General features: G+C 41.5%; 1 protein-coding gene and 1 long non-coding RNA gene across 4 annotated transcripts; one reads left to right on the forward strand and one right to left on the reverse strand.

The window, feature by feature from the left end:
• The first annotated feature begins 78,628 nt into the window (after positions 1-78,628).
• Positions 78,629-81,826, forward strand: LOC148148835 (uncharacterized). Its single transcript, XR_015758591.1, has 3 exons — positions 78,629-78,762; positions 79,984-80,105; positions 81,679-81,826. It is a non-coding gene; the product is annotated as an uncharacterized LOC148148835 (long non-coding RNA).
• A 6,248-nt stretch (positions 81,827-88,074) lies between these two features.
• Positions 88,075-219,387, reverse strand: LOC122557103 (ribosomal protein S6 kinase alpha-6). Of its 3 annotated transcripts, XM_043704418.2 has the most exons (21): positions 219,164-219,385; positions 155,754-155,870; positions 146,806-146,887; positions 144,173-144,253; positions 139,037-139,116; positions 138,371-138,477; positions 137,981-138,018; positions 133,178-133,320; positions 131,980-132,050; positions 129,696-129,784; positions 124,027-124,091; positions 123,489-123,591; positions 117,707-117,831; positions 117,407-117,529; positions 102,963-103,052; positions 101,244-101,402; positions 99,633-99,794; positions 95,317-95,393; positions 90,969-91,086; positions 88,990-89,130; positions 88,075-88,711 (listed from the first exon to the last, which is right to left on the reverse strand). In XM_043704418.2, the coding sequence occupies exons 1-21, from the start codon at positions 219,221-219,223 to the stop codon at positions 88,586-88,588; spliced, it is 2,157 nt and encodes a 718-aa protein (XP_043560353.1). In that variant the 5' UTR covers positions 219,224-219,385; the 3' UTR covers positions 88,075-88,585. The 3 variants fall into 3 exon arrangements, with proteins under 3 accessions (XP_043560353.1, XP_087848320.1, XP_043560357.1); XM_087992194.1 differs by lacking the exon at positions 101,244-101,402 and having other exon boundaries at positions 219,164-219,387; XM_043704422.2 differs by lacking the exons at positions 139,037-139,116; positions 146,806-146,887; positions 155,754-155,870; positions 219,164-219,385 and having other exon boundaries at positions 144,173-144,239.
• Between the last annotated feature and the right edge of the window lie 32,366 nt (positions 219,388-251,753).

Here is a 251,753-nt window from a genome sequence, read left to right on the forward strand (position 1 = left end):
TTCTGTTACTGCACTATTCCCCCCAGTAATGCAACAGAATATCCACACCACAATTCTTTGGTTTTCATTCGGTGTGTGGGTCGGGCCTGTTCAGCACCTAGCATGACAAAGCTTAATGGATAACATGCTAAGCAGTGGCCGGCAGTTACATTCTAGTCTTCAGGATCCACCAGCAAGAAGGAAAGTAGTTTTCATTTTATTCTTGTGGGATGGGGATCACAGGGAAAGGGACTCTGGGTTGGAGGCAAGGACAATGGAGATGGCTTTCAGAGGCCACACTCTTTCCCCCAATCCATGCCTCTGATTGCCCCCAGTTTGGGGCAAATGGAAATTCCCCTCCCTATACAGCGGGCAGATGGCTTTGGTTTCCTAGACAGGAAACTAGCCATTTTGCTTGCCTGTAGGGAAGGCAGGTATTTGGGAATGTGACCATTAGTTGGCCGCCTAAGAGCCTGAATTAGTTGTGAGTTGGGAAAGTCCCCTGTGGACCTTCTTGCCCAGCAATGAGTTGGTGAGATGGCAGGAAGGGATTAGGGGAGAGTGTGAGCATAACTCCAGGGTCAACTCACCCAAGTACTGAAGCTTTGCACCATCTCTCTTGCAATTTGCAGAGTGCAGAATCTCCCACTCATGGCCCTGATTTGTGGGCTCAAGGTCTGAGGTGCAACTTAAATGTTCAACATTGAAACCATGAGGCTCGAGTTTTACAATATGAGCCAGAATATGCTCTCAGTCTGTTTAGGAGAATGCCTCCTTTTCCCTATTTTTTTGCCCCCAGGTTCGGCTCCTATCCTCCCTCCATCTCACTTTTAGGAGAAAGTGAGACCGTAGATGCTGGAGATCAGAGTTGAAGAGTGTGGCGCTGGAAAAGCACAGCAGGTCAGACAGCATTCGAGGAGCAAGAGAGTTGACATTTCGAGCCTAAGTTCTTTATCATACCTGAAACATCAACTCTCCTGCTCCTCAGATGCTGCATGACCAGTTGTGCTTTTCCAGCACTTTTTGACTCCATCTCACTTCTGCCAAGCTCTCCTTGTGGAACGGGGTAGTCTGTCTCCCAGCCCTTGGCAAGATTGCAGCATTGCTTCAGGCTGAAAATGAGCAGTTCAGTTTTGAAAAGAGCTGTCCTCCCTCCGCTCTGCCTCCTCACAGCCTCGAATGGTCCCTGCAGTGATGGAAAATGTGCAGAGGTAATTATTTAAATGAGTTGACCTCACTGAATCCAGAAAAAAGGTCAGCTCCCCACTCTCCTGATGCAATTATCGCAGAGCACACAAACAGCGACAGAACACAGAATCAGTTCGACAGAGCCTTTTGTGCCATAAAACAGTGCAGAAATCTGATACAATGTCCTTCCTGCTTAAAATTGTGTGCATTGAGGTAAGTGTAAGCCAAAGGAATGGCTACATTTGTGCCGTCAATTATACACCTTGGCTGTTTGGAAGGAAGTGCTGTTCCCCCCTGTAGCTTTCTTCTATAATGGGATGAATGGTGACAAGAGAATTTTGGCGTGGCACGGTGGTTAGCACTGCTGCCTCACAGTGCCAGAGACCTGGGTTCAATTCCTGCCTTGGGCAACTGTCTGTGTGGAGTTTGCACATTCTCCCTGTGTCTGTGTGGGTTTCCTCCCACAGTCCAAAGATGTGCAGGTTCTATGACCTAGTGCTTTTTCCCCACATCCTGCACACCATTTCTACTCAAGGCACCATCCAACACCTTCTTGAATGCTTCAGTTGAACCTGCCTCCGCCATATTTCCAAGCAATTCCCTACCCTCACTACTCAATGTGTGAAAAGTGTTTTTCTCACATCACCCTTACTTCATTGGCACATCATTCTACGCCTATGTCCTCTCATTCATGTTCCTTTTACATGTGGGAACAGCTTTTCCCTATCCACTCTGTCTAGCCCACTCATGATTTTGAAAACCACTATCAAATCTCCTCTCAGCCTTCTTCTGTCCAACAAGAATGGTCCCAACGTCTTCACTCTGTCCTCATCACTGAAGTTTCTCATTCCTGGAATCAGTCTTGCTAATCGTTTTTGCACACTCTCCAAGGTATTTACATCTTTCCTATAATGTGGTGCTGAGAACTGTGCACAATACTCCGGCTGAGGTCTAACAAACAAGCCTTTGTCAGATACCAATGGTATCCATTAGCAGGTATTGATTCTTCCTGGCTGACTTTGTCTGCCCAACTGTTGTTTTCTCTCTCTCTCTCTCTCTCTCTATTTCCCTCTGGGCTCCATTTCCACCTATCATTTACTCTGTTTCGCTGTCCCCCACCCCATGTTCAGCATGTATACCAACTTTTTCCTATCTACCGTCAGCTCTGAAGAAGGGTCATTGGACCTGAAACATTAACTCTGCTTTCTCTCCACAGATGCAGCCAGCCCTGCTGAGCTTCTCCAGCAAACTCAGTTTTTTGTTTCTGATTTCCAGCAATTTTTTCATTTGTTGAGGTCCAACAACGGTCTTGTACACGATGAAGTAGCATGCTTCATAATGACTGACTGATGAGGTGGCCTGAATGAAGACGCAGACGATTAATGCACTGAAACAGTTAAAGGCAGCAGGTTACCTTTGTGGCTCTTGCCAGTGGATTAACTATTTCTGGTGAATTTGAATAGCTCAGGAGCAACACCTCTGCTGTCATCCCCAGTGCCTGACCCCAGGTCAGACTCTATTAGGGCAGCCTTCTTATCTGGCTACTGTCAGATCCATTGAAACCCTAGGCTTTCTTAGACCTCCCTCTCCCTCTATGGCATTTCACTAGTGTTCTCCTGTTGTTTGTATTGAGTCTCATCATTTAATCCTCACCTTCATAGTGCTCACAAAGTCCAAGTATTAGTCCATCCCTTGAGTTTGTGTAACTTCCCAATGGCAGAAATTTGCGCAAGTTCTTTTGTGCCAGCCTCCACTTCGGTCCAAACGCACAAATTAAAGCTTCACTCTGAGTTTTTGAGTCTTGTTTTTCAGGGCCAGGAATCAGAGATGCACATCAATAATTCCTCTCCACCAGACTTCACCCCCACCGTTCACACAATTCACAAATCACCTCACTCAGAGAGAAGTGACGCAATAACAGCTTGGCACAAACATCGTTTCACACAAAACTACTGGCGGAACAGTTAACACTTTGGTTTGAAATTACGCGAGCAGAGGCATCAAGTGATTAACTTTAAATGAGCTGACACCATGTAATTTCCAAGCTCTGGTGTTTAGTTCAGCTGTTAGCTGTGTTAATTGTTGCTGCTTGTACTCAAACTTATTTCAATCCCAAACTCTGCAGGGAGGAGTAATGCTTGCTTCGCAGGGGCCCCATGCAATGATTCCATTAGTGGATGCAGATGGGGGAGGGGGGTGGTTGGGCGGGGCTGGGGGGGGGGGGGGGGGCAATTTGGGCCATGGATAGAACGGTTCTCCTACCTCTTTTTCCGAAAGTTTGCAACTGCCAAAGTTGATCACCTCCTTCCCCAACCTTCACTGCACAGCTGGGGAGGATGTATGCTGAGGTTGGAGCCTTTTGCAAACCCTGCAAAGCCCTCTTGTTGATGGCCCTTCAGAAATGCACTTTGTAAGGTAGGGGTTGAGAACATGGGGGGGTCATGAACTTAAATGTTGGGGTCGCAACCTTCAGGGCTTCAATGACCGATGACCTCCACCCCTGCCCCCTCTTCTCCTGCTTATACAAGTCTTCTCCTAGCCCTTTCCCTGCTCACAACAATGCCTCTACTTTCCCAGGACGCTAAGGAAATTTAGCATGTCCACAAAGACTCTTACCAATTTTTATAAGTGCATCATAGAAAGCATCCTATCTATATGCATCACGGCAACTACTTTTCCCAAGACTGCAAGGAACTACAGAGAGTCATGAACACAGCACTTTCCATCCCACAAACCAGCCTTAACATCCATTGCCTTGGGAAAACAACCAACATAATCAAAGATCCTTCCCAACCCAGTTATATTCTCTTCCACCCTCTTTCGTCAGGCAGAAGATATAAAGGTTTGAGTACACGTACAAATACATTCTTCCGCGTTGTTATCAGACTTTTGAATGGACTTCTCAAATGTTAACGTTGATCTCTCTCTCTGCACCTTCTCTGCAGCTGTAACATTATATTCTGCACTCTGTTCTGCTACCCTTTGTAGCAGATACACTTTGTATGGGTATGATCTGCCTGTATATCACTCAAAACAAGAAGTTTCACTAAATCTCATTACGTGTGACAAGAATAATTCAATCAATCAATCAGTCCCTCCTCCTCACCCCCAGCACACCACTGCTCACTGTGGGGTCATGCCAGTTTTTGAGCACTTTGAAATGGGGTCACAATGGTGTGGAAGGACTACATTTCAGGAAAGCTGCAAATCCTCCCATCAGGTTCCCCCTCAGGCACTCAGAAAAGGCATTGACAACTACAAACAAAATCTCAGGGATTGTACAGAAATCACCAGGAGCTGAAGATTAATCTCCAATCCACAACCATAAGTGAGAAAAATGACAAAATAAAAATATTTTCAACATCTTTATTTCTTAACTATGATAAAGTTGGAGTTGTGAAAAGGAAGCTTGTTTCTGTAACAGGCATGCTTAATCCAATCAGGTTTAGAAAACTCATCCTGATTGGTCATTGAGAGAGCAGTGTGGCTGGAGGATGGCAAAAATGCAGTGGCTGGCAGAGGAGAGATGTTTAGAGGCAGGAGGTCATGTGATGAAATCACAAGGAATCCACCCAATGTGAACTGGCAATCCAAACCTTGTGTTTTAAATTGATTCAGGTTCCGAGATGCCTTCCAGACCATCTACATGATAGAAGCATTGACTCCAACCTTCCAGTAGGGAAGGGCACACTGTGCTGGGACAAAGCCAACATTGTTTCACCAGTGAACAGCAACTTTGAGACGGTGGAATAGTGATTATTCATATTCCGTTCCCTGTCCCACTCACTGCCAGGACTGAGGCAGTGAGGAATGAAACCTAAACATTTATCTCAAGAAATCTCATCAACCCAAAATATTACCTCCGTTTCTCTCCGCACTGAGAGCTTTCCTCCAGCACTTTCCTGCTCTTTTTTTTTCAGATCCCGCCTACAGGAGTGCCTCACCTTGCTGCAAGTTTGAATTGACTTTTAAACAGCAAAAAGAAATGTACGTTCTCCAGCCTGACATCCACTTGTCTAGTCAATCAGTGAACCTGTAGAGAATGTTGTTCAAAAATTGAATAGCCATTTGGGGTTTTCGTTTCAAAACCTGGTGCCTTCCACACCCTCAGGATGTTTAAAACACTTTACAGCCAAAGAATTGTAGTCATTGTTTTTGTGAGAATATACAACAGCCAACTTTCACACAGAAAGGCCCCAGTGTGATGGGCTCAGAATTATTTCATTTTAGCAGTTGGTTAAGGGATAAATATCAGTCAGGATACTACAGGAAACATTCCATTTCTCCATTGAATAATAGGATTTTGTTCTTCCAGCTATCTGAAAGCCTCAGTTTCATCCAAAAGTCAGCAACTGACATTGCAACCTTCACTAATTGCTGCACTGGGGATATCGTTGTAGTATCCTTTTCCAGATTAATACAAATGAAGCTAAACAGATGCACAGAGATTGAGTATAGCATTTAACACAGTATTGGCTAAGCAAGTCATACAAGCTTTTGTCAGTTTTCCACCCATGGTAAAAACAATGACCGCAGATGCTGGAAACCAGATTCTGGATTAGTGGTGCTGGAAAAGCACAGCAGTTCAGGCAGCATCCAAGGAGCAGGAAAATCGACGTTTCAGGCAAAAGACCTTCATCAATTTTCTACCCATACCACATGGGTTCAAGGCAGTTTCCTCTGAAATTGGCTTCAGTTCTGGACAGATGTTCTAAAGTTGTCCATTGCTTTGAGAGATCCTCCTTGTCAGTACTACCTTAACTCAAGTTCCTTATTGGCACAGACCTTTATTTCCTAATAATTAAAGCTTGCTTCTCTGCATCTACAACCTCTAGGTCTAGAAGCATTTTTTAATCACCTGTCTGAACAGTCTGGGCGGCACAGTGGTTAGCACTGCTGCCTCACAGCGCCAGAGACCCGGGTTCAATTCCCGCCTCAGGCGACTGTCTGTGTGGAGTTTGCACATTCTCCCCGTGTCTGCGTGGATTTCCTCCGGGTGCTTTGGTTTCCTCCCACAATCCAAAAAAAGATGTGCAGGGTCAGGTGAATTGGCCATGCTAAATTGCCCGTAGTGTTAGGTAAGGGGTAAATGTAGGGGTATGGATGTGTTGCGCTTCGGTGGGGCGGTGTGGACTTGTTGGGCCGAAGGGCCTGTTTCCACACTGTAAATAATCTAATCTAAATAATCTAATCTAATCTGAATTCATGTGAGACAGCCGGTGCTTTCCAGTCCATCACTGAAAACCTGGCTGCTACTGCCTAAGCAAACTGCAGTGTTCATAGAGCTGAGCAGGAGCTGATTTCTACAACATGGGCTTCTGGTCACATGCAAGTTCAGCAACAGTAAATGTAACCCAAATCACAAAACCAGCCTCTATAGATGGAACTTCCATTAATGTTGCATCTTGCCAGCTTGGGGGAAAGCTAGGATCCAGGAATCAAGCTGCATTCAACCCCTACTCATACTGTTGGCTCTCCTGATCTCAAAACAGTTCAGGTCAGGTGTCTGACTTGAATTGTCAATATCAGCTGCTGACAAATGCTGTCAGCTCACTACCACTGCCACTATGCCTTATTATCTCTTTCCTGATTAATACAAATGAAATTGAAATGCAGGCAGAGAGAGGTTGAGGATGGAGCTTCAACAGAGGCTCGCCGCTGCTTCAAGTTACACTGACTGAGCAAGAGAACGGAGTCACCTCATACTGCATCACTTCCTGTAATATAAACATAACTTTAAACAATTATATTTAACGCACTACTAAATGCCAGATGACAACAAGTGCAAGTATTCAAATCTCTGGTGTGTAACTTGCACTCCAATCTTGCCCCTTGACTACTATCCTATCTGACAGGCAGCTAGTAATCTATCATGCAGGCTGGCTGTTGTGCAAGAAACCTACTGAAGAAAAAACAAAGATGTTTTAGAGTTAAATACAGCAAGTTATCCAGGAAAATCTGCACTTCCAGTTTTACCATCCAAAAATCCTCCTCACCATCACCACCATTCTCGTCACAGTTACAAGTGAATATTTGGACCATACACATTGAGAGATGTGAGTCACAAACCATCCACCTGGATATTAAAGGCAGGAATAAGCCCGATTTTGTCTTAATCCCAAATAATTTACTGTGGGTCATTTTTAACTGGACATTATAGACAAGGTTTGGGGAAACACATCACTGCCTATTTTTAAAAGGCAGGAGAAAACAGAGAGGAAAAGGTGAAAACCGCCCCTGTTGTGGCTGGAAGAAGAGGACAATAGTGAGGATGAGACAATCCATCTTTCCTCTTGCCCATGACTCATCAATGCAGCAAGGCAGATTTTTTTGTTTTGCCGACTAGTATTTTTGCCAAAGCTGTTTTTCTGCTGAACTTTTCTCACCAGCCAAACTGTGGTCTTATGCAGTTCAGCAGTTTAATCATTTTGAATTTATGTGGCTACGTTCTCTGCTGTTCCTTTGAGATTCCTCCGATACTAATTACAGTTACCTCATTAAAATCTAAAAACGCTGCTTCAGTCTACTCCCACTCCTTAAAATTCAGAAGGGATATCATCTGTGTAGACAAGGTGACAGCATCAGTTTTAGTCTCCTGCCAGACACCAAGGTCTGAATTTCAAAATATTTGCAAGAAAACAGCTCAGCATTGTCACATCTCCTGTTGTGCTGCAACGGGGCTGGGATTACAATTCTTTCTGTAAATCCATTATTTCCATTAAACGTGATAATAATAGGCCTTGGAGACTAATTAATGGCGAGATTATATGTTAATTACACAAATTACATTAATCCAATGTGGGCACAACTTCCAGATAATCAAAAACAAATGCAAGGAGAGGGTGGAAAGAAATCAGTGAGTTACACAATGTACAAGTTATCAATTGTGATGTTTATCGACGTACACATTCCCCGTCCTCCCAAAATGCCAATGCACTGTCAGATAGGTAATCCTTAGTGAGAACTCACTGACTGTTAATTTTCACGTCGCAATTTCTTACAAAGGTCAAAAACTATTAAATTAATTAGGTTAAAATTGACTACAATCAAGCTGAGAGTTCTGAAAATAGAATGTTGCATGTCAATGCTTATTGGCATGTCCACAAAACACTGCAAAGTACCCCCTCCCTCCCCACTGATCTTTCCAGTGTAATGTTTTCCTGAAGGAATTTCAGTGCAATTGCTAAGCCAGAATATTTGAGGAATGCCACGAGCATACCTATCTTGCAGTGGAAGTGTTCTGATTTTTTAATTATTCATTCAGGTGCGTACTGTTAAAGACTTCAATCGGAAATCACAACACCACGAGTTTATTTTTGCACCAAATCACATGCACAACTGGAACTTATTACTAAACAGAAATATTATTCAGTTGTAATTCGCAGCCTTTTTGAAGCTTAACTTCACAATCTGCTTCGAATGAATCCATTGTGAACTACTGCTACTTTGGTTGTTCTGTTCTAGACCACATTGCCATCATTTTCCACATCTTCAGAATGTATTGAATGACGAGCAGATGTAAGTTCTTCAATGCACATTAACTGGTAATGTCATTGGGTTAGAAACATGTCTATGGATGTGGTACAAAACACAAGATGACAAGCTGGCAATCCACCTTCGAGTCTGCCTGTTTGAAGTCACTGAAAATTTAAACTATTCTGATTACACAATAGATGACTGACATCTGATCCACCACAACCTGTTCTGTATTAGACCTCGGCAGGAATTCATACCCCAATGTGCGAACAATGAAGTGGACCAGATCAATACTTCCGGTCTGTCATGATTGTAGCAAGGTCAGCAAGGTGAACTTTATAGAATATGAGTTCCCTGATTGGGGCTGTTAACTTAGTCCAATAAGGGAGCCCTGGCTGACAGATAGAAACAGAGACTCAGACACTCTGTTCATTCTGAGAACTGGCTCTAAGGAAGTTGGATCAGTGTCAAGTACTATGCATATGCAACTAAAGGGTGACTTGATACTAGGATACCAGCCTCTGTGGGGTTATTTCAGTTACGACGTGGGGTAAACCCTTCTGCTAATTTAAACCCGACACACAGAGAAGCTCACCTCGTTCTATAATCTGTTAAATTTTGAGAGGCAAAGAACTATTCCAGAGGTCACTATTTAAAGTAAAAACCAACAATTTTATTTCTTCATAACTATTTACAATTCCTTTCTCTAAAACCTACCTTTTACCTCTCTACTCTACAATAATGGTCCGATTAAAAACCCCAATCAAGAATCACAAACAAAAATTTAAATTTCAAAACCAGCAAGCTGTCGAATCTTCTCTTTGTATCTTCCTCTGTCGTCTTTTCTTCAGTATTCTGCTTCACTGGTCTTTCATGTGAACAGGTACCCTTCAGAGAGCTCTTTGGCTCGCAGTCTATACTTGTTGATTTTCTTGGCAGTTCTCCCCCTAACTGTTCAAAACTCCCCCTAACTGTTTTATACCCCAAAACATCGAATCATTTCATTGGTTTTATGTTGTCAAAATACTAAATTCAAATTTGATTGGGTTTTGGTATCTTTTTTTAGATTTGATTCCCTGAAGTGTGGAAACAGGTCATTTGGCCCAACAAGTCCACACCAACCCTCTGAAGATTAAACCACCCTGACCTATTTCCCTTTGAGTAATGCAACTAATACTATGGTGGTATAGTGGTGAGCATAGCTGCCTTCTAAGCAGTTGGCTCGTGTTCGATTCCCGGCCAACGCACCACCAGGACAGAACCCCACTGGTCCTCACCTACCACCCCACCAATCTCCATGTACAGCGCATCATCCGCCGTCATTTCAGCCACCTCCAAACGGACCCCACCACCAAGGATATATTTCCCTCCCCTCCCCTATCAGCATTCTGTAAAGACCACTCCCTCCGTGACTCCCTCGTCAGATCCACACCCCCCACCAACCCAACCTCCACTCCCGGCACCTTCCCCTGCAACCGCAGGAGGTGCAAGACTTGCGCCCACACCTCCCCCCTCACCTCCCTCCAAGGCCCCAAAGGAAACTTCCATATCCGCCACAGATTCACCTGCACCTCCACACATATCATCTATTGCATCCTCTGCACCCGATGTGGCCTCCTCTATATTGGGGAGATAGGCCGGCTACTTGCGGAGCGTTTCAGAGAACACCTCTGGGACAACCGGACCAACCAACCCAACCACCCTGTGGCTCAACATTTCAACTCCCCCTCCCACTCCACCAAGGATATGCAGGTCTTTGGACTCCTCCATCGCCAGACCACAACAAAACGACGGTTGGAGGAAGAGCGCCTCATCTTCCGCCTAGGAACCCTCCAACCACAAGGGATGAACTCGGATTTCACCAGTTTCCTCATTTCCCCTCCCCCCACCTTGTCTCAGTCAAATCCATCAAATTCAGCACCACCTTCCTAACCTGCAATCTTCTTCCTGACCTCTCCGCCCCCACCCCAGTCTGACCTATCACCCTCACCTTGACCTATTTCCACCTATCACATTTCCGACGCCCCTCCCCCAAGTCCCTCCTCCCTACCTTTTATCTTAGCCTGCTGGACCAACTTTCCTCATTCCTGAAGAAGGGCTTATGCCCGAAACATCGATTCTCCTGTTCCCTGGATGCTGCCTGACCTGCTGCGCTTTTCCAGCAACACATTTTCGGCCCTGATCTCCAGCATCTGCAGACCTCACTTTCTCCTCAACTAATACTATGGGCAATTTAGCATGGCAAATCCACCTGACTTGCACATATTTGGATTGTAGGAGGAAACCGGAGCACCTGGAGGAAACCCATGTAGACATGGGGGGAATGTGCAAACTCCACACAGTCACCCGAGGCTGGAATTGAGCTTGGGTCCCTGGCACTGTGAGGCTGCAGTGCTAACCATTGCCACCGTGTTACCATAAGGGAGGCATAATTTAAACTGATTGGCCAAATTCTAATTTGTTGCTGTATCATGGCAACACAGTTGCACTATTGGTTTCACAGTCAAATGTTACAGTTTAAATCCTTTCAGCACACTTTGTGCCAGACAGAAATTTCAGCTCTCTTAAAGGTACAGTACATGTCTATGACTTCATAACATTTCACATGCCAATTACACATTACGTATAGTTGGCTTGGAAATCATGACAGGAATATGGGAGGGAACATGCTCTCCCTGATTGCACAACTATACCCAATCAGAAGGGCTATTTCTCACAACATTCAGCTCAAATAGTTGCTGAGTTTAACACTCCAAAAGATAAAGATATACTATTGTTAGCATTGTGGGGAGATTAACCAGCAAGTTGCCTTGGATGGAACATTTTCACTTTGAAGAGAGGCTGGATAAGCTTGGATTGTTTTCTTTACAGCGGAGAATGTTGAGGGGGGACCTGTTAGAAGTGTTTAAGATTATGAGGGGCATGGATAGGGTGAAGACAAAGAACTATTCCCCTTAGTCAAAGGGACAAAACAAACCAGCACACATTTAAATTTAAAGGCAAGAAGATTAGATAGACTTTGGGGAATTTTGTTTTCACACAGAGGGTAGTGGGGGCACAGAATTCACTGCCTGGAGGGTAGTGGATGTAGCTAACCTCATAATCTCTAAAAAGTACATAGATGAGCACTTGAAGCAACATAATGAAGCAGGGTTGCATTAGAGTTGAAACATTGACTTTGTTTCTCTCCCCACAGATGCTGCAGGACCATAAAACATAGGAGCAGAACTTAGGCCATTCGGCCCATACCTGTCTTCACCCATCCCCACTTCACCATCCTGCCCCTGCCTCCCCCTTTATCTGCAGCTCCTCCTACACCCACCCTTAGTCCTGAAGAAGGGTTACACATGAAACATCAACTTCTGCACCTTCTGATGCTGCCTGGTTTGCTTGGCTTTTCCAGGCTCCTGCCTGTCTACTTTGGATCCCAGCATCTGCAGTTTTTATGTCTCCTGCCATTCAATCATGGCTAATAGGTTTTTCAACCCCATTTTTCCATTTTCTCCCCGTAACTTTTGATCCCCTTGGCAATCAAGAATTGATTTGTCTCTGTTTTAAATATACTCAGTGGCCTGGCCTCCACAGCCTTCTGTGGCAATGAGTTCCACAGACTCACCGCTCTCTGGCTGATGAAGTATCTCCTAATCTCTGTTCTAAAGGGTCTTCCCTTTACTTTATGGCTGTGCCCTCAGGTTTTCCCAAAATTCACTCTGTCCAGGCCCATTCAGTAGTCTGTAAGTTTCAATCAGATCTCCCCTCATCCTTCTAATCTCCATGGAGCTTAGACCCGGAGCCCTCAAACATTCCTCTTAAGTTAAGCCTTTCATTCCTGGAATCATTCTTGTGAACCTCCTCTGGACCCTCTTTTGAGGACCAATAAGTCTTTCCTGAGATATAGGACCCAAAATTACTCTCAATATTCTAAATGTGGTCTGACCAGAGCCTTATAAACCTCAGAAGTACATTCCTGCTTTTATATTCTCGTCCTCTCGAGATGAATGACAGCATTATATTTGCCTTCCTAATTACGGACTCAACCTGCAAGTTTACCTGAAGAGAATCCTGGATTCGGACTCCCAAGTCACCTTGCACTTCAGATTTCTGAATTTTCTCCCCGTTTAAAAAAATAGTCTGTGCCTCTATTCTTCCTGACAAGGTGCATGACCTCACACTTTCCCACGTTGTACTCCACCTGCCACTTCTTTGCCCACTCTCCTAACCTGTCTAAATTCTTCTGCAGACATGTTGTCATTCTCCAGCATTTTGTCTTTTAATGTCTGATATGACTCATGTTTGGTGCAACAAATATTATAACTTGGTGGTTTTATTTCAGATCTCAAACATCCACAGTATTTGCTTTTTTTGTTGAGATCAGGGAGCAGCCTCTGAGCTGGACTGAGGTCATAAATAATTCCAGTGGTGTCATAAAAATCAGGAAACTCTGATGGACTACCTTCAGACCATATCAGTTCAGCTCTGATACAGAGAACATTATCAGTATGTCTCCTGCCTGTTAGCTTTTTTTAAATTATTAATTTACATGGACATCCACATATTCAGCTCTGCACTTACATGCAGGGCTGACCTGGTGACATAAACCAAAAATTTTGGGAATGGTTTCACTTCAAAGCTCAGGGCTGAAGGTAAAGGATTTACTTTTCAATCCAAACATGAATCATTATTGTACCTGTCCTATTACAAATGTATTTGTGGAATATAGCAGTGTTGAAATTTGTTTTGCACTGGTTGCTGCATTAAACTCCACAGACAGGGAAATGTGTTTTGTTTAAGAAACAGAACTGACCTGTTTCATATTAGTTTGCAGAAATACTCTGAAGGATCATTGGTTACGCTGCTTGTAAACTTGGCTTTCTTAAACATGGCATTCCAACCGGAACTCTGTCAACAAACACATTGACCTGGACCCTATTTACCACCCTCTGAGAGAGAAAAAAACAGGATAAGACATCACTATAGGAAATTACATCACCACAGGAAATGATGTCACCAACCCAAGGAAACCTAAAGCTCATGAAACTTGGATGTGTATGTGTACACCAATATGGTAGCTGATCCATTTCCTGCCTAGATTGTGCCAGTGCCTGTTTGTATTCTGTACAATGCTCTCACACATCTGGGTTACCAAAATATGACTTAATAATGTTTGTAATGTAAAATTGATTTCCAAGTGTTTTTATTAAATTACCTTCAGAGGTCATGTTTAGACAATGATTGCAAAGACTGTTTCTGAACTCAATAATTTAGTCTCAGGATAATGGAGACAAAGCTCAGTCTTCCAGAGGAAAAAAAAATTCAGATGTTGTGAACCTATTTGATATTAGGACCAGATGGGTCAGATTCCAGTCAGAAACCCGACTTGACAGATTGCATTTTCTTTTTGGTTTTAACAAAATTGTCTCTTAACGTGACAGGAGTATGCAGATTTTACTTTTACAAAACAGTAGTTTATTGCAAAAGAAACTAAAATGAAATGAAATACTCCAAACTATCGACATACAATATAAATTCATCACACTTGCTCCCAGACTGGCCGAGCTATCTTATGAAAAGAGATTGAGCAAAGTGCGTGTGGTTTCTCTAGAGTTTCAAAGAATAAAAGGTGATCTGATTCAAACCTACAAATGACTTAAATTAATAGACAGGGTAGATGTCAGTATGATGATTCCCCTGGTTGGAGAATTGAACAGTGTTTAACAATAAAGGGATGCAATTTAGTTCTGAGATGAGTGTCTTTTTTACTTAGAGGGTTGTGAACTTGAGAATTCTTTACCAGAGAGGATTGCAGAAGCTCAGTCTTTAAGTATGTTTGAGGTGGAGATTGATAAATTTCTGATTAACAGTGAAGTGGAGGGTTATGGGGATAGGATGGATAAAAGGCATTGAAATGTCTCATCAAGCTATGACTGTATTGAATGGCAAGATAGGTTCAACAAGCAGTGAAGATATAATCCTATAAATCCCAAAACATGCATGAATTGAAAAGAAGCAAAACAGCTTTTGTAAAGTACACAAAACTCACACCTGGTGGAGTTCCCAAAACACCATTGATGGAATATTCACACCAGAGTGCCTATATTTAATACCGTGATAGGTTTCAGTAACTTATGACTTCAAATGTTCGACTTCCTAGAGCAATTACACACCTGAGTTTTGACATCCTCAGCTTTAAGTAACCTTTTCAGAGGTTTTTTTTAATCCTGACACTTCTAGTCTGGGTCTAACACATATTCTTCACTCCAAGGTAATCTAATTCACTATGTTTATCATTCCTTTTTCAGGTGCACTGCTCTATGCAATCACTCTGTCCCACAGATTTAATAGGAATAACACACCCAACGATAGAAGTGAAACCAAAATTCTCTCTCTGTTTCAAATTCTAAAGCCCTCCAAAACATCTTTGAGGTATCATTATTTGCCATAGCACATCGTAAAGTAATGCAAATAAACAACATTCTGTAAGGGCACAACACCCATTCACTTTACAATCAGCCCTCAAAACTTGTTGTTAGAAGCAATTGTTATAGTTACAGAAATAGTTACAAGTTACCCCTCAATTTCAGATACATGGAAAAACCGACCAATTGCTGACTCAGATCCAGAAACCCATATTTACACCAAATGAAATTAAACATGCAAATCCTTCAGATTACATCACAGCAGAAATGTTAAAAGGTTGCATACTGCCCATGAGTCTAGCCCACAGATGCGCTGAAAAAATAAACAATTCTAGTGAGGTATTAAGAATCCAGGAACACTTGAGGAACAACTTGTAGGTACACGTTTTCCTCGAACACAACAAGAAATCACCACACCTTCTGTCTTTAGTTTATCTCTAATCAAACTTTTTCATGATTCGGAGATGCCGGTGTTGGACTGGGGTGTATAAAGTTAAAAATCACACAACACCAGGTTATAGTCCAACAGAGTACTCCACAACCACCTGATGAGGGAGCAATGCTCCGAAAGCTAGTGTGCTTCCAATTAAACCTGATGGACTATAGCCTGGTGTTGTGTGTTTTTTAACTTTGTCCAACCTTTTTCAAGCTGTTATTACGCCCCTCTGAAACAGGGGGAGACCTGCATGTAGAAACCCACTAATTCAGTTCTACACTTGAACTTTTGCCACATTAATTTGAAACGGCATCTGCAACTCTCGCCCCCAAAGTATTGGTGTTTGTTGGGTCAGTTAACATTTCATGATGGAAATCAATATATTTATGTGAGGTAAATGTATCAAGAGAGATGGGAACAAGGCAAATAAGTAATGGCAACATATGAATCAGCCAACAGTTAACAGAATGGCAAATCAAACTCAGAGAGCTGGATGGCTTCCCCATATTCACGTCATTCAGTGTGTCAACTTCACTGCAGCCTCACCTTACTTAATTGATCATGCTTTTCCTTTCTAACACTGGATAGATACATATGTTAAAAATATTAACTGATATCCGAATATCTGTATATGTATTTCTAACTCACAACCTCTGTCCAGAGAGCAGTTTTGAAAGATCTCTACCTGCTCTTTCATCACGTATCTCATTTGTGCCCCTCTGTCCTTCAAGAAGAATGTAGGGAATGCCATTCACACTCATCTTCCTGGCATGTTGTGCTTGGGATGATAGTCCCTTTTCTATTGATGTTGCATGAAAAGGTAACAATGTAATGCATTGCCATCCAACATTTAAGATCTTGAGTGTGCCATGTCTTCTGATAGAGAATATTAGGATGATGATGTGAATGGATCATAACCCTCTTATCAGATCCATTGTAAATTGGTTTGCTTATGAACTGCAGTTCATTGTCAGACACTACCCATATGCCAAATAAAATTGCTCATCACGCCAGTGGTGATTGAACTCATTGTACAGCTAAGTCACTGAGCAAGAGAAAATGCTGCAAAATAATTTGCCACAAGGATTCATCTTCCCTGGATACAGGTCCAGCATTCCGATAACCTCAGGATGTTGGCAATATTGTTCCAGAGGAAAGTGAGGCAACCTGTTCCCCTTATCTAATTCAGGACCAAATTGCAAAAGCTCTTGGATTCACCACTAAAGCCAATTTCTAAAATTTCCAATGTATGTTATTGTATCTATAATCATGTATTTAATCAGTTAAACTTATCTATTAAATAATTTGCATACTTTCATGCAAAAAGCCTAAGGCAGCATTATTGTAAGAAATGAAGTGGTGATTTCATTCATTCTGTAGTAATATGCACTCCACATTACAAATAATGTTGAACCTGTCTGGCCTGATAGAACACAGGTCACAAGCCACTGTAATATTCAACTCTTTCCTAGAAGTAAATTGGCCTTGATGAGAAATTAAGAGAAATCAAACTAATGTTCAGTTTGGCAATTTTGGAGTTTAACTTATTTTTTGCTATGGGGACACTTGTTGCCTTGAATGGAATGGTTCGCTCGTTAAAAGTCAATCCCATTGTTGTGGTTCTGGAGGCACATGTGGGTTCAACCAAGGAAGGATGGCAGATTTCCTTCCCTGAAGAGCTTTAGTGAGTTGTTTTTTCTTATAAAATTGAAACAACTATCTATCACAAGTGGAGCTTTTTTCTCCCCCACCTCCGCTTCCAGTATCCTACATTTGTTCAACTGCCTTCAGCTGGTGTGATGCAATCTGAACCTATGTCCCCATTAATCTGGGCCTTAAAGTACAGCACAGTGGAATTACCTTCACAATACTGCCTCTGCCTATAATTTAATGAAAGAGTTTACCTGTTCATAAAAGCTCACAACTTAAGAACAAACATCAGAAAAAATAACAGTCTCAATCCAAGGCCAATGCCAATGCCACTAGTTGACTGGAAATTCCTTTTAATACAGCTTTCTAATTATTGTTTTCAAATCACCTTCTGTGTCTCGGTTTGTGTTTCTGGGAAGCATTTCTTTTCCTTCACCTGTACTTCCCAGCAGTCTTGCATTACCTCCATCATCGCCACCAGTTAATTGCTTCGTATTGATTAGGGTAGGTCATCACTTCAAGCTCATATTTGCCAACGGTTAAATTTTTTTGTTGCACAAACGTCATCTTTTACAGTGGGGCAGGTCTCCAGAGAAATTTAAACCATTGCGAGGATTTATACAATTCCGTTCAACAAAGTAAATGGTACTTTGCAGTTAAAAGTGAATCTTACTCCAAGAACAGGGCGCAGATATAATGTGAACACCAGAAAGTAATTGCTACAATTATAGAACGCTTGGACAGCAGCCAACTAACATAAAATATGCCAGCTGGCATCTTCTCATTAAAATTCTAATTTCTAATGCATATTTTCTGACAGTAAGTCCTTCCCCAACCCCCACTGTTCAATTGCAACCCTACATTCCATGGCATTCTAAGTAGATTTAAACCTTACATATGGTGACAATGGATTTCCTTCTGAGGAGAATTTGACTTTATGTCAACCATGGGATGCTATCACAGATCATCATAGAATCCCTACAGTGTGAAAAAAGGCCATTAGGCCCAACACATCCACACCGACCTTCCGTAGTATATCCCACCCAGACTATTCCCCAACATTTACTCTTGACTAATGCACCTAATGTACACATCCCTGCACACACTGGGCAATTCACCTATCGTGCACATCATTTTTGGGTTGTGGGAGAAAGCTGGAGCATCCGGAGGAAATCCACGCAGACCGGGGAAGAATGTGCAAACTCCGCACAGACAGTCGCCTGAGGCCAGAATCGAACCTGGTGCGGTGAGACAGCAGTGCTAACCCACTGAACCACCATACCGCCCCTACTGAGCCACCGAGCTGCCATCAGTCAACACAATATACAGACTTTAGGACGTTCAGCAATACCTTGACTGCCAGGCCTTCAAATCTGCTCCAACATTAAAAGGTAAACTCATGGCTCAATCACATTTTGTAGCTGACCCACGGGTGTAACAAGACAGAAGTGACATGTGATATACACTTAATGAACTTTATCTGAATGTGACCATTTGCAATGAGACTGTCTGGGAATTCCAACAGTCTTCTTTACACATTGGGTGGGCGACAGGAATACTCCCAACCCACCCTGTCCCAGTGATGCAAAGGAGAATGTCAAATCCCCCCATTCCCCTAGGGAATTAGCTGATTTCCCAAACAAGAGTTGAAAATGAAAGCTCCAAAGGTTAGGGTGCAAATTAGATTTGGTACTGGCGACAGGTTCAAGTCTCACCTCAGGATGTGATGGCCATTGGAGATGTATCATAAGGCATATCATTATCAATCCAAAACTTTTTGATGCCTCCATGGCAGGCCATGAATGCAGGGGAGTTACCTGTGCAGCCAGAACTATTTGATAACTGCAGCACACCTGCCTTCTCACATCCCCGCACGTGGACTCTTGCTCATCCTACAAATGAATTTAAAAAAGGATAATCTTAGCAAACCATGTGGACAAGGACCATTGAACTGCCTTCCCAGTCTTTCCCTCCATGATAACACCAATTTCTTTTTGTCTGTATGTGTCTGTAGTGGGGTTGGGTGGGAGTGTTGTGGAGGGTGCAACTGTTAAAGAGTTAGAACTTTAACCAGTAGAGTTATATGTAAATGATTCATAGCTGTTCACCAGTAACTAGAATTAATTTGTTTCTAATAAATAGTAATCCTTGTTAAGTACCCAGTACTTGTTGTCTGTTAACCTGGGTCTGAGCTGACAGGAGTATTAGAGAATTTTGGATATGTTGATCAAAACGTTAACTTTTGCAACAACTAGGGAATACCAGGATTTAATTTCCAATAGGCAGTTAGACAAGAGGCCACAGACAGAAAGAATTGGCTTTCATCGGGGCAGCCCCCAAAAGAAAGATGGCAACCCTGTGCTAAGAGCTGCCAATCAATTGGTGGGTCAGCAGCTCAGCAGTGTCAGTGACACCACTGGGATTGGTAGCCACACTGGGCCTGCATCTCGAGGAAGGGAACACACCAATGGATGTGTCCCTCAAAAACAGGTAAGTGAGGTCCATGAGTGCCAATCAGACAGATCCTCGTGAGAAGGGATTTGACAAGGCGATACAAGATTATTGCCACAGGATGTCCTTCCATGGACCAAAATGTCCCTGCCAGAAACCATCAGGGTTCACCTGACAGTCGCCTCTTATGTTATGGCCCCACTTACCACTGGTAAAATGCACATATGTAATTGGCTACTTAAGTGGCTTCATTGGGAAAAAGGGACAGATGTTACCTCCCCCACTGATAATAAGGCATTAGGCAGATGCCAGCCAAGCTATCCTCCAGCTTTCTACATCCTTCCTGTGTCCTATGCTGCCCCAGAAGGCTGGTAAAAATCCAGTTCACTGTTTCTGCACAATCATTTGTTATATTCATCCTTGAGATGTGGGTCACTCATAGGTTGGCATTTATTGTTTTTTCCTAATCACCCTTTGGAAAGTGGTGGTGATGCTGCCCCCACTGTTTCCATAATAGTTACCATGTTTTACATGATTTGCCATTGCTAGGAAATATACTTCTACTTGAAAAATATTGTAAACGAAAAGAATATGTTCAAGCCTTGTACCATTTTTGAATTTCAATGGAGCCTGGGGAGCCTATAGATTCCTATTGTTTTCTCCAAGCTACACACAAGCCAATCAGAGCTGACATGCCAACCAATCAGATCAATTTTTCTGTTGTATAAAATGTTGTGAATGTTTGAAATTTGGCATTCTTGCATTTGTCCTGATGAGTATAAGATGAAATGCTTTGGCACCTGTTTCAGCAACCATGCATTTGTTAGTCTTGAACTACAAAGCAGAAATGTTTCAAATTCAACTCAGGGTTCTCTTTGAAGTCATGACACTAATTCTTTACAGCATCATTATAGAATAGATTCAAGCCATTCTGCCATGTTAGATTTGTTTGTGTACTTTATCTTACATTTGCCTATTTAGAATATCAATATATTATTTTCATTGCCCTTCCTTTTCTAGAAAATGTCCTTTTTTAAAATTCTTTGATGGGATGAGGCAATGACAACATTTTTTTGTCCATCCTTAATTACCATGGAGCTGAGTGGCTTACTCGGCCATTTCAGAGCTTGGTTAAAAGTCAACGACATCACTGTGGAGTAAAACCAAGTAAAAATGGCAGATTTCCATCATACAGAAAACTAGTGTTTCAGATAAGAATTGTTCTTTTTTTAACAATAGTTGCATGGTTTTAGACGAGCCTTCAATTCTGGATACTACTGATTGAACAAATTCCAGAAGCTGCCATTGGTGGGATTTGAATTAATCACCCCAAAGGTCTGTATTACCAAGCTAGTAGCATTAACATTATGCCACCATTTCCTCCCACCCCCTCAAGCTCTATGGTAGCCATTGAGAAGCAGTGAAAGCCTCAATGGGTCAGTTACGTACTACATCTTTTATCACCTCCAGCAAGGAGTACATTTAATACTTGGGTTGGACCAAAAGCAAGTGGAGTCTGATGTTGAGTACCCAGATTTTTCCTACTCAAGACTTCTGCATCAATATAACTGGGGCAGTTAAATGTTCAGTCAGCTTCCCAAGATGTTGATGGTAAGAGATGATGTGGAAATTCAGTGGGAGGGTGTTAAGCTTTGTCTTGAGGTTTGAGGTGGTCATTACCAGCCAGTCATGTAGCATAAATGGCACTTAACATTTGTAAGACACAGGTTGGATGCTGTCCAAGTCCCGCCCTCAGCCGATACAAGTTTGTTTCATTATCTGAGGATTGAACATGGTGGAAGACTCAGCCTTGGCATGGCGGAAGGCTCATTGATGTAGCAGCTAATACTGATTGCATTAACGGCCGGCTTAACAATAACAGTCACTAGCTGTGTCTCGTAGATATACATGGTTTTGTTTTAAGGAGCGCTACAACTGGTCAGAGAAAAAAAATCTTACATTGGATTTCAGAACATCCTTCAAATTCTAGCAATGAATGTCTGGAAGGAATGCAACAATACAGAGGCTCAAATAACAAACATCTTAAAGGGATGTGTCCAGCAGGAACTTACTGAAAGGCTTCTCTACTCCCAACTATTTTCTTCCAGTATATGTCCTAAATAGGCCACATTATAAAGAGCAAATGGCAATAAATTCAGTGTCAAATAATTGAGAAAGTGCATTTGAGGCTAGTGTGCTGTTTTGGTCTCCTTATCTGAGGAGGGATGCTCTGACCATGGAGGGAATATAATGAATGTTTACCAGACTGATCCATGGGATGGCAGGAAAAGAGACTGGATCAGTTAGGACTATATTCAAGAATGTGGGGTGATCTCACAGAAATCCAAAATTCCAACAGGATTACACAGGGCAAATGGGGGAATGATGTTCCTGATGTCCAGGTGTCCCGAACCAGGGATCATTGTCTAAGGATACAGATCCATTTAGGACTTAGATGAAGAGAAATTTCTTTACCCAGAGAGCGTTTTGAGCCCGCAGAATTCTCTGCCACAGAACGGCGTGAAGGCCAAAACACTGAATATTTAAAGAAAAAGTTAGATATCAGTCTTAGGACTAAAGGGATCAAAGGGTATGGAGCAAAAGCAGGAATAGGGTTGGATATGATCAGCCACAATGATGTTGAATAGCATGGCAGGCCGCTATTTTTTATGTCCCCATGCATTAAGACTAACTTCAAAAGCTACAAATCCTGAGGCAAATCAAAAATGAGAATTTCTTTCAATGTGCAGAATTTGCCTTCAGAAAAATTAAATATTCTGCAGACACCAATCATTATGGATTAGATGGTCCTGAGAAAGACTTTGGGCGTTGAGATGAGTAACTCATGCTCATTCAGTTTAATGCAGGCAGAACACCTTGCATGAGACCTGTTTATGATCATGATTATAGAGCCTGCTTAGCATGACTTGTTGGTAGCAATGGAACCACTTAAAGCTAGCCTGTACTTTTTAAAGCTAGAGATGCAATGAAGCAGGAGCAATGCTGGCAATTATGCCAGAAGTTAATCTAAGCTGGAAAAGAGTGAAAATTGTCACAACTTTGGAGAACGCAGTCTCCAGTGCTTTGTGTACTGAATTGGATCCCTTAGTGAAGGAGATGGAAAGGAGCAGGTGTATCGATGAGGGAACAGAAGGCTTGACAAATGCTCACGAAACAGGGGAACTCGATAGCCATAAAGGTCAATCCACAAATCAAGTCCCAAGTCCTGGATACAATGCCACAGGAAGCTCAATGACCTCATACAAGCGGTCAAAGTCAGTGAATGAGTCTTCAACAATGAGGCAGCATATGATTACTGATATATCAGCTTCTATTGCAGCACAAGCAGATCCTACTGGGCAAGTTGAGGCCACGACCAGAGAAGCTGTGGATCCCAATGGGTTTCCAGCTCTGTCCTCTAACTCATCACTCAGACTGCTAAGGTGTGTGCCATCCAGGAGTGGCAATGTCTCCACAGCACAAGAACATGTTGGGCTCTACACAACGTTGAACATCTCACTCCTATCTGACTATTGCAAATGGCTATCATCTGTGCTGAGATGGTGCAGGGTGCAGACAGGCTAGCTAGTAACAAAGCAGTTCAAAGTCATCTAAAGCATCCTCCAATGAAGGGTTTCAACATCCCAAAGTCAGCTTGCAATGCTGGAGAATGGGGAGGTGTGTGTGAGTGGTATGGTAAGGACAGGGAAAGCCACATTTAATACAGGAGAAAGGAAATGTGTAAGAACAATAGTCTGACATATATAGAATTTGGAATGCTCTCATTTATAAATTTGATGTTTATTTTGTGTTGGCTTGTATATAGCATTCTGGTCAAGCAGATACTATGATGGATTAGTGAGTGAGGAAAGGTAGCTATGGGACTATTGGTGAGTTGGAAATTGGAGTTGTGCTTAATGGTTTTGAATCAATCCCTCTCAGATACCCTGGTCTTAATAGCAATTAGATCACCTTTTCTCATCCATGTCCCCATGTTCCTGTTGCTCAGTTGTGCAATGATGACAGGGGCTGTCCCTGAAGCTGCTGAGCTTGGGTTGCACGATCTGTCACATTTTGTCGGACTCCTCCAGAATGATCCAAGCAGCAGAGGCGTTGAGCTAGCCTGCCAGTGCTCTGCTCTAACATAGTTCATTAAGCAAAATGGCTTACATTGTTGGCACATTGCTCACATGTGCATTGGCTGCAGGACACAGTCATGAAACATATGGTTATAGGAAGCTTTCTTCATGACAGCTCTGGCATGAAGGAATTAAGCAGTTACCAAGAAATCTGGCATTGACGTGCAGAGTTCTCAGTGTATGGTTACACACTGTTAGACTCTTTTATGGATGTGATTAAGTGGTCAAGTCACATGTGACAATACAATGTGATGTGTGAATGTATCCTGCACGAAGAGGATGCTTAACCTCTGCTGCATGCTCACTCTGCTTGGGATTCGAGGATGAAATGTACTTAGTTCTTAAATAATAAACAGCAACAGTGACTCTCCTCATTCAAGACTGCAAGTACAGTGTGTTGCAAATATCTCCAGTTCCAGCCGGGAAGGAGCTGTATTGATATCAGTTTATCACCACCAACCACTGTCACATACACCAACAATGACATCCTTGCCCCAATATTGAAGTTATGGTTGTGGTTACAGCAAGAGGCAGGTTTCATTGAGGACACTTTCTTTTGAAGCACAGTTGCTGTCCCTTGGTCAGGTTCGGGTCAGAGAGCTGTTCTTTGGTCACCCTGGGTAGATGTAGCTTCCTACTGAACACCCTTCTCCCTCTCCTCCTCTTTATTCTTTCAGCAGCTTGTCCTGTACTCAGGTCACAGATTGACCAGTCCATGCCCCATGCTGAGGTGAACTAATATTCCTTTTCCACAACAATTCCTCTTTAGACTTTATTCATTGGAAATTACTGAACAGCTGTGGAATCGAAGCAACCGCCAGAAAACAACAACTAATCTTAAAGTAGATGATGATTCCTTTAAATCACACCTGATATTCCAGCTGCTGGAAGGAAGGTAGGAAGAGACAATAGCTGGGATGCTGAGCTTCAAAACAAAACCACTGATATTAAATCAGCACTGCAAATTTAATTGATCTTATTCTTTGCTTGTTGTGCATAGCTCCTGCAGAAATCCTCTGTGGCCACGCTATTGCCCTTCAAGTGGCAGCCAGTACAACTCAATTGAGTCAATGGGCTGAAGAGTGGCAAACAGAATTTAATTTGGATAAATGCAAGGTATTCAATTTTGGTCATACAAACAAGGGCAGGACTTATATAATTAAAAGTAGAGCCTTGGGTAATGTTGTAGAACAGGGAGACCTAGGAGTTCTGGTAGGTAATTCTTTGAAGTTTGCGTCACATATAGACAGGATGATTAAGAAGGTATTTCGCACGCTTGCCTTCAATGCTCAGAGCTTTGAGGAGAGGAGTTGGGACATGATGTTCAGGTTGTACATGACATTGGTGAGGCCTCTTCTAGAGCACTGTATCCAGTTCTGATATAGGAAGGATATTATTAAGCTGGAGAAGCTTCAGAAGAGATTTACTACGATGTTTCCAGGAATGGAAAGTTTGAGTTATGGAGAGAGTATGGATAGGGTGAGTGATTTCAAGATGAGGGGACATATTTTTAAGATGAAAGGAGAAAGATTTTAAAAAAGACATGAGGGGCAATTTTTTTTTACATAGACAGTGGCTTGTGTGGAATGAACTACCAGAAGAAGTGATAGATGTGGGTACAGTTACAACCTTTAAAAGATAAGTACATGGATAAGAAATTTTGAGGGGAATGGGCCAAGTGCAGGCATGTGCGACTAGTTTAGTTTGGGATAATGGTTGGCATGGACCGAAGGGCCTGATTCAGTACTGTGTGATTCTATAACCCACCCCAGACATTTGCGCAAGCACTGCAGATGCCATCTTGGACACCAAAGAATGTTCATAGTGCCCAGATTGTGGGCGCTCCCATTCCAATATTGCATCATTGCCTCCATTTCTCTGAGTGAACAGCACTTCCTCAATACTTGACTGATGCATCTGCCTGTAATAATGTGCTGTGGTCCAGATTTGGACGTGAATCCCACAGCTTTCTTCCTGAGCAGCAAAAAAGCCAACTCAAACATAAACTATCACTCACATGTACACAACCAAGGCTACCGCGTTCTTTGGTTAATTTATTTACGAGTAAAACATGTCCACAAAGAATAAAAAAACTGCAGGAAAAAAAAACATTCGCCCCAACAACAAAAGTTGGCTGAATGATTTGAATAGTGTTGACAAATATTGGGGATTCACTCAAGGGGAGGCTGATGGAGGCGCAACATAACTGTAATGCAATGACATCTTTATTTTCGGATGTTATCGTCTTAGTCTTCTCTCTATATGTTCCACGTTAATTCATTATCTATGCTGCTCACTCCATTAATTCTGCTAGTGTTATTACCAGCGTGTTGATGCACATTTCTGGAGCTGTGACAAGCATTTCAAAAGCTAATCTGACAGCTAATGACTTCATTAAGTGCTGGATACTAATTGGTTTACATCAGGGGCCTTCAAGTAATCGGTGTAAATAAATTAGCACCTGAGCATTAATAACCCTAGCCACCCATTTAAATCAATAACGCAGGTTGCTTCTGTTTGAGCTGAAAGCAGCAATACATAGGCCTCTACCAACAGAATGAACAATTAAAATACAACGTAAATACAAAGATGCCCAGAAGGGAGCCTTCACTAACTTAGAATGGAATGTCAATTTTGCTTATAAGTTCTGTATTATTTTAATTTGACAGATATGAAATTTAAAACAATTTGAATGGGTTAAGGGTATCACATGAACAATCTGTCAAAGAGGAGTCAATTGGCTTCTAAAGCGTCACAAAAGAAAATATGAGATTGGACACTTTTCGCTGTGAGAATGACTTAACTTTGAGCTGCTGTTTCTAATTTGATGAGGAAGCTCATTTTTAAATTTGTTTTGCCCTGTCATTGTAAAATTGTAGTGGTGTGTATGTACACAAAAAGACAGCCTAACTAGGTACGTTGTTGCTGGGATATGTCACTATTTGAGGTATCAGTCACCAGCTTGCAGACAAAGAGTATAAAAACTGACTAGAGCAAGCAAAACAAAGTTAAATATTTTTGTAAATTCTGTAAGCAGAGTTTTTTTTAAACTGCTGATCTTGAATGAAGTATCCAATTTCTGATAGTCTTGGCAGCATCCATTTTCCTACTTGCACAATTTTTAAAAATTCATTCAAGGTTTATAGATGTCACTGTCTGGGACAGCATTTAGGTGCCCCGTTGAGAAGGTTAGGTAGTGAGCTGTCCTCTTGAACATTGCTATCTGTAATTAGACCCATAATGATTTAGGGAGGGAGTTCCAGGATTTTGACCCAGTGACACGGAAAGAACAGTGAAATTTTTCCAAGCCAGGACGGTGCAACGGCTAAGGAGCATAGAAACATCGGAGCAACAATAAGTTATTCAACTCCTCAAGCCTGCACCATCATTGTAGATCATGGCTGATCATCTTTCTCAATGCTATCTTCTCACAGAAAGCCATGTTCCTTAAAGTTATTAGTGACTGGAAATCTATCAAACTCTGTCTTGAACTTGTTCAATTAAAAAATTTCACAGGTCTCTTGAGTGCGGAATTCCAAATATCCACCACTCTCTTAGTGAAGAATTTCCACAGTCCTAAATAGCTTACCTTTTACACTAAGACTGTTTTCCATAGTTCTAGACCCCATAGCCAAGGGAAACATCCTTTCTACATCTACATGTCTATCCCTTTAAAAATTTTATAAGTTTCTATGAGATTGACTGTTGAAACTTTATTGCTGGAACAGCACAGCAGGTCAGGCAGCATCCAGGGAACAGGAGATTCGACGTTTCGGGCACAGGCCCTTCTTCAGGAATTCCTGAAGAAGGGCCTGTGCCCGAAACGTCGAATCTCCTGTTCCCTGGATGCTGCCTGACCTGCTGTGCTGTTCCAGCAATAAAGTTTCAACTTTGATCTCCAGCATCTGCAGTCCTCACTTTCTCCTCTATGAGATTGACTCCCATTCTTTCAAAAGGAAATACAGGGGCCCAATCTTTCCTCGTAGGACAGTCTTATCATCCCAGGAATCAGTCTGGTGAACAACCACTGCAGTTCCTCTATGGCAAGTATATTTTTCCTAAGTTAAGGGGACCAGAACTGCATACAATACTCCAGGTGCTGTTTCACCAGTATTCTGTACAAATGAAGGAAGACCTCTTTGCTCCTGTACAGAAATCCTATTGTGATAAAGTCTAACATGCTGTTTTCCTTTTGACTTTCTTGCTGTATCTGCATGCTACCTTTGAGAGGTCTGCAAACAAGGACACCAAACTCCCTTTAGGCATCAACATTTTCCAATTTCTCACCATTTAAGATTTACTCTGCACATTAATTCCATCTGTCAAAGTGTTCAACGCCACATTCATTTACACTATGTTTATCTGCCCATTTCCCGAGTCTAAATCTCTTTGCATCCTTCTCACAATTCATATTCCCACCAAACTTTGCGTCATCCGCAAACTTGAAAATATTATTGAATAGTGGAGTTTTGCAAGGGTCCGTGTTAGGACCACAACTATTCACGTTTTACATTAACAATCTTGACAAAGGAACTGAGAGTATTGTTGTTAAGTTTGCAGATGACACAAAAATAGATGGAGGGACAGGTAGTGTTGAGGAAACAGGAAGGCTGCAGAAGGACTTGGATGGGTTAGGAGAGTGGGCCAAAAAGTGGCAGATGGAATACAATGTGAGAAAAAGAGTGAGGTTATGCACTTTGGTGGGAAGATTAGAGGTGTAGGCCATTTGCTAAATGAGGAAAGGCTTTGGAAATCTGAAGCATAAAGGGACTTCAGAGTCCTAGTTTAGGGTTCTTTTAAGGTTAACATACAGGTTCAGTTGGCAGTTAGGAAGGCAAATACTATGTACACATTCATTTCAAGAGGGTGAGAATACAAGAGCATATAGGTACTACAGATGCTGGTCAGACTGCATTTGGAATATTGTGAGCAGTTTTAGTGCCCATTTCTAAAGAAAGATGTGCTGGCCTTGGACAGGGTCCAGAGAAGGTTCACAAGGATAATCCTGGAGATGAAGAGTTTGTCATATGAGGAGCAGTTGAGGATTCTGTACCTGTATTCAGAGTTTAAAGAATGAGGATGGAATCTCATTAAAACTTACAGAATACTGAGAGGCCTGGATAGGTGGATATGGAGAAGATACATCCACGAGTCTCCTGTATATATTTTTATGATGTTATTTTTAAAAAGTACAAGTTTCTTTTAATTCCACACTCTCGCTACACCCTTGGATCTTAATTATTTCAGGATGTCGTCCTGGGTATATGTTTTAGCTTCTCTGACATTTCTCCATTTCTGGCTTTAAATTCTCCTGTTTAATGGTTCCACATTTGTCTTTACTAATCTTTTCATTTTCACATACGTTGGTGAATAAGCCTTTACAACAATTTTTAAGTTTCTTGCTATTTTACATTAACATTATATTCTCTTCTTCTTTACCAATTCCTTGGCTGACTTCTCACATTCTGCCAGTCTTCAGGCTTAACAATATTTTTGGCAACTTTACAAGCCTTCTCCTTTGATCTAATAACTAACTTCCCTTATAACCTCAGCTCTTTTGCTTTTCCAGTTTTTTTTTTGTCTTCAAGGAAAGATGATTTTTTTGAAAAACAAGCACTAACTCTTTAAAAGCGAATCCCAAAATGTTATTTTACATCAAGATTATTAACTACCCTTTTCTCATTATTTATTAATTGATCTAAAATAGCCAGTGCCTGAGCTTGGCTCCTCAATAGATTATTCAAGAAAACTATTGCAAACACCTCCAGGAATTCCTCCACCACAGCACTGGTGCTCATTAAATTTTCTCAATCTCCAAGGCACCCTTGAATACTGCAGTAGTGATTGGAGTGAGGATCAGGTGGCTCTCATTGACAAGAGTGGCAATGGTAGCTCAGTGGTTAGCACTGCTGCCTCACAGCACCAGGGTCCCAGGTTCAATTCCAGCTTCAGATGGACTATCTGCATGGAGTTTGCATGTTCTCCTCCAGGTGCTCCGGTTTCTACCCAATGTGCAGGTTAGGTGGATTGGCCATGGTAAATTGCCTGTGGTGTCCTGGGATGTGTAGGTTAGGTGGTTTGACCATGGGAAATGCAGGGGTAGAGGGGTAGGATGCTCTTTGGAGAGTTAGTGTGGTCTTGCTGGGCTGAATGGCCTGTTCACACGCTGTAGGGATTCTATGATGAGTTAACCTAGGCCAATCAGGGAACCCTGACTCACAGATGTAAACATGAGATTCAGAGAGCCTCTTCGTTCTAGGGACTGGCTCTAAGCTGGCTGGTCAGAGTCCATATACTGTGCACATGCAAATAAAGGCTGACGTGGTGATGGGATACTGGCCTCTGTGCATTCCCCTTCTCTCTGCATCTCTCATGTTGTGCTTTAAACAATTCCCTACATTACTATTATAGGCCTATAACCACGTCTAAGAACGTTTGCTACCCATTGCTATTTCTTAGCTTCACTCAAACAGATTCCATATCCTATTCTTCTAATCATAAATCCTCTCTCATTCCTATTTTGTTATCTGAATGATTGCAAATCCTTTCCCTTTTTGCCTATTCCTCATAAATGTTGAACACTCAAGTGTTCTGTTCCCAGTCTTCATCATCCAATATTGGTCAGACATGTCCCTATATTTCTACTCATGCCTTCAATTCACCTATCTCACCATGTGTGAATTCAGATAGACTGTGTTTAATGCTGCCTTTTTAACACTATTCTGTAATTTTTACTTCCTTCAATTTTCTAAACCAACTTTATATTTCTTCTATCAATTTCCCATTGGGTTGACAATCTGGTTTAAAACCTGTCCACAGCAACACAGGTAAATCTCCCCAAGTCGATAATAATCCCAGGCCTGCTAAAAGATAACCAGCTTGCAATGGGTCATTGTTCCTATGTATCTGCTGCCATTCCAGTTGGAATGGAATTCACAGTTTGGAAGATGTTGTCAAAGGAGCCTTGCTCTTATTCATCTTGTAGTTGAGGAAGACTAGCGTCACTGTTCATTGGTGGTGAACGTCAAAGCAAAACCTGACCAGGTTTGATTGTCAGGCTTTGCACATACTGAGCCACCAACCCATAACAAGGATAATGTGAGCAGCCATGCAATGACTACTTGAAGAAATGCATTCGTGAGGACACTGTACACTTACGAGTTGTTGTGTGACTGCTGTTGGAGTGTTTTCAGTATTAGTGAAGGAACTCATTAAAGTCTACTCATATAGTATGGTGTCTGAAGTAAACAGCTGAATTTATGTGGATATTAAGAGCCATAAGACAGTCAGCTACAGTAAGAGACTGTAAGGAATAAATTGAACTGTAGTTTTCAACTCTGCACTACCGGGTGAGTCAGACTGGCTCTGAATTTTCCATTCTCTGGTCCTGAGGGGATGAAAAGTGATGTGAGATACAATTGGAATTTCTTCAAGACTCAATGACAAAACACGAACAACTAAGAGTAGCAACCCTGTTAACAATGTTAGAGAAATAGTGCTACGAATTGTTTTATATCCTTGACAAAAACTTGAAGAACAGAAAATCCAAAATGGAGAAATATTATTGGCCATTTTGAACTTTCTACTAATTTTATTTATATATGGAATGTATCTCTTTAAAAACTGAATTTTCCTCATACATACTGTAAAGCGTAAGATTTCCTTTAGTAGCTATTAGTGCAATACTTAACTTTCCAAAATTCTAGCATATGAAAACAAGGGAAGAATTGCGAAAATCATGGAAGTCACGATGCCCATTGAACTGGTGTCAACAATTCACTTATTTGATTATCAGTGCATTGCTTTTGAAAATAAGCATTTGCTCTTGGAAAGAATGGTGAATTAACCCTCTGATGAGGGAGGGCAAGGGGGCAATGATCATAAAACATGAGTGGCTGTCTCATGACTATTGGCCAAAAATGCTCAGGCAATGGATTGACACCATCAATTGTCTGTCCCTAGAAATATAACAAGTGCCAGGCTTGGGAGCACTCAGAGCAGAAGGTACTGGGGTAAGCCCATAAGGACTGGGCCAATTCCATGCTGGAGTAACCACACTGAAGCCAAGGAAGTTAGAGAATCCAAATCCATGCTGGAAAAGTCAGGCATGAGCCAAAAAGAGTTCAAAAGCCAGATTCTATGCTAAGGTTCCATGCTGGGGCTGTGTTAGATCAGCACTGGAGGATCTGCGCAGAGACCAAGATTAGGCCATGCCCACTTTGGAGTAACCACAAAGGGGCAAAGGGAAACTCTCTCATCAAGCAGACCCAAGAGAGCAGCCTTTATTGAGCAGAGTTAAAAATAACACAACACCAGATTATAGTCCAACAGGTTTATTTGGAGACACTAGCTTTTGGAGCACTGATCCTTCATCAGGTAGCTGTGGTACCGAATCACAAGACGCAGAATCTACAGCCTATAAATTATAGCCTATTATAGGCTATAAAATCTGTGTCTTATGATCCCATTTCACACTACCTGATGAAGGAGCAGCACTACAAAAGCTACTGTCTCCAAATAAACCTGTTGGACTATAACCTGGTGTGTTAATTTTAACTTTTTCCACCCCAGTCCAACATCGGCTCCTCAGCTTTATTGAGTAGTCCTTACCAGACAGATGGAAGAAGGAGAGGAGGAAGACCTAGAGAAGAATTCAGTTAGAGCGCAGGCCAATACTATGTCAGTGAGACTGAAACATTTTGTGTCAACAGTCTGTTTATTTAATGGTGTCAGGGAAATATCCCCAGTTGTCTCGTTAGTTGTATATTTTCTTGATCTAATGAAATAATGTACCACATCTAAACTGCTGCTTCTTAACACACTCATGAGCTCTCACTGCCTACGTTAGCTAACCATGATCGAGAACCCTAACTGTGTTCAACATCAGGGCTCAGGAGGGAGATGGAAAGTATCAACCAGAATATGACTGGACTGAGACACCTCATTAAATCTTGCAAGTTTGGACAATTGAAAGATGATCACATGAAGAAGGGCTTATGCTCGAAACATCGATTCTCCTGCTCCTCGGATGCTGCCTGGCCTGCTGTGTTTTTCCAGCATCACATTTTTCAACTCTGGTCTCCAGCATCTGCGGTCCTCACTTTCTCCCACATGAGAGATAGGAATGTCTTAGGAATCAGAGATCCTATCATGAAAGAAATGTTGCCACAACTTGTTGATGCAAAGGTCTTTACTACTCTTGATACAATGACAAATGGACCTGGATGAAAGCAGTAGCTTTATGACTACACATGGTGGCTCAGTGGTTAGCATTGCTGCCTCACAGCGCCAGGAACCTGGGCTCGATCCCAACCTGGGGTAAATGTCTGTGTGGAGTTTTTACCTTCTCCCCGTGTCTGCGTGGGTTTCCTTTGGGTGCTCTGGTTTCCTCCCACAATCCAAAGTTGCGCAGGTTAGGTGAATTGGCCATGCTAAATGTGCAGGTTAGATGAATTGGCCATGCTAAATGTGCAGGTTAGATGAATTGGCCATGCTAAATGTGCAGGTTAGATGAATTGGCCATGCTAAATTGTCCACAGTGCTCTGGGATGTGTAGGTCGGGTGCATTATTCGGGGGTTAAATGTAGGGGACCAAGTGGGTACTCTTTGGAGGGTCAGTGTGGATTTGTTGGGCCAAAGGGCCTGTTTCCACACTGTAGGGATTCTATGATCTATGATTCTGGATGCTATTTGGGAGATACAGATGGGTGTGTGGGCCATTTGGCATTTCCACTGCTCTGGAAAAATATCAACACAGACAACTTGAGAGAAAGCTATTGTTGATTTTCAGTTCGTCAATGATTGGGGAGATTCAATGAAAGATGCCATTGCAGACGTGATCAGAATTTAGTGCAACTGCAGGACAGATCTCACCAGATGAACTTGAACTGAAGCTGAACAAGAAAAAGATGTAATTGAAGATGCCTAAACTCAAATACAGAGGTTTTGTATTGACAGTAAAAGATTTTACCTGTATCCTGATGACAGCTGTAGTAGAGATGCAACAATTTGTGAAATTATATTAAAGTTCTTGTCTAATTTGTCATTGGTGTGTGAACTTCAGGCAAGTTTACTGCTGAGGATGCATATTGGTATTTAAGACTTAGAACAACAAACAGCTTTTTCTTGCATAAAAGAAACAGTGAATATGATGCCAGTGCTGAAGTACTACAACGCAAAATGGTGAAGTGATCCTATATCGTGATGTCAGTTTGACAGGACTTTGAGCAACCCTCAAGCAGCAAAGACAACCAAGGCAAGGACCGCCATGGCAGTACAGTGGCTCAGTCATTAGCACTGCTGCCTCACAGCATCAGGGACTGGGTTCAATCCAATCCTAGGTTACCGTCTGTGTGGAGTTCGCACATTCTCCCAGTCTGTGTGGGTTTTCCTCCCACAGTCTGAAGATGTACAGGCTGGATGGATTGGCCATGCTAAATTGCCCATAGTGTCCAGGGATGTGCAGCTGAGGTGGGTTCGCTGAAAGTGCAGAGTTAGGGTGGGATGCTCTTTAGTGGACTTGACGGGCTGAATGGCCTGTTTCCACACTGTAAGGATTCTATGAATTGCATTTACATCTAGGGAATGAACAGAAACTGAGGAAGAGTGCCTCGCTATTGTCTTTGCTTGTGAGCATTTTAATCAAAACCTCTTTGGCAGAGTCAAAGTGATTGCAGACTGTGACCATAAGTCACTTCAAGCTATTTCTATCTGTTCCAAAGGGTCGGCAAAGAGTGTTACTTCATTTACAGAGATAGCATTTGGAAGTGATGGCCAAGCAAGGGAAGCAGAATTATATTGCCACCATGCTGGCAAGAGTAGCAATGCCTATGAAGAAAGCTATGGATCTGAATTTGTAGGCTCAAAGAGAACCAATAACACTACATGCCCAGGGAACCATCAACCCAGCTGTGTCTGATCACATTAAAAATCACACAACACCAGGTTATAGTCCAACAGATTTATTTGGAATCACTAGCGTTTGGAGCACTGCCCCTTCACCAGGTGGTTGTGAAGCATAAGATCATAGGACACAGAATTTATAGCAAATAAATAAATAAATACATTTATAGTCATAGGAGCTCTGCTCTAAGTGCTTGCAGTTTGAGTAAAAGAAGCCACTGAAGCCTGCACAAGGACCTCAATTGCTGGGAACGTCTTCCTTAATCAGGGCACAGACAGGAGGGCAGTAGGACCTCTGCTGTCACTCGACCCAATTAAATGCTCCGCATGCCACCAAACCCAGTGTGAAAGATGGTATTGATTGCTCCCATTAAATGTCACACTTGAAGAAGGATGTGAATGCGTGAATGCATTGGAAAGCATGTAAAAAAAGGTTGATGAGAATGGTTCCAGGGATGAGAAACTTCAGTTTTGTGAACAGAATGGAGAAGTTGGGGTTGCTTTCCTTAGAGAAGGGAGGCTGAGGGGAGATTTTGTCAAGGTCTTCCAAACCATTAGGGGCCTGGACGGTGTGGGTAAAGGAGGAATTGTTCCCACTCGTTAAAGGATCAACAACTGAAGGCCACAGATTTCAAGTGTCTTCCAGAAGAAGCTAAGGAAAAAATTTCACACAGCAAGTAGTGAGGGCCTAGAATGCACTGTGTGGAAGTGTATGGCCCACAGGGGCTGACCACACTTTCCAGTCACTACCCATTTTAATTCCCCTTCCCACTCTCTTCCCGACATGACCATCCTTGGCCTCCTCCATTGCCATGACGAACCAAACCGCAAATTGGAGGAACACTACCTCATCTTCCACCTGGGCAGCCTACAGCCCGAAGGACTTAATATTGAGTTCTCCAATTTCAAATAACCCCCCTTCCCACCTCCCCCCCCAACCCCCTTCCACTCTTCCCTGCCACCAACAGGACTCATTCCGCCCCACTGACCAACCAGGTTGTACTCTCTGCCTGTCTTCACCTATCCTCACTTCACCACCGTGCCCCCACCACCCCCTTTATCTGCAGCTCCCCCTACATCCACCTCCAATCCTGAAGAGGGGTTACACCCAAAACGTTGACTTCTCCACCTCGTGATGCTGCCTAGCTTGCTGTGTTTTCCCAGCCTCCTGTGTGTCTACTTTGGAAGTGTATTGGAGCATGTTTAACTTGCTCAGTAAGACTTTTGATAATTATTTATATAGAAACAACTGGCACTAAGTTAAGATGCTTAGATAGCCAGTCTAGCCATGATGATCTCCATCCCTAACTCAGCCACACTTTGATTCTGTAAGTGCTGATAACCCACTGTGAAGTCTAACCTCGTATTAGAAATCTGTTTTAATCAGTGGTGTGTTGGGAGATGAGTCTACATTCCTAATTGTCTGTTATTCACCTTGTGAGGATAAAATTGAATCTGTCCTCACAACTACTTGGGCTTTAAGATCTTGAAAGCTGAGTTTTAAAATATCTAGTGTGGCAAATTATTCAGAAACTTCAAAAGACAACAGGGCAATTTGGATTTATAAGGCAGAAGTGAGGAAAGGTCTGTCTACTGCCCATTGGGTAAATACCCAGAAAGTTAGAAGGCAAAGAATTCCCTGCAGCCTGCCATCAGCCTTTTGGTTTACTCAGTCACAGAGGGGAAACTCCCCACACCTTTTTTGTCTTTCCTTTTTCATATCCGAGTGTCTGACACACATTGAAACCCTTCATCACATCAATTAAAAGTCTCCAATTAACACAACTGACAAAATCCACCAGAGTGGAATCTGCATTTGACTGATACAGTGCAACTTCTCTTTACCCGTTGCTACAGATTCTCAGAGATCATGAGACAAGGCTTAGGTACTCCCAAGTGTGCATAGAGACCCTTCTGCAGTTCAACTACCAGAAACTGACCAGGTTATCAGCACAAAGCAGTTAAGGTTCCCACTGTTTAATTGGTAACATTTGAGGAGGCTAGCCTGCAGGATGTTTGGATTATCTTATTCTTGACTTGCTGCCAGGCCCATATCTATTTATTTTCAAATCATATCAACATGATCACTTATATTTTTAATGTTCCAACTGAGTTCAAACTCACTGATCAGACAAATCCTCAAGGTAACAACTTGAAATATGAAGTAATTACTCTTTACTTTCTACTTAGCCTAAGGCTTCCTCAAAACATAATCATCCCTGCTGGGTCTCTCATGATTCTACATAATGAACTTACTTCTCTCTGATCACGAAGAAATTACACAGATACACGCGCACTGATGGACACAGGCACACACTCCATACACTCAGATACAGACATGAGACACACACACGCACTCACACACAAACTCAACAAAGTGATCCAGAGCTCAGGCTTGTCTTCCAAATGCACCTCAACCACCGGCATCTTAGAGGAACCATGCCGTCAAAGTCACACAGTCAATGTTCCCATTAAGCTGTGCAGCAGGCTAGAAGGTATGATGCAGGCTCTGCAGGTATTATGCACTTTCACAACAGTACAGCAGCCACACAAAATAAACGTAAAGAGACTTCACACTGAAAAACATCAGTAGTGCACAGTGACAACATTTTAAAGGGAACATTATCCGCGACCTGTACATAAAGTGGTGCTCAGGCTCATTCACACATTCTTCAAAAGTCATTGGAAATTAGTAACTTGTGTACTTTTTCTACCTCGTGTTTGAAGGGGGGAATTATTTAGTAAGTTCGTTAGTGTGTGGAGCAAATTAACACTAGCAGCATGAAGCCCATTCCTGTTCGAGTTGAGACAGACTTGGGAATTACTTCTGCACCTCACCTGCATTTTAAAAAAATTGTGCCTTGCTGTGGTTAGGCAAATAAACACCAAAGGCTGTATTGTGAAGCAGGGAATTGAAGGTAGTGGTGTTTGGGAACATGGGCCCCTGCTGAACGTGTGGATTTCTCTTTGCTGCATATCTGTAAATCTCTTCTGGCTCCTACAGAAATCTTGCAGTAAATTTGTTGGTTGGCAATTGGACATCATCTTACTCTTCATGTTTATCTTCACCTCATTGAATCCGAGGCCTCATAATCAAACCTTGCTCTTTGTAGAGATTGTGTTCATCAACCATGTGATCTTTTCTCTTTCAATCGATACATGGGTCTCGAGTGTGGATGAAGGAATGGAGACAATTCCAAAACTTACTACTGTGTCCTCCAACTCAATAAGATCTAGCTTCTCGATTTCACTTGTATTCCTTTCCAGTCAACTGTTGTAATTCAAATTAATGTCTAACCAATTCCCCAAGCTTTCACTTTTTCAGCTTGATTTGCTGTTTTATTGTGCTTCCTAACTATCCTTAGTTCCCTAAGTACCACTACAACACAAAGTGTTTTCTTTATAATTCTTAATTTACAGCACAGCAGATACACATGTTTTCTTAGACTCTGGGAGAGTTTCTGTCTCCTCTCAGATCTCTCTACATATGTATGTGACACTGGCATCATCATTGCACCATTAAACTCCATCACCATTACACGTTCTGTGTATGTTCATTACCGTACCACTATTGTGAACCTAGGCGATTGCAACAATTGTATGTTGAAAGGTGCAGTCTTGCAGAATGAATGTTAAATGCAGCAAATCAGTTTAAAGTACTCAATTGCCTACAATTCTTGATAGTGCCCTTTAAATCCACTCATAAACCCCATAATTCTATTTGCTTTCACAATTTCTACAATGTACCATAATGTTCAGTCAACTGGGGCATCCAAACCAATTTTTTTAAGTATGCTTTATTTAATGACACTGTTTTTGATATGCAAATTACATTTGCTATATTAGCAATGGTGAGAGTCATCACACACTGATCATTAATAAATCCAATTTGTAATTCATCTGCCCAGCTCCCCAGTGCCTAGATATCTCAAATATAGTAAGAGCTAACTCCTGCAGATCCAATTTATTTAGCCACTGGAGTCAAACATTGACATTCCAGAGTATTTCCATTCATAAAGAATGGGCATAAAAACACAAACTTGTCTAACCAAACATTACTCAGCAATGCAACACCCCAACACCTCACACAACAAAACTAACTTTCCCTGAATTATAACTTCACTCTGTTCATACTAGGTTCAAAATGTTAACTCTGTTTCTCCACAGATGCAGCCAGACCTGCTGAGTTTCTCCAGAATTCTCTGTTTGTCTCAGATTTCCAGCATCTGCAGTATTTTGCCTAACTTCCCTCAGGTCATGCTTCATACTGAGCTCTCTGATCTATCATTGAGACCAGGTGACCAGCAATCTTTTGAAATCATTAAAAATAAAGTGCTCTGTTTCCTACGACTTGGCCAATTAACAGGGCAAGTTCTACAACATAACAGTTTGGTCATGTGAAATTTCTCATTAGCTTTTCTATCTACATGAAACCCAATCATGTTTCTCAGGAGTTAGAAATATCTAGCTTTCATTATTGATAATAGATACAACCTCAAAGAGCACATCTTAGCCATTAGTTAAATTTCATAAAGCAATCTGTTTCAACTTCCTACATTTAGTATTATTGGATGGACTTGAATGGTTTCTGTTATTTTGATACCCTTTTGTTGCACATTTCGAGCTGACAAGTCTCTACTTCCTAATATTCCAGCTTTATATTTTAATTTGTAACCCCAGGATTAATTCATATTCTCCTGTTCAAAAATCCTGAGTCAATTCCTATTTCTAGGCCCAATTCCCCAGGGTAAATTCTCATTCCTCAGTCCAATTTGCCAGAGTCTATTCCCAATCCCCTGTTTAATTCTCCAGGATAAGATTGCATTCATAAGTCCAATTCTACAGTATCAACTCAAATCCCTGGTTCCAAAATTCTAGAATCTATGCCTGGTTCCAAAACAGCAGGTTAAATTCCCATTCCTTGGTTCAATAGGATCAAGAGGGTCAAATTCTCATTTCTGGGTCCAATTGTCCAGTATCTATTCCCACTCTCTAGTCTTATTCACCAATGTCAATTCCCATTCCCTTGCCCAGTTCTCCATGAGCAATTCCTGTTCATTGGGTCCAATTCTCTGAGGCTTATTTCTCATGAATTTAGCAAAGCCTTAACCAACTAAAAAGTTCGAGAAATGAACAGCAGGCAATAACAATAACTTGTACAGACCGAAAATGTGATTACAGCTTTTTCCCTCTTCATTTGCTGCCTGACCTGCTGTTGTGATATTAGTGTATAATTTATATATGTTAATATTATATTTTGGAAGCTGTATTTTAAGATAGAGGCAGATAGGTGTTGATTACTTCATTAAAGCTTTTACCAAACAAAAAAAAGGAAGAAATCTTCAAGAACAGTGACTTAAATTCAGTATTAATCAGAAAACAGTTGACAGGATATCTTTTTTAGCGTTACAAGAAAGATGTTTATACTATCGGTTTATATGACAGGTAGGTTTAACATTCAAGTCTATTAGCTTTGCTTTCCGGTCAGAAGGATGATTCAGGGTTGAGTGCAGAAGCAAGCCTGTTCCCTTTGCAATGTTTCACAAACACCTTGGCAAAATATTCAATTTCATTTACAATTTCTTCTTCAGCTTTTCATACTGTTTTCCCACATTACTTCCTTCAAACCTATTCCAGGTATTCCACTGACCTACTCCCAGCCCTGTGTTCAAGGTTGAGTTGAGTTGATATTACCTTCATTGTCTCTCAGAAGCCTGACAGCATGCTAATTTTGCAACACAATGAACATCAGATCAACTTTCCATCAGATGTTCTGCCAAAAAGCAAGCCTGGAAGGTTTCTGTGAATCTGCCTCGTCGCTCTTACAGACCCTCAGTAATTTCTGGGTAATTAAGATCAGCCGTAATTACTAACCTTCCAACCTCATGTGCTCTGCGTGTTTGCTTGTATAATTCCCAGCATAATTTCATCTTCTTTCCCTTATTATCTCGAACAATTCCCAATTAACTTCCTTCCTTTGGTGTCACAAGTTACCACCATGATAGGTTCTATCATCTCCACATCCAAACCTAGATCACCTCACGTGAGATCATTTATACAAAATTAATTCCCCAATCTGTTTTTTTTTCCAATTTCCTCTAAGCACTTTACACCTCTGGAGAAAAACGTTTTCATTCCAAATCTTTAATCATGTGAAATCCTATTGTGCAGTGTCTGTTGGGACAGACAAAGGCATTGGGCTGAATTTTACATGGGGATGAATTGCCTGTCCCTTTGTGTGAACGTTGGGGGGATGCTCACCCCAGCTCAGTAGGCCTGCAGCCATTTATGGCCAATCATTGGCTGTTATGCCCACATCAGGGAGAATTTCCTGCTTCTGACAGCTAACTCCCAAGCAACAGACCAGCAGTTCTTTGGTACTCAGTGGCGCCACCAGAAACAGTGGCTATCACTGGGATAGCGGCGAGTCCTGGAGGGAAGGTAAGATCAGGAGTTAGACTGCCAGGCCCCAGTCAAGGGTAGTGAAAGGAGTGGGATGGCCTAGGTGCGCAGGGTAAAGGGGTTGGTCATTGAGGGGAAATGCCACGATATGGAGACTTTGTGCTGGGAGCCACTGATAGGCATGTGGGGTGTGCAAAGGTCCCCCTCTCTTGAATGACAATCGCCCTGTCCAACAGGAAGCATCCAGAATCCTTTTTGCATGTAGTTGCATCTCATGCACTGCTCATTAAAAAGCCAGCTCACCAGAAGAAAAGGTATTCTTCCCAATTAAGTTCTGAGTGAGCAAGCTACACCAATTCCAAACTGCACATTCCCAGTGGCATGCGGCAGCCAAGGTACTGGACCTCCTGAACTTTAGAAAGAGCTGCCGCTATTCTGGGGAGAGTTCACCTACATCAGACAGTGTTTGAGATTGTAATTTAAGTTGCCAAGGCATGGAAGGTGGTTAAGGGGAGGAGGAAGCATGGGTTATAATGGGCACTAGATAAGGAAGCTAGCCAAGGGTGGAAGTCTGCCTGCGGAGTATACGATCATACAGAATTTGACTATTTGGTCCCTCAGCCCTGTTCCATTATTCAATTCAACATTTTCAAATCCTGCATTCCCATTGTGTGCCCCCCCTCCCCAAAACCCTTCATCGTCTGATGAGAATCTAACTAAGGTCACCTTAAGAATATTCAATGATCATACCTCCATCAATTTCTGAGTCCCAAAGTTGCACAATCTTCTGAGGGAACAAATTGATTCTCATCTTTGCCTTAAAAGGGCGACCCCAAATTTTAAAACAGTGCTCCCTCATCCTGGACTGTCACACGAGAGGAAATCAACTAGACGAAAGTGAGCACTGCAGATGCTGGAGATCAGAGTCTAGACTAGAGTACTGCTGGAAAAGCACAGCAGGTCAGTCAGCATCTGAGGAGCAGTAAAATCCTGCACCTCGGATGCTGCCTGACCTGCTGTGCTTTTCCAGCACCCCTCTAATCTAGACACGAGAGGAAATACTCGTTCCACATTCACCTTATCAAGACTGTTCAGAACCTTATAAACTTCAATCGGGTCACGCCTCACTCTTCTAAACTGCAGTGGAATCAAGCCCAGCCTGTCCATCTTATCCTCATCGGTCAGCCCATTCATTCCAGACATCAATCTGTAAACCTCCTCTGACTGACTCTCATGCATTTACATTCTTCCTTGAATAAGGATGGCAGGGTAATCGGGGGTTGAGGCAGGCTGACTGGGGAAGTATGTTCAGCTGGAAGTATCCATTCTGAGATTTTGAGAGACACTCCTGGCTAGCGATGAATGCTTGTGTGGGTGCCCTGACTATGGCACCAGTACCTTCGCCCCACCTCCCTGTCATTGAAGATAATGAAAGGGGTGTCACCTGCCTGCCCACAACACTTGCCCTTCTCCCGCTGCCTGCACACATAATGAGCGGAGAAGTGCGTAATTGCACAAGAAAACTCCTGAGCAAATTGACCCTCACCTCAACACCCATCGTCAAACCTCGACCGCAGAATGGAAGATTCCACTGAGGATGTGGATAAATGTGAGTTGACCCATTTTGACACTAAAACAGGAAGGCATATAAAATGTTCTGAATAATGATAGATTAAGGAAGGGGAAGGTACAAGGCCTGAAGTAACCCCACAGAGGTCAGTACTCCATCACCAACTCACCCTTTATTTCCACGTGAAGAGTTGTTGACATTGATCCAGTTCCCTCAGAGTGAGCAGAACCTCTGACACTCCTGTTTATATCTGTCAGTCAGGGCTCCCTGATTGGACCAGGTTAACATCCCCAATAGGAGAACTCCTATTCTATGAGGTCCACCTGGCTGACTCCATTCCAATCATGATACAGTGACTGAAAGTAAGAGTGCAGGTGCAACAGGCAATGAGGAAGACAAATGGTAAGTTGACCTTCATAGCAAGAGGATTCAAGTACAAAAGTGGGAATGTCTTGCTACTACTGTATAGGCCTCGATGAAACCACATTTGAAAGGATGCTCTGGCAATGGAGGGATCCTTGAGATGGCAGGAATGACATATGACAAGAGATTAGATTGGTTAGGGTTATATTCATTGGATTTTAGAAGAATCAGATGGGATTGCATTAAACTGTACAAAGTTCTCGCAGGACTAGACAACACAAATGCAGGAAAAATATACCTGATGACAGGGGGAGTCCAGAAATGAGGGTCAAAGTATTAGGATATGGGGTAGGCCATTTACGATGGAGATAAGGAAACATTTCTTCAAACAGAGAGTTATGAGCCCAAGGAATCCTCTGCTGAAGAAAGTATTGAGGCCAGAACATTGAATGTTTCAAGGAATTAGACTTAGTTCTTGGGGCTAAAGAGATTAAAGGGCAGTGGACAAAAAAAAGGAGCATGATACTGAGTTAAATGATTAGCCATGATCCAGTTGAATGGCCTACTCCTGCTCCTATTTTCTACGAGTAACTAACGGAAACAGAAGATGGTCAAACTTTCATTTTCTATGAAGAAGCAGCTAGGGAAGTGATTGCTGAACCCCTTACTGAGATATTTGTTTCATTAATAGCCACAGGTGAGGTGCCAGAAGACTGGAGGTTGGCTAATGTGGTGTCATTATTTAAGAAAGTTGGTAAGGAAAAGCCAGGGAACTATAGATCAGTGAGCCTGACATCAGTGGTGGGCAAGTTATAGAGTCCTACAGCACGGAGACTGTGCCCTTTGGCCTAAACTGGTCTATGCCAACCAAAATATCCATACATGCTAACCCTGGCACTTGGCCTACATCCTTTTAAGGAGAAAGTGAGGGCTGCAGATGCTGGAGATCAGAGCTGAAAATGTGTTGCTGGAAAAGCGCAGCAGGTCAGGCAGAATCCAGGGAACAGGAGAATCGACGTTTCGGGCATAAGCCCTTCCTGAAGAAGGGCTTATGCCCGAAACGTCGATTCTCCTGTTCCCTGGATGCTGCCTGACCAACATCCTTTTAATCCTTTTCTATCCATGTATTTATCCAAATGCCTTTTAAATGTTGTTAATGTTATTGAGTTGGTAGAGGAAATCCTGAGGGATAGGATTTACACCTATTTGGAAAGGCAAGGACTGATTAAGAATAATCAACATGGCTTTGTGCATGGGAAAGTGGATCTCACTAACTTGATTGAGTTTTCTGAAGTAATAACAAAGATGATTGATGAGGCTAGAGCATTGGACATGTTCTATATGAACTTTAGCAAAGCGTTCAACAAGGTTCATTATGGGAGACTGGTTAACAACGTTAGATCACATGGAATATGGGAGAACTAGCTAATTGGATACAGAACTGGTTCAAAGATAGAAGACAGAGGGTGGTGGTGGAGGGTTGCTTTTCAAACTGGAGGCCTGTGACTAATGGTGTGCCACAAAGAACGGTGCTGGGTCCATTTCTTTTCTTCATTCATACAAGTGATTTGGATGTGAATATAAGTGGTGTAGTTAGTAAGTTTGCAGATGACAACAAAATTGGAGGTGTAGTAGAGAGTGAAGAAGGTTACCTTAGATTACAACAGGATCTAGATCGGATGGGCCAATAGGCTGAGGAGTGGCAGGTGGAATTTAGATAAATGCAAAGTACTGTATTTTGGAAAAGCAAATCAGAGTAGGGCTTCCACACTTAATGGTAAGTTCCTCGGGAGGGTTGCTGATAAATAAATCCTTGGAATGCAGGTTCATAGCTCCTTGAAAGTGGAGTCGCACGTAGAAAGGATAGTGAAGAAGGCATTCGGTATGCTTTCCTGTAATGGTCAGGGTATTGAGTATAGGAGTTGGGAGGTCATGTTGCAGCTGTACAGGACATTGGTTAGGCCACTTTTGTAATATCTGGTGCAATTTTAATCTCCCTGCTGTAGGAAGGATGTTGTGAAACTTGAAAGAATTCAGAAAGGATTTACAAGGATGTTGCCAGGGTTGAAGAGTTTGAACTCTAGGGAGACGCTGAATAGACTGGGGCTATTTTCCCTCGAGCATCGGAGGCTGAGGGGTGACCTTATAGAGGTTTGTAAAATCATGAGGGGCATGGAAAGGAAAAATAGACAAGGTATTTTCCCTGGTTTGGGGGAGTCCAGAACTCGAGGGTATAGGTTTAGGGTGAGAGGGGAAAGATTTAAAAGGGCCCCAAGGGGCAACCTTTTCACGCAGAGGGCGGTACGTGTATGGAATGAGCTGCTAGTGGAAGTGGTGGAGGCTGGTAAAATTACAATTTTTAAAAGGCATCTGCATGGGTATATGAACAGGAAGGGTTTGGAGTGATATCAGCCAAATTCTGGCAAATGGGCCTCAACTAATTTACAATATTGGCATGGATGAGTTGGACTGAAGGGTCTGTTTCTGTGCTGTACATCTCAATGTAATTCTTGTACAATGGAGGTGGATAAATATTAAATGTGATGCAGCACATGTGAAAACATCTTGTGTTTTCATTCATAGGATATGGACATTGCTGGCTGGGCTGACATTAATTACCCATTCCTAATTGACTTTGAAATGAGTGGCCTGCTTAGTCCATTTCAGCGGCGAGTTAAGATCGGCACATTTACAAGAATGGTTCCAGGGATGAGAAACTTCAGTTTTGAGGATAGACTGAGGAGCTTGCTTGCCCTGGAGAGAAAAGAAGACTGGAAGGAGATCTGATAGACGTTTACAAAATCATGAGTGGATGCTCTATACTTTAGATTGGAAGAACCTATTCCTGCTCTTAAAAGGAGCAAGACTGAGAGGGCCTGGACTTAAAGTGATTTGCAAAAGAAGCAAATGTGAAGTGAGAAAAGGCCTTTTTCTCGAACTAGTGGTTCGGGTCGGGAATGCACTGCCTGGAAATGTGCTGAAGCCAAGTTCAATAGAGGCATTTAAGAAGGCAATGGATAATAATTTAAATAGAAACAATTGTGCAAGAGTATGGGGAAAAGGCAAGGGAATGGCACAAAAGCATCAAGCTCAGTTGGAAGAGTTGCTGCAGACATAATGGGGCTGAGGGGTTTCTGTCTGCCCTGCAACAGAACCGTAATTCATTGCTGAGTCTGGAGTCACATGGAGGCCAAACCGGGTCACGGTAGTCACACCTCAGGTACAAGAAAAAGGCAGATGGGTTACTGTCAAGGGATGGAAAAGGAACCAGCAAGAAGTGCAGGGAACCCCAGTAGTCACTCCCCTCAATAACAAGTATTCCATTTTGGATACTGTTTTGGAGGGGGGGGGGGGTGTGGCTTGCCAGGGGTAAGCCATAGGGTACAGGTCTCTGGCACAGAGTCTGTCCCTGTTGCTCAGAAGGGAAGGGGGAAGAGGAGCAGAGCATTTGACATTTAGAGACTGCATAGTTAGGGGGACAGATAGAAGGTTCTGTGGGAATGGGAGACTCACGGTTGGTGTGTTGCCTCCCAGATGCCAGGGTTTGTGGTGGGGATTTAAGACAGAAATTCAGGGAGCTAGGGTGGATGCTTAGAGCTAGAACAAACAGAGTTGTTATCTCTGATTTGTTACACTTGCCATATGCTAGCGGGGTGAGGAATAGGGAGAGAGAGGAGTTGAACATGTGGCTACAGGGATGGTTCAGGAGGGAGGGTTTCAGATAATTGGGGCTCATTCTGGGGTAGGTGAGATCTCTACAAACAGGATGGTCTATACCTGAACCAGAAGGGTACCAATATCCTGGGGGGAGAAATTTGCTAATACTATTCAGGAGGATTTAAAATAATTCAGCAGAGGGGATGGGAACCTGAATTGTAGTTCCAGGAGGTCAGAAATATGGTTTCAAGGTCACAAGAATTCAGCGGCAAGAAGGAAGGTGGTTTGAAGTATGTTTACTTCAATGCCAGGAGCCTCTGGAATAAGGTGGGTGAACTGGCAGCATGGGTTGGTACCTGGGGAACTTCAATGTTGTGACCATTTGGGAGACATGGGTAGAACAGGAATGGTTGTTGCACATTCCGGATTTAGATGCTTCAGTAAGAACAGAGAAGATGGTAAAAGAGGGCAAAGTGTGGCATTGTTAGTCAAGGACAGTATTACAGTAGCAGAAAGGACGTTTGAGGACTCGTCTGCAGAGGTAGTATGGGCTGAGATTAGAAACAGGAAAGGAGAGGTCACCCCGTTGGGGGCTTTCCATCGGCCTCAGAATAGTTCCAGAGATGGAGAGGAAAGGATAGCAAAAATAATTCTAGATAGGAGCGAGAGTAACAGGGTAGTTGTTATGGGGTCTTTAACTTTCCAAATATTGACTGGAAATATTATTGTTCGAGTACTTTAGATGGGTCGGTTTCCTGGCACAGTATGTAGACAGGCCAACAAGGGGCAAGGCCACATTGGATTTAGTTCTGAGGAATGAACCTGGCCAAATGTTAGATTTGGAGGTAGGTGGGCACTTTGGTGATAGTGACCACAATTCGGTTACGATTTGGAATTGCCAGTTTTGGACTGGGGTGTACAAAGTTAAAAATCACACAACATCAGGTTATAGTCCAACAGGTTTATTTGGAAGCACCAGCTTTCAGAGTGCTGCTCTTTCATCAGGTTCATTAGACAACTACCTGATGAAGGAGCAGCACTCTGAAAGCTAGTGCTTCCAAATAAACCTGTTGGATCATAACCTGGCCTTGTGTGATTTTTAACAATTTGGTTATGTTTACTTTAGCGATGGAAAGGGATAGGTATATAAGGCAGGGCAAGAGTTATTGCTGGGGGAAAGGCAACTGATACGATTAGGCAAGATTTAGGATGAATAGACTGGGTAAGGAAACACAGGGATGGGCACAATTGAAATGTGGAGCTTATTCAAGGAACAGCTCCTGTGTATTCTTGATGAATATGTCCCTGTCAGGCAGATCGGAAGTGGTTGAGTGATGGAACCGTGGTTTACTAAAGAAGTTGAATCTCTTATCAAGAGGAAGAAGGCGGCTTATGTTAGGATGAGACATGAAGGCTCAGTTAGGGTCTTGAGAGTTACAAGTTAGCCAGGAAAGACCTAAAGAGAGAGTTAAGAGGAGTCAGGAGGGGATATGAGAAGTTGTTAGCTGGTATGATCAAGGAAAATCCTAAAGCTTTCTATAGGTATATCAGAATGACTAGAGAAAGATTAGAGCCAATCAAGGATAGTAGTAGGAAATTGTGCATGGAGTCCGAGGAGTTAGGGGAAGTGCTAAATGAATATTTTTCATCAGTATTCACACAGAAAAAAGATAATGTTGTTGAGGACAATACTGAGACACAGGCTATTAGACTAGGTGGGACTGAGATTCACAAGGAGGAGGTGTTAGCAATTCTGGAAATTGTGGAAATAGATAAGTCCCCTGGGCCGGATGGGATTTATCCTAGGATTCTCTGGGACGCCAGGGAGGAGATTGCAGAGCCTTTGATTTTGATCTTTATGTCAGCATTGTCTACAGGAATAGCACCAGAAAACTGGAGGATAGCAAATGTTGTCCCCTTGTTCAAAAAGAGGGATAGAGAAAACCCTGATAATTATAGACCAGAGAGCCTTACTTCAGGTTGTGGGTAAACTGTTGGAAAAGGTTATAAGAGGTAGAATGTATAAGGAAAGGAATAAGTTGATTAGGGATAGTCAACACGGTTTTGTGAAGGGTAGGTCATGCCTCACAAACCTTATTGAGTTCTTTGAGAAGGTGACTAAACAGGTGGATGAGGGTAAAGTGGTTGATGTCACGTATATGGATTTCAGTAAAGCATTTGATAAGGTTTCCCATGGTAGGCTATTGCACAAAATACGGAGGCATGGGATTGAGGGTGATTTAGTGGTTTGGATCAGAAGTTGGTTAGCTGAAAGAAGACAGAGGGTGGTGGTCGATGGGAAATGTTCATCCTGGAATTCAGTTACTACTGGTGTACCGAAAGGATCTGTTTTGGGGCCACTGCTGTTTGTCATTTTTATAAATGACCTAGATGAGGGCGTAGAAGGGTGGGTTAGTAAATTTGCGATGACACTAAGGTCAGTACAGTTGTGGTTAGTGCTGAAGGATGTTTTAGGTTACAGAGGGACATAGATAAGCTGCAGAGCTGGGCTGAGAGGTGGCAAAATGAGTTTAATGCAGAAAAGTATGAGGTGATTCACTTCGGAAGTTGCAACAGGAATACAGATTCCTGGGCTAATGATAAGATTCTTGGTAATGTAGATGAGCAGAGAGATCGTGGTGTCCATGTATATAGATCCCTCAAAGTTGCCACCCAAGTTGATAGGATTGTTAAGGAGGCATACGGTGTGTTAGCTTTTATTGGTAGAGGCATTGAGTTTTGGAAACATGAGGTCATATTGTAGCTATACAAAACTCTGGTGCAGCCTCACTTGGAGTATTGCGTACAGTTCTGATCACCACAATATAGGAAGGATGTGGAAGCTTTGGAAAGGTTCAGAGGAGATTTACTAGGATTTTGCCTGGTGTGGAGGGAAGGTGTTATGAGGAATGACTGAGGGACTTGAGGCTGTTTTCATTAGGGAGAAGGTTGAGAGGTGACTTAATTGAAACATACAAGATAATCAGAGGGTTAGATAGGGTGGACAGTGAGAGCTTTTTTCCTCGGATGGTGATGGCTAGCACATGAGGACATAGCTTTAAATTGAGGGGTGATAAATAAAGGACAGATGTCAGATGCAGTTTCTTTACTCAGAGAGTAATAGAGGCATGGAATGCACTGCCTGCAATTGTAGTAGACTCGCCAATGTTAAGCGCATTTAAATGGTCATTGGATAGACATACGGATGATAATGGGCTTCACAGGAGGCTCCCGGCCACTGAGGATGTCACCTAGACAGGGGGCGAAACGTTTGCAACAAAAACTTCCAGCTCGGCGAACAGAATGATAATGGAATAGTGTAGGAGAGATGGGCTTCAGATTGGTTCCACAGGTCGACGCAACATCGAGGGCTGAATGGCCTCCACTGTGCTGTAATGTTCTATGTCCTACAATATCAAATTTCTTTCCACCAAAGGATATTAATGAGCCAACTCACTATTTACAACAATGACTATGGTTACATTAAACAAGCTTTTAATGCCTGATTTTAAGTAAATTTGACTACCCACTATGGGATTCAAACCCTTATTCCCAAACATTAGCCTGGGACTCTTCAATATGAGGGCAGCATGGTGGCTCAGTGGTTAGTACTGCTGTCTCACAGTGCCAGAGACCTGGGTTCAATTCCAGTCTCAGGTGACTGTGTGAAGTTTGCATGTTCCCCCTGTGTCTGCGTGGGTTTCCCCTAGGCGCTCTGGTTTCCTCCCACATTCCAAAGATGTGCAAGTTAGGTGAATTGGCCACACTAAATTGCCAATAGTGTGTGTAGGTTAGGAGCACTAGTCAAGGGTAAATGCAGGATAATAGCGCAAGTGAATGGGTCTGGGTGGCTTACTGTTTGGAGGGTTGGTGTGGACTTGTTGGGTCAAAGGGCCTGTTTCCACACTGTAGGGACTCTATGAATTGGCCAGAGGCATTAATCTTTCAATACCTTAGGGTGATCCAAAGCACTTTTCAGCCAATCAAATTCTTTTGTCAGTGTCATGATGTAGTAAACACAGCAGCCAATTGACACACAGCAAGCTCCCACAAATAGCAGTGAGATCATGACCAGATTATTGCTTTTTTATTTAGTAAATATGGATTGAAATATCATAGAAGCTCCCCAACAGGCATTAGACATAGCCCTATGTCATTGGACAAGCATTGTGCTGCTAAAGTTCGTTTAGCTTGGCAAAAGGGAGCCAGGTCAATGTGTATAAATACATACACACCTTTGACATCTATCACAGCAGCACTACAGAAATAATGATCTGTAAATTCCACATCCCAGAAAAACCATTCAAACTGCATTTTCCTGTGCCTCGTTTTCACACAGGCATTAATCCATTTATTTGAAACTAAGGCATGTCGGAACATATTATGAATGAGTTAACATTTATGGTGAATTATGCTGGTGGGAATATCTATCTTCAGCCTTGCTTCATGCTCAATTCCAATGATTCTTCTAAACCTTTAATAATTACCACAGCTATACAGCGAGAGCTTTTTTTTTGCTACACTTATCCTCTACACTCCGTCCCTTTCCCATGAAGAAAATGGCAAAAAGTAATGAAGACACAATTTTCTTAATGTATGATGAGTACCATGTGAAATGGACTTACTGAGATTCATTGCTACAACATATGTAAATCTTGCTTTGCCAGCTAAGGTGCCAACTGCCTTGCTACTGCAGCTGTGAAGTGGCATAATGTATGAAGCTTGATTTGCCTGTAGAAAATCAAAGCAGACAAGAGGTGTTTGCAACCTGTCAGCAGAGTACTGACAAGTGCAGCCCCATTGTTCTCTGCAGCCTATTTCTGCTACCTCTTAAGCAATGCAAATGTGTCAACCATTTAATTTTCAAATTGGCCAAAGACTGTTTCATTGTGCATCACTTCTAGGTCTTCGTAATGCTGCAAATGATGGTGTGCCTTTAGAGAGGTGCTATAGTATTTTGAATCCTTTATTCTGGGTGGGGGATGGCAAAGGAAGAGACAATAGCTAGTGTGTCAGTGACTAGTTTACACAAAACATGAGAGAGTTAAGGGGTAGTTCGTAATGGAATGAGCACCAAAGATGTATAGTAACAAAAATTAAGATGGATTCTCATAAGTACAATATCAATAATGCCCTATCTGTTGACATCCACTTGTTTGGCATAAAACTTTCTTTGTATTTTTGCTGGCATTTTGGGTGAAATCACTTGAGAAGAAAAGTTGACATTACATTTCAAAGCTTTTTCTGAAATTATTTTATATTTAAGAGACAGACTGGAGGCAAATTTTGGTTAAAAAGGTTCATTTGTTTTAAACAAAATTTGGCGAGGAACTAACTTCAGTTGGTGCGCAGTTCAACACAAGTGACTGCTGAATATCATTAGATCACTTCATGAGTCTATGGATTATATAACAAAGTTAATCCCTTTATAAACAGGTTCTAGCAGCACAATTTCCTCAGAATCCAGTTACCACAACACTATTTCCTAATACTTGCTGTGTCTGCTCAATATCTCCACCAAGCCCCAACCCATATGGTTTTACTCCTTTAAAATTCTAGGGTAAAGGTTATCATTGACAATCAAAACTGGAAAATAGTGATCAACTTTTCAAGACATTTCTCTTTTCACCGTTTGAAATAATAGGTTAAAATAGGAGGGTGAGGAAGATTCGAGGAATATGTGGAGTATTTATCCATTAAATGCCAACAGTAAATTGTAGCTGATGACAAAGTCTGACATGTAGTCTTAATTAAACGAGGGCAATTCATGATTCCTTTACTAGCGATATTTTTTTAAAAAAAAACAAAGTTTCAGTTCTGGTTTATTTAATTCAAGCTCATTCCTCAGTAAAGAGACATTTTCAGATTTGCTGAACTTTTTTACTATACGTGATACCTCCCAGACCTAGTCCAGAAATAACTAAAAGTGTCTGATGCACACAATTTTAAGACATTATTTTGAAAGTTTTTAAAAAATGTTTTAAACAAGTTTATTCCTCTATTATTATAATACAGTTCTTCAAAGAAAAGCTGAGGGTCTCTCAAGATACTAAAGATATATGACACATAGATATTATTAAATACCAAAGGTAACTTTGTTCAGTAAGAGCATCAAGGGAAATGGAGCTAAGATTGGTAAATGGGATTGAGTTGCATATCAGCAATGATGTAATTGAATAGCAGAGCAAAATCAAGGGTTTAGTTCCTATCGTGTACCTCTACAGTCTTCTGGAATTTGTTTAATTGCTTTCAGGGGAAGCAGTTCTCAGGGTTTGAGTTTTTTTTTGCCACCCAAGGAGGTTGCCTTACCTGATGAGGGGAGGTAAAACGAAGGACTTTTATCCAAGGGAACATTACATTGCAGCACATCAGTTAGGATGGGTTGGACAGGACATTTCCATCAAAGCTGTGTGACTGACAGGATTTGCCGTACAAACATTTGTACTAATTACATAAAAAGTCATATCAAGCTGCAAAATCTTTAGAGGTTACTTTCTCCAGGCTTTGTGGCCCTGTACAGATAATCAGCATGTGACTGCTGACAGACTGTCCCTATTGTAAACTGTTGCCCAGTAGCATGTCGTAGCTACATTGTCAGCGAGAGAAATCACTGCCACAACGCTCCCAATGTTGCCCACAACTCCAATTACTGCAGATCCTTTTTCCATCTGAAGCCTGAAGGTAGAAAGCTGATTTTTAAAATATTTTCCCAACAGAGTAATGATATTTTTACATCTGAAGCTTAGTTACTGTGAACTCTGAGCTATGTGAGGTTTAGAGATTTTCAGCAGTTGATTGGAAACCCCAATTGCTGGCAGTTTGTTACAGTTTCAGTTCTCTGGTGACAAGTTGTTTTCAATAATAATACATGTGATATGGGCTTTTGGATCTTGGTTAACGGCTATAAACAGCAATTTCTTGAAAATGCGAAAAGCCCAGCTGAGTCTAAAAGGCAATGCATTGCTAACAATGATTATTCATTTGGTCAGTATCTTGCACATTCTGTAACAGTCATCTGCTGTATTTTCTTAGCATCATATCTGTGATTTGGCAGTTTTATCTTTTATATCCTCAACTGTGTTTTTCTTGAAACTTTTCATTCTCTAAGGTTTTTCACAAAAATGTTATACTTTTTCTCAATGAAAGGGCAGATATATGTAGTTTTATAAGTAAACTATTATGTAGACTTGTCATTTTGCATGTACTGCAACTCTGATCCTCATGCGATACTGTCAACTGGATCACAAACAGATCATAAATGGATCACACCCCAAATTATGTATAGATATGTTGAACTTTTAAGTACAATGCGCATTTTTAAAAGAGAGGCAAAAGTGAGGACTGCAGATGCTGGAGATCAGAGTCCAGATTAGAATGGTGCTGGAAAAGCACTGCAGGTCAGGCAGCATCCTAGGAGCAGGAAAATTGACATTTCGGGCAAAAGCCCTTCATCATTCCTGATGAAGGGCTTTTGCCCGAAACATCGATTTTCCTGCCCCTCGGATGCTGCCTGACCTGCTGTGCTTTTCCAGCACCATTCTAATCTAGATTTTTAAAAGAGAGCCATACAAGTCAAGAAAAGGCTAAGGTTTAGATTCAATGGCTGCCTAAAATCCCTGTGCGGATTATACTGAGGCCTGGGAGAAATCATCGAATGTCACACTGGAAGTGTGTCAAGGGAACTTCAAACAAAAGCATTTCAAAAGGGAGAGATGCCATTCAATAAACTGAATTGTGGCATCCTGTGAGTTTTGGCCCAGACTGCAGGCATGAAGAAGAAAGACAATTCTTGTGAAAGACATGTTTGTGGTTTACCCTACCAAGAAAACCAAACATCAGCACAACCACTGTTCGAGAAAATAATTAGCTAACTGCAGAACGAAGAATTTCTGAAAATAAGACACAACAATGAGATTTCATGTTATCAGAATCATGCCCTTAACAGCCACAATATTTCACAATCATTCCATCCTGAAAAAACTGAAGACTGATCATTACCTTGCTTGTAACTTTTACTTTTTGGACTGACTCTCACATATTTGTGCCACATTTCAATATCTCCTTTCAATCTTAGTAATAATCTGACTTTCTTTAACTCAAGAAAGCCTGGTTAAATTGTCTTCTTGGTACAGTGGTTAGCACTGCTGCTTCACAGCACCAGAGACCCGGGTTCAATTCCCACCTCAGGCAACTATCTGTGTGGAGTTTGCACATTCTCCCCGTGTCTGCGTGGGTTTCCTCCGGGTGCTCCGATTTCCTCCCACAGTCCAAAAATGTGCAGGTTAAGTGAATTGGCGATGCTAAATTGCCCGTAGTGTTAGGTGAAAGGGTAAATGTAGAAGAATGGGTCTGGGTGGGTTGCTCTTCCAACGGTTGGTGTGGACTTGTTGGGCCAAAGAGCCTGTTTCCACACTAAGTAATCTAATCTAATCTTTGGGCTGGGAAAAGGTATCCATGAGGGAAGAGATTATTTTTTTCATTTAATTTGGTTATTGAAACTAACTGAGTAGAGAAGCTAGTTCATCCCTCCTGAATCACAGAATCCCTACAGTGTGGAACCAGGCCATTCAGCCCATCAAGTCCATACCATTCCTCCAAGCAACATCCCACCTAGACCCACCCCATACTTATAGTCCTGCATTTCCCATGGCTAACGTACCTAGCCTACATATCCCTGAACACTATGGGCAATGTAGCATGGCTAACTCACCTAACCTGCACATTTTGGACTATGGGAGGAAACTGGAGCACCCAGAGGAAACCCACCTTTAGACGGGGAGAATGTGCAAATTCCACACAGTCGCCCAAGGCTGGAATCGAACCTGGATTCTTGGCCTGTGAGGCAGCAGCACTAACCACCATGCCTTCTCTCCCAGGAACAAAACCATTTGGGGATATCCCATCTGGAGTTGTAACACTTTGGGGCATTTCCCCCTGGATCTGGTTATCACAATACCGAAGATTGTGTGTATCCGATTGACCACAATAATCCTCTATGAAACTCGAAGCTATTCATCACTTGTGTATTCAGTCTTACTGGATCACTTTAAATTGTAACAAAGAGATTAAAGATTTTTTCATGAATTTGAAAATGTGGTAAGTCCGAGGTAGAAGATTACCACACAATCTGAGCAAGTCTTGTTTCAAAAACTGGTCAAACAAAACAATTCTGAAGATCATTTGAAGAACAAAGTACAGTCTGCCTGCCCTCAACGGAAAGATAGAAATGGTCTACATGGGACATGCTCCAATCCCTCCCATTCCACCCCACCCCATCGCCAATTTATTCATTGAACAAGAACAAATCCCCCACCGCTTACCAAGATTGAATAATAGGGTTGTTTGGGACCTCAGGGTATTGCCAGTTTGTGAAATGTCCCAGGCCAAGGTAAGATTCCCATGCTCAGATTATTAAGTCATGGTCAATGGTGGAACCAGTGAATTTTCAGTGGTGCTGGTGGAAGAGCCAAAATCTCAAAGACAGCTTTTTACCGACAGAGGATCCTTGAACAAGAGGGCTTGTGTTTCCCTGAAGTACACAGGAGAAAGACAACAAGAAATCACCTCATGTATTCCTTTCCCTGGGCAAATTCCTCATTGCTGATGGAAGTTGAAAATAGAAATCTGAAGAGTAATGTGTCTAATTGCAAAGGATAAAGAAATGAGCAGAAACCTTCACTTAGTAAACTGGGAATGTAAAGGAACAATGATGTTATCTTTAGATTTTTAATCCTTTCTTTGCTAGGATTAAGCTCAAACTAACATTTTGGGTAAGCATTTTGACCTCTTGCAAGAAAGCTCCTTCTGGTCAAAATCATATTGTACCAACAATTTTGAGCAGTATGAACCTTGAGCCATATGCTTAATGGCAGACATGAGCAATGAGAGAAAAAGGGTCCTAGCCTTTACAATATGTAAACCCATTCAACGAAATGGCCACGAGTTCAGCATTTGGGGGCGGCATGGTGGCACAGTGGTTAGCACTGCTGCCTCACAGCGCCAGAGACCCGGGTTCAATTCCCGCCTCAGGCGACTGACTGTGTGGAGTTTGCATGTTTTCCCCGTGTCTGCGTGGGTTTCCTCCGGGTGCTCCGGTTTCCACCCACAGTCCAAAGATGTGCAGGTCAGGTGAATTGGCCATACTAAATTGCCCGTAGTGTTAGGTAAGGGGTAAATGTAGGGGTATGGGTGGGTTGCGCTTCGGCAGGTCGGTGTGGACTTGTTGGGCCGAAGGGCCTGTTTCCACACTGTAATGTAATCTGTAATCTGTAAAAAAATCTGTAATCTGACACTAATGTTTCAAATAAACTTCAGATTCTTACTGAAAATAACAGTAAATTTTGAATTGTGTTTCGGGCCAACACTTGTGATTTGAACAATGACCTTATCAGGCTTATTCTCAGTGAGAATCAACCCCCATCAACAATTCACATCATAAATCATAATCAATGAGAAACCAGTTCTGAGATCTTAGAGTAGACAGATGAATGCAAACTGGAATAGGAGCAAGAGCAGGTGTGATAAGTTTGTTTAAAGTTATTATTTCTTTTGAAATTACAAATATAATTTAGTACATGGAAATCACAACAGTGAAACAGTGGTACCTCTCCACATGCTCAAGTGGTTCCAATGACATTCACCTACCACATTCACATAGACAAGCAATACCTTTTTCCTTCATCCATCTCTCCAAACTAACCTTCAATTTCTTTCCTGTTTGAGATGGGTACAGTTATGAGCTGCTAAAATGATAAGTTAATAAATCAGTCACTCCTTCAAGGTCATTTTAATCAGACGTCAATCTTAAGTTGCTAGATCTGTTTGAAGTCTGTCCCATTTACCACGGTGATCATGCTACACAACTCAATGGAAGGTATTCTCAAAATGAAGGTGGGACATTATCTCCAAAAGGACTGTGTGGTGGTCACTCTTACCGATACTGCCATGGACGGATGCATCTGCAGCCAACAGATTGGTGAGGATGAGGTCAAGTATGTTTTTCCTTCTTGTTGGTTCCCTCACCACCTACTGCCGACCCAATTTAACAGTTATGTCCTTTAGAACCCGACCAGCTCAATCAGTAGTGCTGCTGCCAAGCCACTCTTGGTGGTGGGCATTGACATCCCCCACCCAGAATACATCTTGTGTCCTTGCCACCTTCAGAATTGTTCAACATGGAAGAGTACTGATTAATCAATTGAAGGAGGCAGTGTGTGGTAATCAGCAGGAGGCTTCCTTCGCCATGTTTAACTTGAAGCCACGAGACCTCATGGGGTTCAGAATCAATGTTGAGTACTCCCCGGGCAACTCTCTCCTAACTGTATAGCATTGTTCTGCCATGTCTGCTGAGTCTGTCCTACCAGTGATACAGGACATATCCAGGGTTAGTGATGATTACATGAGTTTGACTACATCAGCCTATTGCTTGACTAGTCTGAGATAGCCCTCCCAATTTTGGCACTATCCCCGGGTGTTAGTCAGGAGGACTTTGCAGAGTAGATGGGGCTGTTTCTGCCGTTGTCTTTTCTGGTGCTGTGGTCAATGCCAGATTGTCTGTCCAGTTTCATTTCATTGTTGAGACTTTGTAATGATTGAAACAACTGTGTGGCTAGCTCAGCCATTTCAGAGGGCACTTTCGAGTCAAACACATTGTTGTTGACCAGAAATCAGAATAACAGATGAAGTGCTGAGTTACAGTTGCCAAATGACTGGGGTATAATTCTGAAGTAATCACACAGAAACTGTACAGAACTCTCACTGAGCAAAACCATAGAAACTCTGTTCAGTTCAACACACAGCTTAGCCCTGGATGTGATGCAGAGGAGGAAATGGATGGCTGATTTCTCAAAGCGAAAAGCTAAGTTACAATAAACTTCTGAAAAATCTCAATTCTTCAGATTGGAAAGAAGCGAGGAATTGATGGAAGCAGCATCTCTCATGTGCTCTACCCAAAGGCAGGTCGTTGGCTCACTGCTTGCTTATACTCCTGAGTTATTCCCTTGACATTTATCTTTCTATTGCCTTCCTCTCTCAGGAGTAGAGGAAAGAGGAAAGTCTCAAGTCTTCTCCAACTCGAACAGGAATTGAATCCATGCGGATGCTGTTTTTCACAGGCACACATTTGAGACCGAACCAACTGAGCTAATCGATCCCAATAAGCTGAAGACTATATTGCTTCAAGCTAAACCAAATGCACAGGTCAACGGATCTTTTGTAGGGATTAGGTTCAGGAGTGATGCCAGGAAGCACTACTACACGCAAACAATGATCTTCTGGATAAGGGAACAGGAAAATAACTCTGCAGTAATTCGAGAGGCTCTATGTACTGAGCTAATTCACAGGTTTTGATGGAAATGTGGACTGAACAGAACAGTGAAACCTTCAGCTGGATTTTTACTCTTCAGGCAGATAGCTCAAGTTAGGAAACTTCCCAATTCGCAACCCACCCCTGGAGAAAAATGCCAGATTTCCACTGCAGGAAGGGGGCTGAAGAGGGGCAGTCATAGGAGGGGTCAGGCTCCCACCACTCTCAGATATGAATAAGACTTAGCCACAGGAGCTGTTAGGTGTTGAGACAGACTATTTAAAAGGCCCATCTTGCTTTTTCAGGAACTCCTACCAGTTGTTTTGCTAAATATTGCACCCTCTGATTCTCACTACCACACTTCATCAGCCCTCTCATCAGCCACAATCCAGCCATTCCAAGTCATGCCTTCATCCACACCCCCACTCTCTGGACCCACAAATGCTTCATGCCAGCTTAATGCCTGTTCAATCCTCCACCCATCTGCACTGACCTCAAACTCCACAAGCCTCCATGCTAGCCCATGTCCCCATTCATGGTACCATGTTGCCACTATGCCAAGTTAACACCAATACACACACATACTATCATTCTTATGGTTAATGCAAACTCTTAGCCAACTTCATGCCAACTCAAGGCCCCACTAACTATTCTTTGCTCTTATACAATCTTATACCAAGTCATGTTGTATCCATTGGCACAACTCAGAAATCAGAAATTATAAGTTCTAAATATCTATCACAGAGTTCACTATTTGTATTTTAAAAATTCATTCAATACATTTATATCCCTTCAAGTATCTAATCACTTATACGAACAAGCATTTCTACTCATAACCTCACGTTTATGAGTTATGACAGCTATTACTTAATAGTCTCGTTGAAATGTAACTCAAACTGTGCACTTAAAACACCGACTTATCCTCACACCACAATATGATGCCCTAAGCAAGTATGTTTACAGCTGCTGACTGTGTGGAAAAGACTGGAAGATATTGGACAATGTGTGGAAAAGAACAAGAGGGTATTTGTAACCCTGGCTGGACTTTGTTTTCTCTGTTGAACAACTGGGGAATACAGAAAGGAAGAAAGACAACTTTGGACAGTTCGAAAAGGGAAGAGAAGCAGTAAACAAGCGAAAAGTTGCAGATCTCACTCTTCTGATTGAATCGGGGAATTTGTCTTTTTAACAGACCCACATCTCAATATTTGGACAACGTTTGCCTGCCCTACAAGAAGCTAAGATATGACTTCTATTCAAAGAATTAGCTGGATTTCCATCTGAAATAAGGACTAGTATGAACACCGTCCATCAGTCTGTGGGTGTTAAGAAGTTGAGTTAAGTACACAAGAATCTCAGATTCTAAGATAGACCACCTCTTGAACCACGAGGGTGCGGAGACATTAACAGTGCTGTTAGGAAGGGGGTTCCAAGATTCTGAACCAACAGTTATGAATAGGTAACACAGTGATCTATTTCCAATTTGGGATGGGCTTGGAGGGCGACTTGGAAGTGGTGGTGTTCCCATGTATACTGCGAGGTGGTTTGTGAAAGGACTCTTTCTGTACCTGTTCTTGACTTTTGTTAAATTTTACTTTATGCTTTGGTTATTTTGCTGCAAGATGTTTCAATATATTCAGCACATGCTGCTACAGTTTAAAAAGGGGCAGTCCTTTCAGCAGTGCGATAATTATCACAGACATTTTAACAGGAAATAGGCTATTTGGCTTTTAGCCTCTAACTGAGCAAATATTTCTGATCACGTTTGCTCAGTCTGTTCCCATATCCCTTCAAACTTTTTTTTCTTTATCCAGCTGTCCAGTTTAGAGTCAAAAAAATGCCTTTGGTCACGAGCTCTTTGGAACTAGGCCCTACACACAAACTGACACTTCACTTTTCTGCCAATGCCTTTAAAGCACAGCTCAGTCTTCAAGTCTTGTGAATTCAACCAACGTTTTCCTCCATCAGAGATGAGGGCATAAGTAGCTGAAGGTCATTGGTGGATCAATAAAGCCTAGGGGTTCTGCATTAGTAACTTGTTTTCCAGCCCCTCTTCTAGCTTCCAGTTGCTTGTATTCTCTTTCTGCTTAAATACTTAAAACCAGGGGGTGATCAGACCAGAGGGCATGGGCCTCCTGAAGTCCAATCCAGGAAATCCAAGTAAACCAGCTCTACTTCTGCTTATGGGTCTGACTCACTCATCTGTTTTGTTTGAATTTAGTGCCTGAAGACGATCCTAAGTGTTGTTGTCGCATTAGTGAAAATTAGAACGTTAAGATCTGTTAGCATCTGCAACCTAAGATACAGAAATTAAGAAAGACATTGATTTAAGCTGATCATGTGTACACCCAAGTTTCCTACAAAGACAAAAGATCTGGACACTTACTGCTTGATGCAATAAAATATTACATTGTCGCTGCACGGATGTAATCCGCATTGAAGTGGTGGGATGCTGATTTGTGCCCTCAAAAAACCGGGGCTGTGAAAATTCCAAGCTCAGTGAGGTTATTGGAAGGGTGCGCTATAAGAGTGGGAGGAGGCATTTCCCAGAGGGTAAGTTTTAACAAGAATCAGAGGATGAAAGTCAGAGCTTCAAACAGACTGTTTCCAGAAAAGAATTGGCAGAATTTCTCTCTCAACCAGGGAGACTGAGATGTGGGGGATAAATATCTAAAAACCGGAGAATGTGAGCTAGTTGTTTTCTCATGGTCTAGCTTACAGGAAGCTGAGAGTTAAAAGTACGAAGGATTACTGGAACAGGATTTAATCAGGGCCCCATCTGAAAGTCATATATTCTTTCCTCATTGTGTCAAAAGCATCGGATTAAAGAAATAACTTGCATCAGTGTAGCACCTTTCACATCCTCAGGACACCTGAAAGCACTTCACAGTCAATTAACTACGTGTGAAGTGTAATCACTGTTGCTCTGTTGGAACATGTGAACATAAGTTTATCTAAGGCTGGTTCCTGCTTTTTTAGACATGCTGATCAATGGGGAAGCATTGGTCCTTGAGGCACCTTCCAGGCAACACGGTCTGAATTTTTTGGAACTTCTGACATTCGGGCCATTTTGAGGCTGTGAATCCAGTTGCTGGAAGGAATGGGTCTCTCAATTGCTCCTTACCAGAATGAACCAATGAAGAGCCTGGCTCCAGGATCCTTGACCAATCCAAACAGAATGACTTGCCCCATTTTTGCCAAAATTCCAGATTACTCAGACACAAAGGAATCTGGGTGGTCGTGTGGATGAATTGCAAAAGGTTAGTAGGAAGGTATAACAAGTAATTGGGAAAGCATGGAGAATGTTATCATTGGTCACAAAGGGAATTGAATTCAAAAGTAGGAAGGCTATGCTTCTGTAACACAGGACATTGGTGAGAATACATCTGGGGTACAATACTCAATATCGATCACCTTATTTATGGAAGGATAAAATGTGTCGGAAGCAGTTTGGAAAGGTTTTATTGCCCATTACCTAGCTTGAGAGGTTTGTCTTATGAAAATAAGTGAAAGTGCATGTCACTAGAGTTTAGAACAGTAATAGTTGACTTTGACTGAAGCATATGTACAACCACGAGAGGTCTCAATAAGGTAGTTATGAAGACAATGCTTCCTCTTATGGAAGAATCTAGAACTGGAGGTCAAAACTCAGGGATAACCCATTTAAAAGATATGAGGCAATTTTTTTCTCTCAGAGGGCAATGAGTCTTTGGAACTTTTTACCTAAAAAGCTGGTGGAAAGAGTGTTGAATATTTTTTAGGCAAAGGTGGATTTGTGTCAAGCAAGGGATGAAAGGTTATCAGGGAGAGGTGAAAATATGGATTAGAGGTGACAATCAAATCAACCATGACCTAATGGACTGATGGAGCAGGGTTGAGAGGCTGAAGGGCCAACGCTTGCTCCTAATATGTTCACAAGTTTATATGGTTATTTAATTAAAGGAACAACAGATTGTGTCAGAAACATTTCCCAGGGCTTGGAGTTTTGGGGGTGGAGAGATAAACGGGAGAGGTGTGGAGCTGGGTGGGACTAGACCCTCTCTCGACAAAGATCTCAGTGAGTCTCTCTCTCACTGCAACCCACCCGGTCTTCAGCTACTTTCTCCTCAGCCCTACCTATCTCACTTATCTCTCCACCCCCGAGGCTCCCAACCTCATTTCTGATGAAGGGCTTGTGCCCGAAACATTGATTTTCCTGCTCCTCAGATGGTGCCTGACCTGTTGTGCTTTTCCAGCACCACTCTAATCTCCACAGGGGCACAGTGACAAGCATGCAGTGTGTGACAGGCAGAGGAGCTGGCAAGTGCTGAACATTCACTCTGGACTTCATGGAGTCTTATGGCACTGGTCAACGATGAGCAAGGAAATCTCTTGATGATTATAACCGTCCTCGCTGAGTTCTTCTCCACAAAATGGAAAAGGCACTGGAGATTAACCGAGGCACTCAAGTACTCTGGGCAGTCGACTTCAATGCCCATCTCCAAGATTGGCTCAGCAGCAGAACTGCTGACCGTGTTGTTGAAGACAGATCTGATAGACTGGGTCTATAGAGAGTGGTGTGAGAGCTAGCAAGAGAGAATCCTATTTGACTTCATCCTCACAATCTACCTATTGCAGATGTATCTGATCAACGGTAAAAGGGCAGTCCTTTGTGGTGATCACATTCCACCTTCACACTGAACACTTTGTGTTTTGTGGCATAACTGGAAATGAGGTGGATTAAGAGCTGAACTAACAGCTCATAGCTTGGAATCCATGGTCTGCTATGTGAGATCAGCAGCTGCGGAATTGTACACCACCAGAATCTGTTAGTGATCACTTGGCAGATCCCTCACTCTACCTTCACCATCAAATGAAGGGAATCAACTTGTGATCAAGGAGGAATCTAGGAGAGAATGTCAGGAACAGTACTAAATGCATCTGAAAATTGAGGTGACAGCGTGGTGAAGAAAGAATAAAATCATTCTGAACAGAGGAAGGTGCCTGCTCCAGACAGAGCTAAGTGATTCCACACCCAACAGATTTGCAGTCACATGACATCAAGTCATGAATGGCAGTGGACAATTATACAAAAGGAGGAAAATGCTTCAGAAACAACTGAATCTCAATAATGGTGGAGACTAGCATGTGTACATGGGTAAGGCTGAAACATTTGGAAGCGATCTTCAGCAAGAAAGGATGGCTTACCTTCCTCTTGAGGTCCCCAACATCAAAGATGGTAGTCCCCAAACAATTCAAAGTCATAAAGAAATGGTTGAGCACATAAGATATGGCAAATGTTATGGGCCCCACCTCATGGTGACCAGAACACTGAAGTCTTGTTGCGCAGACTAACTACACCTCTAACCAGGCTGTGCTAGTTTAACCACAACGCTGGCATTTACCTGTCAATGTCCAAATAGGACCTGGCATAAAAGTTCCAGTGCAACCAATGCAAAAGATCTCCATACATCTGATCGTGGGCGGCACGGTGGTTAGCACTGCTGCCTCACAGCGCAAGAGACCCGGGTTCAATTTCCGCCTCAGGTGACTGACTGTGTGGTGTTTGCACATTCTCCCTGTGTCTGCGTGGGTTTCCTTCGGATGCTCCGGTTTCCTCCCACAGTCCAAAAATGTGCATGTCAGGTGAATTGGCCATGCTAAATTGCCTGTAGTGTTAGGTGAAGAGGTAAATGTAGGGGAATGGGTTTGGGTGGGTGCACTTCGGTGGGTCGGTGTGGACTTGTTGGGCCGAAGGGCCTGTTTCCACACTGTAAGTAATCTAATCATCAGCAAAATGATGGAAGGTGTTGGTGACAACACTATCAAGTTGCACTTACCCAACAATGACTTGTACACCATTAAATAGTTTGGATTCCACATGGACCACTTGACTCCAGATTCCACCACAGCCTTGGTTCAAACAATGCTAAAGACGGGAGGTGAAAGAGACATTAAAACACCATCCAACTAAGTGAGGTATTAAGGAGTCGCTGTTGCCAAAGGACATTGGGAGAATTGGGGCAATATACAGTGAGTGCAGTCATAACTTGAAGATGGTTGTGTTTTTGGAGTCCAATGATAATCCAGGACCTCTCTGCTGGATATTGTCTGGAAAGTGTCCTTAGCACAACTATCTTTGTTGCTTCTGTAATGACCTAAGGTCAGGAGTGAGGCTGTTCACAGTGGAGTGTAAGTATTCAACACCATTTGTAATCTTCAGATAATGAAGCCATCTAAATGGCAAGAGCAGGATAGCATCTTGACTTGGACTTATTTGTGGTAATTAATATTCATCCATTACAGGTGTTAGGCAATAACCATCACCCAGCAAGACAGCCCGCTCACCTCACCATTATGTTCAATAGCATTACCATCACCAAGTTGCTCACCATAGTATTCTGCAGGTAACCTTCAGGAGAAACTCAATTTGATGTGGCCACAAAAGAAGGTTAGATATTCTCTAGCTCATCTCTTAACTTGTTAAGGTCTGTCCACCAGCCAGAAGGCACAAGTGCGAAGCGTGATGGAATGGTCTCCACTGCTCTGGATGGGTGAAGCTGCAACAATACACAGGATGTTCAACAACATCCAGCCAAAACAGTCCACTTATTAACACATCACCCAATAATCGCAGCAACTACTGCCTTCCCCATCATCCTACCGGGGCTGTGGTGTGTGGAATCCACAAAATGCCCTGCACAAACTCATCAAGGATTCCATGACAAAGCTTTAACACTGCAGCCTGAATGGACAAGGCCAACAATAGCATGGGAAGATCTTCATTTTTAAAGTCACACCCAAGTCATAGAGCATTCTGGTCTGGGGGGATATTTATCACCATCTTTTCACAGGCCCTGAGACAAAATCCTGGAATTGTCTGACTAAAAGCATTGTAGCTGCATTTACACCACCTGTACTGAAGCAGTTCAAGAAGGCAGCTCTCCACCACCTTCTCAAAGATGAATAGAGACAGGCAATAAATACTGACCTCTCCAGAGATGCCTGTATCCCACTACCTAAAGATTGGGAACCATAAAACCTCTAAGCTCTTCAAAAGAATCTTTGACAGAGTCCCAATTTAAAATGTTAGCTGAAAGATGACACTACAATCATTGTAGGACTCCTCATTTCTAACCTTAAACATTCTTGATTTGATAATTTCATATTTAAATGTGTGATCTGAAAGACATAGAAGTGAAGTTGTTGGAATTCAAAAGTTTCTCTGCAGCATATATAGGCGATTGTGAGGGGCAGAACAGAACTACCACAGTGCCAACCACTGATCAGAGGATGTAATTACAATGTGATACATGTACACATTTATACTTCTAGGAAAACACAGCAATTTACATGGGAAGAAAATTGACACAGAAGTGTACTCAGGCAAAAGATTTCCAGTGTACTATTTTAAATACAACTATAAACTATTGCTAGCCCTAAAATCAATGACAACAATGTGTCTCTGAGACAAAACAAAAAAAACCTGTTGTTATATTAGTGGGTACACTTTTGCTGCATTTCTTTCTAGTTTAACTCACTTTAAATAAAAATTGATATTTTTCTCTTTTAATATTACACGTATGTTCTTCAGAATTAATTATGTCAGCTCAGGAGATCAAAGACTGAATATAAAAGGCAAGAGGGTGGAGTTTGTATTTTACCTTTGAACAGCATAATTGTCACAAGTGCTCTCTGATGTTTCGAGGTACTGTACTGCCTGGCTGCAGAAGAACGACTCTTGACTGCCACCTAGGGCTCAGTGTGTGCCCTTGTTCCAAACGTTGGCAGAGCATTGAGAGTTGAGGCCAGCAGGACTCTGCACTCATTGAGTACAGGTTGGCCACAATGTTTGACCTAAATGCAAGGTCAAAGAAAAGCAAAAATCAGTGCAACAGGGAGACACTAATGCTGCTTTATATAGATTCATTTCCATTGCCAGGGACGATGATGGGCCCTGAATGGGCAAGTCAAATTAAATATTTTAATCATTTTTACATCATTTTTATTTGAGTAATTGTCTCATGCCCTCTTAAGTGCCTCAGTTGAACCTGCCTCCTACACAGTTCCAGGCAGCAGAAAGCAACCCTGAACTACTTGTGTGAGAAAAGTCCTTTTCTCTCCTCACATCTGCTTTGAAAATTCCTTTAAAACTGTGCCTTGTGGGCCTCATCCATTTTACAAGTAAGAATAGTTTTTCCTTCTCTATTTTTGAAACTTCTGTCAAATCTCTTCGTAGCCTTCACCCTTCCAAGGAAGCTATCCCAACTTCTCCAATCCAACTTCATAACAAGTTTTCTCCCCGAAACCATCTTGTAAAACTAACCTTAACCCTAACTCTCTCCAATTCAATCACATGCTTTCTGAAATGAAGTGCCCAGAACTGGACATAACATTCCAGCTGAAGTCCAACACTGTTTTATATAAGTTCAATAAAACTTGCTCGCTCCTGTTCTCTAAGGTCCTATACTTTCTCCCCCTGTTCTTCTGCCATTACTGATTTATGCTCATATTCACTCAGGTGTCTCTGCTCCTACATAACCTCAAGAATAGCACCGTTCATTTTAATAGCATCCTTTATTTTATACTGCCTGTGTTCTCTCTACCTATCTCACACTTCTCTGCATTGAACTTTATCTGCTAACTGAATCCTATCAACTTGTCAATGTATTTTGAAATTTCACACAGTCGTCTTTGTGGTTTGCAATGCTTCCAGGTTTTGCATCATCCATTAACTTTGAATCTAGAACATTTATATATATATGCACAGGTCCCAATGTTGACCCCTGAGGAATCCCACTACAAGCCTCCTTCCCGACAGAAAAATATTCATTATTCTCTGTTACTTATCACTCAGCTAATTTTATATCTGTATTGCCTACAATCCCTTTTATCCCAGGGACTCCAAATTCACTCTCAGGCCTGTGGGGCAGTGTACCAAATACCATATGGTGTAGGAACTAAAGGTTATTCAACTCATTGGGACCGCTCCACCATTCAGTGAGATTGCAGCTGATTTGATGATATCCGACACCATTTTCCTATATTTTCCTCATAACCTTACTGATTAAAAATCTATCTCAGCCCTGAATATTCTTAACAAGCCAGCCAACCTGTAGTAGAGAATTCCACAGATTCCAACCTCTGACAGAAGAAATTCCTCCTCATCTGACTTAAATGGTGACCCCTTGCCTATGAGATAATGCGCCTTGGTCATAGATTAGGGCAAATTACATCTCAACATCTTCCCTGTCAAAACCACCATCAAGAATTTTCTACGTTACAGCAGGACATCTCGTATTCTCCTAAACTCTGATGAAAACAAGTCCAATCTACTCCATCTTACATCACAAGAAAATCCCTCCATACATGGGATCAACCTAGTGAACTGTTTAGTTGGACTGTCAGAGGAAGTGGTAGATGCAGGTACAGTTAAAACATTTAAAAGACAATGGAAAGGTATAGAGGGATATGGGTCAAACGCAAGTAAATGGGGCTGATTTAGTTTGGGATGCTTGGTCAGCATGGACAAATTGAGCCAAAGGGTCTGTTTCCGTGCTGTATGACTCTATGATTCTACGAGGTGTGGTCTAACTACTCCTTTGTGTACAGTCAATTCTGATATAATGCAATAGTTCCTTTCTCTTGTGATCTCACATGATATAAAAAAAAACGAACAACTGCTGCCCCATTTAAACCAATGGGGCCGGAATCGCGTCATAGTCAATACAGGTCATGAAAGTTTGCATTCCACAAATAACGGTCTAAATTCTCCAATCGCGGTAAAGCCAATTCGCATTGAAGAAACGCATGTTATAGCAGAACTGACTGTAGTTTTAGGAAGACCTCCCTTCATTTTACTCTGTTCCCTTTGTAATAAATCCAACACTCAAGTTGCCTTCCTTATTACTTATTGAACTTGTATACTAGCTTTGTTGTGATTTATTCACAAGAGTTTCCAAATCCCTCTATACTGCAGATTTCTGCAGTCTTTATCCAATTAAATAACATTCAGCTCCACAATTCTTCCTGCCAAAGTACACAGCCATAAATATTCCCACATTATATTCCATCTGCCAATTTTTTTTAATGGATCCATTTACACCACATCAATAGCAGTGACCAGATCAGCGCGCTCTATCAGCTTTCCAAAATCTTTAGCATGTTAGTTTACCAAAATCTCCCCCCATAAAACTGATACTGACACTCCTCATTTAATCCACACTTGTCCATATGACTCAATTCTATCCCAAAAATTTTCTTCCTCAAAGTTTCCCCATCGCATGTTAAACTATTCTCTGATTCCACATGCACGAACGTTAAGCTGGTCTGTAATTACTATCTGCATCCTCGGGCCCTTTTTTGGATCAAGGTTTTAACATTTGCAATTCTCCAGCCCTCTGACCTCAACTCTGAGTGTGAGGAAGATTGGAAAGCTGTGGCCCATACCTTTACAGTTACCACAGTCACCCCTTTCCCCCCCCCCCCACCCCCCTCCTTTCCCCCTCACTGGATGCATCACATCCAATACTGGGGACTTGTCACCTTTATGTATGAACAGCTTAACAAATACGTCTTCCCTATCAATTCTGAACCCTTCCAGTGACCGAATTCCCTCCTCTATTGCCATTTCTTGGGTAGCACCCGCTTCCTCAGTAAAGAGAGGTTTAGAATACAACTTTAATAGCTCTGCCATGACCCTTGCTTTTATTTTTATGTGTAAGTCCCACTTTGTTTAGCACCCAATCAGCCCTATTCTTCCTTTTACCATCCTTTTTGTGTGCCTTTGGGATTCCCGTTTATGTTAGCTGCAAACCTCTTCTCGTAACCTCTGTTAGCTTCTTTTTGTTTGCTTTTTCACCTCTCCTCTTTATACAGCTTTCTTCTCAATCATATTTTCAAACTGCCATATGTTAGAAGCTTTTATCCTAATTTCTGCCTTTTTTTTTTAATCCAGGAGCTCTGGAGTTATCTTCGCTACCTTTTCCATTTGAGAGAATGGATCCTCATTGTGTCTGAACTTTGAAGGTAGCAAAGAATATTGTTCAGTTACAATATTCTTTGCCAACCTTTAGTGCTAATCTACTAGGAGAAGGCGAGGACTGCAGATGCTGGATTGAGACTGTAGTGCTGGAAACACACAGCAGGTCAGGCAGCATCCGAGGAGAGAGAGAGAGAGTGAGTGAGTGTGTGTGTGGGGTGGGGGGGTGGGGGGGGGGTGTGAAGAGTACTGATAGATAAATGGGGGTTGGGGCAGGGGGAAAGATAGCTGGGAAGGTGATAGGTAGATGCAGGTGTGGATGATGGTGAAAGGTCAGAGCAGAGGGTCAAGTAGATAGGTGGGAAGGAAGGTGGACAGGTAGGACAGTTCAAGAGGTCAGTGCCGAGTTAGAGGGTTGGATCTGGGATGAGGTGGGGGAAGGGAAGATGAGGAAACTGTTGAAATCCACATTGATGCTATGTGGTTGGAGGGTCCCAAGGCGGAAGATGAGGCATTCTTCCTCCAGGTGTCTAGTGGCTAAGATTTGGTGGTGGAGGAGGCTCAGGACTTGCATGTCCTTGGTGGAGTGGGAGGGGGAGTTGAAGTGGTCAGCCACAGGGCTGTGTGTTTGTTTGGAGTGTGTGTGTGTGTACCAGAGATGTACCCTGAAATGTTCCATGAGTTGACATCCTGTCTGCACAATGTAGATGAAACCATGCCAAGGGCAATGGACACAGTAGATGACGTATTTAGATGTGCCAGAAAATCTCTGCCGGATGTGGAAGGATTCTTTGGGGCCTTGGGTGGAGGTGAGGGCGGAGGTATGGGCACAGGTTTTACACCTCTTGCGGCAGCATGGGAAGGTGGAGTTAGATTTCAGGCCATGAAAAGAGGGTTAGACAATTACTTGAATGGAAATATTTGCAGAATTACATGCAAAAAAGGGCGGAGAGTGGGACTAGTTAAATAACTTGAGACGGCTGACCAAGGCACAATGGTCCAAATCGTCTCTTTCTGTGTTGCAACCATTCTATAATCCCACATGCAAGGCTTGGTGGTTTTTAAATCTTGTGATTCCTTCATTTGCGAATTGTGGATTTAGAGTACCTCTCTATAATCAAGTCACAATCAAACAAAAATTTCATTGCTCGAGATTAACATTTAACATGCTTTTTTCTGTTAATCCATTTTCAGAAAAATATAACTTAGTTCTGTGATGAACTGACATTTAACAATTGCTCTTAAGAAATGCTTTTAAGTTTCTCTCCCTCCTTGTGCTAGTATAGGCGATTCTCTCTGTTAAAATATCCACTGCAACACAAGCTGGTGATCATAAAGACCTTACTGCATTTCAAATGATCAGGATTTCTTTTAACTCATGTATCACAATGATCATATAAGGTCTTTGTAAAACATTGTTTTGTTATGTGGCATTTTCAATGAAATTCACCTCAACCATCAGTAGGCAGGATGTTCTTGAACACAATTTAGACATTGGTGTGTGCAAAAAAAAGGATAAAACTCCATCACACACTTTGAATCATAGAATCCTAGTGTGGAAACAGGCCATTTGGCCCAACAAGTCTGCACCAAAGAGTACCCCACCCAGACCCATTTGTGGTGTAAAATTATGTCCCAATACATGTGTGAATCATAATGTAACACATGTATTGGACCAAGCAGTGGAATGTGGTGAAACGGTTAAAAATTATGTCCCAATACATGTGTGAATCTAACCGGAATGGAGGTGTTGCTTAGTCCCGTGTGAATCTTATTACACACCTCCCCGTGTGAATCTTCTTATCTGTATGTAACCAGAATGGAATGTGTTTTTTAGCCTTGCTCTGCTGTTCACATGAATGTTTATATCTGGAAAAGAGTATATCAGCTGAAAAAGTCTCCAGTTCGGTGAGTCTGCTCCGGGGTTACGTTTAACCGCCGAGCGTGGGTTGTTGGCAACCGCTCTACGAGAACTGACGGCTCCCAGTTCCGGTAACATGTAGAGTGAGTATAAGCCAGACCCGTTGTGGCGACGCTGCGGGGAATAAAATGCCCATATTCTAGCAGACTCGCCTCTTGGTCGTTTGTTCTGTGTCAGACTACTCTCCTACGAACCTGACCTTGAGAGTTTTTTAAAACACCATTCCTCTATGGTATTATTCTATATTTCCCCTGACTAATGCACCTAGCCTACACATTCCTGAACACTATGGGCAGTTTAGCAGGGATTCACCGAACCTGCATATCTTTGGATTGTGGGAGGAAACCGGAGCACCCGGAGGAAACCCACACAGCCACAGGGAGAATGTGCAAACCCCACACAGTTGACCGAGATTGGAATTAAACCCGGATCCTTGGCGTCGTGAGGCAGCAGTGCTAACCACTGAGCCACCGTGCCACTTTATTATATATATATTCCTGTTACTTGCGCAGTTTAATGTATCCAGTTTTCCCTCTCTCTTGGGGTTCAGCACTCTGAAGCTGCGCATGAAGAGATTGCAAATGAATGAGTGACTTAGCTGCTCCATCTTGTGGCCAAGTTCATCAACAACAAGTAGAGCGCTGAATCCCATGGGTGACTTGGCTGCTCCACCTAGTGGCCAGGCTAAGTTCATTTTCCTGAGTTGACTTCTGAAATTCAGAAGTTCATTGTAAGTATAGCAATATTAAAAGTATAGAGGGTCTCCAATTTACAGGAATGTCTGCCTCATCTATATCTATATACAGTCATACAGCACAGAAACAGACCTTTTGGTCCAACAAGTCCATGCCGACCATAATCCCAAACTAAACTTGTCTAACCTGCTTGTGCTTGGCCCACATCCTTCACACCATTTCTTATTCATGTACTTATGAATGCTCATGCTTTCAAAATGATCTGTACAGGTAGTAATTTTAAAGATCCAACATTCCATTACATCCTGGACTTATGGGTGGCGAATCTCCTCTACGTTGGGGAGACTGGACATCAATTTGTGGAACGTTTCAGAGAACATCTCTGGGCCACATGCACTAAAGAACCCACTGCCCTGTGGCTGAACACTTCAACTCCCTCTCCCACTCCGCCAAGGACATGCAAGTGCTGGGCCTCCTCCACTGCTAGATTCTAGCCACCTGACGACTGGAGGAAGAACACCTCATCTTCCACCTTGGGATCCTTCGACTACACGGGATCAATGTTGATTTCACTAGTTTCCTCATCTCCCCTCCCCCCACCTTATCCGAGATCCAACCTTCCAACTCGGCATCACCCACTTGAACAATCCTACCTGTCCATCTTCCTTCCCACGTATCCACTCCACCCTCCACTCCAACTGATCACCATCAGCCCCGACCTCTATCTACCTATTGCTTTCCCAGCTACCTTCCCCTCAGCCCCATTGCCCCTCCCATTTATCCCTCAGCCCCCTTGGGCACCCTCACATTCCTGATGAAGAACATATGCTCAAAACATCAACTCTCCTGCTCCTCGGATGCTGCCTGGTCAGCTGTGTTTTTCCAGACCACACTTTTTGACTCTGATCTCCAGCATCTGCTGTCTTCACTTTCTCCCTTGTGGATGGCTGCCTTGCAGTGTTCTGATCTTGTGTACAAATCAGCTTGCAAACAGGCTCTACAATCGAACCCATTTGCAATCAGAGGACTGCCTGTAAACTGAAAAATACCATTTTGCAGCACCTTGGCAAATCTTTTGGCTTTCCTCAATGGCATCAAAACATTAGCAGATGTGTGAGGTACCATCAGCAATAGGAGCAAAATCATGTGGATGCTGGAGAAACCAGTTCTGGCAGCATTGGTGGAGACAGAAACAGGGCCAACAGGGAATCAAGTCCCATGTTTCTTCTTTGGAACTCAGAACACATTGTTTTTATTACTATCGTGCAGTAGTTTAGAACAAGCAATTCTTTTTTACTTTAGTCAAGATGACAGGGCCTACATTTCCTTGCTGACACTTCAGTGTAAATACTCAACAAGTCCATCATTGAGGCAGAAAAGCAGATAAGGCTTCAGGTCTTGACCTCAAAGTTCAGAGACCGTTCAGATTTCCAGCATCCAAAGTTTTTTTTTGTTTGAGTAATGTTGAAAAAAATATACACACTTTTGAAGCTTTCCATCTCACACTCATCACGGTAAAATGGCAAGAATCCCAGGCAACAACTAACCAAGTGCTTGACTGTAAATTAGCAGGAGGTCTGCTCTTCCTGCCCCTGAGGAGTTTAAAGGTAGGGCAAGTTTTAAAATTTACCAAGGCTTCTACTGCTCCCATCAGACAACCCAGGACTTGTCCAGAATCAGGGTTATAATGTAGCTGCAGATCTGTATCGCTGTGGGTAATTCTACAGTAGATAAAATTCTGGAAGGTTGAAAGAAGAATCTCAATTTTTCAAATGATCCTCATCTGATCATGTCTTGCCCCCATGTGTCAGGAAGGAGTTCGAAAATGAAATCAATGAGTTTTGAGTTTAAAGAATTAAATGAAAAGAAATGGAATCCTTTGTGGTACAATGTTGAGATTAGACAGACGATAAACTATGGGGATGTTTTATTGGGGTCAGAACGGACTGCAATGAGTGAGATGGGTACCAGAACTGGGATAGGAGCCCAGCCAGGCATATTAGGAGTAATTCACTCCAGCATTTGCTTTTCACAAATGGCACAGCAAGACTCTCCAGAGTCGAGATGCCAATTGACGGTCGTTGTGGATTGTTAAGTGGCTGGTTAGTACCACAACTCACCACTTTAGTATTCCTACTCCCTTCTTACCAAACGTGGCAAAGAAACGCCACAGTGGGAAAACTCAGCAAGGAAATCAGAACAACCTTCCTACTTGCTCTGACTGTGTTGGATACCTACTGTAAACATCTCACTGCAAGCTCTGAGGATACCAACCACATTGCAGTCCATGTCCACAAACACTGGCATCCAATATGTGCCAGCCTCTAAGAACACGGATCCACCTGCAGGATATTTCTACGCTTCATTGCTGTGTCACAGACTGTACTGACACCTATCAACAAGCTCCTGAATGGGACCAGGTTACATCTTCACTCATTTACTCTGAACCTACCTGGATGTTTATCCATTGCCTTGTTGAGCTTTGCCCTCTCAGCCAGAGATGCCAGGCTCATCCTACTGCTGCCGTGCCTCACTTGTGAAAAGCCGGGAAGCTTGTTGTAGTTGTCAGCAGTCCTTCTCGAGGCATTCCAGCTCTAAGTGAGTCCACCGCAGCCCCCGATACTGGCCCAGGTCCCTGTGCAGGACAGTCAGAGTCAGTATCACCTCCACGCAAGGGGAGAGGACCCGATCAATAGGCAGCACACCACCCGTCCTCACTCTTTCTGCCCTACTGTGAGCTGTTAATCTCCTGGAAAGAAAGAAAGGTGGATATTACATGAAATGAAAGTAGTTGGCATAGGTGGTACTTTTGCAGTTGGTGAAGGGCTCTGAGTGAGTGGGCAGCTCAGAGGACACGCAGGGTTGGCGATGTGGAGAGTTGGGGTGGGAGACAGCGAAGGAGGGATGATTTTGCAGGAGACAGAGAGAGTGGGAGAGCACGAGCTTTGGTGGGAGGTGAGTACAGTCACTGAGATAGAGGGTGAAGTAACAGAGACCAGATGGTGGCGCTTTCTCTGGAAAGGTGAAGACGACCATTGACCTGCCTCCTACAGCACTGGGCATTCCCCTAGGTGGCTAAATTTGTACTGACCTGTGTAGCAAAGGCTGGCATGGTCTAGTGTCATAGCCTTCACTGCTGGTCCTGCCCACATTGGCACAATCCCATCCAGCAGGATCACCAGATGCTTGCCCACAAAATAGGGCGTCAATTTGGCCGTCTGTCATGTCCGGGCAAAATGCAGGGCAACTCCAGACTAAGAGGGCAGGTCAGAGTGCACAGTGGGATTTTAAAGATGGCGCCAGAGCCAGGGATCCCGGTGAATTCTTGGACATCCACTGCGTGCAGGTGGCTCTGAGAAAAATACATGGTTGGATGGAGCAGAAATTGGACTGGAGGCATACCACAGTGGGTGGTAGGTAGTTAATGAGGTGAGATTGGTAAGTGAGGGCAAGAAAACCCACTAAGCAATGAGTTACCCTCCAAAAATATGACCCCATTCAGAATTAGCGAAAATAAATGGAATAATCACCTCTAGATCTTTCTAACGAAACACTGCTATAGGACAAGACACAAGGACAATTACACTAACGGTTCCTGAGAATGAATTGTTCGCACATATATAATTGTTGAAGTGAATGAAAGAGAAGGCTTTGCAATAGGATAACTGTTATAAACTCAAAGGATTCAGCAAAAGGAATGGATTTCTTTAAATAAGACCCACTTTTGTCTCATGATGAAACTTAAAAAACCCTGGGAGAGGTTGGGGTGAAACAAGGAGCTGTATGTCCTGAAGAGTTGGTAAGGAAAATAGCTAGAGAGAGAGAGAGTGACTGCACTTAAATAGGGACCTGCTGTGGATCCTGCATACACTACCAGGATAAAGGTATCTGGAATCTCAGCAGGAAGTGCTGGAGCAACTTAGCGGCTCTGGTAGCCCTTGTGGACAAAGAAGCAGAGTTAATGTTTTGTGTCCTGTATGACTAAACGCTTCCAATTCTGAAGAGGAGTCATCTCAGACTCAAAACACAAACTCTTTCTCTGACTGCTACCAGACCCGCTGAGTTTCTCCAGCATTCTCAGTTTTCTTACAGATTTCCAGCATCCACAGTATTTTGCTTTTAATTAAAGTCACACAGCAGAAGATGGGACCATTTTCCTCTTCATGCTCTGATCAATGTTGAAGCATGTCATCAACAGTGCCTTAACTTATAAAACGTTTATCATCATGTTGGGGCATCCTGAGATGCTTTGCAGCAAAGAAGCACAGTACATGTAAAAGTGTTATTCATTCTAAGTGCAGGCCAATTTGCAAACAGCACAGTCCCAATGATAAATATTTTCTGGAAGTGTTTTATTCCAGAGTCAACATTGGTAAATGTTATAACAGACGATGAGAGAGAACCTCTCAGCTCTTTGTTAAATGCTAACACGGGATATTTGTGAGTAAACAAGGCATCAGTTTAGCAGCTCATCTGAAAGATACACACTTAAGGAATCAGGACGCGATTAGCTAACAATGGAAAAACAAACTGAAAACCTGGTGCTGTCTTTTGTCCATAACCTGTGCTAAACTACAGTGTTTTTTTTTACTGAGGGAATCTGGGAGCCTTATTTCCTTCATTAACTGAAAATTACTGCAGACTAAATTTCATCAGTTCACATCCTTCTGTCATTTCCTTACTGCACAGAAATTACTTCCAAATTGGGCCCATATCAAATTTGATCAGATATTTCCTTTCTATGTAAGCTGTGAAAGCACATTTCCACTAACTGCAGCATGAGGCAAGATGGCTTTGGAAATATGTTTTTATTTTCATTTGCGATTCCAAGAACACAAGGGCATTAGACTTCAATCAGCTGTGCAAAGCATCATGGAACCTCATGAGGTGGCCTCTTAACAGCTATTATGAAATCACTGTTGGATTGACTATGAGATCACAATCCATCTCCTATACATGAAAACTATCTTTTGATCAATTAACTATGTAGTCATTGTCTATGACGAACCTTGAAGAGGGATTGCATACACCTCTGTTTTTGAATAGAAATTTACTTTCTAAATAAGACTGCGATAAATATGTGAGTGAACAATTATCTGAGACACATACTTTGTGAAAAGTGCGATCTCTGGGAATTTTTACAAGAACATCGCATTTGGTCTTTACCATGATATGTTCAAGTAGCTTGCCTTCATTGCTCAGACCTGCGAATACAAGAGCTGGGATGTCATGTGGAGGTGGTATAAGTAGTTGGTGAGGCTTCCTCCGGAGTACTGTGTCCTTGTATGGTCACCCTGTTATATGAAGGATATTAATAAGCTGGCGAGGGTTCAGATTAGATTTACCAGGATGTTGCTGAGAATAGAGGGTTTGAATTTTGAGGAGAGTCCTGGATAGGCTGGGAATCTTTTCACTGGGGCGTAGGAGGTTGAGGGGTAACCTTATAGTGGTTTATAAAATCATGAGGGGAATCGGTAAGGTGAATGGCAGGTGTCTTTTCCCTAAAGTGGGGTTTTCAAGAACAGGGGAGGTATATTTTCAAGGTGAGAAGAGAAAGATTTAAAAAAGACACAAGGGGCAACTTTATTTACACAAAGCGGTTCGTGCATGAAATGAACTTCCAGAGAAAGTGGTGGATGCAGGTACAGTTATGTTTAAAAGACATTTGGATAAGTACATTTATGTAAAATGTTTGGAGGGATATGGACCAAGTGCAGGCAAGTGGGAGTAGTTCAGTTTGGGATTATGGTCAGCCTAGACCGAAGGGTCTGTTTCTGTGATGAATGATGCTATTTCTAAAACTGGGGAAAATGCAATATTTATAAAATATGACAGCTTTGGTGGGGGTAGTGTAGAGAAACGTTTTATGCTTTGTTAAATAAACTACAAGTTGAAAGAAGCCAGACAGAAGAATTTATTTCTGAAAGTAACTGGGAATTATTCTTGGTGATGCTCCTGTGTACAGTATATCACTCATATCTCCAACAGTCCTTTCCAGGCTGTGCCTGGAGAATAAACGTTTTGGCATACTTATGTCTAAAACAAAAGCAAAGTACTCATTTCTCTCAGCAGAAAGTGACGAATTGGAGCAATCACCGTGGATAAGGGAACTAACCCCATTAAATCAAAGACACCAAATTAATACAACATACAATGGATGAAGACGACGCTGAATGTACCACTGCTGCCCTCCCAGCAACACAAAATGAAGACAAGTATTTGGAAATCTCTTCTAATCGGAAAACAATATTAGGTTTGTACAACAGACAGTTGTTTTTATTTATCCAAGAAAAACAATTGTGAGCACTGCTGTCTCACAGTGCCAGGGACCCGGGTTCAATTCCACCCACAGGTGATTGGGTGTGTGGAGTTTGCATATTCTCTCCATGTCTGCATGGGTTTCCTCCCACAGTCCAAAGATGTGCAGGTCAGGTGGATTGGCCATGCTAAATTGCCTACAGTGTGCAGGGATGTCCAGGCGAGGTGGGTGAGCCATGGGAAATGCAGGGTTACAAGGAAAGTGTGGGGAGTGATGATGAGAAAGAGCAGGCAGAGGGGATTTCTGGGTGGGATGCTCTTCAGAGGGCCAGTATGGACTTAAAGGGCTGAATGGCCTGCTTCCATAGTGTAAGGATTCTAAGATTTCTCTCTATTCCCTAGGTATATGCTTTCCCCTTGAGCTAATATTTTCCTTCAGTTACTCTGTACTTTGCAACAAATCAGTGGTCTGTTATTCCAGCTACCTCTCACCGAATATTTACAAGTATAGAGATTCTAGTGCGACTTTGCTCAGATACACGGAACTGTTACATATTTATACTTTCAATGTCTTCCAATAATGACATGACCTGCCAAACTATTGCTCAATTGCCTCTTTCACACTTTGAATACCTTTTGTAACTTAACAGGCAGGAAGGGGTGGTGAATCCAAGATTAAGTTCCATTCCTGACGCTGGAAACACTGCTGTGGGGAATAAAGATTCAGTTGAAACTGAAATCACATTGTACTTGGGGGAATGTCTTTGCTTATTTCACATTGATTCCCAGAGACCAGGCCTCTGTACTATTGAGTAAGTTTCCAAACAAAGAGTGATGCTGCAATTGAAGAGCCAGTGAGCTTCTGGTGAGTGCTTTGTCCATACTCTGTTCATCTCTGTTAATTTTAGAATAAATGGAAAGAAAATGTTGAACCTCAATACATAAAATCTATGTGTTGACAAAGCAAATTTATCAAAAATCTCCCAAGGGACTTCAAAGACATGCAAGTGAAAAATTAACTTGAATGATAATGTGGATGAGCTTGTGTGAGGGGACGCTGTTCATTACAGTTTAAATGCACTCACATTGTAGTCTTAGGGGCAATCTAACCTATGGACCTGTTCTTAGATTTACTTAATAATGGACCTAGGAATTGTTATAAATATCACATTATGTTTCCTAAATGGAAAACTGATATTGTCAAGTTACATTGCAGATCTGGATGCTATTTTCAATTTGGAACAATCAAAAACTCATAAAAACCACAGTTTCGAAAAGCCAAGATGCCCAAATAAAAGGATGCCATCAAAACACCCGATACACCTGCACGAAATGGAGGTAGGTTTTACACTCTCAGAATGTAACAAATGGTTTAATAAGCAAGTCATTGATCTTAACAACGCTTAATAGAGTGCACTCATAAATCCATAACCCAGCCATCTGTTTTGACCACCAGAAGGCATCTCTGTATGGTCTAAAAGTCAAACCAACATGTTTCCTGGAGGTATGGCCAATCTCTCAAGTCAACAAGTTATTTACTAAAATCCAATTTGAACTCAACACGATGGTGACCACTATTTGATTGTGAAGAGACCCATTCCCTCTGCGACACCCCGGTCCACTGCGCTTATAAAATCCAAGCGATCGTCATCGTCCCTCCTCTTAGCACCTTCTCATACAATTGCAGGAGGTGTAGCACCTGCCTTTTACCTCCTCTCTCTTCACTGTCCAAGGTTCCAAATATTCCTTCCAAGTGACGCATTTTTTTCAATGTATCCTATTATATTCACTGTACACTGAGAAGACCAAACACAGATCAGGTGACCACTTTGCAGAACATCTCTGCTCTGATTGCAAGAACGACTGACATTTTGGCTGCTTGCCATTTCAAAACACCATCTTGCTCTAATGCGAACATTTCAGTTCCAGTGAAGCCCAACACAGCTTGGAGGAACAGCATCACATTGCCCATTACTGCCTAATTAATAACAATTACAGGAATGTAATCCTTGACACCTCTAAACTCTCTCCACTTTAACCTTTCCTTGACATCCCCTCTTCCGACTTGCTCCTCTGCATGATATCAACATCTTAAAAGCAATCACTTTCCACCTCTTTACAATTCCAAAAAGTCACGATGGACTTGAAATGTTAATTCTCTTTCTCTCTGCAGATGCGGCCAGACCTGCTGAGTTTCTCCGGCAATTTTGGACTTTATTTCAGATCTCCAGCATCCGTAATATCTTGCTTTTGTGTTGTGGTGCTAACCAAACTCAGAGTGGAGCTCCAACATCCACACACCAGCATTAGGATTTCTGATCTCCTTATAATTCTTGACCTTAACACCTGCAAAGTCATTAACCCTCAATAGCGTTGAAGCACTGCTTTCAGAACTCTCATGGTGCAGTGGTAGTGTCCTGACCTCTGAGCCAGGAGGCCAGGGTTCAGGCCCCACTTGCTCCAGAGGTGTGTAGTTACATCTCTGAACAGGTTAATTAAAGAAATATACTAAAACTCTGCTTTTGGTTGCAGAATTCTTAAAGAGCAACCAAATTTCTTAAATATACGATACAGAAGAAAACGGACTTCATAATTATTTTTGGAGATGCCGGTGTTGGACTGGGTTGTACAAAGTTAAAAATCACAACTCCAGGTTATAGTCCAACAAGTTTAATTGGAAGCACTGGCTTTCAGAGCGCTGCTCCTTCATCAGGTGGTTCATCAACCACCTGATGAAGGAGCGTCGCTCCGAAAGCTAGTGTGCTTCCAATTAAACCTGTTGGACTATAACCTGGTGTTATGTGATTTTTAACTTATATATCATGATTGTACTAATATGGTATGAATGGTTACGAAAAGTCTTTTCTTAAAAAACACAATAAACAAAATTTCACTTTACTTCAACCTGAAGACGATCTTAGCAGAAGAATTTGCACAAGACAAGACAGAAAACTTCAAGGCAGGAAGTAGCAAAGTAGGAGACTTCAAACCAGATGAATCCGGCTATCGATATTTGAAGATCGGAGGGATGAGGGTCTTGCCTGTGCCAGTCTCTGGACCAATGTTCTGGCCAGAGAAAAATAAATAAGCTGTGGATAAGAACTTGTGCAGAGTTCGCTCATCATTTCAGTGTTGCATAGTTGTCCTATTTATTGGTTTCATCAGTACTGTGCCTATATTACTAACCTGCTGACACCCTTGGGAGACTGGTGAATAGGAACATTAGCTAATGCCCAAAATGATGTGTTAGCTGGGTTTTCTCATTGACCTTTGCCAGGTTAAGGTAGCTCAACTGTGCAGTAACCTGAGAAACCCAAACAAGCCATGCACTTTAAAATAAACAGTTGCCCACACACACCACAGAACAAAAAGACAGCGATCTTAGCCTGAAAGTTGCTGAACTGTCAAGTGCTAACAGTGGTGAGACCATACAAAATGGGAGTAGGCATAGGCAATTTGCCCTCGAGTTGCTGTGGCATTCAGTAGGATCATGGCTGATCCGATGCAAGGCCAAAGCGGCTTATGCAGGCTTAGTTTATGATGGGTTCAGCCAATTTACAGATAAAATGGAAACAACATTAATGGAAATAGGGTGAGTTTCATTCATATCAAGTACACAAAGGGAAACAGTAAGAGGGAAATATCAGATTGAAGAAATAGAGATCCAAGAAGTAGTAAGAAAACATTTGAGCAGGACCCAGGATCAAAGCCACCCTCAGGCGACTATCTATATGGAGTTTGCACATTCTGCCAGTGTCTGTGTGGGTTTCCTTCCACTGTCCAAAGATGTGCTGGTCAGGTGAGTTAGCCATGCTAAATTGCCCTAGTGCTAGGTGTGTTAGTCAGGGGTACATATAGGGTTGGGGAATGGGTCTGGGTGGGTTACTCTTCGGAGGGTCTGTGTCGACCTTTTGAAAAAAGGGCCTGTTTCCATACTGCAGGGAATCTAATCTAATCTAATATGCAGGTGAGATGGACTGGCTGTGCTAACTTGTCCATGGTGTCCAGGGATGTGCAGGCTAGATGAGTTAGCCACGGGAATTGCGGGGTTATGGGGATGAGGTGGGTCTGGGCGGGATGTTCTTTGGAGGAAAGAAGTGGAATAGATGGGCCGAATGGTCTGCTTCCACACTGTAGGGATTCTATGAAAATCAACGATCATAACAGCTGTGAATGCAGTTGAGTTTTCAGAGTACATATATCATTGCAAAGAGATCAGGGAGGAAGGCTGGCATGAGGAACGTGTTGGTAGGACAGAGTTCAGTTTTATATGAGGTACTGTGCCATAAAAATGCAAGGAAACTCTCTTGTATTCATCAATTTTTACATGGTTTTGTTCACTCTGAATCAAGCAGCCCAGAGAATCAAATTCATTCAGAAAATTAAGAGGCAGGGAAAAACTATTTCCTCTCATGGAAAATCTAGAACAAGGGCTTAACCTTAAAACTGGAGCTTGGCCACTCAAGGTGCAGTTTTTCCACACAAAGGTTAGTGAAAATCTGAAACTATTGTCCTCAAGTGAAAACTTCAAAACTGAGATTGATAGATTCTTTTCAGTCAAGGCATTCATGGTTACAGAAACAAAGCAGTTGGATGGGAGTTAAGATACAGGCCAGCTATGATCAAAATGATGGGTCAGACAGGTTTAAGATATTGAATGATCTACTGTTTCTATATTTCCAAAAACAAAATTGGGATGTGTTAGGGCTACAAGGTCAAGTCTTGGATTTTATCTGTACTATACCTTCTATTTCCAAGATCTTAGCAAACTTAAGATTTGCTTAATCTTAGTGTGCGTGCTACTGTGTTCATTTGCTCTGGAAATGATGGGTAAAACAATACTTACTATCCTAAGAACTTTTAGAATTCCAGAAGGCAGAATTGATCTCAGAAGTCAGTTCTTTTCCTTCCATGTAGAACCTTAGAAAGGGGCAAAGCAGTACCAACCAGGGGTTGGTATTTCAGGGTTTCAGGTCTAGACAGTTCTATGGTCATTTCATGTAGAATTGAACCAATTGTACAATCTGCCATGCTGGGACTTGTCACGGAGGTTCATAACATTATTATTGTTGTGGGTTCTGAAGTGGAGGAAAATGGATTTTAGTTTTTCAATGCTGCAAAAGCTAATCAGAAAATCATTTTGAACTTTGAGATCAAACAGTCAGGTAATCTGAGGAAAATGCTAAGCAAGCTTCCTACAAAGGTAATTGCTAAACGTACTGAGAGTCTGGTGCTGGAAAAGCACAGCAGGTCAAGCAGCATCCGAGGAGCAGGAGAGTCGACGTTTCGGGCAAGAGCCCTTCATCGGTGCTGGCTGAATTGTTACATCCTTTTATGTATACACTCTTCTTGTCCAGTTCTATGTGCCTGAGATCTAGTCACAGTACAGTCAGGAAATAATTCAGGGTAAAAACAATGAATGCAAATGCTGGAAACCAGATTCTGGATTAGTGGTGCTGGAAGAGCACAGCAGTTCAGGCAGCATCCGAGGAGTAGGAAAATCGACGTTTCGGGCAAAAGCCCTTCATTAGGAATACAAGCAGAGAGCCTGAAGGGTGGAGAGATAAGTGAGAGGAGGGTGGGGGGTGGGGAGAAAGTGGCATAGAGTACAATAGGTGAGTGGGGGAGGGGATGAAGGTGATAGGTCGGTGGGGGGAAAGAGAAGAGTGGAGTGGGTAGGTGGAAAAGACGACAAGTCATGGGGACAGTGCTGAGCTGGAAGTTTGGAACTGGAGTGAGGTGGGGGAGGGGAAATGAGGAAACTGTTGAAGTCCACATTGATGCCCTGGGGTTGAAGTGTTCCGAGGCGGAAGATGAGGCGTTCTTCCTCCAGGCATCTGGTTGTGAGGGAGCGGCAGTGAAGGAGGCCCAGGACCTCCATGTCCTCGGCACAGTGGGAGGGGGAGTTGAAATGTTGGGCCACGGGGCGGTGTGGTTGATTGGTGCAGGTGTCCCGGAGATGTTTCCTAAAGCGCCCAGTCTCCCCAATGTAGAGGAGACCGCATCGGGAGCGATGGATACAATAAATGATATTGGTGGATGTGCAGGTAAAACTTTGGTGGGTGTGGAAGGCTCCTTTAGGGCCTTGGCTGGAGGTGAGTGAGGAGGTGTGGGCGCAGGTTTTGCAATTCCTGCGGTGGCAGGGGAAGGTGCCAGGATGGGAGGGTGGGTTGTAGGGGGGGCGTGGACCTGACCAGATAGTCACGGAGGGAACGGTCTTTGCGGAAGGCGGAAAGGGGTGGGGAGGGAAATGTATCCCTGGTGGTGGGGTCTGTTTGGAGGTGGCGGAAATTTCGGTGGATGATTTGGTTTATGCGAAGGTTGGTAGGATGGAAGGTGAGCACCAGGGGCGTTCTGTCCTTGTTACGATTGGAGGGGTGGGGTCTGAGGGCAGAGATGCAGGATGTGGACGAGATGCGTTGGAGGGCATCTTTAACCACGTGGGAAGGGAATTGCAGTCTCTAAAGGAGGCGGCCATCTGGTGTGTTACAGAAGTTGCCTCATTTCCCTTTCCCCCACCTCACCCCAGTTCCAAACTTCCAGCTCAGCACTGTCCCCATGACTTGTCCTACCTGCCTATCTTCTTTTCCACCTATCCACTCCACCCCCCTCCCCCCGGCCTATCACTTTCATCCCCTCCCCATTCACCTATTGTACTCTATGCTACTTTCTCCCCACCTCCACCCTTCTCTCATTTACCTCTCCACCCTTCAGGCTCTCTGCCTGTATTCCTGATGAAGGGCTTTTGCCCGAAACGTCGATTTTCCTGCTCCTCGAATGCTGCCTGAACTGCTGTGCTCTTCCAGCACCACTAATCCAGGAAATAATTCGCGTTGTTCCTCCTGAAGCTCAAAGAAAAATGAAACTTTTCTATCAAGTCAGGTTTCCCTCTGGGATCTGGTTTATCCAGTATCATCACCATCATAACAAAATGGGGACTTCTTGTGGGATCAAACTTCCTTGAATTGAACATCTGTTTCTTTAGTCATTTGCAGCGCTGTGGTTAAACTGATTCATAATTGTAATAAGATTGGTCGTCAGCCTGAATGGAACTTAAGTGGCATAACTGAATGGTTTAAGTATATTAGAAATAATTTGATAAATAATGCAGTAATGGATAAACTGCAACATTTTGGGGGAGCGAGTGCATTTATTTAAAATTTAACATTGAGAAATGATTTTGAAGGCAATACTTAGCCATCATGGAACATTGATCATCTTCAACATGGTCCTTATGCACTATCGAGAGATGAACACAATTACTGAAGTATCAACATATGTCTATTCAAGAGAGTTATGTTTCATTGTACTGATGCTGAGAAATGCTACTTGACCATCGTCAGGCATTTCAGCTATTATCATTTTCCAAGTGTTGCTAAAAAGGCTGGTTCTTCATTTCCTTTATTTTTTGAAGTCTTGGGATAAGCCATTCTCAGACAAGTTCCTACCTGCAATGTTTCTGTTTCAAACATTTCAACGTCAAATCCCCAAACGAAGGCTAAAATGAAAGAATCAAAGTCTTTGGTGACTATTTTAGCAATATCAAAGATATTGAAGCTAAGAAATATTTTTATGATGGCTCAGAAATTTGTTTTAGGGAGAGACAGAAAGACTTGCATCAGTTCACTTCAAATAGCTTCAGAGACTTGCAATTAGCAGAGATTTCTACTCTTTGGATATTTTTCTGTTGATGTCAGCTTTAGAAGGGACACCAATACAATCTGTTAGTACAGCAAGCAGAAATCGCAAAGTACACAGCAATAAATAGAAAATTTAAATGACATTTAAATAACTGGAGAAGTGAAAATAGAGATATACACATGGGATTAAGAGAGACATAAAATACCAAAACACAAAACTAAATAAAAAATTATTCTGATTTTATTTTATAAATCCAACTTGAACTTTCATCCACAGGAACTAGATTCCACATTTGTGAAATTCATTTTCAGAGAGGTTGTGCTGCAGTAATTATGCTGAGTACACCATTTAAAAACTCAAACTTGCTCCTGATTGAACAAGACTGAAGTTTTTCTATCAATATTTAGTGTGAGAATTGTAGATCATGAGAGTCAATACAGCACAGAAGGAGAAAATTCAGCCCACTGAGGCAAACATCAGCTCAGTGAAGAGCAAGCTAATCAGTCCTATTGTTCGGTCTACCCTGCAGCCCTAGAAGTTCCTCAAGTGTCCATCCAAGATCTTCTTGAAATCACTGACCACCTCCGCTCCCATCACCCTTTTAAACAGCGAGTTTCAGGTTCCCGACACTTGCTGCATACAAATATCTTCCCCACATTTCCTAAACAACCTAAGTTCACATCTCAAAACAAATTCCAGTGCAGAATCCACCAGAGAAGACTGCAGGAGCAATCTTGTGGAGGAACAGAGTACCACCAATGTCAACATGACTGCGGCTGAAGTTGCTGTCAATGCCATTCAATAATATTGCGTGCCAACGGGCTTGCATGGCAAAACCAGAGCCAAATTCTACAGAGACACCTCTGCACAATTCACCAATGTGACACGTATAAACTTAGGAAAACAGACACAATAAATAATTTCAATAATATCCCTCAGCGATATGTAGTCTATCTGGTTTGCCAGCAATTTCATAAGCATAACCGAATTAAAAAGAGACAGCTATATAAATTGTGTCATTCATGTAACATACGTCAAGGATTTTATCCACAGCAAGGATTGTGATCGACACTGAAGTTGTGTAGAACATTCATAATTGCAACATATATGACAGAAAAGCAAAAAAAGGTTAAAAACAATATCTAATTTTTTTTCCATTTGCTTAGACCTGAGATTCCAATTCTGTCCAATTATGCAAGTGATTGCTTAAGGTTGCTTTGAAAATATGATCTTGAGTAGAATATGGGACAAGTGATATTGGAGTCTTAGTTTCTCTGTACATATTAGCTACCTTCAACTTCACAAACCACTGGAAAGTAAAGAAACCAAAGTATTATTATGGTACACATGAAGATGAAGTACATCAACTCTAAATAATACTAATGTTTTCTTACTTGATTTTACTTGAAGGGACTGCAGGATCATCTACCTCGGTGTGATTTATGTTTGCCCTAAATGTTGACACATTCCAGATTTCACTGTAAAATCTCAATGACAAAAGGTGAAATACTGTGAAATGTTCTTCTTGGATAGAAACTAATCTAATTACAAAAATGCACAAATTCAAGTTCTGTCTAGCAATTTCTGGAAGAAAGTGGAAAATCAAATAAAGGATCTCTGTTAAGAAGCAATTTTAAGGCTGTTGGACAACTTAATACAATCCAGGTGATGTGCAATATGACATTTTAATGACAATATATAAATTGACATCAAAATAAAACTTTATCTAGAAGTACTGTATTTCTTGAAAATGAAAGTAAATAAATAAAATACAAAGTTTAATTAAACAATGTCTCAGAACAAGGTCACATAATATAGCAAAATAGCTCTTAATGTGGCCACCAGCAACCCACTTGTGTACTTTGCTGATCCCATTGCCACCTTGATTAAAATTAATATGCCCTTTTCAAAAAAATGCATTTAACTTTCATGATGTCAACCCGTCTGTACTTTTTGAGATGAATTATCTTCCATAACTTCTTTGTCACGATAAAATCTTATCATTCCATCTTCCAGTGAACCCAATCCCTCACATCCTGATTTGGTAGCTTGATCTCCCGGTACTCAAAGTAAAAAATAAGGAAAAGCAAAAACTCTTCAGTTAGTGCAACCTCCAAGAGCTTGCTGCCATTCAAGTCAATTGAAAAAAAGTCATATATTGTTGGTTCATATATATTTCATAAGTCCGTTGAGGTAAGTTTTTTCATTACTCTGCGTTGGGCTAAACTTGAAGCAGCAACTGGCTCCAACACTGGACGAAGCGTTTTGTGGTTGAGGGCAGAATATGTAGCAGCCATGGCACCCTATGGATAAGGACAGACCTTCATTACAAAGCACAACAGTGGATTGTCACTATTTTAGAATATCTACATTAAATAAAGAGCATATTGTTTTCCTGAACAAACTTGGAAGTAGACATTTGTAATTGTATTGAACTTGCAGTGCACTGATCTTTCACAGTTTAACTTTTTATCAGAACACTCAAGTAAAACAGAAGAGTTATACAGGTTTTCATAACTCAGACCTCCCCTCCCCAAACCCCCACAGATAAAAGGTATCTTCACTCATTTATAATACTTACTTTTACCAGATGAGGTGCATCCTGTCGGTTCAGTTGGAAATGTGGTAACTGATCGCGGCAAGCAATCCAGGGATGCTTGAGCACTTGCTCAGCTGTGAATCGTTGATGGGGATCAACGTGAAGCATACTGGACAATAAATCCTGGATTTCAGAATTAAAAGAAAGCAAGAGACAATGGGGCATAAAAAAATCACTCCTCCAAACTAATTGTAAAACCAGATACCTTAAAGATTGCAGATTAAATTTATAAACAAGACTGCTGCCGCAAGCTTAAAAAAAAACTTTATAATACATTGGTTTAAATTTGATTCAAGCTAAGCATAGGAGAGTCCTTCTCTGAGAAAACTGGGAACAGAATAATTTGAGAGAGGGAAATACAATGTACTCAGTTTAATCAATTGTCCTGTCTAAGTACTCACCCACTACTCAACTATTCCCCATTTGCATTACCAGACCAACATTTCAACTGTCTACCAATAGCCTGTAACAGAAGTAAATAATACAAAAATTGGCTAATGTGTGTGCAGTCTCATTTCAAGAACTATCCAAATAATTCCACACTCCTGACATTTTCCTACAACCTACGAATGTTCCCTTCAAGTATATAACCAATTCCCGAAAAGACATTACCATTGTATCTGGTATACCTACCTGTTCATTCCAGATCAAAACATTTTGCATAAGAAAATCACATCATCTCTGGTTATTTTTAATCAATCAGCTTAACTCCGCATTCTTCGATTACTGATCCCTTGATAATTGGAAACAACTACTTATTTATTCCATCAGAACAACTCACGATATGGAGCAGCTAATCACCTCAAACACATCTGCCTCAAGGAGCACAAGCCAACCTCTTTATGAGCTACAGACCCTCATCTCTGCTACCATTCGGTACATCTCTTCTGTATTCTCTGTAAGGCACTGACACCCTTCCCAGTGGTACCTTTAATTGAACACAGAACTCAAGCTGAGATCAAATCAGTATCCGAGAAAAAGATTAGTGTTGCCTCTTTGTTTTACTCTGCACCTCTACTTTGAAGCTAAAGGCCTTTAACTGCATTGTTCTGCCATGTTCATAGATTTGTGTACACGGGCTCTTACAGTTCAGTGCTCCTTTGCCCTATTTAAAATTCTACCATTGAATCTTTCTCATTTCTCCTCATTCTTGCATTTCACATTTTTCATTTTTGAATTCCATCTACCATGCATCTAAAAAGGTAAAGTCTCCATAGTCCCTGTAGAGCACAGGACTGCTTCACATTATAGAAAGATGACCGGAGGAGAGTTTAACCTGCAGGTCACCACACCTTGGGTGAGTTTAAGAAGGTTGGACCTTCGTAACTCAGCTGATACAGGAAGTGAACCCTGGAGTCACTCTACATTAGAAACCAGCTGTCCTGCCAACTGAGCAAACCAATCAGCAAAGCCCTGCAGGAGGATGCTTTCACTTGCACAATAAACATTTAAAGTTTGGGTGGAGTGGGAAAGGGGAGAGGAAATTTCACAATCTGATGCCTCCCGATTGGAAAAGTCCTTCAGACTGAGTACATTGACCCACTTACTACCAGTAAAGTTTGCTTACCATCAACTCGCCTCAGGTGATTTATGTCGGCACCAAAAAAAACCTTCTATATTAATCAAACAATGCTAGCCCAAAAGGAAAAACTCCCACCTGAAGTGTGGTGTGAATGATACTGTTAGTCTCAGTAGTATAGAATGGTGGCCTGTGTAATGGTGCTGCAGGGTACAAAGAAGAAAGTTGCTTCTCTTCCAATACCATTATTGCTCATCTTGCCTTCAATTTAAGCAATAACTTAATGAAAGCCCATTCAAAGGAGAAAAGGTTCTTCTCACTGGTCAGTTAACCAACAATACTAATTGGTTATATTTTGCTCAACCTTATTTCTAAAATATTATGTTATACTTGCAACCAAATTTTGTTGCCTTAAAATGGTTACCACAACTGCATATTTTACCTTAGCTGCATCCGAAACTGTATCCCAGTTGCCTCCGCTCAGTGAGAATTTGCCACTCCCTATTCGCAATAAAATTTCTTCTGCAGTATCGTTTGGTCCATTGGCAAAAGGAGTATAACTAGTACAAGACAAAATGAACCAGTGAATCATGCACACTCCTCTATTCAGTGCTGTTACAAGAAAACAGTTCTACAGATTTTGATAGCCCTTTCATCAGTGGCCACGTTTCCAGTCTGAGCCTAGTCACATTACAGCCAAACAGGACCATGAACTCATTTCACATTACACCCACCAACATGCACTTGCTCTGCAGTAGGAAGCTTGGTCAACTAGTCTCTCCTCAATCGAGGACCAGTTGCAGCCCTCCAAAAACAGCACCGCAGTTTGCAGAGTGATAGCCAAATTACGCTCAGTGTGAATCATAGAATCCCTATAGTGTGGAAACAGGCCATTTGGCTCAACAAGTCCACACTGACCCTTCGAAGAGTGACCCATTCCCCTAACTACTGCACCTAACTTAGATATTCCTGAACATGATGGGCAATTTAGCATGGCCAATTCACCTAACCTGCACATCTTTGGACTGTGGGAGGAAAAGGGAGCACCCAGAAGAAACCCACGCAGACACAGGGAAAATGTGCAAACTCCACACAGACAATCACCTGAGGCAGAAATCGAACCTGGGTCCCTGGCATTGTGAGGCAGCAATGCTAACCACTGAGCCACCATGCTGCCAGTGTGGCTCATTTTGCATGTCAAACTCCAGCTATCAAGAGAATCAAAATCATTTACTTCTCTACATACAATTTCCCAACACAGTTTGCAGTGGTAAATGGGAAACACTAATAAAGACCACTACTAAAGTCCAATTTCATTTGCAGGGGTTAGGGTTAGAGTTCGGGAAACAAGTATGGTAGTTATGGCAATATTGATAATGTATTTTCACAATAAAAAGTCAGCTGCAAACTAATTATGAAGACCTCTCCATCCCTTCAAGATGACATATGCGTTTGCTCCAATCTGCCCTTTGATTGTACGATGTCAAGACTTAACAGCACTTTTAAAAAAAAAACCAAGAGACTTGTCCACTCGCTGTGCTTAAGAATCGAGTAGGCAGTGTCAAGATGTGTACAGTTAATGGACTAGTTTGTAAAATCACTCTTATAACTTGTATGTATTGAAATAATTGCTGCTGTTTAACAAATAACGTTCATCAGTCATGTTCTATGATAACATATAATATAGCACTGAATGGCTCTAAGTGTTCATAATTATGTTTAAGGAGATGTGAAATCTGAATTTATTAAATGGCTTGATGGAACACTGACAACAGATACAATTGGATCAGAAATTATACCATAATATTGACAAATAAACACAATGCTGTTATACAGCATACTTTTATTATCGTAGTTAAGATGTTAAGCAATATAAAATAAACAAATCATGCTAAAGTCACACTGAAACAGAAAATCTAGAAACATGTTGCAAGCAAATAAACAATTTATTCATTAATACTGGTAACAATAATTCCTAATCTACTTATTCACACACATCTCTGCAAGATTACCTGCTGAGCCACACAATGCACTGACCAGATCAATTCATTTTCAAAGAGAATAAGAGTGGATAATTTACTGAAGTAACAAGGTCTTCTGAAAGCGATGATTAAAAATCAACCAAGGATGTAAAAGCTATGACAAAAACACAACATTTGGAAAAATAACGCTGCATAACAGTTGTTCGTAAGACACCAACAACTTTACAGAAAGTAAGAAAATCATCAGTGCGTAGTGAATGGGCGGGGGGGGATGGAAAGAGGTAGCCTGGGTTGGATCAGAGCATGCTCAAATATCCTTCAAGATTCAAACTCCCAAAATTTTGTGTATGTTAACTTGGACTTTGTTCACATTTTACAGATTAGAAAGCTCATTAATGTGACATTCAGTTTAAATCATTCAGTCCCTACATGAACCTCTCTATTTTCTTTCCAAACTTACACTACACAAATTTGCTGATTGTAAAGACAACAATCTCTGCCTCAATGTCATCAAAATGATTGATATGCTCACTGACCTCAGAAAGCAGAGTGGAGGACACACTCATTTGTATCAATGTTGCTGAGGTGGAGGTGGGGTTTTCAGCTCGGAGTATGTATCACCAACAATCTACCCCTGTCTGTCCACATCAACACTACGGTCAAGGAAGCATACCAGCACCTCTACTTCCTCAGAAAGCTAAGAAACTTCGGCATTTGCACGATGACTCTTACCAATTTTTCCATGTGCGCCATAAAAAGCATCCTATCCAGATGGCATCTGTTCTGCTCACTACCTTGTGAACCCAGCCCAATTCATCATGAAAATCAGCCTTCCTTCTATTGATTCCATCTATACTTCTCGCTGCCTCTGAAAGGCAGCCAACATAAGCGAAAATCCTTTCCACCCTGGTTACACTCTCTTCCACCCTCTTCCATCAGGCAGAAGATACAGAAGTTTCAAAACACATACCAACAGATTTAACAACAGCTTCTTCCCCGCTGTTATCAGAATTATGAACAGATCTCTCATATATGAGACATAATCTTTCTCTACATCCTTTCTGTTGCTGTTCCTCTATATTCTGCAATCTATTCTGTCACTCTGACGTACTTATGCAAGTTATAATTTGTCTGCATAGCATGCAAAACAATACCTTTCACAGTATCTCGGTACATGTGACAATAATAAATCATATAAAATCAAACGTTAGGCAAAATGCTTAGAAATCTAATTAGTATAGAAGCTGCAATATCATCAAATTTTATTAACTCCATTCTTCTGCAGTTTTATGTAACATGGGCAGTTTTACAGATTAACAAAGATTGAAAAAACCGGGGGGGGTCATGGTCCCTGAATAACATTAGGTTTATGAGCAGGCATTTTGCATACAGTAAGAAGGGAGAATGCAGTTAGCAAGTGCAATGGTTGCAATGACAGACGATGATGGAATTTACTTCAGCATTGAGAAATCTAGAATTGGCCACAGCATGGGGAATATCACTAATTTCATCCAACTTGGTCACACTCTACAACTTCCTGTGTACAAGAATTGTTGTGCCTCACTGGAATAGCACACTGGATATCAAACCCTGTTATTTCTGAAATCATCAGTTAAGTTAAAGCTTTTATCACAGTATGCATGTTGCCTCAATTCACCTGACTTTTTAAGATTCAAGTTAACATAATGATGGACCAGATTTCTGTACTTAACAAGCATTACTATTTATTATAAATACAAATATGAACTGTCAACACAGAACTCCACTAGTTAAAACTCTTTATAAAAACTCTTTCAGTCATCTTTAACTAAAACCTGCCCTACAGACATATTAGATTACTTACAGTGTGGAAACAGGCCCTTCGACCCAACAAGTCCACACTGACCTGCCGAAGCACAACCCACCCAGACCCATTCCCCTACACCTACGAGCAATTTAGCGTGGTCAATCCACCTAACCTGCACTTTTTTTTGGATTGTGGGAGGAAACCGGAGCACCCGGAGGAAACCCACACAGTCATGGGGAGAATGTGCAAACTACACACAGAGTCACCTGAGGCGGGAAGAGAACCTGGGTCTCTGGCGCTGTGAGGCAGCAGTGCTAACTACTGTGCCACCGTGCTGCCCATATGCAGATGGACAAAAAAATTGGAGTTATGGTGGAGGAAAAACCTGGGCTAACGTACCTGTCTAAAGAGTTCACTGAGATGATCCCTTTTACAGTTCAAGCAGTGGGGGAAATTTAGTTGCAGATGGGATGGCACCAGTGAGTGAGAGATCTGGCTGGCAACAAGCAGCTAACTCCTCTACAAAGTTGTCAGTTTCAAAGGCCTTCTACATTCCAACAAGTATTGAATTGGCTCCTTGTTAACTGAGCAACTTGTGTGTGTGAATGATATGACAGATGTTTTCAGACTTCCAGAAGAGGAGTGGTGTCTCCCTCTCTCTGTGCAATGAAAAAATACTTAAAGCCGAACGAAAGTCAGTTTTTTTCCCCCTTATCAGTTTTTGAAAGCCAAAGCTTTTAACCATTAATTAAGAGACTTTGCAATTTGTGAACTAGTTACTCTGTCCAACGCTGTCATTCATTAACAATAACAATGGAATGCAGGAACAGTTTCACCAACAATTAAAAAATAGCACAAGTTAGCCCACTTTTCAGATTATTTCTGCAAGTTTTCAAAGATGTCAGTTCATATGCTACAGTAAAAATACAGATCTGATAACAATACTTTGATATAATTATCCCACAAGCAAAGGCCAACGGGTGCAACATAAATCAGACACTGACATGTTCGGTAGTACTCACCCAGCTAACATTGTATATAGGAGCACTCCTAAGCTCCAAATGTCACATGCAGCATCATAACCCTGACGCATTAGAACCTGAAAAGCAACCAAAGCACGCACTTTCAATAAACTTCAGTCACAAGAAAAAAATGCCCTCATTACATAAGCATTTCTGTCCAATTCCTTACATGGTAATTTATTTGAGAAAGCCTTCACTTTCTGGTTTCATTATTTTGCTTTCAAATCAACAGACGATTTATCAAAATTGCTTATATCTTCCAATTTCTTATTATATCTCCTACGGTCTCTGGTGACAATTATTTCTGCCACTTAACCTCCTGTACCCCATTAAGCATTTCACAGATCATTCTATTCCTGGGCATGATAATATGTCTTTTTAATTCTGCTTTTTTTAAAAAGTACACTGATCATCCAAGATACCATTCCACTCTGAGGAAGGATCTAGCCTTGTGATGAAAGGGATAGGATATATAAATGTATCATTTTTGAAACTTAGATTTCAAAATAACGACATATGGGTATTGGTTGCTTTGGGGAAGTGTTTTGTTCAAAAGAATACAAGGGTCAGAGAGCACTTCAGGAACTGTGAACTAATCCAGTGTGCATCAGAGCACAGGTGACAGCAAACCCCTGGGTTATTAATGAAGAGTTTTATATTATTGTATTAACAGCAAGTAAATATGATGGGCTATGAGCTTTGTTTTCAGTTCAAAAGAATCTAGGATGAACAAGTTTTAAAACAATTCAGTCCAGAAGCAAGCTTTTCTGTACAGTTCAGAAGACACAAGTGCTTGGTTTAGAAATCTGGTTAGTTTCTCTCTTCAGTGCAGTTCAGGGAACTGGTCACCTCAGCAGAAGGGTTTCATCTGAGAAACTTTCAAGCCAGGAGTCCTTGGCTAGCAACCTATAAACTGCTAGCACTGACAAAATTTATATCATCAGATTTGTGAAAACTTCACAACGGCAGATTTGGAAAGCACTTCATAATTGTCAGTAATCAGTTAAATAGAATCTTGAAGATTTGAGATATGTGGTGTAATTACTCTATAGTTGAGAATGTGTAATGTACAAGGTCAGGGAATAGGTGAAATATTGTTTTGCTGTATGCTTTGAGATCAACCTGGATAGCTCTTATATAAATTACTTTGTACTTCTGTTCAGTTGCTGAAAAAAGTCTGTAGCTTCTAGTGAATACATCTCCATGTTTTTTAAAAAAAGGTTATCAAGCCAGGTTGCATTCTACTTTTCATTTAACCTATTTTTCTAATCAACCTGTTCAGAGGTGTAATTACACACCTCTGGAACACTTAGGACTTCAACCCGCGTCTCCTGTGGTAGGAATGCTACAAGAGGGCTTAAATCAAAAAGAATTAGATTGGATTCCCTACAGTATGGAAACAGGCCATTTCACCCACAAGTCCACACTGATCCTCTGAAGAGTAACCCATCCAGACACATTCCCCTACCCTATATTTACCCCTGACTAATGCACTTCACACTACGAGCAATTTAGAACGGCCAATTCACCTGACCTGCACACCTTTAGATTGTGGGTGGAAACCGGAGCGCGCATACACAGGCATGGGGAGAATGTGCAAAATAGTCGCCCAAAGCTGGAATTGAACCCGGGTCAATTAGTAATGTTACATTGCAGTCGTTGAACTCCTATGTTAATTAAACCAAAACACCCAGAAAAGCTGACCTTACCTCAATCTGTTAAGATGCAAGTGACAGAGAACTCCCAAATTCCACTATTTAAAGAATAAAAATCACAATACCTTTCTAACTCTAATAGCAAACAGGAGAAAGTGAGGACTGCAGGTGCTAGAGTTCAGAGTCAAAAAGTGCAGTGCTAGAAAGGCACAGCCAGTCAGACAGCATCCAAGGAGCAGGATAATCAGCATTTCGAGCATAAGCTGGTCTTCATTCCTGCATGAAATGTCGACTCTCCTGCTCCACAGATGCTGCCTGATCAGCTGTGCTTTTCCAGCACCACATTTTGACTCCAATAGTGAACATTAAACCAAAAGAAAAGCTATTCACAAATCCAAGCCCTGCTTTATCTTAATTAGTTACTATCTGACCCTAATTCTATTATATGCTGTTCTAATAAGACACTTATTAAAATTACATTAACTTAATCTCATAACTACATCATCTTTGTCTTCCCAGCATCTTCAGTTTTCCTACTGCTGATCTCCCTGGATTGTCTTCTTTCTTTTCACTTTACATGAAAAGGTACCTTTGATAGAGAGGGGTTTTTTTCCTGATTTCTTTAACAGCATGATGTTAGATGGGCAGTGATCTCGCCGGCAGTTTCACTCTATATGGCAATTGCTCTCTGACCAATTTTCAAAATGTCCACATTCTTATACACCCCCAATATTGGATCTCATTGGTTTGATGTTAGCAAAACGATAAATTCAAACTCAATTAGGTTATAGCATCCTGGGGCATAGTTTAAACTGATTGGTTAAATTCAAATTGTTGTCAAATGATTGCCATCTAGTCATATACACAGGTGCTTGTAATTTCTCAGTTCAGAAAAGCATTCTCTCTCGTAAAGGTATATACACCTTCAACTTTATAACAATACCATCAGTTGAGATCATAACAATTTTAAAACATTCGCTCTGGTCAGTCTGATTGGGATGACTGAGTTTTCAAGCCTACAATAAAGTTAAACCAATGAATTATGAATATATAATGTTGGCTGTACTTCACTTCAGTGAGTACTGAATTAGTGTGTTTCTGATGAGCCCTTAAGCCAACGCTCTGTTTGACTCTTCAGACAATCCCATGACAATATTCAAAGAAGGGCGGAGAAGTTTTCCCCATCTCTTGCTCTTCAGTCAACACCAACTACTCAGACTAAATTGGCATCACACTGTTACTTTGTTATATGAAAGGATTGCTCTGCTCCTTGTTTGGCAGTGGCTACATTTGAGATATCACAAAGATGTATAGGAATGTGATTAACTTTATCTCTAAATAACTGGCACGGTTAACAAGGTTCTGGGGCAAACAGTCATTGGGGTTTTGAATCACATGAGATAAGAACAGCTCTTTGCAAACGTACAAAGTCTCAAAATTATACAGAAAAAATAAATAATAAGTAACATAGTACTGTCCAGCCATGGCTTAGAAAAACGGAATTCACACAGTGGTTTCCATCATCTCAAATTTCTTTACAGGCAAGGAAATATTTTGCAAGTGTCGACACTACTGTAATATAGGAAAGTCAGCAGGTAATTTGCAGATAATGTCCTATAAATAACAATATGGTAATACGCCAAATCTTATTGAAGGATGTGTTTGTGATGTTTGTTTCACTTTTTCCTGCTCTCATCGGTTTAAGTTTTTTTTTTACCATACCTGGCCGGAAGTCCAAGGTGACAATTGGGGCTTTAATGAACAATACTATATCTCCTTAACCCAAGATTAAGGATTGAGGAGAGAGAAAAACACAAGGAATGTCAGAGAAGGAGAATTAGTTAAATTAGGTACAGAAAAATTGGCAAGAGTTGGAACTGTAAAGGAAGGAAAAGTTTTTAACATTTGGTAGCAAAAATATATGACCCGATTGTTCTTTTCCTGGGAGGAAACAGAAAACTTAGCACTGAATTAAAATTTTGTTGTTAAAAGTATATTTAAGCTGTTATGAACTTCAATTTTCTGCAGTGAGGTTAAATAATAAATCCAGGAAAATAATTGGAAAGCTAAGGGTAAGATGATGCTTGTGAGAATCAAATGAATGGCATGCAAGTTCTGGAAGTATGCAGCCTTAGAAAATGCTAGTCAACATTTGACTGCTTTAGAGATCTAATCACACCTGATCTAGAGATCTAATCACCCCGATTATTTCATGTCTTACTTCTATTCGGTGCTATTAAATCATGTTGAGTTCCACTGTTTAAAACAGCAAGTAGAAGTTTAATGACATTAAAAATCACAACACCAGGTTATGGTTCAACAGGTTTATTTGGAAGCTCTAGCTTTCAGAGTGCTGCTCCTTTATCAGGTGGTTGTCCATCTGATGGCGATGGTCCACAGGTGGACAACCACCTAATGAGGGAGCAGTGCTCCAAAAACCCATGCTTCCAAATAAACCATTTGGACTATCACCTGGTGTTGTGTGATTTTTAACTTTGTACAGCCCAGTCCAACACCAGCACCTCCAAATCTTTAATGACAACAGATTTGTATTTTACAAACTTGTCCCAGAATTTCAGTGAGGGCACTGACTGCTTTTAATGATTGACAAAGTCTTTTACTTCAATAAAGTGCAACAAGTAAGTAGGGATATTGGCACACCTCAGGAGCCACAAAGTTGGCTGTGTAGCATGGGGTCATAAGCAGGCCATTCTCACCACGCAGCTGTTTTGCAAAGCCAAAATCACATATCCGGATAGATTCAGGATCGCCAGATTCATCCATATACAAAATATTACTTGGTTTTAAATCTCTATGTACAACCTATATATAAAAAGTAAACCAGAAGATTATTCTCACAATTCATCCAGAACATTGCAAAATTGTTTATAGCACTAGAACATTATCAAAAGTTGCAGCAAGTTTAATTAAGTTGTGATCGCTGTTGGTAAAATTCTGCAATGTGAACAGGAAATACAAAAATGTCAGCCTGCAATAAATACAAATCAAGTCTGTGCATGAATGTGGTTTTAAAGAAGGAACACCAGCAAATATATTTCACCATTAAAACCTCTTCGGCAGAAAATAACCCATAAATTTGCTGAAAATGAAAATGTGAATTAAATAAATTCACATTATTGAAAATGTTCTAACATAAAACTAACACACATACAATCCAACCTAACACTCTTGTCAGAACGATACTGATATACAGTCCAAACTCAGCTTACTTGATAAAAAAATACAATGGCCAAGTGAGGAGAGTGAATCAGTTCTCCTCTTTTAAGCCCAACTGGTCGCCACATGGATTTAATTTTTTTTTAAGCACAGTTATATCACAGCAAAGCATGTTTAACTGATTTAACGGAGTTCTTTGAAGAAACAACTTGTGCTGTGGATAAACCAGTGGATGTACAGTACTTTGATTTCCAGACAGTATTTGATAATGTGCCAAATCAAAGGTTATTGCAGAAAATCAAAGCTTATGGGTGTTGGGTGTAACATTTTGGCATCAGAAAAAGGTTGGCTAGCTCACAAGCAGAGAGGAGGAATAAATGGATCTTATTCACTCACAGGATGGCACAAGTGGTGTGCCACAGGAATTAACACTGGGTCTCAACGCTTTACAAGTTATATAATGATTTGGATAAAGGGACCAGAGGCATAGTAGGCAAATTTGCTGATGACACAAAGACAGTTATCAAAATAATTTGTGAAGAGGACAAAAGGATATAGATAGGTTAAGTGAGCAAAGATTTGGCAAATGGAGTGTATTCTGGGAAAGTGAGACATGTCCATTTTGGCAGAAAGAAGCACATTATCTAAATGGCGAGAGGTAGCAGAGCTCTGAGATGCAGAGAGACTTGGGTATCCTTGTGTATAAATTACAGAAGGTTAATACGCAGGTACAGCAAGTAATCAGAAAAGTTGATAGAATGTTTTGTTTTATTGAGAGGGGATTGAGTGGATTACCTTATAAGGAAAGACTAGGACTGTAACCTCGAGTTGGAAGAGTCAAAAACACCTTAATTGTAATGCACAGGTCCTAAGGGACAAGATTGGGTGAATGTAGAAAGTGGTTTCTTCTTGTGGGAGGAGCTAGAACTAGGGTTCAGAATTTGAAAAAAAGGTCAAGACAGAATGCAAATGTATTTTTTTCTACATTTAACATTTGCATATTTTAAATGAAATAAAAACTTTGAACGGAATTATGCCACACTTGTTGGCTGAGGTACTGCTAAATAATAATCTGCCACAAATGTAAACACTCACCCCTTGGCAGTGAAGATATTCCACTGTCTTTGTTATTGTGAATAGCACAGCACTGGCTTCTCGTTCAGAAAAGTACTTCTGCCGAAGGAGCCTATCAAGCAGCTCACCCCCTTTCAACAGTTCAGTGACAAGGTAAACATATCGCCCATCATCATATACCTGTGCATGCAAAACAGTCAATACTGAATTGTGCTACAAACAATTCCTAACTTGTTCCTAAATAAACCTTAAATATGACAAGTATTTAATTCCACTGAAAGCATTTATTTGGGCATAAAATAGAAAAACATCTGGGTAATTAAAGCCTATATGCTACAGGGTAACGGACGGAGTCTGTTAACTGGCCCCTTTGGGAGAAACTAGGTATAGATTTTTTAAAATCTCATACACCCACAGCCAAAATTAATTTGCACACAAACAATACAATAATGCAGTTACACATACAGACAAACGTACGAAATCATAAGCATAGATTTTACCCGTCATAAACAGAGTCCAAAAGGCCACATACACCCATCCCCAATCTAGCTGCATCACCCTTTCAAGCAGTGCTTTCTAGATTTTAAACATACTGCACAGCAAAAGATACTCCACATATTGCCTATGGTTTTTGTCATTCATCTTAAACTGAGTTTTCAAGCCTTCTATGATTAAAGAACAATGAGTAGAATCTTATAGGGGTCTGAGGACGTGTGGCATAGAACATAAGAAACAGGAGTGGGATTAAGCCATTTGGCCCTGAATCTGCTCTGTCATTCGTTCTGGTCATAGCTGATCATCCTTCTCAATTGCAGGTTCCTGCTTATCCCCCACATTCTTTGGTCCCTTTAGCCCCATAGGGCCAATCAGACAAGAAGCCCGACGACTGTGATGCTGTGAGTAACTTGTATTTATCTTTCACGTTTTTCACAAGTGTGTTGTCAGGAGGCAGTGAGTTGACAATTAGGGGTCTAGTGCATTTTAAACATCTTGTTGATGGCCCACTTGCTTCATTAAAGTTCAGCTTTCTTACTGCTTGCTCCAAATGGACACCAGACACCAACATAGGGCTCCATGATCACCAGTCATATCCAACATGTGCCAGCCTTAAGAGCCCTCATGGCTCATCTTCGATCCACTTACAGAAGCCTTCGACACATCAACGCTGCACTGTCAACTAACACTGTGAAGCATCGGTAGGAAGAAAGCAGAGTTAATATGCTAAGCCCAGTGACTCTTCATCAGAACGCTAATTTTGCTTTGTTCCCACAAATGCTACCAGACCTGTTGAGCTTTGTGATCAATTTCTGTTCTTGTTTCAGATCTCCATGACCTGCAATTCTTTGCTTTATTAAAACATTGTAAAGCTGTAGCAAAGACACTCTGCGCTCAGGTTCACACACCCAGTTCATGGACTGGACCAGACGGCATCATCAGGCTCTTCACTAGAAACATCAGAATGTATTGCCCAACTCAATTTGCCATGGCTAGATGGTGGGTCTTCTCCTTGAATCTCTTATGCTGAAGTTGCGCACGATGGTGTTAAATAGGTAGAGGAGTTCCAGATTTGTGATCCACAGCATATACTGAAGGCAGTGTATGACTCAGAAGAAGTTCAGAAAGTTTAGGGAGAGGAGATATAAGGAATGTAACAAACGTTTTTCACTGGGTGGTTTGCAGAATTAGCCTGGAAAATGTTCGGAAATTATAAAAGCAACTAAAATTAAACAACAAGCTTACATCTTTCAAAGTAATAATGTTTGGATGCTGTCCATAGCGCATTAATATTTCAATCTCCTCTGATGGGTCTCGTTTGCTCTTATCAATTATCTGTAAATTTAAAAAAATTGAATTAACAAAAACAAGCTTAAGAATTCATTCATCACAAAACCAAACCCCAATCACTGTAAACAGTCTCAGTTATTCAAGCAATCTTGTATATTCACTGACTCATGCATTTGCTTTAAACAATTGCAACACCAGCCGTAAAATAATCTATATGTAACATACATTGAAAAAGAGGCTAAAAAGAAATAAAAACTGAGCTAAAGGAGACATGATATAGAAAAAAAAATCAAACCTGCTTGACCATTCAATATAATCATGACTGATTCTCTCTTCACAGCATATTCCCACTCACTCCCCATTTCACGTCGAGAAATCTATTTACTTTTGAATATACTCAATGACTTTGTCTCTAAAGCTGGGCATTGCAGGGAATTCTAGTTTCACCAACCTGAGACCCCCATTTCAGTCCTAAGTGGCCAACCATGGAGCCTAAGATCATGACTCCTCATTCTAAAACCCCAAGACACTAGGAGAAACATCATTTATGCACAGTCTTTCCGGTTCTGTCAGGAGTTTATACATTGTAATGAGGTCCTCTCACATGGCTGAAGTAGTGATATGAGAAAGAGAGTGCAAATTTCATGGGGTTGGAACCAGTCATAAGGATGGAAGAAACTGTACTTTGGAGCTGAATCCAATTGGACTACGTTTGAAACAGGCCCCTTTGTGAAGAATAAACTGGACAGTTACAAGAGCTTTAAATTATTGAGATGGGGATAGAGGAGGAGCTCAACTGCAGAGGTAATAAAAGTAGGTTAAAAACAAGTGAAAAGGGAAGAGAACAAAATAACTGTAAAAGTTATGATAAGTTAAAGAAAAACTAAATAAATCATGTAAAACCATTATATCAGGACAGAGAATAAGAAACACACAAGCAAAACAATGGAGCATGAAGACAGGTCAAAGTGTGTGATGCAAAGGCATGGAATACAGGGCATCATACAGAAAGAAACAATTACTGTGGGTTACGGCTGCAAGACAAATCAGAACTGAGGTAAGTATATCAAGTTACAAGGTATAGGAATGATGGAGAAAACAGAGAGAAGTCTTAGTGATTAAGGCTTACACAACCATGGAACAAAAGTAGATTGGTTTTAGTAAGGGATATTTATATGTACACAGATTGTGATAAGCAGAGCGGCACTTATCTGAAAAGTAGCAAATTTCTTAGGCTACATGTTCTGGAATGCACAGTGGAGCACTCACGTTAGACATGGTAATGAGTAATAAGCTAGATTTACTTTCTCAACCCAATGATTTGTGAACATTTATCTAAGTGGCCATAACATTAACAGTCACTTGGTGGCTTTTAGTTTGAATATCGCTACAAAGAAAAAGAAGCTGCCAAATCTTTTCATCGTGCCCTCATCAGGACAAATGCAAGAATGCCAAATTTCAATGATCACAAAAACCAATCATCCCCCTTTTCTCCGACACATTAAGCAGCATATGAAAATGCAAAAAAAAACAGGAAAAAACTACAACTTCAAGCTACAGCAAGCATAAGAAATTTGCAACAGCTACAACACTCAACCCAAAGAGGGCTGTCAAAAGTAATGTGCATGCTTGGAAAACAGTAACAATTAATGGCAAACATGCGACAGGGTTTGGGTTAATAATATATTTTAGGGTTACAACATCAATATTTGCACTAAAGGAAGACAACAGACTACCAGACATCTGAAGGAAGCTAGGGCATAGATTCATCAAAATTAGGATCAACAAAGTAACAGTCATGAAGAAAACAATGGCACAAAAAGTTAACAAATCCCCAAGAGCAGGTGGGTTTCAGTCTTCAATCTCAATAAAAGTATTAGAACATTGCTGTAGTCTGAATTACAATCTTAGAAAAGTTCATGAAATGAAGGGCAAATTATTGACCTGGTTAAAAGAAATGTGTTGGAGTAGCGCAACACAGCGTGTGGGAATTGTCAGCAGCCACTCATTGTATGTGAATCTGGCTGGATCATAATGATTTGTACAATGGGTTAGGATACATCCAAGCTTGCTGTTGCCATAAAACTATTGCAAGCAGTGCAAATGGAAACAGAAATATTAATACATGAAGTGACTGGGAAAAATGCACAAAATAGATTTCAATGTGAGCAAAGTGAAGTCATCCACTTCTGATCGAAAAGGGATCGAGGACAATCTATGTGAAAAGCTAGAAACATTGGACGTCCAAAGAAACTTAGTGGTCCAGGTAAAAAAAAATTTAAAATTTCATGAACAGGAACAGAAAATAATCAAAAAAGCTTGGATCAATGGATTCATTCCTCGCTTTTTCTGTCATCTTCATAACCCGATGAGATGTCTGTATTCCTCTAACTCCGGTTTCTTGTGAAACACTGTGCCTTTAGCTGCCTGCATGGTAAACTATGGAATTCCCTGACGACACATCTGTCACTCGACCTTGCTTTCCTCCTTAAAGAGGATACTTAGAGTCATAGAGATGTACAGAATGGAAACAGACCCTTCAGTCCAACTAGTCCATGCCAACCAGATATCCCAACCCAATCTAGTCCCACCTGCCAGCACCCGACCCATATCCCTCCAAACCCTTCCTATTCATATACCCATCCAGATGCCTTTTAAATGTTGCAATTGTACTAGCCACCACCACTTCCTCTGGCAGCTCATTCCATACACATACCACCCTGTGTGAGAAAAGGTTCCTCTCACCTTAAACCTATGCCCCCTAGTTCTGGACTCCCCAACCCCAGGGAAAATACCTTGTCTATTTATCCCATCCATGCCCTTCATGATTTAAACCCCTAGAAGGTCACCCCTCAGCCTCCGATGCTCTGGAAAAATAGCTCCAGCCCATTCAACCTTTCCCTATAGCTCAAATCCTCCAACCCTGGCAACGTCCTTTTAAATCTTTTCTGAACCCTTTCTTAACACCCTTCCGATAGGAAAGAAACCAGAATTGCATGCAATATTCAAACAGTGAACTAACTAATGTCCTGTACAGCTGCAACATGACCCCTCAATAATCTAACCAATAAAGGAAAGCATACCAGACACCACCTTCACTATCCTATCTACCTGCGACTCCACTTTCACAGAGCTATGAACCTGCACTCCAAGGTCTCTTTGTTCAGCAACACTCCCTAGGACCTTATATAAAGTCCTGTTAAGATTTGCTTTCCCAAAATGCAGCACCTCGCATTTGTCTAAAATAAACTTCATCTGCCACTCCTCAGTCCACCGGTCCATCTGTCCAAAATCCCGTGGTAATCCGAGGTAACCTTCTTCACTGTCCACAACACCTCCAAAACTAGTGTAATCTGCAAACTTACTAACAACACCTCTTATGCTCACATCCAAATCATTTATATGAATGATGAGAAGTAGTGGATTCAGCACCAATCTTTGTGGCACTCCACTGGTCACATAACCTTGCTAACCAGTCTATTGAACTACAGAAGCAATCACCCCAACATCCACAAATGAAGCTGCATCAGAACATTATTTCAACGAGCAACACACACTGCAGCACAGAGGAACGACGCACAGCAGAGGAAAATCACCTATACCGTGTATTCAAAAAGAATAGGTACTCAATGAACAGAGTCTGCTGATTTCTCAGCAACAAACCCAAATAAGCAGACAAAACATGTCCAGAAACCCTAACCATTTCCCCCTACATCAAAGGCATCTCAGAAATGACGGCCAGACTACTTCGACCCCTTGGCATCATAGCGGGCCATAAACCCACCAACACACTAAAACAGCAGCTAATGAACTTGAAACACCCTATACAGACAACAAGCAAAACTAATGTCATTTACAAAATACCTTGCAAGAACTGTAACAAACACATCGGACAACAGGCAGAAAACTAGCCACCAGGATACATGAACACCAACGAGCCAAAACGACATGACCCTCTCTCACTAGTATCCTTACATACAGATAAAGGAGGACACCCCTTTGACTGGGACAATGCATCCATCCTAGGATGAGCCAAACAGTGACATGCACGAGAACTCCTAGAAGCATGGCATTCCAACTGGAACTCTATCAACAAATACATCGAGTTAGACCCCACCAACCACCCCGAGAAAAACAGATGACATCACCACAGGAAATGATATTATCACCCCAAAGAAACCCAAACATATAAATAGAAAGCAGGAATCATGTACAGTGCTTCACCTGAGGCCCACTGAAGATATTACCTAGTAGGGTGACGAATTCCCGACGATGGGCTTTTGCCCGAAATGTCGATTTTCCTGCTCCTTGGATGCTGTCTGACCTTCTGTGCTTTTCCAGCACCACTCTACTCTTGACTCTATCTGCTTAAATGCTGAGATTTTTCTGTTTTTTAATGTTCCTCAGGGCCCTAGCATTAACTGTCTAAGTCCTGCCCTTCTTTATCTTACCAAAATGCAACACCTTGCATTTATCTAAATTCAACTACATCTGCCACTCCTCAGCCGATTGGCCCACCTGACCAAGATCTTGTTATACTCTTAGATAGCATTCCTCACTGTCTACCAAGTTTAGGGTTATCTGCAAATTTACTAACCATGCTTCCGATATTCTCATCCAAATTGTTCATATAAATGACAAACAACAACGGACCCAGCACAGATCTCTGCAGAATGCCGCTGGTCACAGATCTTCAGTCCAAAAAACAACCGTCTACCATTATCCTCTGTTTCCTACCATCAAGCCAATTTTGTATCCAATTAGCAAGCTATCCCTGAATCCCATGTGGTCTAACTTTACTACCCAGTCTACCACATGGAACTTTGTCAAAGGCTTTACTAAAGTCCATGTAGACAATGCCTACCGTTCTGCTCTCAGCTATTTTCCTAGTCACGTCCTCAAAAAACAATCAATTTTGAGAGTCCCAAGTTCCCACACACAAAGCCGTGCTGACTATTCCTAATCAGTCTTTGCCTCTCCAAATGTATGTAAATCCTATTTCTTAGAATCTCCTCCAGCAACTAAACCACCATTGACATCTGACACACTGTTCAATAGTTCGCAGGCTTCTCCTTGTAGCCTTTCTTAAACAAAGGCACATTAGCCACCCTCCAGACTTCCAGCACCTCACCGGTGGCTGTGGATGATACAAATGTCTCTGCTAGGGGCCCCACAATTTCTCGGGATACTCTTACAGTCATAGAGAAGTTCAGACTGAAACAGACCTTTTCATCCGACACCTCCATGCCGACAAGATATTATAGAGTCATAGAGATGTACAGCATGGAAACAGACCCTTCGGTCCAACCTGTCCATGCCGACCAGATATCCCAACCCAATCTAGTCCCACCTGCCAGCACCCAGCCCATATCCCTCCAAACCCTTCCTATTCATATACCCATCCAAATGCCTCTTAAATGTTGCAATTGTACCAGCCTCCACCACTTCCTCTGGCAGCTCATTCCACACACTTACCACCCTCTGTGTGAAAAAGTTGCCCCGTAGGTCTCTTTTATATCTTTCCCCTCTCATCCTAAACCTATGCCCTCTAGCTCTGGACTCCCCAACCCCAGGGAAAAGACTTTGTCTACTTATCCTATCCATGCCCCTCAAAATTTTGTAAACTTCTATAAGGTCACCCCTCAGGCTCCAACGCTTCAGGGAAAACAGCCCCAGGCTGTTAAGCCTCTCCCTATAGCTCAAATCCTCCAACCCTGGCAACATCCTTGTAAATCTTTTCTGAACCCTTTCAAGTTTCACAACATCTTTCTGATAGGAAGGAGACCAGAATTGCACGCAATATTCCAACAGTGGCCTAACCAATGTCCTGTTCAGCCCAACATGACCTCCCAACTCCTGTACTCAATACTCTGACCAATAAAGGAAAGCATACAAAACGCCTTACTATTCTAGATTAATCTCGTCCCATTTGCCAGCATTTAGCTCTTATCCCTTTAAACCCTTCCTATTCATATACTGTTCAGATACCGTTTAAATGTTGTCATTGTACCGGCCTCCACTAACTACTCTTGCAATTCATTCCACACACACCACCACCTTCCGCATGAAAAACATGTCCCTTACATCCCTTTTAAGTCTTTCCCCTTTCACCTTAAACTCATGCCCTCTAGTTCTACCCTGGGGAAAAGACCTTGACTATTCACCCTATCCATGCCCCTCATGATTTTATAAACATCCGTAAGATGACCCCTCAGCCTCTAACGCTCCAGGGAAAATAGACCCAGCCTATTCAGTCTCGCCATATAGCTGAAGCTCTCCAACCCTGGCAACATCCTTGTAAACCTCTTTCTAAACCCTTTCAAGTTTCACAACATCATTCCTTTAGCAGGAAGACCAGAACTGAATGCAGTATTCCAAAAGTAGCCTAACCAATGCCCTGCACAGCCACATCACCTGCCAACTCCCATACTCAATGTTCTGACCAATAAAGGCAAGCATAACAATAGCCTTCTTCACTATCCTATCTACCTGCGACTCTACTTTCAAGGAACTATGAACTTGCACCACAAAGTCTTCTTGATTTCACAACACTCCCCAGGACCTTACCATTAAGTGTATATGTCCTGCCCTGAATTGCCCTACCAAAACATAGCACCTCACACTTATCTAGATTAAACTCCATCTGCCACTCTTCAGCCCATCTGATCAAGGTCCCATTGTACTTCTGTATTGTACCTCACATTACTATTCTGCAATGTTTACAGATCCTTTTACAACTTTCCAACTGAACTTACAGAAAAATAGCATTGTAAAACTGAATGAGTGTACTTTAAGCACACTTGTATATTGTATTCTCATCTATGAAACTTACGATAAACTCTACATACATGGGAATGAATAGAAAATTAGGAAAAGTAAGATTTAGAACAAAGTAACAATTTTATATGTAATCTCTTAAGGCTTATTATATTTCCTTGAAAATACTGAATAAAACTCCATATTACACCTCACAGTGCACCACCAAAACGTCATTTTCCAATTTTGTCATGGCCAAATTGTAGCATGAATGCTACCAGGAAGCAGTAAATTTATTTCAAATAAAATATTACATAGTGACATGAAATAGAAATATTCTATATATTATGCTTGCATTATAATTAGCTGTCATTTTAAAATCTGAAATAGATTAGTAACTATATTTTATCTCTTTCCAAACCTCCCATCATTTCATTGTTTGCACTTTAAGAGATTTATTTGCATTACTTTTTAACCATGGATTTATTATACACCAACAAAATTTATCTTATCTCCTCTCCTTCTCCCAATAAATTTCATTTTGTCATTTATACATTATATAATATCTTATCCTAGCCCCAACTTAACGGATGAAAGCAAAATACTGTGGAGGCTGGAAATTTGAAATGACCCATGAATGCTAGAGTGACTCAGCAGATCCAATAGCATCTGTGGACAGAGAAACAGTTACTGCTTTGAGTCTGGCAGCGCCAGCAGCCTAGCCTGGCAGCAGAGCCAGAGACTCTTGGTTGCAGGGAGAGTGTGGATTCAGTGGTGTTGGCAAGGTGGACCCAAGCAATGAAGATGTGGTGCCTAAAGGAGGGTGACTCCTTGGTGGGTCTGGCACAGGCAACAGCAAGGCAGTGAAGATCTCCATTGAGGCTAGGAGCTGGCATGGACTGGGTAGGAAATATTAATATCATGAACTTTTTACTTTATTTTTCTAATTCATTCCTATGACTTATAATGCTGGACTATTTATTTCTTTACTTCCTATTATTTTTGTGTTTCCTAAGAATTTGATGTTAAGTAAGCACACCTAGATACCTTTGTTCCTAAGATGGCCGTAAATTGCAAAACTGTAAACTTTTCACCATTCTCATCTGAGTACATGTGACAATAAAAGTAATTCATTCAATTCTGGTTTGATTTCTTCAAAGCTGAAATGATTTGGAAATTTTTTAAATACTTTTTGCAGAGGCAAACAGAGGGGAGGCCCAGTGCAAAACACAAAGGGGTTGCTAACTGTGGAAAAAAAAGTAGAGATGGTTTAAACTATCTGGCTCGCACGCTAACATTTCTGGCCTGGATCTGCTGCAATTTTCCAATGAAGCGCAACGTAACCTCAAGGAACAAGACCTCACTTCCCTCTTAGGTACTTTACAGCTTCTAGTGCTCAATATTGAATTCCACAACTTCAGAAACCTGATGTGTGTTATTCACTTTTCTTGCATTCCTCCTACACCTTCACCACCACTATTTCCTCAAGCCTAATCTTGTCTGCGACTTGTTTATTTTACTCTCAGCGCAGAGGACCTATTTTCTCCATTTCGCAGCTTAATTTACAGAGGAACCGCAATTATCCAGCATTCAATTAACCAAATTTCAGATTATCTGAACAAGATCACAAGATCCCAATGCTTGGTTAACCATGTTATCAGGCACTCAATCATCTGGAATTCGATTAACCAAAAAAAAAAACTCCCCGCCCGTGTCCTTCGGATAATCGAGGTTCCTCTGTTCACCCATTTAAAATCTCCGCGAACCATTGCCCGACTGAATGCTTACTGGCCATGACTAAGCTGACAGTCAGAGGCCAGATAATCTGGGCTCAGCATCAAATTGTCTCAAACATGCCCTTTATCAGCCCTCTGCAAAATTAAATCTTCCCCTAGAAAACAAAATAGAAAAAAAATCTCAGCTCTGACTTTCGATTTTATGGCACAGAAGTAGTAAAAGCTATCTATATTACTCCCCCCATCCATCCTCATTCATCAGAACCCTCAGAAAGTTGAAACATTTCTGCTGGTAGATTGCAGTTCCAAATAAGCAGGCTAAAAATTATAATGACATGACGATGTTGCATTTTTCTCTTTCATGCAGAACTTATTCAAGGCTGATGAATTTCTAAACATTCAAGATCTGACTGACATCTCCAATTCAACCTCAAGGCTCCAAAGAGAACCTCATCTGCTTGATCCTCCTCCTTGCTAATCAGTATTGTAACAATCATACCAATTTAATAATAGTCAAGTTCATAAGACTACGAAATTACACTCCGCCATCTATGGAACCCAAGCATAAAACTGGATGTTGGCTCTTATTTCTAGCTGAAACCTTTTCTGTTGGCACCAAAACAGCTGTTTCCTTTCATTTTGATATAAATATTAAACAGCATAATATACAACAGCATGCAGATAAAAAGAAAGAGCTAACTGACCTGGAAATAAAGACAAAAAGTCAAAGTGGCATTTACAATTCCCAAAGGGACAAATGTACTAAGAAGGTTTACTGCATGAATTATTTGCAAGTTTGATTAAACTGAGCCAGTAACCATTCAGTAAATGAGAAAGCCTATCAGAATGGAGACTTGATTCGAAAGTTGTTGCAAACTGAAGGCTGCATCACTGATGATGAATTGGACCTAATGCACAATGGTATTTCATACAGGATTTGACATCAATAACTTAGTCTACTGCATACTGGGTGAGAGAGGTAGGTTGAAGTGGAGCATGACTCCTAACAAAATCTGGGGGAATGAACCAAATTTAACTGAAAATGGCAGGGTACAGAAAAAGCAGCAAAGGCTAGAAAAAGCCACCATTCAGAGGCAGCCAAAATTGTTGCCCAGAAAAGGATCTAGCAGAGTCACAGAAGCTGGAAAGTGTAGAGGTTTATAAAGTCATGAGGAATATAGATAAGGTAAATGGCAGGTGTCTTTTCCCTTGTGTTGGGGAATTTCAAGACTCAGTAGCATATTTTTAAAGTGAGAGGAGAAAGATTTCAAAAAGACACAAGGGACTTTTGTTTTAAACACAAAGTGTGTGGAGTGAACTTTCAGAGGAACTAGTGGATGCAGGTACAGTCACAATATTTAAAAGACATTTGGATAAGTTCATGAATACAAAATGTTGGGAGGGATATGGGCCAAACGCAGGCAGGTGGGACTAGGTTAGTTTGGGACTATGGTCGTCATGGACTAGTTGAACCAAAGGATCTGTTTCCATGTTGTGTAACTTGATGATTCCAAAGCGGACAGATGGAAGAGAGAATATGGCTGTCACGGAATCGCTTGGACTATGCGAGGAAAGCAAACAAATCCAATTTTGAATTCAAGCGTTGATATAGAGCAAGTACATGATTTTACAATTACAAAAGTGAAGAGTAAATACAAATTAGCTTGAATTTGGACACTTTTCCAATGTTAACTTGCTAACAGTAAGTCAATGGAAGAAACTTCCAATTCAAGCCTTCTATATGTGGAAATGAAACTTACATTTCCTATACAAAGAGAAAGTGACATGACTCCTATATGCTTGTTATGAGGCAAACAAACCCCTAGGCCATAAGTAAGATATTAAAAGATTTCCAATTACGAGCACAACTCCTGTACATTCTAAAACAGTTGACAACTTTCGTAGTGTTGTTATGGTTATGGCGCGGGAAACATAGCTGACAACTTCTGCGCAGCACAATTCCACAAACAAGAACTGTGGGCAATCTGTGAGAGTTAGACCCCACTTCACAATATGCTAGCCGAGTGTTAAATGCTAACAACACTCCTGGGCAAACTTCGCCTGCTCTTTTTTTCTAGAATGAAAGGGGTATTTTATATCTGCTGAAGGAGCAGATAGTGATCAGTTCAATGCCCCAGCCCAGAAGCAGTTTCTCTATTGGTGGAATATGTGTACAATAGTACTGGAGTGTCAGCTTAGGTTTTGAACTCAAATCCCTAGGGCAAGACTTCAATCCATAACCAGTGTCTCATATTAGACTATTACCATTGTTTCAGACAAAGTTACTCTTTCATATACAGACCTCAAAAAGTATATTGAATGGAATCAAGGCGAAAGTCAATTCGGGAAACAGCACAAAAACTCATTGGACATGCAACAATTAATTTATTTTTCTGTAATACCATTGTGAATGCTTTGCTGTAGAATGGTTTCAGTAATTTAATATGAAAGCATACAGCCTTCAATACATAATTCAAATTCATTTGGTCTACAAATCAGAAATCTGTTCCATCACTATATCATCTTGCAGGAGGCCAACAGCAAAAGGCAATCAGTTATCATTGTAAGTTATCATAGTTGTTGGACATACACGGCAAGTCATTTACTGATACTGAAGTTATGAAGGACAAAAAACTGGAAGCAGCACCTACAAGTTTCATGCAAGGGCTGCTTGAAACCCCAGTATCTGATTCAAAATAATCACACTAAATAACACTTCGGTTGAATGATGCTTTGCACCAAGTACTCATAGCTACGAAAGATGTATTATGTTGTGCTATCGCGGTGGATAAATCATGTGACATAAACATTGCAACATTATCTATAATTTGCTTATTTTGAAATGCTAAAATATTTGCACAAGTTATTAACAATATTGCCTCTGAAATACAGCAAAAAAAGGAGTTAAATTTTCTTTCAAATAATTCCAGTAGTTCAGTCAAAAGAAATGGTGCTGCATCAAGAAGATGGTGCCATAATTTCAGCCTCAGCTCCTGCAAAACTAGGATGCCATAATGTATTGGTAATAAAACGTGAGGAATTAAGCCAGCTCTGTTATGCCAAGATAAATCAGGAAATGCTTTGTACTAAATGTAAGGGCAAAAGTGTGCACAATTCACTTGGTGCTTGACAATTTCTTGAGGATGTAATGATAAAAAGGAAACATTAGATGTAATGCATTTTAATTTTGAAAATGCATTTGATAAGAAGTGCCAAAATGAAGTTATTGTTCAAGAGTTACGGTATTAGAGAAAATATATTTCATATGCACAATGCTTGGCTCAATCTGGATTAACAAAGTTCCAGTGCATCCATATTCCTCCCAAATCTAAATTTCTTCCCATCTAAATTCTAACCTCCAGCCTTTGCGTCGGGGAATGATTTGGGACCTGGATATCTTCAATTCTTAATCATTCTTAACCACCCAAATATTTATGCATGGTGGTAAATCCATATTCATATAGATTCCAATTACCATTACAAATTATGCTTAATCCTTCTTCCAATATATTCACACATTTAAATCAGTCAAAAAATTGAATCACAGAATGCTTCTGCACAAGAGGCCACTTGACCCTTTGAGCTAGTCCCAGATTCCAGGAACAACAACTCAAACAGTCCCACTCTTGCATTCTCTACCAGCAGCCTTGCAAAAAGTTTTTTTCCTTTAGATAATTAGCTCATTCTCTTTTGAAAATACAATTCAATTTAACCCCACCACCATCTCAGGCAGTGCATTCCAGATCCAAACCACAGGCTTTATTAAGCATTTCTCTATGCTGTCATTGGTTCTTTTGAGGAACAGTTTCTCCCCAGTTATTCTACCCAACTGCTCATCATTCTGAATACTCTGCCAAAATGGAATGTAGCTGTTCAAGATCCAGCTCACCACCACCTTCTCAAGAACAATCACCAACGTGCACTCAGTACTTGCTAACATCACTTGCATTCCAGAAATAATAAAGAAAAGCCATTGCTCTTCCAAAGTCTATCACTATTCTCAAACCAAGCCAAACTCCTTCCTAGCTTTATGCTATTTTGATCATAATAGATGGTAATAATGGACAAGTGAGATTCTAGAGTGAAACCAGATTGATATTTTATTTTGCTTTTGTTTACTGTGGAGGTCAGTTACTGAACACATTCACAAAAGGATGCCAGTGTATTTTTAACAAAAGACCTTCAAAGTCTATCACATAAAAGAAAATTATGATCCATATTATAATACACATCCACATTCAAATGTTATTGAATGATCTTTTTTAATCAATATTAGGATGAAAGACTCATCCCTTGTAACGAAGTAACATCTTTTCAGACATACAAACCTCAGTAAAGAGTGACTTCCATCTCCATTCTAAAGCTTCTTGCTCAGCTGTAACCAGTTTTCTGTTGGTAAATTTCTGTACATCCACTAGACGTTATTTTCTTCAATTAAGGTCTTTCCCTGAGACCCTTAAGACAATATGTTAACTAAGCTCACTATACCTTAACATGGTTCCTTAAACTGTCTTCAACTGTTGTAAGATGTCTTCACTTTTGATACCCTGCAGCCCCCTGCCTCTACAGCTTTATTCTCACTGACATCTAAACAATTCTAGGTTTCTACCCAGCCCTGACTGCTTGGAAATTAATAACAGAACTCCTTCCCCCCTGCACTAACTAGGTTCTGGCTCAGCAAAAAAGTCCTTCGCTGACATTCTGGTTATTTAGCTGAGATCACCAAAAACCTTGTAAATGCTGCTTTGAATTCATTGCTCAAAATGATGTTCTGATCTTTAAAAAAGGCCAGATCTTCACACAACTGTCATACTAAAATAGATTCTAAAGTGGAGAAAAAAATTTAAGCGCCGAAATAATAACGTTCTGAACCTTCATTCGAGTAACGTGCATCAGACGTTATTCATCCTGCATACTCAAGACTAGGTCATATATATAGAACAAGAAAAGCTGTGTTTTGAATGCTGACCTCTGGGAAACCTCCAGCTAAAAAAACTCGCACTCACAACCTTGTATTCTTGGACTAACAAACAAGTTCTACAGCACTCTACTCAACACCATTTGGAAGTTTGTGTACACTATAGCAATTGCTTTAATCCACTTTGTTTTTCATCAAGAAAATTTGAGTAAATCATTTTGATTTTTCCCCTAAAAAATCTGTGCTGTCTTTCCTTAATTAATCTCCGCTTGCTCAAATGATGGTTAGTTTTGTTCTCAAATATCATTTCTACAAGGTCTCAACATCAGGTTAAATTTAGCTCAGGCTATAATTGCTGGGCTTATCCTCACGCCTCTTTTTGACCAGGGGTGTAGTATATATGCAATTCTGTAGGTCAAACAACATCCCTGCACCTCAACAAAATTGGAAGACAGTTGCTAGTACTTCATAAGCATGAAGATTAGAAAACATGACAAGAAATGTATCAATAAGCAATAGAAATCATCTAATTGATATGCTTTTTTTCAATAATTTGACAAAATAGAATATAAACAGTTATGATTTGTAACTGCCAATGAATCAAAGTAGGGGAACATTCAGCTTGGCTTTACAATGTAGCCAACAGTAGAAACGCTAATAGAAAATTCAGACTGGAAACTATAAGTACTTCTTGATCACAGAATTTAGGAGTTCAGTACAGCACTGTCCTTTCATTTCCAAAGTCCTGAAAAGCCATCCAGCAGAATACGCGTGCGCTTGTTGAAAATCATAATAATAATCTTTAAAGTTGACTACGCACTCGCTAACATGGAGAGATTGATTCCAAAATTAGGGCAATAAGATAAAAATGTGTTCCTCATCCAAAACATAAAGACCAGAGTTTTGGTAAAGAAAACCACATTATACATGTGCCAGTAAACTTTCAACGCTTCATATTAAGAATAGGTCACCAGCTATTCGTCAATTACCTTGACAGCAAACTCCAGATTGGTAACCCTATGTATGCAACGCTTGCAGATTGAGTAGGAGCCAACGCCGATATCCTCTTTGAGTTCATACCCATCAGTGAACTGCATACTATTCCCTTGAAGCTGTTTCGACCATACAAAAAAAATTAAGTAACTAAGTTTGATTTTAGTTCCAGCATTCCTTCATAGATAAATTAACATTTCTTTTTAAAGTGTAGAAGCCTGCCCAATATTAGCATGTACTATATAAACATTTTACATCAGCATCGTAAATGCTTAACATTTGGATATGTATCATACCTGCATAACAGGGTGTACCGCTGACAGAGGGGTGCTTTGAACTTCTTCCACTACATTTGTTGCAACAAAACTAAATCCTCTGAAGAGCTGATGTGCATTAGCACTTGGTGGAATCCCAGGTGAGTCTTAAAGAAAAAGCATTCAATTATCAAATCATTTCATTAGAATGCTAAACTATTGTATTAGATAATAGTATCAGACCATTGTAATTCAACGTATGATAATCTCATTAAACATCCACATAGGAACCTTTAATATAATGCAACATCGCTGGTTATCAAATGAACAAGCTAACAAGTAACATTCTTAGAAAAAGAAAATTATGCATAAACTTTCTTTAAAAATCATATTTGAATTTTTTTTATAGTAAATATTTCTATCCTGATACAATTTCACCCAAGATTGGAAGGACTTGGAAGTCACCTATTCTGAAACAAATGCCAGTTGTCAGTGAAGTATTACTATAATGCTGTCAGGAATTATCATAAAACTGCCAAGACAGAGATCTTAGGTGACCAATGATCAACTATCACTAATCCCTAATTGAAGATTTGGGCCTTGACATTGCAATGTGAGAAGATTAGCACCTAAACCTCTTATCTGTTTAGATTAAATTCCTTTGCCAGCTATTTTCACAATAGTCATTAACCAGTTTGTTATAAATGGATGAACAGCTTTGTTAATTGAGTAACCTAAAAAATTTAATATAAATACAGAAGGACATTGAGCTATATAGCCTTTGCAGTGTTATTTACTATTATTTTAGTAACGTATAAACAACATGTGCTCTAAACTTAATCTGGAAAACTCTCTTTCATATTCACATTGAAAGATGTATACAAAATGACTAAAAAGGCAAGAATGCAGACAGAATTCATTTCCAAACTCGTTCTTAGGATTTGGTTCTGAATGCAACTATTAAAATATCTAACTAAACCCAGAGTCTAACATGTGTTTTCACACCATCTGCCTGAAGGCTGGAACCATACTCAACTCAGGACTTTAAGACAAATTTGAAAATGTTTTAAAGAAAACTGTTCATCAATGAAGGAACAAAGTAGCTCATTAACTCCTTACTGCCCTTCAATTGGATAGTTGTTACTGGACTATAAAACATAGGAACAGGAGTAGGCAATTCAGCCGATCAAGTCTGGACCAACATTCAAGGAGATCATGGCTGATCTGATAATTCTCAACTCCACTTTCTGCCATAACCTTAAAAAAACTTTATTCCCTTACTAATTAAATCTGTATCTCAGCCTTGAATATATTCAACAAACCAGCCTCGAATGCCCTTTGTGATAAAGAATTCCACAGATTCACTACCTCTGACAAAAGAAGCTCTTCATCTACCATTTTAAACGTGTGACCCCTTATTCTGAGATAAGGCCCTCTCTTTTAGACTGTCCCATGATGGGAAACAACCTTTCCACATCTATACATCATGGCTGCCCAAGAATCTTGTACGTTTCAATAAAGTCTTCTCTCATTCTTTTAAACTCCAATGAGTACAAGCCCAACCTGTTCAACCTCTCTTCAAGAGAAAGTACTGGGAACCAATCAAGTGAATCTTCTCTGGACCGTATCCAGTGGCCAGTATATCTTTCCTTAGATAAGAGCAAAGTTATTCACAGTATTGCAAGTGTAGTCTAGTTTTATACTCCATCCCCTTTGAAATAAAGGTTGACATTCCATTTACACAATAAACGTGCATGCTGGCTTTTTGTGCCTTATGAAAGAGAACCTTGAAAACTGCATATCTTTACATTTTCGTCCATCATGTCCCATCCCCAAAGTTTTTGCCCATTTACTTTATCTGTCTACTTTCCTCTGTGCCATCCTTACTACTTACATTTTCACTTTCCTTGTAACTTAGCCATTAGAGGCCAGTAATTGTCCAACTACCTTACACTACACTTTCTCCAAGGCCAATATATCTTTTGTAAAATGTGGTGCTCAGACTGGTCACAATGTTCCAGATGTGGTCAAACCAGAGGCTTTTTTTTAAAAAACAAAAGGTGAAACATAAGTTTGACCCACTTATACGTTCATGAATTACATGTAAAAGCCAGAATTCCATCAAGTTTACTGATTATTTTCTGCACCTGTTTAAGAAATGTTTGTGTGTCAATATTTCTGGATCTTTGCTGCGCCACTATTTCTAACTTGCTGCCATTTTAAAACAACCTAGTTCAATCTATTTTATGTTAGAAATAAATGGCGTCATTTGCTGAGAATGAAATCCGTTTGCCGAGTCACAATCTATTAATATATCTTCGTAGTTTTAAACTTCTGTGCATCCTGTCATAAGTGGTTATCTATTTTATCATTTACGTCATTAATGAGTACAGGGAGTCTTTCAAACCCCAAAACAGTGTCTTGTCGGGCTTATCACAACTGAGGTATCATTAAACCAAAGAGTGAGAGAACAATCACAGTGCAGGTGATTATCAGTTGGCCTGTTGTGTCTGAGCTGGTTCTGAAAGGAGCATTTCATCCTGTCTCCCAATCCCCTGGCACCCTCTGTTTTGGGTTACAACCTTTCTTTCGGCGAATAATCAATTATCTCTTGACTGCCTTGACTGAAACTGCCTCTGCACACACTCTTAAACAGTGCATTCCAGGCTTTAACCACTGCATGAACTATATAAGAGTCCTACAGCAAGGAGACAGGCCTTTTGGCCCAAACTGGTCCATGCTGAGCAAAATGTCTGTCCACGCTAACTCCATTTCCCTGCAGTTGGCCCAAATCCTTCTAATTCTATCCTTTCCATTGTCCAAATGCATTTTAAATGTTGTTAATGTACCTGCCTCAATCACTTCCACTTGCAGCTCATTCCATATACCCTCTGTGTAAAAGAGTTGCCCCTCAAGTTCCCTTTTATTCTTTCCCCTAACCTTAAACTGATGCCCTCTAGATATCGATATCCCAACCCTGGGAAAAGGACTGAATGCATTCACCCTATCCATGCCTCTCATGATCTTACACACCTCTATAAAAGATCTCCCCTCAGTTTACTATGCTTTAAAGAAAAACGTCCAAGCTTGTCCAACCTCTCCCTATAACTCAGACCATTGAGTCCTGGCAATATCCTTGTAAATTTCTTCTGCACTTTTTCCACTTTAATAACATTCTTCCTATAAGAAGGTGACCAGAACCGAACACAATACTCTAAGTGCAGCCTCACCAATGTCCTGTACAATTGCATCATAACTTCCCAACTTCTTGACTCAATGCCCTGACTGATGAAGGCCAATGTGCCAAAAGCCTTCTTCACTGCTTTGTCTACCTATAACCCCACTTTCAGAGAACTGTGAACTGAACTTCAAGATCCCTCTGTTCCACTACACTTTTTAAGGCCTGACCATTCACCATGAAACTCATACCTTGATTTGATTTTCCAAAATGCAAGATCTCTCACTTTTCTATACTAAACTCCATTTGCCATTTCTCGACCCACTTCCCCAGCTGTTCAAAGGTCCTGCTGCAATTTCTGACAATCTTCCTCACTGTCCATAATACCGCCTATTTTAGTGTCATCAGCAAGCTTACACATCATGCCTTGTACATTCTCATCCAAATCATTGATATAGATAACAAACAGTAATGGGCTTATACCGATCCGGAGCACTCCACTGGTCACAGGCCTCCAGTCCAATAAGCATCCTTCCACTATTACCATCTGCTTCCTACCATCAAGCCATAAATGCTTTATTTAATGTTCCTATTCTTTTTTTTTAACCAATTAACTTAAATATGTGCCTTCTTCCTTTCAAAGTTCCTGCCAATAGAAACAATTTTCCCTCTCTAATCGGTCCAGCCCCCTCAGGATTTGAATACTTTCAAATATCCTCTTAATAAAAGAACTGCCCACTTTAGCAAACTATCCAGGCAACTGACGATTCTTATTCTTGCAACCACTCTGGTGAATCTTTTCTGCACCCTTTCTAATGCTATCATATCTCCCCTTAAGTGGTGTCCAGACTCCAGTAGAGAACAAATCAGAGCTTTCTACAGGCTTAACATAATTTTCCTGTTTTTGTACTTTATGCACCCATTGATAAAGCCCAAGATGCCTCTCACCTGTACTATTATTCTCAACATCTTATGCACATATGTGTGCCCAAGTCCTTTTCTTCCTGAACCCACTTTAGAATCGTCTCCTTTATATCGCTTTTCTATTTGCTTCCTCCAAAAATTAAATCTTTCCACACTTCTCTGCTAAGTCTTAGAATATACACAAGCTACAAATTTTCAGTAACTATCCGGGGTATAAACAGAACTCCTGCTACAATCTTGAATCCATTTCCATTTCTTAATTCGTCCTTCAAGTCTCCACTGCCTGCTTATCTCTTCTTATATCCTCTGTCATCACTGAAGCGATTCCATCCGTAAGGCTACTCCTCCCCATCTCTTTCCATCTGCTGTTGTCCTTATATTCTGATATATTTTGATCCCAGTCCTGACTGTCCTGCGGGCATGTCTCAATAACAGTTGCCACAGATATGCCAAATTAAGTTTGCTACAATAAAATATTTCAACTCATTTTGGACCACAGATCTAGACTTGCCCTTCAGCACTAATGTTTCATTAACACCGTTCCTATTTCTCTCTATTGATTTCATCACATCACACATTTTAGTTTTCCTTCTACTTATAGTGCCTCACACACTATTTCTTGCTATTGCTCTGTTCGTGTACTGTTCGTCTCCAAATGATTAACTATACATTTTCTATAAGAGCCCTTCTTCCAACTTAGTAGTCTAAAATCTTTACGACTGTCCAATTAGTCCTTTTTGCCAGGACCCCTGGCCCAGCCCAGATCATATGGAGACTGCCTCAACAGTACAGTTCTTCCCTAATGCAATCCTGATTCCTGTGTCTCAAACCGGAATCCCTCTTTCACAAACCTATTCCTCTAATTGTGTTCTCCTCCCTAGTTTTCTCTTCTCCATTAGGATTTGTACGCAGCTTAGATAATCATCCAAAGATAAGAACATCTGATGTTTTATCCTTTAATTTAGCCTGGGACTATGTTTACCCTTTCCACAATCTTAAAGGAGATCTTGGGGAGAATAGGAAGATGGACTATTTTGCTTTATTCTGCTTCTGTTTGGTACAAAATCAAGTTGAGAAGCGAATGCATTGAAAAAAAAATAGAGCTTTGACTTTGACAAGCGGTTGGTGAATTAAGAAATAATGCAGCTCACTCTTCCAAAAAGCTTCAGGAACTCAGTTAATTTAACACAGCCGTAAAGATGAATTGAGTTAACTTGAAGTATTTATTGACCTAATGAAAGTTTGAGACAGTGACTTCATCAGCTTTGAAATTTGAAGATAACTACCCTCTTCAGTTAGCATCCTGTGAATATGCTTTAGAAATCAGGTGATGTCTGATGGCATCATGCCAACAACAATTACCAGATACGACAGGCAGCAGCGCAAACACCTAATAAAAAATGCTTCCCTTTAATTTGTACAAATATAAATGTTTAATTCAAAATTCATGAAAATGAAATCATTGATACTATATTAATACTAATTATATAATACAAGTATATTAGGGTAAACAAAAAGGCAGCAATAAAAAAGCTAATCATATTTATCTCTTAGCTTTGTAACTTGAACAATCCAATAACTTTTATGTATATTGTAAATTTTGTAGAGTTAAATTATGCCTTCGCTCAATATTTGTCCATGACAAAGCATAAACCAAATGAATAAAATTTGTTGTTCGGAAAAGGTTATTTAAATAGATAATAAAACAGCAATCAATTGTACCTTTTGGTGTTTTAGCTGTAAATTCTGGGTCAAAGCAGAAAGTATCTTCTGGCTTCCCAGAAGCAGGTTTAAATGGAGGCTGAATTTCCTTTCTGACCAGTTTCTGCAAAAAGGAGAATATTTAGATTTTACATGTCTCAGTCACTTCATTTGCACTCTCAATACGGACAATTCCAACAGCCAAAAATCTTACTTCAATTGTTGATTTAACATGATAAAAATTCTTGATTTACATAACTGAGACACCCCTGAACAATTTATCGTGCAAAGGATGTCAAACACCTTAGAGAAAAATTAATAAGTTTGATTGGTAAAAGCATTACAAATTCTATACACAATTTCAAATCAAAATCCCAGAATGTGTATAATAAATATATTCAAATGTTTTATTAATAGCAGCAGAATAATTATTTCGAGCAAGCATTGAATTAAAAGCATGAAAATTTAGTTTTTAACATTGGGTTTCTCAGGAGTAAAAAGCATTACATTTAACAGCTTTGTGACCTTGATCTTGCTTGTTGGAATGGGAAACACCTACATTCCAGTCAATGGTAGCAAAGAATGGATGCCTTTTGATCTCTTCAACTCCATCAGGGCCAGCTCCTACAAGAATTAAGATCATACAATGTTTATTTGTAATTTTGGTTGTATGAGGGCAGAGGCCAATCTCCAGCCCAATACAATCAACTGTTCTTACAAATGGAGATTACTGACTATTGCTATATCACTGCACATTTTGCAAATGCAGTGCAACATGGACGGCAGTTATCACTCTATATAAACAAACTCCATAATGTACAAGAACGTAGAAAATTAATTATATATTTCTATGTCCAGTGTAGTCAGCATTTTCGAGCAAAATCAACTACAAGCAGTACTTTTCATTTGACATACAATGCTAATACATTACTGGGTTTCTTCAGTGATTACTAAGATTGTATTCTGGCTTTCTCAATAGTGAAAATAGGGATAACACTTTTTTATTTTATGCAAAGTTAAAGAAGTGCAAATTTAGCTTTTCTATCATTCCCCAATACATTTTAGCAACTGTGGAAAAGAGCAAGTTTAACTTGAAAGTTCAAGGATTTTCTTGAACAAAAGAGAACTTGATAGCTTAACTTGATTAACTATTTGACGCAGGACCAAAGGTAAAAGTAGCTACTGAGAAACAGCAAGGGCTTAAAACTCAATAGTCCAAAACCAGGAATCCTAATGCCAGATTAACACACACCCAGTCAGGCAGTACAGAAACTTTGTGAAAACTGCTAACCTAATATTAGTGGCATGCACCCCAATGATAAGCGCTACTTAAAGCTAGCCTGTCTCTGAATGTGGAGGTAATGGCTGCAGTAAGTACTGGAGGTTGTATTTGCAGGGTGTCAGACTTAAGAGGAACAGTGAAGCTTGTGCATTATTTTAGAGCACAGGCTCCCAGATTTTCTGACACACCACTCAAGTCCCTGGTGCACAAGACGGGGCAGTCTTGTATCCAGACAGTCTTGTATCCAGAAACATGCACAAAGAAACATGCAGGGAGACACAAATGAATGTGAATGCAACAGTTCACTATGAGGACCTGGATGCTGAGCCAATGTTCAATGATCTTCTGAAGGTCAAGATCTGGGTCTCTTCAAGTGCCATATTGTTACATTTGAGCCTCAGGCCTCACTCACTTCACATCATACCCCTTCAATAACCAAAAAAATCTCAATTGTACATGAACAGTTACAGAATTTCATCTCATACACTTAGCACTGCTATAGGCCTCAAGCCTACATTTCACATGTGGCACACACTGTCCTCATAATGGCCAGGTTTTAGAGCACGCAGATGATCACCATGAATTGGGACATCACTTTGGCAAGTACTAGAGGGCTCCTCCAGATCAGTCTTCGCTGTAGACTCTCTGCTTCAACACCTCAGTGATCAACGTTTCTTGCAGTAACATACCCGTATGCACACAGTAGGCACACTCAGTTGTGCTGCAAACTACAGTCATGTGCCAAGCGTAAAGTGAATTCCTCGGAGCCAGATAGTGATACTATGGTTGAAAATAGCAGACTGAATCTGAATGAAAGCCCCACAACTACTGCCAGAATACGGAGCTTTCCGGGATACACATCAACTGCCCACTTTTGAAGTTGTGCTACATCTCAACACCAAGATGCGGGGCCCAAAAAGCCACACATCTACACCATGAGGAAACTTGCATTCCTGAGTAGGTAATACATATGCTCCAATGGCTTTTCTTTATTCAGACAAAACGATTCCTGCAGCGAAGAAGGTTACCTCAGAGTACTACGGGATCTTGATCAGATGGGCCAATGGCATGAGGAGTGGCAGATGGAGGTTATATTAGATAAACGTGAGGAGCTGCATGTTGAAAAGTCAAATCAGAGTAGGACTTATACACTTAATGGTAAGGTCCTGGGGAGTGTTGCTGAACAAAGAGACCTTGGAGTGCAGGTTCAGAGCTCCTTGAAAGTGGAGTCACAGGTAGATAGGATAGTGAAGGAGGTGTTTAGTATGCTTTCCTTTATTGGTCAGAGCATTGAACATAGGAGTTGGCAGGTCATTTTGTGGCTCTACAGGATATTGGTTAGGCCACGTTTGGAATATTGTGTGCAATTCTGGTCTCTTTCTAATAGGAAGGATGTTGTGAAAACTTGAAAGGGATCAGAAAAGAGTTACAATGACGTTGTCAGGGTTGGAGGGTGTGAGCTATAGGGAGAGGTTGAATAGGCTGGGGCTGTTTTCCCTGGACCATCGGAGGCAGAGCAGCGACCTTACCGATGTTTATAAAATCATGAGGATCATGAATGGGGTAAACAGATAAAATGTTTTCCCTGGGGTGGGGGAGTTCAGAACTGGAGGGCAGAGGTTTAGGGTGGGGGTGGGGATTTACAAGGGAGTTGAAGAGCAACCTTTCAACCCAGAGGGTGGTGCGTCTATGGAATGAGCTGCTAGAAGTAGTGGTGGAGGCTGGCACAATGGCAACATTTCAAAGGGGTGAGTGTGTGGGTGGTGTGTGAGAGTCAGGGGTGTGTAGGTGTGCACGCGTGGGGTTGGCGTGTGCTCGTGGGATGGGGGATGTGCTTGTGTGGGGATGGGCGTACACTCTGATGCAGCAATGGACAGTGACCTGAAAAATGTTGCTTCTCCCAGGCTGACTTGTAGAAATGCACTGACGACAGGCCCATCCTCACACTCCGGAAGCTGCAGGTCTGTTTAAAGCAGATGGCAAAGTTCTGTGAGCAACTCCTTCTTAAAGTAAAGCTCCCGATTCAGGTGAAGGGAGACCTGGAAGACCTAAGGCTTTCTGTTTTGAGCATTTTTTTCTCCAGCTCACTCTCTGCAGACTCTTCAAGACACCTTGCCATCTCACTCAAACAAAAACAGAAATTGCTGGAAAATCTCAGCAGGTCTGGCTACATCTATGGAGAGAAATCAGAGTTAACGTTTCAGGTTCAGTGACCCTTCAGAACATTTCTCTTTCATCTCACTCTCTCTCTCTCTCTCGTGCTACAACCCAGGAGGAATTGCAACTACAAGTACATGATCTGGACCAAATGGTACACTTTTGTAGTCAAGTAACACAGCAATCCTCAAAAACCTCATTTTTAACTATCTCCTCAAAGCACACATCACTTCTGTAAACTCAAACTGAACCAGACAGAAATCAGGAACAAACCTGCAAAGAACAAAGAACAATACAGCACAAGTACAGGCTCTTTGATTCACCAAGGCCGGCACTGATTCCGAATCATTATTTAGACCTGCTACTTATTGCACTTACACAGTGTCTATTCCTCGGTTTGCTTCCCATTCGTGTGTCTATTAAGACATGCCTTAAATGTTGCAAACGTACCTGCTTCCACTACCTCCACTGGTGGTGCGTTCCACGCACCTACACTCTATGAAAAATTTTCCCTGCACTTTCCCTCCTCTCCCCCCCCCCCAGTCAACTTGAACCTGTGCCCTCTTGTAGTTGACCTTCCCACCTTGGGGAAAAGCCTCTGACTATCCACCCTATCTATGCTTCTCAATTTTGTAGACTTCTGTCAAGTCACCCCTCAGCCTCCGTCTTGCCAGCAAAAATAATCCAAGTTTATTCAGCCTCTCATCATACCAAAAACCCTCCAGACCAGGCAACACCCTGGCAAACCTTCCCTCATCCTTTCCAAAGCATCCAAGTCCTTCTCGTAGTGTGGCTACCAGATCTGCACACAAAATCCAAATTTAGCCTAACTAAAGTTTTGAATAGCTGCAACATAGCTTGCCAACTTTTAAATTCAATGTCCCAGCCAATGAAGACAAGCGTGCTGTATTGCCTTTTGACCACATTTTCCACTTGTGTTGCCACTTTCAGGGATCCATGGACCTGTATGCCCAGATTCCTCTGCATGTCAGTGCTCCTAAGGCATCTGCCATTTATGATATAATTCATACCTGAAATTGATCTTCTAAAGTGCATCACCTTGTATTTGTCTGGATTCAACCCCATCTGCCATTTCTCTGCCTAAATCTGCAATCCATGTCCCACTGTAACTTCTGACAATCCTCCTATCTGCAACTCCATCAATTTTGGTGTCATCTGTAAATTTACTAATTCCAAAAAACACCCTTCTACCACTACTCTCTGTTTTCTATGACCAAGCTGGTTCTGTATCCATCTAGCTAGGACACCCTGGATCCCATGAGACTCCTTTTGTGCTAGCCTGTCATGAGACACCTTATCAAATGCCTTATTAAAGTCCATATACACAACCTTCTCTCATCAATCATTCTTGTCATCTCCTCAAAAAACAATCAAATTGGTGAGACATGACCTTCCCGATGTTGATGATCACCAACAAGTCAATTTTCTTCCAAATGTGAACAGATTCTGTCTCTCAGTATGTTCTCCAACAGCTTCCCAACCTCATGTCAGGGTCAACAGATTACAATTACCTAGATTAGCTTAAACAAAGGAACAATATTGGCCATTCTTCAGTCCTCTGGAACCTCACCTGAGGCCAAAGAGGATGTAAATATATCCGTTAAGGCCCCAATTATTTCCTTCCTTGCTTCCCAAAGTATCGTGGATAGATACCAATCTGGCCCTGGGACTTGTGAACTTTAATGCATTTCAAAACAGCCAAACTTCCTCTTTCATTATGTTGATCTGCATGAAAGTATTTGTACACCTTTCCCTAACCTCAATATCCCTCATGTCCCTCTCTTTGGTGGCTATTAATGTAAAGTTCATGGTCTCTTTAAACATCATTGATAGAGTGGCTGAGATGGGTAGGGGCCTTCAGGTTGCTGAATTTATGTGCAGCTGAGGAAGATCATGAGGACATTACCTAAAATGGTAAGGATGACAGAAGTGATATCAGATCGGCACAACACACTTGAGTGTTGCCTGCACATTTCCAGCACAGATTCACAAAATCTACATGAACAACCCCAGCAAGAATGAGCTCCAAGCATGGCACGCCACAAGTGTATGTACATGGTACAGACACTATTTTGGTAATGAAACCACACCATAGTGTCAAAGCTTCAATGAAGACCAACCTTGTGATCCAAAGCTCCACATGGCTATAACACAAATCTACAAGGGACAGAGCATAAGCTGCAATAAAGCAAACATATAGTTCAGATTTCAGTACCCTCCACAAGTTGCTGAATGTGTGAATTTATCAACTACCTATTCAAGTTGCTAATCTCAAAAAATTCATAAGAAAAATCTGATATTTAACAAAAGGGTGAATGAGGACATGAGAAATCAAATGAAGTTGCTTCAACTTAAAGTTGGCCTAATGAACTGTTATAGTCTTTTCCAGTGTTACCTCCTATATTTATTCACAGTTATGCTTTGGGCTGCCCTACAGATTAAGAATTCTGTTTGGTGCCGAAGCAAATTTATAATGATTTGTACTGGGGACACAGCAAACATCAAAAAAATGATTGACCTCCTTAACATTATAGAACAAGAAACTGTAAACATTATACTTAAAGAAATCAAAAGAAATGCAATCGAAAAAGCTATTTCTAGGTTACAGTTAGCCAACATTGTAAATATATATATAAAAGTGAATTCTAATTTTACTTTATTCTCAACGCCAATACACTTTTATTAGCTATCAAATATGCATTCATTCAAATTGGAAACAATAACTTCAATAAAGAGATGAATGATTATTTTAAAACATGAATCAGTACCTAGTCTGTTCCCAGGATTTCGTTTGAATAACATTCTGAGAAGACCTTGAGCTTCTGGACTAAGAAACTGAGGCATTCCTAATTTAGCCCTTGGAAAAAGCAAATCAATTCATTAACATAAAATAAAGATTTGCAGATGTTGGAAATCTGAAACATAAACAGAAATTTTTGGAGAAACTCGAGGTCTGGCAGTTTGGCACAGAGAAGACAGTTAACATTTCAGGTCCAGTGACGTTCACTCAGAACAGTTCTGAAGAAGAATAACTGCACCCCAAATGTTAACTCCTCTTTCTCTCCACAATTGCTGCCAGACTTGTGGAGTTTCTTCAGCAATTTTTTTTTGTTCCAAATCAATTCATTATTTTACTTAAATGATACAACACTGCATACTAACACATAGCAGTCATTTTATGGTCTTCACTGAGCATAGAGTATTTCAGTTGCGTTTTTACATTCTTGATAATTCCCATTTCAAGAATGATAGGACATTTGCGCCTATTCTGTCTATAATATTCCCATAAGTAATTTGATTCAGATGCAGGAGTTTAGAAGATTAAGGGGAGACTTAATAGAGACGTACAAAATAATACATGGCTTGGAAAAGGTGGATGCTAGGAAATTGTTTCCGTTAGACGAGGAGACTAGGAACCGTGGACACAGCCTTAGAATTAGAGGGGGTCATTTCAGAACAGAAATGCGGAGACATTTCTTCAGCCAGAGAGTGGTGGGCCTGTCGAATTCATTGCCACGGAGTGCAGTGGAAGCCAGGACGCTAAATGTCTTCAAGATTGATAGATTCTTGTTGTCTAGAGGAATTAAGGGCTACGGGGAGAACGCTGGTAAGTGGAGCTGAAATGCACATCAGCCATGATTGAATGGCGGAGTGGACTCGATGGGCCGAATGGTCTTACTTCCACTCCTATGTCTTATGGTCTTATCAATGGCATGAACTTGCCATGGTGTGACACAGGAATTCTGATTACCGTAAGTACTTTGATGGTAAATTCTGTCAGCATAGACCAAAGTTGCCATTCTGAAAATGGCTGAATGAACACAAGATTTTGTTCTTCAGGATTAAGGAATACCATTCCTTTGAAATATTTTAGGGATGTTTTACATTTTAAGATGCAAACTACGTGGTTACAGACCCATTCCCCAAAGTGGAAAATCTTGAGAATAATTTCAGTTAACTATGAAATACATATTTAGAATGCACCAGAAATAAAACTGATCAGAACCATTTCTAAATAAGTTTGAAGTGACGATATTCTAATATTCAGTCTCTCATTCAACACCATCATGCACAAAGAGTGTGGAATTGCACAGATCCAATCGGACACTTGTTACCAGCACAAATAAAATGACAAAATTAAATCAGTTTACACTGTAAACAGCAGGCAGCAGTGATTGATTTTGACACTGCAATCTCATTTTGTGTTTTCAGATGAAATATGCAATTTGCTGCAATTTAAGTTTGTTTATGACATGAGTTGTAATCCACAATTAAATATGCGCGTTGTAATCACTCGGAATCCATTATTCTCCATTTAAATTAGACACCTTCATCTACTCCTGACAGATTGAAGTGCATATGTCAAGCAATTCTTAAGGGCACATGGGATCACAGAGCACTAATTGTAAAGTCATAACGTAGAACTTTTCAGCTTTCAAAACTAATGTAATGTGTTTTGTTTTCGTATTAGCATTAATATCATATAAACTGCATAAAACACATTCAAAGAGTCAAACTAATCTAGTGGATTGAGGCCAAACTGTAACTTGAAGGCTTGCTCATTGAAAGTGCTGCATGGCCTTGCATTTTATCCTGCACATTTCTGTTAATTGCATTTAGATAGATTTCATTCTGACTGCAGAAAATAACAGGCCACTCCCAAACCTGCCACACTAAAAATAAACCCAAGACCTATATTTTTCATCGTTTTAACTGGAACTCTTTATTTTAAAAACAAATAAGGAGTAAACAGCAGTAATCAGCAAAACAGAATATACAATTGCCAAAAATAGAAATGGAAATTGAAAACTATACATCCTATTTAAATCTTACTTCCTTCAATTCATCACAATTAGGTAACATATCTATAACACACTCATATTTGAACTAAACATTTATAAAAGTTTATCCAAAGTCTAATATTTTCCTGTAACCTCAAGAAAGGTCACAACAGGAGCTTTGATAAAGTGATCACCAAGTTACCAAGTGTGAAACTCCCTGCAAGCTGGCATGTGATTATGAATTGCAAGACAGTATATTGAACAAACTTACTTCAGTATCATGTTCATGGTTTCATTCCGGTCTTTGCCTTGAAATGGCAACGTACCAGTAAGCATTTCAAACTAAAGTTGAATGAGAATTGAAGATATCAGTAAAGCAAATATTATTAAGTACATAGCTTCCTCTAAAATCAGTAAAAGTATGAAAGCTAGTAGACAGCATTCAAATAACAAATGTTAGCTGGGTATCAGCATCATATACGACTTTTAAAAAAAATTAAGATTTATATTTAAAGACAAAACAAATTTGAAAAGATGGAAACCAGTAATATTTACTAATCATTGATTCAGTATAAAAACAAGATGCAGAGCTGGGTTCAATTCTAGACTCGCCGAGTGTCTGAGTGGAGTTTGCACATTCTCCCCGTGTCTGCGTGAGTTTCCTCCTGGTGCTCCAGTTTCCTCCCACAATCCAAAGATGAGCAGGTTAGGTGAATTGGCCATGCTAAATTGCCCACAATGTTCAGGGATGTGTAGGTTAGGTGCATTAGTCAGGAGTAAATGCAGAGTAATTGGGTAGGGGAATGGATCTGGGTGAGTTACTCTTCAGAGGGTCAGTGCGGACTTGTTGGGCCAAAGGATCTGTTTCCACACTGTAGTGATTCTATGATTCTATCACTAATAAGTCAGTTCTGTCTTAATAAAAATAGAAAATAATTGCATTCCTTTAAGGTGTGGTGAGTGACTTGGCACTCCAAATTCAATGCTGCTATGAAACAATTTCTGCTTGGCCACAAAGCTAAAGCTGGAATATAAAGGGAGTTAGCACCTTGGGGCACTCAGGATTATGAATCTGTGAACTCTGGTTGCGAACTCTAAATTGTCAGGAATTCCACACTGGAACCCTGAGCATAGAGCAAATATGGTTCTCAGAAATTCAAGCCACCAACTGAAATTTCCATGAAAGAACAAACTTAAATCCCCACATGAACGAGAGTGATGTTGACAAACAACTTCTGAGTTACATGCTGACAGCAACTTCAACGTCCTCATATCGCCAAGCTATCCATAGTTAATAAGCCTAGAGCATTTAATTCCCTATGCAGTACAAGTCTACCCCACAAAATCTGGGTAAAAGTGCACAATGGAGCCAAACAGAAAATTCTACACTAGGATCCAGTCACTTACACTAAGCAAAATATGAAACAGAAAAACAAATCAAAGCTAGGCAAGCAAAATCTCACACATACCATAAGCACACCAAATGACCACCAATCTGCACTCTGTGTGTGGCCTCGCCTGTTTACTACTTCTGGTGCCATGTACTCCACAGTACCACAGAATGAGTATGCCTTCTTTTCTTGGTCAACTGACTCTTTACTTAGCCCAAAATCTATAAATAAGAGTCATGTCAAAAATGTGAACACTGTAAATAAGCAATCTTTTTAAAGCACAAATGATTAAACATACGTTACTAAAACAGCCATGCATATGCGCATATAATTTGACAAGCTTGTTGCAGGGACAGTTGGGAGAGGAAGGAATGATAGTCAGGAAGCATATTATATATTTTCTTGACCTGTATCAAAAGTAATGTACAGAAAAGTTAAACGTTTGGAAAAACACACAAGTTTCACCTTGTGAAATTTGCTAAAATGAATAAATATGAATACCTAATGGTCAGATCATTAGCTATCCAGAGTTGATATTTGAATATATCCTACCAACAAAACAACATACTAGATTTGACTCTAGTTAGTGACTAGTGGATTATAATATCCAAGGCCTGATAGCTGGAATTCCCATTCAATTGTGAAAAGAAATTATTTAATATTATTTCCCATGAGATTATCTGAACTAGACTGCTGAATTGTACAAAAAAGGTTTAAAAAGGCAAAATGGAGGAATTTAATGAATTACAGCAACCACCTTAATGATAAATTTAAAGAGCAGTTTTATGGAAGAGACCTATAACGATAAGGGCAGCAGACGCATTGAACATCACCATCTGCCAATCTCCAATTCAAGTTACACACAAACCTAACTTGGAAGTATATCGCAGTCCTTCATCATTGCTGGATCATAATCCTGGATTTCCCATCCTGAACAGCATTGTTGGTAAATCTCTACACTGCATGGACTGCAGCAATTCAAAAAGGCAGTTCATCACCACCTATTCAGAAGCAATTTAGGATAGGCAATAGGTAATGGATGAGCCAGTAATGCTCACATCTCATGAACAAATTAAAAGGGAACAAACTATCACCAAATCATTCAGAAATACAGAAGAGGCCTTCAGCCCATCGAGTCCTGATTGTGAAAAATATACTTCTACTTACATTAACCTTATTTCCCAGCACTAGGCCCATAGCCTTAAATATTATATCACTTCAAGTGCTCATCCAAGAACTTTTTAAACATGTTGAGATTTCCCACCTCAACTGCCCTCCATGGCAGTGTATTCCAGACCTCCACTACCCTCTGTGTTGAAATATTTTTCCTCACAACTTTGTGCCTTTCACATTAAAATTACATTCCCTCGTTATTAACCTTATTTATGCCCCTCAACCTTATAAACCTCTATCAGGTCCCTCCTCAACTTTCACTGCTCCAAAGAAATCAACCTGCGTTTATCTAGCCTTTCTTTATTGCTGAAATGCTCCATCCCAGGCAACATCCTGGTGAATCTCCTTTTCCCCCCCTTCCAACACAATCACTTTCTTCCTACACAATCACTCTCTTCCTACAGTGTGGTGGCCAGAACTGCACATGGTACTCCAGCTGTAGCTTAACCAAACTTCTGTACAGCTCCAACATAACCTCCCTGCTCTTCTAATGTATACCATGACAGGTGAAGGTAAACATAGCGTTTGCCATCTTAACTATCCTATTAACCTGTCTGCTAACTTCAGGGATCTGTGGACAAATACTTTAAGATCCCTCTGTTTGTTTAAGCTTCCTAGTGGCTTACCATTCACTGAGTACTCTCTTAACTTCTTCCAAAGTGCATCACCTCACATTTATTAGAGATAGTTCCCATTTGCTACTGATCTGCCCATCTGACCAATCCATTTATACCCTCCAATAACCTCACACTTCTCTCCTCACTGTCAACTACCCTGCCAAACTCTATATCATCGCAAACTTACTTATCATCCTCACATTCTCATCTACATCATTTTTGAATATCATAAATACTAAGGGACCCAGCACCAATCCTTGTGAATTTTGGGTAATAGGGAGAAACTGGCAATGGGGGGGTTCAAGGAGTATGAGGTTGGAGGTTGTGGAATAGAGATCCCCTAAGGTGATGAGATTGTGGTTGGTCTGGGAGATCAGGTCATGGTCAAGGGCTCCAGTCACACAAAATACTATCACCCTCTGCCTTCTGTCATTTATCCAAGTTACTCTGGATTCAATGGGATTTGACCTTGTTTATCAGTTTGCCACGTGGGGCCTTGTCAAAATGTCTTGCTGAAATCCATATAAATTACTCCAACAGCCCGAAATTTCAAGGTACCCTTCCAAGCTGTACTTAGGTCGCACCCATGAAGTCAAATGCAAGAGGAATGTATACAGTAAATGGCAGGACTTTTTAAAGCATTGATAAACAGCAGGATCTTGAGCTGCAAGTCCATAACTCCCTGAAAGTGGCAACACAAGTGAATAAGGTGGCAAAGAAGGTGTATGGTGCGTTTGTCTTCATTGGTCATGGTATTGAGTATAAAAGTTGGCAAGTCATGCTGCAGTTGCATTAGATTTTAGTTAGGCCACATTTGGAGTACTGCGTGCCGTTCCGGTCGCCACACAATAGGAAGGATGTGGATGCCTTGTAGAGGAGCAAAAGACATTTACCAGGATGTTGCCTGGTTTGGAGTGCATTAGCTATACGGATAGATTGGACAAATTTGGATTGTTTGCATTTGAGCATTTGGAAGCTCGGGGGGGGGGGGGGGGGGGGAGGGGAAAGAGTGTTGGTGACCTGATAGAAGTATATAAGATTATGAAAGGCATGACTAGGGTGGATAGTCAGAGTCTTTTTCCCAGGGTGGAAATGTCAAATACAAAAGGGCGTAGGGTTTAAGTTGAGAGGGGAAACAGTTAAAGATGTGGAAAGAAAGTTTTCCTTTTACAAAAGGCAGTGAGCGCTTGGAACATGCTGCCAGGGGTAGAAGCAGAGATGATAGCAGTGTTTAAGAGGCATTTAGGCATACCCATGAACCAGAAGGGAGTAGCTAGACTCAGGCCATGTGCAGGCAGATGGGATTAGTTTAGAATGCCATCATGATATGTGGGCCGAAGGGCCTGTTCTTTGTGCTGTACTGTTCTATGCTCCATGTACTTTCATCCAAACACATGGTCACCTCCTCAAAAATTCCACTTGATGTGTTAGGCATAACCTCCCTTTGACAAAGCCATGCTGACTATTCCTGAACAAACCATGCCTCTCTAAATGAAGGCGATTTTTCTGCTTCACCATTTCTTTCAAAAGTTTCTCTACCACTGATTCTAATCCAGGATTAAGTTCCATTGTAAAGTAAACTGCTCACAATTTAGTATTATTAATACTAAGTCCTGGACTGAATCTCATGAGGATAATTTTAAGTTTTACACATAATAAACATTTGTGCACATCAGACATCCCAACTGACCAAAAAATAATAAATAAATAATCAGTTCTAATAGTTTTGGAAAAGAACTCGTGATTAAGCACCAAGCTTTCATGTTAATGGTGTTACTTCCCATTTCTATCAATAAATAGGTTTATCAGAACCAACACAAATGTGTATTAGTTGAATCAGAATTTTATTCAGGTCAGGACGCGAATACATCAAAAGTTCTGTTGGAACACTGTATTTCTTTAAATGGCTACACTATTACAATCTTTAGTTTTATTAAGTTGAGCTTTAATTAAGATTCAAATTAAAAGCTATAACTTGCACGTGTAGCCATTTAGGTGACAATGCCTAAACTAATCTGAGAAATCCTACTCCAAGAAGTGGGCAATCATTTGGATGTACAAAATTAAATACATTAAAGGCTGTTCATAAAAATAATTCTGTATATGTACGGTACTAATTTCTTAAAACAACTTCAACTTTATTTTATAAAGTCATTTTGTACTGCAAATTTTAATTACATTTTAGACTACATTTTACATCTAAATAACATTTTTGCCTTATCAGCATGAAACAAAGTGGATGGATCCAATTCAGCATGAAACAAAGTGAACTATGAACCTAGCTTCAATTTACAGAAAAGCCACTTGCTACAGTGACTTTTTCTGGAGTAATTTGTTCAAAATAACAGTGGGGAAATAAAGCATTGGAATGGTCTAACAAATGAAGGTTAATCCATAACCAATATGCTTCCGCGTATTTCGAAGACAATTGAAGGCTGAGTAGGTGAGATGCACAGGACTTCAGATCCTTACTTTAATGTTCTCAAAATATTCAAGAGAATTTTTAACAAAATACAAACACAGTGACTTCTATCATTCACTATTATGTTCGGGCTCGAGGTTGACTATAAGAAAGATTAATTACATGAATTTGTTGCGAATACAATTTATTTTCTGTTGTTAGTGTGTGTATATTGCATTTCTTTTAATCTCACTTTTAATGTAAGTGAAATAATCTAAAAGAAGATGCTGTTTTATTCATCATTTACTGAATGACAAGAAAGGGATCATCATTATATCACTAAGGAAGGAAAACTAAGCAATAAGATAACTCTCAAATATTGTTGCAGATCATTTGCTGGCAGCCGTCTGGACTCCATCCAACATTTGCCAATTAGGCTTTTGACTGAAAGGCAACAAATATTTCCACCATTTTGCACAAAAAAAAATGCTTTGGTTAGAATTCAACTACCTGAGCAAAAGACAGGCTCAGAACAGCAAACCTAGCCATTATACTTGCAAGTCCAAGCAAATTCTAAGTCTGCTTTTCTTTAAAAGTCACAGAATTATATTAAAGATTGACAAAACAACCTTGTTCATACATAAAATAATTATCTACATAGTTAATGCACTGGGTGGTGAATGCACCTACCTGTTAACTTGATATGTCCTCCTTCATCAAGTAAAATGCTGAAATTAAAATTCACATTCTCCAATGTACATAAGTTTTAATGAATTCTTACAAAAATTATTTACAATTATAAAGAATATTTACAAAGAAAATGAGCATTTGTTTTTAAAGTATGCTAGTAATTTATATTAATTTTGTGCAAAACATTATCACAAATTTTCAGAAGGTATTTCAAACCATTATAAAAATTCTGTGAAATAAGGTTAATATAAAATTCAACTAGTTCTAATTAGCAATGTAAACATGGCATTTAAAAAAATGATTAACTATTTAAGATTATAATTTAAATATTCATAAAATGCATAATGGATAAATATGTAATATAAATCCAGAAGAAAATAAAGGATTTACTTTTCTGGCTTTAGATCTCTGTACACTATTCCCAAACTGTGTAGATGATCCAAAGCAAGGGCCAATTCTGCGAGGTAGAACTTGACATCTTCCTCAGTAAACATGACCTATATGAGGAACTGTATTATTTTATCAATTCTATGACGTCAGTACAATAACCTGCACAGACAGGAGGTATATTTACTAAAATAATCATAATGCTGTTTTTACAAATATTAATTTTGAAGAGATATCCAATTTTTCACTAAATACAGACCAAACCAAAAAAGCATTGACGTGCAATTTATTGATGATGCTACAAATACAAACAAATCATCAGGCTAAACATACTCTCATAACTGAAGCATTAGAGACACAGCAGTATGAAGGTTAAAGCTAACTGAACAAAACTAGATTTGAAAATCGTACGTTTTTGTTTGGGACAGTCTCAAATTACGACGGATGGTAAATTAACAAGGAAGAAAATTATTTTGACATCCTTCCTTCTATTAGGTTTGTTCCATTGTGGACACTTGCAATTTACTCTCTCTCGGATGACAAATGTATCGGGTTACGATGGAATACCGGAGGACTGTCAGCATGTTTTATTTTCTTTCATCATTTTCCTTAAAACTTGAATTTACTTTCACATCAACAGTTATGTGAAAATGATATCTGATATCTTACCTCTTTGGATAAGCGTGTAAATACATCCCCTCCCCTGAGGAAATCCAAAATTAGATAAAGTTTCCCTTCAGTCTGAAAGGCTGAAGCAAAAATTAGTGAAATGAGTGAAAAGCATAAGTTTTGGAACCATACTATGCCAGCAACAGGTTGATAACCAAGCTGAGATCTGTGTTGCTTGAATGCAAGGAGCACCAGATGTAATCTACAACCTGCAAAAGTTTCTAACAGCACAAAAAGATTGAAAAATGGGAGAATTGGGAGCCTCTGACATGTGCAACATGCAAAAACTGGATTCACTAGCCGAGTGAAAGGTTTCTTTTTCAAGAAAAAAAAGTACTGCATTAGATTCTGAGTGATTAAACAAATAAGTGCATTTTCATCCAAAATAAACAAATTTTATAATCCAAAGATGTATACAGCACAGAAAGAGAGCAGCTCAAGACAGAATGAAAAGTTGTTGCTAAGCTATCCATCCGTCAACCATATTGTCTTCCTTCTATCAATACATTCTGGCTAACGCCCTTGCATTAACAGCTTCCAGTACCTCATTACCATGGTCAGTTTGTTCATTCACTCTTGTAGCCACTGTTTACATTCAGACAGGCTGCAAGACCCTTAGATCTGTTGAAAGATTGCTTGGGTACAGGAACCAGAACTGGAGAAAGTGAAAGCTGTCAGGTAGTTCAGCTGTACATCTGAACAGTGCAGGGACCAATGTCTGGGAAAAACATACCTAGTGCAGGGGAGAGGTTACTGAACTAAATAGTGAGGGGAAACAATTAAGTAAGTGGAAATGTGGCATATAAACACAAACAATAGAATAATGAAGCAGGGGAGCAATTTGGAAACTTAGCAGAATGTGGCAGGAAGTGGCAAAACATACAAAGAGTGCATCAGCAGAGAAAGGATTATGAATGCACTGAGCTGGAAGGTTTGTTTCCAGATACTTCATCATCATACAAGGTAACATCATCAGTGAGCCTCCGGTGAAGCGCTGGTGGTATGCCCCACTTTCTATTTATGTGTTTAGATTTCTTTGGATAGATGATATCATGATGACCTAATGAGCATTAGCAACATGGCTGTAAATGACAAAGGGTGGGATCTGAATGTTGATTGGGGTACTTAACATGACTCAAGAAAAAGGGGTTGGTTTGTTCAGTTACTTAAGGTGCCTATAACTCAGTACTGAAAGATAGCCTTAACTTGAAACATCAAGGTGGCGAGTCAGTTTGGGTGGACTTCAGAAATAGTACGGCTAAGAGGTCAGCACTAAGACCGGAAGACATAAGAGCCTAAGTGGACCATTTTGTCCACCAAGCCTGCCATTCTGTTTACTGAGAAGATGGCTGATGAGATAATTCCCAACTCAACTTTCAAGCCTTTTTTCCATAATCCTCAATGCTCTCACTGATTAAAAATCTGTCTTTCTCAGCATTGAATATACTAAGTAACCCAGCCTCAACAGCAGTAAACAATATCACAGATTCACTACTGAGGGAACTTCTCTGTATTTCTCTTCTAACTTGGTGACCTTATTTGCCAAATATATAACCAGTTGTCCCACACTCTGCCACAAAGGGAAACAACCTCTCCACATTAACCCTTTTAAGCCCCATAAGAATTTTCTTTGTTTCAATGGGTGTCTCATTATTCTAAACTCTAATGAATGCCAGCCCAACCTATTCAACATCACGTCATCAGAAAATACCTAGTGCCCAAAATCAACGTAGTGAATCTTCTCTGGGGTGCCTCTAATGCCAGTGTATCTTTCCTTGGATAAGGGGCCAAAACTATTCAGTTTCCAGCTGCCTACTTAAAATCGGCAAATCGAACAGCAATTAAGTAACCAATTACTCAGGAAAGATTAGATGTCATAATCTAGTCTAAATCCTAGATAACTACGAAACTAACCTCAACTTATCACACACCAGGTCAATCATATCGGAATCCAATGAACCAAAGAATTGCAGTCACCTATTTTGCAAAATTGAAACCGGTGCACTGTCTGTATATTTTTATTTTGTCTACAAAGAACAAACATATATGTGCTAATATATATATAGCTCCAGTACATGTAAGTGTGCCACTCTGCCAAAGTGACTTACAATTCTAAATTGATTGTCAGAGTAACTTTTAGTTCTATGCATCCTGGTCCTTGTGGGCAGGAAGAATACGCACACACATAATACCAGTTCAAACTTAACAAAACGAGTCTCTGGTTTATTCCTTGGGCAATTTGTTGACAACAATCTATCTGGTTTAAATTCAAACAAAGTTAGGCCATTAACAGTCAACCATCTCTCTGGTGCATTTTCTACAGCAATGCCTCCATCAATCACAGTCCACTTGCCATCCAAGCAGCATACTCTCCTCATACAGTATAAAAAGATGTGCACCATTACTATTCTTCTAAACGCCCTGATAAGAAATCTTGCAGACTATTCTGAATAAACCCACCTTTTCAATCTCCACTACTAATTCTACCCTGAGTAATTGTTTCTATAAGTTTCCCTACCACTGAATTTAAATTAACTGGTCTGTAATTGCTTGATTATCCTTACAACCTTTCTGGAATGAGGTCCATAATGATTTCAATTCTGTCCAGTGTTTTGTCATCTTTCCAAAGACTGGGGAAGACTGTAAGATTGTGGCTACTACCCCTGCAATTTCTACTTTCACTTCCTTCAAAATCCTAAGATGCATCTGTGTCATGTTTTAAGTACCAACAATCTATCCAAGACTACTTCTTTATAATTTTTTTGTTATCTTCCTTTTCTTACAAACTATTTTGACCCCAATACCTGCTGTGATTTACACTCAACTTTTTGTGGGTATCAAACTTAAGGTACAAACAACTTGCTAGAAACAAAATTCTGTAGACAAAAGATAGTCTGAGCATGGAAGCAGCAACTATATAAGATAAAGTAAAATACGGGGACAGCATTCCCACTGAGTGTAATCAAAGAGACTGTGCTAGTTTCAAGCAGTATTTCTTAATCAAGTTTCTTTCCATCTAATTTCCACCTTGCCAGATGCATAATCTGCCAAAATCATCACAATCAGGCTATAATCTTTCACAATTTTTTTCTTTAGATGTTACTCTACAATATTCCTCGATATAAAATGGTAACTTTGAATAATACAACTGAATACTGGCTTAGCACAAAATTTGCATTTTTAATCACAATGTGCTGTCACCTCCTTTAAGATAAATTCCTGAAAATTACTCAAAGAACACAATTTTCTACTTCTATCAGAGTACAGTTATCAGCTTTATTAAGTTCAAAATAACATTCAAAAATTTTGAAATTGTGTATTAGTGTCCTGTGGGCAAAAGAACCAGCTTGAATCTAAAGCTACCTAGAAGGCCTGTTAACCACTACAGTTAGCAAACTTATTTTGGAGATGAGCCTAGATTTCTGAGTGGGATCAGCTTCCACAGATCTTAAACTAGAATAAAAGATCACAAACATTATTTACATTTCTTAATTAAAATGGCCCCATCTTTCATGGGCTATGCCGCAAAAAAAAACTATTCAACTAATTTTGATTAATTAGTTGCGGGTGTATTTTGGATCAGAAGTGTTGAGACTTAAGCAGCACATCCTTGAGCAGCCGATTTATTCACCAATGAGGGGACTGATAGTACACCAAAGTTCATGTGATTGTCCAAAGACCATAGGCAAGCACATAATTTAAACTATCATTCATAAATATACCATTTTCTTCTACTTTCTCAAAATAATGATATAATATTTCACTCAAATAATAACAGACACACAAAGCAAATTAATTCTGCCACCTGTCACATTTCCATTAGCAACCACTAAACCTTTCACTCTTTGCATTTTAACTTCCTTGTCACGCTGCATTGTTAAATTAGGGGATTATTGCTGTATCACACAAATGCATGGCTAACTATTGACAGCATTGAAAAAGTACTGTGTCAAATATGAGGTTTATGACTTTGTTATACTTTGAGATGGTCTTTAATCTGGGACAAAGTTGAGTTAAAATGTCACCTGTTCAAATATCTGCCTAAAACAGTCTGTTAAAACTAAAAGGAAGAAAGTTGTAGGTTATTCAAGCTCAAAGACAATGACAGCAGCATCTGTGTTTACAGTGGTCAGACAGCAAATTTCCAAAGTTCTCAGAAGGTATTCAGAATCAATTTGTGAACAATACTGTAAACTCTGTTTGCTTCCCAGATATGAGAAAGTTGACATCTCTATGATAGCTAACAAGTTAAAACTGGATTCAAGACCCATATATTACACATGAATAAGAAATGGAGTTTGAGAGGATCACAGTTTCTCAAGATATTCTTGAAGCTCAGGCAAGCTAGTCTGTTAGGATCCAGGAGAGAGGGGACACAGCCAAGAGTTGAAAGTGTCCATGCATGTAGGAATGAAGGTAGGAGATTGCAATCAGATTGAAAATATTAAACGCATAAGGATTTGCTTATCTTGCTCTCGAGGGAGAATTTCGAGGAAAAACATTTACTGTGAAAGACAACTCTGGGACTAAACGTTATCTGACCAGAAATGTAAGGATTAAAAGTAAATTGTCAGAAGCTAATAAATTTGGGCTGGGTCCAGGAAAAAAATGAACGATTATTTCAGAGACAGTGTGCCTGTGAAATTATTTTTTTTTCTGTTTAGTAGCTTAGCAAATATAAATGTACAACAGTACTTAGCTAATGCTACTAAGTCTGCTTATAATAGTAAATGTCTCAAAATGTAAAACCTTGTATGATCTATCAGCTGAAAGTTCAAGTTTCTTTTTTGAAATATCAGCCTCTACAGGTACTCTATCAGTACAAAATATTCTTAGATAATAGTTAAAGTATACTACTGTAATGGAAAATTAAAGTAGTGAATCTATATATTGTCTAAAATACAACAGAATAAAATAATCTAGAGACAGAGATATACATCATGGAAACAGACCCTTCGGTCCAACTCGTCCATGCTGACCAGATATGCTACATAAATCTAGTCCTATTTGCCAGCATTTGGCCCATATCCCTTTAAATCCTTCCTATTCATGTACCCATCCAGATGCCTTTTGAATTTATAAAAACTAAGTTAGAAGTATCAAAATAATTTAACATGAGTCAAATTTAATACTTGCCATAGTGTAATTTAACAATAAATGGATGATTTACTTCGACTAGAATATCTCGTTCCATTTTTGTTCGGACACGATCCCGTACTGAAAATAAACAAACACAATCATCACTGAAAGGAAATGTAGAAAGTTCATAAATCTACCAAAATCACCTGGGATGAGAACATTCCTTCAACCTGCACAAATTTTAGTTCTTCAACTACTGCTGGCTGTATGAAGCTAACTACCCTGCCCTTTCCCAAAAGGAACTAGACTATATAAAGATACTTATTTCATACAAATAAAGGAAAAAGTAAACCAAGGACATTGATTCTTAGGTGATTTGGCTCCTTACCCAAATATACAGACCAAATAATTTACCTAAAAACTCAAGTGTATTAATTATGCTCATTAAAATAAAAGCAACATTCTGAAGATGCTGGAAAACTGAATTTTTTTTTTAAATGCTGTAAATATTCAAGTTAAGCCAAGTTAGTGGTTTAGGTCATTTACCTTTCATCAGAACTTGCACTTGGTTGCAAAGCTGGTTTTCAGGAATTAAAGGCTGATACTTCCCTAGATTTTCTTTTCCATTTCTGAGGGATACAAAAATCTAATGTCCAAACTAACTGGTGGGAAAATTGTTGAAAGCTTACAGTTAGACACCTTGGAATGGCACAAATGAGGATCTGATCATTCAAAAACATATCTTTGCCAAACATCCAGGATGAGCCTAACAATGACAGTTGTTGGAGGGAATCCTGAGGGACAGGATTTACATGGACTTGGAATGGCAAGGATTGATTAGGGATAGTCAACATGGCTTTGTGCGTGGGAAATCTCACCAACTTGATTCAGTTTTTTGAAGAGGTAACAAAGAGGATTGATGAGGGCAGAGCGGTGGATGTGATCTATATGGACATCAGTAAGGCAGTTGACAAGGTTCCCCATGACTGACTGGTTCGCAAGGTTAGATTTCATGTAATACAGGGAGAACTAGCCACTTGGATACAGAACTGGCTTGAAGGTAGAAGATAGAAGGTGGTGATGGAGAGCTGTTTTTCAGACTGGACTGGTGTGCCACAAGGATCGTTGCGGAGTCCAATGTTTTTAGTCATTTTAGATTAGATTAGATTAGATTAGATTCCCTACAGTGTGGAAACAGGCCCTTTGGCCCAACAAGTCCACACCGACCCTCCGAAGGGTAACCCACCCAGACCCATTCCCCAACCCGATATTTACCCCTGATTAATACACCTAACACTAGGGGCAATTTAGCACGGCCAATTCACCTGACCTGCACATCTTTGGACTGTGGAAGGAAACCGTAGCATCCGGAGGAAACCCACGCAGACACGGGGAGAATGTGCAAACTCAACACAGTATGCTTTTCTTTATTAGACAGAGCATTGAGTATAGGAGTTGGGAGGTCATGTTGTGGCTGTACCAGACATTGGTTAGGCCACTTTTGAAATATTGTGTACAATGCTGGCCTCCTACCTATCGGAAGGATGTTGTGAAACTTGAAAGGATTCACAAAAGATTTACAAGGATGTTGCCAGGGTTGGAGGATTTGAGCTATCGGGAGAGACTGAATAGGCTGGGGCTGTTTTCCCTGGAGTGTCGGAGCCAGAGGGGTGACCTTACAGATGTTTATAAAATTTCTGGGATGGGGGTGTCCAGAATGGGAGAGCATAGGTTTAGGGTGAGGGGGGGAAAAAGATATAAAAGGGACTTAAGGGGCAACTTTTTCACACAGAGGGTGCTGCACAAATGGAATGAGCTGCCAGAGGAAGTGGGGGAGGCTGGCACAATTACATTTAAAAGGCATCTTGATGGGTATATGGATACAAAGGCTTTAGACGGATATGGGCCAAGTGCTGGCAAATGGGACTAGATTAGGTGAGGATATCTGGTTGGTATGGATGAGTTGGACCAAAGGGTTTGTTTCCGTGCTGTACACCTTTATGGCTCAATGTTTAATTTCTGGCACATCAAGCTTGCTTACCTCCCAGGGAAAATGGCACTTCAATGTACTCAAAGCACTTGGTACCATTGTTACCATATCTGCAAGCAGAGACCTGAAAGCCTTGCCAGTTCAAATTCCCACGCCAAATGAGTGATATAACATTTACAACCAAGACTGAAACAATGTCAAATGTTTATTAGAAGTAGCTCAGCTAAACAATCTGGCAATTGCCATCTGTTAAAATTCATTTCACACAGGCCTTTTGGTTGGATGCAATATGCATCATGGCTCTATTATTTGAATTTTATGAATGACCAGTTAGTTAAACCTGTTGAAAACTTGAAGGCCTTTTTACAAAATCAAATGTGACTTCAGCAATACTTTCTCAAAGTTTTTTTTATAAATGGTCATATATTAAGGATTTAAAATATATTAAAGCCCATTCATGTAACACTACAATTCAAAAAAAGAGGATAAAGCACAAATGGTGGAAAAGAAAATAGAAAATTCTCAGTTAATTGACCTGAACTATTAACTTTGACTGTCTGACCTCAGTATCTCCAGCTTCTCAGTATTTGCGGTGTTCCGATTTTGTATTATAAAATGTGTTTCTCATCCTCCTTAATTCAGGATGGGAAACTAACAGTTTGAACTTAAAATTTGAAATAAGCAGTTAAGACAGACTTGCCTTTTAGCGTTGCTTTCTTCAGTACTTTCATTGCATACAACTGTCCAGCATCAGGGCCAACTGCCTTTCGAACCAGAAAGACCTGATCACAGAAATGTGCAAAAGGTTATAATTTTGATGAAGAATTGAAATTTAAAACATGAGCTGAAATAATTTCAGTAGCATCATCTGCAGCATTTTCAAGAATCATCAACTAGTCAAATAAAGTTTAGGGCTATGCTTCACAATCTTCTGTACTCCACAGCAACCAAAATCTAGTGATCACAATTTTGAAAATTTCTACGGATAAAGCATTAGAGGCTTTATGAAAGAGGCTTCAAAATTGCCATCAGCCTTAGGGAAAAGTGCTTCCTCAGTTCATTGCATAAAGACTAGACTCTAACATTAAAGCTACTTTCTGTATTTGTTCATAATATTTTAATGGCCCTTATACCTGGACTTCAAAGCCTTACTGGACAGCCACAGTTTATAGTTTCTCACCTCATAGCAAGTATGTAGTTTCAAATTTCATACATTCAAAGTGGATGAACATATATTTGCCTACATTAAAATATGTTCGCCACAACTTTGCCCATACATTAACTGAACAAAATCTCTTTATAACGTTAAGCTCCCATCTACAATATTTATAAAGCCACCCAGCCTTGTATCACCAACAAACTTGGATAAATGGCTTTCTATTCTATTATCTAAGTCAGTAGTAAACACTGGGGTGAATAGTTCAGGCCTCAGAATGGATGGAAGAATATCCTAACAAATACAGTACCTTCACATTAATCTTACTCTGTCTGTCATTTGTTGTTCAGCCAGTTTCCAAATAATTTGCACTTGAGACAGAAATAAATAAAGGTCACATTTGAAGAAGAAATGTGAAAGAAAACTTACGTGGAGCACGAACACTGTTTAGGTTTGCTTGTGCATTGTAAATACTTGAAATATTTCTTTATATTTAAAGCAGAACTTGTGAAAGTTACTAAACTTTCTCAGAAGCATTGGTTAAAAGGTCGAGATCGGGGGATCCAAGATGGCGGCAATCTAGGAAGCTCACGTTGCAGAGCTCCGCACCGCAGCGCAGGCAGGGCGAAGTTTTAACCCGCCCTACCCGGACTACTGTAATACCCTGGGTCTCTGGAAAGGTTGTGGTGTCCCAGGAAACTGTCAGAGAGCAACTTACCTCACCGGCCAGGGTTGCCAAAGAAGGGAGGTGGTACATCCAAGGCCAGGTCCAGCCTGCAGGATCCTCAGAGTCTTTTTCCTACAAGGTCCTGTTAAAGGAGCTCATGAAATCTCATGAGATGTTGGGCAAGCAGATAGAGGAGAAGCTGGCCCCAATCTCTATCATGCTGCAGAACCATGAACAGCAGCTGGGAGACATGGAGAAAAGGACAGATGAGGTAGAACACAGTCACATTGGTGGAAGCTAATACTGATTCCTCCAAGGATAAAATCTGGGCCCTGGAGACGCAGGTCCATAATTTGCTTGACCAGGTTGATGACCTCAAGAACAGGATCTGGAGAAAAAAATATTCAGATTGTCGGTCTGCTGGAGGGTAAGGAAAGTGAGAGACCGGTGAAATTTATTAGGGCTGGTTGCCAAAATTCCTTAACTTGCAGGCTGGAATGAGAAGCTTGCAGATTGAGGGGGCTCACTGGGTCTCAGCATGGAGGTCAGGTTGGATCAATGTCCTCATCCTGTCTTGATGCAGTTTCATCACCACAGAGATAAGAAGACAATCGTCGAAGCTTCCAGGATCCCGGGGAAGAATCCGAAGGCCCTAGATTATGAGGGCTCTAAGATCATGCTCTTCCAGGACTTCTCAGTGGCAGTGATCAGGAAAAGAAAATCCTATGATGGCGCCAAGACAAGACTGAGGGAGCTTGGGATGCAGTAGTCTTTCAGGTATCTAGCGGTGCTTCGGAACACTTAGATGGATCTGTACATCTCTTTGACATGTCGGAGAAAGCAAGAGACTTTGTGGACAAAAATTAACTTAATCTAAACAATTTAGTATGTGCAAATAATAATGTTGTTTGGCTATGTCTACTTCACTTTAAATAAAAGGAGGAAGTCTGTTTAGGACTTTTTTTTCCACTTTTTTTATTGGTAACAATCTGGTCTAAACTATGGTCGGGAACAGTTGGGATGGGTGCTTTGAATTTCTCCTCAAATTTCTGGTAGATGCATTTTCTAAACTGATCAGTATTGAGTTCCGGCATATCATTATCAGGGGAGATTTTAATTGTCTTAAGGAACCCACAGTAGACAGGTTGCCCAAAGGCTCCCCGATATTCTCTGTACAAACTAAACAATTAGTCGATCTGTGTGTAGAGTTAGGGTTGATGGACATCTGGAGGTGTCTCCACTCTACAGGCAGGGCTTTTGCGTTTTTTTTTCCCATCCACACAGATGTCATACCAGGACGGATTTTCTTTCTGACCCCCATGGCAACCCTGGATTTGATGGCATCATGTACAATTAGTAATATTACCATCTCTGATCATGCTCCAGTGTACCTGTTGGTTAAGATTAAAGACGTTATAGTGAGCCCGAGGCACTGGCATATGGATCCCTTTATCCTTAAGAATATTAAGTCAGTGGAGTATTTCTCTAAAGAATTCAGGGTGTTCCTAGATTAATTCAGGCTCGGTTAGGAGCACGTCCTTCCCTTGGGAAACTGCCAAAGCCTATGCCAGGGGGTTAGTTATCTCCTACTCTGCCAGTAGGAAGCAGCAGAAGGGTGAGCAACAGCATCTCCTCGAAGCACAGTTGAAGGCAGCCGAGAAGGCTCACTTTGACAGGCCCTTGATGGCCAAGCTGCAGTGGATTACGGCGCTGCGGTCTGCATTGAATTCTGTGCTCATGAAGACAGCAAAGAACCAATAGGTACAGTGGAGCTTACCTTCACAAAACAAAGGTTAAATGAGCATGGTGACAAATAGGGCAAGTGCCTAGTGAATCTCGCCAGGAAATGGAGTGCCCTTCAAACCATTATGTCAATTAGGGAAGGGTCTGGGAACCTAACATGTGCTTCCAAAAAGATGAATGCGGCATTCCAGAGATTTTACTCTGAATTACACCTATCTGAGGACTGTGAGGAGGGGCGGGCCAAGATGGAGCTCCCAGGTGTGACTCCTGAACAATAGTCTCTCTTCAATGCCCCCTTATCAGAGCAAGAGGTGCAGGAGGCTGTGAAACAGCTTCAGAATGGTAAGATGCCCAATCCTGATGGACTTCCCAGTGAATTTTATAAGGAATTTATAAGCATATTGTCAGGCTTGATGCTCAACATGCTCAATGACTCATACAGTCATGATCATCTCCCACCATCTCTAAGAGGGGCCAATATTTCGCTTATTCTTAAAAAAAAGGGAAGGTCCCAAATGTGTGCTTCGTACAGGCCCAATTCTCTCTTATATGTTGGCATTAAAATCCTCCGTAAAACTCTTGCATTAAGGCTGGAGACTGTGTTGCCTTCTATTGTTAAAGAGGGCCAGACAGGCTTCAATAAAGGGTCACAGATCCTCCAATAATGTTAGGGGGCTGCTTAATGGAATTCAAGCATGTCAACAACAGTCAATACAGAGATTGGAGATTTCTCTAGATGCAGAGAAGACATTTGACCGAGTTGAGTGACCGTATTTTTTTTATACTCTCGAGCGATTTGGCTTGGGCGAAGCCTTTATGAGATGGGTAAAGGTTCTCTACAAGTGACCCCCTCGCTGCAGTCATCACCAATGGGGTACGATCAAGCAACTGTTGCATTTTAAAGGGCAGCTGACAGGGGTGTCCCCTTTTGCCATTGTATTTTACATTGGTGATTGAACCGTTGGCAGAGGCCATTCATAGGGATGCCAATATATCAGGTCTAGAAGTGGGATCAAACTTACATAACATTTTGTTGTAAGCAGACAATATCCTCATTTTTCTTTGTCAAATCTAGCAATTTCGGTGCCTCGCCCGATATAATGCATCATTTGACACCTTTTTGAGATACAAGATTAATTTCGCAAAATCAGAGGCAATGCCTATGGGTAGTCTTACGAAGGTGCTAGATCTTGAGGGAGAATCTCGATACCCATTTAAGTGGTCACTGGGGGGTTTTATGCATTTGGGCATATTCATCACTCCAGTTCTTCTTTAGTTGTTTAAAGCTAATTTTATTCAATTATTTTACAAAATCAAACAAGACCTTCAAAGATGACAGGCGCTTCCGGTCTCATGATTAGGTCAGACAGCTCTTACTAAAATGAATATTCTCCCCCGTTTGTTGTACCCTATAAGGATGCTCCCTCTGATAGTTGATAAGCAAGCATTAGGAGACTGAATGGCTGGCTCAGCTCTTTTATTTGGCATTGTAAGCAGCCCCTTATTAAATTAGCTAAACTGCAATTGCCTCACAAACTGGGGAGTGGATCTCCTGAACATTAAAAACAATCAACGAAGCTCGCGTTTATCTTACGAGTGTGATTGGGTTTGTGGGGGCCCTTTTTCAATATGGTTAGATATCAAAACCTCTCAGGCCAAGTGCCCCCTTAATAATTTACTGTTTTTGGATAAAATGAGGACAGTTAAGGAATATTGCCATAACCCAATAGATAGCATTACTGTTAAAGCATGGAGGACAATTTGGCAGAATATTGGCAATATTGGTAAAACATCTTTTCTTACACCTATAATGGGTATGCTGGGTTTTCAACTGGGAATGATGGATTCAGGATTCAAACATTGGGCAGCTAGGGGTGTGTCTTGCATGGGTCATTTATTTGAGGGAGACACAATGATGTCTTTTGATCAGCCATCAGATATGAACTATCTAGCAGGGACCTCTTTCATTGTTTTCAAGTTAGGAATTTAATTCAAAAAAAGACTACACTTATGACTGATCTGTACAAATCCAACATAGAGAGGAGGGTGCTCAGTGCTTAGAGTACCTTTTCAGTCAGCACCTATATCATCAAATGAGGGGTGGCCCTTCAGATGAGTTCGATCGGGCTTTGCAGGGTTAGGAGAGCGCGCTAGGCGTGGAGGTCTCCTCAGAGGCATGGGAAGATATTTGGGAAAACACAAGAAAAATATCAATTTGCAACAGGACACATAGGGTTCACTTGGCTCCAGACGGTATGTCAAAAATTAAACCAGGGGTATCTACAACATGGCCCAAGTGTAAAATTAGTACAGGAACTCTTACTTATTGTCTCTGTGGCAGGCTTCAAACATACTGGAGCACTTTGGCAGATGCAATGGAGGGGATTGTGTGTGTAATTTCTTCTTGGCCTGCCCGGTGCATTTCCTTTAGATGCACATAAGAAAAAACTTTTCAACATCCTCACTTTCTGCGCAAAGAAGAATGTCTTGTTAGGTTGGTGTCCAAAAACCCGGGCCTGTCAGGTTGGCGTAAGATTGTTATGGAGCATATCCCCTTGGATTTTCTTACAAGCATGGTACACCACAAATCTGAGAATTTCTCTAAGACATGGCAACCCTTTTTGGAAATACCTGGACACAGATTTGTCAGCCACACTAACAAGGGCTTTTATTTAGTCGTAACGATTGCACTTTACGAGTCCAATATCTAGAGAGGCGGTACTGTGAACGTACGAATATGTGAAAAGTAACGCTCTCTATATTCGAGAGTTAGTGTTTTGTTTTGCTGAGCTATATTATTATTTAGTTAAGTAGTTAGTTGGGTTTTAATATATTTTAATATGTTTATACATTTGTACACGATGGCGGTTTGGGTTTTTTGAATTTTTTTGTTGTTTTGTATGGTTTTGAATTGTATTATTTTGTATTTGTTATAATATTTAAAAAATCTTTCAATAAAAAGATATTTTAAAAAAGGTTGAGATCAAAACCGCAGTATGATTTAAAGGTCTGCAGGTTCAGCTCCTTAAAAGCGAATATTTACAACAAACACCTTCCATCCAAAACAGACAGGATGTTCTTTTGAACGCAAGGAATATTTTGAAAGTAATATCAATATTCAAAAGAACTAATTTACACTTGCCACATACAAACATGCATCAACAAGTGAACGTTTTTCCTCATCCAAAATACAATTAATGATGTTCAAAATTTGTGAGAAGATTTGTAGCTCGGGTGCTCGTTGCTGTAGTTCTGTTCGCCGAGCTAGAAGTTTTTGTTGCAACCGTTTCGTCCCCTGTCTAGGTGACATCCTCAGTGCTTGGGAGCCTCCTGTGAAGCGCTTCTGTGGTGTTTCCTCCGGCATTTATAGTGGCCTGTCCCTGCCGCTTCCGGTTGTCAGTTTCAGCTGTCCGCTGTAGTGGCCGGTATATTGGATCCAGGTCGATGTGTTTGTTGATGGAGTTTATGGATGAGTGCCATGCTTCTAGGAATTCCCTGGCTGTTCTTTGTTTCGCTTGCCCTATAATGGTAGTGTTATCCCAGTCAAATTCATGTTGCTTGTTGTCTGCATGTGTGGCTACTAGGGATAGCTGGTCGTGTCATTTCGTGGCTAGTTGATGTTCGTGGATGCGGATCGTTAGCTGTCTTCCCGTTTGTCCTACGTAGTGTTTTGTGCAGTCCTTGCATGGGATTTTGTACACTACATTAGTTTTGCTCATGCTGGGTATCGGGTCCTTTGTTCTGGTGAGTTGTTGTCTGAGAGTGGCTGTTGGAAAGAACAATACTGGCCAAGGGACTCAACTACAACCACAGGGACGCCAAAACAGCAGACTTCCTAGCAGCACTAGAATGCACACTCAGGAACAATGGACTGACAGAAGAGACACAACAGTGAGACAAAGTATCGTATCCCTGATAACAAGGAAAAGACAAACACATAACATCAACACCAAGGAGAGGGAAGCACTAAAATCACTAAGAAACGATAAGAACATAATCATACTACCAGCAGACAAAGGCAGAATGACGGTCATCCTGGACAAAGCAGAGTACATCCAAAAAGCACAACAACTACTTGCAGATACCAACACCTACCAAAAGAGGGAGTTTGACCCCACCCCACAGCTCACCAATAGAATAAACAACACACTGAGGAATCTACAAAAAAAACGGACAGATGACCAGGTCGGACCTACAAAGAATGAAACGTGAAAGCAACAACACCCCCAGATTCTATGGACTACCTAAAGTGCACAAACCAGACATCCCACTCAGAAAAAAAACTGGGGTAAATGCCCTTAAAATTACATCCTGGAAAATGAACAAGCACAAAGTGTCCCACTGAAATTGCATTTGTTATATTTAACAGAAACATAAATCCATTTGTTTAAGTTTGGTACATGCTTCAATTATCATAGCACCAGGAATTTTTTCACATGGTTGTAATAAATGTCTATAATCTACAATTTGACTTCAGCACCTTTCCTTTTCACTTTTGCAGCTCATCACTGCCCAGAAATTCAATGTATTTTTCATGTTTGAACAGCAAAAGTACTGTACACACTTAGTTCAATAAATGTATTATATGATACATTTGTTTAAAGTGTGCTCCAGTTAAATCTAACTTTAAGGTTTGAAACAATCACATTCCCTGAAACATGATGTATAAATTTATTCAAAAATAGCTAATTATGACCTCAAAAAGTGTAATCAGAAATTGTCAATTGCTCATACATTTTCAATTAAGTCAGAGTAATGCAAATTTAAGTCAAACTTTAGAGCTGAGAAATTAACCAAGCTGAGTGGAATGTTAATTAACACTTAGACCACTAAGAAAGAAAATCAATGATTTCAGAAAATACTTGAAAAGCATTATGGATTCAAGTGCAACAGCATGAACAATTACTAGTTAACATGCTGTTAGAGGTCCTGCAAAACAGGTTTCTTGAGGAAATCGTTGAGCCATTCAAGCATTGAATACCCAATCTCCACGTTGAGATTTAGCTGATGCCAGGTGAAAAACAGTGGAAACACTAAAGAGTTTCTTATCCTAATGATTAGCCCACATTCCCTGCACATAGATAAATATCAGGTCAGTTTGGCTGAGACGGCATCACCCTTTCAAGGTTGAATAACTGCAGATGCGCAGTACCAAGTTTGCACATGAATGAATAGGAGTTACCTCAGCCAGGCATGAGATTCCAGCAAGGAATAAACCTCCTCAGATAGGAAAGATGAATGAGAAAACTGGTGAGAGAAGAAAACAGGAATGTTTGTTTTTACTATGGCTGGTCAGCATAAAAATGTTTGGGCTCTGGAAATACTGAAATTGGGTCTGCAAAGACTATAGCATGCAAAATTAAGCTTCTGGACAGCTTGTTTCCAGCACATTTGGTTCCCAGGTAGTGAATATTCATGAACAACTTGGACAGGGTGTCTGTGGACTACTTCAGCAAGAATGCCGTACCCCTCATTCAAATTCAGGTTTCGTTCAACATCTTCTATATACTTCTAAACGGTGATATTTCCTGTCCATGAAAAATAGAAGCTCTCGTTAATTTCTGCTTTTGCAAATCCAGGAACAGAGGCCATATCTAGAGCTCTCTCTTTACCCAACCATCCTCAACTAAAATTAACCTGATCAAGTATGAACCTCTTAATCTGTGCTGTTTAACTTCAGAAAAGCAAAAACACATACCCGTTCTTTTCCAATATCATTTACACTGTGCATGATTCATTAATTGGTCTTGTTTCCCTGTTACATCACAAGATATTTTGACACAAGACCAGTCATAGACAAAGGTAACCATAGCAATTGGAAATCAGTTAATTTAGTCTGCGCTGGATACCTCACATCAAATTATGACTTGTAGCAAAAGAATACATGAACACATCAGCAAAGGTTGAATCAGCAACGGAGATAATGTTATCCTTTGTAATATCATGTTCACATTCAAAAGTATATGCAAACTTTGAGGAAAAGGATCAGATGAACACATGAATTTGAATTCCTGCCTGTTGAATAAAGAGTGGTTAAATTCTCTCAACAGCCTGCTGTCACCAAAATGACAAAGACACTGACCTTTCCAAAAGATCCCTGTCCAAGGACCTTCAGCAATTCAAATTGTGTGGGATCAGCCTTCTCACAACCTTCCTTCACATGATGCGTGATTGCAATCTCTTTGAACCTTCCTTCATCCTGAAGATACAAAGTTTTGAAAGCATAGCTCTATAATTAAATATCAAGCAATTGATGACTGTATTTTGATTAAAATAATTTCAAAGCAATCAACAGGCTGACTTCATCAATATTTTTTCTTTTGTTACTATAAAGAATTGTCAGAGAGTGGATAACATTTTTAGAAGCACCATGGAACTAACAGGCATACAAGAAAATGATGTAGAGAAGAACCTAAATAAAGACCTTGGTAAAATTGGTCTCAGTATCCACAGATGGAAAAAAAAAAGAGGCAAGTCACTGTACTTGGCTATTCTTGGTCAGTCCACAGAATCATCTGATGGACAGTGTACATCTGACATAAGATGACGGCTGGTTTATTGCTCAAGACCATTCCAATACCCTCTGCCTTCAAATAATTCAGCATCTACATCTCAGGTTTGTTTATATACAAGGAATGGTACACAAGATAGAAGGAAAATGGAACAAAATTTAAACAGAGTATGGTGAGTTCATGATTACAATATACAGGTATTAATGTAACTGTATTGTATCCAATTTGTAGATCCTGTTTCAAGTCCTCAAAGCTAAATCCATTTAATCATATCCGTTTGAGAGACGTTCAAATGCCAACAGGATGCAGGCAAACAGCTACAGAGGTGTGATGTGGCACTAACGGTAAATTAGAGAAAAATATTGTTAAGAACTAGAATGTCAGATTAAAAAACAAAGCACAATGTATCACCCTGCTGCAATCTTGGTTGGAGTGATCTTTCATCAAAAAATTGCTAAATATAAAAGTGAACAAAGGAAATCAACTGTAAATAGCAAAATATTTTACATGCAAATTAGCCACTTGGACTGTTCCAATTATCTACTCATGCTGTATTAATTACAATTGAGTTAACATACACATAATAAATCAAATTATTGGAGCAGTTACATATGGTATTCCAAGTTTATATAAATGGTTTTTCAAATAAACTTATTTAAATTTGTCTATTTCACAAAAATGAAATGTGCAGTCACTCTCTTTCCCTCTTCTGAAGCTCTGTATTACAGAAAATATGAAAGCAGAACCATTCAAACCGAATTAAGTTTGCGTAGCACATCAACATAAACAAAATTCTGTGATATAATGCCATATACTGTGTACGAAATGCCGAACTCAAATTAAATTGAACAAACTGGGAGTTGATCCAAAAAGGATTCATGACTCAAATGTGGAAATAAAGACACACCGTTCTGTTCAATATGCCAAAACACCCACACTGCAACCCACTACAAGCCTGAAGCGCACATGTACAATTATGAACAGAGCATTTCAGTTACAAGAATCCATAATGCGAAAAAAGATTCTGGGGTATTTTTTGAAAGAAACAAATCTTAATTTACAACTATTTTCTCTGAACTGCTGCATATAATTGTCTGTGTAATTTATCTTACTTACACTGCATTTTACAGCACAGAAACCAGCCATTGAGCCAAACAGGGCTATCGGTGTTGATGCTTGAAATGAGCTCTTGTCACCCTGCTCCGTTTCAGCTCATCAACATATCCTCCTACTCATTACTCCCTCAGTTACTGGTCCAGCTTCTTTTTAAGTGCATTGGTAATTCGTAGCTAAGGCAAAATGCTTCAATGAGCAAATTAAGTTGATAGGTTGACAATTTCATTCTTAAAAGAATTAACACGTATGAAGCAACATCACTAAATCTATGCCATTAAAAATTAGCTAGAAACTAGCCTTAATAATTTGTCAAATCAGTCACATCACCCCAAGTATAAATAAAAATTAGAGACTTTCCAAATCTCGATTAAAACTGTACTTTAGAGTAAACACAAAGTTGAATACTGCTCCACACAAATGGTTAACTCAGCTACTCATTTTCTGCAACATGCAAACAGGGAATATTACCAAATCCAGCTCTCTACTAGCATGTTTAAAATGGGTCAATGGAAATACCAATGCAATATGGACTTGCAGTTTCAGTATCAGGAACTGGCTCAGAAAACCTAGGTGAGAATCCAAACTGAAGTAACATAAAAGTGATTTGTTCTGGTGTCACTTGGTGTACCAAAACAATGAGTATTGATTTAATCAACACATGCAATAACTGAAATCAGCAGATATTTGGGTGTAATTTTGATTGTAATTTAAGGTGGAAAGAAATTAAACAAATACAATAGTTCTTTCCAGAATAAAGCTTCTTTGGGAAATCAACACTGACATTTCCCAATAACGTAAACCCATTGCTTCAGGAATCTTATGCCTTTTTATTTAAAAATTAATATTTGGCTGCATTGCATAGATGAATAATTACAATCAAGGTATTTGAGCAACTCCACACAGCAGTAAAAATAACATTAGCAAAGACATATCAAACCCTACAGTGCCATTTTAAATTTGAAATCAACACAATATTCCTGAACAGCATGCCCAAGTAACAGAAGTTCTTATGATTTTGAGATGTACATGATTCCATTAATAGATGAAACATAACTTGAATCCAACACGAACATTTTCAAACACTTTGTAATAGGTCTTGAAACAATGTTATATTAATAAAGCACAAAAGGTATTAAAATGATTTTACTGACTTGCTTGGATTTAAGGAACAAATCAGGTCATGCTCTCCGAGTGTGTCACCTTTACTGATACCATCTATGTAATATCAGTTCAGCAACAAACTTGGTAAGAATGCAGCAAAAATGAAGTGCAAACTCCATAAATGTAAACTATTCATCGGACTGATAACAATCAATGGCAGAATATTGGTTTACAATGGTGTGAAGGCTTTGGAAAAGAAGAGAGCTGCTGGATATTTTGAAGGGAGCTGTTTAGACACAGTCTACAAAGAGCAAATAGCTATAGAGGTAAATCAAGCCATGAGTGCCTGGATCTAGCAGCACAAGACTTATCAAGACCTCATCAGGGACCAAGGTCAGTGAATGTGTTATCAACTGCTATGTTCTGCCACATCTCTCATTTCTCAATTCATCAAAGACCATTACTCATCTACCATCAATTTCTATTGGTCAGGATTCCCACCCAACATTTCAGTGCTACAGATCTCTCACAATTTTATAGGTTGGGCACTTAAACATTCAATTACACAGGATACCAGGGTACAAACAGTCTATCATACTAACATAATGTTTGTCTAGATTCCCCATTTATATAATTTACTGCAACTACTTGGTGTGGCAGGAGGCTCCACATTTTGACTATTCTTTGGCTTACAAGCATTGCTTCCGAATTCCTGATTGGATTTCTTTGCGGTTAACTTGGAATGATAAATAGCTTCCTTTCCTGGAAGCAATCTCTGTATCCACTCTATCAAAACCTTATAGAATTTTACGTAGACCTATATTCAGTTACCCCTCAGCCTTTTTCTTTCCCCCAAGAAGCGATCCAGCTGTCCATTCCTTTCCTGATATGCGTACCTATGTAATCCTGGTGTTAACCTGGCAATGCTTCTCTGTACACTCTGCAGTGCCTCAGGATCCTCTTCATACGAGAGAAACCATAAGCTTAGTGCTTGAATTTAATTTAGCTTTGTAATCTACAGCACAACTTTAAGTGATAGCTGGTAGAATAAAAGATAAGTAAAGGGAGAAATAAGGAGTAGCATGGCATTTTTGATTAGGGGGAGCATTGTTATACTAAAAGCAAGGAAATGCTTTAGAGAGACGAGGGACTAAATCAGTTTGATTAGAGCTAAGGAATGAAAAAGGTTATTGCTAAACTTGTGGGAAGACAGCAGGGAATCAAATCTGCAAGAAAATTATAAAGAGGTGTAAACATCATAATTAAAATAAGGGACTTATTACTTGCATGTAGTGTGGGAAAGTGGCTGCACAAGGGCAAGCATTCATAAATTGTATTTAGGAGAATTTTCTAAAGAAAGAAAGACAAGACAGGTGGCACTGTTAGACCTGGTCCTTCAGGGTTAGGTGGGCTCAGTAGATCAAATGTTATGGGGTACAGTCAGGAGAGTGATCGTTGCATCATAATCTTTAGAATGACAACAGCAAATGACAGAGTAAGAACAATCAACTTCGTGGAAAATCAATTTCAATATGGCAAGAACGAAGCTGGGCTGGATAGACGAACCAAAAGTAAGCAGGAAAAACAGTAGCAGACCAATGGGCCACCTTGAAAGAGAAAATGGCTTGGGCACAGTGAAAGCATATTTCCTCAAAAAGTAACAGGTAGAATAAATAAACCCAGACCTACTTCGATGACAAAAGAGATGGAAATTAAAATAAAGTACATGTGTTTATGCGAGGTGTCAGGTAGAATACAGAAGATTCAGAAGGTAGATGGAAAACCAAATAACAGAAAGAGACTGGTAGTAAATATAAATGGAAATTCCAAAGTCTTTCATTAGCACATCAATAGCAAACAGGTTTTAAGAAGGTGGAGAATGGCTAACAAAGATAGAAATTGCTGGAGAAGCTCAGGAGGTCTGGCAGCAACTGTGCAGAGAAAGCAGAATTAATACTTCAGGTCCAGTGACACTTCTTTAGAATGGCTCTGAACGGCTGCAAAACATTTACTCCGCCATGTCTCCACAGATGCTGCCAGACCTGAATTTCTTCAATAATTTTTCCTTTTGTTTCAGATTTCCAGCATCCGCAGTTCTTTGTTTTACTGGAGAATGGCTAAGTATGGACCAAAAAGGGGAATTGCACATGCAGATAAGAGGCATATGTCTACAGAGGAACCTCGATTATCATAACAAGATGGGCGGGCAGTATTTGGTTTGGATAATTGATTATTCGGTTAATTGATTCAATGCCTCTCCTCTGGGGCTCGGAGTTTTCTGAAGTTTCCTTTTTACTCGCTCTGCCTGCCTTTCTCCGTCTCTCTGTCTCAGGGTTTGTTTCTGAACAGACACACACTTGTGTGTAAGGGACCTGCAACATTGATACACCCCTGTGTAGAACTCCAGGGAAAGTGTGGGGAGAGAGGGGGCGGGCAGTCAGTCATTTAGAGACGGTGCCTGGGCTCCCATCGATGACCAGGACTGTTCTCAGTAGAATTTGAGTAAGCCGAGTTTGTTTTTAATCGATGTAAACAAAAGACACGATCAGTGTTGGAAACACCTCTTTGATGTAATGTTTCTAGTGGGACCTTGAGATCTTCTTCGGATACTTGATATATGAATAATCGAGGTTCCTCTGTATACTGACAAGGGGTATTGGCCATCATTAATGGAGAGACGAGGAAACTCAGTCACTAGAAGGATTTAAAATTGATCAGAAGGTGGGATTGGATAAGGTATCAGTGCTTAAAGTTTATAAGGCACAGGGACCAATTGAGATGCATCCAAAGATATTGAAGAAAGTGACAGTGAGAATTACATAGGCATCGGGAATAATTATTCTGTCTTCACCGGATTCAGAGAAGAAATTTATAAATATTGGCCTAGCAATCACAGACCAGACAGTTTAACTTCAGTGGTAGAGAAATTTCTATAAGCAATCTTTTTGGAATAGGAAATAGAAAAAAGAAGATTAATCAGAAGAGTCAGTTATGGGTGCGCTTGGGAGAATCACGTCTAACTAACTTGGGGATTTTTGAAGAGGAAGCAAAGAGGGGTGATGAGGGCAAGGCTGTTCTTGTGGTGTTCTTGGACTTCCAAAAAAGCACCTGTTACAGCTATAAACCACGGGCTTATGAGGAAAGTTAAAAGTCATTAGAATGAAAGTGTTAATAATAATGTAGATATAAAATTGGCTAAGGATAGGAAACAGCAATGATTAATGGGTATTTTTCAGGCTGGAGAAAGGTTTGTAGTGAAGGTTTCTACACTATGTAATCACATAATATAAAACATATATATGAACTTACAAAAATCACGTAGATTTTGGTGTGCAAAATTTTCCGATACCTCTAAATTTTGAACAAAATGTAAACTATGAGGAACACAATACAAGCTCACAAGTTGGCAGAGTGGATAGATAGGTGGTAAATGAAGTTCAATGCAGAGATGTGTGAGGTGGCACACTGACTCCAAGAACATGAACAGACAGTATAAAATAAAGGTACAATTCAAAAAAGGGCATGCTGGAACAGAGGGACCTCAGTGTATATGTGTGAAAGTTATCAATGATGGTACAGAGATAGGTAGGTAGACAAGATAGGTAGAGAACTATTAACAAAATATACAGTATTCTAAGGTTTATTAATAAAGGCACAGTGTACAAGTGCAGGGAGTGTGTGCTAAACCTACATAGGGTACTGGTCAGACCTCAGCTGGAGTACTGTGTATAGCTCTCAAAGTCATGCTGTAGGAAGGATGTGAATGCACTGCAATGATTGCAGAAGAGGTTTAAAAGAATAGTTCTAGGCATGAACATTTTCAGTTATGAGGATAGATTGTAAAGATATTCATCCATGGAGAGGAGAAGTTCAAGAGGAGATTTGGTAGAAATTGTCAAGACAATGAGGCACCTGGACAGATTAGATGGAGACCAAACTGTACCCACTTCTAAAAGGATTAAGAAGCAGATGGCACAGTTTTAAAGTGTTTTGCAGAAGTAGCAAAAGCAAGGGAAGGAAAAATGTTTTTTCACACAGCAAGTGGTCTGGGTTTGGGATGGGCTGCGAAGTGCAGTGGAGAGTTCATTTGATGAATTCACTAGAGTACTGGATAATAATTAAAATTAACAATATGTAAGATTATGGAGAAGACAGAAGTTTGGCACCAATCAAAATTCCACAGAAAGCCACTGCGAGTGTATTGAGTCGAAAGGCATCGTTTTGCACCATAACAATTCTGTGTATTTGCACACAAAACTCTTTTTGTTCTTCAACCCATGTAGACTTACAATTTCAAAGTCATAAGCAGCCTACCTATTCTTTCTCCCTAGCGTCGAACTTCATTTACCACATCCCCATTCTGCAAGTTTATTAAAGCCCTCCTGTAATGTGTTGTCGGCCTTCTGAGCATTGAATATTCTCCAATTTGGTGCAGTCTGCAAATTCAAAAATAGTGTTTTCAATTTTGAAGTTTAAATTGTTGATGTAAATTATGAACAGCAGTGACCCCAGCAATCATCGAGGAACATCTGCCATACTGGATAACCTCCTTTACTGCCACTTTCTTCTTTCTCCCTTGAAGCTTGCTATAAATCCATTTTGCGAATAGTTCTCTGTCTCTGAACTTATCCATTAGTCTAATATGAGTCACCTCATCAAAGGCCTTTCCAAAATCCAGGTAAATTACATTTACTGCATTATTGCGTACTTGCTCTGCTTTCACCTTAAAAAAATGTAAGGCTGGTCTACCAAGATTTTTCCCTTGTTGAAATCCACATTTAACGTATACTAGGGTTTCTTTTCCATTTCCAAATGTTATGTTCTCCCCTGTATACAGATGAAATTATTTTTCCAAGCACTGTCCCTCTTCAAATATGGAAATTACTCAAGTCCTCGCGCACTTTCGAGATCATTTAAATGTACAATGGCTCTGGTGTTCTTTCCTTAGATTATTTTAAAATATAGGGATGTTGTTTTTCCAGATCAGGAAGTTATCCTTAGAGTTTTTTTATTTTTTTCAAGGCATCCACTTTCTTTTTATTTTAAATGCACTTAAATCAATGCTGTGCTCATCACCCAATCTCCATTTTCCATCTCCCGAGTAAATACGCAAGCAAAATAATTATTCAATATTTCTGCCAGCTCTTTATTATTAGTAATGATGTTACTTTGTATCTCCCCTAATGGGCCTAATCCCATTACAGCCTTTGTTATTGATATGCCTGTAAAACATTATTATTTTCTTTCATGCTTCTTAGAATTAAATTTCATAATTTCTCTTCCTAATTGTGTCTCTCTCGATCACTCCATATTCCCTCTTTCCTGCATTTTGATGAGATAATCTGCAGAAGAACATTCATGAATACATGGAACACTCAGTGCATTGAGAAGCCTTCCACAAAGTCAATGGCGAGAAGTATCATGGAGTGCAGTACCAACATGGCACACATCCTGAATCTGAAGACCATCCTTTCAAGATCCACAGTCTTGGCCAATTCTATTTGCATGCTTGCAACCATAATACAGCACCTGAGGGCCAGCAATACAGCTTTCATCAAAACACAAATAGTTTCCACCAATTTTTTGACTGCTACAGAGCAAGTTCATGTTATTGCCATGCAAGCAGTGACCCCTATCATCATGGTTGTTAATTCATGTGTAAAGGGGCTTGCAGGGTGCCAGTAACCTTCCCTCAAGGGTCAGAATATTAAATTAATGTTCTGTTATGGTTGCTTCCATACAGTTGCTAGTAAAGGCTGCCCTCTGACAATGACAATTTTACGCAAGAAATCTCGACACTCCCTCTACAAATAATTTAAGAGTTTCAAGAGTTGGAGCAGCTTTTCAGGATGTCAATGGTCAGCTTAATCACATTATATATTGTAGCACAGTTTTCATTGTATTCCAACTCCAACTGTGTGGGAGCAGGTAACCCTCATCAGCCAATAGCCTTTCTTTGATTTGCCGTGCCCAAATGGAGATAGTACAACAGACTGATTCAGAAAGAACATTTTACAACTGGTGAGAATATGCCCAGCACTGAACCGCACGATTTGTCACCACACACCAGCACGACATTAGGGAGTGGGACTGCTTTCAGTTTCATTGCTGGGCAGAGCTGACAACGCTGCATCTCCAAAGCAATGTGCATGTGAGCAATGGCAGCCAACAACATGGGAATGCGTACTATGTCCTTCAATATTCTGTAGGTTTTTGCAACTTTACTATAGACAACATTAAATACAAAACAGTAACAAAACAAAACCTCAGTAAATGAAATGGAAACTAACTTTCAAATAATTAAAGAAAGATATCTCAAATAACTTTGCTCAGGATAAGACCATAAGACCATAAGACATAGGAGTGGAAGTAAAGCCATTCGGCCCATCGAGTCCACTCCGCCATTCAATCATGGCTGATGCGCATTTCAGCTCCACTTACCAGCGTTCTCCCCGTAGCCCTTAATTCCTCTAGACAACAAGAATCTATCAATCTCGGCCTTGAAGACATTTAGCGTCCCGGCTTCCACTGCACTCAGTGGCAATGAATTCCACAGGCCCACCACTCTCTGGCTGAAGAATGCTGCTGATCAACGCATACTTTGTTGAGATAGAAAGTCTAGGGGCCAAAGTATCGAACTCACAAATGGACAGAGTCAAATCAGTTAACCTGGGCTGAACGATATCATGATCTGTCTTCTCTGCATAATACCAATGGCTATTTATTTCACACACCACCACCCTCACCAGCTTGAATTGCTCCAAAATTGTGACTTCTAAAGACACTTGTGACATGTAAAAATACAGGGTCAACAATCCCTAACATCCTAGGGGTCACCAGTGACCAGAAACAGAACAGGACCAGCCATATAAACAGTGTGGTTACAAAAGAAAGTCAGAGGCTAGGAATTCTACAACAAGGAATGCATCTCTTGTTCTATCCAATGACCGACAGCAAACTACATGGCAAAGAACGTAATAGAATACTCTCTGCTAGCTGGATGGGTACAATATTAACAACACTCAAGAGGGTCAACATCAACAAAGACAAAGCAGCCTATTTATCAGCACTCCATTCACCATCTTCAATATTTACTCCCTCCATCACCAACGCATAGTAGTAGCAGTCTGTACCATCTACATGATGCACTTCAGCAACTCAGCACAGTTCCTTTGACAATGCCTTTCAAATCTACACATAAAAGTGGAGAGAATCAGCAGCAGGGGACCATCAACACCTGCATATCGCCTTCCAAGTCACTCATCATCCGGAGTTGGAGTTATATCACAATTCTTTCACTGTTGCTGGGTCAAAATCCTGGAATTTCCTTCCCAACAATACTGTGTGTATACCGTTGCCCCCAAGGGCTGCAGAGGTTCATGAAGATGGCTCACATCTACCTCTTCAAGGACAATTATGGACAGGCAATACAAGATGCCCTAGCCAATGATGTCACAGTCCATGAACAACTCAATATTTCTCTTCTTCAGCTCAAGGCCAAAAGAAACTCTACCTCGGAAAAGCATCCGAGTCAGCCAGCAAGTCAACTTTCCATTGGTATTTCCAGCGGCATCTGCAAATGTGTTTGCTAGTGAATATTAAATTTTACACTCAGTGTATATTGCTGGGATTGAAATTGTGAATTCAATTCGTGTAGAAGCTGTTAAAAGAGACCTTCAGCCCAAAGAGTTTTAAATAGTTGTGATTTTTGAGAAGATTTGTAGTTCAGGTTGGTGATAAGTATTAAGTTTGCTTGCTGAGCTTGAAGATTTGTTTTCAGGTGTTTCATCACCATGACTAGGTGATAGCATCACTGAGAGTCTCTGGTGAAGCGCTGGTGGTATGTCCCGCCTCTCTATTTATACGTCTTGGTTTCTTAAGGTGGGTGATGTCACTTCCAATTTTTTTTCCAAGGGAAGGTAGATAGGATCTAAATCAATGTGCTTGTTGAAGAAGTTCTGGTTACAATGTCATGCCTCTAAGACTTCTCGTGCATGTCTTTGTTTCACCTGTCCTAGGATGTGTGTGTTGCCCCAGTCAAAGTGGCGTCCTTTGTCTGTGTGTATAGAAACTAGCGATAGTGGGTCATGTCTTTTGGTGGTCAACTGGTGTTCATGTTTGTCCGATGTAGTGTTTTATACAGTTCTTGCATGGCATCTTGTAAATGACGTTAGTTTTACTGGTGGTATTTAACGGATCCTTTTAGGTTCATTAGTCACTGTTTAAGTGTGTTTGTAGGTTTGTGGGCTACCATGATGCAAAGAAGTCTGGAAGTCATTTCTGGTATGTCTTTGATGTAAGGTAGTGTGGCTGTAGATTGTACTTGTGCTGTGTCTACTTGTTTGGGTTTATTTCTGAGGAATCGGCAGATTGTGTTTATTGGGTACCCATTTTTATTAAAACGTTGTATAGATACTTTTCTTCTGCTTTTTGTAGTTCTTAAGTGCTGCAGTGTAATGTAGCTTGTTGAAATAATGTCTTGATACAGCTCAGTTTGTGTGTTGGGAGGTTGTTTCCAAAGTTAAGTATTTGGTCCATGTATGTTGTTTTTCTGTAGATGCTGGTTTGAAGCTCTCCGTTAACTGAACGTTCAACTATCATGTCTAGGAATGGGAGCCTATTGTCGTTCTCCTCTTCTGTGAATTTGTGCTTGACAGGATATTGTTGATGGTGTAGTATGTTTCCTCGAATTCGTTCTGTCTTGTGATAACAAAGGTGTCATCTACAGAGCGGACCCAAAGTTTGGGTTGGATAGATGGGAGGGCAGCTTGTTCAAGTCACTGCATTACTGTTTCTGCTATGAGCCCTGATATTAGTGATCACATAGGTGTTCTGTTGACTTGTTTGTAGGTTTTGTTTTTGACTATGTAGTGGGTAGTGAGGCACAGGTCGACTAACTAGCTTGAGGAGGTTGTCTTTGCTGACGAAGTTGGTGCTGTCTGGTGTTTGTGGTCCTGGCTTTCTTAGTCATGATGTTAGTGTTTCTTGGGTCAGTTTGATGTTAATTGATGTGTAAAGGGCTGTAAAGTCAAACGAGACCATTATTTCGTCCTCCTCGATCTTGCTGTCTTTGATGGTGTTCAGGAATTCTTGGGTGGAGTGAATGGAGAGGTGTAAATCTTCAATTAGGTGATTAGTTTTCGGTGGGGTTTTTTGGCTAGCCTGTATGTTGGTGTACCAGATAGGAAGAGTATGGGTCTGAGGGAAGCCCCAGGTTTGTGTATTTTTGGTAATCTGTAGAAGCATGGTGTGTTGGATCCACCTGGTTTCATGTTTTGGAAGTCTGTCCTGTTTAATTCTCCTGATGTTTTAAATGCTGTGAGAAAGGACGAGATTCTGTTTAATAGCTGTGGGGACAGGTCAAATTGCCACCTGCTAGTATGTGTTGATATCTGCAAGCAGAGCATTTGCCTTTTTAAAATAGTCGAATTTCTGGCCAAAGAAACATTGGCTTCACTGCTTAGAAAACCACGGCCACAAACACCAGACAGCACCAATTTCATCAGCAAAGACAACATCCTCAAGCTAGAGGACTTGTGCCTCACCACCCACGACACATTCAATAACAAAACCTACAAATAAAAGTCAACAGAACACCTATGTGATCACCAATATCAGGGCTCATAGCAGAAGCAGTGATGCAGAGACTTGAACAAACTGCCCTCCTAGCTATCCAACCCAAACTTTGGGTCCGCTACATAAATGATACATTTGTCATCACAAAACGGAACAAATTCAAGGAAACATACTATACCATCAACAATATCCTGTCAAGCATAAGATTCACAGAAGAGGAGAACGACAACAGACACCCATTCCGAGACGCGACAGTTGAACGTTCAGTTAAGGGAGAGCTTCAAACCAGAAATACAACACACATGGACCAAATACCTAACTTCAGAAGCAATCAAGACACTATTTCAATGAGCTACATCACACTGCAGCACCTGAGTACTATAAATAGCAGAATGAAAAACAGCTATATAACATTTTCAAGGAAAACAGGTACCCAATAAACACAATCTGCCAATTCCTCAGAAACAAACCCAAACAAATAACACAACTAAAATCTATAGCCACACTACCTTACATTAAAGACATGTCAGAAATGACTTCCAGACTACTTAGACCCCTTGGCATCATGGTATTCCATTTAAACAGTGACTAATGAACCTAAAGGATCCATTAGATATCACCAGCAAAAACTGTCATTTACAAGTTACCAAGCAAAAACATTTTATCAGACAAACTAGAAGGAAACTTGCCACCAGGACACTTAAACACCAACTGACCACCAAAAGACACGACCCACCAGCAACAGTTTCTATAAACACAGACAGAGAAGGACACCACTTTGACTGGGACAACATATACATTCTAGGACAGGTGAAACAAAGACATGCACAAGAATTCTTAGAGGCATGACATTCTAACCAGAAACTCCATCAAACACATAGGGTCTAAATCAATCTACCTTCCCTTGAAAAAGAGAACCGGAAATGACATCACCCACCTTAAGAAACCAAGACGTATAAATAGAGAGGCGGGACATACCACCAGCGCTTCACTGAAGACTCTAGTCATGGAAACGGAACGTCTGAAAACAAACCTTCCAGCTCAGCGAGCAAACTTACCTACTTAGTTTTAACTATATTTGTAATAAAACCATAAAGCTATTAGTAGTAGAAACAGGCTATTAGTCCTGCTCCATTATTGAATAGGATCATGGCTGATCTGGCATTCCTTATGTGCACTTTCCTGCCTGTTCCCTATAACCTTGATTCCTCTATCTCAACCTCAAAAACACAGCAAGACTCTGCCTTCTTTCTCCCCCACAGCTCTCTGTGGAAAGGAATTCCAAAGACTGTCAAATCTCAAAGAATTCATCCTCATCTTAGGCCTAAATTGGTACCCCTTCATTCTGAAACTATGATATTAGAAGGTGAAAATCTACTTTCTAACCTTCTGGAAGAGATCTTTGTAAAAGTAGAAACTACTTTCTGTTTGGGAAAGGAAGTTTCTCAAATCTGATTACATTACTTAAAGTATATGCCAAAATTAATTCCTGAAGGTCATCATATCGAGGACAACGTTTCATAATGTGAAAGCCTCAATTTTTCCTAAACTGAAACCTGGTAATAATAATAATTCCAACGATATTCTTTAGTGGGTATGTCAATGCATGCTATAATTGTTGGAACATCCAAGATTTCTAACATCAAACACCAAAAGCTTATCACAGGCTTGGCTGTCAATGCACCTTGTATAATGGTGTACCCAGCTCAAAATAAAACAATGCTATTTTTAAAAGTAGAAAGACTGTTCTTCCTTTAGTATAGGAACATTTTCAATCAGAGTTTTCAATACTTTTGAGTAAATATTTTCAAGCAAACCTGAGGAGAGGTATAATTGAACTACACTTCACAATTATTGGAATTATCGCTGATCAAGCCCAACGTTCTCACGTTACTTTCATTCATGCATTCATTCATCACGAGCAATTTAAGCTTAATTAAGTGCTTTTTTTGACTCATTTAAGCAGCAGTCCAGCAACCAGATACTAAGTCAGAACCTTTACATTTATCTGTCACAGCTAGTATCAGCAGGGAAAGGTTTTGGTTAGGCTATTTCTTAATGTCACACAGAAGCAGAGTCATTCATGAAAAAAAACAATATGGCTCATCCACCGCACTGCATTTTAGCAAAAGAGTTCATTTTGACCGTATTGCCCTTAAATAACCACAGAATCAGATGTACAATGTATTTTGTGAAGTTGATGAAAATGCAAAAATTATGGTTTAAAAGTATATTTTATTGGATTTCACATAATTGTCTCAATAAAACATCAAAAACCTGAAAGAAAACAGGTTGCAAATCTAACAAAAACACTGTACTTGTACATCATTCTATAAAAGACAGATTGTGAAATAACAAGTTTTTTTCAGGAAAAAAGTTAACGCTGACATACACAGAGTACTCAAACAGATTCTCTCGTTAATTCTAATTATTTTCAAAAATCAGGATTATGTTTATAAAATGCATTAAAAATCTCAGCTTTCACTCAAGCTAGCTTGTTATAAAGAAAGTATTTGCAAAGTTCTATATGGTAAAGCTACACACCAAGGTCCCAGATTCTATTCTCAGTCTACAGTCTGCAAGCTGGTCTCAGCAGTGCCTGACAGAGGAGTCACAGAACCTAGCATCAGGTAAGAAAAAAGAGAATAAAATCAGAACATACTCTTGTCCCTATTTTTTGCAGTTTGACTGCCATTGCGAAGTTCACATTTACGGCTGTCAGATGAGGTGAGGATCAGATTAGCACATGTCATATTTGGCCTTGTGTTAAACATATTTTTGGAGTGGAATCAAATGTAGAACCAACACTTTCTCAACACAAAAATATCTCTCTACATCATGTGGAGCTGAAGAGACTATCTAGTCTATTGAACCGATGAAGTAAAAAAAGCTGCGAATTAGTTTCCAAATCCACAATATTACCAACAGAAACTAAATTTTCACGTTTGCAATGGTTCAAAATGAACACATAAGGAAATCTGCTGCAGTTACATTTAATCTCACAACTACAAGTACTTCGAGCAAAAAGTTTCACCCATTAGATTATACAACTTCTAACTTCTGGATTAACTAAAATAGAATGTCTTCACAGAATACAAATCATGTTTAAATCTGAAAAGCCCACTCCTGAATACTAGAATAAGTTGCCCCTCCTCTCACTCTATTTTAGATCACTTATTTAAAAAGACATGTACCTCCAAATAGTTTTTAAAAATGCTGCTTCAAAATGATTTGTATGTGGCGTTCAGAACATTGTTAAATATACTTCAATCTTCCGATTAAAGCCAAAGTTTTCTGACAATAAACATTTGAGATTTTCCTGAAAATCATATTTGCTCACAGAATTTCAGGAAAACAGTAGACCCAAGAGATCAGAAAGCCACATAACAACATATTTTTGCTTTTGGTTTGCTTCTTGTGGCATTTCCAACTTCCTGTTGTGTTATCAACAGTCTTGTGACAGTGGTCGTGACAACGTCCGGTCAACTCACATTTATACATTAATAAAACATTCCGAATACAGGGATTCTGTTACATTTTTTTAGTAATTAAACAACACACACTGCTTCAATACTAGTTGTAAACTAAACCCAAACTTCATCACACAACAGATCCCAAGACAAACCATTGCTTTAAGCATTTACAAACTACCTGCAGGCTTCTTGCTATTTTAGACAAAATTACAATCATCTTGTGAACAAAATCTAGCTAAAGAATACACAGAATTTGAGAAATTCAGCTTCTTAGCATGAGCATGATCTTGGCTAACATTAAGTTACTGTTTGAAATTGTCCAACATTATCTCAGTAAATAATTTTTCAGATTACAAGTATGCTAAAGTGTTTGAAGATAAAGTTACTTACTTTTCAGGTTACACAGTAATTGATGTCCACTTTAACATGCATTGGTAAGTTTACCTATATGACAAATTTTGTTTAACTCCTATGTGCAGCTGCAGTAAAACCAAAGCAGAAATCAATAGAAACTTAAACACCAAGATCCCTCTGTTCCTCCACACTGCCAAGAATCCTGTCTTTAATCCTATATTTAGTATTCACATTTGACCTTCCAAAATGTTCTGACTACAAGAGTAGATCTTACCTGCTGACCGGAATCATTTCCCGATTCCCCAAAACCTGCCCAACTACATTAAATCGCAAGTCAGGAGTGCAATGAAATATTCTCCATTTGCCTGGACGTGAGCAGCTCCAACATCACTCAAGAAGCCTCACACCTGCCCAGGACAGAGCAGCCCACTGGAACCTTAAACATTTACTTCTGCAGTCAAACATTAAAAAAAAATTCGGAAGCAAAATAGTGGTTGCAATTAAACTGAAATCTCCTTACATTTCTCATAACTGCACTCATTTCAACCTTTAAGAAAGACAACAGTTTCAAAATGCACAGAAGATCATAGCCTTGATGTAAAGCAGCAGGAGCAGATCATAAATTTGAAAACCACCCCAGGAGCTAACTCAAATATAGGAATAATCAAGAATGATGACCAAATAACATTACATAAAGTTGTGAGCACAGAATCAGAAAGCAGGTCAGACAGACTATATTGCTAAGATTTTAATCCAAATGAAACGTTTAGAAAGCAACAGGCGATTGATTCATCAATATAAAAACTAAAACTGAAGACGACAATGGCATACTGGCATTGTAAGTGGACTAGTAATCCAGAGACCTAGATAATGCTTAGAGAGAGTCTTAGAATCTTAGAAATGTAAGCACAGAAACAGACCCTTTGGTCCAACTCATCTATGCCGACAAGATATCCTAAATTAATCTATTGCCAACATTTGGCAGATATCCCACTAAATCCTTCCTATTCATATACCCATCCAGATGCCTTTTAACTGTTGTAATTGTGGAGAAAGTGAGGTCTGCAGATGCTGGAGATCAGAGATGGAAATGTGTTGCTGGAAAAGCGCAGCAGGTCAGGCAGCATCTAGGGAACAGGAGAATCGACGTTTCGGGCATTAGCCCTTCTTCAGGAATGAGGAAAGTTGGTCCAGCAGGCTAAGATAAAAGATAGGGAGGAGGGACTTGGGGGAGGGGCGTCAGAAATGTGATAGGTGGAAAGAGGTCAAGGTGAGGGTGATAGGTCAGACTGGGGTGGGGGCGGAGAGGTCGGGAAGAAGATTGCAGGTTAAGAAGGCGGTGCTGAATTTGATGGATTTGACTGAGACAGGCTGGGGGGAGGGGAAATGAGGAAACTGGTGAAATCCGAGTTCATCCCTTGTGGTTGGAGGGTTCCTAGCCGGAAGATGAGGCGTTCTTCCTCCAACCGTCGTTTCGCTGTGGTCTGACGATGGAGGAGTCCAAAGACCTGCATATCCTTGGTGGAGTGGGAGGGGGAATTGAAATGTTGAGCTACAGGGTGGTTGGGTTGGTTGGTCCGGGTGTCCCAGAGGTGTTCCCTGAAACGCTCCGCAAGTAGGCGGCCCGTCTCCCCAATATAGAGGAGGCCACATCGGGTGCAAAGGATGCAATAGATGATATGTGTGGAGGTACAGGTGAATCTGTGGCGGATATGGAAGTTTCCTTTGGGGCCTTGGAGGGAGGTGAGGGGGGAGGTGTGGGCGCAAGTCTTGCACCTCCTGCGGTTGCAGGGGAAGGTGCCGACCAGTACCCTTCCACAGACACCCTCCTTCGACTGACTGAACTGGTCCTCACCCTGAACAACTTCTCTTTCCAATCCTCCCACTTCCTCCAAACAAAAGGAGTAGCCATAGGCACCCGCATGGGCCCCAGCTATGCCTGCCTCTTCGTAGGGTATGTGGAACAATCCATCTTCCACAACTACACTGGCCCCACCCCCCACCTTTTCCTCCGCTACATCGATGACTGTATCGGCGCCGCCTCGTGCTCCCACGAGGAGGTTGAACAGTTCATCCACTTCACCAACACCTTCCACCCCGACCTCAAATTCACCTGGACAGTCTCAGATTCCTCCCTCCCCTTCCTCGACCTTTCTATTTCTATCTCAGGCGACCGAATCAACACGGACATCTACTACAAACCAACCGACTCCCACAGCTACCTGGACTACACCTCCTCCCATCCTGCCCCCGGTAAAAACGCCATCCCATTCTCCCAATTCCTTAGACTCCGCCGCATCTGCTCCCAGGAGGACCAGTTCCAAAAACGCACATCCCAGATGGCCTCCTTCTTCAAGGACCGCAATTTCCCCCCCGACGTGGTCGACGATGCCCTCCACCGCATCTCTTCCACTTCCCGATCCTCCGCCCTTGAACCCCGCCCCTCCAACCGCCACCAGGACAGAACCCCACAGGTCCTCACCTACCACCCCACTAACCTCCATGTACACCGCATCATCCGCCGCCATTTCCGCCACCTCCAAACGGACCCCACCACCAAGGATATATTTCCCTCCCCTCCCCTATCAGCATTCCGTAAAGACCACTCCCTCCGTGACTCCCTCGTCAGATCTACACCCCCCACCAACCCAACCTCCAGTCCCGCCACCTTCCCCTGCAACCGCAGGAGGTGCAAGACTTGCGCCCACACCTCCCCCCTCACCTCCCTCCAAGGCCCAAAGGAAACTTCCATATCCGCCACAGATTCACCTGTACCTCCACACATATCACCTATTGCATCCTTTGCACCCGATGTGGCCTCCTCTATATTGGGGAGACGGGCCGCCTACTTGCGGAGCATTTCAGGGAACACCCGGACCAACCAACCCAACCACCCTGTAGCTCAACATTTCAATTCCCCCTCCCACTCCACCAAGGATATGCAGGTCTTTGGACTCCTCCATCGTCAGACCACAGCGAAACGACGGTTGGAGGAAGAACGCCTCATCTTCCGGCTAGGAACCCTCCAACCACAAGGGATGAACTCGGATTTCACCAGTTTCCTCATTTCCCCTCCCCCCAGCCAGTCTCAGTCAAAACCATCAAATTCAGCACCGCCTTCCTAACTTGCAATCTTCTTCCCGACCTCTCCGCCCCCACCCCAGTCTGACCTATCACCCTCACCTTGACCTCTTTTCACCTATCACATTTCCGACGCCCCTCCCCCAAGTCCCTCCTCCCTATCTTTTATCTTAGCCTGCTGGACCAACTTTCCTCATTCCTGAAGAAGGGCTAATGCCCGAAACGTCGATTCTACTGTTGTAATTGTACCAGCCTCCACCACTTCCTCTGGCAGCTCATTCCATACTCGCACCACCCTCTGCGTGAAAAAGTTGTCCCTTAGGTCCTTTTTATATATTTCCCCTTTCACCTTCAACCTATGATCTCTAGTTTTGGACTACACTACCCTGGGGAAAAAGTCTGGCTATTTACCCTATTCATGCACCTCACACTTTTATTAAAGAGGGATTTGTGGCCTCTACCTCTGGGCCAATAACGCTGATTCAATCCACACTTGCTCCAGAGTTATATAACATCACTGACTGGGTTGATTAAAAATATTTTAAAATGAAAACTGATTTGACAGTTTATCAAACAATTAAAAGCAATGCTCAATTAATCAGCCATAGTGCATAAAGTTTAAATTAAATAATCGGGGCTGGTGAAACAAGTCTATATTTTCCAGTACGTTATAATGCAAGGTAAAGCTGCCATCATCTTATAGATTTTTGAATTACTTTTCCTGACAGCTTTCACATTAGTCAAGTACTAATTTGTCAAAGGAAAATCATTTTTGAATAACCTGAATGAGGATCCCGAGGGTTTGATTTTAGGACTACTGTTTATTGTTTATAATTGACTTAATTGTTTAGACACTACAATTTAGAAGTTTATGGATTGTATAAAACTTGATATTATCATAAACAGTGAACAGAGTAACAGACTCCAAGACGACTGAGAATGTTGGAATAGGCAGACACGATTTAGTGTAGGCGAGAGTGAGGACTGCAGATGCTGGAGACCAGAGTCTATGTTACAGTGGTGCTGCAAAAGCACAGCAGGTCAGGCAGCATTGAGCCGGAAAAGCAACGTTTCGGGCAAAAGTCCTTCATCAGGAATGTAGTATAGTTAATTGTGTGACTGTCCTCATACTGATACCCACCTTGGCAAAGAAGGAATGAGAGAGGAAATGCAAAGATATTCTCAGCAGCTAGGAGTTTCTTCATTCACAGGTAAAGCATGCCTTCGGACTATCACCCACCCCTCCACAACCTGATCCAATGGATTCAATCAGCTCCCCAGTCATGAGCACGAAAAGTGAAGCAGCTAACAACAGTGAAGAGGAGGCCTGTGTGCTTTTTGTCAGTGGCCTTCCTACGGAAGTGAAACCACATGAGCTTTACCTTCTCTTTCAAACATTTAAGGGATATGAAGGCTCACTGATCAAGTGAACATCAACACAGCCAGTTGGCTTTGTCGCATTTGACAGCAGATTGGGAGCAGAAGCAGAAAAGAATGCTGCATTCACCCAGGCTGCAGCTGCTGCTGCCGCACTTCACGTTCAGATGCACTGGTGTCCTCCATCTGAAGTATCTCCACAAGGATAGAAGTCTTGTTAAGTATTTAACTGCCCTTATCCAAGAATTCAGATTTCTCTATAGAGTGGTGTGCAAGGACAGACTGGATTTTGTTTTCGGGTTGGACTTTACAAAAGAAGAGTTTAGGTAAGTGGCTCATTTCCACTTGACTTGGGGGAGGGGTGGGGGATGGTGGTGTGGAGTAGTTATTAAGGACTGTGGATTTAAGAACTTTACTGGTGAACTTTACTTCCATAAGACCATAAGACATAGGAGCGGAAGTAAGGCCATTCAGCCCATCGAGTCCACTCCGCCATCCAATCATGGCTGATGGGCATTTCAAGTCCACTTACCCGCATTCTCCCCGTAGCCCTTAATTGCTTGTGACATCAAGAATTTATCAATTTCTGCCTTGAAGACATTTAGCGTCACAGCATCCACTGCACTCTGTGGCAATGAATTCCACAGGCCCACCACTCTCTGGCTGAAGAAATGTCTCCGCATTTCTGTTCTGAATTTACCCCCTCTAATTCTAAGGCTGTGTCCACGGGTTCTAGTCTCCTCGCCTAACGGAAACAATTTCCTAGCGTCCACCCTCTCCAAGCCATGTATTATCTTGTAAGTTTCTATTAGATCTCCCCTTAATCTTCTAAACTCCAATGAATACAATCCCAGGATCCTCAGCCGTTCCACGTGTGAAGATCCTGCAGATTCTACCTGTGCACAGACTCATAACTTTTGTTGTAATAGTCAATGTTATGTTGTGTGTCATTAACATGCTTAAGTACTGGCTGTAAGATTCTAATGAAGGAGGTGGCAATGACATCTACATAGTTATCATAGAATGATAAAAGGAGGGAATGAGAATGTATATAAGGTATGAACAGGTAGGGAAAAGAGTTAAGTTTAAGTTCGCGTGACAAAGGCTCAGCTAGCATGACTGTGACCGGATAAGAACTTACAGTAAACAATGAGGTATTGCAGACAAGGGTATTGGTTTAATGAAGTGAAGAACATCTGTTGTGTAATGCCAGTTATCGAGGTGAAGAACATCCATTGTGTAATACCAGTTAACAAAGTGAGGAATATCTATTGTGTAATGCCAGATGGCTCGATCTTTACTGTTGATGCTGATTGTAATGGTCACCCAATCAATAGAGATGTTGCCTTATTTGGATGTTGCTTCCTGTAAGTGACTATATAATTCCTAAGAATCTGCTGTTTGAGAAAAGACCGGGAATTCACGCCTTTGTGTACATGGGTGATTGCTCTCTCTCCAGGGCTTGGAATAAAGATGAAGAAGATAGAGCCATACTGTGTCTGATACTTCGACTGATACGGAAATGGGACAACACTCTAGTTTCCTCCCACAGTCCAAAGATGTGTAGATTAGGTGTATTAGCCATGCTAAATTGCCCATAGTGTCCAAGAACATGCAAGTTAGGTGGGCTAGCCATGGGAAATGCAGGATTACAGGGATATAGTGGGGGGGGGGGGTCTGGGTGGGATGTTCTTCAGAGGGTTAGTGTGGACTCAGTGGGCCAAATGGCCTGTTTCTCCAATATACAGATTCTATGATTTACAATATCAGCAAACAAGATAATTGATTATCTACATTACATCAAGAAGTTTATTTATAATTTCAGATGAGTTTTAATGTCTACTTGAACTCTCTTAACTGAAGAAAGACTCTCTTAACTGGTTGTGCACTTTGTAAATCCAGTCAGTAACATATTTGTCTGGGTGTGGGTGACCACAAGGAAGTTCATATCTATTTTGAGTTATGGTCTCTAGAGTTTTCAATTAACTGGTCCAAGCATACCTAGGGTACTTCTCTGGTGATATCATGAATTATCTTTTGCAGCAATATGACCTTATCTGATGGATCACTGTTGAACATATGGATGAGAAAGGCCATCAATTCACCCTGAGCCTGTGCTAAATTAGCGCTTGGGAACAGCAACAGTAGTTCAAAGTGCAAGGTCATAAATCAAGGAAAATTCAAGATCAGATTACATTCTCCAAATACAGCTATTATAACTAATTCTAAATTTCTGATTATGTGAATCTGTGTAGTCAGACAAGCAGAAAGTGGGTATGTCACCCTACATGGAGACCTGTAAAATATTGAGTACATAGACTGAAAAATCAGATGGATTTTAGTGTAGATAAACACTGAGTAATTCATAAAGAAGCATGCACCAGGACACAAAAGGACTTTTTTTTGGTCTCCATTGCCAGACTTCAAAAACAAAATATTGTGGGACTAATATTAAGCATTTGGTCTCTGAGAGGCAATTATCAATAAAGGAAATTACTGGGATGCACTGGAACTTCAAGTCAGAACAAGTTGTAATTATACATTGCAGTGATCAATAATAGGGCAAATGTTGCAGCGAGACAGCAGTTTTACTCATCAAGCTCCAAAAGCTAACAGAGTTGTAACAGTGGGATCTGGGCAGCTGCAGGTCTTTTAGAGAGTCACTCTGAAATTCTCAAATGGATAAAACACATTTTCACAGGAAAGGATAAAGCAAATCTTCAAAATAATTAAAAGGGTCAAGAGAGCAATTGTTCCAAGTAGGACAACAGGGAAAGCAGTACAGAAAACAGATTACTCAAGAAAAGCTGTACTAACATCAAAAGTTAGAAAAATATTTTCTCATATCGCACATGGAAATGTGTACCAGATAGCAAGCCAGCATAAAGCACAAAATGGTGCAAATTACCAGCACCTGAAAAGATAGGTTAAAATTTTGCTGCTCATGTTTAGGCACATGCGTAATGTTTAGTGTGTACCCATCATCAGAAGACTAAGAATTCTATTAAGATTCTGAGAAATGATTATGTAAGTGGGAGAGAGGAGAAAAATAACTGATTTTCCAGTCAAAAAATGTTGGGTGATATGAATCAGTTGGATAGGGAAATAGAAAAATATAAATTAATAAGAGAAATAGAAAGGATCATAAAAACACTCTCCCCAACTGCTTCCTCCACAGTAAGTAAAATACTTGCATTTGTAGCATATTTAACATGACTGTCTCAAAGCAATTTATACTAATCAAGTACTTATAAAGTGCAGTCACTATTGCAATGTAGGAAGCCTGTTTCATGAATGGATAAAAAAATGAAAATTAACAGTTAGAAAAACACAAATGAAACATTAAAAGGAGGGGACTGGAAAACGATAAATCATATTGTATTCTCTCAAATTCCCCCCTTGACACCATTCTCAGATGAAAAGTTTCCCCTCTTTCTGGATGTTAATTGGTCTGCCTCAAAACACTAATGTCCATGCTTGCTAAGAAAATGGAAGATAGCTTTTTGTTCTTGTTCACTGGAATATCCTTTGTAACAAATAGCAACAATTACTTTCCACCCTCAAAAACTGGCCTCAGTTGAACCAGCTCTTTGCAAAATAAATAGCTGAAATAAGTGCAAAACACTTTTTCTACTCTCAAGTCATCATTTAATCCATGGATAATGGCCAAGATATGGGAATGAATAATTAATTTACAAGTGTTATTCCTTTTTTTTTAATCTTGGTAAGTCACTTAATCAGTTTTCTGCTCAGGAATCCAAAATTAGTTTTGGTCTCAAATTTAGACCGAGCTGGCTTCAGAGTTCAGTTTAAAATACATAGGCTTGACTTCACCTAACACGTAATAGGCAGCCAGCTACAATATTATTCTATTCATTTCTTCCATAGTTAGCATTGTTTAGACTTTTTTTAATACCTAAAGTTATGTCAAAAGGTGCATATTAAAATGAGATAAGACAACACTAAAAACCAGAGACAAAATTTTGCAAACCTTGGTCATATTCAGCAGGTTAAACAGGATCGGTAGAGGAACAAACAGAGGTGAAAGGTTATTGACCTGAAAAATTAACTCTGTTTCGTTATCCATAGAAACTACCTGATTTGGTGGATATTCCGAACATTTTCTGTTTTTACAACTTAAATTATGGGTTTTCCCAACTGATCAGATAGGACTGTCAACCTGTTATATCCTCGCCCAACAGAGAACTGAAGACAACCATATAGCTTATTCTATCAATCAATCAGATCATAACTGCCTGTACTTCAATTTATCAGTCTTTGATATTAAAACTGTCATTTCTGCTTAAGAGGTTATTTTTGTACCTGCACACTACCTTTGTAAACTGCGTATGCAAACAGAATTTTGTTTCTCCATATTCCCTGCTTTATCACTATTAACAAATAGATTTTTCATTCTAAGATCAAAAAATAAATGACATCATCTCTTCCTCCACACTGAACTCCATCTGCCAGTTGTGCCCACTCACTTAATCTGTCTCTATCCCTTTGCAATTTCCTACTCCCACCCACATTTTAAAAGGAAACCATGAGAAACTAAAAAGTTGAAATACAAGGCAAAGGCCGTTATCTATTTCCCATTGAATATCATGCATTTGAAAAAAAAATCACCATTTCAGGCAGCTTCTTCTATTCCGTAATATTTTCCTTCTGAAATTGCGAGATGCGTTACTGGTATAAAGTTATGACTGAATAATATATCAGAAGTTGTGAAATGACTCCACAGATGTCAGTATCCCGTCACCATCACACCCTTGATTTATATGTGGAGAGTCCTCATCCCGGATCCAGCTTCCTCAGAGTGAACACGATATCTGGCATTCTTGTTCTTATCTGTCAACCAGGGCTCCCTGACTGGACCAGGTTAACAGCCCCAACCAAGGAACTCATATTCTGAGGTCCATCTTGTTGACGTAGTTATATCCTCCCAAAGTACGAGGATATAGGTGGTTCTGTTTTTTTGTAGCTCCTTCCGGGATGTTTTAGCACCAGGTCAGGTTCCACCAACTCTGTCTCTGATATAGGCGGGGTGTAATGCACAGTAGCTTGCCTCTTCCACCTGGAGTGTCTTCAGGTGGCAAAGGCGCAAGGCGGCAACATTCACTGGGTCCATCTCAGATCACAAGATACCTTCAACGCTTGGAGAGGGAGAACCCACAGGTTCTCGAACAGTCAGAAAGACAGTCAAGGACCTGCACATGTTTTGCTCTCACAACATTTGCGAGTTTGCAATTTGTTCACGGCCTTGTTCAGGACCATCGCACCTACCCAAACTCGATACATCACTGGACCTGACCTCCTGTCTTACGCATACAGGGCCATTCCCGTGGTTTCTGGACTAAAGTTCATCTCCTGAAGTAAATTGTCTCTCTCGCTTAGAGTAGACACATGTGTGGCATTAGCATTTCTGATACCGTTTCACCCTCCCTGCCACCAAGGTCCAGGAAGATCAGATTTAATTCTGGTGTGGAGATTTCTCCCCATTAGCAATGTTGCTGGATTTTTCTGTAGTTGCATGAGGCGTGGTCTTATAAATCAAATAGGAACCGGGACAATTTGGTACATAGTGCAGCTGTATGTCGCTTCTTTAAAGATTACCTTTAAAGTTTGGACTGCACTTTCTGCCAGGCCATTGGATGATGGATGGTATAGAACTGTCCTTCGATGATGAATACTATTCAACTTCAGATTCCTTGCTGTTAAACACTGGCCCATTATCTGTGACCAACACTTCCAGGAGTCTGTGTAGTGCAAACGATGCGTGCAGATTTGCTATCAATTTCCCTGTGTTTGGCGAATGAATTCCATGCATGTTCAGCCACTTTGATTGGAAGTCCACAATGACTAAGAATACGGAGCCCATGGAAGGACCTGTACAGTCAACGTGTCACCAAGTCCAGGGTTTATCCAGCCATTTTCACAAAACTGGGGGAGTTGCTGGCTGTACATTTTGCCATTTGTTGGCACTCTGGACACAGCCCCACCAACATGGCTACATCTGCATCCAATCCTGGCCACAAAATATAACATTTCGCCAATATCTTCATTTTGGAAACCCCTGAATGATCTTGGTGAAGTTCAGCAAGTATCTGGCTTTGCTTGGGCCAATCACTCTTGCTTCCCATAATCGCATGTCATCCTCGACTGTGATCTGGCCTCTGAGTACAAAGGCTTCAGACTGGTGTTTTAACCCCATTACCCACCATCATCTGTTTCAGTTTTGCCAGAATCGGATCTTTCTGATATTATCAGCTGTGACTGGAAGAGTGTCCAGAAAATTTAAAACCATTACGGATTCTTCCTGTGGAGATATCACAAGTAGTGAATCTGCCAGTGGGAAGCAGTTCAATGCATCTGCATTTGGTATTTGCCTCCCAGATGGTGTTCCAACTTGTAATTATATGCACATGGTATTAGAGCTCACTGCTGAATTTAGCCTCCAGCTATGGGCGGCATTGCCTTGTCCTCTTTGAGGAGACCTTGCAGGGATTTATGGGCCATTATTGTTACAAATGTACAACTGTAAAAAGGTATTGGTGGAACTTCCTGACTTCAAACTCGATCACCAAACTTTCCTTCTCTATTTGGGCGTATTTATGCTCTGCATTAGTCAAAGTTCTGGATGAATATGCTATTGGGCGTTGTTCTCCATTGGGCAACCTATGAGCTAATACGTATTGCCACACTTCTCGTATTGCCACACGAGAAGGCATCGCATGTCAATACCCGATCTCTCTTGGGATCATCGTGTGCCAACACCTTAGAGGATGACAATGGTTTCTTCACTTCCCTGAAAGCTAAAGATTGGCTACACGACCATTTTTAAGGCTGACTCTTTTTAAAGGGCTGATGTAAAGGTGCCAGAGTAGAGGCTAGGTTATGTATGAACTTTCCATAACAATGCACCAGCCCAAGAAAAGACCTAAGCTCTGGTACTGACATGGCAGCCAGGGAATCTTTGATCACCCTCACTTTATCCTCACTGGGTGAAACCTGGTCTTGTTGAAACTGTAGGGCAAGAAAATGCCTGGAACACACATTTTCCCTTCTAAGGCATATGCCCACCTGGGAGAAATATTTAAGGACTGTTTTAAGTTCTAAGTGCTCCTTGTTGGTCATCCGCTGAAAAATTGCACAGGTTGATGATACCCCAAATGGCAGTCTCATATTGATACAAACCCTTATAGGTATTAATTGTAGCATTCTTCTGGCAATCCTCATCTAACCTCGTTTCCAAGGGTGCATGGCTCATGTCCAAAATGTTTAAAACCTCCACCAAGGTGAACTGATCCATCGGGCTTCACAATTGGTATAACTGGTGCTGCTCATTCTGCAAGCTGGACTGGTTCGATGATTCCTTCACTTTCCAGCCTTCTCTGATTTCTGCTTCTATAGCAAATAGCACTGGGCAGGCCTTGCAGAATCATAGAATTGTTTCCTGGTCAACATGCAAGGTAGTCTTGGTACCTTTAATAGTTCCTAAGCCTTCCTGAAAAAACTCCAGGTATTTAATTAGGACTTCATGCAGGCAGCCATTTTCTAATGAAAAAATGTTGAGCCATTTGAGGTGAATCTTTCTCAGCCAATTTCACCCCATCAGGCTTGGACCACAGCCTTTTAATGCAGTGGTAACTGAACCAGCTCCTTCCATATCACCTTCCAAACTTTTGACCTCTACCACCTAAAAGGTCAGAGCAGCAGATGCGTAGGAACACCACTTCCAAAGTCCCTTTCAAAATGACACAGCATGCTGACTTGGAATAAATTGCTGTTCCCTCATTGCTACTGGATCAAAGTTATGACACTCCCCCAGCCCACCCTTCTCTAACACCATCATAAGATTAAGGTGTATATAACTATCTGGAAGTACAGCAGTTCAAGAAGGCAGCTCACCTCACCTTCTCAAGATCAATTAGGGATGGACCATAAATGTTGACCTAGCTGGGGACAGCTGTATCTCACAACAGAATTTTGTTTTTAAAAAAATGTCTGAGCCACTTCAGAACACAATCAAAAGTCAATCATATTGGCATAGTTACAAAAAGTATAGCAAACATCCTTTCTTAAAAAGGATATTAGAGAACCAACTAGATTTTTACACTAATTCAAAAATTATAATTTTTACTGACAACTGCTTTTTATTAACAAAAACTGAAGTTCAAATTCTCAAACTGTCAAGTGGGATATGAACTCTCATTCTGCAGATTATTAGAACAGCCCTTCTGGATACTTGTCCACTTATATCAATACATTTGATTAAATCAAATGTTGGTGTTATTAAGTTCACTGAGCCTTCCATTCCTTGATGATGTACTTCTCTTGATACACCTTCAGCTCTTCCAACAGGACCCAGCTTCTCATTCTCCTTCAGTATCTCCAGCAGCTGCTTTTGTCTCATCCAACATAGGCCCTTCCAAAGTTAGGGGTTATCTCAGCTCCTCCACCTCACCTTGCTCACTACTTCAGAAGCTCCCTAAAGATTCCCCCTCAATCATGCAAAGCTCTCTTCTATTCAACTTTGTGCATGGGATGAACTTGCAAAACACAGCTCTAGACATGTAGCAAATTGCACTCAAAATAATAGATAAAATTTATGATATCTTAAACAACTAAATGTTTCTTTTTGAAAAGCTTTTAACCTAAACAGAAGTCAAATATCTGCATGTAAGGCCTGTGAAAAGAAATGACAGTTTTTAGTTCACTTCCCATCCAAAGTCAAAAATCCTGAGCATTGCTGAATTTATTGTGGTAGAAAGCTGGTGTGAAATATACAAGCTTACACAGTTCACTGAGCATTGACATAGAGGGCAAGGGCATTATTCTTCAGTGTATATTTTAGAATCCAGGTATATCAGTTATCAACTTCTGTGAAATCCCAAAAAATGCACTTCATGCATACAACATTTCCAGGTTTTCACTAATTACGTGAATACAAAATGGCATCAGATATAGATGCAAACCTGTGGTTCAAATGCAAGTCAATATATTGGAGACTCTCACTTTGCATTGCTGAGAGCTGTACCAACATAAATTTAATATCATCCAAAATAAAAGAGCTGCTAAAATCGAAGTCCATCCTCTACCAGCCAAAATGGCAGCAGTGTATACACTCAACAAAATACAACTCAAACAATGGCTTCTGTCACAGCATTTTCAAATTCATGACCTTTTCCTCCTTGAACAATAGTCCACAAATCTTTTCTCAGAGGGATACATTTTAAAACTTGAAAATTGACACAACCTCTCTTTGAGAAGGGAGGGATAATGGTCAATCTTTCGGGATGTTTAATTATTTACCATACCATTGGTTTTTTTTTGGAACAGCAATCAGTCTTGCAAAATTGACCAGTTAGACTGCATGCACCATTAAAAAACAATATAAAGATTTGAAAAGGGATCAGAATGGTTAACATCAGTCAACTCTCCATGGCAGCCATTGCAGCCTTAAAACTCATTACCACAGGATCTTATCCGACAGTTTTGGAAGCTGTACCATAGAAGGGCAAAGGCAGCATATACATGCGAATAACACAATCTCTAAATTTCGCTCAAAGTCAGAAACATACCTGACTCCGAAACATTGCCAACTCCTCATGAACACCAAGTCAAAATTCTGGGAAGTGTGTGGCAGGGCCCAATTCCAAACTGTGTAACTGACATAACATTTGTAATTTTGTGTGGTAGAGGAGGATAGTGGTAGACCTCAAGAGGTGGTGATTAGAGTGGTGCTGGAAAAGCACAGGTCAGGCAGCATCCGAGGAGCAGGAAACGTCGATTTTCCTGCTTCTCGGAGGCTGCCTGACCTGCTGTGTTTTTCCAGCACCACTCTAATCTAGACTCTGATTTCCAGCATCTGCGGTCCTCACTTTTGCCTCAAGAGGTTGTGGCAAGCTGGTGAAATGGTCAGACACAAGATAAATGAAATTTCATGCAAGAAAGTGTTAAATGGTACATTTTGGGTGAAAGAACATGGAGATGCAACTTAAAATAAAAAGGCAATTCAATTGGAGAAACCTGAGCAGAGGCATCCAGAGGTGCACGTCTACAAATGATTGAAAATGGCAGGACAGGTTGAAAAGGCAGTCAGTAAGGCATAAGGATAGTGGGCTTTACAAATTGAGGCACAGGGCTGAATTTTCCTATTTTTTTAACCAAGTGTTTTCTCAAATGAGATTCAGGGCAGGAGAAAGTGAGGTCTGCAGGTGCTGGAGATCAGAGCTGAAAATGTGTTGCTGGAAAAGCGCAGCAGGTCAGAGAGCATCCAGGGAACAGGAGAATCGACGTTTCGGGCATAAGCCCTTCTTCAGGAATCAGCCAGGGCAGCCAGTCCACTATGCCCATGTTGACTTTCTCACAAAGCTCCTGCTCTTCATTTCATTAAGGCACTGGAGAAGCAAATTGCAATCTTATAGAATTGTTTGGCAGAGGGACAGAAGTGCTCACCACTGCCAGGTCATTGTGATGTTCACTCCATCAGTGCCATATTTAAACCCGAGCTCCACTGCATTTCAGGTGCTGCAAGTCAGGAACTGCTTCTCTCATCATGGTGCTCCAGCAGTATCCTCAAGGAGTGCCCTCCAGAAAGCTAAGTTACCTCCTTGATTGGCTGACAAGTCTGTAGATGTGATGGTGTAAAAGAATATAGTGAAATTCCCTGCTGACCAGCAAACAAGGCCTCTCCAAAAGACTTAGCAACCCTGGACCCTGCCTTCGTCAGTGCAGTGTGCCGGGTGGAACACAAAACAGCAGTTTACAAGAAGGCTAATCGCATTTTGTGCTCTGCAAGGAGAACTGGCACCACATTTTCTCTGCTAACTCACACTCAAAAAGCCACCATTTTGCAATGGCACAAGACTCTCAAAGCTCATGTACTCTAAGTACCAATATTGCTTAGATCAGGTCAACTCAATGACTGTCATCCCCAAATTCTCCAAACTACAAACTGCAAGCACTTCCTATTGTGTCATTAGAGAGACCTTATTGCCTATCCTGCTCATGCATTATCACTAACTGCTCTTTTATCCACTGTCATCATACTTAGTCCCTCCCTTTATCTCAATACAGGAATAACAGGCTCAACCCTTAGACCAACCTCTCCACAGCACACCTGACTAATGTACAGTACCTATAAATCCCCAGACGGATTGCACCAAACCTGTAGACTGGCTGAGACCATTTAACTGGCCCCATTCAACTTTATACATGGCTTTTGAGTGAAGTATATGCAACGTGTCACGTAGCTGCGGGCATATGTTACAAGTTGCGACATTATGTAGCACAGTGCCACGCTACAACATGCTGGCTGGAGGTGGTGCGACATCACAGCAGTTTCCTGATTTCAATAATTGGAATCTTTAACATTTTTAAAATGCTCTCGATTTCATGACAAAATGTCAGGGTTGAGGGTGGGAGTGAACATCTCAGAACTGCCCCTGCAATATTCATAGCTCCCATTGCTGGACCATATTACTGTCAAAAAATCTACCACTGAAGAGAAAAGCGAATAAAATTATACTTTTACTGCCTGTTTTGCCAGAAAACTAGCCTGGGAGGTGTTTTCAGGAGCAATTTTAAATAGTTCCATGATGCTTCACTTTAGAACAGGACTATTACTGTAAATTATAACCATCCAACTACCAGATGCAGCATTTGCCATTCCTGCAAACAGACACGCAGCAAATGCAAGTGATTAATACCACCAATAAATAACATTTCAGAACTCTGACAGTATTCATAATTCACAGTAGTGATCACTGTCCCCATCAGCATGAAAAAAAAGGCTCAAAAATATCGAGGGTGAGAAGAAAAACAAATGAGATTCAAAAACAATAGCCCTGAGATTTGATATGGTCCCATGTTAACCATTTCTCTTCAAAGAAAGGGACATGTGTGTTAAATTAATTTTACCCTTAATGATTCGATATCCTGGAGATCCCAGAATCATTATTCACGTAAAAATGTTTAATCCACTGTCAAAGTAAATGCAAATTTAATCTAATACAGAGTCTTCTCATTTTATAATGTATTTCTTGCTCTTAGATAGCATAGTATGCAAAAATTGTAAAACATGGATGATACAGAAGTGAAAAAAAAGTAGCAATAAGTCACAGAAAATTATGGAAGCTTTAAAAACTCTCCAGATGGAAAGAGATCAAATATTAATTCAACCATATACAACAAAATGGAATCGCCTTTGCTCCTTGGGAAAATGTGGTCATGCCCTGATAATTAAACATGTGGAGTGTAAATATCCCCCATTTCTTTGGTTGGAAATCACATGCCTATTAGAGGAGAAAAGGCAGAATTTGTTCCCTGCTGCCAGCTGGATCACTTCTTTAACTCCATCAACGTAGCTTAATTTTAGCCCTAGCATCCCAACCACTGAAAAACTGCAAGCCCAAATCTTCACCTCAAAGCATGACTTCTCAGAACAATCTATCTTGCACCATACCTCAGTTTTCCTCAAGTTAACACTGACTAAAATGCTAGAGTCCACCTCAACATCTGCACAAGACTTCAGCAGTTACCCATATCCTAACCACATAACTCCAAAACTCTAATCACCAATTTGAAATGACCTACACAGTATGACCGGACTTAACCTCAGTAATTCCCTACAGTTATACATCCAATTAACGAGGGGAAAGCCAACTTCAAAGGGATAAGAACGGAAATTATTTGAACAATGTGGTTTTAAAGCTTGACAAGAAAATCAATAAGTGAACAATGGAATACCTTCTTAAAGGTATTTTGGGCACAGGCAAGGTATATCCTCTCTAAAAACAAAAGATTGGGAGAACAAAGCCAGAGCTCTCTGGATGACAAAATACAGTGGGTAGTAATTAAGATAAAGTGTGCTTATGACTGGTGTCAGCTAGAAAGCAAATGAGAACCAGGTTGATTATAGGTGGTTTAGAGAGATGACAACGCAAATAAGAAAAGTAAAAAGAGAACCCAAAATCTTCTACAAGGAAATAAATAACAAGATACAGATGAACCAGTCATGAATAATGAAAGTGACCAAAGCAAGATAAAGGCATCACAGGAAATCGCAATTACATGATTAGACACAGGAAGGAGCAACAACCACAGAATCATAGAACCCCTTCAGTGTAGAAGCAGATCATAGAGTCCACACTGACCGAGAACAGCATCCCATCCAGACGCAAGCCCCAACCCTATCTCTGTAACCTTGCAATCCCCACAGCTAAAACTTAGCTTGCACACTCCTGGACACTATGGGCAATTTAGCACAGCCAATCCACATTACTTGATTGCGGCAGAAAACCAGAGCAACAGGAGGAAACCCATGCAAACATGGGGAGAATTTACAAACTCCACACAATCAGCTGAAGGTGGAATTGAACCTTAAATCAATAGGATAAACATCGAAGGAATCATCCTTTCACTAACTCATGGAGCAATTCCACAACTCAAATATTGTATAAGTATTGGCAACAGCACGTGGTTTGCTGGTTTAATACATAGCCCCTACACTGTTTTCGTAATTTTGCAGAGTGCTGGTCATTACACTACAATTATTTCAAATTAGTGCGTAAATCTTACAAAAACATGATTATCATCAACAACCATCATATACTCAAAACAAAAACCAAATTAATGTCCTAAATACAAAGCTAGCAGCATCTATGGCTTGCTTTTAGATTAGTATTGAATTCAATTTGAATTTATAATTAGAATTTGAATAAAAGTAGATGCATAACAGAACAGATACTGGAATATTTCAAGGTCATAGTGTCCGAACCTACGAATTTGACTGATACACCAACCAAGCACTGGCTAGAAAACACTCATCAGATCAGGCAGGATCTGTCAAGACAGAAACAGTTAATTGTTTCAGGTAGTTGACTTTTTAAAATCAGAAATTAATGAAAGGTCATCAATCTGATATGTTAACTATTTATCTGCCAACAGATACTGCCTGATCTTCTGAATATTTCTGAATTATTTTGGATTTCTAGCATCTTCAACATTTAGCTTGCATCCAGAGGATGACTCTATTAGTACTTAACAGATTGAGTTTCATCAAACCAAGCTAATCTGCAAGCAGGAACTTACCAGAAAAGATAAATAGCAAAACGGCAATTTCTAAGAACTCTTTGTCAAATGAATAAGTGAAACTACAGCACATACAAGAAGATTATTAGAATCCAACTCAACAACTCTTATTTTTAGCTATATTAACACCTCAGAGGAAGAGAAATAGTTTCTTATTAAGCCACAGATTGAGACAAACAATGCATTTTGAAGAGCAATAAATAAACTTCAAACCTTAATTTTGCTCCTCTATCCACAGACACTGCCAGATCTGCTTAGTTGATCCAGCACTTTCTGAATTTGTTGCAGGTCTCCACCACCTGCAATACTTGTATTTTTAGCTCTCCAACTATACATTACTTTAAATTATAACTAACATTTGAAAAGGGAAAGAAAATACATATTTCACAAAATAAGGTTAAAAATATCAATCCCCATAATCAACAATGTAGAATTCCATGTTAGAAAAGTCAAAATTTGACTTATCTAGCGATCACAAGGCAGTGGCCATGATGATGATAATGATGATCACGACGACGACGAAGATGACAACGTGATTTGTTAAGTTGCACCAAAATGAATCTAACCAGTAGAAAACATTATGGAAGTGGAATAAAAGTCTTATTCAGTCAAACACAGAGCATTCTTCTCTTTAGTACCACCTTGCAAATTTAGAAAAGAAAGTTAATAATTGTAAATCTTAAAATATTCAACATGGTTCTACTAATTAAATACATCCTAAATATATTCGCAGTTGTAATTAAGTAAATGCGACAGTGAATCCAATGCATAGCTCAGTCCCACCCTCAGCAAAGCAAGTGAGCAGACAATCTGTCTTGGTGGTATCAGATGAGAGATGCGTGCTAGCCAGGACAATGAGAAAAAACTCATTGCCTCCTTGTTGAACAGAACCACAAAACTTTACACAGCAAACTTCAAGGACAAATGTCTCAACTGAAGGACAGCATGTCTGACAACATTACATTGTCTCATTGCAGAGACTTGAGGCTGGTATTTTATGGGTTCAAATCCCACTGAAACGTCCAACTCCAAAACAATTTCCATGGATAATATACCTTGAACAAAATTTACTTGAAACTGATTTTTAAAACAAAATTAGAAGTACAGCTCGGACCAGGTTTAAGCTAAAATTATATCAAAATTAATCTACTCAACGAAATATAAAATTCAATTTTTATGTATTGCCAAGATTCTGATCGGGGATCAATTTGCTTGCTGAGGGAGTAAATGGATTGGCTGGAATCACATTTGAACAAAACCAAAAGCTAGTCTCTCAGACCTTCTCCTATGATGCCCTTCCTTCTTTTCATTCCCTTCAGCCCCACCTGTACAAGGCAAGCAGAGATGGTGCCCAAACACCAGTACTAAAGAGCTGGTTTTGTGAGAATCATTCCTTCTGCGAGTCTCAGTGCAAAGAATTATTCAAAAACTGATTGGGTACAATGATTGGATTTTAAAAATGGCATTAGAACTTTGGGATAAGGCACAGATCTTTCGAACTTGGCTCATATATCTATTTGCAGTCAGTTATAATGCAGAGCACAGAATCATAGAATTGTTACGGTGCAGAAAAATGTCAGTTTCCTATTAGTGCATGCACAGGTTCTTCAAACAAGTATCATTACTTGTCTGAATCACCAGCATTTTTCCAGACCCTTGCATGATATTTCCATCCAAATAATCATCTAATGTCCTCCTAAGTGCCTCCACCATCTTTCCAAGCAGCGCATTCCATACCCTTATTGTGTGATCGTAAGGTGTAGGCGCAGCCTGTTGGGTCTGCTCTGCCATTCAATCAGATCATGATTGATCTGAGCATCCTCAATTCCTTTCCCCCATAACCCTTGATTTCCTTATTGATTAAGAATCTATCTCTCTGTCTCAACCTTGAACTTACTTAATGACCCATCTCAACAACCCTTTGTCCTCATCTGTCTGTTAAATGTGTGACCACTTATTCTGAGATAACACCCTCTGGTCCTAGACTTTCCCACAAAGGTAGCAATTCTTCCACATCTATTATATAAAGTCCTCTAAGAATCCCTTATGTTTCAATATGGTCGCTTCTCGTTCTTCTGAATTCCAATAAATACAGGCTCAACATACTCAACCTCCCTTCACAAGGCAGCCCCTCCATATGTGGAATCAGCTTTGTGAACCTTCCAATGCTACTATATCTTTCCTTAGACATAAGGTTCAAAACTACTCACATTATTGAAAAGGATTTTTCTCATGTCATCCTTGCTTCTTTTGTGCATCACTTCAAATCTATGCACTCAGGCTCTTGTCCCTTTTGAGTTGGAACAGCTCCTCCCTATTCACTCTAACCAGTCTGCGTATGGTTTTGAAAACTCTATCAAGAGTCCTTCATGCTTCTCTCCAAGGAGAACTTTTTCAATCTATCATCATTGAAGTTTCTCATTGCTGGAACCATTCTTGTTAATCACTTCTACATGCTCTCCAATGCATTCATATCTTTCCTATAATGTGACATCCAGAACAATAAACAATACTCCAAATGAAATGTAATGACGTCTTATACAAGTTCAATATCACCTCCTTGCTCTTGTCCTGTATGCCACTATTAATAAAGCCGAGGACACTATGCTTTATCAACTGTTTTTTTTCACCTCTCCTGCCACCTTCAATTATCTGTGCACATACACACCCAGGTTCATCTGCTCCTGCACTCCCTTTAGAATTGTGCCCTCTATTTTATATTGTTTTTCAATGTTCTTCCTCCCAAAGTGCATCACCTCACATTTCTCTCCATTGAATGCCACCCATGGGCCTAGTCCACTAACTTGCCCATGTCCTTTTAAAGCTCCACAATGTTCCCCTCACAGTCTACAATTTTTCCCACAATCTCTCACAAGTCTGTTCTAAGATGTTGTCTTGCCTGAATATTTGCAGTGAAACACCAAAATTACATCAGAAAGCACTACTCTATGGGAAGGAGATGCTCCAAGAGTTCATATCAAGAATTCTTCAAAGTTATAAGCATTGCACAATTCATTTTTCAGAATTAAGAGAATAACTGATTTTGTTTTTAAATGGATAGCTCCCAGATCTGCAAATTTTACACCTGAAATTAATAAATATCATTTTAGAGGAAAACAACACAAAATACTGAATAGTGAATGAATGACAAAAGGGATCCAGAGATTCAGAGATGTACAGCATGGAAACAGACCCTTCGGTCCAACCTGTCCATGCCGATATCCCAAACCAATCTAGTCCCACCTGCCAGCGCCCGGCCCATATCCCTCCAAACCCTTCCTATTCATACATCCATCCAAATGTCCCTTAAATGTTGCAATTGTACCAGTCTCCACCACTTCCTCTGGCAGCTCATTCCATACACGTACCACCCTCTGCATGAAAAAGTTGCCCCGTAGGTCTCTTTTATATCTTTCCGCTCTCACCCTAAATCTATGCCCTCTAGTTCTGGACTCCCTGACCCCAGGACTCCCTGACCCCAGGGAAAAGGCTTTGTCTATTTACCATATTCATGCCCCTCAATTTTGTAAACCTCTAAGGTTACCCCTCAGCCTCTGACGCTCCAAGGAAAACAGCCCCAGCCTGTTAAGCCTCTCCCTATAACTCAAATCCTCCAGCCCTGGCAACATCCTTGTAAATCTTTTCTGAGCTCGTTCAAGTTTCATAACATATTTCCGATAGGAAGGAGACCAGAATTGCACGCAATATTCCAACAGTGGCCTAACCAATGTCCTGTACATTAATGATCAGCCATGATCATACTGAATGGTGGTGCAGGCTCGAAGGACAGAATGGCCTACTCCTGCACCTATTGTCTATACAGCCGCAACATGACCTCCCAACTTCTTTACTCAATACTCTGACCAATAAAGGAAAGCACACCAAACGCCTTCTTCACTATCCTATCTACCTGCGACTCTACTTTCAAAGAGCTATGAACCTGCACTCCAAGGTCTCTTTGTTCAGCAACATTCCCTGGGACCTTACCATTAAGTGCATACGTCCTGCTAAGATTTGCTTTCCCAAAATGCAGCATCTCGCATTTATCTGAATGAAACTCCATCTGTCACTTCTCAGCCCATTGGCCCATCTGGTCAAGATCCTCTTGTAATCTGAGGTAACCCTCTTCACTGTCCACTACACCTCCAATTTTGGTGTCATCTGCAAATTTACTAACTATACCTCTTATGCTCGCATCCAAATCATTTATGTAAATGACAAAAAGTAGAGGACCCAGCACCGATCCTTATGACACTCCACTGGTCACAGGCCTCCAGTCTGAAAAATTACCCTCCACCCTCTGTATTCTATCTTCGAGCCAGTTCTGTATCCAAATGGCTAGTTCTCCCTGTTTTCCGTGAGATCTAACCTTGCTAATCAGTTTCCCATTGTTGAACGCCTTAGTGAAGTCCATATAGATCACATCTACAGCTCTGCCCTCATCAATCCTCTTTGCTGCTTCTTCAAAAAACTCAATCAGGTTTGTGAGACATGATTTCCCACGAACAAAGCCATGCTGACTATCCCAAATCAGTCCTTGCCTTTCCAAATATATGTACATCTTTCCCTCAGGATTCCCTCCAACAACACTAACGTCAGGCTCACTGGTCTATAGTTCCCTGGCTTGTCCTTACCACCCTTCTTAAACAGTGGCACCACGTTAACCAACCTCCAGTCTTCCGACACCTCACCTGTGACTATCGATGATACAAATTTAGATTCCCTACAGTGTGGAAACAGGCTTTTAGGCCCAACCAGTCCACACCGACCCTCCAAAGAGTAACCCATCCAGACCCATTTTCCCTCTGACTAATGCACCTAACACTATGGGCAACTTAGCATGGCCAATTCACCAGACCTGCTCATCTTTGGATTGTGGGAGGAAACTGGAGCACCTGGAGGAAACCCACGCAGACACGGGGAGAATGTGCAAACTCCACACAGACAGTTGTCCAAGGCCGGAATTGAACCTGGGACCATGGTGCTGAGGCAGCAGTGCTAAACACTGAGCCACCGTGCTGCCCTATATCTCAGCAAGAGGCCCAGCAATCACTTCTCTACCTTCCCACAGAGTTCTAGGGTACACCTGATCAGGTCCTGGGGATTTATTTACCTTTACCAGTTTCAAGACATCCAGCACTTCCTCCTCTTTAATATGGACATTTTGCAAGGTGTCACCATCTATTTCCCTACAGTCTATATCTTCCATATCCTTTTCCACAGTAAATACTGATGCAAAATAGTCATTGCGTATCTCCCCCATTTTCTGCGGCTCCACACAAAGGCCGCCTTGATGATCTTTGAGGGGCCCTATTCTCTCCCTAGTTACTCTTTTGTCCTTAATGTATTTGTAAAAACCCTTTGGATTCTCTTTAATTCTATTTGCCAAAGCTATCTCATGTCCCCTTTTTGCCCTCCTGATTTCCCTCCTAAGTATACTCCTACTTTCTTTATGCTCTTTTAAGGATTCACTCGATCTATCCTGTCTATACCTTACATAGAACACAGAAATATCTAAGTGAAATACAACTTATTATTGCAAAAGTCCACCCTACCTGTTCCACCACAAAGTCTGATAAAAATGAAAGAAAATGTGGTACAGATTTGATACAAACACCTCAATATTGTCCTCTACTTGGTTCAGTTTCAAAGACTGACAAGAGTATCTGCAAATGCTGATCGAAAAACATGGAACATTGGATCTGTACGTAGCATCATAGGTTCAGCATGTACCTGTTCAGTTATCCTTTTCTCAAAGGAAGCAATTTGTTTTCCCAGTACGAATATTAGCCCAGAACTCCAGCCCTGTTATCTATTTTCCAGCGGGAAAAATATTAATTTAGAACAAACCAATTTAAAAAAACGTACTGGAAACCTTTCGTCTCTGGAACATTGTGATCTTTGATGTGTTCAGATAATCAAGAATAGTCTGCAGTTTATAAGTAATTGGGATGTACATTTATTTCTTCTTCGAGGATTACTTCAATAAGTGAAGAGGGAAAGGGAATTGATGATGTGCAGCAAACAGGATGAACAATACTGCATTTGCATAGCTCAGAAAGTTCCCAACAGCCTTAACATATGATTACATTTCATTATAACCAGTCAATTAAGTGCATAAATGCAATAACCAACTTTTCACATGCTATAAGAGAAATAATTAATTCATGTGAGATACATTATTTTACAAAAGAAGGCTGATAAGAACACTCCAAGAACTCCCCACGTAACTTCCATTTTTCTTTTAATGCAAACTTAAGCCATGTCAGCAATTCAGTATTTCATCAAAAAAATGGCAGTTCAGACAATGGCACACTCATTCTGTAATGAATTGAAATGCTCGGAAATTGAGACTTGGGACATGGCTTGAACCAACCAATTTCTGCCTCAGAAATAAAACATCACCAATGAAGCCAAAATGACATCTGTTTGGCACTTGATAGTGTTTGTTTAAGCTAATTTTCTCTTCAGACTGTTATTTCTAACACTGTATTAAAAATAACAAAAATACAAAAGACTGTTTTCCATGCCAACTGCATAACATATGACTGATACCTTATGATTCAGTTCCTTTCACTGCATATGAATCAGGGAACTGCTGTGATATTTCCGGTCCACAATTTATCAGAAAAATTAGCACATTTTATCTATTAGATCACAAATGACGCAGAACACTTCAGGGTCTTCCATTAAGCCTGGAATCTGTGGGACCACAATTCCTAGTATAGAATATTCTATGGATACTGTCATGGCTCAGTCAACAGAGAAACTTCTAACAACCTCATTACACCCCAATATCCAGCTAAGTGAAACATTTTATGACAAATCATGTAAAATACCAGCAGCTGGATATCAATATCTATTTGTTGAAATAAACCAATGTTATCAAAGTTCACTGAGATTGCCACTTAATATAATTTTGGACCAGCCAGGCCAGAAATATGTAAAACAAATTTAAAATCTGCTTTCTCACTTATTTCTGTGCTTTACATTACTTAAGTTGTCACCTTCACATTCAGTAAAGAACAGATAAGAACACAAGCCATAAATCCCAATCCACTTCACTAAGATGAAAACTAGCCTGTATCTTTGGGGAGGCAGTGATGTAATGATGATATCACTAGACTAATAATGCTGGGCTAACCTTCTGGCGACTTGGGTTCAAATCCCATTATGGCAAGTGGTGGAATTTGAATACAATAAAACCTGGAATAATGGCAATCATGTAACCCAGTTGGCTGTTCTCAAAACCCAGCTGAAATCTGCCACTGTTACCTGAGCTTGTCTATGTGTACACCAAGATCCAAAGAAATGTGGTTGGTTCTTAACGGTCCTCTGGGAAATAAACCCTGGCTCAATCAGCAACGGCCACATCCTACAATCGAAATTAAAAACCCCAGTCCTGTACCGAGGGAGTGGTGACTATTTTGGGTGAGGTATTAAATCAAGACCCTGTTCAATATAAAAGATGCTCAATACTTAACCTCAACCAACACTAAAAAAAATGGATTTCCTTACACAGCATTGAGATACTTAGCTATATCAGTTGTTTTCCACATTTCCTATACTGCAACTTCAATAATATTGCAAAAGCAATTAATCGCCTGCAAAGTGGTTTGGGATGGTCCTTAGATTGTAATAGAAAATATTAAAACTCAACAAATACAAGTCCATCTTTCTTTATTATTGCACTATTTGACTACGAATTGCAAAAGATGACCTTGGGTCTCAGATTATATGAAAAATAACAAAGACAGTTTAACGTTAGAACAGGTGTAATCTGCAAACTGAAACAACAGATACAATTCTACGATAGTCTCTTAGTTGCTTTACATTCATCAATTAGGCATCACAGAATTGATACAGCACAGTATGCCATTCAGTCCATCATATCTACCCAGGTCTCCAAATAAAGCAATTCGCTTAGGGCCATGTTTCTCTCTTCCTTTCAGATAACAGCTCAATTCCATTTTGAATATTTCAACTGCACTTGCCCTCAATATAACACCAAGCAGTGCATTTCAGACCATAACCATTTACTGCATGAAAAGAGTTTTTGCTCATATCTTATTTGTTTCTTTATCAACTAATTTAAATCTCTGCCTTCTCTTTCTGAATCCTGTTAATGCCATGGCCATAATGTTTTTTTCCTCGCGTTAGAGAACTAAAATTTAATTACAGTTCGATAACATTTAACAGTTCCAAAAGGAGATTTTTCAAGGTGATAGCTTGTCACGTCTAGTTTGTCATGTCCAGAGGCAAGAAGCATCTCATACGAGGACTGAAATGTCCTTCACACATTTCATATTTGCCATTAAAACAGAGGTAAGGCGCCTTCCAAAACAAAGATGCAACATTTATTTCATGTGGGCAGTAGCAAAGTGGTAATGTTACTGAACTAATAAGATGCACACTCAGACTAAAACCCCAGGGTCAGGAGTTCTAAACCCTAACAGTTGATGGAATTTAATTTTAATTAATAAATCTGAATTAAAGAACTGTTCTTTAATTGCTGCAATGTGGTGGCCAGAACTGGTGGCCTTCTGCCCCTGCATACCTTTTGGATCTCAGCCATTAACATTATTTACTTTTCCTATTCAGCCTGGCAAAATGCATCAGTACATACTTCTGTGTATTAAATTTCATCATAATTTGGATGCCTATTGTTAGCCTGTTTTACCCTTTTTGCACTTAATAAATATCATCGTCCATCATAGAATCGCTACAGTGTGGAAACAGGCCATTCAGCCCAACAAGCCTGCACTGACCCTCCGAACAGCGTGCAACCCAGACCCTATCCCTGTAACCCTGCTTTCCCATGACTAGTCCACCTAACCTCCAAATCCCTGGACACTATGGGCAAATTAGCATGGCCAATCCACCTAGCCTGTGCACCTTTGGACAGTGGGAGAAACTGGGGCACCCAGAGAAAACGCACGCAGACATGGGGAGAATGTGCAAATTCCACACAGTCAGTTGCCCGAGGGTGGAATTGAACCTGGATCTCTGGCACTGCAAGGCAGCAGTGTTAACCACTGAGTCACCATGCCGTCCCGTGTTTGCCGCTCAACGTTCGGTTTCTTTAATTTAATTTTGAAATTTGAATTGTGCATTGGTGGAGGGAGTGAACGTTAAAAGAGGGTGGATGGGATCAACATCAATTGAATTGTTTTGTCATGGATTATTTTGAGGTTGAGTGCTGAGGCGACTTGTTTACCACCGATTTTCGAGCCTCTGACCTGGTTTTGTAGAGACAATTTTTTTTGTATATTCTTTCAGAGGGTGTGCGCTTTGCTAGCTGGGCCAGCATTTACCGTTTAGCCTTTTCAAAAGCAATTACGGACATGTGACCTGCCTTTTTTGCAGTCTGTTTTATGGAGGTATTTCTACAAATGGCAGGTTTCAGACTGTGGTTGCATGTCACTTCTGCTGCTGCAGCATACATACAACTCTGCATGTATGCTCATCATAGATTTCAACCAGGTCTATCCCCTTTCGCAGATGTAGTGTTATACAAACATGATGGAAGGTATCATTAATGTGAGATCATCCAGACAGAAAATTTGCCACCATGTTCTCTATAATTTCAACAGGTGAACACAGGGCAAATATCACCTTCTTCAAACACAAATTTAAATATATAGTGGATAAAGATTACAGCAGCACTTTGGGAAATGTTTGTACCGTATTCGAATTATAAAACCATGACATGACAACTGTTACAAGATGTACTAAGAGGCTTAAAACTTGATGTTCCTCAATGGGACTTTAGAGAATGTTGAGAAGGAACAGACAGCAGCTTATCAAAGAGAGATTTATATTGCGAACAAAGCAGGAAAGCATGGAGACAAAGCCATAGTGATTATTCGAGGTCAAGTTTGAAAAGCAAACCTTTTGAGGGGAGAAAGATCAGAATGGAAAGTGAACGAGAGAGACAAAGACGATGACAAAATAAAGGAAACTAGTAATATGCTGGGATGCAGGAACATCTGTCTAACGTGCATGCAAATTTGAACAGAGGGAACTTATTCAAAGTAGGAAAAGCAGAAATGACTACGCCCTGCTTTAAGCAGAAAACAGACATTACAAGAAATGTCATAGCTTTCCTGAAGCCCACTTGGTCACAAGGTTGAATTGACTTGGACAATTGATTAAACTCAAGATCAAGACTAGTTAACAATTGCAGACAGTGTAAATTTAGTTATTATCTGGGACAGACTGTGATAGCCTAATTTCAAGATGTTGCCCAGTGAAAACAAGAGGGCCAAGAAATGAAGTGTCAAGCACAATCCAATAGAGGGTGACCCAGCAAAAGTACATGCTGGCAATAACTCTGTCTCCCAGCTGTGCTGGACCACATTAGTGGAAAACCATGGAGTCTCAAGGTTTGTAAATCAAATTTTAAGCCATGTAACCATTAGCTTTCATATATTTCCAGCTATATGAAAGATGTGCATCTTTTTTTTAAAAACAAGATTCATTCTTGGGATGAGGGCATCACTGGCTAACCAGCATTAATTACCCATCCCTAATTGGCCAGAGAGCAGTTAAGAATCAAGCACATTGCTGTCTGTCTGGAATCACGGTTGGCCAGACCAGGTGAGGATGGCAGATTTCTTTCCCTAAGATGCATTAGAAATATAGAATCAGAGATGTACATCACAGAAACAGATCCTTTGGTCCAACTCTTCCAAGCCAACCAAATATCCTAAATTAATCTAGTCCCATTTGTCAGCATTTGGCTCATATCCCTTAAAACCCTTCCCAGACATGTACCCATCCTGATGCCTTTTAAATGTTAAAATCACACCAGCCTCCACCACTTCCTCTGATAGCTCATTCCATACAAGCATAACCCTCTGCATGAACAATGTGCCCCTTCAGTCCTTTTAAATCATTCTCGTCTCACCCTAAATGTATACCCTCTAGTTTTAGACTCCCCTATCCTGAGGAAAAAAACCTTGGTTACTCACCCTACTCATGATTTTATAAGCCTGTATAAAAGGTCACTGCTCAGCCTCCAATGCTCTAGGGAAAACAGCCCCAGCCTATTCAGCCTCTCCCTTGAGCTCAAATCCTCCAACCCTGGCAACATCCTCGTAAATCTTTGCTGAACCCTTTCAAGTTTCACAATACCCATTCTATAGGAGGAAGACCAGAATTGCACACAATATTCCAAAAGTGGCCTAACCAATGCACTTTACAGGCACAATATAACCTCGCAACTCCTATATTCAGTGCTCTGAATATAGGACAAAAACACCCCAAACACTGTCTTCTCTATCCTATCTACCTTATAGGAAGAGAATTTTCTCTAAACATCGACTCTCCTGCTCTTTGGATGATGCCTGATCAGCTGAGCTTTTCCAATGTCACACTTTTTGACATCTTTTTCCAATACTGTCTTTTAGTGACTCCACTTTCAATTAACATTGGGATGCTGATTCAAAGTTTCTTTGTTCAGCAAAACTCCCTAGGACATAAGGGTACAAGTCCTGTTCTGACTTGCCTTACCAAAATGCAGCACCTCACATTTATCTAAATTAAACTGTATTTGCCACTCCTCAGTCCACTGGACCTATCTGATCAAGGTCCATTGTACTCTGAGGTCAGCTTCTCTGCTCTCCATTATACCACCAATTTTGGTGTCATCTGCAAACTTACTAACCATACCTCCTATGGTCATATCTAAATCGTTTATATGAATGATAAAAAGCAGTGAACCCGGTACTGATTTGCACAGCACACCGCTGGTCACAGGCCTCCAATTCAAAAAGCAATCCTCCACCAACACCCCGTCTCTGATCTTTGAACCAATTTTGTATCCAAATGGCTAGCTCTGCATGTATTCCATTTAATCTAACCTTGCCACCAATCAACCGTGTGGAACCTCGTCAAAGCTGGAAAAGCACAGCGGTCAGGCAGCATCCTCAACGTTTCGAGCATAAGCTCTTCATCAGAAATATCCTTGTCAAATGTTTTGTTAAGTCCATATAAACAATGTCCACCGCTCTGCCTTAATCAATCTTCTTTATTACTTCAAGAAACTCAATTAAGTTTGTGATACACAATTCGCTTTGCCTTTTCAACTATATCTAAATCCTCTCTCTCTCAATTCCCTCCAACAACTGATGTCAGGCTCACTGGTCTATAGTTACTTGGCTTTTGCTTACCACCTTTCTTAAATAATACAAAGAGAACAAAGAGCAAAGAAAATTACAGCATAGAAACAGGCCCTTCAGCACTCCAAACCTGTGCCAATCCATATCTTCTATCTAAACCTGCTGTCTATTTTGTAAGGATCTGTATCCCTTTGCTCCCCACCCATTCATGTATCTATCTAGATAGATCTTAAATGACACAACTGTTCCTGCCCCTACCACTTCCTCTGGCAACGCGATCCAGGCACTCACCACACTCTGCATGAAGAACTTTCCACGCATATCTCCCCTAAACTTTTCCCCTCCCACTTTGAACTCATGACCCCTAGTAACTGAGTCCCCAACTCTGGAAAAATGTTTCTTGGTTTCTCCCCTTCTATACCTCATGATTTTGTAGGCCTCAATCAGGTTCCCCCCAAACTTCCTCCTTTCCAATGAAAATAATCCAAATCTACTCAACCTCTCCTCATAGCTAGCACCCTCCATACCAGGCAACATCCTGGTGAACCTCCTCTGCACCCACTCCAAAGCATCCATATTCTTATGGTAACATGGTAACCAGAACTGTATGCAGTATTCCAAATGTGGCCAAACCAAGGTCTTATGCAATTGTAACATGACCTGCCAACTCTTCTACTCAATACCCCATCCAATGAAGGAAAGCATGCTATATGCCTTCTTGACAGCTCTACTGATCTGCGTTGCCACTTTCAGGGAATAATGGGCCTGAACACCCAGATCTCTCTGTACATCATTTTCCCCAGGACTTTTCCATTTACTGTTTAGGTCGTTCTTAAATTGGATGTTCCAAAATGCATCATCTCGCATTTGTCCGGATTAAGCTCCATCTGCCATTTCTCTCCCCAACTATCTATGTTCCGCTGTATTCTGACAGACCCCTTCACTATCTGCTACTCCACCAATCTTAGTGTCATCTGCAAACTTTGAACTCATCTGCAATCATTTATGTACATCACAAACGTCAGTGGCCCCAGCACAGATCCCTGTGGAACACCACTAGTCACAGGTCTCCATTTTGAGAAGCACCCTTTCACTACACTCTCTCTCCTGTTGCCCAATCAGTTCTCCATCCATCTAGCTAAAACACCCTTGACCCCATGCGACTTCACTTTCTTCATCAGCCTATTATGGGGATCCTTATCAAACGCATTACTAAAGTCCATGTATATGACATCTACATCCCTTCCCTCATCAATCAACTTTGACATTTCTTCAAATAATTCTATTAGGTTTATAAGACATGACCTCCCCTGCATAAAACCATGCTGTCTATCACTGACAAGCCCGTTTTCTTCCAAATGGGTATATATCCTATGCCTCAGTACCTTCTCCAGTAGCTTCCTTACCACTGACATCAGGCTCACAGGTCTGTAATTACCTGGATTATCGCTGCTACCCTTCTTAAAACGAAGAGACAACATTAGCAATTCTCCAGTCCCTGGGACATCCCTCATGTTCAAGGATGCTGCAAAGATGTCTGTTAAAGCCCCAGCTATTTCCTCTCACTTCCCTCAGTAAACTGGGATAGATCCCATCCTGACCTGGGGACTTGTCCACCTTAATGTCTTTTAGAATACCCAATACTTCCATTAGGACCACTCTCATCTTTGCCCATGAGTAATGGCACCACGTTGACCAACCGGCAGTGTTCCAGGACTTCATCATGGCTATTGACGATTTAAATATATCTGCAAGGGGCCCAGCAATCACTTTCCAAGCTTCCCACAAAGTTCTGGGTTACACCTGATCACATTTATGCATTTTAAGACATCCAGCAGCACCTGCTCTGTAATATGGAGACTTTTCATGATAACACTGTTTATTGCTCCAAATTCTCGAGCTTCTATATGCTTCTCCGTAGTAAACATGGGTGCAAAATACTTGCTTAATATCTCACCCATCTCCTACGGTTCCACACATAAGCGGCATTGTTGACCTTTCAAAGGGCCCTATTCTCTCCCTAGTTACTCTTTTGTCCTTAATGTATTTGTAGAATCCCTTTGGATTCTGTTTCATCCTATTTGCCCTCCTGATATCCCTCTTGAGTATACTCTTTCAGCCCTTACACTCTGAGGGATTCATTCAATTCCAGCTGTCTAAAGCTGACATATGCCTCCTTTTTCTTGACCAGAGCCTCAATATCTCTAGCTATCCAGTATTAGTGAGCCAGATGGGTTTTTCTCAACACACAACAATTCTTATTTCCAATTTTAATTGAATTCAAATTCCACTACCTGTCACCATAGGATTTCAACCTAGATCCACAGAACATTAGCTGAGTCTCTTAATTAATCATCCAACGAAAACACCATGAGGCCATCGTCTACCCTTAATAGCCCAATGCCCTTTACAAATATGTGTGACCACATAATCAAAACTTCACTGGTACCAACAAATTTCAAAGGTCACATTTCTAGCTGCCTTTGTTGGGATATCTCTGGCATTATATGCCTGAAATAAATCAAAACAGCACATAGCATCTCCACCTTGCAGCAACAATGCCACAGAGAACAAACCAACATGTTCACAAGGGGCAAATAGTCTAGAAACCTGAAATAACCACTAAATTCCACTTATTAAGGCACTAACTCATAATAGCAGCTTGAACCACTTTAACAGGTAAACAGGTTTCACATATTCATAAGATAAACTGAGTATTTAGTATCTATATTTGTAGGTTATTCAAATAAACTTGAAGCAGACTGGTGAGACACTGCAGCCCTTCTGTGCTCAAGACAAACATCAAGCCCAATGTAAAACAAGTTCCACCATCGAATAATGGCACACAAAGCTCAACAAATCCTGTTGATACAAGAATGCAAAAAAAATGTATTCAGATCATGTATTGTTTGGACTTGAATGTAAAATATCTACAGCTATAATTTTAAAGTGCACTTTAAGGCCTTAACAAACAACGCAGGCAGTCCTTTGTTACTTCACCCACACACTTCAGCGATCCTGCGTCAGACTTCCTCACTGCACTCAGTAATGCCAACTGCCAGATCCTCCAATACATCAGCCTTCACTCCTCCTCAAAAAAGCGAAACAATAGAACCATGTTTGGTTCCGGCATTGCACAAAATTCAGCATATTCCAAAAAAATTTCACAAAGCACCAGCTGTAAAACAGTACATGTTGCAAACAAAAGAGAAAGGCATGCTGCTTATTTGGAAGACAATTAACCTCAGTCATTTGAGTTAGTTTTGCTTCATTGAACTGAATTAAGCCATTACACCTGCCGCCCTCCCCTCTTTCTCAACAAAATATACTGATTTATTCTTCCTCTGTTTCAAATGTGCATTTGTTTCTCCTTACAAATGCAATCTCAGGCTCAGCCACTCCCAGTGGCAAACCATTTTGTGCTCTAATTCTGCATAAAGAATTGACACCCACCTCTTGTCAACTTAATTTATCAATCACCAATGCTTCAACTAAAGAAAATAAGACTCAGTTTTACTAGAGTTCATCCCAATGTCCCCAGTTATTCATTCTTGTCCCTGGAGTAAGTGAATCTAAAAGAACTCAATTACAGGGGAATTACATCTCAAAATTCAAAAAAAACAAACTTAACTGTGAAGGGCTTCCTCTCTAAAACCCTGAGGTCAATGTAAGAAATCATTTATCCAAGTTATTGCCATGTCAAAGGTAAGAAATGCTAGTGTTGGATAACAGAGCATTTTCTGTCAAGTTTGGAACAGAATTTAAGCCACATGTTGTTCAGATTTGGATGCAAACTGCACGTTCTTCACCTCTGCACGAAAACAGGCTGCAAGTTCTCATTGCCACTACAACAGACCTGACAGCTTTGGATAGGAGAGTCAGGCTATGTAGTATTTTATCGTCAGTTGCATACTATGGGCTCATGGCCTATTAAAAATAGCTGATTTTGCACCAATTTCTCTATGGCATCACCTTCCAATTATTAATAGATTGTTTCTACGTAAGAGTGATTAAGCACTACAAACATTTTTTGTGCCTTAATGTGCATAGCGTACACCTTTGTGTTACAATATGTTCAATGGCGCTGCTTTCAATCATTAGAGATTATCCAAAGAGAGAAAATGCCACCAAGTTCTCTAATTTCAACAGGTTAACAGAGGGCAAATATTATTTTCTTCAAATACAAATTTAAATAACATATACTGGATAAAGGTTGCAGCAGAGCTTTGGAAAAATCTAATTACAAAACCATGACATGTAGTGTGATACCTCAATTGTTACAAGAGATACTAAAAGGCTTAAAACTTGATGTTCCTCTTGTTACCTCAGCTCCTGGCAATCTCTTCCCCTCCAAAAAGCTAACGCCAAGTTCTCATAAATAAACACCAATTACACAAGCCTCTGAAATGCAGCAAAGATCCCAACACTGATCATAAAACCCCAGACCAGCTGTTACATTCTTTTCTTCCAATGAGCTTGAATTGCAGTTTATCACTTTTTAGCTATATCAGAAAATCCACCCAACTCCCCAAAGGTGATTTTGGACACCCGCCTAATGTGGCAGAAGTTGAAACTGTCATTAGACACATGAAGAATGGAAAAGCTGCAGGTGTAGAAGAGATACCAGCACAGATTTTCAAACTTGGAGAAGCAGAGCTTACCCATCATCCTCACCACCTGTTCCTGAAAATCAGGGACAAAGAAGGAATCCCTGCTGATCTGAGATGTTGCCATTGCCACCGTCTTCAAGAAAGGAGACCACGAACTCAGGGCATGGTTAGGAATATGGGACTGGGATATCATAGCAATTACAGAAATGTGGCTCAGGGATGGACAGGACTGGCAGCTTAATATTCCAAGATACAAATGCTACAGGAAGGATAGGAAGGGAGGCCAGAGAGGAGGAGGAGGGGCATTTTTGATAAGGGATAGCATTACAGCTGTGCTGAGGGAGGATATTCCTGGAAATACATCCAGAGAAGTTATTTGGGTGGAACTGAGAAATAAGAAAGGGATGATCACCTTATTGGGATTGTATTATAGATGCCCTAATAGTCAGAGGGAAATTGAGAAAGAAATGTGTAAGGAGATGTTAGATATCTGTAAAAATAATAGGACGGTTATGGTAGGGGATTTTAACTTTCCAAACATAGACTGGGACTGTCATAGTGCTAAGGGTTTAGATGAAGAGGAAATTGTTAAGCAAGAACAAGAAAAGTTTCTGATTCAGTATGTGGATGTACCTACTAGAGAAGTTGCAAAACCTGACCTACCCTTGAGAAATAAGGCAGGGCAGGTGACTGAGGTGTCAGTGGGGGAACACTTTGGGCCCATATTTCTGTTAGTTTTAAAATAGTGATAGAAAAGGATAGACCAGATCTAAAAGTTGAAGTTCTAAACTGGAGGAAGGCTAATTTTGACAGTGTTAGGTGAGAACTTTCAAAAGCTGATTGGAGGCAGATGTTCGCAGGTCAAGGGATGGCTGGAAAGTGGGAAGCCTTCAGAAATGAGATAACAAGAGTCCAGAGACAGTATATTTCTGTTAGGGAGAAAGGAAAGGCTGGTAGGTGTAGGGAATGCTGGATGACTACAAAATTGAGGGTTTGGTTAAGAAAAAGAAGGAAACATATGTTAGGTTAAGACAGGATAGAGCGAGTGAATCCTTAGAAGAGTATAAAGGCAGTAGGAGTATACTTAAGAGGGAATTCAGGAGGGCAATAAAGGGGATGTAACATAGCTTTGGCAAATAGAGTTAAAGAGATTCCAAAGTAGCTACTTTCTCCCCACCTCCTCTCATTTATCTCTCCACCCTTCAGGCACTCTGTCTGTATTCCTGATGAAGGGCTTTTGCCCTAAACGTCGATTTTCCTGCTCCTTGGATGCTGTGCTTTTCCAGCACCATTCTAATCCAGAATCTAGTTTCCAGCATCTGCAGTCATTGTTTTTACCTAAGGGCAAAAGTGTAACTCGGGAAAGAATATGGCCCCTCAAAGATCAGCAGGGCGGCCTTTGAGTAGAGCTACAGGAGATAGGGGAGATACTAAATGAGTATTTTGCATCAGTGTTTACTGTGGAAAAGGTCACGGAAGATATAGAATGTAGGGAAATAGATGGTGACATCTTGAAAAATGCCCATATTACAGAGGAGGAAGTGCTGGATGCCTTGAAACACACAAAAGTGGATAAATCCCCAAAACCTGATCAAATGTACCCTCACGCTCTGTGGGAAGCAATTGCTGGGGTCCTTGCTGAGATATTTGAATCATCGATAGTCACAGGTGAGGTGCTGGAAATCAGGAGGTTGGCTAACATGGTGCCACTATTTTAAAAAGGTGGTAAGGAAAAACAAGGGAACTATAGTCCAGTCAGCCTGACGTCTGTGGTGGGCAAGTTGTTGGAGGGAATCCTAAGAGACAGGATGTACATGTATTTGGAAAGGCAAGGACTGATTAATGTTAGTCAACGTGGCTTTGTGCGTGGGAAATCATGTCTCACAAACTTGAGAGAGTTTTCTGAAGAAGTAACAAAGAGGATTGATGAGGGCAGAGCGGTGGACGTGATCTATATGGACTTCAGTAAGGCGTTCGACAAGGTTCCCCATGGGAGACTGGTTAGCCAGGTTAGCTCTCCTGGAATACAGGGAGAACTAGCCATTTGGATACAGAACTGGCTCAAAGGTGGAAGACAGAGGGTAGTGGTGGAGAGTTGTTTTTCAGACTGGAGGCCTGGGACCAGTGGAGTGCCACAAGGATTGGTGTTGGGTCCACCACTTTTCATCATTTATATAAATGATTTGAATACGAACATAGGAGGTATAGTTAATGTTTGCAGCGGACACCAAAATTGAAGGTGTAGTGGACAGGAAAAAAAGATTACCTCAGATTACAATGGGATCTTGATCAGATGGGCCAATGGGCTGAAGAATGGCAGATGGAGTTTAATTTAGATAAATGCATTTTGGGAAAGCAAATCAGAGCAGGACATATACACTGAATGATAAGGTCCTAGGGAGTGTTGCTGAACAAAGAGACCTTGGAGTACAGGTTCATAGCTCCTTGAAAGTAGTGTCGCAGGTGGTTAGGGAAGGCGGCGTTTGGTATGCTTTCCTTTATTGGTCATAGTATTGAGTACAGGAGTTGGGAGGTCATGTTGCAGCTGTACTGGACATTGGTTAGGCCACTTTTGGAATATCGCGTGCAATTTTGGTCTCCTTCCTATTGGAAGGATTTTGTGAAGCTTGAAAGGGTTCAAAAAGAATTTATAAGGATGTTGTCAGGGTTGGAGGATTTGAGCTATAGGGAGAGGCTGAATAGGCTGGTGTTATTTTCCCTGGAGTGTCGGAGGCTGAGGGGTGACCTTATAGAGGTTTACAAAATTATGAGGGGCATGGATAGGGTCAATAGACAAGGTCTTTTCCCTGGATGGGGGAAGACCAGGACTAGAGGGTGTAAGTTTAGGGTGTAAGTGGAAAGAGAGACCTAAGGGGCAACTTTTTCACACAGAGGGTGATGGGTGTGGATTGGGCTGCCAGAGAAAGTGGTGGAGGCAAGCACAATTGCAATATTTAAAAGGTATCTGGATGGATATATGAATAGGAAGGGTTTGGATGGATATGGGCCGGGTGCTGGAAGGTGGGACTAGATTAGGTTGGGATATCTGGTCGGCATGGACAAGTTGGACCGAAGGGCCTGTTTCCGTGCTGTACATCTATGATTCTAAGTGGACTCTGGGGACTATCAAAGAATCTCCCTACTCTCCACAGCTGAGAAAAATCATCACCCAAATCCTTGCCAGCAGCTTCTCCCAGTTTCTGAGGAAATCCTTCCTGAAAGCCAGTGTGGTTTCTAATCAAACCGTGGAACAATGGACATGATTTTCACTCCTCAGCAACTCAAAGAAATGCCAGGGACAACACCAACCTTGGACTTGAGGCTGAGACCAGTTCTTCAGTTTGCTTTTGCAAAGGCATCAAAGCATTGAAGATTCTCGTCTAAGAGAGCAGGGGTGACATTGTCATCTGTGCGCTGATGTACTGCAGTCATTTTCTTCTTGCATTTCAACCAAATTGAGGCTGAAAAGTTTTCCATCAACCCTGTAGGCAATGTACACATTACTAGGCAGTTTCATCTTGACAAGATGATGGAAAAAAGAGAGGGTGTGGTGATACATTCTTGTTTGACAACTGTCTTAATCTCAAAGGATTCTGTAATATTACTGTCTGTGAGGACCATCACTGACACCTTGTCTTGGAGGAGACAGAGAATGTTGCTGAATTTCACTGGACACCTGGCCTTTGACAGGGCCTTCCATTAGTACTCTTGATTGAGTCAAAACCCTCAGTCAGATCGAAGAAGGCCATGTAGAGCGGTTGGTGTTGTCCCTGGCAGATAGTCCCCAGAGTCCACTTAGAGTCATAGAGATGTACAGCACGGAAACAGGTCCTTCGGTCCAACTTGCCCATGCCGACCAGATATCCCAACCCTTTACCAACCCATCCCAGGTCGAGTTCAGGTTCATCCCTCCATTAAGACCAGAGGTATTCTCCCAAATGTGGAACATTTCCCTTACTTGGAAAGCCACCTCTCATTTCTGATACAGAGAACCAACATCGCATCCAATCTACGAGCATTACCTTTGAACACCTAATGATGAGAGCCTTTGACTACTGCGACATCCATTCTGATACGTTTCTGTGTATAAGGCAGTCATCCTTCCAACTCTACATATAGACTACATATAGATGCCACCACAAGACCCTTGAGAAGTAATATCAATGCAGCTTGAGATGGATTCTCCACATCAACTAAGGCGACCAGCATACTAACATCAGATTCCTTGACGCAGCTAAAAGCACCAGCATCGAGGTTATAATCATCCAAAAGCAGCTCCAATGGCCTGTCACATGCTGAGGATGGCCGAGTTCCATCTCATGGAAACAACTGACAAATGTGTGGTGGGAGATGCAGCTCTGCAGTCAGGATCATCTGGCACACAAGGACCAACAGAACCTATGACCAGTGACACAGAATTTCCTAAGTAGACAATCATGCACATTAGTGAACAACTGTCGATGATACCAGAAAAGCGAGGGGCATTTTCTTGGTTCTTGCTCATGGATAAAACTGTGACCAAATTCGCCATAACCTACTGTTTAACATTTCAAAAGACTGGATTATTTCTCCTTCCAGTCTGAATTTTATCATAACATACTCTAGGAAATATAAGCTCAGAGTCCCAGTTTCACCTTAAAACCTAAACTAAATAATAAGACAGTATGTACACATTAGTCCAGAGTTTCATAACATTTTGGAATTGTTACAAGTTTACAAAATTTGAATCATAATTAACCTAATAAAATGAACATGCTCAAACTACGAGAGAAAAATGTCAGTGCTTTTTGTTATTTTGGATCAATGCCATTTGAATTAATGTGTAGTTTTCCTTTTACTTTTCCGTTTTCTCCTTCTTTTCTTTAATGACGTGTTTTGCTTGAACATTGCTAGTCCCCTTACAGAGCATCTTGCAATAATCAAGACTTCAATAAAGCAACTCTTGTCAGTCACTTGAAGCACAAACATTAACTGAGTTAAGTTTGCGCTTGCCCAGCCACAGGGAGGCAGGTGCCTTCAACCTCCTTAGTACAAAGATCAGTAATTTTATAAATCATATCAAACCTTTGTATTTCCAGATTTGCAAACCTACTACATCTCCTCAGATTTTCTACTGTTATATTTTCATCATCCTAACAACCAGGTAAGCAATTTTAGTTTGGGGATTTAGTTAGATTAGATTAGATTACTTACAGTGTGGAAACAGGCCCTTCAGCCCAACAAGTCCACACCGCCCCGCCGAAGCGCAACCCACCCATACCCCTACATTTACCCCTTACCTAACACTACAGGCAATTTAGCATGGCCAATTCACCTTACCTGCACATCTTTTGGACTGTGGGAGGAAACCGGAGCACCCGGAGGAAACCCACGCAGACACGGGGAGAACGTGCAAACTCCACACAGTCAGTCGCCTGAGGCAGGAATTGAACCCGGTTAGATGGAATATAGAATTGGGATGATTAGAGCCAGAAAGGAAATGAAGGAAGAAAGAATCAGGTGTTCAGAAAAATGGAAAGTGCATAATCTATCTTGGGAGCTAAAGAAAAACAGTGGAAAACAAATTAAAATTTCAACACTTTGAAACTACCACAAACCTGTGGTACCCAATTTATTACACGTATCTGATTGGAAACAAACAAGAAGTTCTATAAATGGTCAGCAGAGATGTCTGGCGTTAGGAATAATTCATCTCCATTCTATTCAAGGAAGAGTGGCAGGTACAGCCAGCTCGGCTATAACGTAGGTTTCTTCAGTGCAAATTAGCTACAACACAATTGAAGAATTTAGACTATTATTATTTGTAGGACACGAACTTTCTTTACCTTTATTGGTTATAACACAATTCTGGTATTACAGAATTTTCTTATAACGCAGGATCGCACGGGAATAGAGCTATCGCATTACATCAGAACAGACTGTAATCAAAATTTCACTTTGCAATGGAAAGCCAGTACCAGCATTTGGAAATTCCACGGGACAATTTGAAAGAGCTTCAATTATGCACATGGGGGTTTTCCAATGCCACATACAACCCAAAATGTGAGTGTAGCAAGCTAATGCTGGTTCAGTAGGGCAGTCTAAATTGAAAATGGATTTGTTTTTATTCAGATTATAAACATACTTCTTGAAAGCATTACAGCTCATATGTCACTAAAACCTTTGTTTGTTCCGTATTTTCACTTTTGACTCAATTGTTCTAACACTCTGCTGTCTGGCCTCCTATCTTACACCTTCAATAAAATTGAACTCACTTGTCAATATCCCAATCCATTCAAGTACCATTCACCCATCACCACGTCCTCGTTGCTCAACAGTGGCTCATGGTCCAGTCCAATCTTCGTCTTCAAATCTTCCAGGACCTTGCCCTTTCTATCCCAGTAACCTCCCCCAGCACCAGAATGCTCTGGGATCTCTATATTCCAACTTCAGCCTCCTGCATATCCCAATTTTCTTCACACCAGCCCTGGCAGCCATGCCTCTGGTTCCCAAGGCTCTAACTTCTCCCATCCCTTAAACTGTCTTCCTCTTGCTCTTCCTTTATGAAGCATTATAAAATCCATTCTGATGAAAAGTCATCTGGACTCAAAACATTAGCTTGCTCTCTCTTCATGGATACTGCCTGACAGGTTCTGACTTCCTGCATTTTTTGTTTTCAGTTCAGATTCCAGCACCTGAAGTAATTTGCTCCTATCGTAAAATGTACATTCTGCCTGACCTCAAATCTCTATGTGGCGATGTGTCAACTCATTTGAAAATGGTTCATGTTAAGCAGATTGGAGCATTTACTACATTAAAAGCCACAATATAAATGCAGACTGTTGTTAAAATCTAATTGTAACCTTGTCCTCTCTCAACAAAAATGCCAATATCACACACATATTGCCAAGTATATCCAGAATTACAGAAAACTCTATACTACAAAGATCAAAAAGAACGTGACCACTGAGGATAACAAAACTTACAAACTTTTGAATAGGACAATTCAAAAAATAAGCAGACGATTCCTTGATATAAAGATGGACTTAAATAAAGTCATTAAATACCTTAATACAAGCCTGCATTGTTGGTTACCACAATTCTCTGTAGAATTTAATAAATAATACAAGACAGAATTGTGGTAACCAACAATGCAGTACAGAATTTAATAATTAACATAATCAACAATACTAATCTTGCAGGTTGCCAGACAGTCTATAGCTGCAAAACAAAATTTCTTTGTGGGTGGGGGAAATGGAAAGTAAGTAGGAAGAACTTGCTCTTAAACACTCTTACGGTCTTTCTGTTGTCATAGATTCTCCCATAATCTGAAATTGTCAGCTATCAATCTCTTTGCAAGTGGGCCTCGTCCACTGCTAAAAACTCTAGCCATCTGATACATGGAGGAAGAATGCCTCAGCTTCCACCTTGGGACCCTCCAACCACACCAGATTCCACCAGTTTCTTCATCTCCCTTCCCCCAGTTTATCCCAGGGCCAAACTTCCAACTCAACACTGCCTTCCTGAACTATCCTATCTGCCCATCTTCCTTCCCACCTATCTGCTCCACCCTCCTTTCCAATCTATCACCATTACCCCCCCCCCATCTCCATCTACCTATCATATTCCAACCTACCTTCCCCCTCCCACCCCCCAGCCCCATCCCCATCCCATTTATCTCTCAACCCCCTTGGGTTACCCCCTCATTCCTGATGAAGAGCTTATGCTTGAAAAATCAACTCTCCTGCTCTTCAGATGCTGCCTGTCCGGCTGTGGTTTTCCAGCACCACACTTATCAACAGCTATCAAACTCTTGACAATCATCCTGTAATGGGGTAGTATTAAGGTTTGCTTTATGGACAGAATTTCTGCAGCTTTCCCACCGCCAATTTCTTTAATTTTTCTTTAGAACTTCTTTAGAAAACAAGTGCATATGGGAATCCACAAAACTAATCAAAAATCAGTGCTACCAAATGTGAGGTGAGGTTTCCACTGCTATACCCAATTATGAACATAAGGCACTTCTTCTCATAGTACTCTAACATTGGCAACTTAATCTTTGATCCTCCAACTTAAAATCAAAATCTAAATTACCATCCGAAATACCGAACCAAAGTGGGAATGCACACAGAAGCAAGGGACAGGATGTGGGTTTGCCACATGATTCCTCCTTTACCAAGGTCCCAATCTACCAAGGGAAGGGGAATTATACAAAATTGGATAGCTTCAAAACTAGAATTCTTCAGCATTAAGCTCCTGTCTCAGGGAAAAGTTGCCATTGTACAATGCCCAACAGTAAACCTTTACTTTGAAATGCTGAATGAGCAAAGGGCAACAGTTCAAAGCTAATTCAGCACAGACATCAGGAAGTCTACATACACATTAATGAATTCCTGCAATGAGTTAACAAGAGTCTGATTGAGACTCATGTAACATACTACTTGACTGTACACTAATAGAAAGAGCGGAAATATTTTTCTGGGCAAATTACAAGAAACAGAAGGGCACCTCTTCAACCAAAATTATTTCACAAACCCAAAAAATAGAGGACAATTCTATCTGCCTATAAAGGCAGGAAAGGTTTAGGAAATGGCTCTTTGGCCATCAGCTCTGCACAGATAATAGAATTATTAAACCAAAATAAACTCGTAAATCAGTTTATTAATACAAGAGGAATCCCCTGAATTATAAACTTCAAGTCACTGCCAACATTTTTTTTTTCAGATATCGAACAATTCAACAAAATTAGAACAGAAATATGTTTAAGCAACAAATGCACAAATACAGAATTGAGGTGAGTTGATTAAGAAGTAAGAGACATGTCTTTTCTCCCCTGGCAAGAGTGATGGAAAACAAACTGTTCAGGAAATCCCGAGGTTCAACAGCAGAGTAGCTTGGTAATGTTGTGGTGAGTGACAGGTCTCAATTACAAGAGACCACCAGCACTGTGAATATGAAAAGTTTTCCAGTTCCTCCTATTTGTTCCAAGTCAACACCATGGAGACAATGAATAGACCTTTAGTTAAAACAGGCAACTGGGACAATTACAACAAACAATCTTAAGTGTGGGGCAGATAAAAAATGGACAAAGGGTGGAGGTGAACGGGGAAAAGAGAATAATTACATGCAAGGTTGGAGGAGGCAGTGGGGAGGAGGGTGTGGTATGGGGATGTGGCATGGGGGGAGAGGGGGGGTGCGGCCTGGGGGGAAGGGGGGGGGGGGTGCGGCCTGGGGGGAGAGGGGGGGGGGGGGGGGGAGGGGAGTTGGGGCCTGGGGGGGGGTGCGGCCTGGGGGGGGGGGGGGGAGGAGGGGGGGATGCGACAGTTTGGGAGGGGGGGGAGGAGGGGGGGATGCGGCATGGGGGGGGGGGGGGGGGAGGGGGGTGCGGGTGCGGCCTGGGGGGGGGTGCGGCCTGGGGGGGGGGGTGCGGCCTGGGGGGGGGGGGAGGGGGGGGTGCGGCCTGGGGGGGGGGGAGGGGGGATGCGACAGTTTGGGAGTGGGGGGGGGGGGGAGGGGGGGATGCAACAGTTTGGGGGGGGGAGGAGGGGGGGATGCGGCATGGGGGGGTGCTGCATGGGGGTGGGAGGGGGGAGGAGGGGGGGATGCGGCATGGGGGGGTGCTGCATGGGGGTGGGAGGGGGGGAGGAGGGGGGGATGCGGCATGAGGGGGTGGGGCATGGGGGGAGGGGGGGTGGGGCATGGGGGGAGGGGGGGTGGGGCATGGGGGGGAGGGGGGTGCGGCATGGGGGGGGAGGGGGGGTGCGGCATGGGGGGGGAGGGGGGGTGCGGCATGGGGGGGGAGGGGGGGTGCGGCATGGGGGGGGGAGGGGGGGTGCGGCATGGGGGGGGGAGGGGGGGTGCGGCATGGGGGGGGGAGGGGGGGTGCGGCATGGGGGGGGGGGGAGGGGGGGTGCGGCATGGGGGGGGGGGGAGGGGGGGTGCGGCATGGGGGGGGGGGAGGGGGGGTGCGGCATGGGGGGGGGGGGAGGGGGGGTGCGGCATGGGGGGGGTGCGGCCTGGGGGGGGGGGAGGGGGGGTGCGGCCGGGGGGGGGAGGGGGGGTGCGGCCTGGGGGTGGGAGGGGGGGTGCGGCCTGGGGGTGGGAGGGGGGGTGCGGCCTGGGGGTGGGAGGGGGGGTGCGGCCTGGGGGGGGGGAGGGGGGGTGCGGCCTGGGGGGGGGGATGCGACAGTTTGGGAGGGGGGGGAGGAGGGGGGGATGCGGCATGGGGGGGTGCGGCATGGGGGTGGGAGGGGGGGATGCGGCATTGGGGGGGGGGGAGGGGGGGATGCGGCATTGGGGGGGGGGAGGGGGGGTGCGGCATGGGGGGGAGGGGGGTGCGGCATGGGGGGGGAGGGGGGTGCGGCATGGGGGGGGGAGGGGGGTGCGGCATGGGGGGGGGAGGGGGGTGCGGCATGGGGGGGGGAGGGGGGTGCGGCATGGGGGGGGAGGGGGGTGCGGCATGGGGGGGAGGGGGGTGCGGCATGGGGGGGGAGGGGGGTGCGGCATGGGGGGGGGAGGGGGGTGCGGCATGGGGGGGGAGGGGGGTGCGGCATGGGGGGGGAGGGGGTGCGGCATGGGGGGGAGGGGGTGCGGCATGGGGGGGAGGGGGGTGTGGTATGGTGGGAGGGGGGTATGGTATGGGGGGGAGGGGGGTATGGTATGGGGGGGAGGGGGGTATGGTATGGGGGGGAGGGGGGTGTGGTATTGGAGGGGGGAGGCGTGTGTGGTATTGGTGGAGGGGGGTGTGGTATTGGTGGAGGGGGGTGTGGTATTGGTGGAGGGGGGTGTGGTATTGGTGGAGGGGGGAGTGGTATGGGGGTGGAGGGGGGAGTGGTATGGGGGGGAGGGGGGGTGTGGTATGGGGGGAGGGGGGGTGTGGTATGGGGGGGAGGGGGTTGTGGTATGGGGGGGGAGGGGGGGTGTGGTATGGGGGGGAGGGGGGTTGTGGTATGGGGGGGGAGGGGGTGTGTGGTATGGGGGGGCGGGGGTGTGTGGTATGGGGGGGAGGGGGGGTGTGGTATGGGGGGGAGGGGGGGTGTGGTATGGGGGGGAGGGGGGGGTGTGGTATGGGGAGGGGGGGGTGTGGTATGGGGGGGAGGGGGGGGTGTGGTATGGGGGGGAGGGGGGGTGTGGTATGGGGGGGAGGGGGGTGTGGTATGGGGGGGAGGGGGGTGTGGTATGGGGGGAGGGGGGTGTGGTATGGGGGGAGGGGGGTGTGGTATGGGGGGGAGGGGGGTGTGGTATGGGGGGGAGGGGGGTGTGGTATGGGGGGGAGGGGGGTGTGGTATGGGGGGGAGGGGGGTGTGGTATGGGGGGGGAGGGGGGGTGTGGTATGGGGGGAGGGGGGTGTGGTATGGGGGGGGGGGGTGTGGTATGGGGGGGAGGGGGGGGTGGTATGGGGGGGGAGGGGGGGTGGTATGGGGGGGGAGGGGGGGTGGTATGGGGGGGGAGGGGGGGGTGGTATGGGGGGGGAGGGGGGGGTGGTATGGGGGGGAGGGGGGGGGGTGGTATGGGGGGGGAGGGGGGGGTGGTATGGGGGGGGAGGGGGGGTGGTATGGGAGGGGAGGGGGGGTGGTATGGGGGGGAGGGGGGGGTGGTATGGGGGGGGAGGGGGGGGTGGTATGGGGGGGGAGGGGGGGGTGGTATGGGGGGGGAGGGGGGGGTGTGGTATGGGGGGGAGGGGGGGGTGTGGTATGGGGGGAGGGGGGGGAGGGGGGGTGTGGTATGGGGGGGTGTGGTATGGGGGGGAGGGGGTGTGTGGTATGGGGGGAGGGGGGGGTGTGGTATGGGGGGGAGGGGGAGTGTGGTATGGGGGGGAGGGGGAGTGTGGTATGGGGGGAGGGGGGGTGTGGTATGGGGGGGGAGGGGGGGGTGTGGTATGGGGGGGAGGGGGGGTGTGGTATGGGGGGGAGGGGGGGTGTGGTATGGGGGGAGGGGGGGTGTGGTATGGGGGGGGAGGGGGGGGTGGTATGGGGGGGAGGGGGGGGTGGTATGGGGGGGGAGGGGGGTGTGGTATGTGGGGGAGGGGGGGTGTGGTATGGGGGGAGGGGCAATCCAGTCTCGGGGCCTCCCTTACCCGCCCCCTGCCTCCTACCTCACTCTCACTCGACACTTCCATTTTTTGCCAGGGCTCCTCCAGCTGGACAAACGGCATCCCCTAGTCCCGCCGCCAGGCGCGGCCTTGCCTCATGGTCGTCGTGGTGATGCTGCGGCGGCGGCGACGGGAGAGCAGGGACTGAGTGGCAGCGGACGGACACTCGCCTTCAGCCTCAACCACCCCGACACCGACTCGGACACAGACAGGGACAGCGCCCCTCCCCCATCGCCCCTGGCCCCGCCCACTGCAACGTGACTGACGTCATCCCGCCGATGACGTCAGCGCGCCCACGCGGTTGTCTCCACCCCGACCCCGTGCACGCGCCCTTTCACTTCCCAGGCACCGGGACATCAACGTCATCTGCAGCAATGTCAACAGTAGCTGTATTAGAAATATAATGATCATTGCATTTACCAACTTTATAGATCAATACTGACTTCATTTATGACCGGAAGGACTAATACTCACTCAATTTGCCACTTTTATGGATTGATAGTCCCTCCATTTATCAATTTCGGGGAGAATACTCTATTACTGCTCACTACATTTATCACATCTTTGACATAACATTTACCTGATTTAAGGTTAATGCTTATGATAATTTATCACCTGTAAGTTTAATTCTCAGTACCTTTATCACCTATAGAGTTAATAGTAATTCCAGTTGTCACCTGCAGGATTAATACACATCCTGTTCATCAAACTTTCAGAGGGTTGCTCCCTCATCAGGTAACTGGTGCCCCACTGATGAAGGAGCAGTGCTCTGGAAAGTAGTGCTTCCAAATAAACCTGTTGGATGTTAACCTGGTGTTATGTGATTTTTAACTTTGTCCATATTCAGAGAAAGCGCTTTTTACACCTGAGGGTATTTCACCCTTCAAATCAGTACAAATCTTTTACCTAGCCACACCAAATTTTCTTGAAATTCTGGTAATAGTGTCAACTAAGCTTTCTGGTTTGTTTCTGTTCTACAGATGCTATGTCGAGAGCACGGAGACAGGTCAGGAGAAGAAAAAAACCGATCCATGCCACTGTTTGTACTCTGCATGGATCTCCTCTTAATGATCTCCTTCAATACAGCTCCTCTATCCCCACTGTTCCCTTCTCCCGCATTGATCTATCAGCAGTGTCTTAAATACTCAGGGATCGGTGAAGCTGAGCAAAGGATATGTTTGTCTGAGAAAGAACAAAGATTTTAACTTTATCCTACTCAACTGTCAGTCTATATCATGACAGGTTGCCTTGTGCCCCACTAACGTTTGATGGGCCACCAACTTCCCTCCCTTTAGCATGCACTAATGCCAAGCATCATAGCATAGAGCTATGAACAAGCACAACAAAAAGGGAAAGATTATAGGGCAGACCAAGCTTGAACCTTTAAACAAAGACACAGAGTTCATGATCTGCCCACTTTGGAATGGGGAACCCAGTGATTCTGAGAGACCAGCAGCAAGATGGCATTACGATTGTGAGGCTGCAACAAGTGGGATCATACTTTGGTTGAATGCCAGTTGGCATCATCTAAAGGAACGTAATGCTTTGGCTTTACTGAGAAAGAAGATGTTAGACAGATTGGCGACATAATGAACCTCAGGATATCACCACAAGGTGTAGAAGCAGATGCAGGCCATTTTGTCCCTTGAGTCTGTTCTGACATTCAATGAGGTCATGGACGATCTGATAATCCTCAACTCCACTTTCCTTCCTTTTCCCAAAACCCCTTGATTCCCTTATTGATTAAAAATCTATCGAAGCCTTGGATATATTTAATAGTCCAACCTCAACAGCCCTCACATTGACTACTACCCTCTAGGTGAGAAAAACAATCCTTCTCACCTCTGTCTTAAATGGGCAATCCTTTTTCCATGATTATGCCCTGTGGTCCTAGACTCTTGTCCACAAAGGGAAACAAAATTTCTGTATCTATCCTTTCAAGCCTTTGTTCAATCTTGTATGTTTCTATAAGATGATCCAGTTAGTTTCTGGTTAATGATAACTCCTGGAATGTTGATAGATACATTTGTTCCCTTATGCCTCTCAGCACTCCACCATTTATTGTGTATTCTGTCATGGACCAGGTCAAACCCCCTCAACATATATCAAGGAGATCGCCTCAACTCTTTATTTTATTTAAAGACAAGTTTAAGGCACTGTGATCCAGATCTGATTTGATTGGTCCACCACCAGGCTTTAAGCAAAACACATTTTATTCTTATAACACAATTAAAATTAAAACAAATAAAAATGCGTCACAACTTTAACTCCATTGAAATACTTCATCAAATAATATACTGTATTATTTTACTAGTAATCATCAACTGTCCCAATTTAGCAGCATCCTATATACATAACTTGGCAAATGCAAATTCACAAAACAGATTTTCCTCATGTGCTATCTCCTCTAGTTCAGGAGAAAGGAATACCAACAGAATGAATCAAACTGCAGAGCTCTTTGTCGCAGCAGAGAGAGAGAGAGAGAGTTGAGTCTAGCAGCTTCAACAGTCACTTGAAAGCCCCAACTAAAAGCAAAAGTAAAACCCTGGCTCTGGTGTGAGCCAGACTCCATCCACTCATATTCCTTTTGTCTAATTTAAATTAAAATGCTCAGAGAGCTCAAAGATGTTTACCCATTGCTGATGAAATAGACATTTAGGCTCCATTGTGGCAACACCTCTCTGCAAGAGAAACAGCACAGGACAAATCTCTCAGTACCATCACAATTCTCTTCTCATTTTAGCTTTTCCAAACCATTACCTCACACTTGTCCAGTTAGAACTCCACTTGATACTGTTCTGCCACCTGACTAGTCCATTAATATCTTGCTGCAGCCAGCAGCTTTCTTTCTCATTATCAAGTATACATTCAATGAATGTCTAACCTCCTTAATTATACACTAACATTCAAATCTAATTCATTATACAGAACTAGATAAGCAAGGGACCTTACAGTGAGCCTCGTGAAACCTCGTTGGAACGGCCTTCTATTAACAAAAAGCACTCATTCACGTTCGCTTCCTGTCATTGAACCTCAATTTTGGATCCATCTTGAATTCCCTGGGTATTTGTGACCAGTCAACATGTAGAACCTTATCATAAACCTTGTTAAAATCCATATAGCATATTGTGTGATAATTTCATTTATTCTCAATAAAAATCTCAAGAATATGAGTCAGAATCAATCTTTCCTTTATACATTTATGCTGTATTCTATTTATCCATGTCATTTGAAATGAAGTTTCAAGCCATACTTCAGAATTTTTTCTATTAACTTTCTCACTCGTGAGTGAAGCTAGGCTGATTGTCCTGTAATCATTTGATTTACTCCTGTAAAGGTATAATATTAACAGTCCTCTAGCACTACACCTGCGGGCAGTGATGATTGCACAATGACAGTGAAAGGCTCCATTATTTCTTCTGTTTATTCCTTTAACAATCTGGAATACATTTAATCTGGGCATGGACACTTATCCGCTTGCAAAAATGTTAAACCCCTTAATATTTCTTCTCTCATTATGTTAATTGCATCCATTATATCACACTCCTCCACTCTGATCCTACTGTCGGTATTGGCCCTCTCCATTAATACTCTGTTGTGAGGATAAAGTATTCAGTAAGAAGCACACCAATATCTTCTGCTTCTACTTTATAGTTTCAAATTGGCCCTACTCTTTATTTAGCTATCCTCTTATATTTGGAAAAATATATTTCCATTTTCCTTGATTTCACTTGCTAATTTTTTTTCAGGCCATCTGCTTTCCTAATTTCCTTTTTTTAATTTCAGCTCTACATTTTTCATGCAGTTCTTGACCTTCTGAAGTATTAAGTCCTTGCTAAGGTTTCCTTTTTTTCAATTTATCCAGTCCTTTAAGCCTTGGCATCCAGAAGACTCAAATTTGTTAGTTCCATACTTTTACTTCAAGGAAAATACTTGTTCTGAACCCTCACTATCTCTTCCTTGAACTCACACACTGACTTATCTTTAAATGACTGTTCTGATCCTCTTTAAATAAATCAGCTTAGTAAAATTAACTTTTCTACATTTGCGTAGTGTATCAAAATTTGAAACACATATTAAAACAGGAGGCACAGCAAATCATTCTGAAAATCATACCAATTTGTAAAATGATGGATTGGGTAAAGTGATGGAATGGTAGATTCAACTCAAAATTAGTAAAAGTGAAGCTGTAGAAAATATAATAATTATTATTTTGAAGAAAGCTGATGATGTAGAGAAGTAGAAGGTTTTGGGTTTCAACTTCAGGAGATACTAAAATAGATAAGATTACTTAAAAAAAAACCTGATGCAATACAGGATTTGTTGCAAGAGGTGTAGAACATGAAGGTCAATCAATAGTTGTTCAATGTGTGTCCTTTGTAAGACCACAGTTGGAATACTGCTTCACTTCTGCACCATGCAATTGGAAGGATTATAAAGCTGTAGGGGGGGGGGGGGGGGTAGGACACAAATTCATTAAGATGCACCTTTACAGGAGGGGATAGAGATGTAAAGAAAAGTTTTAAAAAGGTTGGGGGGGGGGGGAGGGGGCTGTGTTCAAAATAGTTGAGGAGAAAACGGGATATTTAGGTAGTGATTGATGATTCAAAATCTAGAAGAAAAGATTAATGTTATCAAATTTAGAGGAGAGCGCTCAGAACCTTTTTAATTAGGTATTGTGAGGTAACAGTCTATGCTACAAGAGTTAGTGTTTGAAGGATCAATTAAGTGAACTTTTAAACTTAGGGTAGATGGATGAAAGAAAGGGATGACAAAGGGGTTAAAGGATAGAGCCATGTGTTTGTGATTAATGCTCAAGGATAAAGATAAACAGACTGGCTGTGCTAAATAGCCTGTTTCCGTGTTGTAAATTACATATAATTTAATAGATTGGCACTTGTGCCAAATGGCAGTATCACTCAGCAATGTAATATGATATCTAAATAAATCATAGATTCCACAGCATATAAGTCATTGGCTTTTTCATTCATTTGCTATGCATTTGGGTCCAGTTATTAATTAAATATCGTATCACAACAGGAACCTTGCTTTAGTTTCAATTTAAGGCCATCATGTTATACTTCTGCACTTATGCTGCCCTCAGTTAAGATAATCATTTAAGTTTAGTAAAAAATATTCTTTCCTTGAATCTCCCCTCAGCTACTAATGAGAGAGTAGCTGCTTTTCATCACTGAACACAACTATAATGTAATTCCAAATGTGATTGCGGAAATGATGCAAGTTTTTTATATATATAGTTGAATGCATGTATACTGCTCTAGCAATACTTCCACCAAAATTAAGATCACCATGGAGACTATCTGTTCAGCTTTAAAGATTATTCCATTATTGCTACAAATTTTGAAAGGTCCAATTTAGCACTTGTTTCTCACCTAAGATTATTGCATAGATGTGATATTGTATGAAAAGTTTTGCTGAAACTCACACATTGGACATAATACGATTTCACCAGCAGATTGACCTGAATTTTATCAGTTCCTTGGAGATGGAAAGGAAACAGAAAGACTGGCAAAATGGCATGGGGTGGCATTGGCAGGACAGTGATATATTTTCACAGCCTCACTGCTGTGTAAGCTGCAGGAAAAGTGATAGATTGGCTGCCTGCTAATTAAACTATTTAAGTGGTCAGATACAGACCACTTCCTGCCCCCACCACCATTGTGCTATGTCAAGAGGATCTGTTGCCACTGAATGAGGAGGCTGCCGGGTGAAACCTGTTGGTCACCCAGCAGCCTCTGGGTGTGTGGCCTCTTCTCTGCAAACCCTCCATGATCAAGATGGCATGTGCCTATGTTAATGGTGCTCTTGGTACTTAATCGATGCCTCCACCAATAATTGCCTACTGGTCCAGTCATTGTGTAATCCCACTGACCACCTTTTGAAGGTGCTTGGCCTGGGGCCTCCACTGCAGCTGCAATGTGACCAATGGCCACAGATAACAGTGGTGCTGTTGAGTTGCCAGCTCTCTGATATGTAAAGCAGTTATTGCAAGGGCAGGGAGAAGAATGGTGTTGATAGGATTGGTGTTGAGGGTGACAACATTCTCTACAAGGACTACTCAACTGACCACAGCAATACATCTATATTGAACCTGCCATTCACCAAAGCAGGATCACCTCCTGTTTTCTGCCTCAGCCATGGGAGTTCTGCTGCCCTAATTAAATTCAGCCAATCCTTATAGCAGTCACACCATTACTTTTTGCAAATATGTTGGCCTCAGAAATGTCACACTTCCATGGAATAAAATATAATGACAGGTTCAAATAATTAAGTATCTGATAAGATGATCAATCAAATAGTTCATTCAATGGAAACTCATCAAAAATTATCAAAATGTAACAATGAGGAATGGATGGCCAGCTAAAATAAATCAAGTAATTGGATCCCTTGATTTTGTTTCAATCACAAGTGACAAACCAAAATCTATGATGAAAATGAATGATCCATCTGTTTAAACAAGTTGAGCTTCCATCAATTATTTTTCTTCTTAAATCATGTATATAACTAAACATTGCTTTCAAAACTTCCAGTAATGCAAGTGGTTAGTTCTGGGGCACAATGACAGGGTTTAACAAGATCAGGGGAGTTTGGAAGGTAAAGAATGGGGCCATGTAGAGTCTCTCATCAATCGATTAGAGTGTGAGGAGATAACTCAGAAGAGGAGAGTGTGCAGTCTATATTGGTCGCAGGAAATCATAGAAGCAGACCAGAGCAGAAGCATGGTGGGATTTGAACTGTTACTCAGAGAGTTTGAAATCATACTGGGCACCGAGAAGCAAATGTAAAATGGTAAGATGTGTAGGACTTGGCATGCAATAGGATGTAGGTGATCAATCATTTTTTTAATTCATTCACAGGGTGTGGTCAGTATTCATTGCCGTCCCCTAATTTCCCAAAGAGCAGTTGAGAGTCAACCACATTGCTATGGGTTAGGAGTCATGTGTAGGCCAGAGCAGGTGAGGATGACAGATTTCATTCTCTGAAGAACATTAGTGAACCAGATGGGTTCTTTTCTGACAAACAACAATGGTTCTGTGGTCTTCAGTAGATTAATTCCAGATTTTTAAATTGAATTAAAATTCCACCATCTGCCGTGGCAGGATTTGAATCCAGGTACCCAGATCATTACCTAGGCATCCAGATTAAGTCTAATGATAATACCATTAGGTCAACTCATCCCTGGATGCTAAATTCGTAATAGGAAAAGCACAAGATGATGGCATTGAAAAAATTGAAAGCTAAAGTAATAAAGGCATGAGTGAGGGTTTCAGTAGTGGGTGCTGAGGTCAGAATTAAGACAGTGAATGTTTTAAATGATATGGGGTTCCGCTTCAAGATAAAGAGGAGACTGAAGATACACACTGAAGATTAGGAGGACAATAGAACTAATGGTGTCAAGGGTATACAGTTCCTGATGAAAAAGCCAATGCATAGAACAATGGTGTGTTAACATGCTCTTCTGTCTATAAACTTAGCAAAGTTTGGTTGCATTTAAGATCAATGTCATTCCACTGTATGGATATGTGTGGAACTGGGGCTTTGCAGGTCAACATCACTACAAAATTATGGAGTGGCAGCTGCCTGCACAGAGTCTTTTTGGACGAGGTGGGCAAGACGTCCATGACCCAGAATGTTTTAACATTTACTGGGCTGAAAATCTGCAACTGACTTCTAAGAATGCAGAGTAAAGTCCAAAAGGAGGGAAAGTTCTATCCTGAAACAGAAAGGCTTGGTGACAGTTTTAGCCTATCAATATACAGATGATTTTTATTTGTTCATTCATGGAATGATGATGTCATTGGCTGAGTCAGCATTTGTTGCTCATCCTCAGTGCCCTTGAGAAAGCGGTGGCAAGCTGCCTTTTTGAATTGCTGCACTCCACTTGGAGTAGGTAGACCCACGAGGGAAGGAATTGTTTTTCTGAGATGGTTGCCATCTGAGTTGTTGATTTGGTTAGATTTATTATTGTCACATGTACCAAGATATAGTGAAAAGTGTGTTAACCAGACAAATCATACCTTACATAAGTACATCAGAATGTTGTGCATTCTGATCATTGATGTTCACCAAGAGAATGGCAATGATCTAGTGGTATTATCATATACTCTCCCTTTCACAACAAATCATACTATGGCTAAAATAGCAGTTCAGGTGCTTTAACTCCTGTAGTGAATAATTCACTGCTTGACCCTCTAAAGCCTGTCCACTGTCTACAAGGTATAAGTCAGGTCTATGATGGAATACTCCCCACTTGCCTGAATGAGTGCAGCTTCAACAGTCAAGAAGCTCAACACCATCCAGTACAAAGCTGCATGCTCGACTGACATCCCAACCACTTATTCTTCAAATAATGCTCAGGAGCAATGGTGTGTACTAATTACAAGAAGCACTGCAGAAATTCACCAAGGCTACCTAGGTAGCACCTTTGAAACTCATGACCACTACCATCCAGAAGGGCAAAGCCAGATATAGGAACACCACCACCTACAAGTTCCTCTCCAAGTCACTCAACATACTGACTTGGATATATATTGCCTTTCCTTCAATGCTATCGGCTCAAGCTGAAATGTTTACTCGGTACACTCATGTTTGGGTCAGTTATATACATATATCTAGAAAGCAGGGTCCTAATAACAATCTCTGGGGAAACCCACTACAGTACAAGTTGACTTTTAAAACATCAAAAATCTCTTCAAAAATGGGGTTGACTCATATACGGTATGAAGGGTTTGTTTCCATGCTGTACATCTCCATGTATGTGAACAACTGGCATGGGTATGAGTGTTCATTATCTCGGTACTCAAAAACACTGATTTTGCTGTGTGGAGACATGTCTTAAACTCCTTTGTATCTTCAAAAAATACTCTGGGAGAAAGTGAGGACTGCAGATGCTGGAGATCAGAGCTGAAAATGTGTTGCTGGAAAAGCGCAGCAGGTCAGGCAGCATCCAAGGAGCAGGAGAATCAACGTTTCAGGCATGAGCTCTTCTTTAGGGATAGATTCCTGAAGAAGGGCTCATGCCCGAAACGTCGATCCTCCTGCTCCTTGGATGCTGCCTGACCTGCTGCGCTTTTCCAGCAACACATTTTCAGATCTTCAAAAAATAGCCCACTTGATCTCTTAAACCAGTGAAAAAAACATCCATTTTGGTGGTGGGGAAATTGAGGCTGAAGTCTTATGTGAGTATAGCATATTGTGGCTGAAAAGGAGGAGTTGTCAACTTATACACAGATGCAAATACATGAAAAATATGATTTCTATCACCAAGAAAAAATAAAGTTGTCTTCTACCACATTAACATTTAGGCCACGAGTTATGGTCTATATATTTCTCCAGTGTATAAGAAAGTTAATGTAGCCAATTTTTACCCATGATCCTACTGTCCCTTTATTCCATGTACTTTTAACTTTGCTGAGAAGTGTATTGTGCAGCATTTTATCAGATACTTTTTGTAAGTCCATGTACACCACATCAACCACATTACCGTCAGGAACCCTCTTGGTTACCTCATCAAAAAACTTAATAAGTTAGTACTGTATTGGAAAGTCATTCTTAATTGTAACCTTGGCTATCCTCCTCCTCTAGCTGGTATCACAGTCAGTTTTTGTCTTTCCAACTTGGCAAGTGATATCAGCAACACCCATTTTAACAATTCCAGCTGGGTTTAAATTAATTTCAAATGTTGTAGTCTTCAATGTGTGTGACACAGTGGCTCAATGTGTGTGACACAGTGGCTCAATGGTTAGCACCGCTGCCTCACAGTGCCAGGGGCATGAGTTTGATTCCAGTCTTGGGTGACTGTGTGGAGTTTGCACATTCTCCCCATGTCTGCGTGGATTTCTGCTAGGTGCTCTGGCTTCCTCTCACAGTCCAAAGATGTGCAGGCTAGGTAGATTAGCCCTTCTAAATTGCCCCATAGTGTTCAGGAATACGCAGGCTAGGTGAATTAGACAGGGGAAATGCAAGGTTACAGGGATAGATTAGGGAGTTGGGTCTGGATGGAATGCTGTTGGAGGGTTGGTGTGGACTTGATAGGCCAAATGATCTGCTTCCATGCTGTTAGAAATCCTAGGTTCTTCATGAGATTTGATGCTACAAGGATGTTCCAAGCTGTCACAGGGAAAATCATTAACATTAAGTTAGAACAAACCAAATCATTCATTTTCTCATGGACATCTGTTAGGAGAGTTGCAAAGGCTCATCAAGGATTAGAACTTGTCTGCAACCTTGAGTGCAACCTAGTTAACAAGTAATGCGGGCTTAACAGAACAATGGAAGTGAGGCAGAATTGTCCCATGAATCTGGAGCTGGCATCTCGTAAACCCTATAATAGTTGCCTTCCCAAGAATTTGAATGTTGCCTCACTGTATCAGATAAGAAGGCGAGAGGTTGAGGTTGAAGGACCAAAAAGCAGTGATGGGCATCATAGTGTCGAGAACAATTTAGCTCGAGGAAGGCGGCCTCTCCTCCCCTCTCAAGATTTGCTGGGGAAGGACAGTATGACAGATTGCACTGCAGTGGCAAGGTTGAATGATGAGAAGAAAATGCATACATTGTCACAGCCACTTCTAGCTTTGGGTGGAAGAGAATCATAGCCACAAAAAGTGTGAATGTTTAATTAATGGAATTTAGATTGAGAGTTCAGCACAAATGGATATGGAGCTTTGAGACAGTGACATATAAAGGAAGCTTAGTGATGAAAGAGAGTTTGGAGTAGGCAGATGACTGAGAAGTGAACATTTGAGGACATGAATCATGGTAGAAGCTTTGACAAAGAAAGAGATTGTTTTTCTTTGTCAGCAGGCATCCATGTCATGAAAGATGCATTTGGGTCAATAAGGCGCTGGGAAGTGTGAAGTAAATAACCTTGTAGCACCAGGGAAGGGGAATGGGGGAAGGATAGAGGCTTGGAAAGTTATTACAGAGTGAGAAATCAGCAGAGGTCACATGTGTAGTGGAATGGGAGCTGGTCAGGTGTAGAGAAGAAAGAAGCAAAGGCAGCCACATGGATGGTTTCAATGTTAAAACAAAGAAACCTCATATTATTGCCATTTGCTCATAGCGAAGGATTCAGTATATCATGAAGAAATGCAGCAATGAGTTTGTTTTATTTACCTTTCCTGATGATCTTGGAATAAGGGGAGCATTTAGCTGAGTAAAGACATATTAGTACATGAGGGTTAGTCTGTCAATGTATAGCTGAACCAGTTACCCCACACACAAATGCACCAGAACAGTTATGTGTGTCTGTGGCAGATAGGCTTAAGTTGATTGGTATTGTCAGTTGAATGGTATTATATAAAAAGAATCAGTGTAGGATTTCCAAGATTTTGCCTCTGTAAAGTGGAAGTGACAACGATATATGTCTAAGGCTGGGTGATGCACGGCTTGACAGGAATGTGGTGGTGACAGTGTTTCCATGTAGTTGCGACTCTTGTCCTTCTGGTATATGGCATAATGTATGATATCAACATATTCTTGTGTATTACAGCAATAGATAAACAAACAGATCCCAGGTCAGTGGTGTCATAGGAAACTTCAGCACTAAGTATTCATTATCAAACATCTACATGTTACACTTGCAAAACATAAGTGTGCACTAAATGACAAGCTAAAAATAATACTCTACCTGCTCATATGTAATTTTCAATGTGGTGTTTTCTTAGAAGTTAAAACCATATTGATTTCCTAGCGAACTTCCTTACAAAAAGCTGCAAAGTAACTTTTGCATGATCTTTTATTATTTTTTCTACTTCTTTGGGATAATAGAAAACTATAATAGATGCAAATATAATATATACATTGAAACAATAACAGATAATAGCTGTTTAAAAAGGTGTAGCAGATTAAGTGGATACTGTATAGCTCCTGCAAGATAGCATTAATGATAATCAACACGCAAATTCTGTCTGCCTAAGTGGTTTCTGACCATACCCTAAGCTCTTCTACTTAATAGTGCGAACAGGAACTCAATGTGGCTAAATACTTTGTTCCAAAAAGCGCTGTAAAATCAACACTTTGATAAACAGCACAACAGTACTATTTTCAGTCCTGTTGCGCAATAACTACTGCTGATGTAAAAGCAGTGCAATTTAGAAAATGAAATGTTGCTGAGTTTTAATAGTGAAGATTCAAAAGTTAAAATTCAATGTTGGAAACACTGAGATGAACACTAGGGATATTTTTGTTCTGGTTTATAAACAAAAAGTCTTCAAGTGGCACAAAGATTGGAGAGACAAGAATGCTTACTACAGAAATATACCAGAAATACCATGAAGGATGGAAAGAGTAACATCAAGTATAACATAAAAACAATTGGTGGGTTAGAGAGAGATATTGGGTTAGTTCAGAAACCAAATATTGGATAATACAATGAGACAAAAAAAAAGTACAAAACCAAGGGCTGTGTGGTGATATCCATGTAATGCAATATAAAACAACAGGAGATCACATGGCAGGACCACAAAGCTACACAAGACTGAGATGTGGAGGAATGTTTTCATTCAGAGGATGGTGAATCTTCAGAATTCTATGCCCAAGAGTGCTGATGAAGTTCAATCATTGATTGTGTTGAAGACAGAAACAAATAGATTTCTAGACACTATTAGTATCAAGGAATATGGAGATAGTGGGAAAAACGGTATAGGATGAAATGATCATGATCTATTTGAATGGCAGAGCAGGTTCTACAGGCTACAGAGCCTACTCCTGTTTCTATATTGGAATCATCACAAAAATTAGCATCTATCATGGCATTTGGAAGATAGATGATCTCTTGGGAGGTGTAAAAAAAAAAGACCCATGTTGATTTGTGGGGAAAAGAAATTGAAACTTCTTTTCTGATCTCACTGAATAATCAAAGCAAGTCAAGAAGACCACTCTGCTATTGTCATCTTATGATTAACTATCTTGCATACACTATGATTTGCATCCTAGATAGAAACAAATCTTGCTTTTACTCAAATAAATTCAGTGGGTCAGTTTCACATCACTATACTCTTTACAAACTGGATTGGAGCATCAAGGTGGCAAAAGTGAGGACTGCAGATGCTGGAAACCAGAGTTTAGATCAGAGTGGTGCTGGAAAAGCACAGCAGGTCAGGCAGCCTCCGAGGAGCAGGAAAATTGACATTTCGGGCAAAAGCCCTTCATCAGGAATAGAGGCAGGAAGCCTCCAGGGTGGAGAGATAAATGGCGGGGGGGGGGGGAGCTAGGGAGAACTTAGCAAAGAGTACAATAGGTGAATGGGGGTGGGGATGGAGGTGATCGGTCAGAGAGGAGGGTGGAGTGGATAGGTGGGAAGGAAGATAGGCAGGTAGGACAGGTCATGGGGATGGTGCTGAGCTGGAAGGTTGGAACTGAGGTAAGGTGGGGGAAGGGGAAAAGAGGAAACTGGTGAAGTCCACATTGATGCACTGGGATTGAAGTATTCCAAGTCGGAAGATGAGGCATTCTTCCTCCAGGTGTCGGGTGGTGAGGGAGCGGCGGTGGAGAAGGCCCAGGACCTGCATGTCCTCAGCAGAATGGGAGGGGGGGTTGAAATGTTGGGCGACGGGTCGGTGGGCTTGATTGGTGCAGGTGTCCCAGAGATGTTCTCTGAAGTGCTGTGCGAGGAGGCATCCAGTCTCCCCAAATGTAGAGGAGACTGCATCGGGAGGAACGGATAAAACAAATGATATTGGTGGATGTGTAGGTGATACTTTGATGGATGTGAAAGACTCCTTTGGGGCCTTGGATGGAGGTGAGGGAGGAGGTGCGGGCGCAGGTTTTGCAATTCCTGCAGTGGCAGGAGAGGGTGCGAGGATGGGAGGGTGGTTTGTTGGGGGGCGTGGACCTGACCAGGTAGTCACGGAGGGAACGGTCTTTGCAGAAAGCGGAAAGGGGTGGGGAGGGAAATATATCCCTGGTGGTGGGGTCTGTTTGGAGGTGGCGGAAATGTTAGTGGATGATGCGGTTAATGCGAAGGTTGGTAGGGTGGAAGGTGAGGACCGGGGGGTTCTGTCCTTGTTGGAGGGGTGGGGTTTGAAGGCGGAGGTGCGGGATGTGGATGAAGATGCGGAGGGCATCTTCAACCCCATGCGAAGGGAAATTGCGATTGCTAAAGAAGGAGCCGTCTGGTGTGTTCTGTGGTGGAACTGGCCCTCCTGGGAGCAGATACGGCAGAGGCGGAGGAATTGGGAGTACGGGATAGCATTTTTGCAGGAGGTAGGGTGGGAAGAGGTGTAATCCAGGTAGCTGTGGGAGTCGGTGGGTTTGTAAAAAATGTCAGTGTCAAGTCGGTCGTCATTAATGGAGATGGAGAGGTCCAGGAAGGGAAGGGAGGTGTCAGAGATGGTCCAGGTGAATTTAAGGTCAGGGTGGAAGGTGTTGGTGAAGTTGATGAACTGCTTAACCTCCTCGTGGGAGCACGAGGTGGCACTAATGTAATCATCAATGTAGCAGAGGAAGAGGTGGGGAGTGGTGCTGGTGTAGCTACAGAAAATGGACTGTTCTACATAGCCAGCAAAGAGACAGGCATAGCTGGGGCCCATGGCTGTATTGAAGCATCAGCCAAGTTAATATGATTTTCACTGGAATGAACCGCAAATTCTTAATTAGCAGATTTGAAGTAATAGAGCAACAACAGATCCTTAGTAAAAGCATATGTTTGTTAGCCATTTGGTCCCAGGTAATCGTCAAGTCCCAGGCTCAGACCAGCAGAAACTCCTATAAGGAGCTCTGAAGTCAATGGAAGTATCCTCGCACCTTTGCTCAGATCTGTGGATGAAGTACACAGCTGAAAATGTGTTGCTGGAAAAGCGCAGCAGGTCAGGCAGCATCCAAGGAGCAGGAGAATCGACGTTTTGGGCATGAGCCCTTCTTCAGGAATGAAGCACACAGACCTACTAAGTTTAGGTCAACTATCTATTGGGTGGCTGAGCCATCAAGAAAGTAATAGATGTTTGAAAAAGTCCATTGCTAAGTCATTTTCCCCTTATAAAATGATATAAACTCCTGGTGTATGGATAATAGCATATTCATTAGTTGTATGGTCATTAGCCTTTTTCTGTCGTGAATACTGAACTTTTGCAAGTTGGTCATGTTCTGAAATACCTTTAAATCAAAGTATAATAGAGGATTCTTGATAATAAGAAATACTAGCCCACATGACCTAGCAACTTTGAACCTGAATCAACTGATTCTGGTACAGCTACACCATTGTGAAGACTGGTTACTAAAGGAGACTAAAGGAGTTTCTAGAAAGAGATACAATGCATAAGGAAGCTTGCATAGGCAGAGCCCTGTTACATGGAAAATGCTGCCAATAGAAAATAACCAAACTCAACAGAAAAAGACTGGAATTCTTCTTGGAAGAACTGTGGGATTGTTACAGTTGAATTGGACTGTTACTGCCTTCATGAAATAGTCTTTATTATATCTGATATTCCATTTGTAATTTATAGTTATAATGACCATGGTGATTCTGACTTGTGTTAAAGTAAAAAATACAAAAACTGAAACATTTTGCTAATATCTTGTGGGTAACTCTGCATATTTGGATATTTTGTTTTCACACTTCTCATTATGTTATGTTTCTCTGGTTCATAGCAAGCCCAAAGCCTGTCTCACCACAATGACCATTAACACATTGGAAAAGCCTCAGAAAAGTTAGCTCACAGAGAAAGGGATCATGAATTGAAGGTTCTGCCCGATGGACTCTCTGTGGAACGGAGAAAGTGAGGACAGTAGAGATGCTGGAGATCAGAGTCGAGAATGTGGCGCTGGAAAAGCGCAGCCGGTCAGGCAGCATCCAAGGAGCAAGAGAATCAACGCTTCGAGTATAAGCTCTTCACTGGAAATGGAGTCTCTGTGGAAGGTCAGCATTAATTAACAGGCTCAATACATGGGAATATACGAGGATAGGTTGAGCGTGCTAGGCCTTTTCTCATTGGAACGGAGAAGGATGAGGGGTGACTTGATAGAGGTGTATAAGATGATCAGGGGAATAGATAGAGTTAGACAATCAGAAACGTTTTCCCCGGGTACAACAGAGTGTTACAAGGGGACATAAATTTAAGGTGAAGGGTGGAAGGTATAGGGGAGATGTCAGGGGTAGGTTCTTTACCCAGAGAGTGGTGGGGGCATGGAATTCGCTGCCTGTGGGAGTGGCAGAGTCAGAATCATTGGCGAAATTTAAGTGGCAATTGGATAGGTACATGGATGTGTGCTTAAGCTAGGACAAATATTCGGCACAACATCGTGGGCCGAAGGGCCTGTTCTGTGCTGTATTGTTCTGTGTTCTATGTTCTATGTTCTATATGTTCCACTCTTCCCAAACCAAGATATTGGCTTCCTCTAGCTTATCTCTCCACCCTTCAGGCTCTCTGCCTTTATTCCTGATGAAGGGCCGGAAACGTCGATTTTACTGCTCCTCGGATGCTGCCTGAATTGCTGTGCTCTTCCAGCACCACTGATCCAGAATCTGGTTTCCAGCATCTGCAGTCATTGTTTTTACCTAGTTGATTTTAACCCTACCGCGAATCCTCTTGCAAGGATGCCTGCCTTGAAGAAGCTTTCCTCATCTCTCTACAAGAATCTCAGGGAGTCCCTCTCCCACTGCAACTCCCAGGTCATTTCCTCTGCCCTGAAGCTCTTCAATCATGTCCTGAAACAGACTCGCTACCACAGCCACACTTGCTTCCTCAGTGCCTGCCTCCGTAACCAACTCATCCCACACGGACTCCGGACCACCTTTAAACCAGCAGAGTTCGGACCCGAACAGGACAAACAGTACAGACTACAGATTCAAAAACACCAGCAATGGTTCTCCTTCAAGATCCTCCACTCCACGCTTGCAGCAATGCGCCGGCACCTAACCTCTCTACAGTCTGCCCTGCCTCAGCTGAGGGCCACACTCTCTCAGAATTACAAAGGACCCACTCTGTACTACATCCTCAGGAGAATTCATACTCTCAACAAACAGTATTTCAATTCCATCTCAAACATCAAAAACTGTAAGTACAACAAACTTTTATCTGCCCACCTCCATAACCAGCGCTCCGCAAACATTCCAGAAGATTCCCCCGGCCTCTGGAACTGCTCAGACACCATTAGCCATGCGGCTGGTGCAGCTGCCACCCCCACATTGATTGATGATGTAACTTCCACCCCCATCATGGCCACTCCCACAGCCACTTCCGCCCCTCACAATTCCTCATGCATCACACGTGACATCACTTCCACCCCTCACATCATCGCTGATGTCACACGCTCAGTGACTTCCGCCACCCCTACTGCCGTGTCTGCCACCACTTCCGCCCCCACCAAGGCCACTCACCTGCATTCTGCTGACACGCCCCCCACAGATCCCACTGTCACCATTCCCGGCCCTCAGAACCCTGAGGGGAACACCACCCCTGCTCATGACTCCACCCCCATTCCCCCCACCATCACACCCATTCCAGTTACCGGCTCCACCCCCACTCCCAGCTTCACACCCACACCAGATCCCAGCTCCCAGCCCTGCCAAGGTTTCACTATCCCTCCAGACCCCCCCCTCACTGAGGACGAACGATCAGTCCTCATCAAAGGACTTACCTTCATCCCCCTCCGTCCATGCACCAATGAATTTGATACACGCCGTGACGTCGAACACTTCTTCCGCCGCCTCTGCCTCTGAGCTTACTTTCATAATCAGGACTCCCGCCCTTCTTCCGAGGACCCCTTCGCCCACCTCCAACACACTGCATCCACCTGGACACCCCGCGCTAGCCTATCACCGGCCCTCGATCTCTTCATTTCCAACTGCCGTCAGGACATTAACTGCCTCAACCTGTCTACCCCACTCCAAACTCTCACCCTCACAACGCACAGCCCTCCAATCCCTCTGCTCCAATCCCGACCTCACCATCAAGCCAGCAGATAAAGGGGGCGCAGTGGTAGTCTGGCGCACTGACCTCTACACCGCTGAAGCCAAACGCCAACTCGAGGACGCCTCTTCCTACCGCCACCTCGACCATGACCCCACCCCCATCACCAAACCATCATTTCCCAGACCATACAGAACCTCATCACCTCAGGAGATCTCCCATCCACAGCTTCCAACCTCATAGTCTGGGAACCCCGCACTGCCCAGTTCTACCTCCTTCCCAAGATCCACAAGCCTGACCACCCTGGCCGACCCATTGTCTCAGCATGCTCCTGCCCCACTGAACTCATTTCTACCTACCTCGACACTGTCCTATCCCCCCAGTCCAGGAACTCCCCACATACGTTCGACACACCACCCACGCCCTCCACCTCCTCCAAGACTTCCGTTTCCCCGGCCCCCAACGCCTCATCTTCACCATGGATATCCAATCCCTCTACACCTCCATCCGCCATGACCAGGGCCTCCAAGCCCTCCGTTTTCTCCTCTCCCGACGTCCCCAACAGTACCCTTCCACCGACACTCTCATTCGTTTGGCCGAACTGGTCCTCACCCTTAACAATTTCTCCTTCGAATCCTCTCACTTCCTCCAGACCAAAGGGGTAGCCATGGGCACACGTAAGGGCCCCAGCTATGCCTGTCTCTTTGTTGGCTACGTAGAACAGTTGATCTTCCGTAAGTACACCGGCACCACTCACCACCTCTTCCTCCACTACATTGATGACTGCATTGTCACCACCTTGTGCTCCCGTGAGGAGATTGAGCAATTCATCAAGTTCACCAACATATTCCACCCTGACCTTAAATTTACCTGGACCATCTCTGACACCTCCCTCCCCTTCCTGGATCTCTCCATCTCCATTAATGACAACCGACTTGACACTGACATTTTTTACAAACCCACCGACTCCCACAGCTACCTGGATTACACCTCTTCCCACCCAACTGTTGCAAAAATGCCATCCCATATTCCTAATTCCTCCGCCTCTGCCGTATCTGCTCCCTGGAGGGCCAGTTCCACCACAGAACACACCAGATAGCCTCCTTCTTTAGAGACTGCAATATCCCTTCCTACGTGGTTAAAGATGCCCTCCAACGCATCTCGTCCACAGCCCGCACCTCCGCCCTCAGACCCCAACCTTCCAACCGTAACAAGGACAGAATGCTCCTGGCGCTCACCTTCCACCCTACCAACCTTCGCATAAACCAAATCATCCGCCGACATCTCCAGGACACCCGCACCAATCAACCACACCGCCCGTGGCCCAACATTTCAACTCCCCCTCCCACTCTGCCAAGGACATGGAGGTCCTGGGCCTCTTTCACCGCCGCTCCCTCACCACCAGACACCTGAAGGAAGAACGCCTCATCTTCCGCCTCGGAAGACTTCAACCCCAGGGCATCAATGTGGACTTCAACAGTTTCCTCATTTCCCCTTCCCCCACCTCACCCTAGTTCCAAACCTCCAGCTCAGCACTGTCCCCATGATTTGTCCTACCTGCCTATTTTCTTTTCCACCTATCCACTCCACTCTTCCCCCCCCCCCCGACCTATCACCTTCATCCCCTCCCCCACTCACCTATTGTACTCTATGCTACTTTCTCCCCACCCCCACCCTCCTCTAGCTTATCTCTCCACGCTTCAGGCTCTCTGCCTTTATTCCTGATGAAGGACTTTTGCCGGAAACGTTGATTTTCCTGCTCCTGGGATGCTGCCTGAATTGCTGTGCTCTTCCAGCACCACTGATCCAGAATATGGTTTCCAGCATCTGCAGTCATTGTTTTTACCTTGTATATTTTAGACTCTAGTCTGTGTGAGCCTATCCCATCATTCTGTCTCCAGTCTACTTATAAGTGAGTAAAACAGCTTGAACCCTGAAATGTCGTTTCCAAGACAATGTGTGTTTACCAATGCAGCTACAAGACATTATTGAAAATGATTTATTTCTTAGATCTGCTATTCTCTAATAAACCTATATTAATAACTTTCAGACATTTAAGATGTAATGTTGAAAATTCAATGAAAGCAAAATATTGCATAACTGAATGAAAAACTGAAATTCCTGGTACTAATCATCAGGTCAACTAATATCTTAAGAATGAAATAATTCAACAGGATAAAATAGCACTATTTGCCTGTTGTTAATCACAATCCAACAGAATGGTTGCTGGTGTTAGTTTTATAGAACAGGTATTCATCAAAACTAAGTCAATTATGCTGGAGTCTTTTGCACAGTCCTTCCAATCTCTTGTTGGAACATTACAGAGACCTTCGCGTCTTTACACCTTTTGAGGCTTCAATGGACAGTCCTGTAATGCCATGAATTATTTCATGTTTTTTCGTCATCGACTCTTGACATAACACCACAATCTGTCTGTTCTGGCTGCAGTGAATCAACAAGAGCTGGGAATCATCTTGTATAGTTGTGTGTCCATTTTAAGCACAGATAAGCTTTGTTTACAAAATATTATAATTAGACAGTTAAAGCAGAGTTAACATTAGAGCTACTTCAAATGGCTTTGCTGAACTAATTACAAGGTAAATTCTGTTGGAACATGAAGAGCACACAGTGAATATATTTTCACAAGTGTGAATCTTGTCATGGATTTACTGGGTACCTGTTTTCTTATACCATAATGAAGTTATTTGTTTAGTTATGTTAATCACATCCCATTTACTCCTTATGCCTGCGCTCAGTCACCTACATTCGCACATGATGTAATGCTTCTACTTAAAGATTCTCACTGAGCTTTCAAAGTCCCCTGCGGCCTTACACTTCCTATCACTAATCTCCTCAAGTGCCACCACCTGAAGATATCTATCTTTGTCCAGTTATGGCCACAGCACATCCTCAATTTTTATTACTCCACTATTTGTGCATATGCTTTTAGATCGAAGACTGTAAGCTCTAGACATCGCCCCACCTCCTTTTCTTCTTTGAAGATGTTCCTTCTGAACCATTTGGTTTGACTAGGCTTTTGGCTATCTGACTTAATGGTGTGAGGCTCAGGGATAAATTCTGTTAGTTAACATTCCTTTAAAGTACATTGTGACATTTTAGTACATTAAAAACCATATATAAATACAAAGGTGCTGTTGTGGTAATGTAAATATCAATGGGCCGTGAGGGATGAATAGACTTCACCCACTTTTACATGGCATTGGCAGAAATTCAATTTTGTTAAAACAAAACTCAGCTCAGAAGTTAAGTTTTTTTTAATTGAAGTTCAAGAATGGTGAAAAATTTGGTTTTCACAGAAGAACTTGATATAACAGCAACCAAGCTGGAAAAAGAAAAGGGTGACACTGTGGCTTAGTGGCTAGAATTGCTGCTTCACTGCACCAGGGACCCAGGTTTGATTTCAGACTTGGGCGACTGTCTGTGGAGAGTTTGCACATTCTCTCCATGGATTGACATCCTGGTATGGCGATTTGCCATTGTAAATGCTGGGTTAAGGGAATAGGGTGGGAGCTGGGTCTGGGTGGGATGCTCTTTGGAGGGTAGGTGCAGACTTGATGGGCCAAATGGTCCCTTTCTAATGGCAGCACAGTGGCTTAGTAGTTTGCACTGCTGCCTCATAGCACCAGGGACATTTGTTTGATTCCAACCTCAGGTAAGTATCTGTATGCAGTTTGCACATGCTCTCCATGTCCTTGTGAGGTTCTGCTTAGTGCTCTGGTTTCTTCCCACAGTCCAAAAACATACAAATCACATGCTAAATTAGCCAGTGTTCAAGGATGTGTAGGTTAGGTGCATTGGCTACAGGGGAGTGGGGTGACTGGTCAGGATGGGATGCTTTTCTGAGGGTCGGCGTCGTCTTGTTGGGCCAAATGATCTGTTTCCACATGGTAGGGATTCTAAAACAAACCTTTGCATTGAAAATTAGCACACTAATTATATTGAGAATGTTCTGCGGAAACCCATCAAGACTAATTGAAATCACTTTGCAATCCCATGTAATCGATAATTGAGGAAGGCAAAAACAGGAAGGCAATACCTCCAAGCCACACACCATCCTGAACTGGAAATGTACCATTCCCTCATTTTTTTTTTAATCAATACTCATGAATTTTGTAACAGCGTTGTGGAAGAAGCATAACAGGCTCCTTGATGCTACATTCGACAGAATGCAGCCTTGACGTCAAAGACCAGAATTCAGCTCCTTTATCCATGTTTGAACCAAGGCTATAATGAAGTCAGGAGCTGAGTGGCCCTGGTGGAACTCAAACTGGGTGTCACTGTGCAGGTTGTTGCTAAGCAGGTGCTGCTTGATAGCACTGCTGATGACACTTTCCATCACTTTACTGATGGTCAAGAGTAGATCGATGGGGCTGTAATTGGCTGGGTTGGATTTGTCCTACTTTTTATGTATAGGACTTACCTGGGCAATTTTCCACATTGTTGGGTAGATACCAATGCTGTAACTGTACTGGAAGAGCTTGGCTAGGGAAGCAGCAAGTTCTAGAGCACAAGTCTTCAGTACTATTGCTGAAATGTTGTCAGAGCCCCATAGCCTTTGCAGTATGCAGTGTCTCCAACCATTTCTTGATATCACATGGAGTGAATTGAATTAGCTGAAGACCAGTATCTGTACTGGAGGAGGTTGGATCATCCGCTCAGTACTTCTGGCTGAAGATTGTTGCAAATGCATCAGCCTTACCTTTTATGCTGATGTGCTGGGCTCCTCCATCACTGAGGATGGGGATATTTGTGAAACCTCCTCCTCCAGTGAGTTGTCTACCCAACAAGGTTGCCCACTATCATTCACGGCTGGATGCAGAAGGACTGCAGAGCTTAGATCTGATCCGTTGGGTGTGGTATCGGTTAGCTCTGTATATTATTTGCTGTTTATGCCATTTGACATGCAAGTGGTCCTGTTTGGTAGCTTCACCAGATTAACACTTCATTGTTAGGTATGCCTGATGCTGTTCCTGGCATGCCTTCCTGTACTCTGTGGTTAAAGAGCTGGCATAGCAGCGAAGGATTCAGATACATGGATCATTAGGGTCGCTTCCAGGATAGGTGGGACCTTATAAGAATGATGGGCAACAATATCCTAGCAGGGAGATTTGCTTATGCCACTCAGGAGGGTTTAAGGGTTTAAATAAGTGTGGCCGAGCGAGCAGGGAGCAAGGGTTGGGGGGGGGGGGCGGGAAACGGTGGTGGTGGTGGAGAGGTGCTTAGAGTCAGAGCAGTAGGTCAGCTTGTGCAGCATTGGAAGAGAAGAGAGGGGCACAGCCAGATTAATGAAGCCAGCGGGACTAGCAGTCTAGTTTAATGCAAGGACTATGACAGATAAGGCAAATAGCTTAGAACTTGGGGCTACTTTGTGGCAGCCATTACATAAACGTACGTGAGAGAAAGGCAGGACTGGCAGCTCAATTTCCAGGGTTTAGAGTTTCAGGCATGAAAGAGAGGAAGTAAAAGGAGAGGGAGAGTTGCAATACTGATTAAGGAGAATATCACAGCTAAGACAGGACATCTCAGAGGGATCATCCAGCAAGGCCATATAGGTTGAACATAAGGCTAAGAAAAGTGCAACTGCTCTGATGGGGTTATCCTAAAGCCCTCCTGATAGCTAGCAGGAATTAGAGGAACAGATATGAAAGCAGATCATGGTAAGATGTAAAACAGGGTTGTTATAGTGGGCAATTTTAATTTCCTCAATATTCAGTGGGACCCCCTTAGTGCCGGGGGTTAGATGGGACAAAAGATGTTAAGTGCACCAGCATAGTTTCTTGAAACAATATGTGGATAATCCAACTGGGAAGGGATCGTTTTAGACCTGGTATTAGAGAATGAGTCTGATCTGGTGATTGAAGTTTCAGTAGGGGAGCATTTTGGGAACAGTGATTGTAATGCTATAAGTTTTAAGTTAGTTTTTGAAAAGGATAACACTGGTTCTCAGGTGAAAATGCTAAATTGTGGGAAGGCTAAATACAATAGCATTAGGCAGGAACTGGAGAAATTGGATTTGGGGTAAATCATATCTGACCTGTAAGACTCTTTTAAAAACCAATTGACCAGAGTTCAAGATCAGCATGTTCCTGTGCGAATGAAAGATAAGGATGGCAAAAGGTGTTGCAAGTTTAGTGAAAAAGAAAAAGGTTCAGGAAACAGAAATGAAAGAAGGCCCTTGAGGAGTATAAAACAAGCAGAAAATAATTTTAATAAGAAACTAGGAGGACTAGAAGCAGCCATGAAATACCCAGTGCAAGTAGGATTAAAGATGATCCAAAGGCATTTCATATCTACCTTGGGGCAAGAGGGGAACTAGAGAAAGGTTAGATCCACTCAAGGACAAAGGAAGAAATTTGTGTGGAGCTAAAGGAAGTGGACGCTTTCCATTGGTATTCACCAAGGAGAAATACGTGGATGCTGGTAGGTTTAGATGGGGATATAGGCATGTGAATATTAAGGAGGTAGTGTTGATGCGTCTTGTAAAATATCAAGGTAGGGCTGGTCTTGTCTCACAAACTTGGTTGAGTTTTCTTTTGAGGAAATAACAAAGATGATAGATGAGGGTAGGGCAGTGCATATTGTTTACATGGACTTTACTAAAGCATTTGTAAAGGTCCTTCATAGTAGGCTAGTGCTGAAGATTAAATCACATGGAATCCATGGTAATTGGCAAGTTGGACACAAAATTAGCTTGGCGACAGAAGACAAAGTGTAGTTGTGGAGGGGTGTTTTTTGACTGGATGTTCTGCAAGGATCACTGCTGGGTCCTCTCTTTTCTTTTGTAACATACTGTTCATCTGCAGAAATTAAGGGCAAAGGAGGATGGGAGACCAGGGACAGGAAGGAGATTTGGAGAACCTATTCATGGGGATTATCTTTTATATTGATGTGTTGGGCTCTTCCATGATTAAGAAAGGGGATCTTTGTGGAGCCTCCTCCCATGAGTTGTTTAATTGTTTACCACCATTGATGACTGGCTGTAATAGGACTCCAGTGCTTAGATTTGGATTTTTGTTGTGTGATTGCTTCTGTCCTTCTATCACTTGCTGCTTGTGCTGTTTGACACACAAGTAGACCTGTTTCGTAGTTTCACCATATTTACATTTCATTTTTGGGTATGCCCTCCTGCATTCTCCATTAAACCAAGATTGTCCCTGGCTTGATGGTAATGGTTGAGTGGGGGATATACTGGGCGATGCGTTTGTAGATTGTGCTGCAGTACACTTCTGCTGCCGTTGATGGGTCACTCATGGACAGATGCAACTGCAGCTGGCAGATTGGGATGGTTCAGTTCAAATAGGCATTTCCCTCTTGTTAGTTCCCTCACTACTAGTCATAGAACCCAGTCAAGCAGTTATGTCTTTCAGGACTCAACTAGCTTAATCAGTAGTACTGCTGCTGAGCCACTTGTGAAATCTCTCACCCAGGGTACCTTTAGCACCCTCGTTACCCTCAGTGCTTCCTCAAGTGTTGTTCAACTTGGAGGAGTATTGATTCATTGGCCATGGGAGGATAATATATGGCAATCAGGATCTTTCCTTGTCCATGTTTAACCTGAAGCCAAAATACTTCATGGAGTCCAGAGTCAATTTTGAGCACTCCCAGGGCAACTCCCCCCTGAATGCACTCCATTGCACCATCACCTCTGTTGGATCTGTTTTGCCACTGAGACAGGATATATCCATGAACAGTGATGGTAGTGTCTGGGACATTGTCTTTAAGGTATGATTCTGTGAATGTGACCATATCAGGCTGGTGCTCAAATAGTGTGCGAGTGCTCTCCCAAATTTGGCCCTCACCCTAGATGTTAGTAAGAGACACTAACAGGGCTGATTCTGCAGCTGTATCTGGTGCTTAGCTTGATGCTGAGAGTCCAGCTTGTTTCATTTTTTAATCCTATCAATTACTACAAAGTCTCAACAGAGTGGCTTTCTCAGCCATTACAGAGGGCAGTTGAGAGTCAGAGTCATAGAGATGTACAGCACGGAAACAGACCTTTTGGTCCAACTCGTCCATGCTGACCAGATATCCCAACCCAATCTAGTCCCACCTGCCAGTACTCAGCCCATATCCCTCCAAACCCTTCCTATTCATAGACCCATCCAGATGCTTTTTAAATGTTATAATTGTACTCGCCTCCGCTACTTCCTCTGGCAGCCCATTCCACACCTGCACCATCCTCTGCGTGAAAGCATTGCTCCTTAGGTCTCTTCCATATCTTTTCCCTCTCACCCTGAACCTATGATCTCTAGTTCTGGACTCCCCCACTCCAGGGAAAAGAGATATTTATCCTATCCATGCCCCTCAGCCTCTGATGCTCCAGGGAAAACAGCCCCAGCCTGTTCAGCCTCTCCCAATAGATCAAATCCTCCAACCCTGTCAACATCCTTGTAAGTTTTTTCTGAACCCTTTCAAGTTTCACAATATCCTTCTGATAGGAAGGAGACCAGAATTGCATGCAATATTCCAAAAGTGGCCTAACCAATGTCCTGTACAGATACAACATGACCTCCTAACTCCTGTACTCAATACTCTGACCAATAAAGGAAAGCATACCAAATACCTTCTTCACTATCCTATCTACCTGCGACTCTACTTTCAAGGAGCTATGAACCTCACTCCAAGGTCTCTTTGTTCAGCAATACTCCCTAGGACCTTACCATTAAGTGTATAGGTCCTGCTCTGATTTGCTTTCCCAAAATGCAGCAACTCACATTTATCTAAATTAGACTCCATCTACCACTCCTCAGCCCATTGGCACATCTGATTAAGATCCCATTGTAATCTGAGGTAACATTCTTCACTGTCCACTATACCTCCAATTTTGGTGCCATCTGCAAACTTACTAACTGTACCTCTTATGCTCACATCCAAATCATTTATATAAATGACGACAGGTAGCGGATCCAGTACCAATCTTTGTGGAACTCCACTGGTCACAGGCCTCCAATCTGAAAAACAATCCTCCACCATCCCCTCTAACTTCTAGCTTTGAGCTAGTTCTGTATCCAAATGGCTAGTTCTCCCGTGTTCCATAAGACCTAACCTTGTTAACCAGTCTCCCATGGGGAACCTTGTCGAACGCCTTACTGAAGTCCATATAGATCACGTCTACTGCTCTGCCCGTATCAATAATCTGTTACTTCTTCAAAAAAATCTCAATCAAGTTTGTAAGACATGATTTCCCATGTACAAAGCCATGTTGACTATTTCTAATCAGAGTCAAGATTAGTGTGGTGCTGGAAAAGCATGGGAGGTCAGGCAGCAACTGAGGAGGAGGAAAATCGATGCTTTGGGCAAAAGCCATTCATCAGGATGAAGGGCTTTCACCCAAAATGTTGATTTTCCTGCTCCTTGGATGCTGCCTGACCTGCTATGCTTTTCCAGCACCACGCTAATCTTGACTCTAATCTCCAGCATCTGCAGTACTCACTTTCGCCTATCTCTAATCAGTCCTTGCCTTTCCAAATACATGTACATCCTGCCTCTCAGGATTCTCTCCAACAACTTGCCCACCACCAATGTCAGGGTCACTGGTCTATAGTTCCCTGGCTTGTCCTTACCACCCTTCTTAAACAGTGGCTCCATGTGAGCCAACCGCCAGTCTTCCAGCACCTTGATGATACAAATATCTCAGCAAGAGTTAACAACAGTGCTGTGGCTCTGAAGTCGCTTGTAGGCCAGACCAGATGACAATGACTGAGTTCCTGCACACTGTGGAAGAAAATTACTATGGACACAGTGGAGCAAGTGGGCTAAGTGTCTTGACATGCATTGGAGGGAACTGCAAGACCCACTAATGTGAGGTCCTTTTGGCAGAGAATATTACACACAGATCCATGCACAGTTCAGGACACAACCTGCAAGTTTACCTAATTCCTTGCAACCATAATGCACTAGCTCTGTGTACAGTATAATCACTGAGGACAGGGAAAGAATTGGGATGTGTGACAACATGGGACAATGGTCCCAGCAGATCCCCTTGCCCTATATATGTCTCATTTATCTCACTTCCACTTGCTGCAGCAAACTCTAATCCATGATCTGTGTATGGTCACAAAGCTGGGCACAGTCATATTTGTTAGAGACCGAAAAACCTGCAGATACTTGAATCCAAAGTAGTCAAACAGGAAGCTTGTGTGTTTTTCCAGCCTCCTGTTTGTCTAGTCACATTTGTGGCTTCACAGTGAACTAAACAAACAGACATAATATTGAACCAGTAACATTTATCCGAAGAGGATACTTCTTGTGGTTAGCTGTCACCCTTGATAAAGTGTACACAAAGGATGGGTGAAGGGAGCCTGTGCGGCTATGAAGCCCATTAGCCAAAGAGGTTTTGCTGGGTTTAGATGGATCATTTTGCCAGAGTCATTGACTGTTCTTGGCTTCAACTTCCAAGGGTTGAAGAGGTTGGGTGGCGGGGGGAGAACAGGAAGGGTGAAGAGGGAAGGCCTGACCAATTTCCTCCACAGTCTGAATGTCCTCAGGGAAGATTTTGGCGGGATGTGTACACAGTTCCTTATCTGGCTGCGTGGCTACAGCCACCACTCTGCCTCCTTGTGAGGAAGACACAATCAGCATGTGGGCCAGGTTGTCCATCATGCTGATGACTAAGGACTGCGGCGATAGAGTGCAACTACATTGGCCTCTCCATCAGATCGAGTCCTGGACCGGAATCTCCACTGCAGTCACTCAGCTGTCCACCAAGGCAGTCAGACAACCCCATTCACAAAGCAACTGGTTCCCCATTGTACAGCTGCACCTTTTTGAGCAAATAAAGGCCACTGGGCCTGATCTATTTGTCTGCTGCTCCAGTTTTCCCTTATACAGGTGGACAAAATGCCCAAATGTCAATACCTCAAGATTTTCTCCTGCCTGGGGAGAGAGAGTGAGTGCCTGGACTTTGACAGTTGTTCAAGGGTCAGCAGTTTGAATCCTTTCCTCCTTGGCCAGATGCTCACCGGACTGTGCTCCCAAATTTTCTCAGTGTGCGATATTATCTGGGTTGGTGGGGTGTACAGGAGGCAATATTGTCAATGTTTCCTCAGAGGCCTCAGAACTGTTTTTCAGAGATTGAGCAAGTGGTGTCTGGCTGAATAGCCCACCTCTCTGTTGGGGTAGTGGGCATTCTGCTGGCACCTACAGGATAAAATTGAGAAAAGGAATCACAGCCAGTGATGTGCAATGAATGAAGTGGGGTTACTGAGAGCGAGCTGCAGCAGAATGACTCAGGTCAGTGGGATATCAATCCTGCAGGAGCGATCTCAGTTTTCACTTGCAAACAAATGGATTCTCACCTCAATGGGTTATGAGCCTCATAGTCAGGCAGCATCCAAGATCTCCAGCATCTGCAGTCCTCAAAAACCTTGGATGCTGCCTGACCTGCTGCGCTTTTCCAGCAACACATTTTTCAGCTCTGATCTCCAGCATCTGCAGTCCTCACTTTCTCTGTCATGAGCCTCATGTTAGGGCAACCTTTCGGCTATCCAGGCCCCTTCTGCCTGATCATAGGCTGTCTTAGTCATAGAGATATGTAGCACTGGAAGATACCCTTCGGTCCAACCAGTCCATGCCGACCAGATATCCCAACCCAATCTAGTCCCACCTGCCACACCCGGCCCATATCCCGCCAAACCCTTCCTATTCATATACCCATCCAAATGCCTCTTAAATGTTGCAATTGTACCAGCCTCCACCACTTCCTCTGGCAGCTCATTCCAAACACGTACCACCTCCTACATGAAATAGTTGCCCCTTAGGTCTCTTTTATATCTTTCCCCTCTCACCCTAAACCTATGCCCTCTAGTTCTGGACTCCCCGACCCCAGGGAAAAGATCTTGTCTATTTACCCTATCCATGCCCCTCATAATTTTGTAGACCTCTATAAGGTCACCCCTCAGCCTCCGACGCTCCAGGGAAAACAGCCCCAGCCTGTTCAGTCTCTCCCTATAGCTCAAATGCTGCTGTAAACCTTTTCTGAACCCTTTCAAGTTTCACAACATCTTTCTGATAGGAAGGAGACCAGAATTGCACACCAGGACTTGGCCCAAATTGCTCTAAACCCTTCCTATTCATATACCCATCCAGATACCTTTAAAAATGTTATAATTGTACCGGCCTTCTATTGGGAAGAGATGAAAGGGAGGGATTCAGTGAGATGAAAGTGGCTGGCATAGCTGCTAGTGCAGTTTTAAGTGATCAAAATGCAGTGAGCAGGCACTGCAGAGACAGTCGTCTGAAGGGGATAGAGCAAGTGAGGAAAGATGCTGGAAGCAAATGCGAGAGTGGTGAAGTATAAGCCTTGGTACAAAGTAGCAGAGAGAGACACTGAACTTAGCAGAGCAGAGGTCATTGATGTTCCTGCAGCACTTCTGACTACCTCCAGACCATGAAAACCGCAGTGGCCCAAGTGGTGATCTCTGACCAGCATGCTAAATCCCAGTAGTGTGACCTTCTCTGGCTTTCCTCTGGGGAGGAGAAGTCCTCCAGATTCCAGGCCGAGAACTACAACCCTAACTTTCCCTCCTCTGACGTCTTCTGCATGAATATGCATCACCAAATAGGGTACTTTCAGAATGCCAGTGCTCATCTAGGATCACAGAAGTCTTTTAAACACAGTATTGGAGCCTTGGATGCTGGCTTTCTGGTGGATATCAGAGTGGCAAGTTTTCCTAAGAATGGCACGCGGCAAGATGTGGATAGAATTGGCTAGAGAAACACCATAAGGATGGGGTAAGTAGTTAATGAGGTAAGTTTGATAAGATGTGCCAAGACATCTCACTTGGGCTTTGCAGCAAGAAACCCACCAAAAACTACCTGGATGCAACTTAAAGCAGCCAAAAAATAAATGATTCAGTCCTGTATCTCCATAATTTATTCAAGCTGTAGAGTCATAGAGATGTACAGCACGGAAACAGACCCTTCGGTCCAACCCATCCATGCCGACCAGATATCCCAACCCAATCTACCTGCCAGCACCCAGTCCATATCCCTCCAAACCCTTCCTATTCATATACCCATCCAAATGCCTTTTAAATGTTGCAATTGTACCAGCCTTCACCACTTTCTCTGGCAGCTCATTCCACACACGTACCACCCTCTGTTACCCCTTAGGTCTCTTCTATATCTTTCCCCTCTCAACCTAAACCTATGCCCTCTAGTTCTGGACTCCCCGACCCCAGGGAAAAGACTTTGTCTATTTATCATGTCATAATGTTATAAACCTCTATAAAGGTCACCCCTCAGCCTCCGACACTCCAGGGAAAACAGCCCCAGCCTGTTCAGCCTCTCCCTACACCTCAAATCCTCCAACCCTGACAACATCATTGTAAATCTTTTCTGAACCCTTTCAAGTCTCTTAACATCCTTCTGATAGGAAGGAGACCAGAATTGCACATAATATTCCAACAATGGCCTAACCAATGTCCAGCCACATGACTTCCCAACCCCTGTACTCAATACTCTGCCCAATAAAAGAAAGCATACCAAACACCTTCTTCATTATCCTATCTACTGCGACTCCACTTTCAAGGAGCTATGAACCTGCACTCCAAGGTCTCTTTGTTCAGCAACACACCCTAGGACCTTACCATTAAGTGTATACGTCCTGCTAAAATTTGCTTTCCCAAAATGCAGCACCTCATATTTACCTGAATTAAATTCCATCCGTCACTTCTGAGCCCATTTGATCAAGATCCTGTTGTAATGTGAGGTAACCTTCGCTGTCCACTACACCTCCAATTTTGGTGTCATCTGCAAACTTACTAACTGTACCTTTTATGTTTGCATCCAAATCATTTATGTAAATGACAAAAAGTTTTGGGCCCAGCACCAATCCTTGTGTTCAAAGTTAAAAATCACACCACACTAGGTTATAGTCCAATAGGTTGAATTGGAAGCACCAGCTTTCAGAGCGCCGCTCCTTCATCAGGTGGTTGTGGAGGACACAATTGTAAGACACAGAATTTATAGCAAAAGTTTACACAGTGTGATGGAACTGAAATTATACATTGAAAAATACCTTGATTATTTGTGGAGTCTTTCATCTGTTCAAATACCATGATAGTTTAACTTCTTTCATGTGTAAATCACAAAACTTTTTTTTAAAGTTACATTCTCAGGTTAACTGTAACAATTGGTGTTAGCCAGACATGTTGAAGGTGTTAGCCCCCATGTTCCATGTCTGTGCCATAATATTTAGAGTGATTTTAATCTAAAATATGAGATAACAGAGTTTTACATGAATTCATACAAGTACAAATTCACCCCACAAACATATATGTATATTTGTGCATGTGGGTCTGTGTGTGTGTGTGTGTGTCTGTGTATGTCTGTCTGTCTGTCTATCTATCTGGGCTAGGTGGTTGTGAGTGTGAGAGTGTGTATGCGCATGAGTGTAGAGTGTCTAAGTCTGTGAGGGGGTGCACGTGAGTGTGTGGGAGTGTTTGTGAGTGCGTGCGTGTCTGTATATACGTGTGTATAGGAATGCCTTTGTGTATGTGTGCTCGCATGCGTGTAGGAGTGCGTGTGTGTGGGGATATAGTGCAATGGTGGTCACCTGTAATGTGACATGAACCCAAGGTCCCAGTTGAGGCCTTCCCTTTGGGTACTGAACTTGGCTATCAGCCTCTGCTTGGCCACTTTTCGCTGTTGTCCGTCCCGAAGTCAGTCTTGGAGAATGGTCACCTGTAGAATGTCCTGGA

Source organism: Chiloscyllium plagiosum, unplaced genomic scaffold, assembly GCF_037043375.1.
Source record: "Chiloscyllium plagiosum isolate Xiang-an unplaced genomic scaffold, Cpla_swu_hap1 HiC_scaffold_11, whole genome shotgun sequence".
Taxonomy (NCBI): Eukaryota; Metazoa; Chordata; class Chondrichthyes; order Orectolobiformes; family Hemiscylliidae; genus Chiloscyllium; species Chiloscyllium plagiosum.

Excerpts from the sequence above, each read along its gene's own strand:
- LOC122557103 (XM_043704418.2), bottom strand. The coding sequence starts at position 219,223 with ATGCCGTTTGTCCAGCTGGAGGAGCCCTGGCAAAAAATGGAAGTGTCG. Across the intron at positions 133,321-137,980 it reads AGGACATATCAAGTTAACAG|ATTTTGGGCTAAGTAAAGAG; the intron begins GTAGGTGCATTC and ends TCTTATTTATAG. Across the intron at positions 117,530-117,706 it reads CGGTACACCCTGTTATGCAG|CTTCAAGGGAATAGTATGCA; the intron begins GTATGATACATA and ends TGGTCGAAACAG.